The sequence below is a fragment of the Pholis gunnellus genome, assembly GCF_910591455.1.
Source record: "Pholis gunnellus genome assembly, chromosome: 12".
Classification (NCBI taxonomy): domain Eukaryota; kingdom Metazoa; phylum Chordata; class Actinopteri; order Perciformes; family Pholidae; genus Pholis; species Pholis gunnellus.
Window position 1 is genome coordinate 12,213,145 of NC_136539.1, and position 226,562 is coordinate 12,439,706.

General features: G+C 41.9%; 10 protein-coding genes across 19 annotated transcripts; 7 read left to right on the forward strand and 3 right to left on the reverse strand.

Annotated features, from left to right (window-relative positions):
* Positions 1-7,502: 7,502 nt before the first annotated feature.
* Positions 7,503-19,151, forward strand: LOC306704211 (muscleblind-like protein 2a). Of its 4 annotated transcripts, XM_079170463.1 has the most exons (10): positions 7,503-7,690; positions 9,207-9,852; positions 11,523-11,687; positions 11,775-12,002; positions 12,109-12,363; positions 13,511-13,564; positions 13,942-14,086; positions 14,327-14,362; positions 15,045-15,145; positions 15,910-19,151. In XM_079170463.1, exons 2-10 carry the CDS (start codon positions 9,679-9,681, stop codon positions 15,922-15,924), a joined length of 1,173 nt encoding a protein of 390 aa, XP_079026589.1. In that variant the 5' UTR covers positions 7,503-7,690; positions 9,207-9,678; the 3' UTR covers positions 15,925-19,151. The 4 variants fall into 4 exon arrangements, with proteins under 4 accessions (XP_079026589.1, XP_079026588.1, XP_079026590.1 ...); XM_079170462.1 differs by lacking the exon at positions 15,045-15,145; XM_079170464.1 differs by lacking the exon at positions 15,045-15,145 and having other exon boundaries at positions 11,796-12,002.
* A 1,324-nt stretch (positions 19,152-20,475) lies between these two features.
* Positions 20,476-30,800, forward strand: rap2aa (RAP2A, member of RAS oncogene family a; the record flags this gene model as incomplete). Its single annotated transcript, XM_079170771.1, has 2 exons — positions 20,476-20,789; positions 30,545-30,800. 2 exons carry the CDS (start codon positions 20,476-20,478, stop codon positions 30,780-30,782), a joined length of 552 nt encoding a protein of 183 aa, XP_079026897.1. The 3' UTR covers positions 30,783-30,800.
* A 10,357-nt stretch (positions 30,801-41,157) lies between these two features.
* Positions 41,158-89,707, forward strand: LOC306704279 (FERM, ARHGEF and pleckstrin domain-containing protein 1). Of its 2 annotated transcripts, none has more exons than XM_079170552.1 (27): positions 41,158-41,351; positions 44,797-45,007; positions 66,680-66,784; positions 66,906-66,948; positions 67,254-67,332; positions 68,281-68,378; positions 69,288-69,402; positions 70,958-71,105; positions 71,305-71,400; positions 71,488-71,651; positions 71,780-71,848; positions 71,936-72,011; positions 72,822-73,101; positions 77,688-77,875; positions 78,148-78,237; positions 80,193-80,326; positions 81,211-81,292; positions 81,377-81,614; positions 81,719-81,849; positions 81,957-82,025; positions 82,379-82,468; positions 82,787-82,869; positions 83,954-84,066; positions 84,295-84,458; positions 86,917-87,024; positions 88,240-88,391; positions 88,495-89,707. In XM_079170552.1, the coding sequence occupies exons 2-27, from the start codon at positions 44,828-44,830 to the stop codon at positions 88,574-88,576; spliced, it is 3,177 nt and encodes a 1,058-aa protein (XP_079026678.1). In that variant the 5' UTR covers positions 41,158-41,351; positions 44,797-44,827; the 3' UTR covers positions 88,577-89,707. The 2 variants fall into 2 exon arrangements, with proteins under 2 accessions (XP_079026678.1, XP_079026679.1); XM_079170553.1 differs by having other exon boundaries at positions 72,822-73,035.
* Positions 89,708-90,712: 1,005 nt separating this feature from the next.
* Positions 90,713-162,537, forward strand: LOC306703907 (dedicator of cytokinesis protein 9; the record flags this gene model as incomplete). Of its 5 annotated transcripts, XM_079170071.1 has the most annotated exons (54): positions 90,713-91,135; positions 122,682-122,798; positions 127,928-128,017; positions 130,058-130,140; positions 131,520-131,589; positions 133,605-133,700; positions 133,830-133,964; positions 136,525-136,699; positions 138,251-138,303; positions 138,948-139,022; positions 139,130-139,270; positions 140,025-140,237; positions 140,721-140,843; positions 141,169-141,251; positions 141,571-141,693; positions 141,919-141,998; positions 142,100-142,287; positions 142,466-142,531; positions 142,626-142,718; positions 142,807-142,930; positions 143,023-143,141; positions 143,416-143,502; positions 143,669-143,758; positions 145,007-145,122; positions 145,461-145,530; positions 145,625-145,750; positions 145,854-145,925; positions 146,541-146,687; positions 146,784-146,867; positions 147,022-147,133; positions 148,290-148,468; positions 148,573-148,689; positions 149,115-149,226; positions 149,319-149,452; positions 151,049-151,163; positions 151,277-151,343; positions 151,435-151,482; positions 152,902-153,038; positions 153,863-153,978; positions 154,174-154,311; positions 154,412-154,594; positions 155,133-155,246; positions 155,359-155,574; positions 155,794-155,851; positions 155,976-156,082; positions 156,745-156,867; positions 156,981-157,094; positions 157,754-157,783; positions 158,297-158,443; positions 158,535-158,745; positions 159,423-159,613; positions 159,716-159,816; positions 159,912-160,050; positions 161,428-162,537. In XM_079170071.1, 54 exons carry the CDS (start codon positions 91,019-91,021, stop codon positions 161,551-161,553), a joined length of 6,291 nt encoding a protein of 2,096 aa, XP_079026197.1. In that variant the 3' UTR covers positions 161,554-162,537. The 5 variants fall into 5 exon arrangements, with proteins under 5 accessions (XP_079026197.1, XP_079026195.1, XP_079026196.1 ...); XM_079170069.1 differs by lacking the exon at positions 157,754-157,783 and having other exon boundaries at positions 136,522-136,699; XM_079170070.1 differs by lacking the exon at positions 157,754-157,783.
* Positions 162,538-162,763: 226 nt separating this feature from the next.
* Positions 162,764-170,522, forward strand: slc15a1a (solute carrier family 15 member 1a). Its single transcript, XM_079169919.1, has 23 exons — positions 162,764-162,882; positions 163,062-163,102; positions 163,547-163,634; positions 163,789-163,930; positions 164,600-164,719; positions 164,838-164,937; positions 166,417-166,507; positions 166,631-166,714; positions 166,815-166,897; positions 166,996-167,082; positions 167,177-167,266; positions 167,352-167,396; positions 167,490-167,522; positions 167,614-167,702; positions 167,821-167,902; positions 167,998-168,117; positions 168,271-168,414; positions 168,501-168,547; positions 168,782-168,889; positions 168,984-169,095; positions 169,431-169,568; positions 169,715-169,822; positions 169,956-170,522. The coding sequence occupies exons 1-23, from the start codon at positions 162,876-162,878 to the stop codon at positions 170,202-170,204; spliced, it is 2,208 nt and encodes a 735-aa protein (XP_079026045.1). The 5' UTR covers positions 162,764-162,875; the 3' UTR covers positions 170,205-170,522.
* A 1,163-nt stretch (positions 170,523-171,685) lies between these two features.
* Positions 171,686-181,009, forward strand: stk24a (serine/threonine kinase 24a). Its single transcript, XM_079169899.1, has 11 exons — positions 171,686-172,141; positions 174,697-174,927; positions 175,724-175,780; positions 175,922-176,030; positions 176,133-176,290; positions 176,667-176,852; positions 176,947-177,092; positions 177,204-177,330; positions 177,453-177,515; positions 177,673-177,809; positions 177,916-181,009. The coding sequence occupies exons 1-11, from the start codon at positions 172,097-172,099 to the stop codon at positions 177,947-177,949; spliced, it is 1,293 nt and encodes a 430-aa protein (XP_079026025.1). The 5' UTR covers positions 171,686-172,096; the 3' UTR covers positions 177,950-181,009.
* Positions 181,010-182,704: 1,695 nt separating this feature from the next.
* ino80da (INO80 complex subunit Da) lies at positions 182,705-191,116 on the reverse strand. Of its 2 annotated transcripts, none has more exons than XM_079170807.1 (10): positions 190,896-191,116; positions 188,992-189,238; positions 187,879-188,690; positions 187,655-187,754; positions 187,342-187,566; positions 187,015-187,124; positions 186,748-186,881; positions 186,313-186,539; positions 186,041-186,198; positions 182,705-185,946 (listed from the first exon to the last, which is right to left on the reverse strand). In XM_079170807.1, exons 2-10 carry the CDS (start codon positions 189,207-189,209, stop codon positions 184,931-184,933), a joined length of 3,000 nt encoding a protein of 999 aa, XP_079026933.1. In that variant the 5' UTR covers positions 189,210-189,238; positions 190,896-191,116; the 3' UTR covers positions 182,705-184,930. The 2 variants fall into 2 exon arrangements, with proteins under 2 accessions (XP_079026933.1, XP_079026932.1); XM_079170806.1 differs by having other exon boundaries at positions 186,041-186,219.
* A 426-nt stretch (positions 191,117-191,542) lies between these two features.
* On the reverse strand, positions 191,543-197,290 carry LOC306704446 (NADH-ubiquinone oxidoreductase 75 kDa subunit, mitochondrial-like). Its single transcript, XM_079170805.1, has 18 exons — positions 196,916-197,290; positions 196,432-196,526; positions 196,247-196,354; positions 196,055-196,131; positions 195,749-195,830; positions 195,500-195,630; positions 195,225-195,410; positions 195,007-195,141; positions 194,801-194,915; positions 194,550-194,695; positions 194,328-194,456; positions 194,101-194,230; positions 193,855-194,015; positions 193,603-193,757; positions 193,175-193,350; positions 192,949-193,083; positions 192,720-192,792; positions 191,543-192,092 (listed from the first exon to the last, which is right to left on the reverse strand). The coding sequence occupies exons 1-18, from the start codon at positions 196,992-196,994 to the stop codon at positions 192,001-192,003; spliced, it is 2,205 nt and encodes a 734-aa protein (XP_079026931.1). The 5' UTR covers positions 196,995-197,290; the 3' UTR covers positions 191,543-192,000.
* A 1,045-nt stretch (positions 197,291-198,335) lies between these two features.
* On the reverse strand, positions 198,336-201,311 carry cmklr2 (chemerin chemokine-like receptor 2). The gene is made up of 3 exons (XM_079170451.1): positions 201,176-201,311; positions 200,196-200,314; positions 198,336-200,088 (listed from the first exon to the last, which is right to left on the reverse strand). Exon 3 carries the CDS (start codon positions 200,052-200,054, stop codon positions 198,975-198,977), a length of 1,080 nt encoding a protein of 359 aa, XP_079026577.1. The 5' UTR covers positions 200,055-200,088; positions 200,196-200,314; positions 201,176-201,311; the 3' UTR covers positions 198,336-198,974.
* A 3,458-nt stretch (positions 201,312-204,769) lies between these two features.
* On the forward strand, positions 204,770-224,059 carry adam23b (ADAM metallopeptidase domain 23b). Its single transcript, XM_079170486.1, has 26 exons — positions 204,770-204,909; positions 205,603-205,820; positions 206,288-206,364; positions 209,960-210,023; positions 211,034-211,116; positions 211,253-211,316; positions 211,770-211,842; positions 212,344-212,414; positions 212,603-212,668; positions 212,844-212,912; positions 213,652-213,818; positions 214,303-214,387; positions 214,479-214,566; positions 215,726-215,777; positions 217,034-217,133; positions 217,217-217,288; positions 217,389-217,475; positions 217,564-217,644; positions 217,757-217,807; positions 217,915-217,978; positions 218,104-218,209; positions 218,854-218,973; positions 219,145-219,313; positions 220,375-220,486; positions 221,815-221,905; positions 223,821-224,059. The coding sequence occupies exons 1-26, from the start codon at positions 204,834-204,836 to the stop codon at positions 223,864-223,866; spliced, it is 2,352 nt and encodes a 783-aa protein (XP_079026612.1). The 5' UTR covers positions 204,770-204,833; the 3' UTR covers positions 223,867-224,059.
* The last annotated feature ends 2,503 nt before the right edge of the window (positions 224,060-226,562 follow it).

Genomic DNA, 226,562 nt, shown 5'->3' on the forward strand with positions numbered 1-226,562 from the left:
TTTTTTTGGGGGAAAAACATTTTTTTGGGGTGGAATAAATCACCAAAAACTAATTTGCTTCATCAGAGCTGTTTGGGTCTTGGTTTTATCAGATTCCAGTAACTTCAAATACTAATACATCATTGAAAAAACACACCGTGCAAGTAATTTAATTCATCAATTACATTCAAAATCCTAAGTGAAATGAATTAAGTGTAGGACCCCATTGCTCATAGTAATAAGCTGATTAATAATATGTTTGATGGACTTTTTAGTAAAAGTGAATGCAGGATAATTACTTTTGTGCTTTTACACGGGCCTTTTTCAGTAAGGGCATTTCGACCTGTCATAGAAGGAAAGCACATGTGTAAATAATAAAATGAATGATGATTTATATAAAAGAAATGGTATCAACACTTGATTTTATAGCTATTACACCAGAAGGATTTCTTTTGAAAATGATAATTGCCAAAAGGACGTTTATTCTGGAAATTTCTTTTAATAAACCAACATGCAGCACTGCTGTGTGACAAGCTGTAGGAATTGCAATGTTCCCCGGTGACAGATGGCACGAGCACCGCATGAGCAGTAGAGGTGCTGTATAGCTATTAATGAAACCCGAATGAAACACTTGTTGTAAATGTGCTACATACCTAAGTTCGATTATATATACATATATATTTGTGTGTGTGTGTGTGTGTGTGTGTGACTGGCTGCAAAGACGCTGAGGTGTGTCTATTTGTGTCTTATGATCGTGTGTCTGTGTGTGTTTCTGTCATCATAAACACATGTGTTGCGCTGCCTTAAAGCGTCCTGTGAGGTACAGTGCACAGACTGATCCCTCACAGCGACTCATCCGAGGAGGCAGAGCAACGAAAAGGAAGCAAAATTGTTAAGAATGTTAAAAAAATGTAAGTGTTTAGGTGTAATAAAGCTACTGTGACACCACAGAGATCCGAAAATAACTCTAATTAGCACATTTCCCCCTCCCCTCCCACCTGCAATTAACGGTTGCCTTGGAGATGGTAACTGCTGAGTGATTCTTGGGTCAGACGGTTCATTTAATAGAGAAATGTATAATTCATACCTCTAGATTTTTACACGTTGAAAGAGAGCGGACTCTGCTCAACTCGCTGTTGTAAAAATATGTGGTGGGAAGTAGGACGTATGTGGGAAGTAGAGCGAGCTAAGAAAAGTCCCCTCAGTTAACATTGCAGTCAATGGGCCAGATGGACGGCACTCCTGTCACTTTGAGGCTCACAGCGCAAACTGTCGAGGTCTGTTCGCTCAGAGGGTTACATTGTTTCAAAGACCACACATTTTTTCTACATTTCGATGAAAGAAAAACACGTACGAAGCGTGAAAAGGAGTAAGGCTGTTGAAGAGTCATTTTAGAGTTTAACACCTGAACCCCAGTTTGCATGCCATGTCCCACGATCTGTCCCATTCATTTGAATGAGGTAAGAATTCACAACAAATACTTCATCAAACCAAAAAATGTACATGCGATAATGTCCTCAGTGAGCTGAACATTTTGAACATAGAAAATGAAGTTCCTACATTGAATGGTGTTGATGTAGTTAGGTGCCAAAAAAAGAGGAAGACCAATTAAATTCATTTCCTGTGCATCCATGGCCTTAGCATAATCAATATATGTAGATAGACATGTTCAGGCTTATTGTTTCTCTGACTTCTTAACATTTGTTTTCACCAAATGATGTCCGAAAAGACTTTCCCCCAATTTTTTAATTGTAAAAGTGAAAACTCTCATACTCTGGTGTAAATAAAGTGATGGGGGAAAAAACAAAACAGTCTGACATTCCCAGAAAAGTGTGACATGCCTCTTTGTTAGGAGCATTTTAATGAACTTGTACTGCCACTTCATATCTCTGAGAATCAGATTGCTCTGTATTCATTTGTTTCTTTATATTTCAATTGTTGCTAAATAATTGGCTTCATAAAAATACCAGTACTACCAACACCTCAGTTTTAATGGAAGAGAGCTTTCTTAGTGTAAGAATTTCTATGTACATGTTTAAAGTCTTGTGATGAAATGAAACAGTCTAAAATCCTTTTGGCGTGTAATATTTAATCTGCCATTTTTTCAGAACTGAAAAAAATGAGTGACTTCTGCTTAAGATATCTGAAATAAATGCATCGAATGGCCATGACGTTATAGTGTGTGTCGGTTTTATATTCTCAAGCTAGATGAATATATGTTTGTGGGTGTTTTGCAAGAACGTCTGTCTTCCAAAAGAGATGCTCACTATTGATTTCAGAAAGAAACCCAAGAAAGCAACTTTAAGGTAGGTCCTATAGGGAGTGAGATATTTACAATTCAACTATGTTTTTAGCCCGTATGTGATGTTGCATAGATGTTTATTCCTTTATTATGTTGACTGTAATTTACTGTAATAGTGTCAGTCAACAAATATGGAACGTTGTCTTCTGATGTAGACAGAACCACCTGCAAGACTCCTTTGCTGACATCTTTTCATCTGGCGAAAGATCAGGAAGGCGTCACTCAGAACAAATGTTCAGACTCAGAAATAGCCAGCGCTACACAATTACTGAGTGCATATTCATCTGATCATTTCTTCCGATGTGAAGAAATAACAAGTTAAGCAGGTGTCTGGTGCTTTTATCAGGCCTAATTAGAGATGAGCACAGCCAGTGCTTTCCTCAGGAACTGGCGTTTTATATTTTCTCTTATTTCAGTTTATTTCAACTCAAATAAGCAAGAGCAACATTACTTACCGGCCAGATGACGATTGAAGAATATATCTGCAGATACAGTGATGACAGCGCACATTTACTGTAGCGAGGCAAACTTTTAATGGTGAATGGAAATGTATTTTTCTGGCAATATTCTTGTGCTTCCCAATCAGATCCTAATCCTAAACTTCCTAATCAAATCAGTGATCTAATAACAATAAAATCATACATTTATTACATTTCACGCTGCTTTTCGGGGAGCCATTTATCAAAAAAACATATACCCTACTTTAATAATTAAAAGTTTTAAAGCGAAGTGCCTCAGTGACATATCGAGTTAAACAAAGCACACTTCACTCTGTATACTGGCATACAGAGACTGCTTCCCTCCAGGTTGTATTGTATGGCTGACTCAGCGTTTCAGCTAGTGACTGCAGCAAATCATTTCCACCCAGATGGTACGACTGTAATATTTTCTATGTTTAACCGTAGACAATGTGTAATGTCTTCAAGAAACAAATGCTCCATCGCTCAAAGACAGCCGCTTTACTTTCTGAGCTTTTAAAGTCAGCACAAGATGCGCTACCTGATACTGATGTGAAAACATTTAGAATGAACATCCTTATCAACAGTGATTACATTTCACACTTTATTCAGATGGGGAACAAAACCAGAAATGTGCTTTGTTTTTACTCTTCAATAACATAATAAAAATAAAACAGTTCACAAAGAATCACAAGATCAGATCTACTGTAAAATGATATTAGAATCACAATAATGTTAGCATAAATACAAAATCCCCCCAAAAAGACCAACTTTGCCTTTGTTTAAAGTTCATATTCACATTAAGTGAGTTGATCTGGACCAGGCTGAGCTTGTAGATATGGTCAGATCAGAGAACAGTACAAGGACGACTCTGAATATTGATATCGATCCTCATTTTAACATGCAGGTCTTCTATTTACCCACATTGCACATCCTCAGTCAGCAGAGGAGGTGACACAGCGTGCATCACAAAACTAACACCTGGCTGTTGGGTTTCTGGACCAGCGCGCACCAGCATGTTGAGTCTCTAGGTTTGTCAATTTGTGAACATATATTTTAGAGAAGACTGACATCTAGAGGCCGTATAACTGAATCGCTGCTTATCTGATTATTCTACAGGCTGTTCATTCCTATAAACGCTCAAGAAATCCCCAGTTTTCCTTATGGCATTTTTTTTCCCATCAATAATAAATGGAAGAAGAAATGCGACTGTCTCTTATCCTCAAACACAACAATCAGTTCCTTTACAGTTTTTACCGCTAGATGGGAATGAGCTGCAAGTGTACAATATGACCAAATGCTTTACATTGTGTTTATCAGTAGTGTCGTGACAATAAGTACATAAAAAGCAAAGTATTGTCCCCATCTTTTCAGGTATTAACTGGCAGTGACTTCTCAAGTAAGTACCATTTTAAGTTCAGCAGGTTGACTGAGTGATGAACAGCAGTTTATGTTGAAAGTATATGCTTGTTAACCCACAATGCACAGTTACATTGTGTAGTGCACTCAGAATGTGATGTACAGTGATGTACTAATTGCGTGTAAATAATAACATGAAATGCGAACAACAAACAGTGTATAACGGTAAAATAAATGAAAGCAGCGATTGCTGCATTCTCTTTGTAATTATGAGTCATCGTGGACAGTAACGGTTTTCCTCAAAGGGAGCAACATGGTGACCTTTCCCTGTGGAACTTGATGCCACATCTCCAGTTTCCTGAAGGGATCTGTCAGTCTGACAGGTCGGATTAATCTCATCTGTAGCTTCAAGACGCCTGGAGAAAAATAAAAATAAAGCAATCAATCAATTAGTCACAACTGGTGTGTGCGTGTGTGTGTTTTGCATGAGCAAAAACAATAACTTTATGTCAAGTATGGGTAAAATGTTACATTCGCTCCACACAAAAGGTCATTTTTGAAGTACACAATGAATATGCTAAATGTCATTGATTCATTTGTCCCCCCCCCGCCCCCCTGATTAAACATTGACATGCCACTCAAAGCATTCAAAACTTACATTTGTCCTGTGATGTTTTCATGTTTTTCAGTTAAAAAGCAAGGCAGGTGCTCCTCCTAACACCATCATCAGCACACATACATTGCCGTAAGACTGCTAGCTAATTATGTGGAGCATGGCCATCACTGTCACACTGTAAAATGACAGGCAGCTGATTCTGTGTTCAGACGAATGGTTCACGCTCACATATAAGTGTAGATCTACTGGAAACAAGGGGGTGCTCTCCATACTTTCGGCCTATACCAATTCGTTAGAAAATTAATGACAAGAAAAAATAGCCATAAGGGGCGCATGCTTTGTAAAGTCTAGCACTAAACAGATAAGACAGAATGTGGCGCTGACATAGATTATTATTGGAGGAATCTGTTATTAAAGGTAGTAGAGAAATCTCCTTCCCTTTCACCGGCCCTGACTGATCTTATCTGTGTTAGCATCCATCTTATTTGACCTTGAGCAGACCAATACAGCTGGGCTTCTTACACTGATTGTACAAGTCACAAGGTTTTCAGTACAACTCTTATAACAAGCCTTTCATTATCATTATTTCTCATACAAATAATTTGTAGACACAACTCTCCAGGATGGGCTACTTCATCAGTGATTAATACAAATTATAGGGAACAATATTTACACCACACTATTATCAAATTCATATTAATATACTTATTTTATTAGGTGATTGTATTAAAGCGTGTTTTCTCATTAAACTGATCCACAAAAACTCAAGTTTTTTTGTGCTGTTCCCTTGGTAACAAGCAAACCCTTGCCCTTTCAGTCTACTGGCATTCGTGTGGATCGTACCACTTTCCTGTCGTAGGGGGGGATGATAGGGGAGAATAAATTATAGAATGGTCTATTATAGCCAAAAGATGACTATGTTGAATTCAACCTAATGCATTTACATTGTAATGTTACATTTTGTTTGATGTTCTGTATTTTAAACGTTGTATATTCAATTAACGATAACCCGTATGCCTCTCAGCTAACCCCCTGGAAAGACCGTCATCACATTAGACTGACGATCGTACAGTAAGCTGTCAAAAGCTTGTTGCTTAGCTTAAATCTGTGCAGTGCTACAGTAAAGTAAAGAAGAAACGAGGTCGAAATAACAAGCTGCGATTCTATGAACAGAGCAACACGTTAAATGGGTTGTTGAACAGACATTCCGGGAGCAGTTGACATCTTGTTTTCGTTAATGTTGACTGTCCTAGCTGGTGCGTGATTGCTGTTTCCTTCTGGGAAAGCGGTTCATCCGTGATGATGAGGTAAGCAGGTGCACTCCTCGGCTAACAGCGCGGCTAACGTAAGCTAATAAACGTCAATGCTAACGTTAATGTTCTTTATACCATTTAGCCCCGTGACAGCGGTGTCTTTAGCTTTGCTAGCTAAGTGTTTGTGATTAGCTAGCTAAAGTAGCCGAGGATGAGAATGCATATCAGAGTTAACATGCAGTACACGACGTTTGCAGACGATGATGCCAGGTAACGTCATTGGAGTGTTATTGTATTTTCTGCTGTCTGTTAATTGAGAGACATAACGTTATTTGTACAGTGTATACAGTAACGTGGTATGGGCGGGGCATCCATTATCAGATAACCGAAATTCACGTTTCCCCTTCAAAATCAAATGTGGACAACAACCCCACACAAATGATTTAAAGTTTCTCAAGGCTTTTAATAACATTACAATCGCACAAAATGCGTTTAATTGTGCATATACCCGAATACAAGTGGACTGAATGTGGCAGCATGTGGCAGAAATACACAGAAATACACATTAGAAGTTGCCTCATGTTCAAAAATGTAAGAGAAATCACCAAGAAAAATACAATTTAAACAACACAAAGTCAGCTGCGCAACAGGAGGTTAATCTCTGCTTTAGTAAAAACACATTAACTTGTCATCTTGGGATTTGTCATTCTGGATTTCACAAGTGAATGAATTATGTATGCATCTTTGCAAAATCTAGGTGTATGATCTTGGATCAACACCGTGTTATTAAAGGGAGGTTTGCAGAATCTTTGGGGCATGACGATGCTACAAAATAGTGTCGTATAAATACAGTATTATTACCATATTTTGTATGGTTGGTAAGTTATATTGCATGTGAAATGACATTTAACATGTGTTATATTGCATACTTTAGAAGTGAAATGATGGTACAACAGTAAATATAATGCTGGAGAACTTTCTTCAGTAAAAAAACAACAACACATGGATATACTCCGATAGTACTGTTGAAACCAAGTTGAAAGTAGGTTTCTATTCAATTTTGTACCACTCCCTAATAAGACAATTGTCTTATTAGGGAGTGGTACAAAATTGAATAGAAACCTACTGAGACAGTGTTGTGGAGCTATGATTGACCGGCAAGTAATGCAAAATGGAGCTTATGACATAGGCGTAATATTACATACATTTTATTAATTTACTTGCAGGGCACTGTGTAAAGGACACAGATGTGCTACATGCTCTGTACATAGTCTCATTCCGGCTAAAGGTTTGTATAGTGTTAGTAGGTATATCATTTCTTGTGCCTATACTATAATTGTTGAACTCACTCTCTTCCTAACTCATTACATTTGATTCAATAAAGGGTCAACTGCCAGCAGTGCCTTGCTCCAAGCTGTGAACAAACAGTGCATCGGCTCCTGGTTTCCTATTGGCCGACTTCTGACTGGGAGGGTCTTGCCGGGGGGTTGGCACCCAGACAGGAAGGGGGGGTGGCTGGAAATGTTTCAGCCAGAGTTGGACAGGCAAATTTTTACTGTTGTGGAGAGGAAATCTTTGGTCACTGAATCTGTGGAACAGAGAGGGGGTTAAAAGCTGTTATTACGGTCACTATACAAACAAGTTAGCTGCTCAAAAGTTGGATACCTAACCTAAATCCTCGGTCCAGGAAAGAAGTTCTTTAGTGCTCCATGAAGTGAGGGAGGTAGGTTTTCTTGCTCTGTTTCCTGACTTGCGCCCAAAGGAATTTGCTGCAGTATGCTGTGGGATAGCATGCAGTAAAGCTGAGCGGCTGCTACAGCAGACGATCCGGGGAAACAACAGCAGCTTTTTATTTTGAATATGTGCCTTTGGCTTCTTTGTACATGTGTAGACCGTGATTCTTGCTCCCAGTGGAGAACCCTCTCAACTCTTTTAAGTATGTATTCTGCTCACGAATTAACCACCTTTTTCTGCCTGCTCAGCAACTTCCTGTGTGCTTTACCAGCCAGTGTGCTGGTCTGACTGTCCCGTGCTGCTTGTCCTTCTATTCTGTATGTGCTTTGGTGGGCAAAGAGTCAGCATATCTGATGGTAGCAATTTAGCACCAAGCACTCGTGTCTTCCTATAGTAATAGCAAACAGGAAGTGACACTGTAATGTGAAAAAAAGCGGTTAAAGCGAGCAGAGAGACAGACCTGAATCTATATGTGTAACAACATAACATTCATGCTATGGCCCTGTGGATTGGAGCTTTGAACATGTTTACATTCTGTGCTGTTATTGATTTATGGATTTCCATGACACCAGCTAGCTACACATCCCTGATTAGCACAACATCTGTGGCAGTGTGTTTCTAATATGGTTAACATTGTTGATTGTTACTGAACAGGCCCGGCTGGAGCTACCATTAGCAACGTTAGGCCGGAGAACGTCACGATGTTCACCGTGAGATGTTTGTGCAGACAAAAACCAGAACGGCTGAGAGAGATTAATGTGCCGAGAGAGATTAATGTGGATTCAAACACAAAGATCACAGGAGGACTACAATAAGTACTGTAGAGAAGTATTGTCCAAGTTACCAAGAAGGAAACCGCCTCACTGATGTTGTCGGGCAGACTTTTGATGCAGTGCTATTGTCAGCCATAGCTTCCACGATGCTGACTGCTCCTCGGTTTGGTAGTTACTTCAACACATTTTAATACTGCCCGCTGTGTTCTCAAAGCTCTGGCTCCTCTTCAACGTATTCCGCTCGTATCGTTTTGTTGCTCCCAGTTCGCCGTCGGTGTTTGACTTGTCAGGTCTTGTCCATTCAGAGCATTCAGAGCATTTTTCCTTCATCTGCCAATTATTTTCTTGAGTAATTGTTTAATCCACAAAATGTCCATCACAATATCCCAAACTCCAAGAGGACCAACAAGACTCTGTTAACGGTGATATAACAGAGACCAAAAGCAGCAAATGCTCCCATCTGAGAAGCTGTTTAGGAAATGACTTCAACTATTTGGCTCTTGGGAGTCTGACGTAGCTAGATATAACTTGACTAATTACAAAAAGACCACATTTGTTATTGCTTGACCTAATCTGATTTTTGCTGTACACTGCTGAAGAAGTCTCTCGTGAATAGAGGAAAGCACATGAGATGTTATCAGTGTTTACGGTAGCTCTAAATGCACCAACTTGTAGACTATTTGCACCATAATTGTAATGTTTTTGTAATATACATGCTTTTTTGTCTTTCAGATCACCAACAAAAAGTGCCTTCGAGAACGCATCCTGGACTTGAAGTTGGTCCGTCTGCATTGATTGACTCCAGCACCACTCTGAGCAACAACAAGCCCCTAAAAACACTGAAATAGAGCCACAGTATAAGAGGACAGATACTAATGACCTGAGAATGTATGACTAAAGTGACAAGTACTTATTAAATTCCCCCTCACTTGTCTGATATTTATGGCCACCATCATTTGTGTATACTCTTGAATGTGTCAGGAGAAACAAACACACGTCTCCGGTGTTTCCTGTTTCCTTTTGATGGGCGATCTGTCAGTGATTGGCCAGCCATCTGATCATTGTGCTCCAGCTGATGGAGGACTCGCCAGCTTGTTTTAAAAGAGGACTCTGCACATAAAGCCAACCCGACAGCTTTTTCCGGTGTATGAGGCCCAATAGATTCACTTAAAACATTTTTAATTTATGATTATAACCTTCGGTCATGGCGTTGAACCTTTCTTCAGTACGAGACACAAAATGGCTAACTCTGGAAGTGTGTCGACAGTTCCAGCGAGGAAACTGTTCACGCAGTGATGAGGAATGCAAATTTGCTCATCCACCGAAGAGCTGCCAAGTTGACAATGGGAGAGTTGTTGCCTGCTTTGACTCACTGAAGGTAAGAAATACCGCACACCCTCATTTATACATGACTTTATACTTTATACTTTGCAATTGTCTTATCTTATCTTATACCCCATGAAAGCTGTTACCTGTGACCCTGAGTGAATGCTTTCTCTATTGTATTATTGCAAATCAAATTGCTCTTTGGGGTGCAGGTTCCATCTAGAAACGGTTAAACGTGTCGGTCTACCAAACCTACAGTGTTAAAAACAGGACATGGGTCAGGGTGTTTGTTTCGTCATATTTAAAGAGACACCTTTCCCCCAAAAAACCTAGAGTAAGATACCAGTCAGATGTTGGACTACAGACACTTTATTCTCCTGTTTGCTCGGTTGCCTTGAATGAGACCAAGGCCGCCTTAATCCAGCCTCACATATTCACTATCATCACACAATGCAGCTTTGCTCCCAGGATTAAACTCCTGTTGAGTCATCGTCTTATCTCCTCACTGGAGGCACTTTATACACATTTATCTGGCCTTCTCTGTGCTCCATTGGTCCGGCCTGAACCAAAGGTTTTACCACAAATGAGCTGCTTTATTCCATCTAAAAACAACATTTATTGATTTGACCTAAATGTGGCTCTCAAAATATTAAGATTAACTTGTGGATGTTTGTGCATTTTTGCAAATAAACAATAGAACAGTTATACACAATAGAGATGTGGAGTCCCTACTGTCTGTTGCGAGGTTGGAAATAAGAGGTCAGCTCACAGTTGTTGCAGTCATGTGATGACGTTACATGAATCTTTATGTCTTTAAGAATAGGCTTTTGTCTGAGGAGTCGTCAAATGTCTGTTCACAACATTGCAACTGGTATAATGTTAACTGGTGCTAACTTAGTAGCTGTTGCTCACCCTCAGCCTTTATTTATTATTAAAAGACACGCAGAACTAGCTGCCCAAGTCGTGCTCACAAACCAATGTTGTTTGCTCTTACTTTGCAGTCTAGTCATTTTATGGACTCCTAACCGAGTTAACTTTATTCTACAGATTGCGCACATGCTTTGCTATTGTAACTAGTAGCGCATGACCTCCGTTAAAGCAGGTGAGAGTCCTGTTGATACACAAACATGAGCTGTTTCCAGAGGCGAGCTCTCACGACTCTCAGACTTCTAATGAGTCTACCCGTTCATCACTTCATGCCACTTTTAAAAGACTCAAGGCATACTTTCGTTTCATGCTTACAAGCAGCCAAAACAAAAAAGTTATACAACAATAAAACATGAAATGAATACTTTCTCTTGGCGCTGCGTTTTCTCAGCTTTATCCTGCCTAATGAAACAATGTTGACAGTTCAACCTACATGGTTATCCACTGAAAGTAATTAATATAAATCTCTCGGGAGGGAGAAATGCAAATTATATGAAATTAGTTAACTTGATTTGAATATAAGGGGCAGGGGGAAGCTAACCTCTCATTAGGCTAATGCAGATGCTTGATTGACAGGAATGATATTGGTAGGCTCATTGTAAAGTCTAAAATGAGATAGTAATGCTTGAGCTTAATAACCAGACTGTTGAAATATAATGCAAATCACCATTGCATTCCCATTGGACCATCATGCTCCTTACAGCCCCGTCTGAACATCTGTGATAGTTCATGATAGGAAACAACAAGACTATTTAGAGGAATTCTTCATGCCTTTTCTATTCTCCCTGAATACAGGGCCGATGCTCAAGAGAAAACTGCAAGTATCTTCACCCACCGTCACACTTAAAAACCCAGTTGGAGATAAACGGGCGCAACAACCTCATCCAGCAAAAGACAACGGCCGCCGTGCTCGCCCAACAGATGCAGCTCATGATGCCGGGACCCAGCCTGCAGTCCATGGTAAGGTCCTCACAGTCTTTAGGGAGGAACGTCTACTTGTGTTATGGTGCTCGTCTCCCTTGTAATATGTCACGTTTTCCCTCATAGCCGACATTTCATGTTACGCAGGGACTGGGTTCAAACACTGGTCTTGGTTATGGTTCATACATGACACCGTTGAGCCACGGAATGAGCCTCATCCCAACAGACAACCTCTCCAACACCCAAGTTCTGGTTTCTGGGAGCCCGAGTGTCACAGTCCAGAGCTCCTCCTCCTCCTCCTCCTCCTCTTCTTCTTCTCCCTCACAGAAGCTGCAGCGTACAGACAAACTAGAGGTACTCATGCACCACAAGGACAAAAAAAAATAAAAATCATTAGTAGTTCTGTGGGTTGACATAATCTGGCTTCACGCTCACCGTTTGCTGTAATTGCTCCTCTCAGGTGTGCCGCGAGTTTCAGCGTGGAAACTGTGCAAGAGGGGAGACAGATTGCCGCTTCGCTCACCCCAGTGACAGCCCGATGATCGACACCACCGATAACACCGTCACCGTTTGCATGGACTACATCAAGAGCCGCTGCTCCAGGGAGAAGTGCAAGTATTTCCACCCGCCTGCGCACTTGCAGGCCAAGATCAAATCCAGTCAACAGCAAGGCAATCACGCAGCCGTGGCAGCCCAGGCCGCAGCTGCAGGCATGGTAAGACTGAGCCTTATTCACTTTGCACAAGAAAACACCTGATTTTTGCCAATAGTAATAGAGGTTTTTGATGTAATTGTGTTTGCCATGACATCACTGAATGTGGAGCACTACTATTATTTCTAATGTAGGTAATGTAGTGGCAGAGTAAGCCCTTAAACTTCACCTGATGTTTAGTCATAAATGGGAACTCTGCACTTTCTCTTCTGATAACTAGGAGCATAGATTACAAAGATTAGATTTATGGTCGTTATTGTCAATTTATTGTAGTGAAAGGCCTGTCAATCAAATTCGGAGCTTTACATATATTTTTTATATTGCAGTTAACTGAGACACGGCTTGTTACACAGTGTTAAACAGTGTACAATGTGCTACATAGTATGAATCATCGTAATGGCACAAAAGAGCAAAGTCATCTGTTCTATATTATCGACCAACTCGAACAGTTTCCCCTTCGTCATTTCAGACATTAGTTTGAACGTTTCTTGGTTTGGTTTCAGTTTTATCTTAAAATACAAAACGATAATATATTGTACAGTACAAGTAGAGAAGGCGACACAAACCTTAGTGTGACAAACGGAGCTCCGCATTCTGTGTGTTATGACATCGCTTTGTTGCCTTTGGCTATTACTCATAAAACCAAATCATTTCTCATTTAACAATCCAAACGTTCAGTGCTTGATGTGCATTACATCGTTATCCCTTTCCTGAAAATGTTGTACAATCTGTGTATGTATTCAAAAGTATATAGTGTGTATACCGCAGTGATTGCGTCATGTAAGTGGTAGTGTTTTGATTAGAATTAACCTCAATCATACTATATACAGTATAAAAAGTATACAAGATGGTGCCCTGTCATTGTGAATGTGTGTTACCGAAGCTATTGAGTAACTGTACATGTTGATCTACTAATGAAGGAGTCTGTAGTTAGTGTGTTCCTTTTGAATTGTTTATTTTGGTTACTGTGCATGAATATTGTGTTTTATGTTGTATACTACATTCAGATTATTTTGTTTTTGTTTTCCCCTTCTCACCTATCCACAATGCTGTCCCCCATGACGCACCTCTGCTTGCTGTTACCTGTATGTTAAACGCTTGAATCCCATTGGCCCACTGCCATCATGTGCTCGCTGCCTGCTATTAAAAGACTCAGTCGACTGCCAAAGCAATGAAGCGATCCCTCGAGGCAACTGTAGACCTGGTATTTTCACCTTTTGCTTTGGTTGTAGCATTTAATTGTACTGTAATAACTTTTCATTTTTGTCATTGTGATTTTTAAAGCTTCTTCAAGTCTCATATAGTCTTTGTGTACTCAGTCATCATCAGTAGCTCTAAATGCTTAATTTGATAGATTATTTAAAATCTTTTGGTTATTCCATTCATATTTGTATCCTAAAACATGCCTGATTTTTCCGCTATGTGATAACAATCATCTTTATTGTGTAGTTGTGTTTGCCGTTTGTTTTCCCATATATTTTTTTGATATATTTATGAATACTAAATATTAAGTAAAATGTAGATGAAGAGAGGGAAGAGGAAGTGTTGGTGTGTCATGTCTTGTCTCTTGTTCCCTCGCAGGCCTATCCCTACAGCGTACCGCTACCAAAGAGACCAGCGTTTGAGAAGAGCAGCTGGGCCAGCTCTCTGCTCAGCCCCAGCTTTTTGCACTACCAACAGGCTCTGGCCAACACACAGCTGCAGCAGCAGGCATTTTACCCCACAGGTGAGCTATTTCCTTTTTATGTTCGATGGGAGTCGTAATTCTTTTTCTGGGGGTAGATGCACATGCTCACAAATATCATTCACACTTGATAAATGAAATGTAGTATTTTACTTAATTGTACCTGCATTTCTTTTAAATTGGTCACTCTGGGTCTTAATTGTGTGTGTTAACCTCACCAAATATGTATTCATGTGGTCTCAAGTGTTGATCATGCTAAATTATATTCTCTCTTTCACACAGGTTCTGTCTTCTGCATGGGTCCCGGTAACAGCATAGGTAGGTCCTCTCCTTATTTATTATATATATATAAGTATGTCTCATTATTATCAATGTAGAATATGTGTGAAGCTTTCATAGTCATCTGGAATTTTTGTTGTTACGGTATAGGAAAGCAGGAACAGCATTAAAACCAGAGAGAATGATTTGGTTTTGTTTTCTGTAAATATGAATATATATGTGTGTGTTATTGTTTTATAATCAATTATTGTGGTATATACTTTCTTGTAATATCAATAATCCTTTCTCAAACATCCCTTCAGGTAGTCTAACAGTACTATAAAATAATAATTTAAGCCATTTGGTGGATTTTGTTTGTAGAGATACCTCGCACCATGGATCAGGAAATGATCAGTGTCCCTTAGATTACTCTAAAATGTTTCACATTATTAAAACTCTTCCTCTGATGGCTTTAGTGTAGATTCAGTTTCTTTTGGGATGTCTCATTATGGACAGATGTTATCTCTTTATCAGCCCACCTCTTACGTTGTCCCCTGCTGTCTCGCTGCGCTGTGCGATCACACCTGCTGGTCTAACCCGACGATGGCTTGCTGCCGCCGCCACCGCCGCTGATGATGTCATGTTGTATTTGCCTGGCAAAGAGAGAGGAAACACATTGCTATGTTTACCATAATGCTCCACCTCCCTTTTCATTGCTTTCATGGTTCCCTTCCTGAAAAAGTCCCCATGATGTACAGTGCCTCGCCTGCTACTGTCTCTGCAGCAGCTACTCACGCCACAAGTGTGCCCTACGCAGCCACCGGGCCAGCACCAGCCAATCAGGTTTGCTCCTTCTTTCCTTTCCTTCTACAGGTCATTGAGCGCCGAATAAAGTGCTTCATCTTTAAATCCGGAGTTCATCAATAGAGCGTTTCCTTGCTTGCATTGCTTGTCGTTCAGCTTCACCTACCTGTAGACGGACAGTCCTCACAGTATTTATGTCTTCCATCGGAAAATAAATTGCATTTATTCTTCATCGCATGTGTTTTTGCTTTGCTCCATCTCAGCGCCTGTTTCATTACTTAATATACAGTTCAGAATGTTCTCTGAATACTTAAACACAATATTAGCTTTGGTACTTGTCATACTGGTTATTTAATTAGTCAATATTTGTATTAATTGTACTATTATCATCTGTCGTATACTGTCCAGATTAGGGTTTAATTTTCATGAATTAAACTGTAATGAGACATCTTTCAGGACCTTGAGCTGTGTGTCTGTATGATCTGTGTCATATTTGACTTTGAGATTTGTATTATTTATGTTTTGGTAGCTTCAGCTGCAAATGTGACGTTAACTTGCAGTAAAGTTACCCAACGTTATATAATACTGTGTTTAAATTAAGCAGAATTCTGGGAAAAAGTGTATAAAATGCATTATGCATTATGCAATATTTCCAGTTTAGGGGGTTAAAGTCTTTGTTTCATTTCATTTTTATCAATTGTATTCTCATCACAATGATGATGCCTGATGTGCACTTTTGTCACATTAAGTGTATTTCCATTGAACGTCACCACTAAGTGTTCTGTGTTCTGCTCCTGAAACAGATCATCCTCAAGTAACCGCCAGAAACAGAAGTCTGTGCCGTGTCGCTGCCGTTAAAGACGCCAAACAACTGCTCTGTAAATATTCTGTCAACGCCACACACAACCTACAACTAGCTGCATGCCGATAACACCACCCGATGGAAAAACGTTGTAGACGTTACTTTGATCTCTCATGATAAATTTACATAGCTCAATTACTAGGATTATACTGTGTTATAAGAGTGTCACAGAAGATCATTGTATGCACGCACCTTTGCACCCGCATTAACATGCATCCTCAGTAACGTGCTTAATATCCTGGTTTCTAGTTCCTAAACTAATTCTGACTCGCTCAGAAGTGCATTTAGCCTCTCAATCAGTTGACATGCAATGTGTCTACAGTTTGCGTATAAGAGCATCATTCATTAAAGTTCCCTTTTCTGGGCAAATTCAACCAGGAAACACGTGGAAATTAAACAAAAACAGGCAGTATAGACACAGTAGTAACTCCTTAATATTTACTGATATGGAAACAAACAGATAATAATAATTTTGTAAATATTACAAGAGGAAAAGATGAGCAGGACAGATCTAATCTACAAACTGTACATGTTAAAACCAGGTGAAAAGGAGTCCTACGCGAGAGATTGTTTAAATTGTACCCTCAAGATATTGAGCAACAACTTATTTTTCCTTTTTTTTTTGAATGTGTAATGTAAACTTGTTTTTATTAATGATTGTTTATCTAGTGCCAGCTTTAATTATTTCAAACTGAATAGTAAAACACCACATTGTGAAGATTACACTAGTTTCCTTGAGATTGTCGTTAGTCCATCCTATAGTTCACCCTGTCAGCCTCAGAGAACAGGATCAGTACTCCACCTCCTGGTGTGCCTTTGCATTGCATATACAGTATGTTTGCTGAGTCAAAATACTGTATCATCCATTTGCTGCAGATACTTTTCCTTTTAAGGCAGTAAAGCAACGATGATTCAAACATTTAGATTTGATCCTCTTTATTATAAAAAAAAAGACAAACAAGCAAACTGTCCAACTTCAATTAGACAACATTTGCGGCTTAAGGACTGGCCTAACATTACGCCCAGTTTCACATTTCTCTGTGAAACCGGCTCCTGCTTCCACTGGAGCACGAAGCGGAAACATGTTTTTTGGGAAGATCCTCCGCAGCCAATCGAAGTTACCCTTAAACGAAACGGGTGTTAAATTACCACCGTTTATATTCAAACTAGAGTTCCTGTAATCGTTTAAGGGAGGAGTTGTGTAACTGTTAGTCTTAATGTTACAATCAGTTGTCAGTACTGTAATATTTGAATGTTATAAGTGCCTGAAGAATTGTGCAGATGAGGATATCCGTGCATATTTAAAAGGCTTTGTGTGAAAAAAAAAGAAATCACTTCATTAAACCCACTCTTACTTAAGTCACAGTTAGGCAGAAAGCTTTGTTAGCGCTTTAGTCGATTTTAACTTTCACTGACGCTCACGTTTGTATGTGCGTGCTATGTATGAGAGTTAACATCCAGCTTCATTTCATCCACTTTTAAGAAGATAAGTGCTTCATGCACAGCAGAATACTTTATGTAGTAAAGTAGAGTTTAAGGAGGTTAAGTTAAGCTAAATTAAGTTTGGTCGGTACCACATTATGCAATGACCCTGCTTTGTTTGAAACTGACAGCAGACAGACTGGGTATTGTGTCTGGTTAGGTGAAAAACAAAAAAGATGTAAATCACTCGTATATGTTACGTTCTCTTCGACACACAGTTTTAGTTCCCTGTTCCGTCTTTTCAACTGTTTTCTTTTGAAAGAAAAAGGTGTGTGTGTACACTTTTGTGTGATTAACTCAGACAATCCACCGAGACGTGTTTCATTTGTTCACTTTTTTTTTTTTTTTTCCCTTCATGCATTATTAGTTGGAATATAAGGAGTATACTTGCATATGTTAATAGTTCAACATTAGAAAAGAACACTTTTAAAAATGTAATCTCTTCTATTTTATGATGAATGTAATTTATTAAAGCGACGTTAGCTCTGCTGGAGGTTCCTCAAAGGGCCTCGATCTGTTGTGTTAGCCTACGATAAGCCGTCTTGTGTCCGGGGATCGAACGTTGGAGCGCGGAGAAGCTTGAGACGTTTCATCCCTGTCACCGCCTTGTCACCTGAGAGGGACAACAGCCTTTGTCCGAGCAAGGCCATAGAATTGCTTTTTAATGTACAAAAAAAAGGCCACATTTTACGGAAAAGTAACTTTCATAATAGTGTAATAATAGTTTGTCATCTAATTGTGTTGTTGAGGCGATCTGAAGTTGCAGTGATTAAAACGATGTTTGTAAGGGATTGAAATGTTTTTTCCTCCTCACAGAAACACATTAGATTGTACTGTCGGATACTTTTAATGCCATGGTGAAACACTGTAAGTGATCCAGTGCATGAGAATATATTTTGAAATGTCGAGTTTTGTGTTTTATATGGGCACCACTGCATGTTAACATCTTGCAGCAAACATATAATCCACCCTCAAGAGAGCCTGATCAGATGATGTGGAGTTTAAGGTTCAGAGCAGCTGTTTGAACCGTAATTCTCTTTCAAAGTTTAGGTTATTATTAGATCGATGAGATGTTTTCCCTTATTTATTTTACCTGCGAATAAAAGGCGTAGAGCCCGAATGTTTGTTTCACCTTTTTGGCAAATAAGCTTGAATGTCGTGGATACACCTGCACATGGAAGTTGTTTGAGATTTGGATCAGAAAGATGTGGACAGTAAGAATGTTTGGTCGGACTGACTTAAGCACTTTCTCAACCGTCAGACTGAGAGGACATGCTTTTTGTGAACTTTGCCTTATCTTTAATCTACTCCTGGATTTGTATTTGTTTAGTAATTATTAGTTATATATTGTCTAATAAGTAAAATACATTTAACTGAACTTTTTCTGTGACATTATTGCTAGACAAGTTTTGAGTTTGAGGCCAAAATGACAGTTTGTAAAATAAACCCCCAAAACTATCCTGATGGGACCGGCTACAGTGCTCGTGAGATTACATCACACCGCGAAATATGCTGGTCCTGAATATAAACTGTCCCCTCTTCTTCTTCTTCTTCTTCTTCTTTTCTTTTTTTAAACTTACTTGGGGAAAACTATTTTATTTGTGTATAATTAAACATTTCATGTTGATAGTTCTGCTCCTGTAAATTCCAAATTGTGTAATATCTAATATTGCAAATAAATAAATGTCAATTAAATGCTGTGCTTTGAGCTCCATTGTTTCATTTTGCACTTACATTTATGTCATTATAAGACTAAGACTAGGTAATAAGGCAAAGTGCTGTATACGTGCAAAGAAAAGCATTTGAATTATAGTCTCAAAAGAATAGGAAATAAAAAACAGAATAAAATCAACTATGATACAATTTTATTTAAAAAAAAAAATGTAATAAAATACATAAAATGATATTGAATAAAACATATATATACCATAAATACAGTTACATTTAATGATTTTCCAGACCACAAATAGGTGTAATGTCTTGTAATGCAGCCTGCACTGGTACAGATCAATGAGGCTCATAAATAATTCAATAACTTTGTTGACATCTTTTTCGTCATTCTCAAATTCGAGACAGCAGCAACACAAAAAAAATGCAGTGTTACCATAGCAACAGCATCCGGTACATTTTCCTCCTCCTCCTCCTCCTGGATACACGTCCTCGAGCCGCCCCTGTGATTGGACGAGCTCTCCGTGGATGTCACTGGGGCAATGATGGGAATTTTAACACATGAACGGAAATGCAACCGCTGAATGTGACTGGCTGACCGCGTGCAGCTCCCGTTCTAGGCACGAGTGAGGTTTAGAGGCAGCGGAGGCCGGCCGTTGGACCGCGCGCACATCCGTCTGACGGGAGGGAGGGTCCGTATAAGTTTCCTTTTTTCTACCTCGGTACGGAAGCCGACCAGTTGGTTACGCAGCGGCGGTGGGGTCTCCACACCCGAGAGTATGGCGGCTGGGATTGCACCGGAGAGCGAAGGAGAAGCGGAGACACGCCAGAGATGCTGAAAAAGAAACAAAGGGACGCAAGTTCTGTAATTAAGTGTGCAAATACTTTTTAGTCGGTGCTGTTTTCCTGAGGCGGCGTCCGGTCTTGCAAAAATCGCGCCTGCACTTTATTCTCGGGGCTAAACCAGCGTTTTTTCCCAGTGTCCTCGATGGAGCAAGTTTGTTTTTTTCTGATGCATAGAGAAGGGTGAGTTAAGCAGATGAAAACCCGCACGCTCCACATCATCGGGCGATATTTCCTTCCTGCCCGTGCACATTTTGGGACAGTTGCAGCCTTCGGGTGCCCGTATAGCTGTCGGTGTCTGGCCTGCATGGGTTGAATTTCTACAATGAAATCCATCTTGGGGCACCGAGTCTTTGTGCTCTGCCACAGCTGAGCAGCGGCGACCAGGACCGTGTTATTGACAACCCGCTCGAAATGGGACGCGAATTGTCAATGTGATTCGTGGCGTGGACGGCTCGAGTTCATTTCAATGACGCGCGGAGATTTGATACCTTACGACTTGATTTAATCCACGATGCGCGAGTATAAAGTGGTGGTCCTGGGCAGCGGTGGGGTCGGGAAATCCGCCCTCACCGTGCAGTTTGTTACCGGGACTTTCATTGAGAAGTACGACCCCACTATAGAGGATTTCTACCGCAAGGAGATCGAGGTGGACTCCTCGCCCTCGGTGCTGGAGATCCTGGACACCGCCGGTACCGAGCAGTTCGCCTCCATGCGGGACCTCTACATCAAAAACGGGCAAGGATTCATACTGGTCTACAGCCTCGTCAACCAGCAGAGCTTCCAGGACATAAAGCCGATGAGGGATCAAATCATAAGAGTGAAAAGGTGGGTGAAATAATGCGCAGGTAAATGTCCAGATTGTTAAGTGTTTGATATTATTCTTCACACACACACACACACACACACACACAGGGCTGGCCTTTATCAGGCCCTGTAGTTTGAGGGTGGGCCTAGGCCTGGTCTGAGAACTGAGCTTGAATGGAGATGCTGAGCATCTTCAGGGCACACCACACAACCACCACAACAAACCGGTTCTATTTTGGTGTGCCAGGTCTCACCCACACTGCTTGTAGGTCAGCGAATGTCCTTGCACTGCACACCCAGCAGCTCTAAAAAACAAACAAAAAAACAAGCATTTGTGATCTCTTAAGAGAAGCCTCATCTCCTCGGCGCTTCCCGCAAACTTTGTAATGTTTCTAGACAGTTACATCTGGGCAACCGAGCGCTGATCCCCTCATTCCGTCAGCACTATATGTGAAGAGCAGCCATGTCTTCCGGTCATCACGCGCTGCTAGACGCCGCCTGTGATCCTCCAACCTGCTGCCCACTGTGCCGGATGCTGCAACCCCAGTGAAACACCCAGCCAGGGATACCCAGGATTCAGTGCATCCGAGGAAGCCCCGCCGCTCACAACGCACACTGTCGCGCGGAGGAGATGAAGCCATGTTTTTAAATGAACAAGCTGCACAAGCACTTTTAAGGAAGAGCGGCACAATTGAAAGCATAACATTGTCTGATGTCTGAGCACTGTTAACACAGATGATCCAGATATGAGGTCACCGGAGTGAGACACAGAGGAGGTTAGCTGAGGCTGTGTGGTTATGTTGTGTAACGTCATTGCACTCTGAGAGACACACTGCGCCTTTGCTGTACATTCACCTGGTGTCATGGCCTGATGTTAAGAACCCATTGAGAGCGTAAATAGACGGTGTCATGGATGCCTCTGCCGGTTAAATCATCGGTGGCAGCATGCGCTTGTGTTGTGACTGAGTGGGTTCATCTGTCATCGCAGGTGTCACTGGATGTGTTCCAGTCAATGTAGGCAGTCCGGCAGGCTCCACAGAGACGGGGCTGTTCTAATGATGGAGCATATTTTAAGCAGTGCAGCTTAAAGCTCATACTGTTTACTGATACAGCTAATTAATTAACGCTTAGCACAAGGACAGTGCAGTCATTACAGGCTTTAGTGTTTCTGTTGGGACGGTTTATTGTCCATTCTGTAACCTAGAAAATTAAATTAGCTCATTGTAAAAAAAATGTTTTTTGTTAGTTTCCTTTAGTCTTTGTCACCAATTTGGATTTATCTTTTTTTTTCAAGTGCTCTTTGCATCTTATAAACAATCCTATAAATCTGTGGCTCCGGATGAAAGAATGAGGTCAACATGTTTCCCCCATACGAGTTGAGAATGAGTAGAGGTATGTGCAGTCTGCGGCGTGTGTGTGTGTGTGTGTCTGTGTTTAATATGTGTGTGTGTGTGTGTCTGTGTTTAATATGTGTGTGTGTGTTTGTCTTTATATGTAAATGTGTGCTGCTCACACAGCAGGTGCAGCCAGGCTGGTGTGTGATTTCTGGCTCTCTAATGTCACAGCGAAAACATCACACTTCACATGCTCCTCCTACACAGCGGTTCATTTCAGAGTCCTGTGCTTCAGGTAAAACCTCAGATTGTGTTTGAAGACGTGGAGTTAAACATGTCGGGTCGCGAGTAGTGTTTAGTTCATATTCTATATGACAGAGTACTGTATACAGGTATGCATATTTCTTTGTTTATTCACATAGATCCTCTTCATTTGTTATAAAGAAGAGATGAATCAAATCATTTCCTTCTAGCCATGCAAAAACGACTGAGACGACACATTTCATGTAAAGATTAGGCTCCAGATCAGAACGGGTTTGCTTCACTCCGCTGGGTGTTTAAAGATGAGGTCTGAACAAACTAACGCTGTTTGTTTGAAGCCTTTTCAAAAGCACACATAAAAGATTTGTGTTATTAAAAGCCTCTGTCTGTTGACTGCGTTTTTCGTTTTCAGTTGATATGATCTCATTTCTGTGAAATTGGCAGCACACTGTATAGCAACCAAAGATCAATACAAAAGCCACATGCTGTATTTATGTCTAAAACTCATTTCACCACCAATAATCACGAGTGTCAGTCATGGTTTCTCTTGTTGCCGAAGCAAATAATTACATCAAATGAATCACATAATCGCGTCATTATCTTGTGATTGTATTTAGCAAATTAATGGTACATTATTGGAAACACATTGCTCAACACGAGTGACCTTTTGTTTAGATACAAGCCACGTTGTAGCCGTATAGCACCAGTAATGTAGTGATCTGTGATCAGATATTGTCTGATTATAATCATAATAATCTGTCATAATATAATCATTGTACTGCATTTTAAAGACAAAGTTTCTATGGCTGTGTACGTCAACATTGATGTATTTTTCGGAAGATATTTGTTTTTTAAATGCAGAAAAAGGTCTCATAATTACTAGTTCTTTAACTGAAATACATGCACTCACATATTTGCAGCGGTACATAAACAGTGTTGTTTTCTTATCCAGACATTTTAAGTTTTAGATAACAGCTTTAATAGTTTTCTATAAAATACCTGCTTATTGCTCTCTTAAAACCACAGCTGAAATGCAACATGTTCAGGCATGTTCTGTGGACTGGTTGAAGGGCATTGTGGGAAATGTATAAAATCAGTAAATGCAGTAGGAGAGGACCAGATGGGACGAGACATCAAACAATAGAGACATGAAAAGGTACACTGTTGACAACATCACAGGCCTATACGGAAAATCATGATGACGTTAGAAAAAGGGAATTTTAGAGCTAATATGTTGATTTATTGATTTGCTAATCTACAGAAAAATAATCAGCAACTATCGTTTTGGTAATTTATCGTGCAAGTTTAGAGAAAACGCATGACTATTTTCTGGTTCCAGCTTTTCAAATGGGAGGATTGTCTGCCTCTCTTTGCCACCGTAAACTGAGACCAAGCAGAGGAATCGATAATGAAAATATGAATTAGTTGCAGCAGCCATGGAGTCTTTCCTTTAACATTAAAGGAGGGATGGTTGACACGTAGCCAGTATATCATTATGACCCCAGCGTCAGCAGTAACAGGTGTCTCTGTATGCATTTGGTGAACTATTTAAATGTAATTTTGTAATGCTAACCTCAGCCGTCAGTGCTCCTGAGCATCACACTGTATCACCGCCTCTCTGGCCCTCCTCGCTGCCACAACACCGGTGACCTGTCGGTGTTCGCTCAAGTCAGAGGGGCTGCTGTGCGTCGCTCTCACTCTGAACCCTGTCAGCGTCCATCAGTGCCTGCTGTCAGTGGCTTTAGCACGGAGGCCATGGGCGCACGTGATTACACTGAGGCCTGTGTTCGCCGGGGACCTCATCACTCCCGACTTCAGCTGCAGCTCGCTATACACTAGGTATATATATGGGGGATTGTTAACGGATCATTTAACAAGAGGTGACATGAGGGTGAAATAGGCTGCTGCCTGTAATAAACTACTGCACGTGTGCCTTCAACGTAGTACCAAAACTGTGGAGTTATCATTCCCAGGCTTGTTCATGTGCCAACTGGTTGAAAGGATCAAGATCAATTAAAGGAGCAGCAGCAGTGTCCCAGCTCTCCCAGAAGGATCCTCTTTCATCTGTCTATTGTGAAAACTTGGCAAAAGAACTGAGCTAAAGTTCACTTGATTGTTACTTAACGGTTGACTTGGCTTTCAAAAGGAGGTGTTCATGGCTGGTTTTCAAATATCCAACAAGTTGTTGCTGCTCTGTTTTGGGAGTCGCCGCCCCTTTAAGAGAGGGTGGCATTAGTTTAAAAGAGAAAATTATAGAGAAATGGAAAGAAGCCCACATCAAGTTACTCCAACGCACAGGCCAGCAATTCTAAAAGCAATTCACGGTCGGTCACCACTTCTTTTGCAATTGCTGTGCTAGGGTTAGCATTTAGCTCAAAGCCGCACAGAGCTGCTAGCACGGCTATAGACTCGTGTTATTAGCTTACTAGCCAGCAATAACAAAAACATGTTAACAAGATAGCATAGATAATGTCACTCATCCAATATGATGGTCAGTTATTTGGGAAATGAAATGCACTGCTTTTGCTTTTGAGTGAAGAGGGTTAAGCTGGTAATTCCAGCAGTCTGTGGTGAATTGAGCAGCACAAATAAACAGCTGTGGAAGTCAGTCAGGCGCATCATCCAGTCGCACAAAAACTGAGCCTAAGATGAAAAAAGAATGTTAACATCTCTTTCCGCCCGTACAGCGGCCTCAGAGGCTCCATTGCAGGACGCGAACAGCCGGACCAGCAGCGAGGCTGACGGGTTCTCCTGCACACTGACTGAATGTGTCACTCAAGGCACCGTCCTATCACCAAGTCACAGGGAGCCGTGATATGAGATAAGACGTGATAAGCAGTTGTGCCTCAGCGTTTGAATACATGTTTTTGCAGTATGAATAATGACAACTGCTGGGCATTAAGCTTTTAAAAGACATTTTAATGACAATTGCAAGAGACAAATTATTGTCTCGTGATTTTAGAGCCCTTCCTAAAATGTTCCAATCGAGGCAATCAAGAGGATGACGTGTCAATTTGCACACTGCTCACGGTACATATATGCTTGTGTGCATGTTTTGCACACTGCACCTTGTACAAGAGTCTCACTGATGCTACAAACTGAACACGAAGCTTCTCACAAAGGGTAAGGATGATATCAAACTGTGCACTGCACTCAAACAGTGTTTGCTACTTAGTGACAAAATGCCATTGAACCATTCTTATAGAAGAAAAAGTGAAGTAGACTTCAGCTGTTGACATGGATAATCACAGGAAAAACAACAAGCAATTATGAAAACAGCCTGGCAACAAGCTGTCTAGAAACAAGTCTTACAGTGAGTGATTAATCAAAAATCTTCTGGAGGTGATTCATTCGGTTGTGTTATATTTTGTAATGCTGCCGCCACCCTCTTGAAACATTGGCGTTTGCAGATATTGCACGTAGCTGTAGAACTTGTTTGCATAGAATGCGCGAAATACCTCCAAAGAGCTGACATGCTTGTTTTTAGCTCCCTATGCGACCTGCCGGCACGCTGCTGAAGCATGACGTAGTACGCACATGTTTAATCAGACCTAAATATAGAAATAAATTGAATAGATTGGACCCACTGTCATCGATACCCGATCCTGCTACTGGAGTCAGTATCGGCCCGATATCAGACATTAACAAACAAACTGACAATAAACATACATTACTGTACTGTATATCAGTCGTATGTGATCGTCCTACATTGGGCTGATAGTGTCGTCACTGGAATGATATCCTCAGCGTAAATGTATAATTATCAGACTTGTGAATGAGTCTCTGAACTATTCAAAGCGTATTCCTCTTTATGGAAAAGCAATCTGAACACATTTCCTATGCAGCGGCACTTTGCATTTCAGATTGTAGGTCACGTACTTTGTACAGTAATAGGAGGAATTTGTCTCAGACGACATAATTACCGCAGGGAGATAGCAGTGCGCCGTATTATTGCCTCAGATCCGAGGATGAGAGCCTGTGCAGTCTGTCAAAGCTCTACTCGTTTATCTTCCCTGCTTTGACATGTCTTGGCCAGCGTCTCCATCATCTGCGAATAGCATTAGATTTTTGAAGGAAAGGGGAAGCTTGTAATTTGTTTTCACAACCTTGAGAGAAAATAGAGTTCAAGTAGTTTCCCATAAATTGTCTTTTTCCTTTTTGAAAATCTTTTGAAATGCCGTCATGCAGAATTCACGTGCTTGCCGTGGCGTGTTTACCAAAGATTTTCCAGATATCTATTCTCGATGAAATGTGCCAGAAGAGAGGAGCTCAATGCTTGCTCTCTGACTCAGCTGGCGTCTCTTTACTAACTAAACCGAAGACCCTCCACAAAAAGGGCCGCTGGGAGGAGGCCCAGCACGCAGCCTGTCTCCTGACGGTGCTGGCCAGAGTCAAATCCAGAGACTGTTGGGACTGCTGGGCTTCGCCGTCCGTCAGCGAAGCCCAATGTGAGAGGACGCGTCATGCATTATAGATAAAGTGTGTCTGGGGAAAGCTCCAATGGGTGTCTGCAGTCAGACAGCTGCAGCGTGGGGCGCCGCCGCCAAGCTCGCGAGCTGAAGAGCTATAACGCGTGACACGTTGTTTGTGTCACGGCACGAACACGAGCGGTTATTCATTTGTCATTTTGAGGCTCGTGTCTGCACCATGTAAACCGCTGCGTATGTGTTCTGTGTTACCGAGCAGCCTTTGGCCGACACCCTTTATGTCGAGTCCCTGGGAGCCTCGGGTATCCGTGGCAGCCGCTGTCTCACACCTCCCGGGACTGCCAGTTTCCTCCTCTGTTATTATGACTATATATAGACCCTCTCCTTTGGTACCAGATGTCTTTGTGCTGCACTTGTGTTATGATGAGGCCGAAATGAGCTACATAGCATGCATATGGCTGACCAAGTCAAGTCAAGTCCTCCATTATGGTTATACTTCTTTTTTAGTGTTTGATGTCACCTTATTACTAGACGGACTTGATTTGGATTCCTCCTGCTGTACGTTTCTTTGATTTGTGAGATTCAAAGCTTTAATCTGTATCCACTGAAGTATCGTCTGTTACGCCGAAGAAAAGAACAAAAAATGTCATAATGATGATAATATTACTGCGACGTAGCTGAGATGATTATTAACTATTTTGGTAAGTGGTTCATCATTTAGGTAATTGTGGCAAAACAACAAAAAAATCACTGCTTCCAGCTTTTCAAAAATGAATATTTTCTATTTTTCTTGGACTCTGATGTCAAATTGAATATTATTGGGTTTTGGACTATTGGTTTGGACAGAAGAAGACATTTTAAGACGTCATGATGTATAAGATAGCTTACTTAGCCTCCATAAGAGATTTACAGCAAGAGATTTGAGCCAAAACCACAGCCTGGGGCAGAACAGAGACCCAAATGGCACCAGCAGCCCAACTTACCGCCATGACTTCTAAAACATCGAATACAGCTACAAAAGTCAAAGTTTTGACTTTCAATCTGCTCACCCACAACTATGTTTAGGGTTTGTTACTGAAGGTGGGAAAGGGTATTTCAGGTTCAAGGCCTGATCTGCCTCTACCACCACCGAGACGTGGTCCGAAATAGTTCTGAAGGGAAATAATGGCCGTGGTTTGGTTTTCATCGACACCAGGAATGCAGTGAATGAGACCTGTGCGCCGCGCTGCATGTTAAAGACGGGAAGCACAAGCTGTAGTTTTTCATTCAAGTTGCCTCGGGGCTCGTAGAACACTATCGCGGTCTTGGTTACGCAGCGAACCCACCTCTAAGATTGTCACGTCAGCCCTAGTAGCTCCCTCTCGGCTGCTGAGCCGATCCCGGGAACAGAATACGGGATAGTTGAGATTAAAGTTCACTCTGGATGAAGTATTCATGAGCAGATCAAAGTCGGCTCCGTGTTCTCTGAAAGTTGAAGCTTATTTAACGCTGAAACCTGCAGCCCCCTGGCCTCTGAGAATTGCTCCGGCTGCTCGACTTGGAAAAGTATCACAGCTGCTGCTTTTGCATTCTCCCCAATCGCCCCAGCGTTCGTCAATTCCTTGTATACCTGTTACCATAGCAAGCAAGGATGAGGATGTTTTCTTTCTTTTCTATAAATAATTTAGAAGCTTGTATATTTCACAGAGCGAGGGCGGCTTTTGAAAACCCTAATGATGTTGATGGGGGGGGGGGGGGGGGGGGGGGGGGGGGGGGGGGGGGTTGGGGGGTTGGGTGCACGACTCCCAGATTAGATTTGACGATGTTGTTCCGCGTCATGAACAGAGACATTTAAACTCAAACGACGGGTCCGACAGATGGAAAGCGCCTCACACGCCGATAAGGATGAAAGAAATAACAACCTGTTGGATGTGGTGGTGCATGATCTGCTGTGTGATGTTTCTGATCTTTACATTTTCTCTTATCTGATGTGTACTGAGGCCCGCCATGTTCCCCAATATCAAAACAGATGCAGTGGTTATATCGGTGAATCTGTCAGAGCCGTCCCTTCTAGTGCAGTAGCCTGATTGGTTGAAGTGACGATCTCCTGAATTCGCTGTTGTTGAATGTTGCTGTTGCGCGCCCCTCCACCTCCCCACCTCTCAACCTCCACCCAGTCTTCGCAGATTCATCAGCTTCATCAACTCACGAGTCTTATCAGCCTCATCATTCACCACCACCAGCGTCTGGACTCCACGGGGGGATTTATCTTGCAGCTGCTCAGGGCAGACGTTCCTCAATCACAGATCTCCCTGCAGAGTCCAAGCGCTGTCAAGACTTTATCATCACATATCATCTGTTTATAATAAACAATTACTGACTTATCTCTCCTGATTGAACTAACAGATAACTGTCAGATTGTATCTTTATCATGTTATTTTCAAGCCTTTTGAATACATTTTTGTTATTTTTAAAGATTGTCTCTGAAAAAAAACCATCTGGATTCTTTCAATGAAACACTCGTGTTTAAATTGAGTTTCAGGAGGTGGATTTCATTTCCTCATGCATTAAAAAATGTTAAGTTTATGCTGCAAAAGATAGTTTTAACTGCATGTTGACAATAAACAAAGTACTCTTGCATTGAGGTTGGCCCAGAAAAATGCTTTCTGTACAGTAATGGAAAGTGAAAAGAGAGATAAGAGCCAGACAGAAAACACAAATGAGTCCCTGAGAGTGTGCCAGGGTCCCTCGAAGTAATCCAAAATACACTCTGTAGTACTGTCAGTAGTAGTGCGATGTGGTAGGGATGGAGGTTTTCTACAGACATTTGTGGTCCCAAGTGGACGACTCCAGTAAAGACTTTGGTGATCTCATAGTGACTATATATTTAAATATGGTCTTTTTAATATGATTTTTGCCTTTTTTTTGATGATTCAAATTAATGACGTTTTGTTTTTTAATGAAAAGCTTCCCTCACCCATTTTGTATGTGTGTATATGTTGCTATTGCCATTCTTTTCTGTCTCCGTTGTGATGATTAAGCGCCTCAGAGCTGAAGTCGAGGCATTATTGGAAGCATCTGTCCGACAGTCAGTATTTATGACTGTCAATCAAATCACCACTTTTACTTTGCAGCCACTAAAAACGTAAACAGAAAAATATGTCAATGTTTATTCAGTTATATTCGAACTGGGAAGCGATCAATCGCAGAGACGACGCTAACCTTGAAATGAACGGTGCTGCATAAACAACAGAGAGAAAGGTGCAGATGTACCTCGAGTTTACTTGTAATTTCATGTGATGCATAAATAAAGCTGCTTGCCTTGCTAAGACAGACTATGCATGTTAAAACGGTCTATTAATACAAGAAGGGATAATTGTCACAATATGAATTCATATTGTCTATATCAAACAGTCCTACATGCATGGAATGAATGTCCTCTTGACAGACCAGAGACTCAGTCAGGATGCGTCCCCGCTCTTTGTGAAATGCAGCTTACCTCCCTTGAAAATGAATAAATGAGGCTAAGTCATCCAGTGTTTCCACTAAATGGAGTTAAGGTAGTTACGGTTTTAATCAGTGGTGCAAATGAAAGCTTTTGGCGCATTAGGCATGTGCTTACACCACGTTCTGAGAGCCTAATTGCCCGTCTTTGTAAACTGTTAAGTTCAGTGAAAACATAAAAGCACTCACTCATTTGCTTCCGTACAGGTCCTCAGCATCAGTGCGCGTCTGTGTCTTGACACCCCCGCTGTGGCTCTGTGTCTGTCCCCAGGTACGAGAAGGTTCCCGTGATCCTGGTGGGGAACAAGGTGGACCTGGAAAGCGAGAGGGAGGTGTCGTCCAGCGAAGGCCAGGCCCTGGCCGAGGAGTGGGGCTGCCCGTTCATGGAGACCTCGGCCAAGAGCAAAACCATGGTAGACGAACTGTTCGCCGAGATCGTTCGGCAGATGGACTATGCCGCCCAGCCGGACAAGGATGACCCTTGCTGCTCCTCTTGCAATATACAATAGCCCCGGGGGGGCCTCCAGGACCGGGCCGGGCAAAAAGTATACTTACAGGAAGCTACACCAACCCGCAGCAGAGAGACACACACTTAGACACACACACACACACACATGCACATGCCAATTAGGCGGAAGAAAAATTCGTGGTTGAACGCAATGGATTTTAACTCCACGGAGCATAAAATCAGCAGTGACATGATCATTAAGAAAGAGATGTGAGTCATGAATACATTTTGAACAGGGAATGCCAGGAATTTGCCGCAGGAGAAGTTGACAAACGATGAAAAGGAACATGCCCTCGCCTTATGTTACTCTCTTCTGTTGTTTGGGTTTGTCTTTATCCCTTTGAGTTGAGGGGGGGGGGGGATCATCAGCGAACAATCATAGATTAGGATATTTACTTTTTAGGTTCTATAATTTGTTATAAATGAGTAAAAAGGTGTTTTCTCCTGGTTTTGTTACAAAAGAAGCATTTTTTTTGTTACTACAACTCTGTTTACAAGTAGCTGCTGAATAACAGATTTCTGGGATCCAGTTGTTTTGAATAGTGAGCAGTATTCGATTTACAGTATGTACAATTGTTCTCCCAGTTTATTTGGTGCATTGATGGTTGGAGTTTTGTTCTACTCATCACAGGGCTGAACCAAAGAGGTGACCTGAAAGCGCCTCCATTTTCTTATACATCTATATATTTTTTTCTGTCGTTACAAAAGGAACGGGAGAGAAAATGGTCGACAAGTCAGCGTCTTTCTTGACACATTGGTGCAGTCATCTCTTTCCTATTTTCTCACTTTGAGATACAATAGCAGAGGCTTTAACATATCGGGTGGTGTTTCGTTCCCCCCCCCCCCCCTCCCGGGAGAGAGTTAATATAACCAACTGCTTCATCCTGATGGGACAAAGAGTTCATCCTTTTTCAGTTTTTGAATATCACTACCGACGATCTCTCTGAACCCTTTTTCAGGAACGGGTGACATTTGAAGTGACGATGCCAACGTTTGTCATACTTTACATATTCTTTTTCTCCTCCGATCAACAGGAAATGGGGCGCTCAAGAGTTTCAACATGCCCGATCTCATTCTGTGTGTGTGCTCAGAGTATTCAAATCCATAGTAACAAATAGTAACGACGAAGGCGACGATAATAATAACAAAAACAAATGGTAGTGTACATATTTTGTATCGAAAGGGCCAGCTCCTGTGAAGACACCGACTCAACACATGTGGAACTGTCAACTGTATGCATGGCTAGTAAACAAAAAAAAAGGACTCTTAGTTGTGTGAGATAATAAATAGGCTGTGGAAATGTGCAAACCAAACACATACATGTCTGGATCTGTGCTGCCACGGGAACCAGACTTTCCCCGTGTGACCATTTTCATTGTTGATTTTATATTTTTTTATGTGGCCATTTACTCTTTATTCCCTCTCTGAATGGTGACACTGTTACATTTGACACCTAAACAATAAAAGTGCGTTAAACACTTCTTCTTTTCTTCTGTGCTTTTCCTACTTGTAATTCGACATCATTATGATGTACACTTCTTTATACATAACACGTTTTTATCCACTCTCTTACATCAGGAGATGTAAAGGGTTTGTACATCCTTAATCCTGTCAAAACATATTGATAATGCAAGTCTCGCATTGATTTTGCTGGATAATTATGCGTTTTGGAACTACAGTTCCCATAATTTGGGAGATGTAAACATGAATTATAAATGTTGATGAGTCCGCTGTGAGCTCCAACATGAGCCCTGTTTTGTAGCTTGTATTTATCTTCATTAGAAAGTCTTAACTCGAGAAAGCCATTTTGTCCAAACATAGTCACTGCTGCTTATGCATCACTCCAGCGTGACTCAGCCAAAGAATCCTGCTTTTGGTTTTAAAGAGTCTGGTGGCTCCTATCTGAGGTTTCTTTAGGGCTCAGCCTGGGTTGAATATGTCAAGACAGCTATGGGTAGTTTGTTTGTTATTCTCCTTGTTAATTGGACAAGGAGGAAAGTTACACACTTTGTGCACTCCACATGGAACATAACTGTGCTTTCATCTGTTTGCATCTATTTTATTCTGGCATCTCAGGCAATGGGTAATACCTGTCAATAGCTTGTACTAAAGATAAAACTACTGTTTTGTGAGCAGCTCAGCGACCACAGCTTCAACAAAACAAAAGAAGAACTTATTTTGTCTCTTTGAAAATGCCAATCTACTCAGTTTTTACTGCCCAGTATAGTATTAATTACCCATTTAGGTCAGACAGTAAACCCTGAGGAACAGAGGTTAGCTCGGACAAAGGGATTGGACTCAGACAGCTCTTAAGTTCCTGTTAGTTAGCTCAACTTCAACACTTTGACACAGAAACGTGACTTAAATATGTTTTCCATTTGCTGACGACCTGTGTTTGTGTTTGTCTGCACTGGACAGTGTGTTGTTTCTTTATACTGACCGAGTAGAGTTTAACATGGTTGAACAGTAAATGCAACTGGAGCTGATGCTAAATTCAGTTATTTGAGACATATTGTTAGAGACATACCTTTTTTATTTTGACAGTTTCTAGAGTTGAAATTCCTATAAGGACATAATTTGATGAATGAGAGAAGCTGTAACACCTCGTTGTATTTGACAATTCTGCAACAAACAACCATGTGCGTTGTCGTGTAACATAGAAAAACAGATTGTGCAAGAAATAGGATAACCTATTACAGTGGTAAAAATAAAGTTTATTTTAAAAATGCATTCTAAATAAACCCTTCAGTTTTGGGTGACATGGATTTGGAGTTAATCCCTCCGGTCAGAGAGGGTGAGGAACCAAACATTGAACTTAAAGATGAAATAGTTTTCAGAGATGATTAAAGATCACTCCTCCATGTTTTGGGTTCTCCTTTCTTCTGGGTTTACCTCCCAAATCATTTTAGACATTTTTTTAATTACTGATGCGGAGTGGAAGTGGCCAGTTGGGAGAATCGACGGTTAATAGATCCGGGGGGAACGTTGTCTGCCAGCATGTCTTCTGAGGCGCTTGTCAACATCCACCTACAGCTCTACCGATGTAAGTGGAGCTAGTACAGAGCCTGTGGGATCAGTTTGTGCTTTCTTGCTTGCCGAGGTGCTTTAACCAGCCTGATGAGACAGGGCAGAGGGCTAAAGGAACTGATGGTGAGACGTCTCAGTGGGGTTCATTATAGGAACCAGAATCCCTCTGGCATCACTCACTCTTCGACAGCATCATTTGTGTTTGTGGTAACAAATCGTCAAACGCAGTTTAATGTTCTTGTTGTCCAGTGAAAAGAGGTTTAATGAGAATGGATTACCGAATGCTTCGCAGGAATCAGCCAAATGTGTGGAGCTTTGTCTCTTTATTGGCCTTTTAAAATGTCACTGTGCACTCCAGTTTCCTTCTTTCTCAAGTTGAAGAAAGAAGGACTTTCAAGGAAATAACGGCACCGTTTCACAGCGTGTGGATCAAATAGGCGCTGACTCATTGTTACCTGTTCTCGGTTCTGTAAGCCAGGCACTCAGCAGCACAGACATCGCAGGTGTGTGACACGGCACAACGTGTTCCAGCTGAGATCTTCTACATCAGTATGTCAAATGTCAAGATGAGAGGAGGGGGAGCTGCATGAGTCACACTACCACCCCCACCCCCACCCCCATTGCTGCCAGACTGTCTGTGGGGGATATAGCAGGTCACGACAAAAATGCCGTGTCCGCCCTGTGCACTTTTAATCCTGGGGCTGCGAGTTCATGAGGCTATTATCCGGAGGAGCAGAGGAATACCCTGCCAGCCCAGCAGTTTGGAGGATGAAGGAGATTCCAATGCTCTGACCGAACAAAGGAGCCTTTAAATTGCTTTAATCGTCTCATTGATCAGTGGAGCATTAAAGTCTCAATGCGATCCACACGGGGGCTGAAATGTGTGGAAATTAGGCTTTTGTACCTGTGCAGCACAGAGGGATTGTGGGAATCAATAGGGGTGAGATGTAAAAGGGAGACATTACACATTTAGAGGGAACATTTTCACTATGACGTTTAAGGTATCCACCTCGCCCTAATGGTGATGCATTGTGTCTTTGTTAAGGATGTTGTAACACCAGAGGACGTGCTCACTGAAAACATGGTGACGGGTTATTTACTGATTGCCTGTGCCGTACCTCAGTTTGAAGTCACCGCCGCTGAAGATAGCCCCCCCCCCCCCCCCCCCTCTGATGTTTCATGCCTTTTTATGTCGGAAACAATGTTGATGTGCAGGAGGGGGGGGGGGATAACTGGGTGTCATGGCAACCAGATGGTAACACATGAGTTGTCAATTTCACAGTCTAATTTGCAGCTGTAACAGAGGAGTGTGTGTGTGTGTGTGTGTGTGGGGGATGATCTGTGTAAACAACAAGGACAAATTCCTCTACTGGGTACATGTGTTTAAGTCATAATCCATGTCGCCATTATCAGACACTATGGGGTGAGTTCACCTAAATCACGAGAGGATGAGAGGCGTCCAGATATGCAAATATAGATTATTACTTCCGTTTCTTTCATTGTGTTCGGGTGGCAACAGATATCTCAAAATGTCCGTATATGTAGTGTGAGTATTTCTATCCTATGTCACTTTATACTTCTACTCCTCTTCGCGCCACTAGATTTATTCAGCAGTCCCTGCATCCTTTGTGCTTTCTGTCGTCAGTTTTCCCAGTTGTTAGGGGTCAAAAGCATTCCCTCCTGCTCGCACATTGCAGGTGAAGTATCTTAGTTTTCCCACCGGATTAGCCTGAAAGAGAAAAACACATTTTAAGAGCAACCCTTCGGGGACGGAGAAAAGCTCACAGTGAGTAACTCACAGTTTCATGCGGAATCACTCTGATGGATATTTCTGTTTTTGTCGCAGTTACTTCTTCACCATTGTGGTGAAATTGTTCTCACACAGACTCCTAAACATATACCATCTGTCGCCATTATGTAGTCTTCTAAAATTATAAATTGGAGTACTAATTGCATGGATTTATATTAACAGCTGAAGGATTTGGTGTATTCTTACACGTGATACAAGACTAAACATTCCCAGGCTGACTGTTTTCTTGTACGGTAACAAACAGAAGAAGAAAAACACACACAAGGCAACATGGCGAGGCAGTGTAGCTCCACTGATTTCTTTTTATTGAACTTTGCCAATATGCATTTGCTCGTCACAACGTGACACAAATAACAACAATCAACATCACAACTCGGCGAAATACACTAAGCCCAATGCATAATTAGACGTAGGCTGCATACAGAAGAACAAAGCAACAACACCCAAAAACAAAACTGCCAAACACGCTGCGATAGCTGGGGATAGAGAGGTTCAGGTAATGTTGGTTTGGCAGATTTTCCCCCTGTTAGTGCAAACACTCCAAATAATGTGTCTCCTGGGTCTGGTCGTATCTCCTTAGATAGAAGAGAATGTGTCAAAGATGGCTGACCAGAATGGTGCATGGTTTGAGCAGCTCCAAAACAAATGGTGGTGCCACCCCGACGACAGCAATAAACCATGTAAAGCATATGGATGTCGAATGAATTCTTGAAACTGCAGACAGCCATACGGTCCCCAAGTCTTATACAAATCTGACAAGATGTTTTTTTAATGAGCATCTGAATAAAGTCAGGCAGAGAATCTCTACATGATTCCAGCCATGCAAACAGAAATGTGGCAGTAATAAAACTGGGTGTCATCCTGCTGCCTTTGTATATTTAGTAATAGAGCATGTAATGAGGCTCCCCCCCTGCTGGTTTCCTTCTTTTGTAGAGGTGGAGGACTCAGCAGGAGCTTCCGCGGTGCTCATGTCTAAGAGGAGGAAGCCTCATTCGTGAGCCTTGGATGGTTGTTCTCTGTGCAAAACAGATTCCCTCCCTCTGCTTGATCAGCTGTAACAACTCCCTACCTCTCTCCACCCTGCTCGAACACTTCAGGGATGTCAGGGTTGCTTCTGTTGCCGAACACTGGAAAGGCACCAAGATGTAAAATGTCTCAACACAGGCATTATAACAGCACCTGCTGACGAGAACGATTGACTCTCTAATTAGTGAAGAAGATGTTGGGGTCCCAAGTGTTGGTCTCATTTGAGGCCTTTTTAAACTCCGAGACTCTCTTTCCCCGTCTTGTTTTGAAAACAGTGATGAGAAAATGGCCTCATGGGAGCTGTTGGGGTAAAGAGTGCACGCTTCAATCAAAGACTGTTAGAAAACTAATCAGGGATGAGATTCAACCAATGTAAAAATGAATACAAATGTTGCTGATTTCAGATTCCTGTCTTAGCAAGATGTAAATAAAGTGTATTATAATTGTTAATTATAGACATACATCATGTCACACACACAGATACACTCACACACTGTCTGCCCTCGTTCATTTTATCAAAGCATCAATTTTAATAAAATATAAGCATGGGGTATATTTTCCAGATGGAGTTCAAACAGAGGAGCTGGCATGGTTTTAACTAAGCCAAACCTAGAAGCACAGGCAATTATATTGTAGTTAGTGAGTCAGTGTGTGTGTGTGTGTGTGTGTGTGTGTGTGTGTGTGTCCAGACTGACTGGAACAGTGGGGGTTGGAGAAATGTAAAAGTCTAGCTCGGGCTTTAATGACCTGGTATTCAGAGTTGGTGGGAGACGGTGACAGGGCAGGAGATGCAGCTGCTGCTGCAGAGATTAAAATAGGAATGGAATCTCATTTCCATCTTCTATTCATTCTTAAGGTGAATACACCCTGAGGGAAGGATATTGTGTGGAAATGTAAAAATGTTTCAGGTGGCTGTCAGGTTGAATAGACCACTGGATTATATGCAGACTTCTAAAGGTTTATCAAAAGAGGATTTGTATTATATATATACATATATATATACAGTATATATGTGTGTGTGTGTGTGTGTGTGTGTGTGTGTGTGTGTGTGTGTGTGTGTGTATGTATACTATATATATAAAGAGAGAGAGAGAGAGAGAGAGTGTAATTAAATAATTTATGATATAAAAATGTGAGGATTCCAACATGTACGTTGTTTAATTCTTCACTCTAGAGTTGTTTAACGAATTAAAACTACAGCAAAACTGGTGTTTACAAGGTCAGGGAATTATGTTATGTTAAACGTTTCACCTTTGTCGTAGATGAAAATACCTAAAAAAGTGCCATTAATGAAAATACTGCTACTGAGCAGGCATGTCAACAGATCCATCTGCATGACAGCCGAAGACCAAGAGATCAGTGGTGGAAGAAGTACTCAGATATTTTACTCAAGTATAAATATTCAGTTACAAGTAAAAGTCCTGCAGTCAACATTTTACTTGATTAGAAGTACAAAAATCTCCAAAATCTCCAGGGGCCCCAAAAGCCCTACGATCACTGTGTTTTACTATGTGCCCGTTATAAACCTTTATGATAAGGGCCTTAAGGTGACTCTTGATTTACTACTTGATCTTGAGCCCCTGTCTTGAAACAGAAGCATCATTATTTAAGTTCTGTGCTACATGTTGCACATTCCTGTATTGATATGTTAAATCAATTTACCAAACAGCAAGGTTGTATTCCAGTATGGAAAGACATTGCACAGAGAGTGGGAGGAAGTGGGCCCAGAAGCTAATTTTTGCTCTTGGGGCCCCCTGGCAGATTAATCAGGCTGTGAGGTGGATTCATTTGAACCCCTCAACCTCGAGTACACAGTGTCGAAGGAAACAGGAAGCCTAAATTCTGGTCAGCTGATATGAATTAATGAGCTCTAGAGTTAATATATACATGTACAGGGATCTGACTGGCAATTATATAATATACTATAATAGAATAGTACTCTAAGAATGTGATTATTCTATGTGTACAAGTGTTTTTTCACCCTATGGTGATGGGTGGGAAGTTGACTTGTGAAATGATTTGTTATTACATAACTGAGATCACCAAGAACATGGCACAGCATCTTAATTGCTTACATAACAAATCCGAAACAGCATTTGTCTCTTGCCTGTTTTCTCTTTCTTGCTGCAGCTCTCAATCGTTTTTTTCACGCTCTTGCTGAAATGTTCATCTTTGCCTCAGTTCCAGATCAGTTGCCTCCAGGGGTCCTCCGAAGCTGCCAAGACCCTGAGTGTGATTTCTCCGTCTTCAGTCCCACACCACCAAAGCGTAGGAGACTTCTCTTCCTGCCAGTGAGAAGGTGGGCGAGCAGCAGACATGAAATAGAGACGAAGAAGAAAAAAAAAAAACACCAGTTCCAGCTTTCCGACGCAATGCTTGTCTTTTATCCCCGTCGTTGAACGCAGCTACATACATGCAGGAGTGGGCGATGTGGAGGCACCGGTCCCAGCCAAAGCCCCAGGCCACCATCCATAGAAAGGGACAGGAGAAGCAGGGTATACAAATCAATGAAGGCTTAGGAGGACTTAGGAGGACCCTACATCTCGATGCTGTGTGGCAAAGCCACCACAAAGAGACGTTAAAAAAATCTACCTTAAAGAGACACAATTTATTGATATTGTTCCATGTTACGATATTTATTAAAGTACATGGCGTCCATTTGTTAAATGAATAGAGTTGTATGTAGCAATCATGTAGAGTTTCTTGTTGCCAAGAAGTGAAGGTTTTAAATGTGAGTCTGAACACATTTCTACTCGTTTTACAAATGTGCCCACTTTCTTTAAAACTGAACCCCAGTCTGTCACCCCATTAAAAAGTGTCTTAACCCACCCCTGGATTAATATATTCTGATTTTGTGCTGTAATCAAACTCCTCATGCTAGACATGCCGTCAGTTTTCCCATGATACACAAGTCAACTGTGGAACATTTCCACAAGTTGATTAGCATCACAGATCTCTTGTTGCCTGTTACAGAGATGGTTTTGCATGAGAGGAAGAGAGAGCGAACTTGATTTCTATTTACTTTATTATTATACTTTGTTATCACGTGTTTGAACTTATAAAGACCTAGTGGCTCTGCTGCCTATCACTCATGCGTCATGGTAAGCTAAAGCACCCTCCAGTGGACCCGGAATAAAATGCAATGTCTTGGGTGCTATTGTAGGCCACCAACAAGCGTCACATTTGCTTTGTGTCCTCTCTGCTCTAGACCACATTGTGGGAAAAATGCACCTCACGAATGCATATGCATTTAAGCTAAGCCATAGCATTTTATATACTGCAAAAGAAAAGAGAGTCTTTCAGCTGTTTTGCAGCTAAACAAAGAATCTCTGGCAGCTCCATGGATGCTGTTGCGTGGCTGACCCATGTCTTACTATAGTGATAAAGAACAAGCCACACCTACTGTACAAGCAACCAGGAAGGGACAGAGTGCAACATATTATCTCCTCCCACTTCCACATCCTTGACAGTATTTTAAATGTATATCTGCTTTTCCATGTATTCAACAATCAAAATGAATTCTGAACTACATCACGGTGCCAAGAGAAATGGTTAAATAAACATTTTAATAGAGCAAAATGAAATTAGCCTCTAAAATCCCAGTGATTCACTGGTGGGTTCCTCACTGTGTCAGGCCACTTCTGGGCTAATGTGTATAAAGCGATGCAGAAGACATCTAGAACAAATCCAATTTAAACTGCACCGACACAACAAAAGGATGCGTGTGAATACTTCACTCGGTGTATAAACAGAATGTAGCTTCAGTGAAGGCCTGGAACAAAATAGAATAATATATTATACTGCCAGGCACTGTGGATACAGATGATCTGACCTTTAAGGGACAGTTCAACACGAAATCAAAAACACATATTTTCCCCCTTACCCGTAGTGCCATTTATCAATCTAGATTGTTTTGGTGTATATTAAGATGTATTTGATAAACTCAACAGCAATTATGAGAGGGTCACAAGATGATTTATGGGATGAAAAAACATTTTTCATTTTGATTCATTATCTCTATCTTTTTTGTTTACTCTTTTGGTATAATTTAATTTGCATTACTTATCCTATAGTTCGTATTTGCATTGTGTTGAGTCTTATGTTGATATAGTGTAGCCTACGCCCCATGTTGTATGTTGGGTATGTTGCCTGCCTGTTGTTTGGCAATAATTAAAAACAAATAAAAACCTCAGGGAAAACCACAGTTATTGAACTGCTCATGTCCGCACATTAAGGCCATAACCTGTCGTGTGTGGTCAAAAGTAGGCATCGCTTCATTTTCAGGGGTCACGAGCCATAAAAGCTCTGGACCCACTGGTTTACGTTTTAAAATCTGAATACGGTTGTTCCAGTCGAACACCGCTAGATGGCGCCGCTGTTCTTCTGTGTTACGCTGCTGCTGAGAAGGTGGAGGTGCTGCACCTCCTTCATTGTCTCAGTAGAAGGCACCGGGGGTGGATCCACCGCTCGGTTCAATGTAATCCCGTCTTTACCCCGGCGCACTCACTCTAGTCGTCCGCCATGGCGACCGCAGAAAGCCTCCTCTCTGGTCCGAGCAGCTTCTAAAATAAACTCAACCGGGCTTCCCTTTTTTTTTTTTTTTTTTTTTTGTCAATCCACTGTTGCTGGACGTGGATGTAACTAAGATTTCCTTTCAGCTGGGGGAAATACATACGTGTGGATAAACCCTGCATTTCAAGAGAAGAGGTAAGAGTCGTGCAGTCCTCACTCCCCCTGCTCTTAAGGGAAGTGATTCAACTTGTTTGATGAGATTAGGGTTAAGTCTTGGGAGGACGTTTTGCCGTGTTGTTTGGTGATCCTGAGGATCTCGAGGGAGGAGAATAACTATCACTGTATGTCTGATTTTTTTTCTTTTAAATCTCCATGTGCAGCCACTAAGTGTCCTATTTGTCCTCCGGTGTGTGTTACAATGCACACCTCAGCTGTGTGGATGCGTGCAGACGCCGCTTGTTCTCTGGATGTTTCGTAGAGCTGCAATAGCTTCATGTGTGACATTTAAATGATCAGGAACGGTGCATTACATATCTGTCACTTTTAGTTCACAGAAGGTGTCCAGGGTGCTGCATTAATAATATTGCCACGATCTGCTGTACTGGCTGATAAAGTCCTGATTACAGCAGCCTGCTCTATTAACCCACATTACATGAATGGTGTGAACACACTATCAGACTGTGTGAAGTGAGGGGAAAAGACCTCACTGAGTGCTGGACTTCCTCCCTTTTTTTTTTTTTTTTCTCAATCATCATTCGGGCTGATTTTAGGAGAGGCTTGGCTGGCAGCCAAGCGCTGGTTACAACATGTATCTTGTTGGTTGTCATTCTTTGTAAACACATGTAACCGTGCCAATAATACAGTGGGAACTTCTATGTGATTCGTGAAATGCCAGCCACACCCAGGTATCAGTGACGGTTACAGAACACCGGGGGAATTAAGCTCTCTTTTTTTTTTTTTTGTGTTGGTGTTGAGGAGCTTCAGGTAGACAGCTGGCTGTGTCTTCCCAGGCCTCTGGCCATTCAGCTGTCACTAAAGGATTCCAGCTGTGCAGTGTTGGACGGCACCGAGGGGCCCCCCGTGTGCCTCTTTTGCACACAGAGGAGCCACTGTTACCAGCCCCGGAGACTCTGTGAGCCAGCAGTCACGGCTCCATGTTGCACATTGGTGGGGAATTTCAAGCAAACAAGTTCAAAGGCAGGGTGAGGAACACTCAGGGTAAATGTCTCCCCTGGCACTGTACACAGGGCGACTGTGCTTTATGTCACACTGTGGCCCCTGGAGCAAGGTGCCAGCTGTACAACTGACCGGTGAGAGTTTTGTGTGTTTGTTTGGACCCGAGTTACCTATTTAGAGGGAACACACAGACCTAGACTCATGCCTGGTGGATAAACGATCCCTGGGGAAGGGGAGGATACTTGTTGGCTGAAATAATCACCGTCTACTCTTTCCCTGCGCTCTGTTTCACTGGGGCTTTGTTTGAAGAGTGTCTGGTAACCTGGCATGCATGTGCAGGTCATATAAAACACAAATTTACAGACTCCGCTTGACACCCTTGCCAATAATCAAGGCGAGAGGAACCGAGTGTCGACGCCGTGAGGATCAAATGTCGTAAATGACTGGGCTTGAATTGAAAAATATGCCTGTTTCCATTCACGCAGCATATGGTGTGGTTTCCATCAGCCCGAGGGAGTGATAGTCTGCCGATGAGCGTACGGACAGGTGCAAACGATGAGGACATGCTCTCTAAACACTTTGGCCCTCATGGTTGGGGTTCATTAGCTTTTTGTTAAAGACAAATCGGCTTGTTGACTTCTTTTGAACCCCTTATTTCTAGCTTTAAGCATTGATAAGTAACCCAACGAGTTCACAAGAACTGATCTTTACCAACACGATATTCAAATGTGTAAAAAAATAAGATTATATTTCAAATAGATTACATATTTGATTTTGTAGTTTAATGATTGTTCTTCCTACTCATGAAAAAGCAGGATAAGGACTTGATTGGTTAGCCTCGGAACTTTAGAAATCTGCATATTTTGGGACCAGCTATATCGGGAGACAACGCAGGCCATTAGTGCCGAGATGATTCCGACTTCCAAAATGGGAAGATCTGCTGCTGTTGGTCTGCCAAAACAAGCAATTTGAAGACGTCCCCTTGGGCTTTGGGAATTTGTGACGGGACATTTTCTCACAATTAATTCATTATAGACTAACTGATTAACCAGGCAATCAGTAAAATGATTCACAATGTAATGGATAATTGAAATAATCGTTAGTTACAGCCCTACTGGTCCGCCTTGTGGCAACCGCTCCGACTGCAGTCTGCAGTGATTGACTGGGAGCGTCTCATGAGCCTCTTCTAATCAGGCAGACCATCATCAGACAGAATGTAGTGTATCCTCTGTCCTTGGCCTCTTTTTTTTTTCCTATGCACTCTGCTGGATTACATTATCCACTTCCTTTTGAAATGCCTTATTCAGCTTTCCGCTTAAACTTGGCAGCAGTCACTCACCTCTGCTGCGGCTGAACAACTGCCCACTGGCCTCAGTGCTCTGATGAAGCACTTGGTGAGGTCTCAGAATGACATCAGCCTGCTGGAATGTGCAATGAAGAGAGAATTAAGCAGGACAGCAGGGCCTTGGGGGGGGGGGGGGGGGGAATCTGGCTGTGGATATATGAGCGGTGGATAGCAGCCTACTCATGTGTCAACCCAGAGAAAATGATTCCACAACTGTGGCCGAGCGCAGTCCCCCCACCTGGGACAAACGAAGAGCCACGAGGCATGCTGCTCCCGATTCTGCACCTCCTCTTTTGATGTGAACATCAGAGGGGATCCTCCACAGCTGGATGTGGCAGGGCGGCGGTTCACGACTTTGTTTGCCAGACGTGCCCCCACAGTCCTGTCAATCACTTAAAGGACTCCATTACTTTTAACTACGCATTTATTTAATACCTTTTGTATTGTGTGAGGCTAACCGCTCTATGCAAGTCTTGTATCTTTTGAAAGCAACAGAATAACATGAACGCTATGTGCTAACACCTGAATTGAAATACTTTATGCATATGCAAAGTTCTCGATGACAGTGTTTTACTCTTTGCTCTCTGATTACTTAAACTCACCGCTCATTTGTTTCACATCTCTTGCAGTGTCTTCACGTATTTGCCTTGATGCCCTTGAGACCAATTAAAACCCAACTAAGCGTGTGTCTGTGTTGCTTTTACGACTTCCGCTGTCAATTGTCAGCGTATTGACTCTTTGATTTTACCCTTTGGCCTTGGGATTCGTGTGTCAAATCACATTGGGGCTGCTCGATCAGTGCTTTGAAATCAAGAATACGCTTGGATCTTTTCTTTTTTTTTTAACAGTAATTGGTTCTCCCACAGGCAACAATTATCAGCCATTAGCGGCGAGTGCAAATACTGTATTTGCAATTACTGTGTGACACTGAAGGTTGTGCAGCCTGTCCTCTCATCTAGGTGTATTTCACCTGCTGCCTGCGCCACCGATGCTCCGTACGAGGAGGTTTCTTACCACTTCTACTCCTGTAACTCCTTAATTGCATTATTTTGTGTACACGCCGAATGTATGCAGACGCGAGTGAATGACTGCATGCACGTTGCGTTTGTCTCTGTGCAGGCCGGGCAGTGAGCATTGCAGTGCAGCGGGCATGGCAGAGCCAGACCCAGAGCCAATGGCCTCTGGAGCAGGGCAGCGTCTTGGAGCCCCGACGACTCTTGGCATCAGCACCCTGGACCCCGGGCACAGACCCCCGGCCATGCCCCCCGGACGACATGTCACCATCAGGGTCCGCATGCTGGACGACACAGAGGAGCTCTTTGACATCTCGGTGAGTAGTTGAAGCCTTCTTGCTCAGACACATTTCTTGATAGGAATACTAATGTCTCCCTTATTATAGCACAGTAGCCATTACGCATATCCCGTTCTCGTCATAGCAGCTGCAGTCTGGAAACGGGTTGGCATGGCAACTGCATGACGTGAAGTTGTTTAACGCATGGACGACACCGGAGGAATCGTTTCAGTGTGTCAGGGTTCCTCCATCTTCCCTGCTTCTTAATCTCCCAAACTGTCGCAAAGCTGTTCTACAGCTGTCATTTATCACCACGCGTTTTGTTCTTCCACAGTGTCCTCGTGACAATCTCTCAGGATGTTCTTTGGGGGAAACATGGACACCGTTTTAATGTCACAGTTCTGTCCCACATCGGTGTGTTGATGACGTGTGAGGACCCGTGTGCTTTTCTTCGATAATGTAATGAAAGCAGGCAGGTACACAAAAGAGGCAACAATACTTTGAGCTGCTATTTGAATTCCGTTCACGATTTCCCGGATTTAGAGGATTAGCTTTCTCATCACAGAGATCTGCAGTTAGACGTTCATGTCGAAGCCGTTTGCACAAGATTATGTTGAAGTTGAGTGAAAATGAAGATACTAATTGTGAATGTTATATTACATGCCGATATATTAAAGCTCTACAAACTGAATGTTTGGACATGAAGCACATCAATTTGCAGATATCATATCAAAATCATCCCGATTATGTTTTATTCTTCACTTTCTTAAATGACAAGACTGTAGATATTCTATATCGTTCTTATATCATTCATTTGTGCATTTTAAGTGTTGTTTTGTTGTGCTTCATGGAAAGAAGGTATAGAATGACGGTAACATTATCCTTGACGGCGATGAGAAAGCTTTAAGATGGTCGGTACGCCTTCCCCCAATTCTCTGAACTTGCGGTGTTTTGGAAAGTCCTTGATTTAATGGCAGAAACATAGGGTGGAGTAAGTGAAAAAACTGTTACTTGTCTGAGAATAGAAGAACAAGTCACACTCTGTGACCACAGTCCTTCCTGCCTGGAAGAGAAGAACGAGATGAGTAGATAGAGGAAAGTGAAAAGTGGTGATTGAGGGAGACGGATACAGCGGCAGCCGCAGAGGACCCGTTGAGTGTACATGAATGGGGCTCGGGACTAACGCTGCGGAGCTTTACTGACAGTTGGTGAACGTGGAGGGTGAGCGGATGTGTCATTCTGGCTGTTTCCCAAGGCAGTATGGGTAAATGTTGCTGCTAAACCGGACGGCGGAGCTGCCTGTGCATGACTGCTAATCTTTCTTGTGGTATCATGTGTCGTACTTAATACTTAAGGCTTACTTGATTATCACTGTGAGGTCCCGTTTGATTGCCCTGATTTAACCCACATAGCTTTGTGTGTACTCTGGTTTAAATTAGGCAATAAAGCCTCGTTTGTTTTTGGTTTACAAGACAAGAGTCTCGATGTTCTCATTCAGTACACTGTTTTTAGGGCAACGAGCAGATGTGCTGCATCTTCTTTGTATTTTCTCAGGTTAGAGCGATCAGTTCACCAATTCTGGCCTTTTTAAAATGTAATGTCATCCAGCCAGTAATGCTTACATCTTATACGAGGCAGAGCAGGTGATGAAGGGGTTTATTCTGCCTGTTTCAGGGCTCGTAATATGTAAAAACCTGCTGTGAAATTCTACTCTCTAGGGAGATGTCAACCTCAAAAGTTTTGTTAGCATACAGTAGATTTTTATGGAGTTTTGGTGTTTAAGATCGCTCAATCCTCCATAGAACACTCACATTACTTTTCATTTTTTTACATTGTTCATGTTTAATCTATCTTTTGCTTGGTCTGCATCTTCTTGTTTCCACTTGCTGTCATAAAGTTTGATACAGAGATTACGAAACAACATCCCTGTCCTTACGTGGACAGGGATACGTGGCCCTGGCTCTTCCACTGACTGTGCCTTCTTGTGGACGTAGCTGCCCATGATGGTGTAGTTGGTGATGGTGAGCTTGAAACGGCTGCTGTCACTGCAGCAGACACGCCGGGCAGAAAACAAGCTGAAGCATCGCCCGGGAGACGATAACAAAAGGCTCCCTGCTAACAGAAAGCTTTATTCATGCTCAATTTAACACACATTATGTCCTCCATCTCAAGTCAGCACTTGAGATAAAAAAAATCTCAGCGGGCGAGATATTGTCTTTGCCTAGAGGTGTGCAAGGAGTACATTTTCTTCAGTCATCAGCTAACATTCGGGGTCGAAAGATCTGTTATCTTTTCAACAAAAGACAATGAAAAACAGGAGATTTCTTTTTTTTTTACATTTAGCTCTGTGTTGCTTCTAAAAACAGAAGCGGGGTATTTAGTATACCTGGTGAGTTGAGGAAGATAAGTCCCTTTTGAGCCGCTAGATTCCTCACAAGAATTTGTTCTGGCAAGGATGTTTGGATGCTGGGAGTGAGTCGCTCAACTTTAGCAGTAACTTCTTGTCCTTTACATCAGCTACATCCCAGAAAAATCTCAGATTTTTTTTTTTTTTTTTTTTTTGGTCCAGCTGAGATGGAGGACACAGAAAAACATACGTCAAATTGGCTCAGATCCTGCTGATAATAATCTCTCCCCTGCAGCAGTGAAGTGAGATAACTTCATGGTCTACAAACCACATTTGTCAAGCAATTATCTAGTCCTTTATTTCGCAGCAGGAACGTACAGTATTGTTCGAGAAGAGGCAGTTCGCTTTAGGTGATTTCATAGTCAGTTTGACTCGGGGTAGGCTGTTTTTATGTGTCTCTTTAAGAAAACATAAAGCGGCGAACCTCATCCTGTAACCGATACCGAAGGCTTCAGTTCCTGCTCCTCTCATTCAGAGGGGTAAGTTTCCACCTCAGCGGGCAGAATATCAGATGGTTGAGAAACAAAAAGGGGCCAGTGAGCCACCGAGCCATCTCATGGGTCACATACCGTACCGTGGCCTAGTTAGCACTCTGGCTGCCAACACGCTTGTGTTGATGCTGATGATGTTTTGGCTGCACAAACCTGGACAACACTGTCGACTGGCATTGATTAATAAGTACACTGTAGCCGTAATATTGGTTTGGTTTAACTTTTTCATTATTGGAATTATTATTTTTAAATTAAAATGGACAGCTTGCTTGCTTCCGTCCAAATTGCTCGCGCAGAGTTCAGTGGAACAGGCAACTGTGGCCCTCAGTCTGTCTTGCGATCCCCGGGCGCTACATACACTTGCACTCTGTCTGTGCTTATGTTTTGACGCTTATGTTTACTGATGGCTGGTCGAGGTTTTGGCAGAAGTTGCCTGCGAGGAGTGTGATTGTAGCATGGATTTAAGGGGTTAGGAGGTGGGGGATGGGATGATGAGGGCAGAGCGGAGAGAAGAGAGTCATGCTCATTCCTGTGAATGAAAGAAACAGTCAGGCTCCATTAGCCGGACCTTATGGCTAGAATACTAATGAATACAACCTGTAATGTTCCACTTTCCATTAATACTGACATTACAACACAGGCGTTCTCCATTGGAAATTCAGACACAACTCTGTATCTCTCTCTCTCTCATGTTGCACTATTACTTCTGTTCTTCCTCTCTAACTATAACGAGCCACTGAGGACTGTTTGTCCTCTCCAGCCATCGCTTTGTCCATTACAGTCAGTGTACAGCCTCTTTTTAAAAGGCTGCAGTGCAGAGAGACATATTGAATCCATTCATTACAGACCCTTCATCTCTTGGCATTTTCATTAGCTTTTTTTTTTACCCAGAGCACAGTCTCATTAAACTACAATATATTACTTTGGCTTTCTTAATTACTGATTAAGTCTACCGCAAATAAATACACAAGCGCGAGTAAAACACATTTTCAGCCGAGCTAGGCGGATCCACCACTCGGTTACAACCTGTGAAATTTCAACTGTTAGATGGATTACCATGAACGTTTACGGTTCAGTGAGGTTGAATCTGAATTACTTCGTCATCCCCTGACTTTTCATCTTGCGCCGCCAGCAGGTCAAGATTATCACTTATCCAGAAAAATATGCAATAACTTAAAATAAACTAATATTAAATAACATCTTTATGGATTGGCTCAAACCTTTGTATTCATGGTTCCCTGATGATGATCCCCTGACCTTTCATCTAGCGCCATCATCAACATTTTAATACTTTTTATGAGTAAATACTTGCAAAACTAATTCTCATGAGCCTCACAGAGGCGCTGGCACAGCTGTACACTCTCAGTCTCACGTCCACAGTTAAGTCACAAGACATTGTACATCATTAGAGCAAAGCTGTTTTCTGATCAAAGCATGTAGTTGGTTGGGAGCATGAGCGCTGAATGTCGGGGTGTTACAGCATCAGCTCTTGATCGGTGACTTCAGATTACAAATCAGTGGATTAAAGATGTTTTAGGGGCGCCCCTCCTAGCTGTGTCTGTACTCAGTTGGGTATCGCCCTCTGATAATCCATCATTATACCATATAACACGCTGATCTGTCCACAGATAGTAAAAAACATTGAAGCCTACATTACATTATAGGAGCTTCTTAAATACCGATGCAATGTAAAGCCCTATCCACATCCCGGCAGGAAGCATGTCTGAGGTCGACCCACTGAGTCCCAATCGTATTTGCTACAGAGTTCATGTGACAGGGTGTAATTCATCTCTCACTGAGAAGCTGACCACGAAGTCCGTAATCTCAATGTATCATCCCCACGGCCGGATCCACAGTTTATCACTACCATGTCCTACATTTGTCACAGCAGAGTAGATACAGAAGCCTGCACTGAGTGAGATATGAGATAAAATCCCCTCCGCTTGTGATATTCAACCTATTCTGGGCCACAGAAATTTGATCCCTGGGGAGATTTTTTTTTTTTACATTATTTTCCCCATTCCCATAACTAAAGCATGTTAACGGGGGCATCAGGGACCACCCAGGCTAAAGGGGGCTATGTCACAAATGGAAGGACCTGCAAGCTTTAGAGCAGAACTCTCACACCAGCCCAGAGGGCGTACCATCATCCCACCAGTTGCCATTCTACACCCCATATGCTGTCACCCATTCATTGTGAGGGGAAGCAATTACAACAGCTCCAGTGTGCCTTGTGGTCCGCCGAATGGGAATGAGGTCCTGTCTTAATGAGTAGAAACATGATGAAGGGCTTCTTTCAGCTCCGTCTTCAACAACTTCAGTACGGTTGTTCAATGACCAGCTGCGGATACGAGGAGCTTGGATGTTCCTGCTGTTGGTGCCATTGCCCAAATGCACACACGAGTCAGCTATAAGAAGTGCATATGTAGCCACATTTTCACCGCAGATCTGGATACCAATTACTTAATGAGTTAAGATTGGCTAATGCTCCGCTTACTGGTCCAAGTGCTCATCAAATGCGACCACCACGCTAGTGTCATTAGAATATAATACAATAAATTGATTACATTAAATGTTGTGTCAATTACCTTTTCATGTTGAAGAATCTACACAGCAGTAGGTTTATTAAAAATGTCAGTTATAGTAATTTAAAGTAAGTAGTAGCAAATGCTGACGCTGCAGAGCTGAAATGATTAACTGATTAGTAGAAACACGTAAGCCTAATTGAAATTCGAGCTACATATTATTTGTGCCCATTGCAGACCACCAAAGGTTCTCAGTATCTCATGTTCCTTTTTCGCACACGACATGTCGACTGTAACGAAGGCAGAGCTCAGAGGGAGGAAGGCCGTCTCGTCTCGACCCTTGAAGCAGTGTGCTAAATCCTGTTAAGCTCAGAGCTGCGTGGAGACACGGTCTGCTTCCCCAGCCTCATGGCGCTTTAGTGGGGTGAGCTGACAGAGGTGGTGGTTGAATTATTTTGGGGGCGCAGAGGATGATTTGGCACCAATATTTCTGGATGGGCTGTCATTGGCAGAATATGAATACAAATTGGATTTGATTGGCCGTTAGAGTATTTGGGAGACTGGCACAGAAGCTGTGCGGCCCAAAGCAGCAAATCCAACCCTCTCCCACAGTTTACACCATGTCAATGAGTTTTCTAAACCCATTACCGTCACTCCCCACTCCCTAATAGGAGTCATGCACAAGTAACAGTGAGATCTATTTAGATTGACTGTGCTGTGACGGCAGCGTTCCCCTGATGCGCATGGCCATTTTTAGGTTCGTAAAGTGTGCATCTGTTGTGCAGAGGGAATTTGAAAGGAGCAAACTGGTAGAAAGATGCGAGGAGATGGTGACCGTGGAAATCTCCCCCTCCCTTCCTTCTGTGTAATCTGGTCCTTACAGAGAGTTCTGAATGAAAGATTGTTAGAGGCGGTGTACAGATAAATAGCGCCTCTCCGATTTTTAACTCCCATGTCACCTTGAAAGTGTTTGCAGCCTGACTGTGGAGACAATCAGAACGAAAACCTTGATGCAGCAAGGATAGTGGGAATTAACGGGCATCCAGACATCTGATGTTTGTCGCTGCTGTCTGTTAAGATAACATACTACATTTGCTCTCTTTTGGGAGCCTTAAAATGGCAACACTGCTTGTTTCTGTTCTTTAAGACTGCGATCCCAATAGTATTGCATTAGCCCACTTTAAGCTGCTGCTGTTCTCTCTGTTATTCTCCGTGGCCTCCTGCCACGGAAAGAAATTATTTGTCATTTATCTCCCCTCCCTCCGCCGCCAGAACGCACCTCGTTGGCACAGACTTGCCCCGACCTCCTGAGCTGTGCGTGAATATACAAACTCCCTCTGAGCTGGTGGTGTGGATCCTCTCTGTGACCATACATCGCCATGAATTTCAACACGATGCGAGTCCGTGTTCGAAAAGGCCACATGGAAGCACGCTGGTCTATGTCTGGGTTGCCATGGCTACATATAGAGGTGGACGAGGAGCGTCTGAGCCGGTTGCCATGCTGCAGACTTCTGTCTTCCACTGATATCTGGGGGGGGGGGGATGCATGCGGAGCACTTACACTAGCATGGGGATACGCTGCTGCACTCCAATTATGACTAACATATTCGGGAGACACAGCCTACATCGCTGTGGGCTGTGCGTGTGTGTGTGTGTGTGTGTGTGTGTGTGTGTGTGTGCAGGTTCCTTTTTCGTATTCAAATCCATTGACTTAAAATATGACTGACAATAAGGTTTGAGGGATTATTAGCTCGGCTTGGTTGCAGTGCTGATTAACCTAGTTTCCCTGAAAGATGGCTTTGTGTTTTTGGGGGGGGGGGGCAAGGATTTTGGGGGGAGGGGGTCATATGCTTGGTGTCACTATAAAAAAAAATGAACATGGAAGGTGTGTGTGCTACTGTAGATTCAGTCCTGTGGTGGTTTTTGGAGGCTCACACATGCAGCGCATAGATGAAAGCTTTCTTTTTTTCTAGATTTTCCTCTGGTGAAGGATACACATTGAGGCTGGAAAATATTAAAAGTGTTCAGCGATGTGAGTGTGGCATTTGCGGGCCTTGCATCATTCTTGCACTGCAAAGTATTCTCATACTTTCCTAACGTGAACTCTGAACCCCTTGGTTGCCTTTCTCTCGTGGCATGAAATTGAAATCCAGCAGCGGAATACGGTTGTTTTCCCCACGCGCCATCTTCCTCCCTCACATCCTGAAATGTGATTGGGTCGTGAAGGATAAGAGACGCAGGAGAGGAGCAACAGTGGGAATTATGTGGTGGCTGATGGTTAAGAATACTAACATGCTAGAGGATGGTGGAAATCGAGCACTTTCATTTGAGTCATAAAGATGAACTGCAAGTTTTTATCTAAACCGAGGGATATATTAACATATTTGTGTTTTAGAGATGAATTGGTACACAAATAAGATTGCAAATTGGTGTTATTCTGCTCTTAAGTGTCTTTATTTTCACAATAACCAGCAACCTCCCAGCTATGACAGGCCGACTGCACAGTGCCTCAGTTTCCCATCGACCTAAGTCACGTCTACCTAAGACCGCCATGTCTTTTGTGGATTTACGTGTGCAGCCACAGAATGTTTTCTTTTCCGTTTTTTGTTTCGTCTACTGCAGTGTTTGCAGAATGGCAGCATTTCAGTAACAGTAGACAAATAATATGACTGAATGTTTGTCCATAACCAACCCAGGCTTTGCCAGATTCTTGGGGTAGTCTTCACAGCAATGCTAAAATTAGATACCCATCATGCATCTGGTTGGAATGTGCATAACTAAACGGTGCGATTCCCTCTCAGAAGTATTTGTTACATATTTCCTGTGAGAGATGCTGCAACCAAAAGAAAGACTTTTTAAGAGGAGAACATAGGGGGGCGGGGGGTTCTATAGCGGGAGCATGAGCAATTGATCATTGTTTGAATGGTTGAGTCCTCCAGCATATGTCTCCTCTCCATTTTACATAACCCACAAGCAAAAAGCCGCGTTGTAAACGCAGCTTAAGTGGTTCGACCCTGCACAGAGAAAGCAATTTACTCTGCATCATTCATGCCGTTTCTCGGAAGGACTACTGATGAAAGCCGTCACTACTGTCAGGTTCTGTCTGACACCATTATGCCGCACTGCTTTCTATACTGTGCACAGGTGCGTCGGGAAAAGTGATGCCCTTTTTATACTAAGTCTTGTTCCTATGGTAACCAAGATGGACGTCCTCATGTTTGTCTGGTTCAGACAGCAGTGAAGTCGACTCTGCCCGTGTGACCGTTTGTCAACGCACAAAGGAATGATGAGGCGTATGCAAACATGACCTGTGATCTCTTTGTGGACACATGAAGGTGGATCCTTTTTGACTTTTTATGCACACGCATAATTCCATTGAATGTCAGCCTTTCACGACGGCGTTCTGATCCTTTCATTAAGCTCTCGAACTGTGGCACTGCATCCCACCGACTTAGCAGCAGGGTCGGTAGGCATCCCAGTGCATGATGGGTGTGGCAGCAGTGCTGCTCCTAACTATAGCCGCCACTCTCTCTCTCTCTCTGTGTGCGATGTCCTCCTGGTCTCGAATAAAGGGTGAACCCCTCGTGGGCTTCACAGCAGCATTGCCGCTCTTCAATGAATTATGAATTTCTCATTGAGATTCAGAGGTCTAATTAACACGTAGGACCCGACTAGCGGTGTGATATCATGGGATTATTCTTGTCCTGTGGCGCAGTATTTTACTCCAGGTGCTCTGGCTTCACCTTCCCTAGCTCGCACCTCCTGAAATGTTCTTATCAGTTATCAGCACCATATAGGCTGCTGTTATTTTCTGCCATGCCTCAGTGGTAATTAAAACGCAAATCGCTGCCTTTCGCCCCGGCTCTGTTTTCGGTCAGTGCTGAGGCTCTGCCTGCAGTGAAGTCGTTCCCATGATGCATTTGCTTGACATGTTGCGTATCAGAATTCCTTTCAGCTGCACCTGTGCAGCCGAGTCTGCCTCCCACTGCTGCCTGGAAGTAATTGAATTTGGGGTCTCTTGGGTAGATATAGGGATGTGTGCGAGGGAGAGTGAGAATGAATGAAGCCAAGACCGAGGGAGGGTGTGTGCGTGTGTGCGTGTGTGCGTGTGTGCGTGTGTGCGTGTGTGTGTGTGTGTGTCCGTGTGTGAGGAAGAGAGTGAAATCTCAAACCAGTAGCTTCAGCTGCACATATGCCTGCTGGATAGGTATTGACCTGCCAACAATAGCCCCTTTTCCCTCTCCTTATTAAAGTGGGAACTGTTACATAAGCTACCACGGAGAGTAGCAAACCAGAGGCTTTCATCTGTCCGTTTTTTGGTTTCCTCCTCTCTTCAGGCATGTTTGGGCTTCAGTCCGGGCATCCCAACTGTCTAGCTTTTCTCTGGTTGTCTCTATTGAAAAGGTGACGGGCGGAAGTCCAACGCTAAAGGAATCAAAGCTCTGTCAATGGGTCCAGTGTGGGAATGCCCCTTAATAGATATCAAAAGATGTGTCCCAGGGAACATCTGCTTGCACACAACCAGTGGGGGTTGGTCTGTTCTGGGCATTTAAGGTCTCTGGAGTCTCTCAACATCAGCTGTCATTGCAAGGGCTTTGCAGAGTGGCTCCTCTTGCAGGCTGTTGTTATAGTGAATTCTTGCTGTGTTTTGTCTTTGTGAGCCGCAGAAGTTGAATAACAGGGTCCACCATTTAGGTACGGCTGACGCATCTTCAGTTCGATCCACGTACTGCAGCTCACCTTACAGTTAAAGATGATTTTATTGAATTTATTTGTGTCTATGCATGTTCTCTCTATTTTAGAGAAACGGATTGGTTGTCTGATCATCTTGTTTTTGCTGGAGATGCAGGTCTTGTGGTTTTAGTGTGACCTCTCTTGCTTTATTTCATTTAAATTCATTACATAGAAATGTTGTACGGGTGCCCACTCACATGTGCTCAGTTGACCTCCCTTTAAACAGACAGACAGTAGGGAAGAATTTAGCCTAATACGCATATATTTGGTTAGTGAAATTACACTTGATTATACGGCAGAGTCAAATGTAAACCATGTGGTTTAGATAACATTATTAGTGGGAGAGTCAAAGTCAAAGTGTGACCCTGTTAGACCCTCACTGTCCTTTTGTTGATAATAAAACACACAACCAATCACACATACAGCATAAACGGATCAATGTGAAACAAAACTTGCAGTGAAATGAGGTTATTATAGCAGCAAATGAAGGATATAAAACATGAAGTAAACCTTCTCTAGAGCATGTTGCTGCACACTGTAGACGACCATGGAGATCTTTCCCTGGTTAAAAAGTGAGCCAGCATTGTGCGACTGAAAGCCAGGGTGGCAACCAGCGTTGGCTTGCTGACCTCACTTGGAGAGACAAACCCCAGGCCTGCATTCAAACCCCAAACACTTCAGAGAGAAACTCTTGTGCCTTAAACCTCTTACTCGCAGAAACACTCGTGTTCCCTTCTCATCTATTGTTTATGTGTTGTGAAATTAGTCAGAGTGGGTCGTTTCTGTCTCTGAGAACCCTTACACCCAAGAGTCCAGTGTTCCCATATCCAGAGCCAGATTTGTGTGTGTGTGTGTGTGTGTGTGTGAGTGAGTGTAGTAGTGGTCACATCCTTGCTTGTTGGTTTAAAGTCACACTAATTTCATAGCACATAGAGACGGTTTTGGGTGTGCTTGAGAAGCCACAATGAACAGGGCGTGGTATTTGCACCCCTATGTATTTTAGCTTCCAAAAACGATGGTTATGGTCACAGTAATTACAACAATATTGCATGGAGGCATGGAGATATGGCGCTGAACCTCTAAAAGTAACACACACATAACACTATAGATTAAAATAAAAAAGATAATTACTCACTATTTAACCTCAACCGCGTGCTTCCTTTCGGCTCCAGAAGACTCTTCCAAAGAGATTAGGAATCACAATTTTCCTTATGTTGCCATGGTAACTGGTCTTGCTCTGTCTTCCAGTGGAGAGGGATTGGTATTCCGTAGTCATCCGCAGAGTCCTAAAATTCCTGCTGGACCTGGTGGCCTGCAGACATGGAGCAACAGCTGCCTTCACACAGGCTGCGCCTTGCTCTCGCAATGTGTGTTTGCCAGCCCGTGTTTGTGCCCGAGTTCTCCACCGACAACTTTAAAAGATTGTCGGCGTTTGTGAGATTTCACCTCGGGGACTGCGTCCACATTTGTCACGCTGTGGAGAACCAAGTGCTAATGCTCCCGCCGCGGGCAGGTTCACGCAGAGGGCTGAAGGTTTGAACTGTGCTGCGTTAAAGTGGGCCGTATAAGACTGCAGCGAACGTTATGTGTCAAAGGGACTCGACTCCTCGTCCAAACCGCTCACGTTAGTGTCTCAAGAGTGTTTCTGAAAGCCAATCGCATACTTCTCATTGCAGGTGTCCTACTACCAAGCTTCTTATCAGTGGTACAACTGCTCAGACACACACACTTTGTCAGCGATAACCCAAACAGAGGAAAACTAAAGCATCACATGTAGTGAAACATTTTATTTGTATTGGATGGATTTCCATTAACCGTAAAACCGATATTCATGAGAGGATGGTTCCTGCTAACTTCAGTGATCCCTGACTTCCTCTCGCGCCACCCTGAGGTTGACACATGTCTTTCTACTGGATGTATTGCCACGAAATTTGTTTAGAGGTCTTTAGATTTGCTCCGATACAGCCTGGATTCTGGATTTTCTATCAGCTAAGTATGCGAGTCTATGCACCGATCCAATATCACATCCATCGTTCGCTTCTCATCCCTGTTGAGAGCTTACACATGCGCATTACCGATCTGTCTGGTGCTAGTGGAGTTAGCTAGAGCTAGCTAACTCGAGTTAGCTAGAGCTAGCTAACTGTCAGCAATTTGGTAAAAACAAATCTGTAAAACTGTGTTTTTAACGAATGGTGACCATGGTAAACATTGGACCTGCTAAACATAAGCATATTAGCAACATTGTTAGCATGCTGGTGTTTGCATTTAACATTTGGCTGTGTGTGTGTGTGTGTGTGTGTGTGTGTGTGTGTGTGTGTGTGTGTGTTTGTGTGTGTGTGTGTGTGTGTGTGTGTGTGTGTGTGTGTGTGTGTGTGTGTGTGTGTGTGTGTGTGTGTGTGTGTGTGTGTGTGTGTGTGTGTGTGTGTGTGTGTGTGTGTGTTATCCAAAAAAAACACTAATTTAAAGTGGCCAGACACTAAAGACAGTTTATTTTTAAGATCTAATGACCACCTATTTTTAAGTCAATGTGCTCTGGTTATAGCTGCGGCATCACGGGTGCTTTTTCAAACTGAGAGTGCTTTCTTAGTTGTTGACCTTAATCCTTGTCCACAGGAAGTGCAGCCTTGGTCTGAGGCTCTTGTCTCTACATCTGCGTGCTCTAAGGTCAACTATATTCTGACTGGGAAATCCCAGAACACCTTCACACTGGCCAAGTGATAATTAAGAGGTTCATTGTGATAACAATAAAAGACGTAACAATGATTTTGGACCCTGGTTATTCCTGGAGATGGTGTTTCTGCAGCTGTTGACTAAATATTTCTTAAAGAAAAACATTAGCTTGTTTGGTCTGATTTGATATCTTTCAACCTCCTATATTCTAAAAAATTAGACTACATGTTTTCTTATGTGTTTGGGAGGAAATCTGACTTTATTTGAGGTTTTGAATGTAAGGTCACACCAGCTATCATCAGTACAGTCACTGGACTACATCACAGGGCAGAGGGCCACTGGATTTGCGGCACTGGTGGATAAGTAGTTTAAGGCTAATCTCGAGGAGGCCAATTGATTGGCCTCACCAGTAAAGCAGCATGTGCAGCTGTCATTATTTATTACTGGTGGAGATTATGGGGAAGCGAACGTGCAACAGAACAAATCACCACTTTCCTCAAGAGACCTGCCTGCTGCAGCTCTGGAAAGACTCTCTTAAACACCACACAAGCTCCCAGGTCTCATCTACTTCACATGCCATTTCTCGCAATGTTAACGGAAGTGAAAAATAATATGTGAATCCGCCCCGATATATACGCTCTTCCTTGGCCCACGCTACACCCTTCCACCAAGCTTCATGAAAATCAGGCTAGTTTTTTTTCCGTAATCCTGCTGACAAAAAAAACAAAACATAACCTCCTCGGCGGAGGCAATTAGAGTCAGACTGAGTTGGACTGTGATTAATCAAACAAATTGAAGGAATAATTGAGAGATTAAAAGAAAATGAGAGTAATCATTAGTTACAGCCTTAATCAGGAGAGGGTGATATGGAGATATTAATCCGTCACAGTATAGGTAGACTTAAATGCAAAAACAATTAGCTGATTAATCCTTTATTCAATTGCCTGAAAATGAATTGGCAGATCATTTGATGATTGATTCATTGTTTCAGTCATTTTTCCAGAGGAGATTTCAATGTTTGGTTGGTTAGAGCTTCTAATGCTGTACGTGAGCTGCTTTATCTTGTGTGATAGTAGATTGAAAATCTTATCTTCAAACAAGCAATTTTTCTAATGTCACCTTGGGCTACAAAACATTATAATAAGCAGTGTTTTGTTATTTTTCTTGATGTAACCTTAAAAGTAGTATTTATCTATGTATCTGAATATAGTAAGTTTTCTGCTAAATCGATAAAGAAACAGTTTAAGCATATTCTCAATATGCTTAAACTGCAATGTTAAATCACAGTTGCTTGTCCTAACTTTTTGGTATCCAACCTCCTCCTTGTTTAAATTCTTCAGTTTGTTGCTACCTTTGCATTTTTACACGTTGGGATTATAACTGTGACTTGAATTTGAATTTGGCACACCAGGATCTACATATTAATTATGTTCCTATTGCTGCTTATGCACCGTATCTTAATGACATCCCGTATTATTACTGTGCTCTTGCTGTCTTGATCTCTCCAACACACACACACACACACACACACACACACACACACACACACACACACACAGCACATACACAGACATCACAATGATTATGTAGATGAGTGTGTCTGCTCCAATATTAGCAAGCTGCTGTTTATATAGGCAGGGTGGCACATTTATTTATACTTAATTAACATACCTTGGATATTAATGTTTCCACAAGATTGTGTCCCATCTGTTATTGTGTTTGATAAATATGTGCGGGTGCTTGTGAAGTGTACCTGGCCTGTCACTCATCTGTCTCAGCCGAGGCCCAGGTTGCTGGTCCAACAGCTGTTCCTCTGCCTCTTAAACGGCTCTGACATTCATTTGAGATTCCTGATATTGTCTTACAGTCCCAGCAGCTTAACGTGTTTTAATTAGGAAACTAAATATTGAAACAGTTGGTTTAGAACGTGCCCACACAATAACAGACACATACATTTCGGATTACTGGCCCGCAACTGATCTGGAATTCAGATCTTAGGGGGGGAAGTGTCACGCTCGCTCAGTGGTGACGTAACTGATACTGGTGTGTACTGGCTTGGTTTACTGGGAGTAGCTGCATGAAACTGGAGCCCTGGTTGGTTTGGGGCTTTGGCTCAGTGGACTGTGCAGATTGCGGATTGGATGTGACGTTTCAGGGTTGCAGTTTTTCCGGTTTGTTATGCAGAAGAAGACTGATGAGCACTTGGTGCCATGATGGAGGAATTTCAGTTTTTCCTCATTTGTTTTGATTTGGTGGTCGGTTTGAGATTAATCTAGACTGCCGTCCTCTCAGAGGAACCTCTGCAGGTGTGGTTAAGTGTCAGATGTAATCTTCACCTGTTATTCATTGTCTACTAGATAATCTCTTTGATTCAGCTCTCTGATGTTTTTTATAATACGACCGTCTGTCCTGAGGTTGGCTTGCTTGGTGCCTACTGACTGTTTAATCAATCCAAGGTATTAAGAATCTCTTTGACACATGTATTCAAACTATATATGAAAGGCATGTCTCTTTATTGGCCTGACCTTGTGGGACTTGTCTCTCACAGTTACACTTAATTCATCTCTTAATTAACCTATTGATTGCCTCCGCTTTCACAGTTACAGAGCTCTACAGTATTCAGAGCTGTCTCTTAATTCTGTAGGTAGTGAGGGTTCCCTTCACACAAAAATGAGGCACAGACACTGTTGCTATTCATTTATCTTCAATTCATTTGCTACATATTTTTATACATGCAACTCAGGTCATTTTTAATCAGTAGTCTGAAAATATTTTCTAAAACACAATTATTTAATAAGAATTTATTTTTGCATGGTATTACTATACTATATTCCTGTATTTATTTCTAGCTTAGGGATGTGCACCGATCCATTGGCTGCAGCCACATCCATGCGAGTACCTTTTAGCTGATGAAGAGCCAATTTAGGTTTGTAATGTTGAACTATTTCTAAACGTAATGAAGGGAGCATTCTGTAGTGTGGCGAGCAGAAATCATCCGACAGGTTTTAGACTCAACTGGATGTGTTTTCTATGCATTTGCTGACATAACCTAGAACCTAGAACTTGGAACTGTGGGAAAGTAGGATTCTTTTTTTTTTTTTTTTTAATGATGAATATTGGTTTTTGTAACAAAAGTCTTTCCAAGCCGTCTCATTCTTGAATATGATAATACTGTAATAACCGTTTTAAAATGAATTATTCAGCTCTTCAGTCAGCTTTTATCGAGCTAAACTAAACGTGGAGTTTCTGCCTAAATGTGAAGTGACGTACCCCCCCCCCCCCCCCCCCCCCCCCCGCCCTCCTCCTCCTCCTCCTCCTCCCCCTCCTCCTCCTCCCCCTCCTCCTCCTCCTCCTCCTCCTCCTCAAGTGACAGTAATCCCTGCTCTTGCAAGGGGTGGTAGCGGAGAGTAACCAGCATGGGTCCAGAATTTGAAGCACCCTGAAAAGGATTCAGGCAGATGAAGGAAAAAGAGGCAAGGGTAATTCCAGCTGTCTGAAAACCCCCGCTTGCCCTCTGCTTATTTTGGTGATACGCCATGTACGGCTCAGGCGTGATAGAATTGTGCGGTGTATGTTTAACATAACACAGTGACTTCTTTGCTGTGCTTTTTGCAAGCACAGCAAAGAATGTTGGCGTGTTTGGTTGAATCTCTGCCGCTGCTTGTTTAGAGTCTGCACTAACGATGCAAACCCACAACTGTTAGATCTTTCTCCTGATTTATGGTGCTCTGACTAACAGTGGGAGGTCCTCGCACAACTGCCCAGAGCTGTGTGCCGTTAGGTATTCAGCAGCACAACGGTCACGACAGGACGCTTAATTATTCTTTATGCAGAATCAATATGTTTCTAGCAGCCCAGACGGGCTCTGAGGAGGTCAGGCAGGCAAAGTGGGGAAGAGGAGGAGGAGGAGGAGGAGGGGGAGGGGGAGGGGACTGTTGAGGGGAGCTACCACCATCTCAGCCTCTATTGAATCCGGGGGAAATTATTTTCATGGTTGTCCTCTGGGGGCCTGGAGGCTGGCCTACTGTGACAGAATGATTCTGACAGCTGTGGCAGTCCAATCATCACTTTTCCTTTCATTTTTTTGTTGATATTTTTCACATGCAGCAGGAAGAAAAAAACAAAACAAATGTGGGAAAAAAGCCTATTTAATTTAATTACTTGTAAATGTTGCACTGCTTTGAATGGTCTTTTGCGGAGTATGGCATCATGTTTTAGTTTAGGTATAATTATATTAAAGCTCTCCTAATTACGAACGCACTAGTGCAAACATTTGCATGGTCACATGTCCGTGTGTGCTGTGGGGGTATGCAGGTAATTTGACAGGCTTATCAGCCGGTTTGGCTTCCCTCCACTGTTCTCTCTTTGTCAGCTTCCCGCTGTAGTCGAGTCACCCTGGGAATCTCTGCAGCACATGACCTGAATCTCAATGAGCTTTAGTTGCCACTGACCTCTCTGTCCTGCCCTTCCCTTACAGCACACCATATACACTTGCTCCTGTGATTACATGCTCACACTGAAGCACATGCAAAGATGCCTCCAAGGGCTGGAAGGTATACTTTAAATGGCTGTTGTTGTTTTTTTTGCTTTATTGTGACAGAACCCATGGAGTATGGGACGGGCAGTCAGTGCAGTCTTCACATATGTTTTAAATAACAGCTCAAGGAGGATTCAGTGTGGGAATGTATCTGTCTGTTGCTGTAAGCCGTTCTGTAATCTCAGCTCGGCCTTGGGCAGTGTTATCAGAAGAACCACGGTTCACTTAAAAGTATCCGAAATCACTTCTGGGGCTTACTGCTGCTTCTACTTCACACGTGCACAGTTGTGAAAATTCATCTCCTGAAGACAGTTTCTAGGTGTCAGAAGTCAGTTTGAGAATGTTTTTTGTACAAGTTAAAAAGATATTTTGGAAGCCGTATCAGCTAAGCACTGGAGGTAGTCGAATGTGCAAAAGTGACCTTTTTCCCCACTTCTCGCCTTCATTTGCTTATTTTGCTCTTAAAATCACATTCTCTTTCATCTTTGACCTCGATCAGCTTCCTGTGATGTTGCTGAATGTCACAGCTGAAAACCTCCCGCCGTGAGATGACGGCTCCATGATCGGTCAAGATATAACTGACCCAGCAGGGGCCAGTGGACCAGCGTCTCTCAAGACACAAGACAAGATTAAATTGAAGTCCAACAATGGCTAACTACCTGGCTTTAAAAACATCAACACCTCCTCTATTGTACTCCCAAGAATCACATATTCAGCCATTCTCTTTGTTCTCCCTGTCTATCTGGAGCCTAAAGGCATTGGGAGTCTGTTTACCACCCATGCCACCCACCCACCACACTCCCCCAGGAAGAGATTGGTGAGCACTGCCCGGCCTGGCTTATTGCAGATGAAGTGGACCATACCAACAACTCCTGGAGGGGAAGAGTAGAGGGAACACAAAGCTACTTTACACCTGACCTTTATGGGTTGTTTTTATGTGCTGACTGGAGCTTACTAACAAGAGGTGGGGTTCTGGGGGGGGGGAGGGGTGTATTTGTTCTACCCTGAAGTGGAACCCAAGAGGACATGTGTGTGTGTGTAGACATTGCTGTCATCTTTATTTAGCCTTCCTCTGTCAGTCGGAGCATGTGGAGGTCAGTGTAGCGAGGCGAGCATGTTGGCGCTCATACACATGTAGACAGTAGTAGCATCTTATGAGCCTATGTTCATGCCTAAAAAAACCGAGACGGACACTCCCTGGCCTGGGACCGAGACCGTTGAATCAGGATGCAGTGTATCACTCTCGGGAATTGGCTGCTCCTGTGTAAACTAGCTCCAGTGCTTTTATAGATAGAGGTAATAAAAAGGGAGATTGGTGACATTTTCTTGGCATTGCGGGTGATGAAAGAAATGTCATCCACTGAGCAAGATGGTTTTTTTAAGACCGTAACCTTTCTGCTGGGGGAAACGCCGCATCACATGTACGGAAAGATGGATGAGAAATCATTTGTCAGCTGCACGTCGGAGTGAAGAAGTCACAGCTTCTGCTTTGTGAGATTGTGCAGCACGGTCGTGCATTTGCAATCTATCTGCATTTGTGCAAAGTTGTCACGGTGGGAACATTTGTATGATTGGTGTAGTTCACATTTTCTCTTATAATAAGTCAAAATGAATGGTTTAATAGCGTTGAATTGACACAGTAAACTATCTTTTGGCTTCCAATCTTTCTGAGCACTTTGAGGAGGAAACCACAAACCCTGGGAACCAACAGACTGATTTTAATACAGTCTGTTGGTTCAGCTGTTTTTGTCTAGCTTTCTAAATTAACTTGAGTTAACAGCAAGCTTAAGTGAGACGTTTAAGCTAGGAATGGCTGTTGGTTGGTGGGTTGGTCTGGAATTTGGTGAAGTCTAAAATATCCCAACAAATACTGAATGGATTGTAATGGAATTTGGTACACAAAATGTATTTAGGTCCCTGTAAGAGACCAAACTATTTGCTATTGCTGGTTTAAAATTCCCGCAAAACGTATGACATCAGCTGTACATTGTGTTTGCTGCTAATACCAGCATGCTAACATGCCAGACTACCACTGAACACTAAACACCAGCATGTTAACATTTTAAGTCTCTTAGCCTGCTGACATTAGCATTTACCTCAAAGCAGTGCCTCACACTGCTAGCCTGGCTATGGACTCTTAGTATTGTTAGCATTTGGCAGCCATTACCAGCTACCAATAACATGTGCTGTTGTGTGGTTTCTGATTCATTAACACGTTCACTGAAGGCACCCTCACCAGACATTGTTGGCTACATGGATAACTGCCACGGTGCTGCTATTTAAACCGCATATAGGCCTTTTTCACTGGAGACATTTTGGCGTGTCACAATAGAAAAATCACTGGTGTAAATAATAAAATGAGCGATGGCTGAGTTCTATTAAGCTGCTTCAGTTTCCGGATATTGTACACGTTGTCATGATTTACTGAGACACTTGTGCTTTTCCCACTTTGACAAGTCAAACCATCTGCTGTGAAAAAGGCGGATCAGATGTTTCAGAGATGAAGTGATCGCCACAGTCCACATGCTTTTGTGTACGTTTTGTCTTGCGCTATTGTCATGTTTTTTTTTTACCAGAGTATATTTCTGTTGTGTAAAGCGTCGCTCTTATGTCATGTTTCATCGTGACATTGTTGCAATTAGACTTATAGAGACTTTAGAGTGAGGACTGTGTTTATTAATTGTGTCCTCTGAGTGCCAGCGTCATGAAGACGGTAGATCTCTGTGACTTGTGCTTCATTAACGACGGCGCTCTTATTGTGTCGGCTGCAGCAGTGTCAAATGGCAGCGCCATAACTCCGGTCTGCAACAGCTGCATTTAATCAAGCTCTCGCTGGCTGTAATCAGCCTCTGCCTTACCCATCTCTGCTCGGCTCGTGGTCATTTTACACTGACAGCTGATTTATAAGGCTGGATATGAGAGTGCCCCAGCCTTCACTGTATTCAGCTCGGTTTCTTCTGCTGGTCTTGTTCCTGTAGCCTCTACAGAGCACATTTGTCGAAATCGGTGCAGGAAAGACAATTTAAACAGAGGCTGTTTCGCCTGTTGGTTGATCAGGAAACTGTGTGTGTGTGTGTGTTGGGGGGGGGGGGGGACCTCCCCTCTTTCCCTCCAGCTTTCTTGTGACTTCCCTCATCAGCGGCATCACCATATGGAAACAGCAGGTTTGTGGTGTTGGGATGCCCTCTGCACTGCATGGGGCAGCCTGGAGAGAGATGGTGGTGGCGCTGCACACAGGAAGGACAGACTTGGGGAGGAGCGGTGAGGGTGGGAGACATGTTTGGGGAAGATTATGGATTCGGTTGTGGAAGTGTAAACCCTCTCACTAAGCTGGTAGAGCTTTAATTTTTTTTTTCTCTAAGCATTCATTGGAACTCAAACCGTGTCATTCTTTGCCTTTTGAAACACTACATAGATTTACACGCAGGTAAACCCCTTTATTGTCAGATGAAAAGAGGATGTCAACACAGTTCTGCTGTGTGAAGGGAATTCTCGTAGTAGCTGTCATTTTGTGCAAAAAGAAATAGAGGAGAAACTCTTTGAAACGTACTCAGACGCAGCCATGGATCATTATCCAAGCCAGGGGGAACTGCTACAATAAACACATTCTGTAGCTGTGATTCGCTGCACACTGGTGCAAAACAGTCACGAGGAGGCAGCCATGCAGAAATACTCTTGTTGTGTGCCTGACAGAGCTCTGTGTCTCCTCTGGGCGCCTGTAACAAGACATGTTTCAGTGGAAATTCCTGACATTTATTTGACCTTCCATGGGAACCTTCTTGCTCCAAAGTTGTGCTGTTTTTTTGAGATTTTGGTGTCGTCACGTTGCAAGTGTTTGTCAGAAAGCGGGCCTCTAAGTCCATCTTCAAAGGGTTTATATGTTCTGTATGTTGGGTGAGTGAGGGCTGAGGTGGTCAGGGAGAGTCTTTATCCCATCCCGATACTGCATCAGCCTCAAAGGCCGCTGGTCCATCATCAGTGACAGCAATGACACGGAAAACACAGATCAAAGACCGGGTCCAACCCCCTCCAGCTGCAATAGCTTTTTGTGTCCTGCTGTGTTGTTGAATGCCAGGATGGAAGGATGGAGGATAGCGGAGGAGTCATTTATATCAGTGACATTAACTTCCACAGGGTTTGACAGGTCTACTAAGCAGTTTGTCTCTCACAACTCTTCTGTGTCAAAGTCTTATCATTGGGCTTTTCGGGAAATTTGGTTGTTTAAATAGGAGTATAACATGTCACATGTATTGAATTGCTCAGAACAAAAGTTCAGATAAAGATATTGATGGTTACTGTGCAGACTCGTGCTATTTTAACCAGTATTTCTTTACCTTCTGTTCACAGCAAAAAGCCTCAGGCAAGGTGCTTTTGGACCTGGTGTACTCCCACATGAACCTCATCGAAGGTGACTACTTTGGCTTGGAGTTTCAGAACCATCAAAAGATGATGGTGAGTGAGGATGAAAATGAAGAAATACAGATCCTTTTCTTGTACATCTCAGAATTAGCATTGCTTATAACTACCTACTTGGTGATGTTTTTTTTAAATCTTTTTTCTTTCCTCCCCACAGGTTTGGGTAGACCATATCAAGCCCATTATCAAGCAGCTCAGACGTAAGTGTTTCTAAATGGTTTACTTATTTCAAGGCACCTTTTTCTTTGAATGTTTCACTGTTTCATCTGTAGAAAATAGCCGTCAAATCAGTTCACCACAGCGACTCTACAGATCCATGTGAACTAAATCAAATGCAATCTAATGCAACAGTTCAATAAATCCTACCTCAGTGAAGGTTATAATGTTCGGTGTTTCGGTTTCATGGTTATTTTTGGTGGACTGCATTTGTTTTATCCAGGTGAAACTAGTAAACTGGCAACTGAATGTATTTTGTATTTTTACAAAACTCCTCTTTGCGCCACAGGACCGAAACACACAATCCTGAGGTTTGCTGTGAAGTTCTTTCCTCCGGACCATGCCCAGCTACTGGAGGAGCTAACTAGGTGAGCTCCTTTCCACATAATTTAACTCCTTTTTTTTATACCTATGTCAAGTTTATACTGTAGTTGGCATTGAAATGTGCTTTTATTTACATTGCGTCAATGTGAATAACTTCAATTGTGGCTGAAAGTGATTGTCGAAGCATAAATGAGAGTATGCCTCGGTTCCCAAATGATTTATTCCCTCCTCAGCTTTGTGTTGTGTCATGGCTGCCATGTTTCTGATTTAGCCCTCAGGAGATTAGCGTGGAGCTAATGATTTTCTGGTTTCTGTTTCCTCGACGTGGAGCAGACTCATGACTTGTGTGTTTTCACAGTCAGAGTTGATAAATAATAGGCATACAGACAGTAATGTCCCTCTGACACGCCTATGTTAGTGTTAAGCTTGGTTAAGACCTCAAAAAAGCATACTTTAGATGTTTTTTTCTTAAGAAAGCGAGTCTTTCTCCAGCAGGAGGTCAGGGAGCAGCGCTATGCATTTTGAATCACAGTTTCATCATGTGCACTGATGAAATACTTTTTATCCGTGGACCTCTGACTTTGGGGTGTGCACTGGTTCACTCATTTGTAGTTTCAACTAATACTTAATTATAATGACTCATTCTTTAGCCTTATTGATATACTTTTTATTAAGACTGTATCAGTTCTTGCTCTGGTTTGAATCCAAGAGAAGCAGCACTGTAACACAACTTATTAATTACTGAATCAGAAATGTGCACCTGGCTTAACTTCTTTTGGATGTCTTGTGTGAATTTAAAAGAACCAGTGTAGATTATATTGAATCAGAAATGTAATTCAGTTGCAGCAGCTCCCTTGGATGTCCTGTTTGAATTCAGCAGTACACGGTGTTTCTAATTGACTTTCATTTGATCTTGCTCCAGCGCTGGAAACCACCACCACCACCGCGTCTCCTCTATTGAATCTGTGAAAACTGTTTGCGTTTGTGTCCAGGTACCTGTTTGCCCTCCAGATCAAACAGGACGTTTCCTGTGGACGTCTGACCTGCAATGACACCAGTGCCGCGCTGATGGTCTCCCACATTATTCAGTGTAAGTTCCTCATGGCTGCTTCCTCATTTAGCTCAAGAGTCCACTGATCAGATAATATGTCTTTGAAGACTCACTATGCTTTTTTTTTTCACACGGAGCTTATCATCAAACATTGTCACATAGCACACTGCGCACCATCGCAAATTGATTATCTGTGTGTTGCTATGGATACCTTTTATTAATCTTGCGGAACTGCTTCAGAACAACCTCGCACATCGTGGCAGAAAATACTGAGTATTTTCATTTCTGAGCCACAGTCTGATCCCCAGAAGAAAAGCAAAGACAACATGCGTGATGTTTGTGTCTACCGTATATCTAAAGTAGACAATAAACAAAAGAGTGCATTTCATTTTATCACAAGTCTATTACACAAGGAAATGTCTTTCAGTGTAAAAGTGTTCATCCCAGTAGAGCTCAGAGGATTAGTGAATCTGTGCCAAGTAGCAGTTAATCTATTCTGGTGGCCTTTGAAAGGGACATATCATGAAAAACTTGTTTTCTGTGTGCACAAACATTTGGGTATCGGCAGTGCCTCGTGAAATAAAACAACCCAGTCGGTTTTTTGTAAGCTGCCTAGATCAGAAAACATGCGTCATATGGCACTTGCAGGCTCATTAAAAATATACCGCCCACAACTTGAGACCTACTGTACCTTTTGTAAAGCTACGTCATATGTTTCCAAGTCAATAGGAGCTTTTTTGGGAGTGTATGAGAAAACGATGTGTTTTTGAACACTAAAGCATGTAAATGTGTTCTACTAGAATCAAAAAATAGATATGAACCTGAAAATGGGCATGATATGTCTACTTTAATGTTGTTTTTTACTTTAATTTGGGCACACATCATTATTTTGAGGCAGGTCTTTCTACAATAAAATTAACTTTTTCATTTCTTTTCCTCACTCTTCAGCTGAGATTGGGGACTTTGAGGAGAGCCAGTGCCGGTCACACCTCCTCAACAACAACTACATCCCAGAACAAATGCCCCTGATTGACAAGATCATGGAGTTTCACTCAAAGAATATGTGAGTTTCTGCAACTGGAGTACTGTGAGGTGTGCAAACATCTTTAAATGAGGCATTTCTTTGATGCCGTCATAGTTGTAGACATAGTTGTCCCGCCGTAGTTTTATTTTACAGGTAACACGTTCAGGAAATCACCCATCGAATGAATGGGTTCTTTCTCAAAAGTGCTCTGTGTAGTTCTTTATCATAGATCAACTTAGAAAAGCTAGTCATTATAAGTTGTTTTGCAGCAACCTACCAAATGAGTCACACAGCTGCTGTGAGCTGGGTTAGCAGGTTAAAAACACAGCCTATTCTTACTTGACTGATGCACGAGTTTGTGTGAGGTGAAATATCAGTATGCTGCTGGGAGTATATTATTGGAAGCTTTCCAAATCTCCTCCCACCGTCCTCCCTCAAATCGTCCTCATCAGCGCACGTATATGAATCCGAGCATGGCCAACCCTTGTCTCACCTACGTTACAGTGGGCCATGCCAGAGGTGGACACACAGTTGGCAGCTGCTACACCAAAGGAGCTCCATTAGATTTGATTGCTCTTTTTCACCTGCCATTTTTCCAACCAAGGCTTTTTTTTTTTATAGTTGATAGCTGTAACTGCAGTTCTTTTGGCTGGGTGCCATGCGGAGTTAAGTGTCTTATTAAGTACCACACAGGAAACAGGAAGGCGTATGCACTGATAAGAATTAGGAAAGTTTGTTAGTATTTGCAACCCTTCCCCCGACCTTCCACCACTGCTCCAAAAACTCAGATAAACACTAGAAACCTGGATCCACTCAGACTTGGTCTTTTCACCTCAATTAGTGAGACACACAGCAGGAAGATAAGCTAGGATTTAATTTATTTGTCCAAAAAATTTGCTGAAAGGATTATGAATACTACAGTGTGCACTTGTGTTAAAACCTGCAAGTAAGATTAGTTCTTTTAATGTAGCTGTGTCACCCTCCCTGCTATAGTCCTTTTTAAAAAGACATACTTGTGTACAATACCAATACATACATGTATGGATAAGTTAACTATTATTCAGTTTTATTCTATATGTTTCCTACATTCATATACCTATATGTATATTTCTTCAACAAATCTCATCAAAAGACCCAAACCAATAATGAGCTAGTCTAACACTCAGTACTTCCTGACTTTCTATGGCTCTCAGTTCCCAGTTACTCCTACACATGAATCTTTAAAAAAAATCATTTTAAGAAGGCTTAGTGATTTACTAACACAGATGGGCACTGTAGTTTATTGCAAATGTGACAGAAATTTAATTAAATAGTGCATTTGTTGAGGACTATTTTCAGCTGTGGATTACTACACATGTGGTGCTAAAGGGAGTATTTACAGCAGCAGGATGGTGTGTATAGAATTAACGCAAATAAACTACACTGCCCACATTCACGGTAATTTACGGCTTGTTTACTACACAAAAACTCATATTAGTGGCGTGCCTTGTTTGTCGATTTCTATCTTTTCATGGGATTATTTGACAATAAGGATAATATAAAACAATACCAGCCTTATTCTCTAACTTGTAACTGTTGTGTTTTGTGTCGCTAGAGGTCAATCACCAGCAGAATCAGACTATCAGTTACTAGAAGTGGCGCGCAGGTTGGAGATGTATGGGATTCGCTTCCACCCTGCCAAGGATCGTGAGGGCACGAGGCTAAGCCTGGCTGCGGCGCACACTGGTGTCCTGGTCTTTCAGGTCAGTCACACAAATTTGTAGGTTAACGCGCGGTGTGTTAAGGATGGTTGGTGCAATAAGTCGTCTGCATGGTACCGATGGGATGAAAACTTGTGGGTCATTTGTGCTTTGAGTTCACTTCAGAAGATATGTTCAGTGGTAAAAATGTTATGCCTTTTTTTATAGCTTGAGATATAAAAGTTATTTTTTATCACTGTAGGGGCACACAAAGATTAACGCCTTCAACTGGTCTAAAGTGCGTAAACTGAGCTTCAAAAGGAAACGCTTCCTCATCAAGCTGAAGCCAGATCTAAATGTAAGTGAATTGCATAGTGTAATATAGAAAATCCATCATCGAAGATCGTGTTTGGTGGTGTAAGTTATGTTTTTATGTGTACCCCAGAGTTCATATCAGGACACTCTGGAGTTTTTGATGGGCAGCAGGGACTGCTGTAAAGTCTTCTGGAAGATCTGTGTGGAATACCACGCCTTCTTCCGCCTCTTTGAGGAACCCAAGCCCAAGCCCAAACCTGTGCTCTTCACACGAGGCTCCTCCTTCAGATTCAGGTAAGTTTGCATCGTAAAGCTGCTCTCTGAATCTCACGACTGCAGCCGCACAAAGCTGTCTCCGCATCACTTAACAGTTTACTACAGCTCTCCAAGAGTTATCATCTCTCCTCCACTTGTCTCTACAGCGGTCGCACACAGAAGCAGGTGATGGATTATGTGAGGGAGTCTGAGTTTAAAAAGATCCCGTTTGAAAGGTAAAGGCTGCGACATTTTTGACACATTTGGTCGAGGCGAGGGTGCTCAGAGTGTATAACGCTGACCTTCAACATCCTGTCTGACAGGAAACACAGTCGGGTCCAACACAATATCCGCCTGTCGCCGTTGCCTTGTCCACGCCACCATGAAGTGCCAACAGAAGTGAGTGACTCAGTGTTTTTAGTGCATTTACAGCAGATGACTATCTGCGGGTCGTTTGTCACCATAAGAATCGTATAATGGTCATTATGTTGTGCTTCCATTCACACAACAAAAAGCCTCAATAGTACCTGGTCTAGTTGTTGTTTTTCAACACATGCCTGGTCAGACACTTGTGAATGAGATGAAAACTATTTTGATGAAGGCTGCAGGACAGTGCCTGAGCCTGCCACGGTGCACAAACCTCCTGTTGAAGTCCTATTCAGAGATGAAGTCACACCTCTGGTCACTGGAGTTTGTACTACAAAGTAGAAGGACGTCTTGGACCGCAAAGGTTCAGTGCCCTTGTCAGGTTTACAATTACATTTTCAATTCAATTTTATTTCTATAGCCCAATATCCCACATTTTCCTCAGAGGGCTTTACAATCTGTACGGCATAAGACATCCTCTGTCCTTGGACCCTAACATCGGAAAAATGAAAAACTCTTTAACCTTTACATATACATCGCCTCGGGGTCTTCTTTTGCTCGCGTATTGCTACATTTATTGGCACATTACCACCACTAACTGTCGATCAGCAGGAATGTGTATTCTGCCTCCCCCGTGCACATATGCTTGTACATGTGGATCCTCTGGGCATGCTAGAATTAAAACAGCGCCACATGGCCCAGCAGGTGGTCAAAAAACTCTACAGGCTACCTTCAAGTCAGATAGAAATCATTAAAAACACCATTAACAATCAAATCAAACGTAGTAAAAGTAATTATACTCTTGAAATGTTTTAATTGTCTGTCTTTGTCTATTTCTGTCAGAGTGGCGCTCCCACGGAGAGAGTGGACTCTCCCTCTCGGCGTCATTGGAAGGAGTCGGTGTTGGTGAGTGCAGAAGACCCCTCTGCCTCGAGGACAACCAGGGCCAGCCCGTCTCACCAGAGGAACGGCCACGAGGACAGAACAGGATCCGTGTCCAGGACCGAGGAGACGAGAGGCTCGACGCGACAGACCCACCCAGAACATCTGAGTACAGGTCCAGCATCTCAGACTGCTAAAGGCAACAGCTCTTCCATCCCCTTCACTGACTGCAGTGATGTAGGTAGTGAATATAACCAGGCTATACGGTTGAATCACAGTCATAGGGAGCAGCCCATGCTCCGCTGTGGGTCTGGCTCTGGAAGCATAAACGGGGCTCTGCAGGAGCAGTTTCTTGGTAGGGTGAGGCACAGGGAGTCCCCTCCCTCCTCTAAGCAATCGCTCAACGTGAGCCTTGACTTGGACGAGTCTCTCAAGCAGTCGTACCAAAAGGTTGGCCAGACTCCTGTCCATGGTGCTATGGTGCACCTCAGTGACCAATATAGCGAGATGCATAGCAGCAGCCATCTCACAGCCCCACATATGGGTTCAAGGAGTGGGATCACCAGTTCTGCCATGGACAATTACCAATCAAGCTCCCTCAGCTACGCTGAGCAGAACGGCTTCAGCTCTGCTCCCCCTCACTGCGAGGACGGCACGTACTCCTCAGTCCCAAGCCGCTCTCCTCACTTACAAAAGCGCCACAAAGTGCGTCACCACTTTGAGACGGACCCAAACCAGGGGACGTCCTCCCCAGGGCAAGAATCGCATCTTGTCCTCTCTCGGGCTGAACGTATGGCTGCTCTTGAGCGTCGCATGGTGGCCAATGGCCTGTCGGTGGCGGGCAGGTCCAGGGCCAGTCCAGGCCTGAAACGCTTAGGGCAGGCTGGTGTCACACACGTGGGCCTGGTTCACATGAATGAGTGCTCCACTCCCAGTGGTTCAGAGTCCAGTGAGTCTGAGATGGAGACTAACGGCAGCCCACTGATGGTTGGTAATCCAGTGGAGGCTAACTCCACTTCCCCTATACCCAGGAACAAGTTTTCCTTTGGCAGCCTGCAGCTAGATGAGGAGGCAGATGAGGACGGATACCATGCCTTCAGTGATGAGGAGGGTGGACAGATTTTCAGCTGTTAGTGCACAGACCGCTTCAAACCAGCTCCACAGGAGAGTTTAAAGGGTTTAGTTTGGGTCCAGATGGTGTAAGAAAAGCAGGGTTCAGTGGGTGACAGATTATTTCGGTCAGAGGACGACTCAAATCTCCACACTCCATGTTCACAGTTAAGCACAGCTGTACCTGCCAGTAGCACTTTTTGAGCTCTTTTTGAGCTCTTTTTTTCCATCGGGAGGCGCTTCCCTTTGCAAGATTTCAAGAAGGAAGGGATATGTTCAGGGTTTTCTTGTTTGTTGCACTGAGGAGGTTTATCTATCAGCCGCACAGTTCTTTGATTGTATAAACACGTCCCTTCAGAAATACACAAGTGCCATGTTAGGATTTGAACAGCTACTACAAACTGCAGAGACTTCAGGGAATTAGTGGCGCTGTTCTTGTCCGTGTATGTATTGTTACAGTTGCACTTTTTCTTACATTCTCTACATTCATTTTACATTTAGAACAAGGTCTACCACAGCGTGAGTCGTTCAGTTTCTAGGTCTCAGATGCCTTATGACTTCCCGTATTATTTCATTATTGTCTGCAGACATTTCTGTTTTCTGTTAGATTGATTAAGTTGGTATAATGTGGCAAATTATACACGTTGCACTCATTACTTAAAAGACTTTGTGCTCTTGATGTTACATCTGGCTTGGATCTGTTGTGAGAGTAGTAAGTTCTGTATAAAGGTGTTGGAGTTAAAACTAATTAATATGCTGCAAATATCAGTATGAACACCTGATTGATATTCAGTAGTGTTTATGTTTACACTACCTTCTGCTCTTTACAAACTTGAAACGGAAACGTCATGTTTTATTCACATAACTGGTAGGAATTGGCAGGAGATAAAACAGTAAATATAAGCTCACAATACCTTTTTGAATATCATTCTAATTGTGTTAGAAAGAGCAGCAGTGGCTTGGTCATTGTCTGTTGCAGCCATATTTTAGCCACTCTATTTATTGTCCACTTTTCCAGATTTCTTTTGCACTTCTGCCCTCATGTTTATTTGTGTTTGTTGATGCTCTTTATGTCACATTTCTGTTTCTTTCTTTTATTTCTTTGTCCAATGTAAGCACTCTGTCTGTCAGCATGAAACTGTCACATCTTTTCTGTTTTGTTTCTTCCCCCAGCTGCAATGTGAACCTGTTTTGTCGCTCACTACAGTCTGTGTGGTGGAAAGAGGCAAGATTACCAGAATCTGGGTTACCTCCTCTGCAATGATCCAGCTCATGGATAATTATTCCAGAGCCGACAGAACGTCAGGGTTGAGGATGACAGCATCTTGGGGATATATAGGAAACTAGAAGCAGGTTTTGGTAATCCTGTATGTGTGAAAGGCAGTTTATGGGCAACACCTCAAAGCATCCAGTCTCTTGGCTCATCCATCACTGTCGGCTGCTTTTGCTTTTGTGCTCCCAGACCTGTTTAGCATTGACGTCAAGCAGCATAATGAGATTTTGTTGTTGTATTTGGATCAGGATCGATCTCTTTTCTTTATGAGCCATTTAAATTACGAATGTGTTTTGAATTTCTAATCATTATATTTTAATATTATTAATTGCTAATTCCCAATTCTTCTGTTATTCATCATGAGCATGATAAGACTCCAATAGGCACCCCAATAGCCTGCTTAAAAGGTCCCTTGTACCCAATACAATTTATTTATGTAGCGTCGAATCATAACAGAATTTAGACACTTTTCATGTAGAGCAGGTCTAGACCATGCTCCAATAAAGGTAACTGTTTCACTGTCATGTTCATGTAGAAATGTGGTTATTAACACTATTAATAGCAAAAAAGTAGCTTGACATAGATTGCTACAGCACTGTGAAAGAGAACGCATCTTTATTTGTGGGAGTAACTGGATCACTGCAGTGTGAGGAAACCCTCTCTGGAGCACAAAGCTCTCACGCACACCTGGAATGACATTCTGCCACATGAAAACGAAGTAATTTGGATCAGATTGAAAATACCAGTATGTGAATTTGGTCCAAACCATCACACGTGTCGGTTCGGCTCAAAGTCCCAGGTCTGTGGGGGAGACGTGTTTTTGTTTTTCAACCTTCTTCAGGGTGTTTTACCAATGCATGCTGTGCTACACCAGATCCAGGCTCTGTCTGTCCTCTGCATGTACTGAACGTCCTGTAATATACAGCCAGTGCTCTGCAGTCACTTCACTGCAATTTCACAATTTAGTACAACAGACTGGAGAATGTGATGCTAGAGCAGATTTTATGACTAGGAAATCATGCAGTATGATTTGCTACTGAATTTAATGTACAGTATTTTTTACAGCTCACCGTTTCACTATTTCAAGTAAATCGATGTTGAACTTTAGTTGCATTCATGGACTGAATAATGCACATGCTTTCGCATTAACAACTGACTTTTACAAAATCATAAAAGGTCACAAGGCTGTTTATTTTACCATTCATAAAGATCTGTTTTATATTTAATGTTAGGGTCTTGAGGACTGCACGAGTTCACACTTCTTTTACTACACTTTCCCTTCAGTGTCTCATTCACTCACTCACAGTCTCACCTGGCTTTGACCTTTTTAATGCTGCTTTTCTCAAGACTCATATTGATTTAACAATGTATATATGTTCTTTTAGAGTCAATAAAGATGACCTTTCTGACATGAGGTTTTTCCAAATCTTCTTTTTGAGACCCCAGTTAGTTGCTGTCTGGTGCTCATTGTAGATCCCCTCTTCTCTCTCCCTGTAGTTCTGTAGTGTTGGCGGATAGGCGGTGTCCGTGCTGTTTCTTTCTATTCTCACTTGTAACAATCTTGTAGACGTGTACTGTGGTTTCCACTCCTTCCCTCCGTAGAGGTCATAGTAAATCCTCTCCAGAGTCGTGCTGGTTTGTGTGCGTGTAATCACTGTTGTGTTTGTGTCGAGACACCAGCGGACAGCAGAGAAAGGTGGGCAAGTTGCAGCTAAAACATAGTAAGTAAGCTCAGGGAACATTGTCAGTATGGATGACACCTAAGTGAGCTGTTCCTCTTGATCATCCTTTGGTATGTGTCTCGGCTCGCGTATTGATTGACGTTGCAGGAAGACTGCCAGAGACGTCTGGACTGTAGAGTGAGTCATGGCTGATGCCTCAATCATACAGGCAGAGTTTTCTTCGGTGGCAGAGCAGGAAAGACTCTGATCCTGGGTCAAACTGTTTTTGTTAATACTTCAGATTGTTTGGTGTAGCCGGCATAGTCTCACAAGGGGCTATGTTTGCCATGTTGGATGATGAAATGCTGGAAAGTGTAATTCATATAACAATGTCCCCAGAGTGTCTGTGGAATTAGACTTTTTTTAAATTTCTCGATTAATCGATTCAGTGTTTATTCTACAAAATGTCCAAAAATAATGAAAAAACTTCTTTTTTGTCCAACCAATGATTAAAAAAAACAACGATATTCATTTACATGTTTATATATAAGATAAAATCGGCAAATCCTCTGATTTTAGAAGTTTGAAACAGAGAAATTAGTTTTTTACACAGCAAATCAACTTGTGTCACTGACTTCATATTAATTCTCTCAGTGACCCAAACTCCACCCATCTGAGACAAAAGGCTAAGAATATATCTGATTTCCTGTTGTGTTTTCGTGTCTATTTGAATGACTAACTTTTGTATTTTCTCCCCTCACTTTGGTTGCTGATCCCGTACAGAAGTGGTGCCCAACAGCCCTCACCTGTCTGCGTCCTCTGGTCACTCACATGGCATGGTCAATGGTCAGAAGTCACTGGAGCTGTGCGGTCACAGTACCGACGGCCGACAACTGTCCCCCCTCACCAGCCCGCTGCTGTACGACGCCGGCTGCGTTCGCACTGACGATGAGGACGAGGTTCAAAGGAAGGTTTGTGATTTATTGGTACTTCTGTTGATAAAAGCAATAATAAATCGCTTCATGAGTTTTTTTTTTTACTAAACTTGTGCTACAAAGTTGAAATATCACTGGATCCAGATTACCTGTCCTAAATAACTCTCCGCAGGGACTGAAGTGTTTTCCTGTAAGTCTACTCAGAGAAATAGGTTACACAGGCACTCCACTAGCTAGACTTGCTTATAGTTGGATGGTTAATTTGTTCTTGCTCACAGAGTCTCCTCTCTGTTGTGATCTCTTTGCAGAGGTTCCCAACAGATCGGGCCTACTTTATCGCCAAGGAGCTGTTGACCACAGAAAGGACGTATCTGAAGGACCTGGAGGTGGTGACTGTGGTAAGAAAAAAAAAAAAAAGTCTATTCGCCAACACGCTGCTCCACTGTTTGTTTGTTTTCCTGCACTGTCCTCTGGGAAGAAAACATTGATTATTCCGGTTATCTGCTCCACTGCGGAGCGCCCGCCAAAACACAGACACAGGCAGTGACACAGGGATACGTTGGCAGATGCGGTTTCATGTCTTATTCATTCCCCACACCCGCGCTCTGAAATGCATTTATCTCTCTCACTCAAGGCTGTGAATACTAAACTGAGTTTTTATTTAAAGAGATGGATAGATTCAGCCGCATGTTCCCTCTACACGTGACTCCCCATTTCAGCCTCTTCCTTTTTTTAAATGACTCTGGCTGGGTACAAGCATGGACACCATTTGATTTGACAGTTTCTCAAAGGAAATGCAGCTGAAAGCAGGATATTAAACGTGCGCTACACAGCTCCTTCAACAGCGAACGAGGAGGATGTTCTCACTAGGCCGAACTGAAGCGCCGCTGTTGTCTGATTCAGCACAGGAGAAAATGCATCACTCCTTCTCACTGGCGTTTTTTTTTAAAACGCTGCAGCTTTTCCTGTCATGTGATTTTCAGAGAAGCCTTTCACACGTCTCATAAATATTTGGGTTGGCTCGTGTCCTCGTTCTTTTTACAGCTGTGTGTGTGTGTGTGTGTGCCATGTCTCTCTTCCCATGCACTGGTTGGTTCTGCCGTTTGGGGTGAAGTCATCCGAACAACAGCTGGCCCTTCTTCTCAAGCCCTTCTAGAAACACTCATGTTTGCCTAAAACCCACTTTCCTTTCCCATCACGTCAGCCTAATAACGCCATTTTCATGCCCCCTGTGGCAAAACACACAACATGCAATGTTTGACTTCCCTCTGACTTAACGGAGCGATAGTGATAAGAGTGTTTGGGTGCGATTCTTCCTTCAGGGACGGCACGAGACTGAAGTGTAACGGCAGATAACGGTCTTTTGGTGGTATCCTGGGGAAATCTTCGTTAACACATTCTATGAAGAGTCTTTGCTTGTGAGAAACTTGAGACCAGAAAATCAGGACATGCGTTAACTGATCTCATCGAGAGATTACCATTGCAGTGCAATGTCATCCATGATTTGTCCAATCTTAGAGGTTTTTGCATACCATCCAAGTGAGCTATGTTACATGGGTTGCTTTCACTCAACCAGAAAATGATCCACCAGCATATTTTTTTGCTTGTTACTTTACGTGAATGTTTGACTTTGACCAAGTGTGATGTGGCAATTTGAAACCTCTGATGCACACACGCTGAGAATTGAAGTATCTAGCAGTAAACATTTGCATGCATACATATTCTGGATTCTGGATTTGTCAATGAGGGACAAGGAGTGCTTTTTTAGTATTTTTCTTTTTCTTAAAGCATGTCTGAAAGAGACATCCTCTACCTTTTTTATGTGGATGTCCAATCAGTGTTGATGTAAACGTAGTCGATTGAAGCAATACAATCCTTGACCCAGAAAGCTGAGTTTGCAGCTGCAGAATCTGTTTTTCCTCCATCCAGCAGCGTCGCTTGACGTGAGAGTAACATAGTTGGGTGCAAGGAAAAATCTACAGGCTGCTTCAGCTTGTACTTCTGGTCTCTAGTCTAGTCCAGGGGGCATGCATGTTCTAGATGCCACTAAAAAAAACTGAACTTCCTTGTTCTCTTCGCTTGTATTGGAGACTAGCTTTGTTTCCAACCGAAAAAATGTCATCCTAAATCCCAGCGAACAGGATGTTATGGATGAGGATACGTTCATTTTACAGTTTCTGGGCTGACTCGAATATTCCAACGTATTTACAGTGTTTGAGCCGAAGCACACGGCCGAAGAAATGCATCATTGAGAGGCCGCGGCTGCATCAGCCGTGAAACAGGATGTTTTCCCTTTTTAATGTAAAACAAAATAGTATCCTGCTTGAATGTGTGTGTGTATTTGTGATGTCAGTCTTTCCAGAGTGCTGTAGGACAAGACGAGGGGACGCCAGACTCTCTGAAGAACACCGTCCTCTCCACCTTCGAGCCTCTGCACAAGTTCCACGAAGGTTTTCTCAGGGAGGTGGAGCAGAGGCTGGCTCTGTGGTGAGACTCTTTCACTTCACTTCCAAACAGAAAAAAAAGGTCCCTGTAGGGTTCCGAACCTGTCCAGTGAGGTGGTGGTTTGGTTGTAACCCAATTTAACCACAATCTCCCCCTTTATATTAATGAGATTTATTGGCATTTAGTCTGAGAGGGCAACCCAGCCCCTTTAGATGACCCGAGGAGCTATCATCTCCATGGCAACAGCCGTGCTGCACCATGGCCGGCCTTCTCTTGCCTTTGGGTTTCTGCTGTCTGATCTCCTTAATGATGCTGTGCTTTATTTAACACACACACACACAGATATGCAGGCGGCGATGCATTAAGCCCTCATGTCAGTATTTATGACCATTAACTGCAGACATGAAGCCTTTTTATTTCAAAGGTTATTTTGGCTGCACGTTGTTAGACCTCTGAGTTAAAGCTGAATGTCATATTACAGTCAACTCTGCTGATAAGAATCGCATTCAAATGTAGATGCAAATGATATAGCAACGCACGTGTCGCTTTTTTTTTCTGCTTTTGCTTTGCATACTCAAATATTATGGTCGAGATGTACCTTTTTGTAGTTGTGAGCACGATTAGTAAGGTGTCATAGATTAGGAAATGTGTGTTTTTACAGGGTGGATATTTTCTAGAGAGACTGCTAAAATACTTTACCAAAATAATAAAATGTTCTGAATGAATCCTGTGATGGCAGCCCATTAACTCCTGCACCTTGTGTGGAGGAAGTAATGCTCAAGGGAGACACCTGCTGGTGGATCTTTCTCTCAAACTTGCTCGTCTGAATCATCAATGAGCTTTAAATGCTTAATTCACGGTCTGCGAACGGCTCCATAATGTTTTAGAGATTAAACAAAAAATGTGCTTGTGTTTATCTGTTTTAGGGAGGGACGCTCCAATGCTCACATAAAAGGAGACTACCAGCGCATTGGAGATGTCATGCTGAAGAACCTTCAAGGCTTGAAGGTGAGGCGCCGCTCTTGCACATCTGTAATTACAGTAATGAATTAATACTCATTCATGTGTGCCATATTCCAACTTAATCCATAGCCCCTGACTGCAAACATGCATAAACAGTCTGAAGTTCTGATGGAGCTGGAGAAGGCATGTAGGGCATCCCGCAGGTTGGAGGGTCTCTGCAGGGACTTTGAGCTGCAAAAGGTCTGCTACGTCCCCCTCAACGTCTTCATTCTGCGGCCGCTGCACCGCCTCGGTCACTACAAGCAGATCCTGGAGCGCCTGTGCAAACATTATCCAGCTACCCATGTGGATTTCAGGGACTGCAGAGGTACTACGCTCAGGCCGGTGTTCAAAGAGGCACATTTAGATCTTCTGGTGGAATAATCTCAACAGTCTATCTCCAATAATCTCTTGCCCCTGGTTGGTCTGCAGCTGCTCTGGCGGATGTGTCCGAGTTGGTGGAGCAGCTCCAGGGAAGCCTGATCAAGATGGAGAACTTCCAGAAGCTTCTGGAGCTGAAGAAGGATTTGATTGGCCTGGACAATCTTGTTGCTCCTGGTCGGGTGAGTTTAAGGAATGGACTGGCAAAGCTTTTCAATTCTCTACAAACACCGTGTATAGTATGTGTCTAAATAATGCATGCCTTTTTTTTGTGTGTCCTCTTTCTCAGGAGTTCATCAGGTTCGGCTGCCTCAGCAAACTGTCTGGAAAAGGCCTACAGCAACGAATGTTTTTCCTGGTAACACCCACTCTCTTTTTGGATCAGGTCATATCACTAATCGAATTACTTAGTGGAGGGATCTCATCCTTTCCAGATATACATCACTCAGATGGTGTTGGCAGATGTTGTACAACTACTAAAGTTAATTTAGAGAAAGAATACCACATGTTGCTCATGTGTGGTGGAGCCTTGTTGGTGGGCTGTTGGACAATTTATATTCAATCTTTTCTTTGTGGTTGTTATGACAAGTGGTTTGCACGATACACAATCAGTTTAGTCATTTTAAACAAAAGACAACCTCAATGGTGTTTAGTTTGAAAGAGTGTTAGTTTACTTTTTCCACTTTCTCCCTCCCTGCCTCTCTAAAATAGTTCAGCGACGTCATTTTGTACACGAGTCGAGGGATGATGGCGACCAATCAGTTCAAAGTGCACGGCCAGCTGCTGCTCCATGGCATGACAGTAAGTGCTGTTTCTCTCAATTGAACACAAAGTGCGTCAAACGGCTGTCACCAGTTTGTCATTACTGAAGATAAGCCGCCTCATCGGAACAGCTGAACTCCAGCTCTTTCAACGTCTTACCCCACTACACACACACACACACACACACACACACACACACACACACACACACTCACTATCAGGACAACTACACGTCCTTCTCTCTCACTTCCTTTTTCAACATCCCTCCCTTCGTCTCTCCCTTTCTGTCTATTTTGGTCTTCGCTGTCCTAGATACCGCTGCTCTCTCATGTTTTTTTTTCTGTGTTCTTATTCCAGATCAGAGAGAGTGAAGATGAGTGGGGTGTGCCTCACGCCTTCACATTGGTTGGACAGCAGCAGTCTGTGGTGGTGGCAGCAAGGTAAGGACAGCTGTCCTAAGTGCACACACACCTTGTACATGGACCTAAAATTAACCCAAAGCGATGTGTGGCCTGTCTTCTTCTGGACTGTCGTGATTGTGGTGTGAAGATATTTGCGAATCGTTACATGAACTCTCGTAAGATGCAGTTAAGCTCTCAAAAATAAGACTTGACAGACTTGTAGAAAAACAAAGACATACACATTATCAGCAACTGCGTCATTTCCACCTCGAATCTTTTTTTTTTTTTTTATCACCCTCACTTTACAAAATCTCTGTAAATACAGTCTTTTTGTCCAGGTGTCGTCCTCCAGACAAAAGAAAGAGCTGATAAAAATGTTGATACTCTCATCAAGGTTGCTTCCATGTAGTCGCCTTGAGCTTACTGCAATAAAGCTTCTCTGCACATTTTAATACAACAAGTTAGAGAAGTTATAATATAGAGGTTTTGTAATCATAGTTTTAATTACAGAAAAACAAAACAACAATTCAAAAAGCATGTTTTGGGGGTTTAAAAAAAAATATTGAATCAATATTTGTATTAATATATAGTCAATATTCTCCTAAAAAGATGCCGGAATTGAGCATTTATCAAAGATAAGGAGCTAAATATCTTACGTAGTAAAGATGCAAATGCAATATGTATGTATACAGTATGTATATAAGACCATATGTATAAAGTGTGAGTGTCATCTATTATATAATTTCTATCATTCAATCTCAATAACCAATTTATTAATAATGTGTTAACTGCTAGATTGATATAAACTTATGAATGCCGGAAATAATTTTTTTTACGCCCTATGTTCTTGATTGTTAACTTTGCCACTTTGTTCACTGTGACAAAGATAAAAGAGAAACTACTCTCCTGCCTTCAAACTAACGTTTGGGGAGCCAGTTTCCATGACAGAGCAGATGGTGTCTTTGTGTCTTTTAAGGAAGATTTGGCAGGACACCTGGACTAACATGGATCCAACTTATGACATTCTTGCTCACTGGACTATTTCTAGCCAGCAGGCCTTCCTGCTGGGACTAATAATAGGACATGCTGAGCATTTAATCCGTGTGTGTGCTTTTCACTCTAGTTCACTAATAGAGATGGAGAAGTGGATGGACGACATACAGGTGGCTATAGAGACGGCGAAATCCAGCAATGGGCCTTCATCCGACCTTCTGACCAGCAGTCTGATAGACAACAGTAAGTTACTGCATAAACATACAGGGGCGCATAAAGGACACAAATAAACAGTGGACTCACACAAACTGTCAGACAATTCATTTTGAGTAAAAAAAACCTCCGACGGAAATCCCAGATACACAAGACTGTTTAATTTGTGAATAATCTGACATTGTCTGTGCTTTAGAGCCCTTCTCCCCTCATCACCCTACTCATTGTCTAGCAGTAACGACCTCCTGACTTTCCCAGAATCCCCTGAGGACTCCTCGGTGGAGGCGGAGTCTGAGGACGACATAGTGGCGTCGCTCACCTCGCTGGAGAGGCCCGCCCCTCACCGTGGTAACACCATGGTGCACGTGTGCTGGCACAGGAACACCAGTGTGTCCATGGTGGACTTTAGCTTAGCTGTGGAGGTACCGGCCCAAACCTCAGCACTCAACCTCAGACCTGCCTCTCCTCTCCTGCTTCGCTGTTCTCTTTCTCTGTGTCTGAGTGTGCTGTATCTTAGTTTGCTTTGGTTATCTCCCACAGGGAACAGTATCCTCCTGCGTTGCACTCTTATCATCGAACTATTTCTTTAAAACATTTCTTTTTTATTATTATATTGAGCTAATTAAATCAAATTCGGCTCATTCTTTACGCTGTTTATTTTTCTAAATATATTGTCAAAGTACTGAAGTAAGATATGGGTACAAATTAGAAGAAAATAAAGATAATAGATAATAAGTACCTCATTCACTTTCTCCATAGTGCTCTTCTTCCTTTCAGTAACTGATGTTTTCTAACCTGTGCTCATTGCAAGCGGATTTAGTTTTGTTCTTGCAGTAGGAACATAACTTTTGGACACATAGGGTCATAATATTTATGAGAAAGTCTGTCTAAAGGTGCTCTGGGGAGTCTTCGTATACACAAACAAAAGTTATGTGTACATTCTGTCATACTCACCACAATGCCTTGGGTGTGTCCTTGAGGTCTAATGAGTGCATGGCCTTCCTCATAAAACATTTGCTAAGTCGGTCTTTGAACGAAATATGTGTAGGATTTAGTGCCGAATACCTAGTGCAGAATACCCCTCCGCTCACCCCTCTCTTTTCAAACATGTCGGGGAATCTTCAGGTAATGTGAAAATGTGAAAGGCCCTCTCTAGAGCCAGAGTTTGGTTTGGGCTACTGTAGAAACATGGCGGACGAAGACCTGCTCCGTATGTAGATATAAACGGCTCATTACAAGCTAATGACAACAATTCTTAGTTTCCGGTGATTATACACCAATGAAAAAGTTAGGAACGTTATATTCCATATCCGTACCTTCAAACTCATCTCAGCTCCTGGAGACTGAAAATGGCGGGCATTACGAATTTTATCCATTTTGTTTGAGCTATTTTTATATTTAGATACATGTTTATTTGAAGCTATTTATTTGCTCTTTTCGCAGCTTCAGTGTGGATACTGTTCCCTCTTTTGGCTAACAGTAGCCTGCGTGACATGCTAATCTAAACCCAAACTGTGGCTTTCCTGTGTGGTTCTGTCCTTTTCTCTCCTCCCCTGGCACTTGAAGTGTCTGATCGTCTATAAATAGAGAGAGAGAGCAGTACGTAGATGTGCCAAACGTCCTCATCTCACACCAACAGAACGGATCCTGTTTTGCCGTGATCTAGTTCTGCTCTTCCTCTGTCGTTGTAACAACGTCCTCTTCACAGCTTTGCCTGGACACACTGTCGTCGGCCTTCGTGTTTATCCCTGCCACTGCATGCCTGTGTTTCACCTACTTAGTCTCTGTGTTTCTGTCCTTCCCTCCCTGTCTGTTTTTTTTTCTCTCTGTCTCTCTCTCTCTCTCTGTCTCTCTCTCTTTTCCACATGCGTCTGTGCGCTCCTCCGTGGTAGAAGAACCTAGTCCAGTCAGTGAGAGTAAGGCCCCCCTGGTGGGGCCCCCCAGTGGCCAGGGACCAGTGCCTCTGTCTGTTATCTGCTGGTACCGTGTTCAGAGCCTCTCCTTTAGTGAATCCTGCAGGAGTCTAGAGGTAAAGGAGCCAGGCAGACAGGAGAGGCCCTGTGTATGTGTTTACCTGAACTTCGCCATAGGAAGAAAAGTTCTTCAGTGCTTTGCAGAAACAAACGATAGAATATGAGTTGCTGTGGTGCCTCATGTCTTACAGATCAGTGACACATAATTTAATTTGACTGAAACTTGATTCAAGATCTGAAATGAAACTCACGATAGAAAAACTTTGATCATTAAACATAATCTAACAGAAGGGCCAAAACAATGTTGCATATTGTTAGTCCCTGTGTTATAGTTACTTTATCTTTTAAATTGTTAGATAATAAATACATTAAAGGTACTTAACAACAGGAGATTTACAGTTCACTGTATGCAGAAGTGCACATATCGTAGAGGACCAAGACCAACAATATGTGCATTCCAATACCCATACTAGCATACTATTTAGTATGCCAAAAAAAGATTGAGTATGTCTCAATACATAGTCTGTCAAATGCAGTATCTCGAAAATACTGCATCTAGTCTCATTTTGCAGTATGCAAACCAGCATGCTTTTCTGGCAGTGCACGTGTTCATTGTAATGAAGGAACATGTCAGTGCAACAGTGTGGCTCATACATGTGTTTTTAATACAACAATAATGGAGTTCTATGGCACATAGGAATAAGCTATATCAGGATTTTGGTTTTGGGATTTTTATGGCTATTTGTTAACAATAAGAAAAATATAGAATATCACCAGATATATACTTTAATTTTATTAATCCTCCTACATTTTAGTTGAAAATCTAAGAACTGTAGATCCTCAGTGGTATTATAATGTGTATGAATTTATGTAATTTTAGATGTAAAACTTGCTTTTGTCTTTGTAGAATCAGCTGTCTGGAAACTTGCTGCGGAAGTTCAAGAACAGCAACGGCTGGCAGAAGCTCTGGGTGGTCTTCACCAACTTCAGCCTGTTTTTCTACAAGTCTCACCAGGTGATGAACATTTGCTCTCAGCTTTTGTTTGTCCAGCGAACACATCTCATCTCAGCCTCTCCCACGTTCATTCCCTCCTCACTCTGTTGTGTTTACCCTCCTCTCAGCTTAACTACAGGCATCACATCTCTGTGTAGAATGTCAAATCGTTGTGCCATGATCGAGGTTTACAGGCTTTCCCATGCAGGTTTTTTTTTTTTTGTATCTCTCTTCTTCACACTGAAACTTTTTGTCATAGACAAACTAATTATCAAGAACCAATGACTCCTCTGTTTATTTAAAGGCTCTAAAAGTCAGAGACTAAGTAGATTTTAAAACGGCACAAATCATGTGTAAGGCCAAAAACAAATTACTACCTAAAAGTATTGTGAAGTAGTTTAAAATATGAGAAAGTCAGCATGACATTAGATAAATATCCATGTTTTAGAAAACAAAAGTTAAGCACTGATATAAAAGATAAATATACTGTATTTCTGTTAAAGGGCATGAGTTACAGTTGAAGTTAGCAACTGAACCTGTGTAGCACACTTTGACTTTAATTTGATAAACAAATGTAGAAATGTATGATCAAAAGGACATGTCAGTATTTACAAGTTTATTGAATGTCCTTTTAAAGATTAGACCAGTGGTTCCCAACCTTATTGGCCAGTGACCCCTTTGTAATAAATCAGTGTATAGTGGGAGACACAGCCCCAAAAAATGAAAACAAATTTATGTTTTTTTCTTATTTTTTCTCTTTTGAATCACTCCATGACGGCTCAGGTGTATCTTGTGACCCTCTGAGGGGGCCCGACCCTCAGGTTGGAAACCGAAACCACTGGATTAAAATAGCTAACTGTAAATATAGTAGTTAAAACTAGCTCCACTTCTACCATCTACAACCGTTTAATGCTTCTTATTGAGGGATCAGTATTAATCTAATATGGGGCCAATTTCAAGAGCGAGTACTGTCACTTTTGAATCGTTTGCTGATAATACGTCTGTATTTTTACTTAAATTGTGTTAAAGGCAGGACCTTTACTTGTATTAGAGTATTTTGTTATGTTGTCATTTTTACTAAGTAAACTGACTATGTTGCATGGTTTTCTGCTGTACCATTTAGTTGGGAGCAATTACCCGTGTCTTTGTTTTTCTTTTATTCCAAATAGTATTCGTGATTATTAACAGACCAAAATAAGTGTTCATTCTAATTCAATGTCACGTGTTTTTCCTCAGGATGATTATCCGTTGGCCAGCCTTCCTCTGCTGGGTTACTCAGTCACCATCCCCTCAGACTCTGAAAACATCCACAAGGAATATGTCTTCAAACTGCATTTTAAGTCCCACGTCTACTATTTCAGATCGGAGAGCGAATACACTTTTGAGAGGTACAGTGTAGTCAATCAGATGCACAATTACTTGATGTATTTGCAGTTTTGTTGAGTCCTGGTGATCAGAGAACTGATTAAAAAGCTTTTTTTCTGCCCGCAGGTGGATGGAGGTCATCCGCAGTGTCACAGTCCCCTCCAACAGCGCTCGTGTCCTAAACAGCAAAGAGTCCCATCTTCACTGAGTTGGCTCATCTTGTATCCACACACCTCCTTCAGGTGGCATCAGTCCTTCCTGCCCCCCCCCCCCCCCCCCCCCCCCCAAGACTCTTTTCTTTTCTACACATATCTGGGACATTTGTACATGTGTCCATGCACATGTGGTGCTTTTTAATGCTTTAATGGTGACATGTCCGCTGGTTTAGACTGCATCAGAGACTGCATTTTTTGGCATTTTTACTCTCAACTCTGAAACCTCTTTTTAAGGATGTCATTTTATACTGTTTTCTAATGGTCTGAACTACTTCCTATCTTTCTGGTTTTACATTTTGTCATTGGTTGTTTATAGATATTCAGCATTCTTTCTTAGATGGTTAAACTATCACTGCGTTGTCATAACGTTTTTTGTCTACTCTCTCATCTTATTGAAAACTGCTGCTTTGAAAATGTCCTGCAACTTCAGTGCCAAACTGGTTTATATCAATGTCCTGGACTTTTAAAATGCTGTTCCATTGGGGATGAGGAGTGTCTCCTTATACTGAATACCATGACATTTTAAATCGTGTTAAAACAGGCCACCCTTTAACTGTCAATGATCTGTTCAATACTGGCCCAGCACAACGTGTTCTTGTTAAAAACATAAGTGATGAAAAAATGAAAATATTTTGTTGTATTATTAGCATTACCCTAGGATTGATCACAATGTGGCCATGGGTAGCTGCCATCACAGATTAATGCCATTTCAATTCAAATTAATATTATATTCGGGGAACTTTACTAAATGAATACGTCTGACAGTTTTTTTTTTTTTTTTTATTAACTAAAGTTCCCCTTCAGCTGTATGAAAAAGTGTGAGACTTGTTCACAATCATGGTATTATGAAGGTGGGTGTCATTGAAAGCTTTATGTGTAAAACAAAATAGAAACTTTCAGTTCCAAGGGCCGTTGCCCTCACTGAACTAGGCTGCCTCCTGTATACAGATACCAGATCTTTTCATGGGTCTAAATTAATGGAAATATGCATTTGACAGGGTTTTGCAGTGAAGCGAATGAAATAGAAATCCTTAGTTCTGCTTACAATTGCAGCTGGGTTTCTTTTCTTTTCTTTCAGACAACAGAGAGCTCTTTGGAAATGAAAGCAATAAAAAAAAAAAAACATATTCAAACTTAGATTTGTGTTATTTGTGTTTTTGTTGAAGGTCAAGAGGCTGGAGTGATGTTTTCTCCCGGAAAATAGCAGAGCATGTACAGCAAGGCAGCTCCTCGGTGTGTTTACAGCTGTGACCTATAGATGGCATCATTGATTCAGACTTTCAGTTCGTTCAAGTCAACCACAGTGCCTGTAAATGTTAAATGTCACGTTCTTTCTATTAATGTATAGTAAATACAAGCAATAGAAAGGCTTTTTTTCTGCGCAGCGACTTTAATCTTTCCAAAATATTTCATATCATTTAAAAATTCTTAATTTAGCTCTCTATGACAACATGGAGGTCAGATCATGGACCATTATGCAGAAATGGTCATAAAACATTACGATATAATTTACTAATATCTAACCAGATTACATCGATAATAGTCAGTAATGCTTGTGTTCCTCAGTTTCATTTTAGACGGTCTGAAAGTCATGTTCACCCTCTATTAGAATACAAAATGTGAGAAATATGAAGATATTATTGACAAATAGTGATGTAAAAATATGTGTAATAAACAAAGCAACAAAATAGTGTATTTTAGTTTCCACATCCTCTCACTAAATGAATCTGCAGAGATCTGTGAGTGTGTGGAGATTGCACATAGTTCATTGGAACGTATTTACCAGAAAAGAGCTCTACAGTGAGTCTAATCTGACCTCTTGTTATAGCAGAGTCAGGGAACCAGCTTCTATCTGGTTATTCTTTGAAAGTGTTTTCCAGTGTAGTTGAGTACAATATGTTTTCAAGTTTAGAAGGGACAAATGTAGTAACACTCTTAAGAGCATGCTCCCCACAGATGTGATTTTTGTGGTGGTGGGAAACTATTGGTTCAGGCATTTAGCCTGTTTAAGAGCTTGCAGTCCAAAGTCCAGGCCCAGCAGCTCACACACACACACGGTGGGCAGGCCTTTCAACCGGTAAGGGGCGGAGTGCGCTGAGGAGGCAACCAGATTATACACCTCCTGTCTGGCGATGGACGGCCAATGAGACACTTCTCAAGAGGATTCTTTATTATGACAACAATAAATCCGATGGAAGAAAACCGAGCAGCACCGAGACACTGCAGCGCGCGTTGACTTTTTAAAAGCGAAAAGTATGAGATCGAGAAGTGCGAGTGAATCAGCAGCCGCACCACAACATGACCAAGCTTCACACTCGTGGTGTTCACTAACGGGGATCATCGGAGAAACGGACACAGCAGTGATGGTTTCCCTCTAAACCTCGCCCGTATAACTCGTGGATTGAACGGTCATTGATGCACAGTGGTGCGCAACGATGTCTACCGCAGCGCACCCGGAGACCAGGAGATTTACGCGGGGTCTGGGTAAACCTGGCACCGCGGCTGAACTCAGGCAAAGTGTCTCTGAGGTGGTGAGGACGTCCGTGCTAGTTGTAAGTAGACCACACACCTTAATACCCCTCCTCCTCCACCACCTTAACACCACCGCGGTCATTGTCCTCATGCCCGGTTAAACCTTTGTGAACCTGATAATTACCTGTTTTTACGAATACTTTCAGCAAAAGCTCTGCTGACTTTAGATCAGCTGGGTGGGAGCGCATGTGGGCTTTCTGGGGGGAAAGGCATGTGTGAAAGAGAGTGAATGAATGAAGGTGTGTGACTGGCAGAGTGATATTTAAAACGGGGGTGGTTTGCACATTATGAAAATCCCTTGAGACTGTATACAGGACATTTGATGCCTTTTTTCTGCATTGATAATTGCCACAACGTTTTTAAAGTCCTTCACTTTCATCCTCACCCAGCTGACTTTAGACCAGCTGGGTGGGTGCACATTTGGGCGTTCTGGGTTCAGAATTAAAGGTCATGTTATGAATTATGAGAGATTGATTCGAAGTGAACGAATGGAGAGATTTTGTAAAATTTCAGGTAAACTATCGCACTCACTGTTTAGCCCAATACAACTATCTCTATTGCTTATATTTTATCATGCATTTACTTTAATTTGTGCACTGTTAAGACACACTTGTTTCATTTATTTTAAGTGTCTTAGTTCCTGGAAAGTCTGTAAGGAATCAGTGCCCGATCAAGGTGTTTTGTACATGTTGTCATTGAGGGCATCAGTTTAGTTGAGATGACATAATGCCTCCTCCTCAAGTGAAAGCATGTGGCTTCAATTTCATGCTTCAGACACACATATAAAGTGTCCAGTGACAGTGAGATAATGCTGAATTTGACCGTCCGCTTTTGGAACATCTGGGCAACGAGGACCTGCGGTATAGGCTACCTCCTCAGTATCAGTTTTCCACAGAGCTCAGGAAGAAAAAGGAGTCGGCCCTTTTGTTGCATCCGAGCGTGTTAGGTGCTCCTTCTGATTGTTCCAGCTTTCCTGAGAGAAGTTGCTAGGTAACTGAAACGGACACCGTCCAGGCTCTCCGTCAGGGAAATGGAATCCTGAGTCAGGATCCCAGACATCCAACCACACCTTCGTATTATTTATTCATTCTTACTCTGGTGCACTGCCAGAGACGCCGGAGGGAGGAGACCAGAAATGGATATAAGTATGCATGTTGGGAAATCAACATGTTTAAAGTGGGCTTAACTAACTTGAAGAATCTCTCGTTGGACTTTTGTTTTTTGTGTGTTAGTATCAGCAGGCTTCCAGCAGTTCATTTGTTGATATACTTATCTGCAGATATGTGCAGGGGCGGGTTAAGAAACATTTGACTTTGTGGTCACTTTGCATCTCTTTGCAGTTGTTTTGTGTCTCTCTGTAGTTTTTGATTTGAGTCTGTACTCGGTAGGCCTATTCAGTAATCCTTAACATACCAAATACCTGTCTACTTCTGACTCAGGTTGTGGGGCACCGGTCTGATTTCAGGGGGGCCCTGCCACCCCTTGCCATGCCTCAGGCCCTGTCTCTGGATATGTGAGCTGTAGAAGTGAACATATGGCTGTGTTGTTCAGTTGAGTGGGACAAGAATGTGACTGTACACGAGACCGCTGTCCACGCAACTCGTAATTAATTCCTCCATGAAACATGTAAATACCTCAGCAGGAATATAGAGGGATCTGTGCCAGGGATATAAAGAGGGGATTGTAGCTGTTATCACCCATTCTGATTGTTGTTTCAGCTTGGAACACACATTTTTCTGTCCTTTTTAAACTCCCAGAAACACATAATTTAGATTATAAAATACAGCCGAGTACATACATGCCTACTGGTCAAGTGCACTGAGCTGCTCTCTTTCTTTCCCAACAATTTTTTTCACATTCGTGAAGGCACACACTTGCTAGAGCCTCTTTGTTTATTGTTGGAGTGGAGAGCAGAGAGACTTGTAATAGGCCAGAGCTCTCAGCTGAGCCATCCCTCTGTTTCTCCACACTTTAGGCAAGCTGGGAACACTATTGGCTCCATGATGGCTGTCATCAGCTTTTAATTTGTTGTGCTGGTGATTCACCTCGATACGACACAGGATGCTGCCAATCCAACTTTGCTCTGCATGGAATTAAAACCAATTATTGAGTGTGTGCAGAGTTTTGTTGTACATTTTGTCTGCAGCACTCGGCATGTAAATGTCATTAATGTATCGGCTGATGGGTATATAACAAATCAATGGTAGTTGGAAATGTTTAGTTAGTGCATGCAGGGTATGAAACAGCTGGGGGGGGGGGGGGGGGGGGGGGGCAGTTGTCTTATTGTAATCAATAGTCCGAACTGTCTACCACCTAATGTTGATATACTCAGATCTTCAGTGTTCCTGCTATGTGCCTGACCAAAGGGAGCTGTCATCATGTAGGAGTGATGCCATTAGCCGCCCATGGCCAGTACGCACAACTGACTGAGGGAAAGTGGAGGTCTCACATGTGCTGCAGAAAAGAACATTAGAATATTCACAACTATAAACAGATCACACATGTTGCTGCTTAACCTCGCTGATAGACATTAAAGCTTGTTGGAAAAAGTCCCATTTTCAAGCCAAATTGGTTTTATTTAGATGCTTCTTAAACTGTTTGGCAGGTGGGACAGCATTGTCTATCTTGTAGTTTCACCCAGTTACACATCTACATCAACAAGCAGAGTTAATTCATCCTCCCTTCATGCATATAATCACCCCCCCATTCCCTATTACAATCCATTCTCTCTCTTTTAACCTGTGCCACTTCTTCCTGCATCATGTGACAGACTTTATTTTATAGCCTGTGTTTGCTAAAGTCAAACATTTCCAGCCATGAGCTCCTGATGCATTGCATAGAAGATGCCGTTTGTGCAGTGATCTCACATTTGGTGAGGTCACTGCACAAACTGTGGCCTCTCCTTCAGCTTCACGTGATACAATACTCTCTACGTTCTTCAGCCCTCTTGAGCTAATCGCTGACACCTGCACGCCTGTGCTTTTTTGGCTTTTCTAGTTTTTGTAAATTGTCCCAAGATGTGGCAATTCCAGGATTACCTCGGGTGGGTGGGTGTGTACAAAGGACATATTTTTTTTTCAACTGGTTTTGGCAGAACTCGTTCCTTCTTTGATCGTCACTGAGTTAAAGTCATGTCCTCTCATGCAGCGAAGCCTCATTTGTTAGTCATGCCACTCACCAAATATGTGCTTCGTAGATTGACCCTAGATCTGCCAAAACGGCAAGAAAAGAACTTCTCCGCTTTCCTGTGCGTTGGGAGCAGATGCTGCTGGCTGTCACATATGCTGCCAGTCAGAAAAGGGCTGGGCTGTCAGTGTTGTGTGAGGCCTTAAGCAGCTTGACCTCCCTCTGTAGTCCTCTGTCTGTCACTATTAGGCCTGTTGGCATCACTCTAAAAGGGTGCATAAGCTGCCTCTGTTACTGTAATAGTAAATGGTACTCGAGAAGAACAAATGCAGGGGGGTAGAGATGGGAGAGCAGAGGAGTTCTCTGAATGGGTCAATAATACATGAGGCTGCTCTAGTAACCAATGAACCCATTGAGAGACGGTCTTTCTAATATGCTGTGGATTAGACGAGCCCAGAACTTTGATACTGTTTGGTACAAAATTCCACCAAACAAAGACTTCAATATGTATGAACCATGAAGCCTTTCACTGGCTCACAGTTCAGAACGTTAAACGATAAAATCGTTTTTATGTTGCATAACAACAAGGGTTTGTCAAACGTGTTTTACACAATCAGATGATTGACAAATGTTGCCCTCTGAAATTCGCTTTCCCGAACAGCCGTAAGCGCTCAATGCACCCAGCAAAAGCTATGCAGTCTAATACAACAGGTTATGATGTTCCGTTTTTGTTGAAACAGGTTGAGAGAGGTATTGATTCAACTCATTTTGGAGGCTTGGTGCTGTTGAATTGTGTTGTGTTGTACTGGAAGGTAAACTATATAACAACTAAGCGGTGGATGGGGTAACATGGCTACAGTCCCCTCTTGGCATCTAAAGAGACATGACGGAAAAACAATCAAGGGCCGCTGCTTTTCCACCTGTCAGCTGTTATATAGTTTAGTGAATATGCGCTATTGTTCAGTCTCCTATTGATTCTCGTTTTCAAGTTAATACTCTAAATGTGTACAGTTGGAATGGAAAACCTTTAAACCCCACAAGATACAGATATAAGCGGTTCTGCATGGCCTGTCGAGCGAAAGGCCTCAAAGAAAGTGAGAAATAAAACACACCCATCAAACTCACTATAAAATGTGTCAGTTTGTCAGTTGTGATTATATCCTCAACCAGATTTTCCACTCAGGGCTCCTGCAGTCAGAGTGGGAAGCTTGAGAGAATTCCTCAACTGAGCACACGAAGGTTGAGATGATATAGAGCACTTTGTCAAAAACTGAAAGGATTTCCTTCATCCAGCCTTTGCTGCCTCTGGTTATTCCACATCAAGTACTGCAGTAGCCAACTCAAGTGATCCTATGGCCAGACAGTGCAAATGAAAACAATATCATGAAAATGAATTGCACTTGGTTTATCTCTTTGGGACAGCTGAACGTTTTTATTTTTTACAAATCCCTCATTGTGCCAGAATGTATTTTAACCACACGTCAAAATAAGTGTTAAATATGAATTTTGAGCCAAGACAGTATCCCAAGATTTGGTTTGTGGTCACATAACAAGATTATTTAACAATTTCCTGGCTCAGTGTGGGAAATGAGTAACTACTATTTCCCACCAAAAAAAAAAATCGTAGTATGCAATTTGCCATCCATTGATTTTGTCGTTGCACACAGGCATCCGTGTCTGTGTTTCTATTTCATGGTTCTTACAGAATTGTCTCATTTTACATCTGCATTTTTCTCAAAACAGAAGAAAGATCATTGTCACCATTGCCACCACCAAGAATGTTTCCATCCTCCCTGCCTGAACAGGAAGTGCCCGTGACTTCCTGTCCTTCATCTTCTTGTGGGAGAGGCAGAAGCCTGTCGTTTGCTAGATACAGCAAGTTTCCTGTGGCTGTATTTGGGCTGACCAGAAGTTTTAGGCAGGGCTCGCTGTTAAACCGCCCACTCTGTCTGAGTGTTCTGGCTGATAGAGCAGAGCTCTTTTGGAGGAGGTTACCATAACAGAGAGGCAGCCTGCAGAAGAGCCTGGCCAGTGGGTGTTTTCCTGTTAACAAGTGCATGACACTCTGGGATTTGTGTTACACTCACCTCCTGAGAACATATGCACTCCTCTAATCCAACAGTATTCATAATTCATAAGTCAAGGCTTCTTGCTGAAGTGAAGTTTGTTTTGAAGGCAGGAATCTTTCTCTCTGACAATTTGTTTAGTCGTCGTCCTCTCTTCTCCATCCAAATGGAGAGCAGTGAGGATTAACAGAGCTGCTGGGTGGTCGATATTATGGAAGCCTTTAACGCTGCTTTGTAACAGTCTAAATCCCTCCATACATTTACAACACATCAATCTGAATCAAACTTCCATTCACATAACACTGCAGCACATTATCACCAACAGCTCAGCAGTCAAGAGGAGTATTGCTTTGCCTCCATCCTGGAAGCCATTACGGCTGCTATTCTTGAGTCAGCAGGGCACATTATGAAGGCAAATCATAATGTGATCATAATTAATCATGCTGTTGTGTTTACAGAACATATAACATGTAGTTGTATATACTATGAGCAAGAATTTTGACCCGGTCAAGAATCTGGAGCCACGGTTAAGGACCACTAGTTTGTATATTAACTATTATCACTACTAGCCAAGTGAGTTTCCAATCTTAAACGCTGACAATTAATTCAGGATATATATTGCTGCATTAAACTGTATGCTGCATGCTTTTAACTCCTTTACATACTGTTGGTTAGTTTAATCTACAGCAATGCATCATCAAGATCATCGTTTGTTTTTAGTGTCGGTACAGTACATTATTTACCTCTGAGATGTAGTACAGTAAAAAGTCAAATCTTTTTACCTCCGAGGTGAAGTGGACTAAAAAGTAAAATATTTTAGTAATATATCATATAATATAAATGTTAATGCAGCAATATATATCCTGATACACGCGCGCATTGATCTCATTTGTGCTCTTGGATTTTGACATTGATTTGCCTTCATACACACACACCTATAGTGCAGCTGTGGAGGACATACTGAGTCACAGCCCTTCTGTTTTCTTTTTCCTCTATGATTATTATGTGGTTAATCGAGTTTGCCTTCCTCTGTAAACTGATAACGACTCCGGCATCATCGTCTGTGATCTAATAAGGAACTAGATCGGAATGAATGTAATAGAGATATCTTTTTATGTGTTGCATGAAATATCTCAACAATTAGATGGATTGCGATGACGTTTTGGTGAACGTGCCATTTAGCATCATGTTCAGGTCAAAAGTTTATTTGCAATACCTGCAAAAGTGACGATCCCGTCACACCTGCACTTTGTGTTTTGTTCAAATTAGCAAATGTTAGCACTTAGCAACATGCTAAACTGAGATGGTGAACATGGTATACAATATACCAGCTAAATGCCTGTTTCGAATAGTTTAAATAAAATATGTGAATAGTGAGTTCAGTTAATATGTTCAGATGTTGGTGTACTATAAAGCTGCTTTATAGTACTATATTTGCTCTGCGCTCTGCTGCACTTTCTCTTTATGTGTTAAAGACCTGTTAGTCTTGTTTAAAGCATTTATTTAGAGAACAGCCTTTGATACGCAGTTTATTCTAATGACACTAGTACTCAGCCTCTCCTACCGCCTAACTTTGAGAGGGAGTGCAGGCCTACATGGCAGAGTCCTCCATAAACCCCAAGCTGCTTCTAACAGGAACATGAATGGCACCATTACAACGGCTCGGCCCACACATGAACAAGTGAATGAGAGAAATATGCATCAAGTGAGAGAGGCCATCCAGAGTGTTGGCCAACAGCTGAGACTGGTCGAGCCTTAAGCTCCAACAGCAAAATAATTGCTCTGCACACGAGCTGTTTTAAGGAGCACCTACAGATTAAGCTCATGGGATTAAGCCCTGAAAAGCGCTACAGCACTCCTGACTGGAGAGTGAACAACACATCCATGTTGGCTGATGGAGAAATGTCTCGAAAGAGCAGACTAATGTCGAGCACATTTCCTTTTAAGTCCTTGTTTTTTGTGAGGTGCATTTAGTCTCCGAGCCTCCTTGATTTGTCTATAAAAGTAATGTGTACCTCCCATCCTTGACTGCATCTGACCATTAACTTGTAATTGTGGGAACACGACTGTTACCATGACAGATGAGATTGGAGGGTATCCTGTATGCTAACACTCTTAACCTTGTCATTATCATAGTTTTCCACCCAATGGATGGTATTCTGTCCATTTTTGAATCGCTGCCAATTGCAGGGTTTATCCTCTCTGCTGAGTGGAAGTTCACTTTACTTGACGAGTGTGGAGTTGACTTGATCCTTTGATGTATGTTATGCTCAAGTACTTTCAACCTTTTGAACTTTGATAATCTCTTGTATACTTGTGTTATTTTTAGCCATGCTAACATGCTCTAGGGATATGGCAATTGTGGTTTTAAGTGAAATTCCCAGTGAGAATTATGGCTAATTATAAGGAAAGTATTCCTTCTTGAGTTCTTTTTGCACCTGTTTGTTTTATATCAGTTAGTCTCCTGTGTTATTGATGCGACTCCTGGGATTTAGTGTCAAGCAAACGGCACATTCTCAGTGGGTTAATCTGCTTTGCACGCATACCTCTCCCTCTGGCCTCCTCTGACATTGCCTCGTTGCGGTCACTGACATCCCATTCACGCTCGCCGCACAGGTCACACCAGGATCAGCGGATGTTGGATGTGTTGTAACACAGAGCGATGGATTAGCATACAATTAGCCAATACAAAAGCTAGTTTCCGGTTCTGTGATTTAGAGCTAAATACCATTATGAAGAATCTGTTTAAAAGAGAATACTGGCGTGTTTTAACATTTACAATTCAAGTATCACTTGACGCACAGCAAAGGCAAATATTGGATGTGTTTGTTAATGATTGTGAGGTATTTATTTGTTTTGTGTTGAGAATGGACGGCTGCTGTGAAGTCTTTGGGGAACTACTCAAAATCCCTGCTCTGTGCTGCTGTCAGACTGCAGAGATGAAAGTGAAAGTTACCACTGAAGTTGTTATCATTAATCTGGGATTTCCCTGGAAGTTTAGGGCACTTATTTGAATTCACCCAAGACACCAAAGCAGAGGCGGGTAAATGCTTCATTATCCAACTATAAAGCAAGGACTCTCTGTGTATGTGTATGTCCTTGACATGTCTCGAGAACCGTCCATCCGATCAACTTGACACTTGGTTGTATTGCCGGGGACCCAAGGAAGTGCACTGTTGAAGTTGGTGCAATTTAGTCACGTTCAATATTCATAAACTGGGTGGGGCTTTAGGGCTCTGTGGACGAAGTTGAGCATGTCGTCTGCAGCTAGTCTTTACAGGCTGCAGCTCATTGACTACAATGAGTTACAACCGACCTCTTCTTCTCTTCCTTGGTGTGCCCGTTTGGGGCAAACCTTAAACAGGCATTGCGCTAGTTTAAGTAGATAGATAAAAGTAGAGCTCCTGAATGTGGAGTTTAGCCTTCTCTATGATGTTTCCCTGTTTCCCACAGTGCATGCTGTTAGCTTAATTAAAGAGAGACTCAATTCTCTACAGTTCTCAGCACTCATTCTTATGGCTTTGTGCACTGTGCAGTTTGTGGATAGAACCTGCCACAGCCAGAGGGGCTAAACTCTAATGACTTTTCACCAGGCTGGCTGCATAACTGGCATTCCTCACTCTGACACACTGTAGGCCAGAGAGGGAGGGAGGGAGGGGGAGGGGCACAACCTACAGGAGGCGGTCCGATAACTCGGGGGGTTTTTGGAGGCAGGGTTTGCGGCTCACCTTTGGCTTTTTATGTAAACTTTGTTCGTGGGAAGACTCCTGAAATGGTAAAAAATGGTCGTGGAAGAAGTGCTTCGATCCTTTACTTAGGAAAAAGTAACAATACAACAATGTAAGAATACTCTCTTACAAGAAAAAGTCCTGCCTTCAAAATCCAACTAAAGTGTTATCAACTAACTGTATTTGAAAAAATAAACAAAAGTAGAAGTGCTTATTTAGCAGAAAAATGGCGACTGCAGCGTCATAATATATTGCAATGATTGTTGTTGCTATTTTATAAGCTCATAATAAACCTTAAATGTAATTCTTACTGTCGCATTATCCAATATATCTTTACAGTATGCCTTATGTGCTGAACGTAAGTGCACTGTCCCACCGGCGGAGTCATTCTGTGCGAAGCACCGACAAGTTCAGACGAGCTGTCTGATGAAAAAGGAATCTTGATGAGCTGCTGTAGTCACCCATTCAAGAAAGATTTGCATGAAAAGCTGAGCTCTGTTTGTTTTGTTTTTTTCTTTGCGAGTTGAAACAAGCCCATTGTGCGCTCTCTGCCCACAATAAACAAATGAGTTCTGGTTAAAGTAACAAATCCACTGAGATTTATTTATTTATGAAAATTCTTTCATATGCCATTTTATCTGCTGACATTCAGAAAAACGAGGGCTGTAAACTGCAATAGCTTGAAGACATAAATGAAAGTCTTACACAGCAGGAAATCCAGTGAATGTGGTAATCAGTGTTTGTTTTTTTTCTGTCAAAACTCATGCTTACAGTAGAGACAGGGCTCTCCTTGGGGCTTAAGTTGTTTTTGTTCGCTCCCTGTTTGTTTTTCACGGACTTAGCATTGTGTGGCAGGATTGTGCTGAAATGAGTGTACACTGCACAGTGGCAGTGTCCCTAGCCTGGATGGATAAATAAAGTTGGCTGTGTGGTGTTTATGGAGGAGCAGCAGCAGTGTGGCTGTGCGCCTGAAGGCCTGCTCTTAATCACACTTGTTAGTGATGAACAAAGTGATTTTGGACGGTGCACTGTTGACATTCGCGGCCCCCACGTGATGTTGTATGATGTCAGCAGATACCCTGCATGGTGTGCAGCATCATACACATGCAGTGTGACATCTCTGTTCTTCGCTGTGCACGGTGCTGTGCAGATAAACGCCTCAGTATCCCTGACTTGACTTAATCTCCTTGTTAGCGTCTCCGCTCAGTCTTTAAAAGCCGGCGACACCATCCCCCCACCCGCAGAGCACTGTGTGGAATTTGTTACACCCATGTCGTTTGTATTTCTCAAAATATGACAGAACTGTTTGTGCTTGTCATAAAGTGTTTTCATTTAAAATGTCTTCAACATTTTCTCCCAAATAGTTCACCCAGCCTTGCATGACACAGTCTTGAACTTGTATTGGATTCAGATTTAATTCTATTTTTCTGCCATTTCTTAACACATGCTGTCAAATCCATCCAAATCCATCTTAGTTGCTATAGCAGCCACACTGCTTGCTGTGGTATTAACCTGATCCATGATGCGAGTTAAATCTCTCAGAAAGGAGACAGCACAGACGGTATCGGCAGCAAATCGTGAGTTCTGCTGCACTTTGTATGTTTCTGCACGAGGGGCTGGTGTAAAAAAAAGTGTGCTATTCAAGACAAAATAAGCAGTTCAATGTTGACTGTCCCAGTCAAGCAGGGATGTATCCTATAACATGTGTTTCCTCTGTCAGGAAGGGAGGGGCCCTCTGAGAGGGGGGTGTCAGTGCACAGCTTGGTGGGCTGAGGCAGTGCCAACAAACTACAACAGGAAGAAGGCGGTGTGCCATTCCTGGATCTTTTAAAAAACCATTGCACTGGTGATCCCATGAGAAAATCTGAAATGACTTGATTACCACAGAACTTTTAACATCATATTCACTGTATCAAGCGGATTTCTTTGTATTGTGAACAACTAAAATGTATGTTTGTGTATATCTAAATTGTCATGTCTGGGAGTTGAATATAATAGGAGTGGGAGATATTGATAAAATCTTTAATTTAATATATGTAATTTTGTATTTCCATATCATTATATCTGGAAGATAATTGAGAAGTGGTTTATGGATAAAATAACCATATAGTAAAGTCTGGTTTTGGTTTAATCCACCAAATAAAATAAAATCATCATGATCCAAAAATCGTATTGAAATCCAATTTTGTCATAATGTATGTACATTAGGCTTAAGCTTTTATATTGCCTCACTGTATGTATGCCATCATATCACCCAACTACATCCAAGATAGATGCAGTTTCGATCACTCAACATGTTTCTGTACTTGCACAAGGCAAATGCATTCTTTGCTCTCTGTGGAGTCGAACAGCTTCTTGTTACTGTTTGCGGCCTCCCTGGGGAGCCGTGTCGTGTAGTATTACGGTTAAATCCACTGCCACTTTAGCGGTACAGGTGCACGGACATGCGTAAACCTCCTCGTCTATCCTCCGTTTCCTTTGATTGTCAGCAGCGCTCATTGAACCAGGCTCAAGAGGATTTCCACTGATTATAAACAAAGAACCAACTGAGATTATCTGATACTTAAGGGGTTCCCAAACTCCTGCCTCCCCCCAGTTATCCCCGCCCTGTCTCCCTGCCACACAGCGTCTTCAAGTCGCTACCAAACCAGAAAAAAAGTGGTTGGATTATCTTGAATTAATATGTATAAAAGAGGCATTATCTTTGATTTTCTTTCCCTGATTTAATTACCTCCCGTTTTCTGTTCCATCGTGCTTTTCTTATGTCTCATCCTATTTGTCTTTGGTTCCACTTTCGCATTACATCCTGTCTCACGCTGTTCTGCAGTTTAGAGGCTATTAAGATTAATCCACCCTCTCACTACATTCTCAGACTTACACCTCCCTTTCCAGAATGCCTCGTACGTTAGATGACGATTACTTCCTACTATTTCACCCGTTCTTCCCTCACCTGACGCCTTATACACATTTTGTGCACACAGTATCGTGCTGCTGTGAGGCAACTGCTTGTACTTAATCTGCTCAGTAATCTGCTCAACCTGCTTTCATTGTGGGATATTTGAGTAAATCCGTTTCCTCAGACTGTTTGAGGATATTATCCATGAGCTGCTCCAAACAAAAAGCAATGAACCTGGATTAATCTTTAACTGCTGATTGCTCTTTTTGTTCACTAACAAGCAGCCATACTTAATGTGTAATCTAGCTGTTAATGCCCAGCCTTTCTTAAGTCAACTGAAGCCTGCAATTACCGGTATATATAGATTTAGCATACGTAAAATGTATCAGTGGCTTTAAATGCTTATATTTCAGTAAGCTAACCGTATCAGGTTTTTGATGTAAGGCCCAGCATAAATCTGTTTCACCCTAATTTGCAAGCAACAGTCTGTGAATCAATATTAATATATGCTGTCATAAAAATGCTTCACTTATAAATCAGTTACGTGATTCCCACTTCACGCTTTTACACCTAAATGATGTCAAATTGATGATGTTAACCTCAGCAATAGAAGGAAATGTTTCATTACCACACGGACTGATCCATGAAAGCTACGACTGTGTGGTTTAGTGACAGCCTCTAAAACAATGTTGGGCCTCTTCTTGACTAACGGAGTGTAGCTGTTTCGCCACACGTCGGGGCCAGTAAGGGCTTGTTTCAGGATCTCACAGCTCGCAACTTCCGCGCTGCATGTCAGAGCCTGAACGTGATGACAGCACTCCCTCCAGTACCTCCTTCACACCTGGTTGCCGGCCACTGACCTGCCGAGGGTTGTTTGCATCAAATCACACACCGCTGTAAGTGATGACAGCTTGACATCGAGGTAACATGCTTTTACTCGGTGCAAAACATGCAATCTGGATGTTTTGGTTTCCTGCCTTCTTCTGAATAGGCATCAACAAAAACTAGTTGCAAGTTCAGTCATCACTCTGTGTGTCAGTGTTATCACTTAGCCCCATGTAAGCCTTAGGAGGAAGCAGTTCAACCTCTGTTTATTAATTGAATGAGTTTTTAGGGCTGTGAGAATTAGCCGGCTGCTTGTAACTCTCTCTTGCCTGTAGAGTCCAGTCCATATTACCTTCTATTTCTGCTTCCTGTATAGCTTGTCGAGTGTGGGGAATGATTGTTTTCACACTGAGCTGCTGGAAATGACACGTATGTGACAAACAATGGCTGCATTGTACCAATAGACAATCTGAGTGCCGGGAGGAAAGTGTTCCAACTGTTTGGTCACACAGTGGTCACTGAATAAAGGACCACCACTGCAATCTACAGTGAATGAGAGTGACTTTGCATAAATAAGCCATAAAGCTTGTTTGTTTTGCTTTTTGCTGTCATTACGTGATATATATTTTTTCATGATGATAATAGAATAAATATTGTAATAGATGCTTTTCAGTGTAGTATCATCCTGTGCCTGTAGGTGGCGGTAACGGCATTCATACGTTGTTCATTCATACATTGTACTATTGCATAGAGCCTCACTGTAGGCTCTGTGTGTGGGTCTTATGTGTATACGCACATGTGGCCGAACAGCATATGAAGCTGCAATGCGATTGAATTGTTGCAATGATTGTTTTTTATCTTCAATGCTCCCCTGTGGCGGTTTTATTGTGCGCTGTGCAGCAAGTTATCATCCACTTTCCTAAGAAAACCAAACAACTGCATTTTGTTTCAGTTTAGTGATGCACTGACAGCTTGAATAAGCAACTTTTTTTTAATGAGATTACTCTGTGTTGTGTATAGTGACGCCAAAACAAAGTTGGCAGGGGTAAGAGGGTGACTGCAGGCCCTCAGGGCTTGGCACTGCTTCAGTCCTTCTCTGCTGGTGCTGCAGCAGAGGCTGTGGAAAGGCACTGCTTCATTATTAACGTCTATTAATGATAAACTGAACACACCGCAGCAACCTCACTGCAGATGCAACAGAGCTGCACTCCACTTAGGAACACAGATAGGGTACAGGGCGTGCGTGTGTGTGTGTGTGTGTGTTCATACTATGGCCTGTGTCCTAAACTTATTCTGTGCCTGGTGACCCCACTACAAAGAACAGGAAGCAGTACCCCTAAGGAGACTGGGTCATTTTCTTCTCCTGGGATAAATAAACCATCCCAAAATACCAAGTAAAAGGAAGAGGATGTGGCCCTTGTGTATTTGGTTTGTACCATTTTAAGAGGGACAGGATAACCTGGTTGACTCCAGGTCAAAGAGAGGCTTAAGTTTAATCCATGTATTCGTTGCATGAAACAAGTCCTATTCAGTGCACTCTGTTGTCCGTTGTTATGTGGGAAGTATTTTGGGGTTGCAATGTAAACTTCTGCATCTAAAATGTGAAACATTTGGCTTATTGAAATTCCAGGCCTATCTTTAGCCCACCCACGTCTGTAACTGTACCCACATCACGTTTCTCTCAAACAAACTCTTGAGAAACCAATTCTAACTTTTATTCTAGGAAGCGGCCGACTTGACATTCTCAAAAGCCTCTCGAGGGTTAATGGCGCTCCGTGGCTTTGTGCTCCTTCAATACAGTTTTGACATCTTCCATTCGTGTTGTTTAACTTTGGAGGAGGTCAGCTTTACTCTGACAAAATATCCTCAAAAACTGTCCTGTGTGTAGGAGTTTTGATTGGGTTTGAAGGACAGTGGGCAGAGAGAGGCGGCTTTTGTTATGGCAGCGTTTACACACACACACACACACACACACACACACACACACACACACACACACACACACACACACACACACGCACACATCAGCAGGAAACAGCCACTTCCTTTTTTGAGTCCCCGGAGAGTTCCAGCTGGGAGCCATGCCTGTTTTATCTGCCCTGCACTGCTGGATATGTGTGTGATGTCACTGTGGTGCACCACATTGTGGCCTCTCTCTGGACAAACACACACTCACACACACACACACACACTCTGCAGAGCCCCACAGCAGACCCTGGGCATTGAAACCAGGGCCAGCTGCTGACTTGACCTTCCTCCTAGAGAGGCTCCTCAGATGAGATGCCAGCTCCTCTTAAACTCCCCTCTACTCCTCTGAGCCACGCAGGGACATTTCTGTCTTTGTTGCGTGTAGGATCGTCCACTCCTTAGTGTGAAAGGGGAAACTCAAGCTGACCCTTTTCTGTCCACATGTGCTGCCTTTGATGTTGTTAATTTGGCTCCACCCACCACTTGCTGCTAACAGCTGGAAATTGCTGTATTAGTAGGAGTGGTGTCATTCGGGGGTTACTATGGTCCACTGATGAGGTCCATATGCAGCAGATTGTGGCCAGTGACTCGAGGTGAAGAAGAAGAGCAACGGTTGAGGTTTCTGAGGATGTCAGATTTGTGTTGACCGAGAAATCAAATCATGTGATCTAACATCACTGCCATTCTACATGTCAGAAAACTTAACAAACGACCTACATATTAGTGGAATAGAGAGCAGAACCTGATACAATACTGTATATACAAAAAGCTTTTGAGTTAAAGAGAAGCTTTTCTTATAACAAATGATTTGGATCATGCAGGTTGAGCACTGCTATCAATAAAGTCCACACTGATAACTGATATCTACACACACGTAGATCTATGAGGTTAAGTGTAACTTTATTTGAGATTTCGGTCTGAAGGATTAGTGTGCAGATATCTCTTTCGTGATAAGTTATTTGAAAATGTAAATGATATTGGAAATACATAACATACTATATGTACTATTACATTTACTTTATTGTTCGCAAATGCACTTTGGCATGTGGTGAAAATTATAGGTGCAATAATAAAAAGTTTATTAATTAATCAGTGGATGGAATGAAAATGAATCTGCAACTATTTTGATGATGAGGCTTTGTTTTTTGGACAGTTGATCGGACAAAACCTGACATTTAAGATTTTATAAACCATTAATTTGTGGAGAGAATACTCGGCAGATGATTTGATAATGAAAATAATTGTTTTTCGCAGCTCTATTAAAAATAATGTCATGAATAATGTAGTGTTTTGCAGAAAAACTTTAAAATATGACTGATCACACTTTTCAAATGGTTTAAAATCTAAATATATAACAACCTCTACAATACAATCTTCAATCATACATTGAGGAAGATGTTTTAACTTGCACATTACGTCTCTGGTGAGTGTTTTTAATTTGATGCTGTAAACACAACAGCACAATTGTCAGTTACACTGTTAAATAGATAAGTGTTAAGTGTAAAATACTTAACACTATGCCGGGAAGTGTAGCCCACTGCAGAGAGGGAAGCCTTGCTGTAATGACAGCAGCAGCAGCAACCCATGCCGCTCCACTCACCCAGCAGAGCTTCAGACCGGCTCTTATCTCCTCTGCAGCTGCTGCAGATTTGAGCAGAGCTGAGCAGCAGCTTCCACACTCCACAGAGGATGGTCACACTTCAACATCCACAGATACACCCACTCTGTGCCACAGCACACTTTAACCCCCCCCCCCTATCCATTCTCACTGTGGCCTTGCCTGGACCTCCAACTCAAGATTTAGTATGGCTGACAGTCCAACTGTGTACTGCTGGAGGCAACTGTACCACTTAATTTGTCTGCTACAGACATGCACAGTGTAGATGTCCTCAAGCTGTGCAAGGGAACTGGAATGTGTGCCATGTCAGGCAGTAATGTGCATACCATATTATATTGATCGTACCGAGGCAGTGTGTGTGTTACAGTCAACGAGAGATGTTTCTAAGGTAAAGGATGCTTTTACTTTCCTAGCAGCGTTCTGCTTGTTGCAGACAGTGTTTCTTGTGACAGGGGCTGTAGAAAAAACTCTGCTACACCTAATGACTCAGCAATCCTCACCTGACCTTAATAATTCATCACCAGTAGAGTATACTGTCAGCTTGTTTCAGAATACAGCACAGAAACTCAAGAAAACTTTCTGTTGGCATCTCACCCTTTTTTCACCAGATAGTTCTACATGGAGAGTGACCGTGACAAGGTTGGATTAAAACCCTGGACTTCCTGGTTTAACATTTTTGGAGTGTTGCAGAGTGCTGCCGATGCCACTGAATAATTTTAGCGTTTTAGTCGCAGCCAATCCATGCCCATTCGTCTCTTGTGATAAGATGATACAGTAACGGTCTCCTCACAATGAAAATAACCAGCTGTAGCTCCTCGTGGGCATTCTTCTAACAAGTACATTTGATTTAAAGCCCAAAGTCTTGAATCACAAATTTCCATTGGAGGACTTAATTTCTATCAGGATACATTTTGCTCAGCATGTTTGTGTTGTCATATTTGTAAGAATTTCCCCTTGACCACCTGGTCTCGTCTGGACTATTTTTCCTACATTGTATCTGTAATAACAGCGTAATATTACCCCCTTGAATCAGGATGCATGCATATAGCAATCCATGTTTCCAGGTCATAGTGTCCTAGTGTTTAAGTGCGTATCATATAAAAGCCTCCCAGTCTCTCTCCCAGTGTTTATATCTACTGTCTTTATCAAATAGGGCTAAATACTTACACCCTTACAGCAGTATTGTCTCAGCCTCTTTGCATTGTTGCAGACATGTCCTTACATGGACAACAAATGCCTGTGTCCAGAGGTCAAACGATTTATGATCACCAGCTGTTAGACTTCAAACAATGTCTGCTTTAGTCGACGTGCATCAGTGTCCACTTTTTAAGTAGGTACCCTTTTAGTAATAACTGGCAGCAATATTTAAAACCAGTTGCTCCAACAGTAATAATTCTTTCATGAGAGGACAAATACATTTTTGTTTTGCAGACGGACTTTATACATTTCTATCTTGGGAAATGATGTTTTGTAAAAGAGTTGTATCAATAGTGAATAGTGTTGCTACTATGTCATCACTTATGTCCATATTATTCAAACTAAGTGCAATGGCCACATTTGGGCTCACACAGCTTTGTGAGTGTAATCAGCACTCTGTGTCCATAAAAGACAGAGTTCAAGTTAAAGAAAATCTGTATCGCTTCTTTCCTGCACAGCCTCAGAAAGGGGATTTATGAGAGCTTTACCAGTTTTACACCAGATTGCTTCTTGTTATTTTAGATAGTAAGCCTAAAATCCCTCTTTGCAGTGACAGGGGGATGGAGACCCGATCCGAGGTGTGAGAAAAGGGATAAACCAAAGAGGAGATGTATTTCCTAATAGATCAATAGGCATAATCAACGTCTTGTCCCTCCTTCCACCCAGCATCTCCCTTCCATTCTCTCTCTCTCTCTCTCTCTCTCTTACTGAGTCCCCTCATCTACTCAGCTGCTTTCCTCCGCAGCTCCTATGACCGTACTCTCAAATGTAGTTCAGTGTGTCAAGCACTACTGAAATATTAACAGAGCAGCAGGAATGCGTGCAAGCATTTATTGCTTAGTGCACCATCGTGATGTAAGGGATCGCCTCACTTTCTCCATGTGTGTTTATGTGTTTGTATGGGTGTGCCTGTGTCAGCCCCTTTAATGTTACTTATTAAAAGGTGAACGTTTCTCTCATGGTTGATCACTAAAGAGAAGGTTCCAGATAGATGCTAGCATGTTTGTGTTACTATGTTACTACTGCTTACTAAGTAGTGGCAGTTAGCACAGCTGCTGCCGGTGGGACTTACTGTATTTCAGTAGCTACAGCATGTGCATGCCACTGTGACAAGCAGGATATCTTTCTGACAATTCCCATTAAGGTCATACGGGGTCTTTGAGTGTGCGACTTGCAGCTGCAGGAAAGGGAAAGGCAGTGATAAATAAACCAAGATGAACACTGCCCTGTCTCCTTGTCTTCTCCCCCTTTTCCTCACAATCAGAGGGTGAAACATGGGCAACCACCGCAGGTAGAAAGCTTCCGATTTCAAATGTATTTTGACACAGTTGTAACCCATAGCTGGATCTATATTTTGGGTTTTATAATGAGGATTATTTTAAACTGAAAGTGTCCTGCAGAAAGATAGAGACAGGAAAGTAAGTGATTTTTCCAGCCGCTTTACAAGATTGCATCTTTTTACGACATATTTCCTGCTTTGCCATCTTTTGTCTTCCTTCAATGAAGTCCTGAGACATTTTAATCAAAAGACGCACTAGTGGGTGAATCATTCCCTGACATTTAAAAAGCCTGTGTATGATAAAAATGTTGTTGTTCCACTCCCAATATATCTGTGTACTTGGCAGAAAGGCCAGCTTGTGATCAAGCGGCAGCTAATCTTTTATGAAAAAAAGAAAAACCTCCCTATTTGATGTCTGGGCCTAAAAAGTTTAAATCCTCCCATGTCCTTGATATGTTTTGTAAACAGAGGTTTCTTTGAGACATGAGTCAGGTCAGGTCATTTTCCGCCGGATTTCATTTTATTGCAGTAAATGTGTCTTTTTCTATTAATACATTTTTTCATAAAGAATTTAATGGACAAATTAACAGACTTTGCTTTCATTTTGTATTTTTTTTATTGTAACCTATGCTGCTTTCTACTGCTTTCCACTGTGATCCTGTGATTCATCCATTTATGCCAGTGGCTCTGGTTTCTCAGCTGAACTAAATAAGCATTCAGCCATATTGCTGTTTGCCTGACCATGGAATCAGACTCTCCCTCTGGATATACGACCGCATTTATTGTAACCCATTTATTCCACAATTATTCACCCGGCTCCCAAAAGGAGTCTCATTTTTGTTCAGTACAAAATGAAAGGAATTAATTAATTTCATGTCTAGTCAAATCTAAATTATGCAAATGAGGAAATGAAAAGAATGAAGATAGGAAAGCATTAAAAAAAATGCACATAGTGGCTCAAGAGGAGAGTGAGCAAGTGACTTGGTGAGTGAGACAGATGCACGTGCGAGCTTGCGTTGCACCGAAGCTCAGCATTGGTTGAAGCTGCAGCAGAGCTCACACAGCATCCTTCATCCCCCCCCCCCCATCCCTCGCTCTCTGCTCTACCTCACTCATTTACTCACTGGATCTCATCTGTTGACTGAGGTATTTCTACGAGCACAGACCGGGGCAGCTAGGAATTACAGTGAGACTCTGTGTGTGCATAAATTCGTCCTCCAGCCGCCCCCCTTGGCTCTCCTCTCTGGATCCTTTTTCTCCCGGACACCGGCGCTCTCTCCTCTGGCCAGGAGCTGTGGATTTTGCAGGTCAGAGTTAGAGATCATGGACCAGGGAGGAGAAAGGGACAATCAAGGAAACTGGGTCACTGGCAGACTCTCCTAACTGATGCCTGTTTGGACCTGGAGGAATGGGGTGCACCACCAGCACGGTTGTGTTTGATGGGCTGCGTACCGTCTTAGAGAGGAACTGTAGTGGCTACATCTGTAAGGGAGCAGCTGAGCCCATTGGGCCATCTGAGGCTGAGCGAGCGCTGAGTAGGAGAGAGTCGCGTGCATTGCCAACACCGAGAGTACTTAAGGTGTGTGTATGTATGTGTGTGTGTGTGTGTGTGTGCAGACACATTATGTTTAGTAATGTGCTGTTCATTACATTCAAATGGACAAAAATGATATATTAGAGCTGAAATGATACATCATTTTCATGATCAATTGTCATCGTTTTGTCTATGAAATACCAGAAAATGCCGATAACAAGTATCCAGAGCCAGAGTTAACATCTTTAAGATCATTGTTTTGTCCGAGTATCAGTCCAACAACCAAACATGTTCAGTGTTCTTTAATACAAAACAGAGAAAAGCATAAATACTCATATTTTGAAAAGCAGGACAGCAGTAAATATTTAGCACTCTGCTTTGATTAATTATTAATTATTAAATAGTCGACTATCAAAATTGCAGAAACAGACACCACCACTAAATTTGCTCTACATTTCTTTTCAGACTAGTGTTAATGCTCAGTCAGCTGTCTCATAATGTTGCTGTATCATAAAACTAGTGATGAGACAGCAGCAGATTTTTGTTTGATAAATCCAAATTCTTGATTCATTTTCTGTTAATCGACTCATGCACTCTTGTACTCATAGTTTCATCACTAGTGTATATACTGTTCAGCTGAGCATATACAGCCACATGCTGTGTATGAAGTGATGTCTTTAAATGCCTAAAACATTGTTCCTTTTGTAGAACTGTGTCTAAGATTCCTTCCCTGATTTCTTATGAAGATGGTAAATGCAGGACATGAATATGATAAGTGATTCAGACGTTAATGATATTAGTTCATGTACAGTCTGGGCAGGTTTGAAAAGTGCGACCATTTTCCCATATTGACACAGAACTACACCTTCTGGTGTTACATTTTGCTGGCGCTGCATTAATGCCTTTCATATTTGACAGATGCAGCTACGGCAATAATAATAATAATAATCATCATCATCCTCATTTCTGCCTTGTGAATTTGTCGTATTTGAGTGTTAACCGTATAAAATGTAGGGCAGAGGGAGGGCTGGATCTTGCCTCTCACTAAGCGCTGCTGCATGGGTTAAAGCCTCTGTGGGCCGGGATGTGGGTGAGGGGGGACAGTGAGCTCTGTGTCTGCTGGAAATCAATCGCCGCTTTTCATCTGTGAACCGGGGGGCTTCTTGGCACGACTTCTGCTGCTCCGTACCAGCTTGTCTTGCCCTTATTGTTTGTGTTTACTTACTATACTGTGTGTGTGTGTGTGTGAGGTCTCCTTCCCGTCGCTGGTTCATCGGAGCAGAGAGCAGAGGGACAGTGGCCCCGGCTGAAAGCAGGGAATTAGGTCAAGGGCATGGTTGCTTCTCTTGGCTCAGGGATGGTCTTATCATCCAGACGGGGTCAATTAATCCTCTGTCAGCATTTAGCAGTCTTACAAATCAATAGTTAAATGTGTGCAGAGGATGTGGGTTGCTTGACACATTTTTGTCAGAGTTCAACTGTACGGCAGTAAAAGGTAATCGGCCGAGTCAAAAGCTAAACACATCAACGAATAATACTTACTGAATCCTTTTCCTCATCCTCCAATCAGTTGGTACGACAAATGAACTCTTACATAGGTTACTATACCACCAGACTTAAAGTCAATCTGTGAACCTTTTAATTGAGCACGCTAACTTTGTTAGCATTAGCTAGTGGGTAAAATGCTTCACATATTACAGCAGTTAATGTGCGTGTGTCTAACATCAGAGGACTGTTTGGCTAGCTTAACTGAAAATATGGGTGACTAATGTTAAACATATTGGCATTCTTTCTTTAAACATACATACATATACACTTTCTTTATGAAACTACACCAGCAAGCCAGGACATGTGCAGTAATGTTAATAATACTACTGGAGCATATAAACTGTTGTAACAATAGATAAAGCAGTCTAAACTGTTTTACTTGTTGATGTTGTCCGTTTACATTTTTGCCTCATCTGATACTTTACCGTTTGTTTGTTTCGGGGCACCACCGTAGGATACAAGGCTCCACGTCTTGTCCTGTAGACTCTGACTTCAACTTTCTACAAGAATATCTCAAATTGAGCAGCAGCACACGCAGACTTTTCTGTATTGGATGTTGTTCTTATTCACTATTTGCACTTTTTTCATCCATTAGGCCTGGTTATAAAAAGACATACACCACTATATTTGCCCTTTTAATTCCTTCTGATTGCAGCAGGTCATTATTTCTGGGAATTTAAAACCGAGATGATGGGGTTAAAGGTCAGGCACACACTCGCTTACACACACACACACACACACACACTCACAGACAAAGCCGTTTATGGGAGGCTGATCTGTACTCTCTAGGCGTGGAGTAATTAAACAACCTGTTTTAGCTTTTGCACTGCGCTGTTATTTCACGAGATGATTGCAACAGCTCTGCCTATTCCTTCCTCATGGAAACTCTCATCTCATGAGAGAAGTGACCTGCCTTCAGAAATAAAAGTCACTGATTTGAGATAATGCATCGGTGTGTATACTATTGTAATTCAATAGTGTCATGTTTAGCTCTCGTTCTCCAGAAAAAGATTCTTTGCTTTTACAAAGGTACAGTTTCCTTCCTTTATTTTGATTAAATGTTTGAATGCTGTAACAGAAGCGATCAGGTGTCTGCTGGTTTCATCAGAGGTATGTTGTTGCAGAGAATAGAAAGAGAAATTGGTGACGTCAGCTTGGTCACAGATGAAAGAGCCAATTATCCGATGATGTTTTGGGAGTGATGCTTCGAACCTGTGATGTTTTTTCCTTTCAATGAACCATGCCTAATGAGTCAATTGTGCTATTTCTTATAAGTTCCTTGTTTTGGGGAGTTGATGAAATACTTAACCAGCTCTGCATGTCATCAGCCACAAACGTTTTACAGATTAAAGCCATTTTATAGATTGAATTACTTGACTAATGCTCTCCTTTCCTCTTTGGCGAGGATGCGTCATACTCTTGGTTTGAGCATGTGTGTTTAATATGACATTGTGAAATCTTTGAAATTCCCAGCCTATTCCCACAATATGGAGGATATAAAGGGTACTTAACAAACAAATGATCATCATGTCTTAATTTTTATATTTCTGTGTCTGTATGCTAACGAGGTAGGTGGTCCTAAACTCACGATAAAGCAAGACTGGTCCCAATTGATTACTAATGAATTTATTATTAATTATTTGACAATTTACTGATTCAATTGTACATTTTTGTCAATGTAAATCAACTTTAGTTGTCACAATGCGGAGAGAGTGTATGTGGCCGCATGCAGCCTAGATGAAACGCTGCACTGGGCGTCTTTTTTTTCAGAGCCCTCCAACCTTTTCGTGCGGCAGCTCCGAGTTCTTGTCTGCCGTAGGAAAACGCTCCTGAAGTCACTAGTCCTCCATATAATAATTGTATACAATACAGAACAGTCAGTATCAGTACATAAACATTTAGTCTGCTCCGCTGATGTTTTCTCTTTGATATCACTCTGAAGATGTAACATTTGACGGATAACCAGCATTACATACACACTGTGATCACACCCCTGAGAACACTGACAATCAATAAGATCACCCTCCCTACAGCTTTCATTTCTCAGCTTAATGGATTTACAGTAAAACAATAGCACACTGACGGGGTTGTTTTTCTTGGTGATTGCTTCCTACTTTTGAGACGTTTCAGCCACCCTGGCGTTGCTCTGAGGAAGGCTTCTGACGTCACACCGTTGATGTGTTTGTGTTTGCATATGTTGCTGTGATGCTGACTGATATACGGGACCATTATCTCCAGCACTCACGTACTTGAAAGACTTTCTGGCAACAGTAGTTTGATTTTCCCACAGATTCAACGGCAGCATTATTCATATTCAATACTGTTAGTTACATCTAAGGCCTGCGCGGATCAATATAGCCGTCCTAAATTATCGTCTGTCGGCCTGTCTTAGCTTTTAAGTATTGTAACAACGATACATATAGATTGTATTACGGTGTGTACTGCTGTTCAGCTACTCAAGACTCTGTTGTGTGAGACGACTGTCTTTGTCTCATGATTACATCCTGTTATTTTTGCCATTGTATCCCACGTCCGACTACGGTTACGCTGTTGGAAGAGACGCGGTACAGTGTCATGATTACCGCCATGTTAAAATCTCGTTCTCAGCTCACCGCTCAGTACTCTCTGGGGGATGGCTGCAGGATGGTGGGTCCTGGTGCTGCTGCTGTAGCGGGGCGGCGAGGGGTGGGCCATGTTTTTGTTACATTCCAGGTTACACCCTGTTTTGCTTTTGACTCATGCTGGGAAAGCCTGGAGATTGCATCAAGCCCATGTTAAGTAATCAAAAAGCCCAGTTGTAGTCATGTCCAGACTGAGAATTGCAACTTGATGGATGTGAAAAATTAAAAATCAAATGTTTGTAGAAGTTACACAACAATAACAAAAACAAGAGATCAAGAGATCTAACAACTGCCCAACTCTGGACAACTATTGACACGTGGGTACTGTAACGTGCTTGATACAACATATGCTTAAACAGTTATGGCAAACGCTTTCCTATAGTGAGTCTGGTCAGCATTGCATAAGGGATAGAGATGTTAAAGGAGCTATATTACTCTCTGACGTATGTTGTGCTAACAACATTGTAATTAAATATAATTTGCTAAATGTGTAATTATTAAAAGTATAATTACGTAATTTGATTATTGTGCAAGATGATGCGGTATAGTCGAGTTTTAAATGAATTCCTTTCCAGTTTTGTCATTAAATGACTCGGTGTTGACAGATAATTAAAACCAGGACAAAACTATAACCTTTTAATGAATGATAGCCAAATATAATGTCCAGGTTGGTTTTCATTCCTGTGTATATACAACTACATTTACACTGAGCGCAGGGCATATTCAACTGCATTTGAGCAGAATACACTTTTCCCAAAACATTCTGTCGATTTGCTTCTGGGAACACTTTTTCAACACAAGTATTTGTTCTGCCACTAAAAGGGCTCAGTGGGCCTCCCTGCTCAGACCCAAATGCCAACTTGTCTCAAAGAAATACATTTGTATTGGTTTTCCATGGATAAATCTGCATGACATTGCAAGGTCTGAATTTAATTTAAGCCACACCAGCGCGTAGTTGTCAGTCACTTGGGAATCATGTACCAGGGATGCAGTGCAGAAAGGAAGTCTCTTTTATTGCTGCAGATATGAGATGTCTGGGAGAGGAAACCGGCCTTTGTACAAACTCGGAGATCAAAGTCAAACGTCGAGTACGTGTAATAGCATTATTCTCAATTTATTGTCCAACAATAAAGTGGCGTCTGTTGTTTTGCAGTTTGGTTGTTCTAAATGCAAAATGACTTCATGGATTAAATCGTGTGTCAGTGAAACCAGAGAGTGTGATGCAGTAAACAAGCCTGTGTCTTACAAAGACGTCTGATCAAATTGGAGCGAGGATGTTGTAAGAAGAGAGGGAGGAGTACGCTGCACTCTCTGCGGTGAGCATCCAAAGTGGAATCATGGTTATTATAAACATCCAATAAAATATAGAAAACAACTGTAATCCTGATGCACGTTTCATTATCTAGTTGTCTGGAAAGCACCAGCTTGTTATTGACAGGATAAACTGAAGCATTTCAGTTCAACAGTGTTGTGTACATTATAATAGAAAATTGACTGAAAAACACACAGATATCAGAGACAGAAAGTGTATGATTCACTTTGCTGCTCTTATAAAGAGCCCCCCTTGGTGATCTTATATGACCCCAGGATGACAGTAATATTTAACTCACTCCACCGTGGAGCCTGCTTTCACCTGGTCAGCTTGTATCCCTTTCACATACACATTTAGATGCGCCAGACAGGATTTTGTGTTAAAGTATGTTTTCCACTTTGAATACTGTGTACTGTGGAGCTGTGTTCAGTCCTAGCGATACTCTAATAACTCAAATTGTTGACAACACGTCACCCGATGGCAGTGCTCTCAACGCCACCATCATAGACTATGTTAGCAACACACTTCAACCCTCAGGAAGCCCGATTCTGCCTTAAGGCAAACCTGGAGCGGCTCCTCATCTGCACACAGAGTAACGGAATGAGTGCCCTTAATTTCATTATTCTGATAGTCACTTAAGTTCGACATGCACACCAGGCTGCCTGCTCTTAGTTTCAGTCCAAGTCGACTATAATTTCTCAATTAGTAGTTTTTTAATGCTTTTTTTTCATGCTGAATGACTTATTTCCAAGAAACTTACTGACACATCTCTGGCAACACACACAATTTTAAGAGGTGGTTATTTGTGGAGAAACTGAGATTAACAGATTTATCAATTAAATCAATTTATCGAATAATCCACAAAATAATGTTAGTCTAAGAATTTCTTTGGTCAAGGACAGCCCTACATATAATACCTGCACACAGAGAAACATAAAAGAGTGTTTGCTTCATGTGGCAGAAGTAGACCACAGAGGGGAGGCACACCTGTCTTTAATCAACCCACTGAATCACAGCCATTGCCTCACGCCAAATGTGAGGTCTGACATTGTAGTAATGGGGTTGCTGACATGACTTTTATTTCATACTGTGAAGTTTTGTCAAATATTAACAAGTCATCTACACTTGCATCACTTGATCTGCTTTATTGATATGGAAAATAACTGAGAGAGACAGAGTTAGAGGCCACAGAAACGTGAACCCTTAACTGCTGAGCTATGCATGCTGGCCAGCTTTGTCGTGTAGATTAAGGCTAAAATCAAAAGCTAAGTATTTAAATATTCCATACAGCCTAGCCTGAGGCTATAATTATAGTTATTTTTGAGTTAAGTTTTGTTCTGTGTATGAAATGTCAAACAGTGGAACAATACCCAAAACAAAAACAGTTTACAATTGCATATATCAAAGACAAAATCTTTGCATTTGAGAACCTGAAACCAGACAATAGTTGGTGTTTTTCACCATTAACGGTTGTTACGATTTTTCAAATAGCCATTTCCGTAATTCAGTATTATGGTGTACTGACTTTCGTGGGATCATCGTCGTCATACAGTGTTACCATTTTGCCAAATTCTGCTGTTCTCTGCCAGGAGGATCGTGCAATGAGTCACGTGTGTGAGTCCATGAGTAAGTGTGCAGCTCCGTGTCTGTCCACAGCTCATCTCGCATTCTGCTGCAGCAGACTGCATAATATTTTGGGTGCCCGGTTATGGCTGCATGCTCAAGGTCCACTGACTTGTTTTACGCTGCCATTTGTAAGATTGTATGAAGTGTGTTTTACGAACCCCCTTACAGCCCATTGGTGTCTAGACGGAGGGTTAGCCAATTATGCGTTGTATTCAATGCACCTTTATAGTCCCATATGTAATTCCCCATTAATTTCCTTTATTGAGATACAAATGTTCTTGTTATCATGATTTAGACCACAATACGGATCCGTGTGTGGGGCCCATAGAGGCATGTGACTGTGGGCGGGGAGCAGCTGACCTGGCCCTGCCTCCCCTCGCCTTGAGCTTAGATGCAGGCGTGAAAAGATAACATCCTCCCCTGCTGTGGCCCACTGAGGAATCTGTAGGTCGGGCCTACTCCTCGGTAGGTTGACTGCGGCTGCATCGCGTTGGAATGCCCCTCAAGCAGTTGCATCAACAAGCGTCGAGACAGAAGCCGGGCCTAATCTCAAACTCCGTGATTACTAACAGTTACCATCTCGGCTGCAGTCATGCGGTTGAACCAGAGCCAGCAGTAAAAACTTCAGTGACTAATGTTTGACTGTCAAAGTTTGTGACGATGACTAACTTGATATACTTGCACTGTTGATTCAGAAAGAGATGAACGATCTGCTCTTCAGTCTGTCATAGTTAATGTGGGTCAAGATTTGCCCATGTCCTGCTACAATCTGATGAGCTCAGTCTGGCAGCTTATCTGTGATGTTTACGCGGAAAATCACTTCTAAATCGTTGCAGCTGATTCCTTAGTTGGTGCCCTCATACTGTATGTACTCTGCAGATGCTTGAGTGGTTTCTTTGGATGCTGTGACAAGCAGTGCCCCATTGTTGTACCCATTCTCTCTTAGCTTGTTCCTCTGGATGAAACTTGAGCCAGCTCTTATTTCAGCTGTCCCACACAAGGCGTGGACAGTCCCTGACCGGACTGTAATACTTGAGGAATGTGTGTCTTTTGTTTGCCTTTGTCAACTCTGTGTCACTGTGCAGGTGGATAGTGTGGGGTCAGATAGCTTTATTGTGTGTGTGTGAGGTTGTTTAACTCCCCCAGGCAGCACAGCTGAGTGTAGGAGGGGCCATGTCCTCTGCCTGGGTGTGTGTCCACTGCTTTCAGACTGACAGAGCAGTCTGAGAAGGGAGGGAGAGAGCACGGGTCTGTGAGGAGGAAACACAAACTTCACAAACTTTTTCCGGCACTAGGATTCTTCTCCATCTGATATGCTGGCTGTCCGCCGCTCTTTGGGATCTAGCTCGGCGATATCTGGCTGTTGACAATGCAAGGAAGGGTTAGTAAAGCTCCGAAGAAGGAGTTGGTCATTGAGAGTCCGCAGCAGTACAAGAGCTTGGCTGCGGCTGAGGCTGAGGTAGACACGGTGCCACAGGTGGTGGTAAGTCATTCAAGGACTTTTATGTAGAGACATATGAGAGTTTTTGGTTTCTGTTAAAAAGCTGTTCTGATCTATAAAAACATGTTTCACAGTGTGCAGTGCTACAAAGGTTAACCACAGTCATGAAGTCCCGAAGAGTTGTCATGTGAGCGTCTGCTCTGTCTCACTTTTGTCATCTTTCATTATACACAATGTTGCCAACTCGCATCGAAAATGTACAACGTTAGCACCGGCATAGCGGACTGGTGAACTTTAACCACCTGGAGTGATCTTAAAGATGACCGTGGCTTGTAAAACCTTTTTATTTGGCTCAAAAGTCAACCCTGACAACAGTGATAATGTGCTGCCCTGCGATGAAGGTGTCCAGCGGTTGGATCTGTACAGAGACGTGTGGAGAAGACGGTAAAAGAATGTATCGGTTAGTAGAGAGGCACTACACAGCACCATTGTTCATTGCTGTGAGAGGGTGCAGTGATGGGAGGAGTGGGTTCTGCAGCTAAACAGCTGCTAGATCACTGTAGAGAGGGAGTGGAAGAGATGGCTTCATAACTTTCTGTTTTATGGGCTTTCCAGGGATGAACGTCTGACTATTTGGTGACTTAATTATACAGACTTTCATGCATTGTTCTATGTCTGATTTTATTTTTTTATGTATTTCAAATAGTTGATGGTGTATTTTAGAAACACCAGAAATACAGGATATAGACATAGAAGACCAAGACATAAACGCAACAAGTGTTTTTAAAAAGCTGTTTCCAAGGACTGACACGACAATAATGCAATAAAAGTTTGGACTTCATCCATTGGATATGGTCAGCACTGTGGGTTGAGGGAATGACAGAGCTCCTGCTTATGTTTGTTCATTTTCTTACTCAGTGCTGAGTGTACTTTGTGGTTTACCTACACTGGCCACTGACAAAGCAATGTGGAAGCGGCCCAGAGGGGTTTGGAGTGCAGTCAGCAACAACAGAGTGGGGTCAGGAACCCATCACTGGTGAGAGGAGGGTCAAGTCTTTTAGCAGCGACTTTAAATATCAGTATCCATTTCAATCGCATGAGTTTTCAGCTTCAGCAGGTATTTGGACAGTAAAAGGTTTTCTGGTGAAGTAACAAAGTGATAGACCGCCTTTCACTTGCAGAAGGTCTTTGTGAAAATCCATCTGGTTTGTCTACTTGCGTGTTACTGTGAGTGTGCATCTGTGTGTACCTGTTGTTCTTAACGTTTCACTGTCGGGTGCAGGCTGCCCGGTCTGTGCATAGAGATTTTAAGTCAGTACAAGCGAGATACACACCCACACACACACACACACACCGATATCATTAATTCCTTCCTGACTTACCTGTCCTGCCTGCAACTAAGCATCAGACTCTACTTTTTTCTAGACTTTGTTGAAATGTTTGGGTATTTAATTGTAAGTTTGTGTTCAGTTCAGATAAAGCTGTGGATAAATGGTTGACTGATAATGCCACAGCCTGCTTTAGCTGGCAGACATGGTGGCACCATCTCTGGTCTGCTCTCCCCTCCTTGTCCTTGATACAAGGTCCTGCCCCCGCTGTCCTCAGTGGGAGCTGTGCTCTGTTATTAACAAAGGTTGCTAGCAACATGTATTTAAGCAGGTCAATATCCATGACTCTCCCTCTGAGATCATACCAGTATTATCAGTCCCAGATGTGGAGGCAACATGTGGGCTGTGCTGTCACTCAGCACAGCAATCTGGAGATGTATCACCGTTCACTTTGCACTGTTCTCCTGGCTGTAAGATGTATCCTCTCGTCCCATCAGCCAGAAGTGTTGACAGCTGACTTTCCATCTCATGGCTACTGTATCTTTGCAGTGCATAAGTCCTCTCCAGCCTCTGCCACTTGAGCGTAGGGTCAGTGCTTTAACATTATGCAGACACTATGACATGATGCACCATCAATCCATAATCACCTCTTGTTAACAGCCACATCTGCTCTCTTGAGCTACAAAACAACATATTATTTGCAAATTGAATCATGATTAGGGATTCTCGTCAAGTACGATGAAATAAATAAAGCGCATGGTGCAGGTTTGTTTGTTTTATGACGTGGACTAAATTGTGTTGCATGAAGTGCCTGTAATTGAAGTGGAGTGTAATTGTTTCCTTGACATAAATGTCATGCATGTCTGCTCTCACGGAGGGATAAGCTCATCAAGACCTTCTTACTGCTGAGGCGGATGCATTTGCCTCTGGGCAGATGGAGCTCTGATCGACTTATCACAGTGTATTCAACAGATAGCACGTGTTGGTGAAACCCAATGTGACAGCGCCTGTCTCTGCACTACACCATCGCCGCTCCTGTACACAGCTATATGCCTCATTTGCTGGATTTGCCTTGGAAACTCTATTGGCTCAAACTAAGAATATCTATAAACTTTTCTGGGTTTTTTCCTTCTGCCACAACTCCAATTTCTCTTTGAATTTTACCTGATGAAGGTCAGCAGGGTCAGTTACATAACTGCAACATCCCTGATTTGTGTTCACCCGGGGCTCTTTGATGGATGTTATTACCCATCTTTCTTCTTCCTCATTTCCTATCATCTCTCCCCTGGATCTCGTTAATAAAGGTGTGAAATGCACAATCAACAAATACATGTGCCAAGTATATTCCGTCCCGTCTCTTTGTGTGCATGTTAACCTTAGTGTTAGAGCTACCAGTATTTGTGAACTTACATCAAATATCCCGGTCATAGAGTGCTCCGTCTGTGTTTTCCAGGTTAAGCCGAAGGTGATTGAGCCGCTGGAATATGAAAATGTGCTGGTGCAGAAGAAGACGCAAATCCTCAGTGATGTCCTCAGAGACATGCTGCAGTTCCCCCTGGAGGACTTTGAGGTGAGTTTCACATCTCTTTCATGCATGCAAGTCACATCCACACCCGAAAAAACTGCTGCAAAAGCCTTACTGTAGTAAATGCCTCTGTTATTGTAGCTGGGATTGTTTTGGTTAGGAGAAAGTTTGAGGAGAAGATTTTAACTAGGGAAGCGATGTAAAGTTAGTGGTGGTGTGGAGCTTAAGGAGTGGTAATAACACTTTGGGTGAAAAGAAATCCACTACGTAATAATTAATAGATGTCCAAAATTCTTTATTTACCCGCCCACTCGTGTGTTTTCTTTGTTGTATTTGTCTTTTCCTTTGACCCAGGCGTGTCCAGTGCTGTGGGTACAGGGTGGGGTCATTCACAGGGGTTTTGTTTTTGTTTACATCCTTCCATGCTGTAGCGAGAGAGAGAGGAGTCAGGGGCCATCTGTTTAATTGGCTCATTCTGTCTCTAATGTTGTGACAGAGCAAGTGTTATCTCCAGCCACATTGGACAGGACGTACGCTCTCTCACACTTTCCGCGGTGAGGATGGAAAATCTAAAATGGAAATCTGGCCCAGTGCTGGTACTTCAGGAAATGAGACTTGATTGAAAGATGTTCTTACCAACAGCGAGCTGAGATGTGCATCATATCCTCAAATCTGACCCCGACGCTCTGTCTCACCGTCCAGTGGAAATTTTATAGTATTTTATTGTTGGAGCTGAATGCCCACTTAAGACAGTACGATTAAGAGGGATGTCTATGTACAGTAACAGATGTTTTATAAAAGCTATATTCTATCATGTGAATTTAAAAAAGTATTGATGGACATTAAATTGCATCCTTTCACCTGCTCCCTGTAAATGTGGGGCAATTCTCCATGTCATAGTCATATAGATGGAGGAGCTATATATTGATATATATATATATATATATATATATATAAGGACAGTCAGCGATTTCCAAAAATCCTCCTTTCACTACAGTAAAATCCCCAAATATTGTACAAAGAATGTTGCAATACTTGCATACTTTAGTATGATATGAGTCAGACAGAAAACAGCAACAAATTGTAAGCTGTAAGTATTCATTTCTTAGTTGCTAGCTTTAAAAAGCTTTGTTTATATGAGAGCGCTTGAATGCACCAGATGGGGAGACTTTTCAAATCAATCTGTCCTTTTAAATGCATTACCATGCAACTAAAGGACATTTTTAACAAGAATAAAACAATTTTGTGATCTATATTGTTTGGGACGGTCATATGTGAGAACAGATTTTTACTTTAAATGTGATGCTTGTAGAAGTCTAAACAACTACTATATTATTATGCTATATTATACTTCACTACTATACTATACTATGCAATACTATTTGATATTCTACTATTATTATATTACTATTATACTGCTGCAGTATATTATACTAAATCATGTTTATATTATTATTACAAGTATTATTATTACATTGCAGCTAATATTGCACCTAATATACTCTACGATATCATTAGTATTAGTAGTTTTATTACTAAATCACATTTTATATTATTGTGGTGCACACATTGATAACATTCTAGATTTGTTGACGCCCTGCTATTAAGCAAACCATTGTCACTTTTCATAATTTTTGGTCTTTAATTGCTCTTATGTAGTTGTTTACTTCTATTCTTATACTTGTTGTATATAACTCTAATGCAACCTCAATGTCCCATGTGGAGATCAATAATTGCTCTACTTATTTTAAAACCACTATCTATCCCAGATCACCTGTTTTGCAGGTTAAATGTGGAATGGAAACTTAAATGTATTCTGGGTGAAGAATCTTTCCAGTTACTGTACTGGAGAAGATGGATGTGTGGAATAGAAAAAAGTACTGTAAATAGAAAGTGTTTCTAACTTTGGGTTTGGCGCTTTTTAAAGCTATTGGTTACAGTGTACAGAGGCCTGGCAGCTGGGTGCTCAGTGACAGTGGGACAGCCTTGGCTTTGTCTTCTCTTGTGTCATGCTCCTCCAGCCTGCTGCTGTGAACATAACATAACAGCTTTATACACAAACAGTACGTTGTCAGGGGCTGACAGGTGATTCTGACGAAAGAAAAAAAAAAACACCACAGGCACAGTGATTGAAGCTAACATCTGTTTCGACCTCCCCGGACTCGAGCAAGGTTTTAATCAGCTTCAGTGTCGAGGCCTTTTCAACTTTTGGTGCTTTTAGTGAAAGGAGGTAAAGCCAGTTCACTCATACAGAAACCTTAATATGCATACAGACAGTACTAAGTATACAGTGTTAATTGGTGATGAATCTAGTCTAAAACGGGCAGAAGCTCCTCTTTATGTTATTTTTTGTATAAATCCTGTTTTTGTTTGTTTCTCATTAATAGAAACCACGAGCAGGTCTCTCTACCTTATCTTATCCCTACTGGCACATCAAAAGTCATGTGTCGGTACTGGCCTTTTGTGAGCCAGTGTTTATATCATCGCCATCTGGTTTTGATCCAGTTATGTGCAGGTCTCTCTGTGCTCTCTCTGCAAGGTTTCTGGAGAAATTTGTCAAGGATTACGAGGAGGGGGCCCCTCCTTCCCTGAGGTCTGGGCCCATCCCCGCTGTAAAGCCCACAGATCAGGATATTATTATTTTTCTTTTACTTAACAGTTTCCATATCTTTAAAGGATAAGGCTGGCGATGTTCTATATTTTCATTATTCTTAACAAAACTTTTACTAGCCACACTATCAGCATGGCTATATATATGGTCCACCTCTTTTGGCGTGGAAGTGTAGCACCCACCCTCCAGTTCCCCCTCAGGTAAACACTATTGGCTCTGTCAGCACTGTTGCTATTGTTTGCACTGTTAGCGAATTGAGCACCTTTAACTGTAAGGAGTAGGCTCAGCCGTTGCCATGTTTAGAGCCGTGTGGAGGCAATAAATATGCTCTTAATTTAGAATTTAGCATCTTACAAACTTGACTGGTTTTTGACTAAATACTTGCAAAGCTAATGACATTCCAGTAGTACTTTATGTGTGTTGCTAATTAGCAGATGTTAGCATGCTAACACAATAAAGTTAGATGTTGAACATGTAAAATATTATACCAACCAAACATCAGCCTGTTAGCATTTTTATTGGGAGCATTTAGCTAATGTCAGCAAGCTAGGTTGCCTACAGCCTCACAGAGCTGCTGGCATTGATGTAAATTCATAGCCTCGCTAAAAGGCTAAATCATTTTACAGAAGAAATCTGGGCACTGTAGTTTTTATCAAACTCAAGTGAATAGTGTATTTGTTGGGGAAAACTACAGTCACAGATTCAATGAGGATATGAGTATTTACAGCAGCAAGACAGGGTTTCTTGGAATGACTGAATAAAAACAAAGGAAAATGTCACCAAGTACAACAGTGTGGCTCAATAATGTGTTTTCAATCATTTTAGGACAACAATGGAAGTCTATGGCACAGAGAAATAACTGCATTTTGACTGGCAAAACCTTGTTGGTCTTTCCGTGGGATTTGTTGACAATACCAAAAATAATGAATATTCACTGCATCAGTTTTAACTTAGTAATTATGAAATCACTGCTGAGGTGGTGATGTCTTGAGGCACACTTCAGGTTAGGCTATCCAGTGCTAATTTTGGGCTTATTTCACCAGAGAATCTCCTGGTTCTCCCTGGTGACTCGTAGCCCAATTAAATGCTTCCTGTTGCCCACTTCCTGACTTACCTCCTTGCCTGTTTATTTCTGCTGCTCGGATTGTAAAGATTATCATCTGCCCTGCAGGAAACCTGGCTAGCGGAGAGGAAGGGGTAGTTTACACGACCGACGCTCAGTCAAATACAAAGTCATTCAGATGGACAGCAACTGAGAAAGATGACACTTTTGATTGTTAAACAAGTGTCATAATAGATTATTCTGTTTAATATTCTTTATTTAATAAATTGATTATTTGATCTCTAAAATGTCAGAAAACAGTAAAAACCCCAAAATATTTAGTTCATAATGGTATGAAGAGAAAGAAGGAGACCAGCAGAAAACCCTCCTTTGAGAAGCTGAAACTAGAGAATATTTAGTATTTTTCCTTAAAAAATTATTCCGACAATTTTTACAATCATCAGTTTGTAAGTGATTCGTTTTCTGTTGATCCACTACACAGTTGACTGATTATCATGAGATAAAAACTTGACTTTGTGTTTTTTCTTCAATATATATATATACACACTATGGTCAAAGTGCTTTCATTTGATTAGCTCTGTGGTAAAATGAATTGTAAACTAACATACATGGAACATATTTCTGCTCAAAGCGCTTTTCATTTCAATAAAAACGTGCTGGGAAAATATAATAACAGTTTTCTCTGCATTCATCTCATCATAGAAAACACAGCTGACCAGCATTTGACTCGTGCAAAGCCACAATTCACTTATTTACTTTGAACTCAGTCAGCTGAACTGCTTCACTTAATGGTTGTATTCATATCACTCTTGCTCGAAGGGATTATTTGTGGTCTAATGCACTTTATTTTTAAATTAATCCTCCTGCTAAGACCTGATGGTGATGTTGTTGCATAAAGCAGTATTTTACTCAGGGCATGTTTAAATAGAGCTCCAGCTTTTTACATCGAGCTAAGACTGACTTATTGGTTGGTTGTTTATAACAATGATTAAGAGATGTCAGAGCAGCTAGCGTGGCTGTCGACACGTCTTGTTGAAGTAGGCTTTTACCTTAGCTTTCTTGTTCTGCTGTGAAAAACGACTGCTTGGCTACAGTGCACAGCAAACCTGTTGGTCATTATCGAAAGGCTTAAACGAGGCATTAGAGGTGCTGAGATGCTGATTACTCAGAGTGCGGCTGTACAACAGTGGCAGAGAGCCAGGCACAGGGTGTGTCTGTGGTTCCTGGAGCTGAACAGTATGGACAAGCATGCTGCCTCCCTCACATACTACCCCTTTGAACCCTCAGAAACACATCAGTCCTGACTCAAACATAGACAAATATTTAAAAGAACACCAGGAGCAGAGGGAGTGCCCAGCTGAGACCACAAACTGTAATACTGGGTGTCCAGCTTGAGCAATGTCTTCCACATTTTGTTTTCACTTTTACAATGTTGTCCTGTTTGTTGTAATGTCCTCGCCCTGTCGCTCTTGTTGAATGAACCATCGCTTTGTTTTGCAGATTTCAACTTTGAGGCGGCAAGGCAGAACTCTCTACCCCACATTGCCTGAAAAGGCAGAGAGGGAAGCCCAGAGTCTGTTTGTCCAAGAGGTAAGCTGATTTGAAAGCCCTGAAAACACATTTTATTAATCAACTTCTTAGCTTTAGCGATGGGGTCCTACGTAAACACAACATTCTCCTGCCAGTTTTGGTTATTTCACATTAGAGATTTATGTATCTGTGTTTTCGTCTGAAGTGGGGAGAGCTCAGATGAAAACACAAGGCACTTTAAGTACTATAACTGATTGCACAAGTACAGACTGTTTCTTTAATTGCAGAAAATGTCCTGTACTGTAACTCTGGTACACAGGGTTCAGGAAGTGGATAGGAAAGTACATCCCTTGCACATAAACCACACAGACAAATTGCAGCAGAATATTGACACTAATGTGAGTCATTACCGAATTTATGGCCTAATAATAGCAGCAAGCTACATCACAGCTGATCATGAAACCTCTTAATTTCAGCTACATTAATCTAACTTTGAATAGAAATGGTTGCGTAAATGGTGTTCGGACTCATTACAGATCATTGCTGGATTACAGAGAACTGGACTATTTGTACTGTATTTCTTCAGTATTATCTATTAATGCCAGAGGCCGTAGGAACAATAAAGTGCGATTCATTTCTACAATCCGTTATCAAACGTCTGGTTATCGTCTGTCAGTGTTGGTTTATAGTGCTGTCTTTATGTGCTGAGTCTTGAGCATGTCTGCTGTCGAACGGCAGCAAAAGACCACAACACAGAATAATAGTGTTTAGTTATTTAATGGCAGTAGAACTGAAAATATGTATTGTGAATTATCTCCAGTTGTTGCTAAGAAAATGAGAGAGGAAGTGTGTACATGCACACTTCTTTTACTGTCTTTTTTAAACCAGAGCTGGCTGCCGGTAACTCACCTTCCAGGTCAAAGTCAGTGTTTAGGAGCCTTTTCTGAAGTCATAACGATACTAAAACTCCCAGCCAAGTGTTGTGTGACATCACCAGGGCAGCTGTGGGGATCAACCCAGCAGGAGCCTCTCTGTTTCCGATCGCTCTCCTGATCAGGTTGCATTTCATCTCCCTGTCGGGGCAATTCTTGTAAACGGCACGTAGTTCTGCAGAATAGATACCAGTGAGCTGCTCCTATCGCTGACTTAACAATGAACAGATGTCTCCTTTCCAAGTGAAGGCAGATAGAGTAACACTCCCTCCCAGTTTGTGTTAAGAAATGGTTAAACTGAGCGTGAACACTGACCATGCACTCCATTTTCCTTAAGGATTTCACAAGAGGCTTTAAACCATTGCATTTTGATTGTGCTTTCTTGTAATTCATAAAAACAGCTGTAAGAAAATATGTTGTCAGCCACTGTATTTTATTCATCAACAATTATACACTTTCTTTCAAAGTATTTCATCTTGTGGATAGGTTTAAATGTGTCTGTGTCAGTTTTGGCTGAAGACTACAAGTTTGAAAAAGAAGAAAGAAAATTAACTTTCCAGAAAACTGCGCGTCACTACACTAGATGCTACTAGCATAACGCACCCGAATATCTGACCAAACTGTGGGCGGTTTAGTTGCATTGTGGGTAATGCAGGCGCCAGGTTTTGACAAGGAAGAAGAATGCGTGGAAAAGAGAAGATACTGTATCTCCGGTTCTGATGCATCGATTTGTATTTTTGAAAACAGTCCATTGGGAGACTGACAGTGTGTCAATCAGTGGCGTGCTCTTGGTGACAGTATACTTCAACTGAAGCGCTAGTCACATGGTCGAACAATAGCGATGCACGGATCAGCTATAAATGCTAAAATGTGCGACACTTAAGCAGCAAAACTTACTAGTTATAAACTTGGCAGAAGAAACGGAACTAAACCGTAGCTTCTGAAATAGTCAATGAAGTTACGCTGCCATTCCTCGTGTGTGAATACACACAGTATATACACAAAACACCACATTTTTTATATGTTTTCATTCTTCCTAACTAAACACTAGTTCTTTTGACACATTCTGACACCTTGACACATACCGCTGTACTATGTGTTTTTATAAAGTTGACACACTGTACAGTCTGTTATAGTGGTCTGTAATTTGTTTCCATTGTCTTCTCAGTGCATTAAGACCTACAAATCGGACTGGCATGTCGTCAACTACAAGTATGAGGACTATTCAGCAGACTTTCGACAGCTTCCAAAGTAAGTCTTCAGTTGAAAACCTCAGCACTACTGTACAATATATACACAGAGGTGATGTGGTAGTGTACCAAGACATTCTTATGATGGGCAAGTAAGAACAGCTACTGCATATAATATGGATGCCAGAGGTTTTAAACTAAAATACACAGTCACTCACAATTTGTTGTGTTTTCAGTTCACCTAGACAAACTGTCCCCATTTGTTTCCTCCTTTTGACAAAATGCTGTTAATTACAAGGAAACACAGAGTGTGAACAATTGTTATTTCCCTGCAACAAAAGAGTGTTTCCTTTTTACGGCGCACTGAATAATTCCTGCGTGCAGTCACTGTGGAAACCCCCCTCATTGTCCGGAGATTGTGTCATCAGGTCCAGCCTTTTCCTTTAAAGACTATCTATTTTACTACCAACATGTTAGAATATGAGTTGACAATGACCCTATGATCTCAAATGTTCTGTCTCTCAGTCTGGGGAAGTTAGAACAATACTCCATGACGTGATTCTTACCTTTGGCACATTTTTATTTACCAGCAGGCAGTTTGCACCTTAGCAAAGTTTCCATGAACAGTCAAGTGCTGCCTTTCAACACTCCTGGAATTTGCTTTTGCTGCGATCCTGCCTTTTTCGGACTCTCTGGAGACAGCTGCAAATATACAATATGACTTATTCAAAGAAAAGGAAGAAAACATAAAGAAAAATCACATCTTAGTCACACCTCTTCAGACCACACGTGCAAGAAAGATTTTCAGAGTGAACTGAAATGAAAGCAAGACACAATCTGCCATGAATGTCCTGAACAATGCTGTTAAACGCCAAGTGCTAAGAATTCAAGTGCGAGCAGAAAAGTGTATCAAAAGTAGAAGAAGAAGAGTGTCCCTTTCCAAACGGGTAAAGAGAATATATTCACAAGCTTGTGTGTTAAGTAACTAGTAGCAAAAGCTGTCCGATAAATTTGTTGGATTAAAAAACTATATTTTCTTTTAAAATTCTGAGAAATGCAGATATTTTGGTTAAAGGAACATTAATGGGATCTATTAGCAGAAATGTAATATCATATGTTTTCTTTAGTCATCTGAAAAACATGAATTGTGTTTTCGTTACCTTAGAATCCGTGTGTGAACCGCCCGCCATGTTTCTACAGTAGCTGATGGGGCCATTTGTGTATTTGCATCGACCAGCGTAGTTTTTCCTTCACGCTTGCTACACAGGAGAAGTTCAGTTTGTTGCAATCTGCAAACCTCACCGCTAGATGCCGCCCAATCCTACACACTGCTCCTTTAAGTTGCCTGTACAATACCAGAGTATGCAGCTACCTTGACCTGTAGTGATCTGTTCGTACATACTATGTTAACCTTTTTCACGGCGATCTATTCTTCTACAGTAAAGTGTCCAGGCCCGATAAACTGGCTGTCCACGTGTTTGAAGTGGATGAGGATGTCGACAAAGATGAGGTGAGTCTATGAGTTATTTCTATGTCTAGAGTTTTCATCCTTTTTGATTTGCCAAAAACAATCCAATCAACACCTCAGAGTAATGAAGTATGTCTATTTGCAGCGTTTCTAGACTTCATGTTTTACTCTGGATCACATCTTACTAGAAACCTCGCCCAGAAAAGAAACCTGCATGCCGCTAAATGTGTCTTATTCCAGTCATCAGTTTTGCCTTTCCTCTTCTCATTATGGCTGTTAGAGTAGATAAAGGTTGTTATTGTAGATAAAGGGTATTTTTGTGTCTAATAGCTGCATTTAATGGAAAGAATTAAGTGTAATTAGACTTAATTACTTTTGCTGGCACACAATGTCTCTCAAAACTGCCTCTTTTTTTTACACAATGATTATTTTAGGTAACATTTAGATCTTTTCATCCCCCTCTAATTCCTTTATGACGAGTGGGTGTGTGTGTGTTTTTTTTGCACAGATTAAATGAGTGTTTGTTGTCTTTGGAAAGGCTGATTTGAGTCTTAAGAGAGGATACGGAGCTGTGAATGAAATGTTATCTAACATACAATAAGGTCACGCACCCTCACAAGCTGTATGATGATGATGACCCTGACCTACTCTCCTCACCTGATATGTCAGAACTGCGCCTCCTATAGCCAACAAAATGTGCTTCAGTATTAGCAGAAGTACACAGTTAGGAGTTTTTAAGTGTCTCTTTTCCCTGCGTATTAGTTAACTGTGACTGAGGAAAGCTTTTGGCAGGTCTTCATGGGTCATAGTCTGTCCTGCTCAGCCTCACCTCTGACAGAACAGTTTTTTTAACGAGGTTGTTTGTGCAGATGAAAGAAAAGGATCTGAACTCATCATCTCTTTTTTTATGATTGTGTGTTTTGGACCACATGCTACTTTTGGTTGTGAGATTTCGGTTTGCCTTCTCTTTGCCTGACTGGAGTTTAGTAATGTTTGGTTTGGTTATTATTATTTTTTAGTTCTCTGGAGTTCAGAGAGAATGAACCCGTGATTTGTCTGCCTCTCTGCGGACCGGTGAGCGTTGTCTAGACATTGACGGGGAGAAACGGGCACTGAACCTTTCCAGATGCGTTTTAGATCACTCCACACAAGGCACGTTGAAAATATCCAAATTACTGCCTGCACTTTTAAAATCCCCCTTTAGCTGTATTATACTGAGAGAAAAAGAAAAAGTGGTGCTGGACCAGAATGAAGACATCTTGAAAGACCATTCACTTTTCGCATTGTGTGAAATTGTCAGGGATACAGTTCCTCACTGTAGTCTTGCAAAGTCGGGAAGCGTAACTGTAAATGACGAGGCTGATCTAAAGGACGATAGAGATCTCATCTTCCTTCTTTACTCCCTAATTGGTTTATTTTTACAGATCTCGATAGCTGTTGGATCACGGAGGCTTTGTGTTTGGTCGTGTGTGATCTCATGCTACTCGCCTTATGAGTGTGAGATGATTATGGTCCTCGTGTCATGTATCTGCTGGGAGGAGGGAGATGTTTATTTTGTTTAACAGTCATAGTTTGTTTAATGTGCCTCTCCCTGCTTGTTTGGATGGAGACAGACCTGCATCGGGTTCTGCTCTGTGTCATCTCAAACCACAACATCAGAGGTTTTCTGCACAGTAAGGCGAGTCTTCGGCAGGGTGTGTTAATAGCATCTGGGATATGATATCAAGATATGATGACTCACTGCATAAATATCCAAATAATGTCCTATTCTTCTTTGGGCAAAATCTGCCAGCTCTGCCATTTAGTCGTGCGTTTTTTCAACTGATTTTGACAATTTCCTGGAAACAGGTGATGGAGTTTTGCTGTAATTACTCCATAATTTGCCCCAATTTAAGTATTGCAACTTGTTTCAACATTAATAGAATTTAAATTTTTGTTAATGATTTCACTCCACTGGTACATTTGTGTATATGTTACAGGACCAATGATATATTACATGGCTTTTTCCTTTGCAGTGTGTATTAAATTGTCTCATCTTGTGTCTTTGTCTCCTGCAGGATACGGCCTCCTTAGGATCCCAGAAAGGCGGGATTTCCAAACATGGCTGGCTGTATAAAGGCAACATAAATAATGCCATCAGCGTCACCATGAGGGTGAGACAGTGGGGACATTTAAAACTGAAACCATCAGTCAATTAATTGATTATTCGATCAACAGGCAGCTAGTTTTGACAGGCATTTCTTTCCCAATAATTAAAAGTTATTTCTTTTCTTTTTTTCCAGTCGTTCAAGAGGAGATATTTCCATCTAACCCAGCTCGGGGACGGCTCTTATAATTTAAACTTTTACAAGGATGAGAAGATCTCCAAAGAGCCCAAAGGAACCATTTTCTTGGACTCCTGTATGGGTGTTATTCAGGTACGATCTAAAATAAGTGTATTTGGCATGAAGGCAGTGATCGTTGAACTGCGATGACCCTGAATAAACCATTGCCTGCTTTGCCAAAAGGGATATCCCGTGGCCTGGTACATCATGGAAATGAAAATGCCATTTGCTGGAAATGCAGTGAGAATACAGACATGGCTACTTCCTCTTCACAATTATTTCCCCAGTAAACGTATTTTCCAACATGCAGGGTAAAACGTAAGCTTCAGTCAAACAACAGGGAAAATTTCACCACAAATGTCTCTAACATCGATGGGCTGCTGCTGAAAAGTATCTGAGAGACCCTATGTTGTTCATTTCCCTGAAACCTGAGCTCCCTCCTCCCCAAGGTCATGCTTTACTGCTGACTCTCAGCTGGTGAAACAAGGTGAATGCTGAGGTCTCACTTCCCTGCACTTTCCATCGGCCTCACGATCAATGCCACGTGCATGAATCTGAGTGTAGGCCAAGACTCATCATCATCATCATCTGTCTATCATCTCAATAGATGGAAAGAAACAGATATTACTGATGAAGCACCCAGCTGGCATCAATCAGATATCGGTTGAGTGATTTTCCAGGACTGTCTGATTCCTATCATGTGTAGAGGGGGAGAGTTATCAGGCCACAGTGTAGAAGGAGGAGAGTTTAACACATGGAGTGTTTATCAGTGTGGAACATGAGAAAACTGCATTGTCATGACGCAATTTAAATTCTTAACAAAATGACACAAAATACACACACACAACAAAACAAGGTGAACATATTAATCAAACTAAAAATCTACTTTTGTGAGAAGCATCCTAAAATCAAATTAAAACAAATAAACAAAAAAGAAAGACATTTGTGATCGTCACCTTTTCAACATTTAATTTGAATTTTCTCAGAAATGAAATGTAAGCGCTGATATTTCTCGTCATTTCTATTCATAAATCTACAACAAGCTCATTTAAACGGTTACTTCATACACAATAAGGTAACAGACATATTTTGGCTAGTTTGTTAATGCTTTTATACAGCCAGAGTTAATCCCCATCCCTCTAGTTTGTTTACTGTAACAATACTCCAATTTAGGAGATGTCCTCAAAATATGTCCTGATTCAGTCGGTTGTACATTGATTATGATACGGAGCAAGTGCTCTAATCAATAAACCATTCTGTTGGGGATTAACTTACTGCAGCCTCTTGTATATCACATACAGTTGATGAGTTTTCTGCTCTGCTGAAGTCTCAATGATCATGTGACTGAGACTCCACCAGCAGACACTGCTCTGTGAGTGGAACTGCAGATGTTTAACACTGTACAGCTGTAATGACATGTGGATTGACATCATACTGAGCCTCAAGCTGCTCCTGCGCTTTGTTGAGACGCCAACATATGCTTAAACACACAAAGCATTTGCCACATATTAATGAGGTGATCAGCGGACCCTGTAGTGTAACATGGAGCAAAAGTGCTAGAAAAGACGACAGATAATTGTGGTTTTGTGGGTTTTCTTTTCTCTTTTCAACACAATTCTTCTATTCTTCACTGTTCTAAGAATACAGCTGCTAACAATATCTTAGAAATGATTTTGTCTGGTTTTCCCACTCATTTCCCTGAGGGTGTGCGCAGCTTTGTTGTCCAGAAGACGGAGAACGGTCCTCCCGACCTATCAGATGATTAAGTCTGTTTATAAAGACTCTTGTTATTTTCCCCCAGCCTGTCTCCCTCCCTATCACTCCCACTCTGCTGTTTCAACATCGCAGGCCAGCTACAGCGATAACCACAGCATAACAGTCCACTGACTGCTGACAATAATGAGATGACTTCCATATTTAACAAAAGAAATACTGCTTTAATACTTTATTATAACGCTATGTCTCGCAATGCAGCTGAATCAGCTTTTATAGGCTCTGAATGGGCTGTAATAAAGAAAAGCCCAGATTGGATAGTGACATAATTTAGGTCATAGTTGGGTGCTGCAGATCCAGCTCATTTTCTGTTGACTTCACTCAGCAGCTCCATCTCACTTTAGAAGAGTCTCTGCTGTGGTCCTGGCAGAGCTTCAGGCTTTGTTACGCAGATGGAAATAATCTGTCTCTCCCTAACTCCCATTGTCCATTCGCTTTCTGTGGTTAAATTAAATCTGGGTTTAGCCTCCCATCTCTTTCGAAAATAGGGATCTTTGGAGCTAAACAGTGTCATTTTTAGTCCTAAATATTGTTATTTTATGTTTTTGCAGGCTCAAACTGAAGGGAAGTGGTAGAAATAAAGTGGATCCAGCTATGATTTAGATCATAAAACTAAGAACCTACCGCCTTCTGATGAGCTGGCAGTTGTTAGATGTTAGCTTTGGATAGCAAGATGAAACGTTCCTTCAGCCCTGCCATGTCCACAGTTGGATATTTGACGTATTTAATGAATCATTCAATATCAGATACCAACACACTTGGAAAACATGAAACCTACCTTTTTTTTTATAACAAAAAGTCTCTGATCTTTCAAGATTGACTCTTCTATCTCATTCATCCGTTTTTCATCCTCCTCCTTCTCTTCTCTCTGTGGCAGCAGAACAACAAGGTTCGGCGGTTTGCTTTTGAGCTGAAGATGCAGGATAAGAGCACCTACCTGCTGGCCTCAGACAGTGAAGGGGAGATGGAGGATTGGATCAACACACTCAACAAGATCTTGCACAGCAGCTTTGAGATTGCCATGCAGGAGAAGAGGAATGGAGACATTCATGATGGTGTGTGTTTGTCTGTCGGTCCATATTTTTCCAGCGTCCAAAGAAACACAAATATGAAATGGAATATTATTTTGTCAAAATATTATCCAAGTCCATGATGAGAAATGATTTATGTTTTTCATGGTCTTGTAGAAACATATGTGGTTTAATTAAGAAATAGTTTTTGCAGACTTAAATATATCACACAAAAGCAGCTTTTGTGTGGTCGCGCTGGCAACATTTATGTGAATAATATAAATGTTTTGCTTCTTAAAGTCATGGGTAAGAGTCCAGACAACAAGGTCTCTACTGTGCTTGCTGTTTGCAAGTTGTAGAGCTGCAACAATTATCCACTTAATTGATAAGTTAATCAACAGAAAGATAATTTTCTATTTGAGTTTTTACGAAAAATTGTTCAGTTCCAGCTTCTTAGTGACAATTTTAAAGATTTTCATTTTAATAAATGTCAGTTAAGTCCCTATCTATTGCCACAGGAGGCTACACAATTGTGATTCGAGCAAATGCGCCACGGATGAAAGTGCTGCAATATTTATATTCTTTTGTAATATTACGAACTGTCTCTGTGGCAACATTCCCGGAAAGAAAATGCTGTATTACAGTGTTTCTCTATTGTACAGACACATCAAATGGAACTATGCACACAAATCAAGAAAAAGACTTGGAGACTTGAGATAAAGACTGCTTTTTCTCAAATAGAAATTCTAAATCAACCTGAATTTCGGATTGACACTTTAGATTTGACTGGTTTTCTTAGTCTTCTGATTGTTATCTGAATATCTTTAGGCTTTGGACTGTTGGTCGGACAAAACAAGATTTAAAGACGTCAGCCTGGGGTTTGGGAAATTGTGTTTGACAGTTTTCACAAATATTTTATAGGTTAAACAATACAAGGATAATCTTAAATGAAAATAATTAGTTTTAGTGCTCGAAATTGTATAAACCATCTTCACTTTTTAATGAATGTTGATTAGAATAGCTATCATTGTAATATTTTTTTAAACTAAGCACTATTATGAAAAATACCTTCACTTGTTCTATCTAAAATAATTATCACCCACACATGAAGATCCAGTAAATCCACTCATCATTATCAGTTTATGTACTCTGGGATACTGTATGTACCTGAGGATCATTCACACCATCATCCTCTCAATGCTCTACTTCTTCCTGGCGCTGTAGTGCAGCGTAGTGATATGATACCAGACCACCCAGGCTTTTAATACTCCCCTCCTGTCTCATAGGAGGCTTAGCCATGGAGGAAAGCGTTTGAATGCCTAATCTTCCCTAACTCCTCAGGTTTTATTAATCACGCTGTGCATGAGAGGAAAACACACGATTCTTCTTGAGGAGAACTCTCAGCTTTAATAAATATGCCATTGAGACCTGCTGTATCTTCATCTCAATCCTACTGATTCCTGTACAGTTAAAATGACTGTTTACTGTCTTTGACATGTCAGAAAGCGATTAAGGGTGTTTAACAATGATGGGGTGTTTTGTTTATGCTCAACTATCTGTGGCCTGCATCCAATGATTTCTTCCATTTCCCTCTAGATGATGATCTTGGAAAGTCCGACAGTTCCTCTGGCAGCATGGACAGCTTTCAGGTAGGTCCTACTTTCTCAGCCGGGTGCTCATACATTCGGTACATCATCACATGGAGTTGCAGCATTGAGCCTCTGTTCCTCATTGAAGTTGTAAGGAAGAGGGCCTCTTTAGCCACACACATGTGGCTTGGATTTAGATTTAAGAGATGCTGGTTACACACCTAATTTCTCAGTCATTCATTTGTTTTTGTGGATCTGATTTGACATTAAACACAGACCTCTTGTCATTGCGTTTCATCCCAAAAAACAACACTGTAAATATGCAGGAGTGGAAAAAGCTGACTCTTGCTTTGGCATAATGACACATGCATCAAGAGTATTACAGATTTTTTTTTAGGATAGAAACATTTTTTTAAACGATTTACTGACTGGTGATTTACAGGCGGCAGACGTTTTTTGGGGTTTTTGTCAGCTTCTCATGCTGTTACATTGTTAAGTGGCACGCAATAACAAAGCCATATGTGCATGGAAACTGGTTGTATCAGTTAACTGGGAAACAGTTTGACAGGTTACAGTGTGCTGCACTGAAGTGTGTGCTTGCACCACCTGATAAATCCAACTGACTGGAAATCTCCCAGACGATGTTTCTCATGTTTCAGACAGTATGTGGTTTGAATTTCGAAAAATGCCTTTCCCCTCCTCAGAGCGCACGAGATATCGAGTCTAGGATGAGGAACGAGACCAGATTGAAGTTGTTCACGCTGGACCCTGACACACAGGTAATTAAATGTAAAGCTCATTTTAGTCCACTTATTTCCATGTGGCAATGAGATCACACCGAACACTTCCTAATGAAATGTGATAACTTCCATCGTACTGTCTTCAGAAACTAGATTTCTCAGGAATAGAGCCGGATGTGAAGCAGTTCGAGGAGAAGTTTGGCAAGCGTGTTCTGGTGAACTGCAACGACCTCTCGTTCAACCTGCAAAGCTGCGTGGCCGAGAACGAGGAGGGACCAACCACAAACGTAAGACACACTAGGCCCTAAATAACTGAAATATCGTTATCCAGATGACTGAAGACAGATGAGATGTTTTTGTAGAGCGGCCGGATTGACTCCTCTCATTAGTCGAGCTGCTGACGGACTCCTGTTGGCATAGCAACCAGGCACCGGGCTCAGTCATGGCGAGCAATCTGTATAATGGAGCCTGATGTCCCGCTGTCCCTCCGAACAGAGACTGTCTATTAAAGAGTCAGTTAACAAGACTCCACACTGTCACACATACACACACTTTGAATCGTGTTCAACCAGCTCTCTCTATTGGTGCGTCCCGAGCATTGGATGATCTTTACTGTAAGATGACATTTATCTTTGTGAATATGTAGTTTTTTTTTTTGTTTTTATATTTATTTACATTGAGATGACTTAATTTAAGTAGTTGTATCTGTATTGTTTTTGGTTTAAAGTGTCCTTATTTTAGTGTAGATGTGGAACTATATAACACAGTGCACGTTGCCTGTAGTGTTGTTAATTATTTTGGATGGCTGAGTAAGAGGGTTAAGTGATGTATTACATTTGCTGTCAGAGTCCTGCTGAAGCGCCCATTTAAGTGGACTCTTTACCCCAGTCCCGAAAGTAGTTGTAATGTAGTAATTATCTAGTTAACAACAGTTTGGTTACCTGATTATGCAGACTGGTTGACGAAATGCACAAGTTGAAACAATCCTCAGCATCATCTGGTCCAATACAGCATTGTTACAGTACTGACCTTCTTCTCCAGGTGGAGCCATTTTATGTCACCCTGTCACTGTTCGACATCCAGAACGGCAGGAAGATCTCCTCTGACTTCCACGTGGACTTAAACCACCTCTCTGTAAGGGGCATGGTGCCCAGTAACACCAGTCAGTATATGAACGGGGGAGGGGACACCCACCCAGAGGGGCAACGATTGGTCCATGGAGTGCCAGAGGCCGCCATGCAGTATCCAAGACAGGTACAAATACAGAAAAGCATACCTCAAAACAAAATGAAATAATAAATAAGACTACAGTCATGCTAGTGTCCTTATGAAACTGCACTGTTCACAGTGGTGCTTTGAGCTAAGTGCTAACGTCAGCATGCTAACAACGATGCAAACATGCTGATGTTTAGCTGGTATAATGTTTACCATGTGTGCCATATTTTTTTGCTAATCAGCTCTAAACACAGAGCTAAGCTGAGGCTGATGAGAATGTTTTGAGGGGAATTAGTTTTGCAGGTATTTGGTCGTAGACATGATGATGGCGGCGTTAGAGGAAAAGTCAGGGGATCACCAAATCTATTACGATACATCCTGAGGGGGGTATGAATGTCTGTGTTTGCTCAACAACTCCCCCGTTTGAATGTGTGTCTTGTTTCATATTCAGATCTATCATTTCAGATGTCAAATACATGTTTAACATTCAGGAAATTCTAACCGTTTTCACCGTCTCCACAGGGAGTGTTCTCGGTAACATGCCCCCATCCAGATATCTTCCTGGTGGCTCGCATAGAGAAGGTGCTTCAGGGGGGAATCAACCACTGTGCCGAGCCCTACATGAAGAGTTCAGACTCCACCAAGGTACTGACCCACCCATGAACCTCCATCACCGTCCTCTGCACGAGGCAGCACGTTCCCCCGGACTCAGCAGATTCCACCAGATTATTCCACATTATGCACAGATAATCGTCCTTGTTTTTAAGCGCCGACCAGTTGCTCAACACAAGCATTGACTTTGGCTGTACAAATGCGGTTGTGCACCCTGACGGGACTGTGGGGGGGGGGGGGGGGGGGGGGGGTTGTGTATGGCAGCGAGCAGAATATGTTACCGTGCTGCAGGGCTGAGACCAACTTGTGTGTCAAAGCGATGAAGCTCAACTCACACTGTGTTCCTGTTTTACACTAGGTGGCACAGAAGGTCCTGAAAAATGCCAAGCTGGCATGTTGCCGACTAGGCCAGTACAGGATGCCTTTTGCCTGGGCAGCAAGGTACTTTATCTCTTTTAATAATGAAGCTTTTTAAGTGTCTGTTCTGTCTTCTGTCCGCTTCTCAAATATAAACATTTGCTCCTTTCTCTGTTTTTTTATCAGTGTAAATCTTTTTTAAGATGTCACCTTGGGCTTAATAGATTCATTAATAGATTAAACAATTATGGAAATAATTGGGAGATGCAGCCCTAGACTGTAAATAGTCTTTCCTTTGTCAAATGAAACATTAGCATCCAAGTACTTTAGCTCACTCAAACAGTTCATACATGTGTGTTCAGGGTAATAGAAATGTTCCTGACTCTTCTTTTACTTCTCGCAGGCCTTTGTTTAAAGATGCTTCAGGGACGCTTGACAAAAGTGCTCGTTTCTCAGCTCTGTACAGACAGGACAGCAACAAGCTATCCAATGACGATATGCTCAAACTGCTCGCCGATTTCAGAAAGTTAGTAACGCTTCTATGAGTGCTCTGTGTTATACATTGTCTGAGTAGTCTTGCAGATGTTCTGGAAAGGCAAATATGGAAAATATGTTCCTATAGGTTGTACTTTGGGAAATGCTGGTCAGTTTTAAAAATAAGATGTTTGCTCACATATGAATGTGGTGTGTGTGTGTGTGTACCATTTCTAGATAGCTACGGCTTGACTGTAATTTATTTCCCTTTCCCCAGGCCAGAGAAGATGGCCAAGCTGCCTGTAATCCTAGGAAACCTTGATGTTACCATTGACAATGTAGCCCCCGACTTGACAAGTAAGGCCTCTAAATTTGGCCTGTGCAGCCAACATGAGAGATGAAAGCTGCTCAGAGCAGAGTGTTTATTTGGTCTCCCTCCCTCCTGCTTCTGTATATAGATTGTGTTACCTCATCCTACATTCCTGTGAAGCAGTTTGATGTCAGTGAGAAGACCAACGTCTTCTTTGAAGTGGAGGAGTTTGTGCCGTGCATAGCCAAATGTTCCCAGCCTTTCACCATCTACAACAATCACCTCTATGTCTACCCGAAGCACTTGAAATACGACAGCCAAAAGTCATTCACAAAGGTATCTCAAACTTTTATTGCGTAGTGTTACTTTGCATGTTAATTGTCAAGGGAGGAGGAATTATAATGACTTTGTCTGGACAGATTCTCTAAATTTAAATTATTGTGGTCTGAAGCTACGGCACTTTTTTCTCATGGTTTGGCTAACTGGGTACATTTTTCTCCTTGTCTGCCCTCAGGCTAGAAACATAGCTGTCTGCATTGAGTTCAAGGACTCGGATGAAGAAGAGGCAGTTTCACTAAAGGTAAACTCAAATCTATCCTGGAAGTGCTTCCAAATCCCCAAAGAAAAGCCCCTCCCGTCACAAGAGCCCACTAACTATTGCTGTCATTCCACAGTGCATCTATGGCCGACCTGGAGGACCCTTGTTTACCAAAAATGCCTTTGCTGCAGTATTACATCACCAGCACAACCCCGAATTCTACGATGAGGTAAGACGCACTGCATCAAATGTCTTTAAACAGAAAAGGAGTCAAGACAATCAATGACTGTGTTTTTATTTGTGCTCTTGTTCCTTAGTTTAAGATTGAGCTGCCAACCCAGCTCCACGAGAAACACCATCTGCTCTTCACCTTCCACCACGTCAGCTGTGACAGCAACAGCAAGGCAAGCACCAAAAGGAGAGACCTGGTTGAGACTCAAGGTGACACTGATTCACAATCGCATAGCTAAAAAATATATGTATTTTGCATCCGGCTCTTAGCTGACTATCTTTGCCTCTTTCTCTGCCCTCAGTGGGTTACGCCTGGCTCCCCCTGCTGAAAGATGGCCGGGTGACCATGAACGAGAGTCAGATCCCTGTGGCTGCCAACCTGCCTGCTGGATACCTCAATTGTCAGGAGGGGGCCAGCAAGGTAGATTGCGTCCCGAAATTGTGAAGCAGTAATGGCTTGGCTTCGTCTCCTCAGAGTTGAAGTGCTGTCCTCTCTTTCTCAATCTTTAGTGCAAAGCTGTTTTAAATGAATATGTCAATAAATGTCAAGCCAAAAGCCACAACCCACAATATGAAAACTTGACTTTTAATGGGATATGAAAGTCTGCAACAAAAGGGCATATTTATACTCATCATTCCTGCAGAATGTTTACTGAATTATTGAGACTTATTATTGCCTTTTCTATGTATTACAGCATTCTGTCCCTGAAGTCAAATGGGTGGATGGAGGCAAGCCTATATTTAAGGTGTCCACTCACCTCGTTTCCACTGTCTACACTCAGGTTTGTTTTTGTTTTAACAAACGGTTAGTACTAGTTATAGTGCTGATTCATCTGCAACCCTTTTCTCTCTTTTTTTTGTCAAATCTGAAGTTGCGATGCGGTTTCATTAAAACACAGCTTTGTGGAATCAACTTCTGTAGCCTGACGTTCTTTGTGTCTCTCGCAGGATCAACATTTGCACAATTTCTTTCATCACTGTCAGGGCAGCGCACCTGCACCCCAGGTGTCCGGAGGAGAACTTGTGAAATACCTGAAGGTAAAACAATATAAGTATAAAATCAAGGGATTCACTACAGATACTGACTTTAATACATGCCAATTAATGTTACAAAATGCTTTTTGTTCAATTAATTTGTTAAGATTATATGTTCTAATTCACATTATTATGTTTTTATTATTATATATATATTTTTAAAAAGGATATATGTTTTCCTTCATGTTGTTTATTTCTAACAAGAATGTGTAGACATTGTCTTTTTCGTAGATTAACTAATTGGCTAGTAATGGCTGTACGTACAAGTTTGAGAGAACATTTTTTAAAAGACTACACTGAGTCATATTTAAACCATAATACACAATGTTGACATACAGTCTATATTGCAGTCATTGTATATACTGTATAACTGAGTGCACATGCAAAGGATTGGGATTCAAGTCTGAACAGAATTAAGTTAGATACCTATTTTTGGATACCTGAAGGTATTTGTCAGACATGTTTTCATGTCTGTAACTTCTCTGTATTATGTTGCAAGCTAACCGTAGCTCATACTCACCGTGGAACCGCAGACAGTCACACTTGGTTAGAGCTGAATCACAGGGATGTGATTAATGCTGGGCGATGTGCTGTAGCCTTCCAACAGTGCACTCTTCTGGACTATTTGTGAAGAGCTATTTCCATTGACATTTATACAGGATTTAGTTGTTCCTTGCCTGCAACGATTAGGCCGATACCAGTAAATCTGTCAAATATCAACCCCTTGTTGGCTTGATACTTTTTCCACTTTTATTTCTTTGGTTCTGTATCACTTTTTCCATCAATCACTCTTATTCCAGTTCATGGGAATCTCAGTTCACTCTTCCCCAGGTAGACACTAACAACCAGAGCAACACTTGGTCCAAAGTATCTCTTGGGTTCTAATGTAAACACAGCAGTGAACACGAACAATAGCCAGAGGGTCAAACAGCAGGTTGGCCATGTTGACTGGCAGCTCGTCAAATTACTTGGCAGGGCTTGTGTTAGTTTCCTGTACAGAGCAAAATGCACCAGTACCTACACTCTGCCATGTTCCAGCCAACTGAAGCATAAGTTGTGGGTGATTTGCACAGTGTTCTTTACGCATGTCCTCCTGTTCACACGTTGTTATTGGTAGGCTTCTGCAGCTCTTTGTTTGAGTAACGAGAGAAGGTGATGTCTCTGTTTTCCACATGTATTCTCCTCATTATACGTGTAGGGCCATGCAGTCAAATTCTGGATAAACAAATGTCTGTGATGTTTTACCTTCAGAGTCTGCATGCCATGGAGAGCCATGTGATGATCAAGTTCCTGCCCACTACCCTGAATCAGCTGTTTAGGGTGCTAACCAGTGCCACCCAAGAGGACGTGGCAGTCAACGTCACCAGGCAGGTTTCCTCTGGACGATCCCTGACTTTAGCTTAAAATTCAAGTAATGTCATGTAAATGACGATAAACAAATGTACATAGAATTGGAAAAATTACATTTTCAGTATTTATGTATAAAAGAGAGCTCGGTAGAGTTTACAACTATTTTTAAATTCTTTAGTGTAAAAATGATGATTTGCATGATTTTTTTATTTTTATTTATACGACATACCTGTCAATAGGACTTTCTGGCATGAAAGAACTTTGTGGGAATGATCTAAAACAAACACAATGTAAATAACTGTTATTAAAAGATGCCTCCTCCAACATGCTTCCCTTTTCCATTGTTTCCTTTTAGAGTCATGATTCACATTGTTGCACAGTGCCACGAGGAGGGTTTGGAGCACCACCTGAGATCCTATGTGAAGGTAAAAGTCACAAGCCACATAAAACAACTCAATATCTATGTTATTGTGTGCCTGTACTCATAGTTCTCTCTGCATGTGTCTGTTCATGTGACAGTTTGTATTCAAGACTGAGCCACAAACGTCCGCCACCAACCGATTAGTGCACGAGGAGCTGGCTAAAGCCATGACTGCTATCTTGAAGCCTTCCACAGACTTCCTCACGAGTAACAAGCTCCTCAAGGTGATATAGTTGTACTTTTTTTAGAGGATTACACGGTGTATGATTATAACTGCCATGAATTTCCTCTTTATTGCTCTCTGATTGATGTTTGTCTGCCCTGCAGTACTCCTGGTATTTCTTTGAAGCCTTAGTCAAGTCCATGGCTCAGTACTTGATTGAGAGCTGTAAAGTGAAGGTGAGTCTGCCGCAACATTTGTGTTTGACTCAGGGGTGCTTTTTACCAGCTTAGGCTCCTCGCTGTGGTTACAACATGCCAGGTCTTGTGGACAGCCGCAGCACCACAGTCAAAGTAGGATGTATCCACGGTCTGTCCCACACTGCTTTGCAGTTTAATTGGCTGCATTTGTTCATACCCCATAAGCAACCACATCCCTGTGTTTAACCTCCACTGGCGTAAAGTGGAGGTCACAGTGGAAGCAAGTAAACGCTCCACAAGAGTGGCTCACACCACCTTAGAAACTGTTTCAGTTAAAGTACAAGGCTGGGGATATGCTATATTTTTGCTATTGTCAACAAATCCTGCAAAAAGACCAAAACCATCAATATGTACTGAAGGAACATGGTTCACATGCAACAGTGTGGCTCGTTGATGTGGCACAGAAGAATAAGCTATATGAGGCTTTGGTTATAAAAACAAGACGTGTTATTCATGCATTGTAGATTTTGGTCTTTTCATGGGATATTTTTTCATCATAAAACTAATTAAGAATATCACCTTTAACCCTTTTAAACTGGGGTGTGTTACTCTGTGTAATAACATTTGTACGAACGTCCGTGCTGTGTCCTACAGCTGTCCAGGAATCAGCGCTTCTCAGCATCCTTCCATCACTCTGTGGAGACGCTGGTCAACATGATGATGCCACACATCACTCAGAAATATAAAGACAACCTAGATGCTGCCAGGAATGCCAACCACAGTCTGGCGGTCTTCATCAAGGTCAGGAGCGACAGCTACTGTCATGGTGTTTGAGAGCACCATCTGTTTTCAAGTATACACTTGAGACTTATTTTCTTTTCCCCCATCCTTCTGTAGCGCTGTTTCAACCTGATGGACAGAGGCTTTATGTTCAAGCAGATCAACAACTACATCAACTGCTTTATGCCTGGAGACCCAAAGGTACATGATGAAAACAGTAGAAGCATTTATACAAACAAATAGTAGTGTCCTGATGGAGGCTATCAGGCTGTGCTCCAAGTATGTTTTTTGAGGAGGTTGTGTTTGAGTGTTGTGTTTAAGCTGCTGCTCTGGTTTCTGTCCTTTCCGAATGCAGACGCTGTTTGAGTTCAGGTTTGAGTTCCTACGTGTTGTGTGCTACCACGAGCACTACGTCCCCTTAAACCTGCCCATGCCATTTGGAAAGGGAAGAATACTGAGATTTCAAGGTGAGGAGATCATCAAATGTACCTGTACCGAGCCTGATTGTGGTTTAATTAAAATTAGGTTTTCTGTTAATGTAGCAGTCTTTTTTGATTCTACAGAAAGCACTTTTTTTGTGTTCCTCAATTAGCTTTATTATCTCCAAATGATGCGGTGGAGTCGTGTGATAATCTAGTAGGTAGGTGCAAGGGTGCGCTGCTTGCATGCCATCTGAAGAGCAGACTTTGATCTAATCATTCAACCGTGACCAGAATGGGTAAAATGATTGGCTCCAAATTCTGAACTCAATCAGTTATATTCCTCTATTGCCGCATCCTGGTTGATGTAGCATGATTGTGTATCTATCTTTTTCAAGACACTGTACAGACAGATTATACTGTTTATTATTTGCGGCGGTATGTGAGTATAGAGGCTGAGATTGGCTCTTTGTGCAGATGTGGGTGATTATGTGTGCAAGTAGGTTTTTTTTTCTGTCTTGATGTGGTTTGGGATTTATGACTATAATTCCAAAAGACACGTTATTTACTGTCATTTCTAAAGAATCAGATCCTTTTAATGCTTGCATGCTAAAAGAAAATGCTGGTTTTAAAAAGATTAAAGTCGTTAAAACATTGTGTTTAACTTGATTACAGCCATTTTTGGGGAATCTTTGTGCAATTTGGTGTTGCTTTACTTGTCTAAGATAATGCTGGGAACCATCTGTGAACAGCTTTTTTTAATTTAACTTTTATTGTACCAGATTTTTCTCATTGCGATTTTAAAATCTTTCTTTCGAGGGAGTCCTGAAAGCTCAATCATAAGCTTTAATCCCGTTTGTCTGTTTCAACAAAGATCACTGTTGTCTGTTGTGGAGCAGCCGCTCAGTCACACAGCCTGAATCTATACCAATCACAAACAACAAAAGACATAAATGCCAAGCTTTTCTGTTCGAAGTCAACATCAATAATCTGTCAGCGAGGGAGATTTCCAAGCTTTAACGGTGTCAACAATCTGTATTCTGTCCAAGCTTTCCTGTTTTCTTGTTGTTAATTGAATTGTGTCTGATTTGATATTAAATAACAATGTACTCTCATTGTTTGTGACTTCATCTCTATTCACCTCCTTCACTCACTTCTCTGTCAGCCAATCCTAATGTCTTCATCCTCTTCTTCCTCCACTCAGACCTCCAGATGGATTATTCACTGACAGACGACTTCTGCAAGAACCACTTCCTGGTCGGACTGCTGCTCAGGGAGGTCAGTGCAGCTCTGCAGGAGTTCAGGGAGATTCGTCAGATAGCCATCCATGTGCTAAAGAATCTGATGATAAAGCACACGTTTGATGACCGCTACATCTCCAAAGTAAGCAGTGCCCTCTGACCTCCATCTCTTTTATTTCCACTTTCCTTCAGTGTCGGACGTGTGCGATCTTGAGAGACTCTTTAAGATGATTTATGTGTTTTCAGAGCCAGCAAGCCAGGTTGGCCACCCTGTACTTTCCCTTGTTTGGTCTCCTCCAAGAGAACGTCAACAGGCTGAATGTGAAGGAAGTGTCCCCATTCGCCGTCAACCACTCCAACAATGTAAGGGAGCCATCTAGTGGCGTCTTTTTAGTATTCTATCTACCTTTCATTCACAAGATAAATGAAGAGAGACGTGAAAACATCACACAATCCTACCTCCTGACATCCATACCCAAACAAATATAAAATACACAAAGAGAAGCAAAATCATAGTAATGACATAAAAGGGTGCTGCAGCAGTCCTACAATATGAGTTATTATTATTTGTACATATCATTATTTGACATGGGGCCATACAAAGATGAAGATGTAAACAGTGAAAATTGTCATATACAGCCATACATATATTAATTTGTTTTCTAGCTGCATCATATCTAATTTTGTTAAAATGTTTTCAGCCAAGACTTAAACCTAGTGGTTTTCCTTACGTACGTACCTCATATAGTATGTGAGTCTGTGTCCATTATACTGTTGTTTTTCCTCAGAATGGAAGAGATGATTCACTTCTTACCAACGCTTTGATGACACCTCCCAGATCCAGCACCTTTCTGGACACCAGCTTGCACAAAGATGTTTTTGGAGTCATCTCTGGCACCTGTGAGTGGACAGACAATGCTGGGAAATGGAAAAACATGTACAACCTTTGGGTTTTACATTACTATAAAACTGCTCCTTTTTGTTTTTGGCAGCTTCACCTCACACGTCGTCAACCCCCAACATCAACTCTGTGCGCCACGCAGACTCCCGCGGCTCACTCATCAGCACTGATTCTGGCAACAGCCTGTCCGAGAAGCACAATGACAAGGGCAACTCTCTGGACAAGGTACATCTCACAAATTGCCTGTAAAGTTTATGCCTGTAAAGTAATTTCATACAACGTGTCAGATATCAAATGTAGGCTTCCTGTGACATGCATTTTTAGCGTGCCCCGGACATATCAGAGATCACCTTGTTGTGACAAAAGCACCTCAGAAAGTCACCCCTTGTTAACTTGTCCCATTAACTTCCCCACCTTATGTGTGCGGCTGTCCACGGCAGAAGGAGAAGTTTGTATGGAGACACTCTGTCAATGTCCTGCGCTACTTTACGGAGACTGAGGAGTCCATGCTCTCCGTGCGCACCAAGCGTGTCACCATGGACTTCTCCCTACTCTCTGTCCCCTGTGTGCCAGAGAGCGCCCTGCAGCCCAGCATTTCACTTCAAGTACAAAGTGCCGCTCATCCTCCTCCCTAGGAGTGTCCCATCTGGGAATGTTAGTGTGTGTGTGTGGGAGTTTCCTCGTGTCCTAAACCCTATAAGCCCTTTCTTTGCCAGATGACTCTAAGGCTTTGACCTGTTTGTACTCTGGGGCCGTAAAGCAGAGTTGCTGTACCACAGGGCCTCAAGGGGTTTGTCTCTGCTCTTTTTCCAGATGTTTAGAAGCATGCACGCTCAAGGGATTTTGTCACTTTTGAGTTCCTCTCACGTGTGCCGTGTCATTTTTGCTTTCACTGAGAGACAGCCTCAAGCTAAATTTAAATCTGAGAGGAAGTCCATTAAACACAAATTATTTGATTTTCACTATCTGCGCTGTGTTTAATTTACTGTTGAAGCTGTTTGTGGTAGCTTTTATCACAACGTGTGCAACAGCATAAAGGGAAAAGAGGGACACTCACGACTATCAACCCAAACTGCTTTAGCTCAAACTCTTAGAAGTGCTTGAAAATAACTGCACCACAGCTTTTGTCCACCTTTTCAGGAAAAACTAACTTTAGCCATGAACTGAACCACTCCCCAAAACACTCGTTAAAAAGCCAAAGCCATAGCCTCATACTTTCCATTAAGTCATCCCCAGCTAGTTTCATGGTCTAGACTAACTGCTGGCAAGGGAACGTGCTTGGTACATCGCCAACCCCTCTATGTGGTAGAGCTGTTGCTCCACTGGTTTGGTTCTCTCTTCTCCCTGCTCTCTGCCTCAGCTGGAGAAATGGCGTTTGTTTTCCGTTTGCAGTTTTTCCACAACAATAAGAGCCCTGCTACATCAAGAGTGAGTGACTCCACTAGTGTAGCTTGACGACTGTAACCACAGGCCTTCAGAAAACTCTTACTACTCATATTCATAACATCTTTAAAAGTCCCTGTGTATAGTTTTCACTACTTTTAATGTCTAATGCAATACAGGTCCAAGACTCAGTTGTCTAGACTTTGAACTATGACCACAAAACTAGATGTAAACTGTTCAAGAAAATCTTTGTATTTTGTAATTTCTATGACAAATACCCTTTGTCTTTTGGAAATACAAAATATAAACTGACAATAGTTTCTGTAGACAGTACTTGTGGTTTATCTTGAGGCAGCAAAAGGAGCTAGACAGAGCAAAGAGCCATCCAGGATAATATATTTGTCTGTCCTCTGCCTGACCGGATGCTTTGTCCCTCAGAACCAGGCTGCTTCAACCCTGGGCAGTACGCTGCTGCGATGTGATAAACTGGACCAGTCAGAGATCAAGAGCCTCCTCATGTGCTTCTTGCATGTGCTCAAAAGCATGTCTGAAGGTAACATGTCACTCCATCTCTCTCCTCAATATCTGTGCTCACCATCTTTCTGTCTCGATGCATAAACACTGAGCACACTTACATGTCTACAATGTCAATCTGTCTTTTTCCAGATGCTCTGTTCACATACTGGAACAAGGCTTCATCCGCTGAGTTGATGGACTTCTTCACTCTTGTCGAGTAAGATGCCTTACATTGCTTTCACGACAACCCTGACACTGCAAGTAAAGCATTAGATTTGATTGTGAGTCTCACTTCCTGTTCCTCACAGAGTGTGCCTCCATCAGTTCAGATACATGGGAAAGAGATACATCGCAAGGTAATGTTGTTGTCAGTATCTGAAAGCATTGCATGACTTCAATTCAAAAGTTTTTAAATCTGAATAATGATTGAGTTGAGTTCTTGATAAAGGATTGCAGGCTTTACGTACAGTTGTTCCTGTGTTTAGGTCGGTTTGGTCAAGTTTGCAGTCGTACTACTGCCACTTGGAGTAACAGAAGCTCCACCTTTCAGCCATTTATACATTAGCTAACTTAGACTGTTTTTAGCTTTTTCATCATTTATCCATTCGACTCTGTATCCAGTCCTTTGGCTATTTTATCAGTTTATCCATTACTTTTAGCCAATCCTTTTATCTACTTAGCTAAATATTTCAACAGTTTATTCATTACTTATCCAATTATTAATTACTTTAAAGTAACCTTTTCAACTTTGTATCCATTACTTTTCCACTCCCTAACTAGCGTTCACCACTCTAAATGACAACATGTGGTGTCTTAATGGTGACTCAATTGTTATATATTTTTTAGGTTATTTTGTCATTTCTGTTATATCAAATAAATGTAGCCACTCCACAATCTGTCCATGGACCATCTGGCACCTGCAGAAATAGCCCCTGAGGTACAAATAACCTTGGTTGGGAACCACTGTTCTAGTAGATCGATATCTGACTATTATGAGAAGACAAAATTGTCATCAAATCGTCATAACATAATGACAATGATGTAGCTACTTATTGTCTTCAATTCAGATCATCAAGTGTAAGACAGCATTGCTAATGTGTGTGACGATTGAAGGGTGTGAATGTATGTTGAGCACAATTATGTGACAAGTATTTATCCAAACACACTTACTGTAGCTCTGGCCTTGACCCCCAGAGGGCTTTGGGTGTTCACTCTCTCTAACCTCCCACCACTTTTTTTTATCTCTATTCACCTAACTGCTGGCAAGTTTAACAAAATGAAATAAAACCTGGCTCCTGCCCTCTCCTGCTTGGGTAAGACTGAAGGCGGAACTGACTTTCTCAAACTTAATGCATGATAATCGTCTCACCCAATAGAAGTTGCAGTGCTGTGACACAACCACTGGCTCTAAATTCATATAGCATCTATCTCTTCTTATGCGCATGACGTTTGCTCTAAATCACTAAAGCTGCTTCTGCAATTATGTAATTGAACTGCATGCGAAATCTACAGCACAACTTTAATGGATACATGCTTCAGTTGGTATGTGTAAAAGTCACCCAAAATGTTATGATTTACTATGATACATTTAAAATCAAACAAGATATTTAAGTAGATGCTATGAATCACGGTTTGAATACAATCAAATCTGCTTTTGCTCTCAGGACATTTGAGTGATATTTACACCACTCAAGTGTGCAAAAATGGTGTGTTATTCACCCTAACCTGCTTCGCTAACCTACCATTCGTCTAACATTGACCTGTTTCCTGAACAGGAACCAGGATGGGGCAGGACCCGTAGCACATGAGCGGAAGTCTCAGACTCTGCCTGTGTCCCGTAACAGGGCGGGAATGATGCATGCCCGCTTACAGCAGCTCAGCAGCCTGGATAACTCATACACTTTTAACCACAGTAAGTGCCCCATACTTTTCATCAAACAGCCTTTTACCAGAGGATCCCCGCCCTCCTCCGCCTCACTCTGTATAGTCTCCTCATACTTTTCACCATCATCAACATCCCCCTCATGCTCTGTTTAAACCCAGCCCGCAAGACATGGTTGCAGCATCAGTAAATTAGATTGAATTGGTGCTACGGTATTTGTGTTTAGCGTTATGATGCTTTTACCTAAAGGGCTTAAGCTATTTGCTCAGCCTGTCAAATGGCATCATTTAACTCAGTTTCTTTGTGTTTTCAGTGTAAGAAAGATTTCAAGTATTCTTGGAATATCTGTAGACCATGGTAAGAATGTATCAGGTTAGCAGGACGTCTGCAGACTGTTACTGACTTTGTTCATTTGGTTAAAATTAAGAGCATGCCCGTTTTAACTGAACACTAGCTTTCTTTCCATACCTATGGCCAGCTCATCTACTCTGAACTCCATTTTAAGATTTCATTCTCTGAAAAACAAAATCAATGGGAAATATATAGAGGTTTCATTCCAAAACACTACCTGTATATTTGAGGAAGCAAATGCTGCTTGAAACAAATTCATAAATATAAAAAAACTCAAATGTTGTCACAATTTGTTAACAACATTAGTGCCTCACCAATGCGCTATTCATTTGATAACCGGTATTGATTTTGTTTGTAGTAAGATTGTTTCAGTTTGGAATGAAATTTTCCAGCTTTGCCTTTAACGCTAAGGTCTCATATTTCAAGCGGTATGATGTTTAAATGGTCCTTCTGTGCACTGGTGGGGGTGAAACAGCTTCAGCTTTCTCTTGTGTATTCTTTAGCCTATAGTCACTCGGATGCAGACGTGTTGAATCAGTCTCTGCTAGAGGCAAACATCGCTACTGAAGTGTGCCTGACCGTCCTGGACACGCTGAGTATCTTCATCATGGGATTCAAGGTAACATAAATAACATAGTACTTGGCACACATTAACTGTACTAGTGAACGTTGCTTTGGCACCATTTTTCTTTAAATGCAGTATTTAGGTTTTAATAATTTATTCTTCATAAAAAGACCTGAATGTGAATCTTGTTTCTGTGTTTTAAATCAGATTTCATCAGTTTTTTAAGATAATCGTCTGTTTTCTCCACAGACCCAGCTGTGCTCTGACCACGGCCACAGTCCACTAATGAAGAAGGTGTTTGAAGTCCACCTCTGTTTCCTACGGATCAATCAGTCAGAGACGGCCCTCAAGCAGGTCTTCACTTCACTGCGCACCTTCATCTACAAGGTGTGAAGGACGTCGGTTTACCCACCTAACAATTCTCTGTTGTTGCTTGTTATGGTCCAAAGCATTCCCTGATGACCTGTCTCTCTTCTTCACCCTCCAGTTCCCTTGCACATTTTTTGAAGGGCGTTCTGACATGTGTGCTGCTTTCTGCTATGAGATCTTGAAGTGTTGTAACTCCAAGCTGAGCTCCATTCGCAGCGATGCAGCCCATCTGCTCTACTTCCTCATGAAGAGCAACTTTGACTACACAGGTCGCAAGTCTTTTGTCCGGACGCACTTGCAGGTGGGATAGTCCTCCTGTAGATCTAACTTAAGCTCTAAGCTCTCATGTTCACATTATTGGAACTTAATGTCCTTAAGACCCTGGACCTTGTTTAGTCGTTATATTAGCTTTATACTTCATGATCTTTCTTAATGTTGTGAGAAATACTTATTAACAGAATTTTAAAGATGTTACAGAGTTCTAGCACAGAACATGATGCATAACTTCTAACTGTTTGGGGTCCTAGCTGTAAAATATGGTTGAATACAATGCATTTTTATATTCTTTGTAACTGTGTTTGATGTTAACAGCAGCACTACCAAATCCCAAATAAGTATTTTTATCTTGTGAAATAACAATTCTTTATCATTTCCTTTTTTTTTACTTTCCATTTCATGTTTGTGCCCATTTTGTGGGAAAGGGAACTGTTAACACATTAAGAAGAAAAACGATATATTATACAAGGATGAAGTAACGAGATTCTTATAAAAATGCAAGGCTTGTACAATATTTAATGATAATAATAATTAATAATAATGTTTCTTTCTCTATTATTTAGGTGGTGATTGCTGTCAGTCAATTGATAGCTGATGTGATTGGTATTGGAAGTACCCGCTTCCAGCAGTCTCTGTCAATAATCAACAACTGTGCCAACAGTGACAAAACTATTAAGGTCAGCAATTAATTTAAGTGCATGATGGTTCCACTTTAACAGTTAAAAGTATATATGCTTGAACTAGCAATAACAGGACTGACTGCTCTCATTTCTGCATCCTCCTTAACAGAACACAGCCTTCCCATCAGATGTGAAGGACCTGACCAAACGCATCAGAACAGTTTTGATGGCCACGGCTCAGATGAAAGAGCACGAGAGAGACCCAGAGATGCTGGTGGACCTGCAGTACAGCCTCGCCAAGTCTTACGCCAGCACGCCTGAACTACGCAAGACCTGGCTGGACAGCATGGCCCGGATCCATGTGAAGAACGGAGACCTGTCAGAGGTCTGTGATAAGGGACTCTCTGTGGCTGAATAGGTTGGACTTTAGTATGATAGTGGCCAACTGAACATATGATAGACTCACTTTAGGTCTGTGTGTGGGGGATGTGTCTATACTGTATCTCATTTGTTTTGTCCAGTTTATTGCGGGTGATGCTGTCCTGTAAAATGATTAATAAATTCAACATCACTTTGCATATCTGACCTGAGTTGTTGTTCACAGGCGGCCATGTGCTATGTGCACGTTGCAGCGCTTGTGGCAGAATACCTGCGGAGAAAAGGTGCTTCATTCATTTATTTTCACACAACTTCGCTATTGTATATATTTAGTGTAATCTTTCTTGTTTTTGTTTGCCTAATGTGGCCGATTGTTATTATATTGTCTCATTCTTGTTCTGTGCACAGGCATGTTCAAGCAGGGATGCTCGGCGTTCCGTGTCGTGACTCCAAACATTGATGAAGAGGCAGCGATGATGGAGGACGTTGGCATGCAGGACGTCCATTTCAATGAAGTATGTCACTGTGCTAATGACCGTGCCAATGACCGTGACAAGCTAGCAATAATTCAGTCTGTGGTCTGACCACATCATTAGTTTTAATTGATTACGTTTAGATTTTCAAGGAGTTTTGTATTTTAATAAAGACGAGCTCCTGCACCCACTGAGGTTGAATGCACTTTTTGTGAGTTGCTTTATTAAACAAAAGCATCTACCAAAATGAATGTAATGTAATGTTAATGTATTGTACCAAGGCATATATAATTATGTTCATCTGTTGCAGGAAGTGAAAAACATTTAACATCTTATCTTAAGCTCTCCAATATTCCAGTCTTTAAATATTCAATCATCATTTAAGTATTGACTTTCTTCAGTATTTCATAACAAATTTAGTGGGTGACTGCCAAAATATCAAACAATAGACACATTACATTTTGAAATGAGACATCATTACAGTACATTTCTTCTATATTTCTTTCAATGTTATGACCACGAAAGAGGGAGAGTGACACACACTTATACGTTATAAAAAATAATAATATAATATCTTAAAGAAGGCAATTTTTTCGGCTGTCTACCTGCGTTTCACACCACACTAGAATACATGTAGCTGTGTAGAAGAGGCGTCGATTTATCGAATACTGATCTATTTTTCTCCATCTCTTGTTACCCTTCAGGACGTCTTAATGGAGCTTTTGGAGGAGTGTGCAGATGGACTGTGGAAAGCTGAGCGCTACGAACTCATCTGTGACATCTACAAGCTCATAATCCCCATTTATGAGAAGCGCAGGGACTTTGAGGTACGTTTTAACTTTTTTTATCTCCCTGCAACAAGTCCATCTAATTTAGTGTTGACATTAGTATCTACAAATACCAACCCGATTTTAAATGTTATTTTTATGAATTTGCACAGAAACTGGCCCACCTGTATGACACACTGCATCGTGCATACAGTAAAGTGACAGAGGTCATGCACACAGGAAAGAGATTGCTGGGCACCTACTTCAGAGTGGCCTTCTTTGGCCAGGTGAGTTTTAACTGTGTTATTATTTATTTGATTTTTTTGCACTAACTGTATTTAAAATGATATAATTTCACAACAGAGCAAAAGTATTAATTTGGTTGCTGAATGTTGAAAAAGTAATTCACACTGAGCATGTAGGCTGCTGAAGATGTTATATTTTAGTTTTTAAGAGCATGACCACATGCAGTGGCATTTTATGATCCACTCTAATACCCTTCTCTGCTTTCTGTCCTCTTTGAAGGCAGCGGTAAGTTGTGCAGTAGACCTTGCTAGCCTTTCTGAGCAGCATAAGTCTTTGTGTGGTGTTGGGGCTGCTTGTACTTCACGTCACCACTGCTTTTTACTCTTTTCTGGAACTGTGTTGCATGGCGCTCTTTCACTTTTGCACTCATTCCAGTGTTTCTCCTTTTGTGTTACAGATCTGACTTTGTCAGATTTAGTACTGACCCTCATTTTTGTCGTACCTTGTGAAATAATGTGTTGGGTGTGGTTGCCTCTGCCTGTGTGCTTTAATCGAGATAAACACATCCATGTCTCTTCCGACATGGTGGTCTAATCACTGACGCAGTAGTATGAATTAAAGTGTGTTGATTTTATTCAGGTTTTAGGTAGTTCTCATGGAATAACAATGATTTTATTTTCTGCTGGCCACACCCCTGTAGCAGTACCACTTTACAGACTCAGAGGCTGAGGTAAATCAATAGGAAAGCCAACATTGCAGTTGGACTGCAGTGATGTGTTAGGCAGTGTTGTGCTCCTTCTCTAATGCAATCAATGCTTTTTCAAGTGCATTGCTTATCTTTTAGCCTGTTTACTCCTCCTCTGTGCCAGCCGTAGAGTCACCCCTAATCTTGGTAGGAAACCCTTGATGTGCATGGCTTCACCCATCTGTTCATGGGACTTTTGACCATTTACCTTACAAGACAACTGACTAATCTAAGTACTCCCACTGACAGTAGACTTCTTTTTTTTCTGTCTCTGTGCTTGGTCATAGATAGAGGGTTGTGTATTTGTGGAATCTGCCCAATCTTTCAGCTCAGCTGTGACTTAAAGAGTTTACCAATTCATTTCAACAAATTGTTGTAAACCCTTCCACTCACATCCCATGTGTGGTTCAATGTGGCACTGTTTGCTTCTTTATATCTTATTAGATAAAGATTCTGTTTGTTTTTTATTCATTCCGACCATGTGTTATCTGTTTTTAGGGCTTCTTTGAAGATGAAGACGGTAAGGAGTACATCTATAAAGAACCAAAATTAACCCCTCTGTCAGAGATATCTCAGAGGCTCCTTAAACTGTACTCTGACAAGTTTGGACAGGAGAATGTGAAGATAATCCAGGACTCTGGAAGGGTAAGACTTTATGGATATTTAATTTGTGATGAGCGTTGATCCATCATTTTCATAAAATATGTCACTAATCTGTCCTTATGACTTTCTGCAGATTAACCCCAAAGACCTGGACTCTAAGTATGCGTACATCCAAGTTACACACGTGACCCCTTACCTGGAGGAGAAGGAGCTGGTGGACAGGAAGACAGGCTTCGAGAAGAGCCACAACATCCGTCGCTTCGTGTTTGAGATGCCTTTCACCATATCAGGCAAAAAGCAAGGCGGGGTGGAGGAGCAGTGCAAACGCCGGACTATACTAACCAGTAGGTAGCTCTATATACTGTTAGTGATAGTGGCTATTAAAGGCGTACTATTAGTCTTTAGTAGCTAGCTGATACTGAGTTAATATAGCTGTTTTAGAAAGTTCCTACAGAACACATCACACACATGTTGTCACAGGCTGAGCAGCTCTCCTCATCACTAATAAACTGATCTCGATGTGTAAAGGAACACACATGTAAATGATCTAGATGGTGTCTTCTGCATCGAATGATCCTAAATAATCTAAAAAGTGCTACATGTTTCCCTATCCTCACAAACTTTAGACCACCGTCTCCCATCATTTGGATATTGACACATTTGATAAACACACTATGTGGAAGGCTGTCACATGGGTATCAGTTGTTGAGGCATTACATGACTCAGCAGAAAGGTCCTGTGCATAAATGGAAGATCTTGATTAGATTCTGAACATGTAAGCTGTTTGTCAAGGACCTTTCCTAATCCTAATCAGAGTTGTATTGTTTTATGGTGGAAAAGATCCAAAAGTTCAACCTTGCATTCTTATCTTTATTATCTGAGAGCTGTCAAAAGATGCACAGTACACATGTGAGTGGATCCTGAGCTGTAAAACTCAGAAAAGCACATGCAAGGAGAAAACAATTTATAAACTAAGAGGCCAGCTGTTCACCCTCCTCCTCTTCATGTTTCTGTCCCCCAGCCACGCACTGTTTCCCCTACGTAAAGAAACGTATCGCAGTGATGTATCAACACCACACTGATCTGAGCCCCATCGAGGTGGCCATCGATGAGATGAGCAAGAAGGTGGCCGAGATCAAACAGCTTTGCTCCTCCAGTGAGGTGGACATGATCCGCCTGCAGCTCAAACTACAGGGCAGCATCAGCGTCCAGGTTCCTGCTTTGAATTTTGCAAAACATATACACACATACACACACTGGACATACATAATGAAATGATCACAAACATGACACGGCCCCTACGCCTTCCCTCAGGTAAATGCAGGACCACTAGCATACGCCCGAGCTTTTCTGGACGATGCGAGCGCCAAGAAGTATCCTGACAACAAGGTCAAGCAGCTGAAAGAGGTCTTCAGGTGAGATGAGCTGTCAACAGCTTACAATGTGTGTACTAATCTATTTTGTGTGTAATTCTCCTTTAACACGTCTTAACGCTTTGCTTTTTGAGCAGGCATTTTGTGGAGGCGTGTGGCCACGGTTTAGGTATCAATGAGCGACTGATCAAAGAGGACCAACAGGAGTATCACGATGAGATGAAAGCCAACTATAGAGACCTAGCGAAAGAGCTGTCCATCATCATGCATGAGCAAGTGAGTACTGTATCAGTGTAATTACAGTCTGCATTACTAATGTTACAACGGTAATCTGCTGAGACGTGTTGTTGCCTGTGTGAGTGCCATTAAGTAAATGTTTGATAATGATTGATGACATGCTCTTTGATAACACCATTCTCTGTTTCTCCCTTGTGCTGACATGAACAGATTGGATGGTAATGCAAAAAGCACCAGTATGCACTAAAGACTGAGTTGTTCATTGTTGATCCAGCCAGACAAAAAAACATCTGTCCTCAGATATTAGCCAAAATGTTATTGCTTTAAGATTGTCAAACCGTTACATATACGGGATACGTACAGGAAACAGAAAGCTGCTAAAGCTAAGGTCCATCTCTTGACCTTGAACAGCACAGAATATATTAACTGATCGGATCACAGACGGGCCTTATCTTTACATCCATTGCAAAAACTTAAAACCCAACTGTTCTCCCTCTACACTGGATGCAGCAGCTGTCTAGACCAACAATCACTAATCTCTTTTAGATTGCTGACATTTATTTTGTTCTGCATGTGTGTAAAGTATGTAATGTATGTACATATACGTTTGCATGTGTATATGTATTCACATGCATCTGAATGTATGTGCTTATGTATTTACATGTTTCTGTATGTGCTTACATACACAAATGTTTGTGTTGATGTTACAAGGATTGGTTGTTTTTACATTTTTTCTTGCTGAGAGTTATATGTGATGATTGATACTACTGTCATTTCTGTACGGTAAATACACATCTAGAGATGGTACAGAAAGGAGATGGTGCACTGAGACTCAGTTTCTTGTTTCTCTGTCACGTGGGAGTCTCAATCGGAGAAGTGAACGTGAACACAGATAATGACCGATTCTTTCGTCCCATAGTCACCAAAGTACACACTGGACCCATTTTTTACAAGACACATCTTCTGACATTTTGATGTTATTTTTCAGAGAGATAAATCAGGAGGATAATTAACTTTGTTCAAGACCTTTCTCTGTCTCCTCCACAGACTCTCAGGAGATTTGGCAACTAACATACATGAAAACCCTAGCTAACACATTTTTAGTTAGCTGTGTAATGTAATGTGTACGTAAATGCAAATAGTGGAAAAAATATTTGCCCGACCGAGACAGCCAAGCTTTCAAGTTTCCGCCTGTTTCCACATGTTATGCTAAGCTAAGCTAAGCTGCTGCTGCCTGTAGCTTCATATTAACTGCACGGACATGTGTGTGGTATCGATCTTCTCATTTAACTCTCAGCAAGAAAATGTAAAACTATCCCTATAAACAAGGGCTTCACTTGGCAGAAATTAAGGTACTAAGCAATCCAAGATGGCATTGTCACTAGTTGTGAATATCTCATTCGTCTTCACTTCCAGATCAGTCCTGTGGAAGATGGCATGAAGAGCGTTCTTCCAGACTCGCTTCAAATCTTTAACGCCATCAGCGGCACGCCAACCAGTGCCACTATCCACGGCATCCCCAGCTCTTCCTCTGTGGTATGATGCCGGCAGGGGTTAGCCTTGAACTTGGTGCCCTCTATTCTCGCCAACCAGGCATGCCGGTGACGCCATATTGTCGCCATTAAACCCGATCCTGCATCTCTTCAGTCAGCTCAAATGGAAACTGACAAAAGCACAGACAACTCTGACCACCTCTCACCTTTCTCAGTGAACAATGACCCAGGCACTGGACCTATTTAATGATTACACGGCCCAATGTGCTGGATGTCTGTGACAGTACTGAGATGGATCCTGGGACCAGAGAGTGGATCATGCAGGAGAGATGAGAGACTTTGCAGACTTTGGACAGACATAATGTGTCACCTGTTTCTATCTGAAAAGACTGGTTTTCCATGGACACTCCTCTTGGGATCTTTAATATGCATGTCATTACATTACACCCACCACCTTCCCCAACAGCCCATTTTTGTTTATTTTGATAATGTTTCACATTGTGTTTTTGTATGTACAGTATTCCACTTTTATAAGCCACTGTATTGATGTCTCGATGAACAGTATATACTGCAAACGTTGACGCTCGTCTCCCTGTACATGAAGTTATATTTCTACTAAATGGCGTCCTGTGACTCATGTTAGCATTCAACCTTAAATCACTTCAATGTCTTAGAATGGGAGCGTTTTTAAATATTTAAAGCCATTGCATACAAAAAGTATATTCCAAGTTGTTTATTAATGTATATAAAAAAGGAGTGTGTGCAATATTTGCAAAGTATCTTGCTGTATGGGGCTCATACACTGTAAAGAGGATGTTGACCTTCTTGCCAAAGCGATGAGGTGTCGAACCAAACACTACGCCTACTGTGGAAGTAATATGAAGCTTTTACCATTTTAGTGTTCATTAAAATTGTTTTATATTTGGGCAGCAAGGTATTTTTTTTTTTATTTAACACAAAGTCACTGTTCTGCTGTAAACAGAGATGTTCCCTAATGCTTATCTTTTAAATAAAACACACTCATTTCTCTGCACTTTTACTCATGAATACTTATTTTAATTCCACATTTATTAAAGTTTATTCTTGTGTTTATTCTTACAATTAGTTTGGTTGTGGTGTTCTCTGAAATTAATACTTTTTATGAGGTGTCCGGGACTGAACATAGCTGACTCCGTATCTCCTATATCTCATGTTCCCACCCATCATAAAAGCAACAGTCAGCAGTGTGGACGACAGATCAAGGTGCTAATAAGAAGCAATATTACGGAAACACTCCTAGAGTGAAGGATCAATTATCAACTGCTCCGTGCAGGAATCTCAAAGGAATATCAATCTACAGTAGAAGTCAAGCAGCAGCTTCACTCAAACAGTATGACAGGTGAGTTGGCAAACATTGCTTTTTATCTGTTCTCATTTAAATCAGAAGCAAATATTCCAGTGCAGAAAGTGCAGACGCCTGAAAGACAGTTAGTCAGACAGCTAGTCTGTGGGCAACTGCCTTTCTCTCTATTTATGAAATGCAGCCAGTTATTTAAACTGAAATTGTCATGTGCGCAGATAACGAGGATCCCAAGAAACGGAAGGAGAGCAAAGGGACGGTAATGCACATTCGATTCATTAAATGTTCATGCAGTCAGTTTTTGTTTACAATTGTTCATTGAGACTAAATGATAATCCATAGGGTTAACAAAGCAACCATCTCAATATGCCATTCACTGTATTACTGCTATAAGTTACTGAATACAAAGCACTAATTGGGGCAACTTTCTTGGGTTGCTGTATTTTATTTAATTTTTTCCATTGCATGCTACTTTATACCTTTTTACTCCGCTATATTTATTTCGCATGTATTTTCTTAAACTAATAAAATATGCTGCCCCACCTGATGTTGATCCAATAATGTAATAGAACACGGACAGGGACCATTGTGCTTAATGAGCTTACTTTTGATACACAAAGTACATTTTGTTGCCTGTGATATGATCTAAAATATGCCTCCACTGCTGCTGAACACCATGCTGCTGCTTTTTTTGATCCATCAGAGCAAAGAGTTGTTCGGTTACCCAATCAGCATCTTCTTCATAGTTGTGAATGAGTTCTGCGAGAGGTTCTCCTACTATGGCATGCGAGGTGAGAACACTGAGTTGTGTAACATTGTAACCATGATGATAAAACCACGTCACTAAACAAATGTATTTACTGACAGTGATGGTTTTGGGAAAAAACCAGATGATGATATACTGTCAAATAAGAAGAAACTTACGTTTTCTCTGCCTGTTCACAGCGGTCCTGGTGCTGTATTTCAAGTACTTCTTGCGCTGGGATGATGACATGGCCACCTCCATCTACCACGTCTTTGTGGCTCTCTGCTACCTGACCCCCATCCTCGGGGCCATTGTGGCTGACTCCTGGCTGGGGAAGTTTAAGTGAGTTCAATTATTTTGTCATTAAACGTATGCAAGTAGTTAGAGGATGATTATCTCTCAGTGGTGGAAAGTAACAAGAAGGCCTACTGTACTTAAAGTTACTGCGAGGAACTTTTGATTGTTTGTGACACACTCTCACTTAATTACTGATGCCTCTGTATGACCTACATAAGTGAACAAGACCACCAGCGAGAAGACTGGCTATTTTTATATAGTTGCCTGCTGCTCAGCTGGTCCCTGCTGAGAGCCAACAGCAACACCAAGCTGCTGGAAGCCTCGGCAGTATTGTTGAGTCCCAAGGGAGGGAGGCACAGGAGAACCAGAATCAGGGCTGAGCGGGGCAGACTGTAAGACCCTGCCATAGTAAAATGAGAGGTTATCTAAAGGAAATCTGGTGCAAGGAAACACTACCATTTTTCTTCCACAGGGACCGCCAAAATCAACACAATGAAAGTTCCTTGAAGTGGCTTTAAGTAAGAAATTGGAGTAGTATATCCCTTTTTTAATTTCAGAAGGAAATGTTTCTACTCAACTACATTTGTACAGATAGTTAATCTTTACTTTTTAGATTAATATTTGAGATTAAAAGACATATTATGATAAGATACAATTCTCTCCTTCACAGTAGTTATTACACCGCTGCTATCTCTTTCCTCCTTTACCTTGCAGGACTATCATCTACTTGTCCATCGTCTATGCGATCGGCCAGGTTACGATGGCTGTCAGCGCAATCCATGACATCACTGACACGGACAGAGACGGGACACCAGACAACCTTACCTTTCATGTGTGGGTTTCTGTTTTACTAGCCAAATAATTGAGTCCAGGTTGTGAGCTTTTGGCAGGCAGTTTGCATCACATTTTTCGACAGTACTCTGCTCATGCACATGTTCCTCTTCACATTTAGCGTGTTGTCCATGGTGGGTCTCTTCCTCATCGCTTTGGGCACTGGTGGCATCAAACCTTGTGTTGCTGCCTTTGGTGGAGACCAATTCGGTGATCATCAGGTTAGAACAGTCTTCTTCTTCTATGTTTAAGCTTTAGTTGTGACAGTGACATTGTTCTTTATCGCATGTCATCCATCCTTTCTCTCCCCTTAGTCCTGTCTCCTCTCTACTATCCACTCTCAAAACATAGTCCCCTAAATAGTTATAACAACACTAAGAGTTTACAGCCATGCTAGCGGCTATGAGAGGCTGTTCTTTGGCACAGCAGAAGGAATTCATTTAGACTTAAACCAAAGTATTTGGTTAATTAGATTTCATGATGGCACTAGATGAAAAGTTAAAGGAGACCTCCACCAATTTTACACATCAAAGTTAGTCCACAGGTGTTGGAGACTACTACTGCAAGTGAATAACAGTTGTAAACACCTCAAGTGATGTCACTTGAGTCAGAATTGGTTAGGTCTAAAGACTAAAAGTATGAAAATTACAAAAATCTGGGGGAGTGGAGTTAGAAAGAACTGAGCTTACGAGATCTGTAGTGTGTTCGCTATACCTTAATGAATTAAGCTTGATCGCCTTTGTAATGGAAATTGCATACCCCTTCGGTCTTCCCCTGTCTAGGTATTGTTAGGCTAAGTGTTGTCTGAGATGTTGGCTGAGATTTAGTTGTAGACGACAGTTTGATGCTTTGACTGCACTGCAGCAGCCTCCCACTCAAGCTGTCTATCGATAGTAACTCACCAGCATCATTCAGCAATTTACCAAGCATACTTTTTGGCATTGTCCTGTTTCTCTCCTTATCTGCAATTCTTTCCCCCAAAAGGGGGCACGGCCTCGGTGATTGGCGCTTGATGAAACAATGCCTGTCTTGTCTATCTCTGTTTGAGGCTACTGGTTCGGGGATGCAAGCATAATACAGCACAATACAGCCAAATCTCCGACTAAAATGTTGACAGTCAAGGTGCATTGTGAGTAAAGCAGGCGCCAGGTTTTGACAAGGAAGTCACTGCTACTTGATACGTTTTCAAGTACCAAAATTGGCAAATAATCAGCAAATTGGCTATTATACATTCAAACCGTCCATCTGGAATCCAACAATGCTAATTCAGTGGAGTATTCCTTTAAAGGAATCAAAGTTACTACAGGGGCACATGGATGAGTGTACTAAATACATCGCAATCCATTCAAAATGTGTCAAGACATTTCACTCAAGATCACACACCTCAACTCATGGTGGCACCAGAGGAAAAGTCAGCAAATCACCTTTAGTGTTCATCCTCTGGAGACCATGACTGTATGTACACATTTTTATGATAAACAATACTACTTCTAAGAGGTTTTTTTTACTTTAGTCTTGACCAAAGTGGTGATCTGACGCAGTGATATTGCTATCCTTGTGTCGCAAAACTTTGGTTGTATCATTTAATATAATAAACAAAGATATCAATCAGTTTTGAATTGGTTACACATTATATTCAGCATTGCACAACATGCATGCAACAGAAGGTGGAAGGTCACTGACTGTATTTCTCTGTGCAGGAAAAGCAACGGAGAACGTTCTTCTCTGTGTTCTACCTTTGCATCAATGGTGGGAGTCTCCTGTCAACCATTATCACTCCAATCCTGAGAGGTACATATGAACAGGACATAAGGTTTATGACAAATGCCATAAACATGAGTGCACACGTAATAACAGTCCTTGAGTATGAGTCAAATTTGAATTGTAATGACAGTTGTTTGTCCCAATCTGCAGCTCAGAACTGTGGCATCTACAGTCAGCAGAAGTGTTATTCTCTGGCCTTCGGCGTCCCTGCAGCACTAATGGTGGTTGCACTTGGTATGTCTACATAATTTGGAGACTATAAAGCAGAAATGTAAAGAGTTGGTACATATACTGTGCACTGATAATGATGTTGTGTCTGTAATGCCCCTTACAGTGGTGTTTATCGTTGGAAGTGGTATGTACTACAAAGCCGAACCACAGGGAAACATCATGCTTGATGTGTGTAAATGTATTGGGGTGAGTCTGGTTTACACCATTTGCATCAACACATTCTGCATTACTACAGTTGATCGAGGTGTTTCTAAAAACATTTTATCCTTAACATGCTTCTTCAGTTTGCAGTTAAGAACCGCTACAAGCACAGAAGCAGTCAATACCCAAAGAAGCAGCACTGGATGGACTGGGCTGAAGATAAATATACTGTAAGTTTCACGTTACTTAATTCTCTAAAGTTTCTAACAAGCTGCTTCATCAGTGGAATGACAGCAGTTGATTTTCTATCTGTCTGTGCTGTAGAAACTCCTCATTGCTCAAATCAAAATGGTGCTGAGGGTCCTCTTTTTGTACATCCCACTCCCGATGTTCTGGACACTGTTTGACCAAAAGGTATTGAAAAGTTACTCGCACCTTAAAAATGCAACATCACTGGCTGACAGTGGAAGCTGTGCTTTACTCTGCATCTCTATTAAAGGGTTCTAGATGGACTTTGCAAGCCACCAATATGAATGGGAACTTTGTAAGTTTGATGATAAACCAACTATTAATATATTTTAATTATCTAATTTGTTTACAATGTGTTCATGTTTTAATAACGTGTTTGTGTCTGCAGGGGCTACTTGTTATACAGCCTGATCAGATGCAGGTGAGTTCAAATAATTGTATCATGTTAGCTTGGACCGATGTACTGCGCTTTATTTGAGAAAATTCTCACTGTGCGATTTATGTTTTTGAAGACTGTAAACCCCATCCTGATCCTGACACTGGTGCCTATCATGGACAGCTTAATCTACCCTCTGATCAAAAAGTGTGGCCTGAACTTTACGTAAGTACTGCTGGAACTCAGTGAGACAGCTTTGGGGCTTAACAAAATAGACATTTGGTGATGTAATTCTCTCACATTTTGTAAAAATCAGTAACCGGATTTAATGTTAATTCAACAGACCTCTGAAAAGAATGACAGTGGGGATGATGATGGCAGCTATAGCTTTTGTCTGCGCTGCTTTGGTTCAGACTGAAATTGATGTAAGTGGCAAACGATTGTGTTCATCTGTTTCATACACTGTAAAATGCACATCAGTTCAGGGAATAATTTATTTTGAAACTCACTCAAATTTCAGAAAACATTACCCACCTTCCCATCAGCATCTCAGAGTCAGTTGAAATTACTTAACATGGGCAGTAATCCAGTGACGGTTCAGCTGCCTGGCATCAATCCTCTTGTACTTCCTGCAGCTCAGGTATGTCCTTATACAATAACAAAAAACTTCTACAATTTTGAGATTTATGCAAGTTTCAAATTCTGTTGCTAGCAAGCCAAAACACCACTGTCTATGTGCACACATTCCTAGCCCAATGATCGCACAGTTTTAACTGTTGTTTATTTTTTGCAGGCCAGTGATGAATTCTTCACATTTGACACAGAAATGATCAGCATGTCAGTAGGCAGCCCTCCTGTGGTGAAAAATATTTTATTGGCTAAAGGAAAGCGAAAAACGCTTCTCATGACCTCAACCATCACTGACAACTGGATGTTGGTGAGTTAGAAGCACCAAATAAATATCAATAAATACACACAAGAGGCCATTTAAGTTCAATTAATCAACATTCGTTGTTTCCTCAGACTAACGATCTGATTTCCAAGCCACAAGAAGGCAGCAATGCAGTCCGGTAAGTTGATACAAATGTTTAAACGGCTAACAAATATGCGATTAATTGATTAATTGACCAACAGAAAATTAATCATTGCCGTTTTTAGTCTCTTATCAGGTAAAAATTGTGAAAATCACACAGTTGTAACCCCAATCTTTGTCTGCAGATTAAATGGTTGAAAATAAAGGGATTCCATAGGTTGGTTTTACTGACTGTTTTTACATTTTCTGGCTGAATATGTTCCCATTTCAGATTCATAAATGGAATGAATACAGCAGTGAATGTGTCAACTCCTGGAGCTTACTTTGGAGTAATTGAGTCATTTGATTATTCCAACTACTCCCAAATAAGAAATGGAAAGTAAGGATTTTTCATCTTGACAACAATCAATACTGTTTTTTATACTAGAATCATTATTTTATGCAAACACTAATTTTTATTTTCTAATGATCAGGTCCATCTTCACCATACAGAGTGGTTCACAGTCATGTGAATACAGCAGGGACTTTGGATTTGGAAGTTCATATACCTTCTTTTTACCCAGCACTTTGGCCATTGGACCAAATGTAAGTTTGTTAAGCTCTTTTAGGAAAATATGAAGCCTTTATAAAAACATTGAAACTACATTTTTGTGACCTGTTTTTAAAGATTTACATCTTAAGAAGGCAGGGATGGGCTTGGGGCTAAGTGTCACAGCATGGTCGGGAGGTTTGGATTAATGCATTTTTGGTTTTGGTCCTTTCATGGGAATTTCATGATTATATGAAAAATATAGAATGAGCTAGCCTTAAAAAATATATAAGGCATAAAATATGGTCATTTTTATGCTCAAAATCCATCCAGCTACCTTCTTGTTAGGGATCCTCCGTCCTAACTGAACTATTGCGATTATTTGTTTCAGTGTCAGGAGTCTGTTACTGTGGCAGAAGACATCAAGCCCAACACAGTTCACATGGCTCTCCAGATCCCACAGTACTTCTTCATAACTGTTGGTGAAGTGATGTTTTCTGTTACTGGTCTGGAGTTCTCCTACTCACAGGTAAAATTGTATACACATTTTCACACCTCATCTCAGTGATGCACAATCAAAGAAGAAGTTGTAGGACACAGAAAATGAGAATATTTGATTCTGTTTTCTTTGTTTTTGGCTAAATTCATCTTGTGTACTTCTTTTGTGTCTTCAAGGCACCTAGTAACATGAAAGCGGTGCTGCAAGCAGGCTGGTTGTTCACTGTTGCTATTGGTAACTTCATTGTTCTGATAGTGGCTGAGGTTGCAAAGCTTCCCAAACAGGTAAACAACAACAACAACTAAACCAACAAAAGAAAAGACTAATTAAACTCAACGTGTCTGACATGTTTTTGTGTGACAGTGACCCGTGATGAGGCATTAATACCACGTCTGTCTTTCTCCCCCTCTCTCAAAGTGGGCAGAGTACGTCCTATTTGCCTCTCTCTTGGTTGTGGTGTGCTTTATCTTCTCCATCATGGCGCATTTCTACACCTACATCGACCCTGCAGCAATTGAGGCCCAGTTCAGTAAGGTTAATGAAGATGATGATGATGATGATGATGATAAGAGCAAGGTACAGAAGGCACAGCTCGAGATGGTCAAGAAAGATTCCATTAAAAGTCACGAAGATGAAGATGATACAGGCAAACAGACCAGCATGTGAACATTTATATCTGATGTCGACACGAGGTAGAATATACTTTCATGCTGCCAGTGTCGTCCATTTTTGTGTATGTGTGTGTGTGTGTGTGTGTGAGTGAGTGAGTGAGTGAGTGAGTGTTTTAGTTTGTATTCTAATGCCCAAATGACTGGTGAGCAAGGCACACCAAGTTCTCTATTCACTACAACAAATTCATGTTATCTATAGTGTTATAATAACAAAGACTGATGAACCATTTATATATCTTTGGATTTAATTGCTCTTTTGTATTTATGTGCAAGTTATGTTCAAGTACACAATAAAAATAATTCTGTTAGTGTTTTTTCCCACTCACAATTCTTGTCTTGAGATATTTTCCCAAAAATCAATGAGCATATCATTCTTATTCATAGCACTCTACCTGATATAAAATCTCCAAAATATACTTGACTGATGTCAGGCCACCAACTCAGCTGTGAGCTCTTAAACTGGTAAAAAAAAAAAGATGTGGTTTGACAAAATAATCTTAATTTAAGATCAATTTAACAGATTTTTCTTGATCTTTCAACTTTATGTTCTCATCAGCTGCTTTTTCCCAGAAACTAAGTGAGGGAAAGAGATTATGTTGACTATCCCAAGATGTTATCATTGGTGTCTTTGTAATCCTTTGCTAAAAATAACAAATATCCAGCACCAACATTGTATTCACAAGTTGAATAGGCCTCTTTAACAGCAGACATTTTGACATGTCAGAGCATGAAAAGCACCGGTGTTACTGATAACATATTAACATATTAAAGTCTTAGTACGCCATGACAGTAGGACAGTGAACCAGCATGCACAACACCAGTATCCTGCTGCAACATGTGATGATGTTGTCCATGAAAGTCTAAAATGTCTCACTTAGTTTGTGGTAAGTTGATTAAATACAGCTTCATTTATTTTCATGTGTGTACAATTTAAAGTAAAATATAGTGTACAATAATGTATGACTGTAACATAAGTTCATAGTTTTTAAGTTTGTCTTAGAAAATGTGACATGTTGCCTACATTAGACCTACAACTGTTTTTACTGGCTGTAATTCCTCCTGTGCATACTTGCAGGGAAGACATCTCTTCCTAATACTAATGTAACAGACAGGACAAAATTCCATTTTCTGCGTAACAATGATTCCCAAAATTGTACCAAAGAACATATAAGACTACAGCAGTTAGAGTTTTACAGTTAGGCAAAACAAGTGTTTATGTTCCATAGGTACAGACTTTGCTAAATGCACGTGCTCTTTCTGTGAAAGGCTGTGTGGGTGAGTTAAACCCACATGGACGAGAGTTATCTATCCCCTTTTTTCCAAACAAACGTACCAAACGTGTGAACCTCCCTCCTCCTCTGTGACGCTTTACGATTTACGAATGACGACACATGCAGCGTCGCCTCTCCCTCGCTCTGATTGGTCCTCCGGAAAATGAAAATGACATTAACCAAGATGGCGCTGGGCGACCGAGAAAAGTGATGAGAGAATAGAACAACAAGCGATACAACTAAATAACAGTGCGCATTAATTTACTCTGCGCGACACTTTTGAGACCAGACGTCTATCTTATCACCGGGAGACTGCAGAGCACGCGCTGAGAGTCCGCGCTGGTCTACAGAGATCTAATTATTCAACTGTTTGCTAGCTGCTAAAGTAGCTAACGCTCGCTAACTGCGGAAGGAGAGTGAGGCAGGCAGCTCGAAGTACGAGCCGACAAGTCGAGCTCACCTCTCTATTTTACACTTCAACTCACCTAAGTTATCCTTTGAGTCCGTCGGACGGACCGGGTCATCCTAACAAGAATCTAACGTTACACCGCTGACAAGGAAAGCAGAAAAAGGACGAGGAAAGGGGGAAAGGCGTCATCTTTGCTGATCTGACGCCATGGCTCTTTCACCTATTATTCAAAGTGGACTGCCGGGGGTTCAGGTAAAACACGTATATATATATATATATTGTTACATGTCTAGCTAACTTTGGCTTATTTGGTTAAGAGCCACCAGACATTGTACGTTTCCTCTGAAGTTGAGCTCGATGCCTGTAAATAACTTTATCTATAGGAACACTGCGTCATTATCACGATCAACACTTAACGTGATCGCATTTTCTGTGCAATGATTAATGCACCTATTTGTCAAGTCCAGTGCGTGTGAGTGCGCTGACGTGTTGTTGTCAACTCTTAAGTGCACTGAATGACTAACGCGCCGTTAAACCATCATTTATCCTGCTCGAGTTTGCTCCTAATTTATAAACAACATTCACTGTAGGCTTTACATGCTCATCACAATAAAAGCACAAAGCAATGATTTTGTGACCAACAGAGAAGTAACGAGGAAGACACAAAATCACAAAATGTCACAAAAAAAGAGAAACCACCATCTGAATTGTCCTAAGCCAACCCAGGGTGATCTAGGTCTATAACCAGCCAACATTTAACAACCTAAAGATATTACGATGATATGAAGCCTGTCTTCAGATAATAATAAAATCTTTGGACATTTTGCACAATACATTTATTAAATTATTAATTAATAGTAGCCATTTGATAATCTATTGATCCACTAATTGATTAAGGGACTATAATGCATGAATGACTTCTTCTGAATCTTAAGATATTCATTTTACCGTCACAATGAAATACTTGCTTATTAATATTCTGTTGCTTGACTTTATAGTAGTTTAAGATTTATTGTCCTTGTGGCATAGTTTTATTTTTATAGGCCACCAATGGCATAGTAGCTCAAATACTTTTTTTTAAATAATCTTGTGTAATCTCTTCAACTTTATTTTTTATTTATTTTAGTTGAGCCACTAGCTGCCAGTCAGGACACGTCCCGTTTGAAGACCACACTACAGCCTCTACAGACTGTAATCATAACAATCTCAAGGAGTAACCTAAATACGACTTCTCTTAAACTATGAACACAGATCTGCACAGACTTTACGCAGGTTCACGTGGTGAAAAACGGACGTGCGTCCACAGGTTAGTATGCAGAGGAGACTTAGCACTTGGGATGCTGGAGGTGAGCCTTGAACCCTGAGGCTGTGGTGCGTGGAGCCCGCTAGACGACACAGTTGTGTGGTGCCGATGGGAGAGCATCAAACACGCTTTCAGAGCGAGGTTCAGGCAGTTAAACCTGCTGACTGTGTATATGGCAAGTACATTCCCATCATGTGTAGTCTGTGGCCGCAGCTCCATTGTTGTTTTCCCCCCATTGTTTTTACAGCGGTCCGCCTCAACGTTATGATTTTCACCTGGATGACTGACCACACCGGTGTTATGATAGTATTTTGGTTGTGTTGTTTCTACTCTGCTTTATTCTGCACCGCTCTGCCTTCTTTGTTCTAAAGTCCCTTTGCTATCAAATTCAGCAGCCACCTCTTTGCCAATTTTTCAAAGTGCAGCCGCTCATCTCCCCTTCCACATAGGTTGACCACCGTGCATTAGCACTTTTACAGGAAACTGTTCTCTGGGGGGGGGATCTGTAAGGCAATCTGCTCTCTGAGCCAAACAGTAGCGCTGAAAAATAACGAGAATATTATTTTGACTGGTGCAATATCGGAGGGTTTAATCATTTTTACATCATTATTCGTTGAAAAGACATATTAATAAGGAGGCCATATTGTGATTTTTAATATATTTCACCTTATGGCTGGGTTACCTGGTTCATTAAGCTTAAATGCTTTAGTTCGTTCATTTTAAAGCTTTGGCAAAAATATGTTTCATTTGAATTTTTCAGATAATCTTAATAATATATAGAGTGATGCTTTAACATGCTTTTCCAGGATAGACTTATTTTTGTGTAATATTTCACTATGAGATGATGGCACTGCAAACACTACTCAGACTCATGATTGCTGTGCGTGAAGGGAAACTGAACCGGCCAACTTGAAGACCATTATTCCCTCTCTGGTGCTCCATCCGGGAATGAGCCATTTAGTTCATTCAGTGAGTTCAGGTGTAGTCCTGCAGTTTCTGTTTGTGATGGAGGTCATGAAGCCTCAGTCTGTGTTACCATGTTGTCTCATGACTGAGTTAAATTACCCCAAAAGTTAATAGAATTATGCTTTTGGGTGATTTTTCTCGATTAACTCGATAAATGCATTACTCGATCAACAGAAAATGTAACGGTTTCTATTTTGATAATTGATTTAATATGAAAGCAAACTGAGTATTGTTGGGTTTGGAGCTGTTGGTCGGACCCAACAAGACATTTTTAGATTGTCAGCAGATTAATGTGTCATGGAAACAGTTGTCAGATGCAGCCCTAGTGGTGAGGCTGAGGTTGCACGATTAATTTAATCTGTTTTTAGATTACAGTGTATTAAAATCACAGGATGAGAGTTCCCTGATTGCTGGCTCTTTAATTGCTAACTTGAGTATAGAGTATCCTAGAAAAATGATGGGATACACTAAGCTATGTTGCTTGTCGGACGTTACTTAAAATGTATTCTCTCTCCCCGTCCTTCTCTCCGTCACACAGAATTTCCGAGCGGATCCGGAAGAGTTTTTCACCAAGCTGGACAGGATAGGGAAAGGCTCTTTCGGCGAAGTTTTCAAAGGCATCGACAGTCGGACACAGAAAGTCGTGGCCATTAAAACTATCGATCTGGAAGAAGCGGAGGACGACATAGAAGACATTCAACAGGAAATCACAGTTCTCAGCCAGTGTGACAGTCCCTTCATCACCAAGTATTATGGATCATACCTAAAGGTGAGGAAGAAAATCATCGTCAAACGGTCCCAGCTCCTGCTCGACATAATGCGTGTGTCAAGTAGTGTGTTCCTGCAAGCATGTGTGCACAATGTAGGTCATTAAATAATGCATACTGGCAACGGAACAAGTATGGCCTTTTTAATATTGCACAGATTGAAGGACTCAAAGTAGGCCGACGCTGCTGTATGTAGCTCGAGGGCTTTTCAGAGTGCAGTCTGGAAGTATTTGGATATTGACATATGTTTTACTCTTTCTGCTTTGTACTCCAGCAGATTCTGTCCTTTTTAAATATCCTGCATAACATTTCTATAGTGAGGGCTGATTTTCAGTCACGCCACACGTGATGGTGCTTAGAGTGCCTCTCACAGCATTTACTGTGGTACTTAACAGCAGGCAGGAGAGAAGTGGTGGGTCCATTAGCTTAAGTTGTGTTGCTGGCTGAAGGAGAGAATTAAGGAGCGTGCGCGTGCGCGTGCGCGTGAGTGAGTGTGCGTGTCAACTCATAATGCAATAACTGCTCATAATGTAATGATTCAAACATAATGTAATAATAAGCACATGATAAAAGAAAACCATGAGCACATAACGTATAAACAGTTTTCTGTTATTACATTATATACTAAACAGAAAATGTTGAATAATGTAATAAATTCAGCTCGTAGTGTTATAAGTAGCAAAAGCAGTACTCTCGGTACATTTACTGTGGACACGGTGAGTATGACCCGTTACTCAGTTTGTAATAACTACGATACCTATGTACACCGTCTGACTGAATTTGTTGTTTATTTTCCAGGGTACAAAGTTATGGATTATCATGGAATATTTGGGTGGAGGATCAGCCCTGGATTTGGTAAGTATGTTAAAATACAGAAAGTGACCCTGCCTTAAACAATATGATTTTCAGGTCATTATGACATTTATCTGATGTGTAAAATCTGTTCAAACTTCAGCCCAAAGTCACTTTCTGCTCTGAACGTGTCCGTTCTTCTAGTTGGAACCCGGTGCTCTGGATGAAACGCAGATCGCCACAATTCTCCGAGAGATCCTGAAAGGGCTCGAGTATCTGCACTCTGAGAAGAAAATCCACCGAGACATCAAAGGTAAGCCTTGAACAATCGTATTACTAAAGTGGTTGAGACAAATGGCATTGTTTGTATCTTTTTAAGCACTGAACGTTCATATCTTTGTCCTCTTGCGTTCAGCTGCCAACGTGTTGCTGTCGGAACAAGGCGAGGTGAAGCTGGCAGACTTTGGAGTGGCGGGCCAGCTAACAGACACCCAGATAAAGAGGAACACGTTCGTTGGGACTCCTTTCTGGATGGCACCTGAAGTCATAAAGCAATCTGCCTACGATTCAAAGGTCAGACTCATTCTATTGTTATCACGGTGAAGTGTAACGTTAGAAAGAAGAATCCCCAAAGAGATATACGCGTGAAATCATTCCCAAATGATCTGTGCGTTGTTTTCATCGCTCTCTTGACCTCTGTGTGCAAGTTGTTAAGCACTTTTTTTAAGACCGGTTTTCTAGACTATAAATGACCGAATACATATTTTTGGAATAACCACAGCATGAGTCAGTGCTTCAGTTTGCAGGGGTTCCTCAAATACCCTCATGCTGCTTTACTCAGACAGTTTAAATGTCATGTGTCAGTGTGGACCAACGTGTGAGATTTTGATGCTTTATTCGATGATCTTTTCTCTCTCAAATGTCATCTCTTTTTTTCTTTTTTTTACAGGCAGACATCTGGTCATTAGGAATAACAGCAATAGAACTGGCTAAAGGAGAGCCGCCGCACTCTGAACTTCATCCTATGAAGGTGTTATTCCTCATCCCAAAGAACAACCCACCGACACTGGAAGGAAGCTACAGTAAACCACTCAAAGAGTTTATTGAAGCCTGTTTAAATAAGGAGCCTAGCTTTGTAAGTTTAACGGACAGTTGTTCACACCGTTATGAGTAATAAGGCCAGAGTATTCTTTCAATATTGACGGTTTGTTTTCTGTGTTTTCCTTTAGAGGCCAACTGCCAAAGAGCTGTTAAAACACAAGTATATTGTACGGCATGCCAAAAAGACGTCCTATCTGACGGAGCTGATCGACCGATACAAGAGGTGGAAATCCGAGCAGTCTCGGGAGCAATCCAGCTCCGACGAGTCTGATGAGTAAGTTGTCTGGAACGTAACAATCCATCCGGCAAGACGTGGCAACTCTGAAGCAAAAATCGAGCGACTCTTGAGTACACTGATGATCCTAAACATCCTGTGTCACCGCAGGGAGTCAAACGGCCAGGCTTCTGGAGGAGACGACGCTGGCAGCGATGACTGGATCTTCAACACCATCCGGGAGAAGGACCTCAAGAAGTTTCAGAATGGACAGCCTGCTGAGCTTGAAAGGGAACAGGTGAGACCACATGCCGTTGTAGAGGAAAGAAGCAGTGAAGTAGTAGAGCGCCTCTTGTTGTGTCTACGGTCTCTTAGATTTCCCCTTTTGACATTTAAATCATCTTTTGTTTCCTGGTGCAGGAGAGTCCAAAGAGGCCTTTGTCACAAAGCTTATCAACAATCTTTTCTCCGTTGTTTACTGAGGTAATGGCACTAACGTTATTATCATTACTGAACGCATGATTTCCAATAAAACTGTTTACAATCATCAATGCTCATGACAAAGAAAGAAATGCACCGTACGGGTCAGATGTATTTTGTCCACATTCTATTGGTATCTAAAATGTCATTTTTTCCGCAGTTGAAAGAAAAGGGCGAGATGCGTAATGGCAAGCCGGAGGCTGTGGAGGAGCTGCGGGAGGCCATTTTCCTGGCAGAAGAAACCCACCCAGGGATCTGTGACTCCCTGGTAGCTGAGCTAGTGCAGAGACTTCAGAGGTAATCAGGGTTCATGTTATCTCAAGACCTTTTTAAGTCTTGTTTTAACCCGAGTCCTGTTCACTTCCCTTTCTAGATATTAACCCTTTTCTCTGGTGTTTGTCAGGTTTTCTGTGCCACAGGCTACTGCCAGTCATTGAGAGGCGCCACATCCAGCTTTGCTCTAATTTCCCACCCTGGTGGCAGCAGTCAGATCTTTTCCTCTGACCTCCACAGCCCGGGATGAAGTCTCCCAGGAAGGTCTCCATCACTCATTTGCCTGAAGCAAAAATCCTGGCCTATATAATGTCTGTTCATACGCTAGCACACCACCTGAGGGTCCTGTTCAGGACAGTCTGTGTTCAGCCGCTCGGCTGCAACCACGACTGCCACCTGCTGTATTAACGTCCCTTCTCAATACCTCCTTCACAGCTGTTTTTTTTATTTTGACGGCGGAGTCTGCTGTCTTTCTGCGAGGACTCTTTTGAGTTATTGATTTTGATGAGCGTAGGTTTACACTCGGCATCCTTTTTTGGAGAAAACACCTTTGCTTAATTAACTGTGTGCATGTGCGCGTGCGGCTGCGCGAGATATCCTGTGAAGCGTGCGGTGACGTGACGAGTGGGTTGAAGCGTTCTATTGAAAACTCAGGTATCCTGCTTTAAGTGGATCGGGTTCTCTGGGAGACGGACAGAGCTCTATAGGGTGGCTGTACAGACTTGTAAATATGCTAATTTCTACAGATTCCCGAGAAAAAAAAATACATTGTGTTTGTAATGGAACCACTGTGTACAAATGGCCAAAATGCAATCTGTAGATAATGGTTGTGAGGTAAATATTTTGAGAGACTAAAATGGCCATACATGAGATTGCCTTTGCCTTTCTACTTGTTCTTTTGTATATCGGTCTTTTGATTTGTTCCAGTTGTTAAACCTTCTAAGTACTCATCCAGTGAATGAAAAATGGCTGCCCTCTATCATGTTTTACCCTTTGATTTATTATACATTTCTTAATACACACTCTGCTGTGGCTGTAATAATGTTGCAGAATGTAAAAGATAAAACAAAAGGCTGGATCGATGAAGCCCCCACCAGTTTTAAACTGCTCTGATGCCAGCTCCCGCTCCACAAGGCCTCCGCTTGTGTTGGTTTGTTGGACTCACCCCTTCTTCTTCTTCTTCTTCTTATTTTTTTTTTGCGGTGTGTTTTTGATTTGATCAGATGAACCGAGGGTTCGTCCATTCATTCCATCAACAGGGCAGCGCTGTCATCTAGTTTAGGAATCAGCAGACTCCGTTAGTCTTCCTTGGAGCTGCAGCGGTACTATCCATCTCCTCAGCTTACCCACAGCTTTAATTGCACTTCAAGTATAAATGCCTTTTTGTCTATAAACAAAGTAGCCATAACACGGTAGCACGAGACTTACAGCATTTTGCAGGTATGCTATCTGGGACAACAACAAACAAACAAAAAGTCCACCTGAAGCCTCGCAGCTCGGACTCTGGAGTTGGCCACGCAGTGTTAATATTTGCCCGGCTGAATCTTTCCACTTTGGGACTCGTGAGAGAAGTTTTCACTTGTACAGTAAAGAAAGACTTGTCTCTTAGTAGATGACACTGCTCTCAGATGTTAACATGAAGCCACGAGGTGTTCACTGCGACTACTTGTGACTGCGGTTAAAGAGGAATGTGCATGGTAGTGTAACAGCATAAAGCCCGTTGGTTGGCCTGAGCAGTATGTGTTGTAGCATACTGTGGCAGGACTGGAGGAACGTGGAGTCCTGAGCAGAGTTGAATCAGCCTTAGAGTATTTGTGATGAATGGGATGAACAGTATCTGCTTTACAATGTTAGATCCAATGCTTCTGTTGTGATTTTTTTTTTTTTTTTCTGTGGCATTAAAATGCATATGCAGCAATACTTTTAAAAGATCAAACATATTTATTTCATTCCTCGTCAGTATGATGCATGTATGAACAAATGGACTTGTTTTCCTTCTTCTCAGACGAGAGGGCTTTTTATAATTCTTATGGAGTCACACGGGCGCCCTATGGTACGCAGTACACAAGTTGAAGCAACGGTGCTGAAAAACACGATTTACTCGCTTTCTCTGGGAGAGTTCGATTAGAAGATCAATCTTCTGTGACATTTGCCCGTTAAATATGCAGCTAAGCTGGTTAGCTTAGCACAGGGACTGGAAACGGCTAGTCTGTGCACACCAGCACCTCTCAGCTCACCAACTAACAGTTTACAGTGGTGCGTTTCATTTGTACAGTATCTTACAGGAGGCTTCTTGGCTCGGTCCAGTCAATTCAACATGATATGCTTTATTAGCATGAGGGTAACAAAGACAATATTGCCAAAGTGTCAAGTGATATTGAGATAAAAAATAAAGAGGTACAATTCAGTAAATCCAGAAAAAAGGGTACCTAGCTTAGCATTAAAAAGAATGCATGTTTCACTACTAGCTGTGGCTTTGCTAGGCGAGAAAGCGGTATTCATCCTCTTCTTTAACTCTCCGCAGGAAAGCGAGCAAACATATTGGCAAATTTGTTCTTACTTTGATTTTTTTCATTTAAACAGAACATTTCCTCCAAAGACTTACTTTTCTTTTCTGCTCGCTAATTGCGGCGCAGTACAACGTTTAATGGGTAGAAGTCGAATATGTTGTTCAAAGTAGAACCCGGTGAAATATTACTCGGCTCTTCATTCTAACTTGTGAGACGTGCCACGCCCCTCCATCCCACACTGAGACAAATTCAATACATTTGCACCTTCGACATGGTCTGTGATGACTATATCTTTTTATGTGTTGCACTTTTTTCTTTTTTCTTTTTTTTAAATGGTAGTTTAAAAGGCTGCAATGTTAATGTCGCAATTACACCAGTTTTATTTTCTTCCCTTTGTGTTGTATGGCAATAAAGCAGTGTGATCGCCAAGAGTCAATCCTTAGCACAAGTAGGCATATATTCTATGAAACTATTTTTATAACCCAAAAGAGCAGTATTATGTGATCGAGGGAGTAACGTTTGGTTCTGTGATGTGTAAAAGTTTCAGTAAACACTGGATAGCAATCACTTGAAATGTGTCCTTTCATTTTGTGTGACTTTGCTGACAGTTCATAGTCCAGTATACATGTTTGCTAATTCAGGACAGTGCTGTGGGATTTATTGAAAGTTGTCAAATGATTTTAAGGAAAAAAAAATAAAGATCCAGTACAATTTCATGAGTGGTTTTGCCGTTGTTTGAGCGAGTCATACGTTTTAACATGAACTTATTTGAAATTTCCTGCAACAACTTTTTAGATTTTGTGTGATTCAGAACAGTTTTATGTGCATCCATCAACCTAAAGGGCCTCTACTTCTAAATATCACCCATCCTGGATGTTGTACCGTATAACAGTCTTAGTTTTGAGTCACTTGAGCACAGTAGTCTGTGATAATGGTAGGTTCTTAAAATGCACAAGTTTATTAAAAATCAAGAGATTAATTATATGAATTACTGAGTAAAGTGTTTGACCTTTTTGCAGTGACATTCTGCTCAAATCTAATGCTGCAGATGCGATGGAGCATATAACAGAACCATAGAGTAGAGCGGGACAAATACCAAAGAGATAAACAAAGCTTCAATTGCTATCAAAGCTATTGCTATGAATTAATAACTTGAATTTAGAAGTATTGACTTTTAGGCAGCAATGCTCCAAAATGTGAAAACAAATGTAAAAGCTCAGCGTTCTGCTACATGGTGGGCCAAAACAGGACTTTTAAATTTCATGTGAACAATGCAAAATATACACAACACAACCCTTTATTTATGCTTTAGTGAAGGACCGTGTCAGAATTTTCGAGTAGGATTATATTTAGACATCGTATGTGAGCATTAAAGTATTATTGGAGTTTTCTTTTCTTAGTTGGATGAAATGTGTGATACCAAAGCTGTGAAATTTTAACAGCAATTTAAGACATAATTGTGAGACATAATTTAAGCATCACACAATTTAAAGCATCATTATTTTTAAACTTTGAAAAACATTTATCTGAATTCTCTGTTACACATCCGCGGATGAAGATGCCTAGTTGTCACGCAATTGTAGACGTTTCAATGTCTATTTGTTCTGAGCACTTTAAGGACTTCTCCTTCATGTTGGCTTCGAAGCTGACATCTAAAATCCTGTGACAACTACACTAACTGTCTCCAGCTGCTGATGAATTCCATGTAATGTGATAGAAAGCTGTACAACAGCTACTAAATGGACCTTTTAATAAGATTGTTTGACGTGACCCCAATATGACCAGTTCAAATTGGGCTACTTGAATACAATTCTTCTTCTGATCATTCGAAACAATTTCCCATCTTAATTCGTGAACTTAAATCATACGAATCTGCTGAGAAAGACCATGTGATGCGGTCAAAAGCTCCAGAACAGCTACTGGGTGGACCTTGTGGTGACATTTAGTATTAAATGATTGTGATGGAAAGTCCTCTGTGGCAGTGTGCGTGTTACTACACCTCACCTCCTGTTTAGTGGAAATTATCTCAAACGGCCCAGTAAAAAAAAAAACACTGTCAGCAAATACCTCACAGCAAGTTTTATTTATACATCCAAAAACAAAAGATCATATTTCTCACACTATATACAGATATTACATACAGTGTTTTTACACATATTACATCATTTGTACACAAGAAAAATATACATAAAAATGTAAACCTTTGTATACAAAAAATACCTTAGACAAATTAAACAAGGACCAATAACAAAAGGTGACTAGATTAGCTCATCCTATCTTTAAAAACAGTAATACAGTACATTCATATGAGTATAGGAATTTGTCAGCCATCTCTGAATTCAAGCAGTTAAATGTGCCAACAGTACGAGCCCTGTTCATTTTGTTCTACGTGGTTTTGGGGGTAAACTGGTGCAGTGACTAATCTCATGCTATGTGGATACAGCAGCCTTGCGAACATTTCCATCCAACATGTTTTTTTTTTTTAGTTTTTCGAGTTTTTCGGGGCGCTGTGTTTATGACCATTAGTTACAACACAGCGGTCACTGAGAAGCCCCAGTCGTCTCTGGTGGAGCTACGGGTTTACACTTCACTGTGTGCTTTCTCTTTGGAAGGGAGAGACAGAACTGGGCCTTCTCACAGCTGGAAATGTGGAGTCTGGTGCCGGCTCAGAGCTGGTAATGATGGCAGCTGTTCATTTAATGAGCATCCAAGCAAAAGAGACGAAGAAGAAGAAGAAGAAAAGAAAAAAAGGCAAGACAGACGCTGGACAAGTGAAACACCACCGGCCTCATCCACTCCTGTGCAAAGCTATGTTGAAAAACAACACGGGTGTAATTATGTTTTTCGCCACAAAATTAAATTAAATTATGATGCATATATTCCTATGTTTCATACCACCGAGAATCAAGCCAGTGATCATAATCTAATATTATTATTATAATAATGCTCTCACACAAAAGGTTGCTGCCCCATGCAAATCTTCTGCCTGGAGTTTAATAGCTATCAAAAATACTCGCCCCATCAGAATATTATTCAACAACTAAAAATGACAGCATACGAACATTGATCCCTCCAAACGTACAACCATTTTGATAGCCATTAAAAGACGAGAGACTCATTCTACAAGACACAGGTTCCACTGAATACATTGCAAATAACAATTCAAATCCATTGCTACTCAGTAATTCACCAACATACCCCAAGATAGAGACTTGCTACTATATACCTAATACTCAACAATGTCTGACAATCCGTCAAATGTCTAATATAATATCGATCAGAAGCCGTGGTTGTACTGCAGTATGAGTTGGTAACAGTGAAGGGGGGGGGGAGGGGTTCTCAATTTCTAAAGTCAAACTCAGACCCCAGGTTTGCATAATTTAGCTTATAATCAGTAAGTGAGTTTTAGTTAAACAGACACTGCGCAACACACCATTTTATACAATTTAAGTCATTTAGCCCTCTCTGGGTGTTCTGGCGTTGACGTCTTGTAGTGAGTTTCCTTGGAGTCACTAATTACCATTGTATGTGGACCAGAGAGCACCTTTGCGAGTAGACACTTAAAGACCCTGGACAACACATCATCGCCCCCCTACCATTAACACCGACACTCATTTATTTGCCTTTTTAAAAAAAAAAAATCCACTCGGTGTGTGACCCGAGAGAAGCAGGCTGACCTGACCCCTGGTCTCTAGCTCTGAGTGAAATAGTTCTGCTGTAAAACAGTTACAGAGGCCGAAATATGTTCCTGATCCAGCCTGGACTCACGCGTGAAGCTACATGTAATGAGACCAATAAAATACCGTACGATGCTAGAGTTATGTTAATGTGTTTATTGCTTTAAGAAACTATATTTACCTTCAAGTGTCTACTAGGCCACTCAGAGTCCCACAACCAATGGTGAGGTCGGAGATATTTGACATCTGAGCAAACCGATAAATGAGCACATAAACAGTATACACGATATAAAAACAGCTGTTTAAAAGCATTTTGGTAAATTCATACTGTGAAATCTGACTCGGTAAGATTCTATATCATGATAACAGTTAAATAGCTTGAAACATAATGGGGGGGATGGGGGGTCACAAATATCACAACCTGTACTCTTTGTTTTTCCAGAGGGGGACAGAAGCAGTGTATGAACAGGTGGAAATGCAATGGCTGTCTGAGCAAGGCAGGGTACAGTTGATCATTTAAAAAGACAGGACTTGAACTGGCAAAGCAAACAAACCGACCACCGATTGAGGCGTCTACGTCAATGAATTCTGAGCACTGCGACAGATAATCTCTGCTAAGGTCCTTACGCAAATTTTCACCCGTTTATTTCATCACAAAATCTGACCATTACCCCCCACCCCAGCCCCACCGCTGACAGAACCACAAGGCATTGAACTAGTGGACTCACACCGACTTAAAAATCCCAGAGACCGCCTGGCAAAGAATCAAAGAATGAAAATAGAAAATATTGAGGTTGTGCAAATTCATTATCAAATAGTGCACTATTACCACATTGCACACATGTAGCAGATGAGGAGGGGTGGTCGATCGGGAGCCAGCCGACTGGATTTGTAAGCGACTGTGAGTCCACAGACCGCCGCGCAGCCGCTGCAGGCCCGGCGGCGGTGGCGGCGGCTCTCATTTGCTTTGCGTGAAGGGCGGCGTGGCGCTGTTGGCACTTGCAGCGGTGGCACTAACGATGGAAAAGCCAGCGGGGGGCGCTATGGAGCTGTGGCTCGGCTGAACGTCTTTCGGGATGCCACTGTGGGAGGCCAGTTGATGGCCAAAGGCCGCGCTGAACTGCGGGAGCTGTTGCTTGGGGTGCGTGGAGGTCAGGAGATCGTGTGAAGAGGCCGGCAGGGAGGATGACGGGGCGGGGGAAGTCGTTAAACCCGTCAAGCCGCTCTGGGGCATCGCCGAGAGCGCCGCCATGGGCTGCTGCAGCGTCACAGAGTGCGTGGTGGCCGGGGGCGTGGACAGGGAGGTGGATATGAGATGACTTTCTGATCCTATGAGATTGCCGAACTGTGTGGGGTCCGTGAGGGGGAGAGGGAGATTGTTCCATGATGAGCGCGGGGGTCCCGGCACCCCGCTGAGAGGGACTTCCAGCAGCAGAGGGGTGTCTGTCTGGAAGGTGCTGGCGTGGGGAGAAGATATGTGGTCACTGTACGGGGATGGCACGTGCTCACTGCTGTAGTGGCTGCCTTGGGGAGACGATGTGGGCGCATCCGACTTGGTCAGGACGTGGGATGCGTGCGTCCGGGAAAACGTTCGCTCCGTTATGGAGGTCTGGGTGAGCAGGGAGGGGTTGGAGGGGGCTACTGTAGAAGAAGACGACGTCTGGGGCTGGTTAGCGGGCTGAGATGGCGGCGAGGGGGGGAAGTGGCCCCCCGTGGACTGTAGTAAGTTGTCCTCCAGCTCGAGGCTGGTGAAGTTCTCCGTAGGCATGCGGCTGTTGAGCAGGTCCCCCATGCTACCCGGCTGGACTGGACCAGGGAACACGGTCATGGCTCGGTGGTCCACTCCTTCAGATGGGGCCAGGTCTCCCATGGAGGTCAGGCACACCAGAGAGTCTGGGTAGGACCCCATCGCCTGCAGTGCACGCACCAGCTCCTCAGCCTCTTCCGTGGTGGGCAATAAATCTCCATTCTTACCTAAACACACACACAGAAGCAGAATTTAAACATAAAATCACAGATAGAGAGGACTTTACTAGCAGACACAGGAAAGAATCAGCTGTATGACAACCTTCAAACAAGTCGAAGACCTGCAGGTCATCAGGTAGTCTGGGTAACACGTCGGAGAAATCCTCCTGGTTCAGCTCGAGGTCATTTGGAATGTCTGCCATTTCATTGGTGATGTCGTCCGGAAGCTCTTCCGTACTCAGGTCTGGAGTTGACGGGCTCCTGGTACAACGACGGGATAAACTTAGTGAAGAAACACAACACGTGTGACACGGGAGCTCGTGAATGAGGGTATTCTGAGGGTCAACAGTGGAAAGAGACACAAGTGTGGCAGACCTGATGCTGGCCTGTGAGGGCATCGCTAGGCTTGTCGAAGGCATTCCCAGGTTCCCCTGTGGCAGCGCTGGAGGGATGGGTTTCTGAGGCCTCCGCGGTCCTCTCCTCCTCTTCTTCTTGTGTTTTTTGGTGAGTGCCGGTGGTTTGGTCTTTTTACGTGGCTTTCGCTGTTGCTGCTGCTGGTGGTGCTGCACTCGTCTGTTACCGTCCCCTCGCAGGAAATTATCCTGTGTGTCACGTATGAAAGAGCATCGAGTCATAACATTATCCCGTAGGAGGAGCAGTCACGAGCAATAACGAGAACCTTAAAGGAAACGTTTGATGTTTCGGGATATACGCCTATTCAATTTCCTGCAGAGTTAGATGAGAAGACTAATACCACTCTTCGGTGTCAATCTTCTTGTCTTAACTGCGAAAACAACTTTTTAAACTCACCATTTTTTTGGCATGCTCTTCACAGAGTGGTGTCTGGTGCGTGATGTCAAACACAGGGATGGAGCACTGCTGACCATCTGCAAATTTGGCTGTGCAACTAGCGAAGAGCTGCTGGGAACGATTCAACAGAATGTCTACAGAGGACAATAAAGGAAATAACACACTAGACAGAACGCCTACGATCGTAGTACTCCATCACAAGTCACAAACCTTTTACAACTGAAACTGACAAAGCTAGTAGTATCGGCGACGTGGTGGAAAGGATACGCTGAAAGCAGTGTCGAGTGAAGGGCAGAGCTCTGTTGTTGCAGGCCTGGCCCTTTGTGCTGCCGGTGCAGGTCCCCGCATCTGTGCTCTGCTGCCTCGCTGGAGCCACACTGTAGAAACATACAGAGCCGGGGCTGAGCCAACAGCAACAAACGGTGACAACGCTCCACGTTTGTGATGTTTCAAATCAGGAGATGACAACGAGTCAGTCTTAAAAGCAGCACACGTTGCTGGTCGCACTGGTATAAAAACACATTCGGGGTGATGGGAGGGTTTCGGGACTGGGAGATAAACATAAACTGACGACTGTGACATTTGCGAGATTACCTTGAGGAGCTTCGAGAGGCACCGCGTAACTCCTGGATCAGTTGGCCGGCACAGTCGGGGTTGTTACTGGCAGCGTGCAGCAAGGCTTTGCGGAAGGCATACCGGTATCTCTTTTGGCGGATACTCGCCCTCTCCTGCCTGCACATGTGCTTGTATTTCTCCCGGAGGTACGAACAAAGCCTAAGCAGCCGCGTTCTCCGCGAGGAACCGCTGTCGTCCTCCAACCTGTTCAGAAAACAACAGACAGACAATCGTGACGAGAAGCACCAGGTCAAAAGTTTAGAACTGTGGGGTAAAGTATTAGAATACCGACTCATTCTGTGGTCTCCAAGAGCTCTGGAAAGGAACAAAAGTCTCTGCCTCCTCCTCTTCATCATCATCATCATCAGCACTGTCTTCTGACCAGTCCAGTCCTGGAAGAGAACTTGTTAGAGCAGCTCATCTATCTCGGCAGGCTCAAATCTCATTTGCTACACTATCCCACATGAATTTATATGCATGGAAAAACTGAGTGGTAAATGCATTTAAATTAAGCACCTAGATGAGGAAAGAGGTCTCCGTGCTCCTGGTGTGTCTTGGCACAGAGCTGCACCAGATGTTGCAACCTGGCCAGGCAGCTGGCAGAAGGTGAGAAGGCAGCAGGACGCATGACAACCGTGTGCCGCTGATTGTTACTGCCAATGTCCTTGCAATTGACAGGCAAGTGAGTAGCGGTGAAAGGCATTTTCCTGCTGAGTGACGGCCCAGAAGGCTGCACTGGACTGGGTGCTGCATTAGCGGGCATCCCTGGAGGCAGAAAGTTGACCGTCTGAGGTGGTGGTGGATTGCATAATAAACCCTGCTGCTGTCCTGGGAAGATGAAGGAAGTCACGCTGGAGTGCTGGGGCGGCTGAAGAAGACCTGACTGCTGCCGTGGGAGATGAGTGTTGAGAGGCGAGGAGGGGTGGACACGGGGGGCAGGGGAGGGAGTAAAGTGCTCAGGAGGTGGCTGGAAGAGGTCCGTGTTATGGCAGAGTTTCTGGTTGAGCACCAGCCGACTCTGTAGTTTCTTCTTGATGGCGCTGCCCTTCCGAGGAGCACCCAACTCCTCCCCATCCGTGTCGTCCTCATAAAAGGCAAAAGGGTCCAGCAGCTCCTCATCGGGGAGGGGTAACAGGCGTGTACAGGGAGGAGATGGCGGAAGTTCATCTAGACCATTGGGAGCTTTCAGAGCTAGAGAGGGCACAGTTATGTTGAGAGCCACTGACTCCAGGTGAGCTCGGGAGCGCATCTCCTCCAGAGCGTCATGCTTCTTCTTCCGTTCCTTCTTGGGGATGAAGCCCAGAACCTGCAGGTGGCTGTTACAGTATCTGGAAAACAAGAGTACAACTTCAGCGTAATGTTGATCTTGTAATTGCGGCATGATTTGTGATAATTTTTACATCATCATCATCATTCAAACAAAGATGTTTTATTAAGTCTGTAGAATATGTGTAACAGGGCATCTCTGCAGCACAACAATATTTAATTGGTATTTTCACACACATTTCACCATTAACAAATATTTAGATTTTAAGAATTGCAGTAGGCCATGGTGCTATTTTGACATAATTTAAATTAATTGTGCAGCCCCAGTGGAATACGCTACACATGCACATGAAACATACACACCTGCGGTCCTCCGACTTGGGGATGGGGTTGGTACATCGCTGGCTGTTGTACTTTGCCACATATTCACATTGCTTGAAGGGGGCCGTCTTGTCCTCCAGAACGTGCCGGATGCAGAAAGCATAGCCATTTAGTCTGCGTTGCTTGCAGAGCTTTGGGCTGTACGAGCACAACGGCTTATTGTCCACCTCTGAGAAGTGTATGTGTTTGCCTTCATACATCACGTGACTCTTGTTCTTGACAACATCAGCTGATTGGATAAAGTCGGGGAAAACCAAGAATTACATCACTAACACTTCATATTGAGGGCAACCATGCATGCACATGCAGGTTAGAGAGGCATGGAAATAGTCACCTTTATAAACATGTGACCGTTTACCTAGCTCTTAGCCCTAATATTATTGGTATTTAAATGATAATAAATATTCAGGAAGCCCACATAATTATGCAATATAATTTTATTGCAACTGATTTCATAGTTGCTTGATCGTTTAACTACTATTTCACTGTATAATGTGAAGAAAACTATATTGCAATGACATTCTAATACTTATTTGATAACAACTTAGTCTAGACAAACTTTGCTTCTGAATACTGGTTGCATTTACACCTTCTCATTCTGAATGTGAAAATATCATAAACAGAGAATAGGTAATTATAGCCAACAGTCCATTCAATTATCCTCCAAGCTAGCACTTACAAGATAAGATGATGCTGGTACAACAGCATCTTGCATGACAGCAGCAGTCTGCTTGACAAAGTTAAAAGCTAGAAACCTGTCACCTGCTCTTGTGTGTGCATCATTTTTTTTTTAAAACTACCTGAACTCTGAAACAACTCAATCAAAAAGTCGCCTTTTCAGATTCAACAAGAGTGTAACGCTTCATAACAAACAAGCATACACCCAGGCTGCTACGGGTATATGACAGTCCACTGTAACTATTATTGTAGCGTTAGCTGCTTCAGTAGTTGCTTAGCTGTTACATTTAACATGAATTGTGTGTTTTCAGGTTTGTTCTAAGAGCGCTACGTTTCTGACAGCTGTGGTAAATGTTGGACATACAAGGACGTGTTGGCTAAACGCCATTTATATCAGCCTGGGCTCATGTTCACAACTTTAGATACGGAGAACCGGACAAGCAGCAAACGGTGACTAACGTTAGCTGGCTATCATTGGAGCCCGGGGAACTAGCTTGCCAACATTAGCTTGAAGCCGATGGACAGATGGGAAACTTTACACTATTAAATTGTACGCGGATCTAACTATTAAGTGAAACATACATCCACAGGACATAACTTGATCTATCTTCGGGCAGAAATATATTTCATCAACATAAAACAGACACGAAAATTTAAATATAATAGTTAGCTCACAAGCTATCAAAGCTAAAAACACAAATTAGTAGGCGGTAGCTAACCAGGAAACGGAAACATCAGCAAATGGCAACACTATAAAAGGTATATTTTCAGTTTAGTTTCATAAAGAAAAATGCTAGTGTAATCATACATTACATGAGATAACTGACCCCAATCGTGGGATTTTGTGTAAATAAACACAGCACATTTATAGCCAAATTATTCCAAACAAAGGGTCTACATACGAGGCTTAAGGCCTGTCCCCGAAGGCCTCCGTAAGAATCGATAGGAATTATTGCCACCATCATTGCATAATGTCACGTTAGCAGACTATACGACTTGAAACTGTCAATATTGCATCACTTCTCCTATCTACTTAAGGCGCCGAGTCATTTGGTCAGATCACAAGTTATAAAATAAATGAGTCATTAATAGGAGGCCTATTAGCTTCGATAGCACAGCGGCCTCAAGTTGACCGCTCGGCCGTTTGAAAGCAGTGCAAAACGGTACACTCAGAAATCGAGACCGAGGCTGTAAATTATTTCGCTTACCTTGAATTGGTATGGGCTGTGTAAGGTATTCGCTCCAGACAGACGGCCGAAAAGTCTATTCGATTCAGCTAGGCTATTTCTGCATCGATAGTCGAGATAGGATAATAACAGTGATCTTCATCGAGCTTGGTATATCTTGAAATACGGATGCATTTAAATATAGGCTATCCAGAGCAAATTACAAGCAGTAGGCAGGCTGCTGAGGATTTTTGTTGGATCCACAGCAGACTCCTCACAGCACCACTACAGGCACTGCGAGGACATGACAACAATCCGCTCAACAACAACAACCTCTCCTACCATATTGGAAATTCAACTTTGTTAAAAACCCCTACAATGTTGAAGTGTCATGCTGATCTCTTTTGGACAGGAATGGCAGTTTCGGTGAATGACAGTGCCGTTTGCATTTTTCACATTTTAAGCAATTTGGTTAAACTATTATTGACTGCGAGGTCCTGCAAAGTGTTGCAGTGGAAATCCACCTGGACCACGGCTATCGTCCTCCACATAGATGAGTTGCCAGCCCTGCTGCCACTATTCCTGCCGGCTGTTCACTGATGATGGACCACGTGCCTGACAGATATGGGCGCTAAGTTGTATTGATTTCGCATAAAAACAAGACAGCACCGTCCATGGCACCTGTACATATATATATTTTTAACTTTCGACATTTTTTAATAGGAACACACACTTTAAATAATTGGGTTCATTACGCTTTCTATAGAAAACTGGTTCATACACAAATATACATGCTTGTAATACTATATACTCCATATACCTTTAGGAAAATATAATCTTAACACTTTTAATGTTAGTAATTTTACAAGAAGACAATATATTACATTTACTTTTGAATAAGGATTTTAAACCTTTGGTTACACCTACTAAAAAGGCATAAGAGACGAAGACAAACTGTTAGGCGTCTTTGGAGATTTGGTAAAATAAGCTTACATATCCACTCTGCACGAAGCACATGCTTCCATAACTTTCATAGATGATGAGGCACCTACTATAATAAAACAGTGCAAAAATAAACAATTCTAGACATGTGCAAATAGCTGAGTTGTGCGTATATATATTTTTTGGTTGTGCGATCCATCGATCTTTAGCATATGGATGGCTCGTCCACAGCTTGGGCTCCCTCCCTGACAGCTTTCACACACTTGGCCATCGTCTGGGAGGCTCTGCTTATCGGATCTGTGGGCAAATGACACAAGATTTTTTTTCTTCCTATAAACACAACAAACAATTACTTTCATTTCCGAGTATGTACATACACTCTAGTCTACTGGTTCAAACAGAGATTCAAAATCATTGTGGGTGCTCCAGGCGGCTTGCCTTCATAACAACTGCAGGAGAAACAAAACACTTCCTTTAATAGGAAGCACAGCAGTAAACAACACAAAGTCTTTGCTCTGCTAGCAGAGCTGGATTTTGTATTGTTCTTGAGAGAAACCTCTGATGACTGGCATATGAACAGGACACTTTGAATGATTACTTTATTCAGCCATAGTGTAACACTTTTGTGGGAATTGTCATTTTGATATATTCCATTTGGATAGAAAATAAAAGCTCATTTAACACAGTAGCTAATGAGGGCATATAATGGCACATTGCAAATTAGATGCCGTTATAAAAGCTAGAATATGTGACATTAGTATTCGTATTGCTATTAGTATTTCTCTCTATAAAAATGAAATAAACATGAATATATTTAAATCAAGGCGGCGATACCTCACTGCTGTGTTTCCTGGAGGATTTCGGAGTGAAAACAACATTTGGACTAGGTTTAGTGAGAGGAGTTCCAGAGTACTAGTGACCCACCTGTCATATAGAAGTCCTTCACAGTAAGCTGTGGAGGGACTAAGGGTCCAGTAAGGACAGCCTGGTTCACTGCCTGAGAGAGATAAGCCAGATATCGCCATCATTATGAAGAACAGTGTGAAGCAAACTAAGATAAGGAAAAACTGAATGAGCAGACATTTAAATAAAGCTTTGTTAGTGCCTCCTCTGTAATCCACTAAACACATGCTGGAGGAAGATAACAGCTGACCTTTGACAGTTCATTAGCCTGCTTAAAGTAGTTGGCCTCCTCCACATCATCATATCGCACCAGATTTGGGGAAACCTCTGCCATTCTAGCACGCACTTCATCAAGGGTTTCATATGGCAGAGTCACTCCAGCAAGCTTGTAGATGGACAGAGAAAATACACAGCATTTAGTCTTACTTCTTATTATTTAATACAACTTTATTATTGTTGTTTTTTTGGTAGTTCACCTCAGATATGGCTCTGATGATCTTCCAGTCCTCCCTTGCCATGCCCGGGGGAGTCACAGCCACTTTGGTCTGCTGGGCACGGCCCTCCGTGTTCACATAGGTGCTACATTTCTCAGTATACGCAGCTCCAGGAAGTATGACGTCAGCCATTGGTGCCCCAACATCCCCGTGGTGACCTGGGCAGTTATGGTACAGAACATTTAAATTAAGCAAGATAAAGTTTGGTGCTCCCTGACAGATTCTGTAAGTGTCTACTGGAGGGATAAACACCATTGTGTTGGGTGCATTTACATGTGGTCAAGCAGTATCTGGCTGCAATCAGATCACCCACAATGCAATTTAAAGCAAAGTGTACAGGAGGGTATCAGATGCCAGACATGCATTAATGTAAATGAAAGCTTCTGCTGCTGTGCAGTAAGACAGCGGACCTTGATATACTATGAAGCTGTCCTTCGGGAGGTCCTGGCGAGTAATGCAGCCGGCATCAGCTCCTAGTAGGAACAGAACTTTGGGTGGGTTCTTTCTGATCGCCTCCACACCTGCTTTGTATCCAAGATCAAGTGCAGCCACTTGACTGGCAACCCTGAAGACACAAAAAAAAAAACAGCACACATATTACAGTAAATATCCCTCTTGAACACTCCCTGTTCCCGAAAGCTTTCCCTGTAATTTTCCAAGACCTGTGAAGCACGTTGAGAACCTTCCAGGTTTCCTCAGCGCCACTGCTGATGCGAGCGTTCTGAGCAATGGTTGACGCAGCAGCCATTATCGCGGCCCCGTCCTCTGCCTGCAGACAGCTGCTTCCAACCACAACAACAGGATGCTTAGCTTTAGCCAAGACCTGCCAGAGAAGATAAAAGACACAGAGACTAGGAAGAGACTTTCAAGTTGACTGATAACAATCATTACATTGCTGAGAGTGTTACCTGGGAGAATGGGTGAGTTCCTGACGCGATTTCCTGAAGAACCTTGGCAGACTCCCCAAGATGGTCGTACGTGTAACTTAGGTCCACTTCCTTTCCCAAAAGAGCCACATGCAACTCATTGTGAAGCCAGCTGAATCAGAGACGCCAAGAGCATATTAAAGGATGCACATTTTTGTTGAACATAACTCAGATGTACTAGTCTGACACTGTTCAACAACCACAAATACCCTTTTCTGATTCGTGCGTTGACGAGAGGAGCCTCATAGCGTGGGTTTGTGCCGACCAGAAGCATCAGGTCGGCTTCTTCAATGCCAGCAATCCCAGTGTTTAAAAGATAGTTTGAACGCAGGTCAGATCTGAAGAAGCCAAGGTACAATCAGAAACTAAACTTCAGGGCAAGTCCAACTGGCTGTGTCCCATCTTCAGTTTCCCTCTCTCTGTGGCCTTACCCAGCTCCAGCCATTGGGAACACCTCCTCAGTGCACAGGTTGTCACTATTACAACCGTTCAGCAAATCTTTCAGGGACATGAGAGCCTCTGCATCCACCAAGCCCCCGACGATAGCAGCAACAGCGTTTCCTTCAACTCCCTGCAACTGTCAAAAAAAAACAGATGTTACTTAGGACAAGCCTAAGTTGAGACAACAAGTTGCAAATTATAATACACTGTTACAGAAGGTCGTTCATCATAAATTACATACTGCTCCAGCCACTCGAGTCAGCACATCTTCCCAGGTTGTGGGAACGAACTGCCCACACTCGTTTTTCACCATCGGCTGAGTAAGCCTCTGCCTTTTGAGTCCATCATACGCAAACCTGTCAGGACGGGAAGCAAGGCAGAGCTCAGCAATGACGCAAACATCATACATGACACCTTAAAGTAAACCGTGTGTCGTTAGAAAAGTACCTAGTTTTGTCTGAGATCCACTCCTCATTAACATCCTCGTTAAGACGAGGCAAGATTCTCATGACCTCGCCCCCGCGAGTGGTCACCACAATGTTACTACCCACAGCATCCATGACATCAATGGATTCCGTCTTCCTGCAGAAAACCAAAGATAATAAGTAAAAACTAACCGTTGACCCTAAAAGGTGACTCAAAAAGGTAGGGCACAATCCAAAAACCTGGTCTCCCAAGGACGAGCAGTGAATGCATATGGTTTAGAGGTGAGGGCCCCCACTGGACAGATATCGATAACGTTCCCAGATAACTCCGACATGAACATCTTCTCCACGTAGGTCCCGATCTGCAGGTTATTGCCTCTGCCAGTGGTGCCCAGGTCCTCCACACCTGCAATCTCACTGGCAAAGCTGTAGGAGCAAAAAATGACTTATTTTCATATACTTAATTTACTCAGCATCTCAACGTACTCTAGATATTGATTGATTGTGTGACGCACCGCACACAGCGAGTGCACTGGATGCAGCGAGTCATAATGGTTTTGATAAGGGGACCGATGTTTTTGTCTTCCACGGCTCTTTTGCCCTCTGTGAAGCGGCTCCTGTCACTGCCAAACTGCATGGACTGGTCCTTCAAACAAAATAGTATTCAGTCGTGTTAGTCAATCTTATATTAAATTATAAATTAAATAATGCAGTTTTGGTCATGCACACACTCAAGCCTATCACTGGTGGTGATTTATTTTTACCTGTAGGTCACATTCTCCCCCCTGATCACAGATTGGACAGTCTAATGGGTGGTTAGCCAGCAGGAACTCCATCACACCCTCTCTGTGTGAAATTAAAAAGAGTTTTGAACTACTACTTTCATACAAAGACATATTAACTTTGTTGTGTTTTTTTGTTGCTTGGGAGAGATGTGGGTTATCATATCACCTCAGTTGAAAGTTGCCCACAGTCCACTTGGAATAATTACAGAGCAATATTAACGCTAACCAAACACAAATATGTAATATTATCAGAATACAATGTCTTACTTGTGAGTTTGATCCTACCTTGCCTTTCTTGTTTTGTCAGAGTTGGTTAAAATGTTCCAGCCCTTCATGACCGGCATCGCACAAGCTGCCACCGGCTTCAAGATGAATGCAAAATGATTACTGATTATTCCAAGTTATACAAGGCAAATAAGTGCAGCATGCTGGCTACCATAAATAAGACACAAAAACACACACGACCTTGAAGCTTACCTTAGGAACTTTCTCTATCTCCACCAGACACATGCGACAGTTTCCTGCAACCGACAAGCGCTCATGGTAGCAGAAGCGAGGAATCTGCATTCCTACCTTCTGACATGCCTGTGACAAGATTTGAGTCATATATGTCAACAATCTATCTATCTTATGTGACTGTATGCATGGATTTGGCGTGTTACCTGCAACACGGTGGTTCCTGGCTCCACCATGATAGGGTTCCCATCCACGAACACCTCCACAAGGTTACTGGCGGCTGCTGTTGCTGCGGTGCGAGCTTCAAGCACAGACACAAAAAAAACATTTTTATTGCAAATCTGTCATTTTCTTTTCATCCAAGAACTGTTACTTTATAAAAAAAAAAAACAGCTGCATCATTTATCACCATCTATATCACATCCTGTTATGATGAATCCCGGGTATTACAAAGTAACAACACATGATTGCCACTGAGTATTATTGGCTACATTGAGCCAGCAACAGCCTGGCACCAGATGTATATTCTGGTAAATCTGTAATCCTGCCTATAATCCAGCAGTGGAGCACAGTGACAAGGGTTGTGGTGCTTGCACACAACAAACAGCATACTGCATGGGTGTTCTGCTGATACACAAGACACACATAATATGTTCAATTAATCAGGCGATAAAGTGGCATTTGTCTTACCATTGTTCGTTGCAGCCCTACTTCCTCTGATAATTGCTGCTGGAAAAAGACTCCGGCTCACAACAGGCAAACGCAACATGCTGCAAGAGAGTCAACGTCACGTGTAAAGGTTCTACTTCTTCTGGTAAACACATGTGTCAAGTATCGACAAGACTTTTCAAAGCTGCTGCGTCATATAAACCCCGAAGAACCGTAAAGCATGTATGCAACGAGCAAGCAAAACAATAGCAGAAACACGAGCAAACGTTGGTCATTTAGAGCAGCTAATTTATACTGCGACGTATTTTAAAACAAGAACACGTCTAAGTTATAGCCTGCTATTCATGGTGCCCTTTAACACACATGTTAAAACTGTTAAACTACGCCAAATGTAACGAACGTTAGACTTGCCAAATGATGTAACTACCAAGCAAAGATTATACGCTAGCTGAGTGTGTTAGCTCGCGACATAGTCATATTCTAACGTTACGCCAATGATACATAGTATCAACTGCCACCGCGAGAAGCAGTATTTCAACGTTTGTAACGTTGACTCCAAACTCACAAATGTTAACACGCTTCAAACAAGCTAACGTAACACGTGAGGTCAATCTATTTACAGAAGACTAGTCCGTTTATTCTAATATATAAGAATCCGTTTCTAACGTTCGTTCAGCAGACTAAATATTAACGACATACTTAACGTTCATACTATTTCCTAATGATTCGTTGCTTACCTTGCCAGTGTTTGGGGTTAGTCTCAGGAGATGCCTGCGACGCAGATGGCGCACTGTTTTGTTATTCTGCTGCGTCACGGATTATGTACTCCTGTATCGACTATAATAATCCAAGGACACTTTTTCCTCTACTTTTCCTGCAATTACTGACTGATCTAGTCTGTGGTAAAGTAGCAGCTACAGCAGGATTTGTCTCTCACATACACAGACCTAATCTAGTTAATTCGTTTTTCATCCTTTGATGAGCCACTTTAAAGAGCACTTAATTGAAACGATGGAGGGGTCGCAGGTACACTTGAGTTGTCCACTAAGTGAAGTGATGCTGATTGTAGTTGTTGAAGAAGTCTAAATGTTTGCTCCTTTTCCCTGATTTGTACAGTTATTCCAGGGATTCAATCTTCCAGTCACAGAGAGGATGGTAAACTAGTTTCTCTTAAACCAACACTCATGTCATCCGGAGAGTCAGAGTTCACCAGAAAGAAATAACAGGAAACGGCTGGTAAACAGATCCTCAGGAAATGGAAGGAAATGCACATCTTGATTTAGGGTTGTGGATGCTTGCAATGTAAACTGTGTGTAGATAAAACGTCGAACAACATAAAGAAAGTACTCAACGTACAAAGAACAGTAGGTGTTCAGAATAATCATTTTATTAAGAAATATGCTATTTACTTGAAATATATTAAAATAAAACATTTATACAACTCTCAATTAGTTTAAAAATCAGCTTACTTACAATACAATAGGTGATACCAGCCATATACAACTTTATAAAAACATAGTAATGTTGACTACCAATGGATTTATGCAACATATCTCATCTCTAACCAAAAGATGTCGTTTCTCAAGAGTAAACTACAACAATAACACGTTCAGTAGGCTAAATACGTTATTTACGTTATTGCTAATGTTTTCATATGGATAAATCCTTTTGTTTTACTTTTACTTTGTTTATAAAATCACAGAAAATAGTAACAAATATCAGAATTTTATATATTTAATATATTCTGATATATATTTAATATATATATATATATAAACCATTAATTCATTATCAATATACTTGGTGATTATTTATTTGTTCTCGCCTCTTTCATTGCAAATCACTGGAGTTGTGCAGATGTAAACTAAAGGGAAAGATATATTAACTGCACAGTTCTGCTCAGCTTTTCCTTTCAGAGTAATTATGCACAACTCTGTCCAAATGAAACAAAATAGGAAAATCTTGCCACTACAGCTGGAAAGAACAGCAACGAAAATCCTCCACATTTACAGTAAAGTAATACCCGGTCTTCCTTTCATGTTTGTCATGGACAACAACTACAGTCTGAGGATGGTTGTAATCATACAGTTGATGACTCCACAGGCTCCTCTGGCACACTGTCCTGGTGATCGCCTGGCACAGACTCCATCTCGGTGGCAGAGATTGACTGGCTGAGCTCTCTCAGTGAACTCTTAGTAATGTCCAGGCATGCACGCTTCAGGATATGACGCACCTTTTTGCCCAGCAGCATATACAGGAGGGGGTTAATGCAACTGTTAAAAAAGCCTAAACTGGTGGCAAGAGGAAAGCCAGATTTCAGTATGTTGTGTAGGTAATATGAGGAATGTATGGATAACTCCATCAAGCTAAAAGTATGAAACGGTGCCCAGCATAAAAAGAAGGCCAGAATTACTGCAGAGACTGTTCTGGAGAAGCTGGACAGCCGAACCAAGCCGCCAGATTGATTCACTTTGATTGTCAGAAGTATACCCGTCACACATATGGCCGTAAAAGGAAACAAGAAGCCAACAGTGGTACGAAGGACCACTATCATAATGTGTCTCATCGCCGCTGTGTGTCCATCCTGTGTGTGGAAGTTGTTAAAGCACACCACCTTGTCGTGTAGGCGCATGGTGTCACGAAAAATCAGCGCGGGGCAGCTCATGGCAGCAGCCAGCCACCATATGCAACCACACACAACCCAGGCCCTCTCTATAGTGCGATAATTCTGAGACCAGCTGAGGTGGACCAGAGAAACATATCTGTCGATACTGAGCACTGTGAGAAAGAGCACACTGGCATACATGTTCATCACAGACACAAATGAGTTAATCTTACACATGACCACACCAAAGTCCCAGTGGAAGTCCCGCAGTATGTAATCAATGTAGAAGGGGAGAAAAAGCACAAACACAAAGTCTGCCAAGGCTAGATTGAGCAACCAAACATTGGTGACTGTCTTTTTGCTTTTCAATGCTATCACCCAAATAACAGTTCCGTTTCCAATCAGACCAAGCACAAAGGAAATAATGTAGATGACCACTGAGATTATGTGCATAGTTTCCCTCTGCCTGTGGTCTACTTTAAGTTCCTCTAGGTCTCCGTACTCCAGGTAGTAATCGTAGGTGTAGTTCCCATAGTCCTCGCCGGAGTCACCCATTGTTGCAGAGCTTTGACCTCTGTGGTGAAGCTATCTGCGGCAAGGAAAAGCTCATGATAAGATGCATTCCTTTAAGATCATCCATAAACACAGTAATTTAAAACATTCCCATCCGTTATAATCAACGACACGTCGTCTCACCTCACACACTCTGTGATTACGCTGCTGTTCTCCAGATGGATCCAGTTGTCTGTTCTGTCCCTCTTTCTGATCATCCAGTTCCTGTGTTGAAGTTAGCACTGGGTGTGACCTGAGTAACCCTGGAACAAAGTGTCAACATTCGTTTGGATCAACAGGGAGAGTGAGATGCCCAACAGATGAGGCAGAATAGTGTGATTCATAGTGTTGTATAACTAAACATGGAAAAACTGACAAATGCTGTATTGTTACGCAATGTAACGCACACTTTTAATTTAGTTGTTCATCTTTCCCAAGGTTATTAACAAACCAGTAACTGGATGAAATGTTAGATTTTTTCCCATATCGCTAATATTTGGATCTTCATCAAGGCTACAATGGGGCCCAACTACAACTTTTACTCAAGCCAGATTAACACCAAATTTAAAAAGACTTTGCGGTCTGAGGTGAATGTTGTTTAACTTGTGTTTTTATCAGGCTTTTTTCCAGTCTTCAATACAAATATATTCATATATATCCTATTGATAAACTTTGTAAAACAAAAGTGTAAGTAAACAGAACAAAGTTAAGATGAAGAATATTAATTAAATCTCAATTTCAAAGACTTTTGCCATAAAAAATGTGTTGAAAAAAAGTAACAACAGACCAATGAGAACATGTAGGCCCATGCCAAATCAGTGCAATCACTCAACAAAATAATTATACGTAGAACATGTCCTTTTAAAAGTATTAATATAATAGTAAACAATAGAGAAACACCGAATCAGAATCAGCAGAATCAGTGCAATCAAAGAAGTATAGAACCTGTCTCATAGGAACAAGGGCTCCTTTATGTTCATACAAATCTCAGTAAACGATGCAAACACATTGTTTACGTAATTAATAGCATGTTGAGTGGGAAACCCCTCATACTAAAAGTGCCACATACACACTATTGGCATACTAGCGGGATAAACATTTAAAAAAGACAGCGCATCGCTTACCTAAGTGCAGCGCTCCCTTTTATTAGTATTTGGACCAAAACAACGAGAGCTCCCGGATGAACGTGACTGCTAACGTTTAGCCCTTTAGCTCCCTTTTTTTTTGTTTTGCCGGGGCTCGTCAGTGTAACTTCCTCTCTCGGCTTCAAAACTCTTTCTGCGGCATGAAATGATGTGCAGTCTTTCCGTGAGTCCATCCAAACCCATCTCCGTTGGGAGGAGACGTGCAGTGGGCGCGCCTCGCTGACGCGTCAAACTTGGACCGCCGAATAAAGAAAAGTTATTGGTCACCGGTACAGAAGAATGCTCTCATTCACTAAACCGAGCTGCGGCTGCTTTTCATAACAGCAGTGTAAACCACGCAGTCTGTGGTGTGTAAACCCGGAGCGCCCCTCTTCCTCCCCTCAGTGAATACACGGAGAAGTTTTGAATGCTGCAGATTCTCTCCTAAAATACACAAATCAACGTTTTAATATTGTTACTATAGTAACAATATTAAAACGTTGATTTGTGCATTGACTATGTTCTATGTTGTAGCATGGCAGCTACAGCATAGTGGATTACAGTGATTTATTACTGCATTTTCCACAACGTTTGGGGACTTGTGAATAGTTAAAAAGAAAAAAAGAAACGGTCCAAATCGATAGCATGTGTCACACTCATCATCAATCAACTCCACCCCCCCTTGGAAAAAAATTGTTTTAATGAAGCCTCAAGCCCAAGCAGAGATAACCATGATGACATCAGCAGGGGTTATTTTTCTCAGACTTGCTAATGCTTCTCCAGAGCCACAGAAGACATTATACAACTGTTTTCACAGGCTGAGTAGCACTCCCACCACCAGTTAACCAACGCTCATGTGTAAATGCATCTTTGAACTGTGGTGGAATGTGAATGGAACATTTACTCAAGTCGTGTTCTTAAGTACAAATACTAGTTATACTTTACTTTTATTCTTTCATTTATTTAGTATTATTTACTTCCATTTTATGCAACTTCGGACTTCTCTACTCTACATATCAGAGGCAAATAATTGACTTTCTATACTCCACTACATTTGTCTGTACCTTTTTGCACCCTTCCTGACCAGTGAAAACCATGTGTCTCCAAATGTGTTGATTTTGAATTAGAAGTTCTCTGATTAACGGATTCAGAAAAACTATTAAGTGTTCATTTGTGGGTTGAGTACATTTGCCTTACATCACAGTTTATAACACTGCTTGGTTTTCATTTTCAAGCATATACCAATCAGTGATGTCACAGACTCCAGTTAAAGGCACAACACCTGCATCACTGATGGAGACACAGCCAGAACTTCTTTTCAGGTTGAACATTTTAACTTCCTGCCCTGTGATGTTTTACCCTTTATATCTTAAACAAGAAGTAAGTCACATTGAAAACCAGGGATATTACCTTCAACTGTTTAGAAAAAGTAGCAGTAAATTACAAACATGTCTATTGCTATTACATTTGTCAAATGTAATAGGAACAAAGTTTTTCAAACTGATGCAGGTTGAACTCAGAGAGACTTCATGTGGACTCTGCTGCTTACTCGTCTCTTTTTCTTTCATCCGACAGCCTTGTCTCAGTTGTCTCAATTTCCAGTGACCCAAAATGACCAACTCATCCCTGTGTGGACCACTCAGCCCTGAGGGAGGAGCTGTCACATTCTCCAAGAGCCCTGTGTGTCTGAGATCTGCATCGCCCAATAAAACCTACAAGTCATGCCATGCACTCGTTATAGTTCATGGCCCGTGTCACACAGTCTTTCTTGAAGATTTTCTGCTGTTTCTGAAAGAGACTATAGGGCACATTCAATATCCCCACTGGGACTTTTAATGAGACTTAATGGTGTTAAATTCGAAATTCAGAGCATTAATATAGCAGCAAATAGCTATTAGCTAAACATATAATGGAGTCATTTTCTATCTAAGCAGATGATGAAGTCAGTCTCCCTCTGTGTGTGTTCTAATCAGAGCTTCTCTGTGCTTTGTTTACACATGCTCTGCATGGCGCTCATACGGCAGTTAGCTGATAACGCCTTCCTGACCCATAGCATCGTTGCGGAAGCATAACGGCCACCCTGCGGTTCCCGCTCAGGTAAACACTGTTAGCTCCGTCAGCACTGTTGATGTTGTTCGCACTGTTATTGCTGTTAGCACTGTTAGCCACTAGCCAATAGCTCAGCCATTGCCATGTTGAGAGCCATGTGGAGGCACTCCCTCAAATACATGCTCTGAATTTTGAATTTAGCACCTTTAAAGAAGCAACCAACATCACCTAAACAACAGTATTTATGCTTTTCCTTAGTGTCTCCACAAACTGGGCTCGGATCCACAAATATCACATTTCACTTAGTTGTTCAACTGTGTCACTAAAACACTCTCTACCCATGTGGTAGCGATAAATCAATTATACATGGTACATTTGTAATCAAGTTTGTATGGGCCCCTAATGATATAATTTCTTTTTGAATAATTATGTTTTTATTAATAAAAAATGTTGACTGTGGGAAAGCTCTATCCAGTGTTTCCTTTACTTCTATTTCATTGTAATTTCATTATTGTGGTCGGTTCTTCTATAATAAGATAGCCGATTATGAAATTGTGTGCTAAGAGTGGCAGTAATGACATGTAACTACATTTACTTGTGTACTGAAGTACAAATCTGAGGTTATTGCATTTGACGTGATTATTTTATTCTCTGCGACTTTATGGCTCACTACATTTATCTCAGAGGGGAATATTGTACTTTACACTCCACTACATTTTTTTAAAGCTATTAGTTTGCATATCAGGTTTTTACATATAAAACATATGATCAGCTTCAACAATATGACACAATAGTATAGGTTGAACCACCCCACAACAGTATATAAAGTGGTTAAGTTTTTCTTAACAAGCTAAAACAGTAAATTGTGACTTTGTACTAATTAATATATCAGTTATAAAATTAGTCACTAATGGTTAATGACTACTTTTACTTGTAATAGTTATGTACACTTCACTGTTAAAACCTCTGTTTCTACCTGAGTTAAATTATGAATGCAGTACTTACTCGTGTACTATTGTGTTATTGCAAACAATTTGAGTAGAAGACCATTTAGACCAATGTAATTAAAGAAGTGTCTAAATGCTTTTATCCTCCACTAAAACATACACATGTATAATATATTAGGCTACAACAATAAGGCATTAAGCCATACAATATTAAAATGTTGAATTTGTTTTTTTTCCCCTCATATTCATAACAAAAATACGTATCGTGTGTGATCACACAGTAGGTGGGAGTGGGTCATTTCCTGTTTTGTTTGTGATCGATGGGATTTTACAGCCATGCCTTTGAGGTCACCTGTACGGGCTTCCTGTGTCCCAGGAGGGAGGGAGTAAGGACATCTCTCTGCTCACCGAGGAGGAGCCTGCTGGTCGACTTCCAGTAGCTGCCTGGCCACCGCCTTCTCTCTGCTCACCCCCTCCCTCCCGCTCTCGTCCTCACCCTCCTCCTCCTCCTCAGCCGCTACTGCAGCAGCGAGCAGCCCGGTGCCTCCTGGATCCATGAAGAGAGCCCCCCTGCACGGCACGTCCCCCGCCACGATGGGCCGCGAGCTATATACTGCGTTGAAGTGTTGATATTGAGATATTTCAGTTATCAAATATGAATCATGCATTTGATATTTCTGGCCACTTTGCTCGTGAGCATCCTTTCGCCTTGGCTTCATCCATCTCTAGCGTCATCCGGTATGTATCGCAATAGCCTGCTGGCTTTTTTTGACACTTTCATCTAATCAGAAACACCTTTCACTTTCTGTGTTGGGCTAAAATAATATCTGATGATGTACTGCAGGTGCACACTATCGCCCCCTCTAAAAAAAAGAAAAGATATGTGATTTAATATGCGGCGTCTTCGGCGTGATGGTGCATGATGCAGACCACAGCATATCAGTATCTTTTGTTCAGCTTATAAAAAAATAGTGCTCTTGATTATGTATGAGTATCATATTTAAAATAACTGTTGCTGGGACTCTTTTACTTCAAGTGCATGCTATTATATGCTATTGGTATCAGAGGCTATTTGGATTTATATTGCATAATGCACACTGCATGTATCTATCTGGTGCAGAGTTTTTCACTTTGGAAATAAGCGTATCAAAAGTACCTTTCAAAGAAATGAAGCTATTTATATTCTGTATTCTAAATCAGCCGTATGGGGTTGTCAGTGTAGGATGGCATGTAACCAATCATTCCAAACTGTGTCCAGAAGAATCGCAATAAAGCCGTGGCCACTTGCCTCAGAATTATCAATGCGCTTCATGAATTAAGGATGACAGCTGGCTGTGTGTGTGTGTGTGCTTGTATGTGTATGTGTATGTGTGTCTGTGTATATGTGTGTGTCAGGTATTTCATGTCTGTGCGGTGGCAATTGTCTTGCAGTTTCTCAAGGAGTAGGGGACAAGGTTGAGAGGGACGCAGTGCCAGCCCTGCTGAAGCAACAGGCAACTGCAGCACCTGCTACAGACAACACAACACACCATGCAGTGGAGCATGTGATCACCTACCCCTCGCGTTTAATCTACTACCTAAACGAGGACTCGGAGAGTACCTACCATGACCTGGACACCCGGGCCAAGAACCAAGCCACAGAGCGGCAGGTAAGCCAGCATCGAGGCGGGATGGGTGAGGGAGATTGATACTGGGACGTGGTGGGAAGTTACTTCCTAGAAAACCCTTTTTGATGAATAGCAGGAATGTTTAGTCACATAGCATGCTGTGTGGACAAGGCTTTGAAGTTTTGAATCCAGATTATGTCTCGTATTAGACCGTAATGCTGTCTTTAGTTTCATGTTACTGCACAATGTCAGACAAAGCAAAGACACCCATCACATGCAGCACATTAACAGCTGCTTTATACGTTTAAGAACTGGAGTGATGCCAGACCGACCATGTTGAAGGAAGCTATTCTTCCAGTATGCCCACTGTGCATTACCATCTGCCACATCTGTTATCTTTGTCCTGTAGAGGATGTTTAAGGTGTACTCTAGAGGATTTTATGTTCGGAGAAAGCTATAATGTTATGGCTTTGCATCATCTGCAGTCCCGACTCTTTTCTACCTGACAGGCAGTCCACCTCGCCCAAGCCAGTTTCCAGTTAGAGGCATTCGGCACCCGATTTGCTCTGGATCTATCATTGAACACGTAAGTCCTTCTCATCCTATCTAACTACAGTTCATGTACGCTAAAACAATAGATTTTGGAGCGAGTCAGTCCCTGTGGTCCAGTTGTTGATCTCTATCCAGTTACAGGGGGCTACTTTCTTTGTTTACGTTTCAGTCAGACTCAGAGACAAGATTGTGGAATTATCAATTACCCGAATCTCTACAACGGAGGTGACAAGTGCAAAGTTGGCAAAAGTCAGAGTCACAATTAGCCACATTTACGGGAAGTACACCAACATTTCCCTTCCATCATAACAAACCTCGAGACTTGTGGTTGAACTTCCAGTGTGAGTGAGTCGTCTGTCTCTCACAAGAGTATCTGCTGTCAAGGTCATGTTGACAGTTAATGTGCAGATGGTTGAAAATAGCAGAACGTCTGTATTTTTATTCCTCCGGAGGCTAAAGAGAGGCTGTGGAAACCTTCCTGCCACAACCGAGTCACACTCCCTATGTATATTATAGAAAATACTGTAGCATACTGTACAAAACATTATAGGAAAGTATTAAAATGAAGCTGTGATTTAGGGTTTTATTATTTGAATGCAGGTCTCTTAAGTTGTAGTAATTTAAATGTAGGCATAATGTAAACTAAATGTGCACTTTAAGCTGTGTTAAGAAGGAAAAGTTTAAAAAGAATATAATTAATTAAAATAAAGATTGGATATTACTAAAACATAATTAAGCCCTAATAGGTGACAGTGGAAGTCTGTATTAGGGCGTCAAAATGACCAGAAACTGCAACATACTGACTCTCTGAGTAAGCAATATGTGTCATAGCTAACACCAAATCCACAACAACTGTGAATCCCGTCTGTAGATGACTGTTGTTTGTAACTGATACATTGTTTTATATGTCAGATCAGTGATTAATGCAGCGTCAGTCGACGATGATGTAATTAGGGAAACTGTAAATGAATAGCTCAGCGTGCTAGTTTCCAGAATCCCAGTTTCCAGAGTGCTAAAAGCAATGTTAGTTTAGCCGCCAGACTACAGACTGTTTAAGACAAGGATTTGGAAAACCAAAGTCTCTATCTTTAATGAGGCTTAATTGGTTTGCATCAAAATCAGCAGAGAGACAGTTACTCTGTGGTCTGTGATCACTGTCCCATTCGGAGACACGAGGCTCCGGACACTCAATGATATTGATTTACTGCCTTTGCAAAGTAGCCGGTCTGCATGTGCGAAGGCTTAATGTACGTGTGTACAAGGACTTTAAAATGTTGATTGGATTCCAAGTCCCTTGATGTGATTTAAAGCAAGATTCTGTAATAAAATATTGTAATTGTATATTGTCTGCATTGCTGAGTGATGTTAGACGTTACTCTAGTTACTTTAAAAAGTAATCTCATTACTTTCTAAAGTAAAATATATATTTTAAGTAGTATTGAAAAGCTCTACTAGGTTGGTTGAATACATTTTCATGCTCTGGATGCTATCTTTGTAGAAGTTTGAGCATCATTTCAACGCCACAGTAGAATCGTACAAAGTGCAGATTTCAGCAGTTACCTGCAGTAAATTGTTTTAGTTTTATTGTGCAACTGTACAAGGTCAGATAATATAGGAGAGGCTCCAGGAATTATTAATTTTGCTATTGAGCTTTTTGTTGTTCGGAGACCACATAGCTGACTGTTTATTGAAGAGTTGATGCTCATGTATCAGGTAGGTCGATGGGAGAGTCATCATCAATATTCAACGGCTGTGTCTTTCTTCTCTCTGTTCTAAATTGAATACAGTTAGGTTTTGTGGAAATGAAAGAAAGCAGAGGTAAAAATATTGTCACACTTCTGTGTTTTGTGCACCTGTATGGTTTGCAGCATATGTTAAGTAGCATAGAGACAGATACGGGAGGAATTGCACTCTTGCCCTGCCATTCTCAGCTCAAACAGTCACGCGTCACGTCTAAGAGACGTTGTCCTGTACATTATCGTTCAGACATTCAGGAAACGTTGTAATACAGCAGCAGCTCTTTACAGCAGCTGCACAGAGGCTTGGAAGCTTGACCTTGATTCCTAGCTGTTTGCTTGTACCGTAGGTTATCTGTGAGATACATGAGCTAACTTCAGTGTGTGCCTTTTTTTTGTGAGAACAGGGGTTTCAATTCTGCTTGGTGTCGTAGCTGCGACAGTACTGATCTAAATATAGATATAGGTCTGCAACCTGCCAATGGGTGCTACTTTATCTGCAAACCTCTTACTGTACCTCGGACCGCAAACCATGTTTTTCTCAGTTGAAACAAATCATATATTAAATAAAAATGTGAATGAGTAAAGTGAATAGTTTTAGTGCTGCTTGTTGAGACCATCTCTGTTTTTTTTAGACTCATTATTTCCATGTGTTGGAGTTATGAACAGTACTGACAAAAGTCAATACAGGATTTAGAGCTGCATTTGATCTGGCGCCAGACGTTAGAACCTCCCGCAGTTCTTTTTGGTCCTCCCTCTCTGTCTCGCTTCCCAGATGCCGCTGCTGCTGTATTGTGAACTGAGACACCTCAGGGCAGGACTCCCTTCTCAAGATCTCCATGCACATTCACAGCTCACACACACACACACACACACATCCATACAGACACAGTGTCTTTACCCCTCCATGCGCTGCAGTGCTGCCCTCACACACACACACACACACACACACACACACACACTCATACAAACACTAAGCGTAGCCCACTATCCTCGCCCTGCCTCATCTGTCACGCTATTAATAACCCCTCACTCAGGAATCTCTCACATTCCTGGACTCTCCTCTCATAATGGTGCACTTCCTGCTCTCGTGCCGCCGAGAATCACTCAAAAATGTCACACTGCTGGTGTTACAAAACTAGATCCATCACTTCCATCTTTTCTTTTCTTTTTTTTTCTCCGCTGCAACGCCACTACATGCGTATGTAGAGGAGGATGTTTTTTTTGATGTGCAAGGTTACTAGGAAAGAAAGCGCCATTGTGGCAGAAATCGCAGTCTCTTGAAGTCAGCTGTCAGCTAACAGATTGAGTGTGTGAAACGGTGAGGGACGCTGACTCAGACAGCGGGAACTGCCGGGAGGACCGTGGTGTTCAAGGTGAAACCGAGGCCTCGCAATCATTCATCACATTAGGCGTCGTCGTTTCTGTTCCTGTTATGTGTGCTGTTTTCTCAACCAGTCATCTTTGAGATTTGTGGAAGAACTATGTTCTGTAGATGAGCTTCTGTAGTTTCGTGATGATTGATTTTAATCCTCTGTTTCTTTATGATAACCTAAGGTCACTTTGGAAAACTATTGAGTGGCTGTGAATCTTGTTGTGACAGTATTTATTGGAGTAAATGCGTCATAATTTTTCCTGAAAGGAGGCAACATTTAACATATCCGCTGCACTTTTGAGATGCCATGGGAGTGTTTGTGCAGGCTTATCCAGGCACAGTGGTGATGAGTGTTCTTGTTTAAACGCCAACCAAAGCACTACTCACCGCTAGTTGAAAAACCACAATGTGTGAGTCAGAGACAGCAAAAGCAGAGAGATTCTATTTGTGTGTTTTATTCTTATTGTCACTGCATCACATCCGTCCACCTTAATCAACTGCAATCTCTATTTTTACAGTGACTTGCTGTCTTCAGATTACGTCGAGATCCACTATGAGGCGGGCAAACCTGTTTTGTCAAAGGTAACGTCTTCGTTAGTTGTGACTGAAATGTTACAGCACACATCTGTTCAGCTGCTGTTTTTAAATTCTGTCACCCACATTGTGGGTAAAGCAAACGGCATAAATATGCTTTGTCTCAACTTTAGGAAATAGACTTTGAAACAAAAGGCACGAACAGATGTGAGTGTTGATTCCATGTAAATCAGTTTGCTTGTCAGCTTATTTTATCAAGCCTTTTGCAAATTGGTAATCATATTTACACTGCAACTGTCACATCAAGGAAATCTTCTTTTTCCAGACTAAGAAAAAGAATATAATGTACAAGAAGAAGAGATGGGTAGATAGATGTACAGAAAGACAGATAGATAGTGATAGATATGTTGGTAGGTGGATTAAAATGAGAAAGTACATGATTTTCATAGAAAAAAAGAAGAGAGAAGATAAAGAGAGGAGGGAGAAAACAGGTTGGGAATGAGAGCTGGTTCCGGCTGCTGCTGCTGCTGCTGCTGCTGCTGATTCAGGCACAGGGCTGGGCATACTGTAGCTGAATCAGCAGGGTTTTGCTCTCCTGCAGCCTCCTGCTGGATCTCTGGTCACATGACGACAGAGAGAAAGCCCTCTGCAGTATCAGTGCAGCGTGGGATGGGTGAAGAGAGAGAGGCAGAGCAGAGAGGGGGGTGAATGTCCTCTGCTCACCCTGGATCTGACAGCTGAGTCACAGATAGCGCCAGGACCCACCTTGCAATGTTTTAACTTCATCTTAACGAGCAAAGACCCCCTGCTGAAATGCTTTGCAAATGTACCACATAGGCATCTGTGAGACAAGCTGTTACCTCCTCTGAGATGTTAGAAAATTCCAACACATGATAATTAAGTGAAAAATATGACACATTCACCATGTAATGGTGAATTTGAGTTATCATCGTGTCAGTGCATGCACATTTCTGTGTGTTGTGATGCGAGTAATGGTTCTTTAGTTATGGCTGGGGTTTGCTGTGATGCTGCATTAGCACTCTGTCTTCTTCCCTCAGGGCGGTGAGCACTGTTACTACCACGGCCAGGTGAGAGGGAATGATAACTCCCATGTGGCCTTATCTACCTGCAACGGGCTGCAGTAAGTGAACAGCAGAATTGTGTGTAATCCTTGCCGTGTTCAGAATAAGTCTGGATGCACTCATCTCTGCTCCTCAGCTCCTATTGACTCAGTATCGACTGCCTTCTCTCTCTTTTCTACTCTCTCTGCCCGGCAGTGGGATGTTTGACGATGGAGTCTATGTGTATCTAATTGAGCCCTTACAACAGACTCATTCAATCGTAAGTTATTCCTGTCGCAGAGAACCAAAATATGTATCACACTAAGGTTGTGACCCGCTCACCTCCACCTCACATGCACAACACCCTCTGTTGTTTACTGCTTTTTTTGTTTTTAGTAATATTTGTATACGGCTGGACAACATGGTTGAAATCAACATCAATATATTAATAAGGATATTTATTATATTATATTGATTTCAGTATGCATCACGGTATAAAACATTTATGTAACTGAGATACAACTTGTTTATTAGTGTGCTTCAGAACTGCTGGTAGGTGGATTTTGTTAACTTCTAACTGAGCTAGGCTAACTGTTTCCCCGTGTTTCCAGTCTTCATAACAAATTAACCTGCTGCTGGCAGTAGCTTAATTTTCAACAGACAATCTCAAGGGTGTTATCAATCTTCTCGTCTTACTCTCGGCTGTTAACACTTGTTTGCCTCACCCCTGCAGGATACAGCTGCAAGGCCTCACAAACTAAGAAGAACATCCTCCCTTCAGTGGAACAATGATTCAGAGGAACAGGGTAAGTGTTTCACTGTGTCGTCCAACATTTCACCTCCTCCATCACTCTTCCTTTGACTCTGACGTTACCGTCCTTCCCCTTATGTGTGTTCACCACAAAGCACACACAGCATGGCCACAAGTAGTGATCCCTGGGGTTGTACTAATAGAGCTTTAATAAAACACCATTTCAATGGCTTTCCCAGCATAACATTTTATAATTTGTAGTTTGGAATAGTGAGAAAGTGAAAACACCTGAAAAAACTTTATTTTCATATTTTCACAAAGCATGAAATGTTGTGTTGCACCCACTTCTACCACTTTGCCAAGTTTAATGTCTCTTCTCTAGTCTGGCGTGTTTACAGTAATTTAACTCAATTTGTTTTTGTTCCACAGAAAAAAAACAAATTAAAGATTTTAGAAAAACACAACCCTGTGGGCTTGAACTTACGAAAGAGGTTTACACAACCCAGTTGTAAATCTGTGAGTTGACATGTCACTATTTCCTTGTGTGTGTTCATAGTTGAGGAGGAGGAGCAGCTCTTCTCAGAGCTGGATGACTTATCCTGGCTGAAGCGCAGGAAAAAGCGAGCAGTAAGTCTCTGATCTCACCTCTCTCAAAAGTAATGCAACAAACAGTTCACCCACCCTTGAATTATTATGCAATGAATTTAATAGCTTTGCATTGGATAATGTGGTCAATGTCAAATGTGTGGTCTTAATGGAACTATAAAGAAAACAATCCTCTTCCTGATAATTGCTGGTGGTTTATTATTTTGCAGATGCCTCGCAGTGTATTTGAGGAGATGAAGTATTTGGAGATCATGATTGTCAGTGACCACAGTATGGTATGTAACTAGTAGCTTCTCATACATATAAAAAAAACGTATTAATATTTCAGACCTACTCTGCTTTTTTTCCCCCCACAAGAGGAAGCAGTGAATTTAGCACACTATACTGAGTGAGCACCATCAAATCACTGCACTGTATTTATCTTTGTACTTTTTTTCTTTGGGCCTGCAGTATAAACGACACAAGACCAAGCAGCACACAAGGAACTTTGCCAAGTCGGTGGTGAATTTTGTGGATGCTGTGAGTAAACTGTTTAGTTAAGTGCTAACTAGCGATAGTTAGCATGCTAACATACACTAATATGGTGAACATAGTCACTGTAGTAGCGTGTTTGCATTGTTATTGTGATTATGAGCATGTTAGCATGCCGACATTAGCCTTTAGCTAACTCAAAGCTGCTCTGTTCTTATATAGAGCCTCACATTGCTGGAAGAAGTACTCATACATTTAACATAAGTAAAAGTAGCAATACCACTCTGTTACAAGTACAAGTTGTCCAATGTTGCAGCTGATGGAGCACATTTGTTGTTTGAGTACAGCAGAATATAACATTTCACCCATGATAAGGTAGCCTCGATGTTGCATAAGTACAACACACAGGCATTGAGACAATGGTAACTGCCAAATATATCCTTACAGTGTGAACCTATTGATTCATTGTTCAGTACAGCTGAGGTCCTCCTCATGTGTCATAATGGCGTACATCGCTTTAAACCTGATTCGGCCCTATAGTCTTATTGTTCGTCCTTAAGGTATTGTGCTGGTGTTTGCACTCGTCATGTGTATTAACACTCCCCTGTTCCTCCTTTTCCCCAGTGTCCTGCATCCCCTCATCTGTCCTCCTCAGACAGTACAGATTCAAATTCACACCCAGTGTTGTTCTCCTCTCCTTGTGCTGTTGCTGCTCTGTCTCTCTGCCTCTCGCTCTCTCTCTCTGCCTTTCTTTATTCCTCCCATTCACTGCGCGCTTCAATGGCAGATCTTCAAAGAGCAGCTACACACACGAGTGGTGCTCGTTGCTGTGGAGATCTGGACAGACAAGGATCAGATCCCCATCAGCGTGAGGCCGCTGGAGATGCTGCGGGATTTCTCCAAATACCGGCAGCAGAGCATCAAGCATCATGCCGACGCTGTGCACCTCTTCTCGTGAGTTCTTAATTTAAATAGAATGTGTTTGCATCACCCTTTGGTGCATCTTCTTTCATAATATAGATTTTAAGCCAGGATTGAAGCTTTATTTGCAATCATTTTCTTTGAATTTCCAGCGTTTTCTTACATTTTTTTTACATCCTATATTATTTTAAACTTACTATAGGATAGTTTCCATTGTATTTATCTGTGATGGACGTGTATTTACTTTGAATATAAAGATGCTAGTACACAGATAATAACGACTGCTTCTGCATAAAATAACAAACCAAAATCTTAGTTTGAGAGGATTCCTATGCAGCCTGTTCCAAGCTTTGGCTCCTTGTTCTCATTATATTCTCTCTGTATGTCTATGTAAGTTCATGGGAATGAAACACCACTGTGTCTTCAGAAGTGAATATTTACATATTTGTCTTCCTATGTGATGTTGTTTTGTTGTTGTTGTTCATGTGTAACTCTCTGTCTTCCCTCGTTCTTGTAGAAATGTGACCTTCCACTATCGCAGAAGCAGCGCGGCATACTTTGGAGGCATGTGTTCTGTGAGCCGAGGAGTAGGGGTCAACGAGGTGAGATTTGCTGTCGTAACGCTGAGCATTCTCTCTGCATCACAGAGAGTGGCTGCAGGTGAATAATCCCTGGTCTCTGCTGTGTCCACAGTACGGCACCAGCTGGTCCATGGCAGGCTCTCTATCCCAGAGCCTGGCTCAGAACCTGGGTATCCAGTGGGACCCAGCCTCCAGGAGAAGTACACATGATACCCATGTTGTTATCTCTCAGCTAGTATAAATGAAGGGCAGGCTATTAAGAGCCAAAATCTCAATGTTCAGATCACTAAAATTACAAAAAACATATTTTTCTCTTACCCCTAGTTGTATTCAGCCATGCAGATATTTTTAGAGTTATTGTAAATTACGTCGAACAAAACTGTCAATTTAATTTATTTTAATTTGCTGATGATTCAAGATAAAAATAGATTGAGACTCTGGTTGTTCTTTTGTCCCTTCTTTAATGTTTGGTAGAAAATAGAAATAGTATAATAGCATAAAAATAATAAAACTGTCTACCGAGTAGTCTGTGGTTCGACTTGTTTAATCCGAGACAAAGTAGACATGTTTCTTGTGAATGTTGTGCTTTGAGGATCAGAAATTTAATTCCCCTTCCATTTCATTGGCATGGCAGCTTAAATCTTAAAACTTCAGCAAATGAACCATAACTGTTGGCAAGGCTAGAAGCCTATAGGCGTAAGTAGCATAATATATTGCTTTGTGTTTTGTGATGTGTCCAATAAGTACGGAAATGGCCTGAATGAAAGACAGTACATTCTTTTGTAATCTACATCCGAAAAAGTGGGGTTTCCTCAGATTTGAACTTTAGACACCTAAATGTAAAGCAGGATATAGGGACTATAGAACAAAAACATGCCTTTTGACTGGACCAAACTGTCTCTTGTCAACTCGTACATGTGCCAGAGGAGACAGATGAAAAGATGCACTGATTTTCTTGGCGAAAGTGGTGCAAAAGTAGACTTTCAGTCAGGCTTGAAGTGGGATGATTTATGCCATTAGTTTCAAGATCACAGTGCTTAATGAGGCAGAGTCAGAGTAGAACAGCTGCCATGTTTGAAGCTCAACCATCAGAGAGATTATTTTTATGGTCCCAAAACTGGCCAAGCTTGAGAGGAGATTCTGAGTATGTCGGTAAAAAAATATAATTATTCAGCTGGAGATCAGGCTCTAAATCCACTGATCAAATCTCACTGAGATGATAAAGTAGAAATCATGTTCACATAATGTATTTGAATACTTGTCTTAAAAAGAAAACTTGTAAGTGTGTCTATTTCTGTCAGTGCATCGCTCTCACTGTCTGCTTCTGTGGTTTTTCTGTCCTCTCTTTCCTGTTTGCAGAGGAATGTGGTTGTGTTGACTCGTGGACTGGCTGCATAATGGAGGACACTGGGTAATGTCCAACGTACCCCCTGAGACACAGATACAGTGTAACAATTACAGACGCTTGTTTATAGTCAGTCAAAGGTGGAGTCACCGCTCTGGGAGTGTGGGAATGAATTCAGAACTGGTAGATAAATGTTCTGTTTTGACCTAACTGATTATTCAGAATCTCTGTCAAGTGTCGACCCTTTTGTTTTACACAATTTCTAACCAAATATTTAGTCAGTAAAAGAATAAACTGATCAGTGCATGTTAATACCAGGTATAATTGTGGTCAGTATGCTTTGATCAACTACTGTTATGTGATGAAATGGACAAGGGGCGCATTATACATGACTTTATACTCACAAGAGCAGCAGTATCTCTTTCACGGTCCCCGTACATGAAGGCATTTCATTGCTGCTTTTTTTAAAATCATACTAATTCATTGTTCCGTTCCCACATACCGTTCAGTGTTTTCATCTGCTCCAATTGCAATTCTTTTATTTATTTCCTGGGCTTTGCTGAATGGCGCATCAAGGTCTTAATTTGACATCATTTTAAAGTAAACTGATCCATGCTTTGACCAATATATTCCGACAGTATTCTCAGAGGATATCTGCAGGTTTTAAAAAGTCTTGTAAAAAATTCTATTTAGTTTCTTTCGAAGGTAATAAAAAGAGTTAAATTACATTTATAAATGTCTTAAATATGTTCTCTCTCCTGTCTTAGGCAGTAATGTTAGTTCACAAAAGTATCTGATTGCTGGCCGTCAGGAGACGTTATACACTTATTAAGTAAACGTGTGATTGTTTCGACGATAGTTTGTTCAATATTCTTTTTATGTTGAGTTCACAAAAGGCTTTAACAAAAGTCTCTCCCGTTAGCTACAGCGGGAAGCTCATCGTTTCATAATGGGAACATCCTATCCAGGTCCAAGTTGCATTAATTCAATTATTATGTTAATAGGAATTATTGTTATATATTGCGGGGAAGCACTGACAAAAATGTGACATAGTAACAAATAATTCCAGAACATTTTGTTCCCACTGGTTTGTCCTCATACTTTCAAACTTTGGATGGTAGGATTGTGAGACAGGTAATGCTTTCTATGTGGAATGAACAGGTAAACAGTGTGTGTGTGTGTGTGTGTGCAAAAGATGCTCTAATTCAGAAAGCTGCTCATCACACACATGGCACCCGACAGCATTTTGAACCATGCTTCCATCATGATTGGTCGGCACTTACAGTTCTGGTTAATCATCACCTGGTATTCTCTCTCTTCAGGGTCCAGCACCCGCGGAAATTCTCCAAATGCAGCATCTCAGACTACAAGGAGTTCCTTTTGAAAGGAGGAGGCTCGTGTCTGTTTAACAGGCCGACCAAGGTTAGACTCTCACAACTCTGCCCCAGCTGCCATGAATCACACGTCTGCTCCACCCTTTACACTCTCCTGTCTTCTTCTGTTAGCTGTTCGAGTCCACAGAATGCGGTAATGGATTTGTGGAAGTGGGAGAGGAGTGCGACTGCGGAGCGAGAGCAGTACGTTTTGTTTTTTCTTTAACTCCAGAAAGTCAGATCCGTTTGTTGTCGTCTGTTTGTTCAGATGGATGAAGCTTTTTTTTCCCCCGTTTGTTTTCAGGAGTGCTACAAGGAATGTTGCAAGAAGTGCTCCCTCGCCAACGGGGCACACTGCAGTGATGGCCCGTGCTGCAATAACACATGTCTGGTATGAGTTTGGTCCTTTCTTTTAAGTTTTACAGCACTAATTATTTATTTATACCTCTGACTTTTATCTTCTCTCCTTTTCTTGGCAGTTTTATCCACGAGGTTACAGTTGCCGCTATGCTGTGAACGACTGTGATATCTCAGAGACCTGCTCTGGGGACTCTGGACAGGTGTCCTTGTGTTGAACTGCTACATTTGTTTTGGTTTCTAAATGCTCATTCTTTCAACGTGTAATATAATGTGCATGGTTAAAATGAAGTGTTATTTTGTGACTGTTTGCAGTGCCCTCCCAATCTTCATAAACAAGACGGTTACTTCTGCCAGGTAAACCAGGTAGGCACCTGGTGACATCACAAACAAAGCAGTCCTGCATCAGAGTAGCAGTTTGGGAGCAGCTCACTGAGAATGTATTCACCATCTTGTTATTTATCTTTCTGAAGGGACGCTGCTACAGCGGAGAGTGCAAGACCAGAGAAAACCAGTGTAAATACATCTGGGGGTCAAGTAAGATGAACATTCCTTTGGCTCACATTAGCTCGTAAAGTGTCATCATCAGAGTATCATCATACAGAGATACTGTATGAAAAGAGACTCTCTGTGCAGTTCACGCCTCTTCCTCTTTCCTTCAGAGGCTGGAGGTTCGGAGAAGTTCTGCTATGAGAAGCTGAACACAGAGGGCACAGAGAAGGGCAACTGTGGAAAAGATGGAGAAAAATGGATCCAGTGTAGCAAACAGTGAGTTTCAAAGAAAGAGAAATTATATTAACTCTGGTGTTTCATACATACCAGCAGGACAGTCCTTTATATTTCTACATAGAGGCAGGGATGGTTTTTCCTTATTACTTATTACTATTACTTATTACTTTTATTACTGACATCAAAAGAGATTCATGATGAAGCCAACCAATAGAGGGCAACAGAGGGCACATTGTTTGTACTGTTTTGCAGCCTTCTCAAAATCATCACATCTTTCTTTGAGCTTGCAAGCAAAACCCATTGACTTTTTGCATCCGTTCTTTATTTGCAGTATTGTGTTTGGGCAGCAAGGTTCTCTAAATACATCCATGTTGAAATCCTGGGCCACTTTTCAACCATTGAAATACCCATTTGTATATCAATTACTCAACGTGTGTTACCTTGAATACTTAAAGAACACTTTGTTTTGCTCTCATGCCACCAAAATGATCAGAGAATCCGAAAGTGGAGTAAATCCTCGATGAACTGAAGTAAAAGGAGGCAAAACTCTATCAAAACATCAGTTTACAAACTCTCACACAACTCCTGCAGTATAAACCAAGTCTCATTTATCCAGTCTTATACAAAATGTGTATTAAGTGGACGATTGGCATCTGCACAGACTTCTCTCTTGTATTTTTCAGTGATGTGTTCTGTGGTTACCTTTTGTGTGCCAACATCGGCCGCAACCCACGCATCGGAATGATGAAAGGAGAAATCACCCTAGCCACCTTCAACCCTCAAGGCAGAATGGTAGACTGCAGGTAAAGACATGTAAACTACCACACATTAAGAGCTGTCCATGTCCTGGAAACGCTTCACTGTCGTCTGTAGTCCCATTCTTCTGGTTTAATCTTCCATGTATGAGTTTGTGCTCCCTCCCCCTCTTTCCGTATCTTTCTCCCCCTTTCCGTCCCTCCAACCTCTCTTCACAGCGGGGGTCATGTCCTTTTGGACGATGAGACTGATTTAGGCTACGTGGAGGATGGGACTCCCTGTGGGCCGTCAATGATGTGCCTTGACCACAAGTGTCTGCCAATCCAGTCACTCAACATGAGCACCTGCCCTAGTGGACCTAATGGACAGGTGTGCTCTGCCCACGGGGTGAGTCCTGCTGTCCACTTTTACATTAAACAGTATTTAGACAAACAAATTAAAATAAATAGCAAATTCTACAAATAAAAATAGAATGACAATTTAGGTAATATTCATTCAAAGCAATGCTACAGACGGTGTTTTCAGTCACTTTGACTGATTCGGCTCCCGGCTTTTGTGACATCATCAAATTTAACGAACTATTAGGAGCCGAAAGGTGTAAACTGTCTGCACATGGAGAGGGATAATCAGGCAACATAAGTGAAATCACCTGTGTAGGTAGAAGTAGAATAATCTACAGAAGCTGCATGTCATATATGGGTAGCTTACTCCATATATATGGTCAATAGAAGCAATGGTCCATGCTTTGTTTTAGTTAATTGTTGGTACATTTAATGCTGCAGATTTGTTTTTAGCTATGTGTTGGACAAGTCAAAACTTTCCTCTGTGAGGAAGGTCTGTTACTTCTTACGGTGTTTTTCACAGGAGACACAGTCGCGGTAGGAAAAGCACAGGTGTAAATACTGAAATGAACGATGACTGAATTCCATTTTGCTGCTTCAGTTTCAGGGTCCTGGTTTTGTGCATGCTGGCTTACTGTCATGACTTACTGGGACACTTATAGAACAGAGCCATTGTTAATGTTATTAGTAACACCTGTGCTATTCCTATGACAAGTCAAGATGTCCGCTGTGAGAAAGGCCTATTGGGTTTCAGTACATTGTGGTTCATCCAGCCATCGTTGTGTAATTCAATCAATTAGATTAAGTTCGGCCCGGAGACTGGCTCTGCTGTTGTTTGCATAATTATATCAGTCTTAACGAAACAGCTGGCCCGGCTCAAAATGCCATTGTAGCGCTATAATAGAATTAATCTCATCTGGATGTCTTCGTCTTTATCTTTATCATCTTTTTACAGTGTAGTAAGTGTCTACGTGGCAGCCTTTGTTAACTGTGCAGATCCAGAACAATCCAGATGGTTCCAAAAAAGTATCCCAGTGTGTCAGCAACTTTATTTACAGCTCTTGCGTTCCCCTCGTCACCTCATCTATTTTTGTCTGATCTGTACAGGTGTGCAACAATGAAGCCACGTGCACCTGTGACACCACCTGGGCGGGGACAGACTGTAGCATGCCTGACCCGCCTAAAGAGCCTGAGGCCACTCAGGACGAAGGACCCAAGGGTCGGTTTCCACCTCTTTCAACCTCTGCTGTCTGATAGAATAAATAACACACAGGTTTATGTACACTGATTTGATTTAGCCAAGATTCACGCTGATCCTTATATACTGTATATGCGTTGTTGTCATTGTCAGTCGCACTGTTAGATCTGAGTTAGCACACAGTTTCACAGGTGTACTGGGGTCATAAAGACTTTCCATGTAAGATGGCGACTGCAGGAGAATAAAACAACAGTGTTACATTTGTTACGTTTTTAGAAGATGAAATCAACACACAGTTCAAGTTGTACACCTGACACTTTGACCACAGGGGGGGACGGGTGAGGTGGTTAAGGGGGCGGGAAGCGTCACAGAGGGAACCGTGTCACCTCATCCATGACTCTGAAGCAGAAGCCTGCTGTTTGTGTTTGACAGGGTGGTAATAATGCTCCTTTTCCCTCTGCACAGTGAGCGTGGCCACTAACAGGCTGATAGGGGCAGTAGCAGGGACCATTCTGGCCCTAGGGGTGATTTTTGGAGGCACAGGGTGGGGAATAGAGTAAGCATCTTTAACCCTTTCACGGCTCTTCCTCTCATAGTGGTGCCTCAGTGTGCGGGCGGTCTCGTGAGCCGGCCTGAGCCCGTGTGTGCGTCCCGGTGGCTTTGTGTTTTCTTGTGTGTTGGTGATGACCATATAATTGTCATGTGATTGGATGTATTCAGTGTTGTGTGATTGATTGATGGACTCCTCCTCCTCTCCTGCCACCTCCTGTTGTTCCCCATTACTACAAGCCTCTTTCTTCATCCTCCCTCTTCTTCCTGTTGTCCCTTTTCTTTCTCTAATTCTTAGTCGTTATGTGGTTGCTCCTGTGATCCTCTCCTTTCTGGGGCATGTGGGGCATTTAGGTGGAAAACAGTCCTGAGAAATGTCGTTAGTGACCTGGCTTGTCAGTCAGTGGTAGGCTGTGTGGTGACTGGGACCCCTAAAAACATTTCTACTGCTCATACTGCAAACCACATACACATATCAACTGTCAATCTCTGTTTGAGTAAACCTTTGTAGTGATGGATACCCAGGGTCTAGTCTTCTGCACAACCTAAATGGACAAACCATTGATAATCACTACCTCAGCTGACACCAGATAAATGAAAAGATTCCCAGGACCTCTACTTCATTATCCTCATGTTACACACTAAAGGGGGCATGCAAACTCAGATTCAGTCATTTTACTGTAACAGTACTTATGGTTATGTTTTCTGTTCCATGTGAAATCGTCATTGTACAGTTCCATGTTATTTATACAGTAAGTGAGTATAGAAACTCATGTCTTTTTCCCCATAACCCTTTACAGGTCCTAGTGCCACCAATCTAATAATAGGCTCCATCGCCGGAGCCATCCTTGTGGCTGCCATAGTGCTGGGGGGGACTGGATGGGGCTTTAAGTAAGCAACACGCCGCATGCCTCTCCTGCTGTAACTCTAGCATCCCTGCTGCTTCTAGACACCAGGGTTTGAGGTCCTGCTACAGAATATGGACCCCAGGAAGGACAATACACAAAACGCATGCTTAACACATATCTTTACTGCTCAACTTCATCCAGTGTGCAGTCCTGGTTTTTATAGAGGAGGATGCGTGGATGGATGTGTAAAGGGTGATTTGGAGAGACACTGGGCTCCATGTGGGGCTTGTCTGTTGATCTGTAGCAGAACCTCAAACTGATTGGACGAGCAGAGCTTACGCTTGACATGCATGTTAAGTCCTGACAACAGAGGGGAAACAATCATTTTAATAGTTTAATAATTAAAAAGAAAACTTGTGTATTCTTGTATTGATAAGTTGAAATTGTATCTCCCCTCTGAAATTCAAAGATAGGCCTCTAACATCTCTTTGTAGCCAGTAAATGTACTTCATTGTACAATAGTTTTAGTTCCAGTCTACTGCTAGCCTGCTGTCTTGAGCAACAGGGGTGTTACACATATTAATTGAAATAGGCCTAAAAGATAACTGAGAAATACAATCCTGCAGTCACCAAAGCATGCCAGGTAGCAAAGCATCATGGTCTTCACCAAAACAAACAAACAAAAAAGAATGAAAGAAAACAGCATAAGAAACATTTCTGCATGTTAACTTGTTGATTTGGAGGAGGTGAGTTCATTGCACAAAGGCTGAGCCAAACCCAGATTGATTTGGTCCAGGGTCATCATGCTCTCATCACCTCCATGATCTTTTTCTCAGTCCGTTACTGTTTGAGGGTGAGACTTTAAATGGAGTGGTGAGAGCGACAGAGAGACAGAGAGACAGAAGCCAGGACCCTTTTTGTTGGCCGCAGCCTTTGTGCCATGGCTGGCCACACCCACCTAAGATGGCCAGGCTCCGCCCTAGAGCAGAGCAGGACTCTCGGACCCCGCCCACACCAGCTGCCATTGCTGCCTGCTTCACAGACCTGGTACAGACACGGCGCATTGCACTGCATGAACCACGCACAACAATAGTGCCACCTTCAACCGGCCTGCTATTGGAACAGGTGCATGACAGAGTGATAGAAGCCCCACAACAAGCCACAGTACGGGGAGGTTATGCATCACTCCTGTTGTCGTATTGTTGTTGTCCCACTGTTGTGGTAGTAGTTATTGTTGCTGCTGCTGCTGTGGTTGTTGTATATGTGGTTGTCTCCTCTTTCCCTCTTCTATAGAATATATTTTATGTTAGCTCTTTCCTCCCAGATTGTTATGTTTTGAGTGGAACTAATGTCTTTCCCATCCAAACTGGTAATGAGACATGTCTCCTACACTTCTTCACCTTGTAAACTGATGTTGCACGCACAAGCCAGTCGGAAGTTGCCTGCAAGAGGGCAAAAGAGGACATTTATATTCATAGACCTTCAAAATTCATTTTATTAGCTCATTTGAACGTTTTTTCATTTAGGTCACTTCTCTCCGATGCTCAGTGTCACAAATCGTGACACAGAAGAAAATATTTAAGTGGAATGGATCCTAAATAGAAATGGTCTTCATTATGTTTACCATACTGCCAATCATCATGAATTAGGATGTAAAGATTTGTGAATATAAATACCTCTGACTGCCTCTTTACAGTCAAGGCCAAACTGGCTCAACAGGGACCTGCCTTTTATCACTTTTTGGAAGTCCTCGAATAATCATAGAACCATGGAGAATATTCTTTTTATTTTCTGCTCTTGAACATAACAATAGCTAATGAATTGTTAGTGGCATTTTACTTACGAGTCTACTATTGTAAACTGAGGAGATGAGTGTGGTTGCTTGTCCAGGTTGCACTAGCTGTGTTACAGATGTGATTATAGCACACACTGACTTCTGTTTCTTGTCTCCATGTAAGAAATGTGAAGAAACGGCGATACGACCCCAACGCTTCAGCCATTTAACCCAAGGAGAGACGGCAATCACAGGAGGACTCCTTCAAGGCTTCCTTAGTTGGCTACCTGACAGCTGGACTGCACTTATTGCTGCTGATCTTTGGCATTAGATTTACTTGAAAAAGACATAGTGGACATTTTAACAAATTCCATCGTAGTGACGTTAGAAATGCAGCCTTTTCAACTCCACCTCACCCATATAACAACCCCCCCACCCCCCACTCTGATCTCTAGAGTGACAGAGCTCCTCTTCCATCCTTTAGTGCCAGTGCACAGGCGTTCAGGCGGAATCCACACCACTCTCTCACCTGGCATGACTATCCGCACAAAAGCGTGCTGCTTGCTGGCCCCCCTCCCCCCCCCCCGGGCATGAAGAGCCCTCTCTGCAGGGCTCTGCATGGCTACAAAAGCTATACCGCAAACACATACAAAGAAAAAAAAAAAATAATTATTTAATGCAGGGGTAGCCTCGTTAAAAAGCAAACCCGGTGGAAAGACGGTTAAAGCTCCTATGGTTCACGTTTTAGGGGCTGTAGATGATTAAGGAGGCTGCATGTAAGGGCCCATCGGGGCAGTGCAGACCACCTAGTGAATGCACACATACAAAATTGTACATAAATAAAGAGTTCAGGTTTGGAATAACAGCATATTTTAAAAGGACATCAATTGCTTATGTTTTTATTTTAATTTTGTATCTTAGCATGTTGTATAGCGGGTGTTTTTGGTAATGTTCCTGACAAAAATTGGGATTTGGGCCAAAATTGTAATCGCACGCTGCACAGCCTCCTGCCATTGTCTGGGCGGAGGTCCAGGGTTAGATTCAGTGGACAGAGTAGCCATGGTGGTCGAGGAGAAGCATGTCAGTTCTACTGTAGAGCGATTCAGACGGATGTCGCCTCAGATTTATGTCACAGGACAACCCCCCCCTCCCTCCCCTCCCCCCTCCCGGAGTATCTTCAACAGTGACTCAAAAGCCAAAGAACCAATCACCTGAACATATGGATGTTGTTGCACACAGAGCACTTTCCCCTCTGTCTGCAGCCAGCGGTGCCTCTCCTACTGCTGGGGGCATAACGTCTGTCCATGCAGGCGCTCACCTGTCCAGCCAGGTCTCACGTAACAGTCCTCATCAACACCCACTATACTGGCTTAACCTTTTGCTCTCATAAACTCTTAGTAGAAACCAAGTTCAGCTCTACCGGTAACGCTGCATGCATTCACTATAGTGGGCTTATAATTCTATATGGGAGTCCCCAAAATCTGCAAGAAAAATATGCTACAAAAGATAGGTGCATGTCAACAACAAAAACATTTAACTTTTATTTACTATGCAAAGAGAGATATTGCACAAACGTATGGGTATATATTAATATCAACGTAGACATGGAATTACAAAAACGTTCTGCCAATCAGCTAATCTTTTGTATTTGGCCACTCCTACTTCTGGTTTCGCTTCTCTTCAACGTACTCAAACTATGAATGGACAACTAAGACAAAAAAAAAGGATGAATTAATATTTCCAATGAAAAGCGAAAGAGCACCCTTTTACATTTGTGGAACTGAAAATATTTTTTTGTGTGTTTTTCATCCGGTCTGATATTTTTAATCTCACACATGCACACGCACGTACACAAACACACTGTATGGTGCCTGTACATATCGAGGCCTGAACAGTTTTCTTGTGCAGGGCTATTATTTCCAGTCCAGCTGATAGTTGGTGTGTTCCAGGTGCTGCCATAGCACTGGCATCGTTGTAATCCTCCATGTTACTCATCATCCGGTGTCCCTCTCTCACTGCATCATGTACATTTGGACCGATGAATAAACTACTGACAAATTTTATCTGAGCGTTTCTGTGTTTTCCCTGCCGAATCGTCATGTTTTTATTTTATCTCCTTAGTATCACGGATATATGACTGAATGTGACTGGGAATTCAAGAGAGCAACTCAGTGAAGCGGATTTTTACGATTAACTTCAATATTTTTTGTTACATCTAAACATTATGTATTAGTGTAGAAAACACTTAAATATATATTTGACCGCTGCATTTATTACAACAACTTCACATTGTTCATAATCTGAGTCAGTGTTATTACTTTGAGGGCTTTTAACAATCACATATTCACAAGACAAGTTATTTTGTAAAGCATAAACAATGTAATAAACTCATTTGACATTTTGGGAAACATAATTATTTGCTTTCGTGCGGAGAGTTAGATGATGAGATTGATATCACTATCATATCTGTCCAACCAACCTCTTAGATGACTCTGGAAACAGGGATGTACGCTACAACCAAGTGATTGTTAGCTTAGCTTTGTGAAAACGCAGTGTGTTACAGAAGTCCCTCTCCCCAGCAATGTTTTCCAGCTCTTCCTGAGGGAACCAAGGCATTCCACGATATGGGATTTCTTGATATGTAATCCCTCCAGTATGTTCTGGGTCTACCCTGGGTTGGACTTGCCCAGAAAACGTATAAAGGGAGGCGTCCAGGAGGCATCCTAATCAGATACCTGAACCACCTCAGCTGGCCCCTTTCGTCACGAGGAAGCAGCTCTACTACGAGCTCCTTCTGGATGTCTGAGCTTGTCACCCTATCTCTAAGGATGAGCCCAGCTACCCTACAAAGTAAGCTCATTCCAACCACTTTTCTCTGCAATCACATTCTTTCGGTCACTACCCAAATCTAACGACCATAAATGCT

Bases quoted from the DNA above. Each gene is read 5' to 3' on its own strand.
- ino80da (XM_079170806.1), bottom strand. From the start codon at position 189,209: ATGTATGAAGGCAAACACATACACTTCTCAGAGGTGGACAATAAGCCG. The intron at 187,567-187,654 runs GTCGGTATTCTA...TTTTCTGAACAG, and splicing joins TCTTGGAGACCACAGAATGA to GTTGGAGGACGACAGCGGTT. The intron at 185,947-186,040 runs GTTGTCATACAG...GTGTGTGTTTAG, and splicing joins GGTCTTCGACTTGTTTGAAG to GTAAGAATGGAGATTTATTG.
- LOC306704211 (XM_079170462.1), top strand. From the start codon at position 9,679: ATGGCGTTGAACCTTTCTTCAGTACGAGACACAAAATGGCTAACTCTG. The intron at 11,688-11,774 runs GTAAGGTCCTCA...TTTCCCTCATAG, and splicing joins GACCCAGCCTGCAGTCCATG to CCGACATTTCATGTTACGCA. The intron at 12,364-13,510 runs GTAAGACTGAGC...TGCTATTAAAAG, and splicing joins AGGCCGCAGCTGCAGGCATG to ACTCAGTCGACTGCCAAAGC.
- slc15a1a (XM_079169919.1), top strand. The intron at 163,931-164,599 runs GTGAGTTCAATT...TTTACCTTGCAG, and splicing joins TCCTGGCTGGGGAAGTTTAA to GACTATCATCTACTTGTCCA. The intron at 168,548-168,781 runs GTAAGTTGATAC...TTCCCATTTCAG, and splicing joins GAAGGCAGCAATGCAGTCCG to ATTCATAAATGGAATGAATA.
- stk24a (XM_079169899.1), top strand. From the start codon at position 172,097: ATGGCTCTTTCACCTATTATTCAAAGTGGACTGCCGGGGGTTCAG. The intron at 172,142-174,696 runs GTAAAACACGTA...TCCGTCACACAG, and splicing joins GTGGACTGCCGGGGGTTCAG to AATTTCCGAGCGGATCCGGA. The intron at 177,810-177,915 runs GTAATCAGGGTT...GGTGTTTGTCAG, and splicing joins CTAGTGCAGAGACTTCAGAG to GTTTTCTGTGCCACAGGCTA.
- adam23b (XM_079170486.1), top strand. From the start codon at position 204,834: ATGCATTTGATATTTCTGGCCACTTTGCTCGTGAGCATCCTTTCGCCT. The intron at 205,821-206,287 runs GTAAGCCAGCAT...TCTACCTGACAG, and splicing joins ACCAAGCCACAGAGCGGCAG to GCAGTCCACCTCGCCCAAGC. The intron at 212,415-212,602 runs GTAAGTCTCTGA...ATTATTTTGCAG, and splicing joins AGCGCAGGAAAAAGCGAGCA to ATGCCTCGCAGTGTATTTGA.
- cmklr2 (XM_079170451.1), bottom strand. From the start codon at position 200,054: ATGGGTGACTCCGGCGAGGACTATGGGAACTACACCTACGATTACTAC.
- LOC306704446 (XM_079170805.1), bottom strand. From the start codon at position 196,994: ATGTTGCGTTTGCCTGTTGTGAGCCGGAGTCTTTTTCCAGCAGCAATT. The intron at 196,132-196,246 runs GTAAGCTTCAAG...TTCATCTTGAAG, and splicing joins AGATAGAGAAAGTTCCTAAG to CCGGTGGCAGCTTGTGCGAT. The intron at 194,457-194,549 runs GTAAGGCCACAG...TGGCTTCTTCAG, and splicing joins TTCCCAATGGCTGGAGCTGG to ATCTGACCTGCGTTCAAACT.
- LOC306704279 (XM_079170552.1), top strand. From the start codon at position 44,828: ATGGCAGAGCCAGACCCAGAGCCAATGGCCTCTGGAGCAGGGCAGCGT. The intron at 84,067-84,294 runs GTAAGTTACTGC...TGACTTTCCCAG, and splicing joins CAGCAGTCTGATAGACAACA to AATCCCCTGAGGACTCCTCG. The intron at 87,025-88,239 runs GTGATGAACATT...GTTTTTCCTCAG, and splicing joins TTTTCTACAAGTCTCACCAG to GATGATTATCCGTTGGCCAG.